This window comes from Gavia stellata, chromosome 13, assembly GCF_030936135.1.
Source record: "Gavia stellata isolate bGavSte3 chromosome 13, bGavSte3.hap2, whole genome shotgun sequence".
NCBI lineage: Eukaryota > Metazoa > Chordata > Aves > Gaviiformes > Gaviidae > Gavia > Gavia stellata.
In genome coordinates this window covers 24,250,661-24,529,851 of record NC_082606.1, presented here as the reverse complement: position 1 = coordinate 24,529,851, position 279,191 = coordinate 24,250,661, and the positions used below count along the sequence as shown (strand labels likewise).

Below are 279,191 nucleotides of genomic sequence, written 5' to 3'. Positions count from 1 at the left end.
TCCCGTGCGGTGGGTCGGCCGTGGGCATGTGCCCGCTCCGCACCGGCCGGGGAGGCACGGGGGAGGCGAGCGCCCGTTGCTGCCCGCTGCGGCTGAACCTGCCGAGACAGCTGGGGGGCTCTGACCACCACCAGCCACCAGCACCTTCTCCCCGGAGCGCCCCAACCCTTTCTGGTTTCAGCTCCAGCGCAGCTGAGGCTGGAGCCGAGGAATCCGGATCGCCACTCCCCAGCTCAGGCATGTGCGAGCTTGTCGCAGCCGTCGAGCCGCTCCGGGCAGGTGTTAGCGAGCGCCCAGAGAATGGTCCTGCACCAGGCACATGAGGGGATGCTTGGGTTAAACCGGAGATCCTTTCCCGGTATGAGACGGTGGCAAACGAACCCCCAGGACTCCTCCGGAGCCGCTGGTGGGGTGATGCCAAGCAGGTGCTCTTGGCTCAACTGCCCTGTGGCCAGGGTGCTCCTGTCCTTTGCTCATGGCTCTGGGCATCCCTGAGGTGGGAGCGATGCTGTCGTGGTGCCCAGGGTGGGGGCACCCCTGCATGGCTGGGTCTGGCCCTGGCGATCGCTAATACTCATCAGCAACGGGAAAATCGGTGAATTTGGTCCAGCAGACGGCAGCGGCCACAGCCCTCAGCGAGCCAGCACTGGGCTGGGCCATGGGGACTCACCACAGGTACTTTTGGGCTGAAATGAGGCCAGTACAACACCCACCGGGTCCTCGCTGGCTCTAACGGCCCCCACCGCCGTCCCCTGGAGCTGCCCTCGCCCCCACCCAGGCACACGGCTGGAGGTGGGGGGCAGAGCCCTTGCGGGTGCTCTGGGGCTGGCACGTCTGCCCGCAGTGAGCCGGGCAGAGCCTCCCCTGCACCCCTGCAGCCGGCCTCACTGTCTGCACGGCTAATGTAAACTGGATTTGAAGGCAGCGATGAGGAAGGTTTGCAGGGAAGGGTGGAGTCAATAAAGCAGCCTTCCAAACCCATGCCTCCTCCCTTCGGGACACCGTCCTCCCCCTCCAGCCCCGGCCTCTCCCTTCCCCCTCGCCCACCGCTTTCCCAGGGGCTTTGTCACCCTTTCCCAGGCCACCTGCAAGCACAGAGTGAGCACAGGGTGACCTTTCGGGTGGAAAAGGCCTTTTTTTGAAAACGAAAACTTTCATGTAGTTCCTCAGTTGGAGAGCAGCGAGCTGTGGGCACTCCAACACAGGCTCGCAGCACGGACCCCCGAGCCTGCGCTCCCCCGCGGCCGCGAGCTCAGGGCAGCTGCGTCTTCAATTCATTCTTTTCGCAGTCCAGGTTTATTTGCTACCCTAACAACAAGAGACGGCGACGGTGCTGGCAAGCTTGGCAAGCTTGACGTGCTGCCCCGCGCCACCCGCTCGGTCCCTCTGCACTTCGTGGGGGTCTCGGCTGAGGCTCTCCCCTGGGGGAGCGGTGGCCCAGCCCTGGGCAGCAGCCGTCCCTGGGGAAGGGTGTGGGGAGCTCCAACTCCGCTGGCTCAGGAACGGCTCTGCTGAAGCGCCCGGGGCCATGGTAAAGCCCTTTTGCATCTGCCGCTTGCTGCGGGCTCCCAGTGTCTAGCGCAGGCACGCTCAGGAACCCGTGCACGTCCCGCTGACTCAGGAGCCTGCCCCGGCGTTCCAGCCTCCCTCCGCATGGAAACCACAGCTGGGGAATGTTTCCACTGACTGGAGTCAATAAAAGCCTGCCAGGGACAGGTAACGTGTGGGCAGCACCCGGCCAGGCAGCGCCGCGCAGGGAGACCCTTGCTGCCAGCCGGGAGCGTGCCGGGAGCGCGCAGCTCCCCGGGGCCTTGGGCAGGCGGCAGCGAAAGGCGCCATGGCCTCCCCAGCTCCGAGTCGTGCAGAGGCGAGGGTTCAGGCTGTCGGATGAGTCCGCGTTCAGCATCTGACTTCGCTGGAAGGTACAAACCGTCCCATTGAAAACATCTGCGAGGAGAGGAGGAGGGAGAGGAGACAGATGTTTCTCCGCATTGTGCTGGGGCCGGTGGCACTGCACGCTGCCAGGGATGCCGGGGACGCTGGGGAGAAGCACCCTCTGCCCACGCACCCCGACCGCTTCGGTCAAGCACCCGTTCAGATGACAATCGTGTCCTGCTGCTGTCTCCGCCCCACGAGATGGTCACTGCTCGGCACACGTGGGGACGGCTGTTGGGGTGCAGAGCAGGACTGGGGGGCCTGTTAGGCTGGACCAGGTTAAACTGGATCAACAAAACCTCCGCAGGCGTCCACGTGCTGGTGTGAGGGTCTGTGCCCGTGAGCTCAAATGTCTGGGGTGACACCCCATCCCCACGGTGTCCCCGGGGTGTTTCCCGGACAAGCGGGGGCTTGTGAGAAGGTGGCCCGATGCCAGCCCTCCCCTGGAACCAGCCGTGGGCTCTGTGCTCCCTGTGTGCCCCCAGGGCTGGGACCCCCTCACTCACCCCTCCTCCTGGCCCTGCCTCGGCGTGTGCCCCCCTCCACAGCCACCATGTTTCCCCAGTGGGGGATAGGGGGTGACAGTGACCATCGTGTCCCCACTGCTTTGGATGGTGGGAGAGAAGGGAGGGTACGGCAAACCCACGGCAACACCACAGGGCCTTAAAAGCATCCTGCTCCCTGTGCCCTGCGAGCACGCCCTGCCCAAGGCAGAGCATGACCCGCAGCTCTTTTCCTCTCGGCCGTGACAGGTCTCAGCTGTTCTGGAAGAGCCTCATGTTTCAGGGTTAGCAGGAGGATCGAGCCCCACGCAAGAGCAGCTCAAGTCTTGCAGCATCGCTGGCTGCACCGGTGGCTTTCACGGGGCTCCCATCTGCCCCGGCGCTGCCGTGCCTTGACCGGGTGCCACCGCCCCAGCACGGTGGGAAAGCACGGCAGGCTCAGCCAGACAAAGCCCGTGGGACTGGCTGCGGCCGGCCGGAGCCAAGCCTTTTATCTTTGTGAGCGGCAGTGGACAACTGCAAAAAGAAAGAGCAGCCCTGGGTCCCGTGTTGGTTTTGGTGATTATGTAGCTGAGTAGCTCCAAGGGATGTGAACATTTGTTTCAGAGTAAACAAGGCTCACTCCCAAAGCGAGTTTCTTTGCAGAAGTTGCTCGTTCATGATGCTGATGTGATGGCAGTGGGGCTGATGCCCCGAATGGAGGGACAGAAATGGGGCCCCCGTGCTGAGCAGCAGCGGGAGGGAGGTGGCACCAAGGGACCTGCTGTCCCCCAGCAGTGCCAAGCTGGATGTGCCCGGGGTGAGCACAGCCTCGGGCAGGACGGCAAGGGGGGGCCTCTGGCAGTGTTTGCTGAGATGTTGCGTGAATTCAGACAGACCGGTGCTGACACACCAGTTCCTGCAGCTGTCTATGGCCAAGCGAAAGGCTGGTCTGCTTGTGGGGCTGGGGTGTCCTGTCCAGGTCCAGGCTTTGCTGGGCTGCGGTGTCCCGTCGGATCCTGCTCTGCTGGGCTGGGGTGTCCCATTGGACCCCACTCTGCTGGGCTGGGGTGTCCCGTCGGACCCCGCTCTGCTGGGCTGGGGTGTCCCATCGGATCCCGGCTCTGCTGGGCTGGGGTGTCCCATCTGTGTTGGATTTGGTGCTGGCCGATGCCTGCTGCCAGTGGGGCAAACCCCCTTTGGCAGTGGGGCAGCAGAGCTCAGGGCACGCTCGCCGGGAGTGGGGCCCGGGCTGCCGTGGGGCTGAGGTGTGCGAGCTGCAGGGGCCTGGGGCAGGGGTCCCAGCAAGGCCCTGGGTGCAAGGTGAGCTCCCTTCGCTGGTGCTCCCATCTGCAGATTTATTTCTGCTGACTGGCCTCCCCCCACATACTTCTGTTATTAAAGTAGCTCCTGGAGGGAGACGAAAAGTGAGCTTTGTCCTGCTGTCCTCTGGAGAGGGGAGAGAAAATCCCCCTGAGGTGGGGAGGAAATTGCAAATACCTCCTAATGCCTCCCCCTCGCTGGAGCAGCTGGACCCTCTGGCTACCTGGGGTCGAGGAGGCCCTGGCACGTCCATCCTGCTCTGGAGATTGCGGCAGCCCCGTGCCCAGCGGGTACCTCGGGGTGATGTGCCAGGACTCGGGGCTGGCAGCAGACTAAATTTCCTGAGGCTCCAGTTTAGGGCTGTCTTCCAACTGGTTTTCACTGGTCCTGACCTGGCATGGACATCCCACTTTTCCCTGGATCAGAGGCACCCACCGGTGCACGGAGGGGTCCCAGTCTCCTGTGCAAGCACCAGGTCCTGGAGGAGCAGAGGGAGGCACGGCCGGGCACCCAGGGTGTCCCTCCGGGGCTCTTGTCCCTGTGCTCCCCCAGCAGCAATGTCACGGCTCTGCCGGGTGCTGCCGGATCCTGCCAGCGGTGCAGGCTGGAGGAGGAAGGGCTCTCCCGGCAGCTGCCACGTCCCAGCATGAGCACGGCCCTGCGGGAGGGGTGCGCGGGGTGCCAGCCTGCGTGCGGCACCTCGGGGGGAGCTCGCTGCGGAGCAGCGGGGCACGGTTGGTGCTGAGCCAGGGCTTTGCACGCTTCAGCCCCTCTCCCACCCTGTCCTGCCGCAGCGTTGCGCAGGGCCCGGGGCTCGGCCACGCACCGCGAGGCTGCGGGGAGGCAGAAGTGATGCTGAGAGCGCGGGAGCACCACGCTGCCGGCGTGGGGCCGGGCAGCTCCCCGTGAGAGAGTCCTCCAGCTCACCCAACGTCTACACCACCCTTCGAGCAGAGCGCGGCCCAGCATCATCCAGGCTTGCTCGGAGCCGCTGAGCCCCGCGAGGCGCTCGGGGCGGGCGGCCGCATGCCCCGGTGCGGGTGCCGGGGTGCGGGGTGCCCGCGACGGCGGTGGGACTGCATTGCCTCCCCGCAGCCGCTGGATGTCACCTGCAATATGGACTGTGCGCGGACGGCGCCGCACGGCTCCTGCCCAGGCTGCGGGAGCGATGCAGGCTGCTGGCACCTCTGCCCGGGCGCCGGCCTGGGACGGAGAAGGGCTCTTGTGTGAGCCGAGGAGCCAAAGCCGGCAAATCCCCCGGTGCTGCACCCACAGCTCCACGTCCAGGGCTGGGACACCCAGAGCCACCGTCCCCTGGCACCCCGGAGGGTGGCACCCGGGGCTCTCGGTGTGACAGCCCTGATGTGTCCGGGCACCGGGGCAGTCCTGGGCACAGGCAGCCGAGGCAAACCTTTCAAACGCGATCGCAGAGCCTGGAGCCAGGATCCAGGAGCCTGTGCCCAGCTTGCTGCCAGCACAGTGTGTGCTGGTTATTCACCTGGAAAATCGCTGCGGTATTCAAACACGCTGGCGTGGGCCCTGCCAGTCCCTTGCCCGCAGCGCGAGGCACACGGCACAGCTCCCAGCCGGGCTGGCCACACGCAGCCTGGCCACGGGGAGGGCGAAGAGCAGAGCTGCTCAGGCTGCTCCGGGCAGAGCTGGAGGAGCTGCAGGCTGGCAGCCGGACACGGCTTTCCTCATGCCACCAAGGCGGGGAGGGTGAGGGTGCTGCACGGGACCTTCCTGCCCGCTGTCCTGGCCCGGGGAGAGTTGAGCTGTGACAAGAGCGGGACCACGGCTCCCAAGGGATGTGGCAGGCTGGTTTTGCTGTGACACATCTCTCTGCTCAGCTCTTTGCCTGGAGCTGCCCCAGCCCCATACCACCCCACGGGTGGCCAGGGGTCAGGAGTCTGGGTGCTCAGCCCAGCTCACCCCAGGCGAGAGATCCGTATTAAATATTAACGCATGACCAAAGCCTAATGAGGACGTTTGTGGCGGATGCAGCACTCGTTAGCATGATTTATCAATTTAAATGACGTGGCATAAACTGAGCCTTTTCTCGCCCGGCTGCCTGCACACTCCCTGTGGACAGGGTGCTTGGCTGCGGGCAGCGAGTGGGGTCCCGTGGGCTCCCGCACTGGGGCTTTGGGTGCTCCCCGGACCCGTCACTGTGGGGTCAGCTGCTTCGGCAGCAGTCAGTTCCCAGAAGCCGAGGCCACTCATCCTGCCGGCCGGGGGCCCAGGGACCACCAGCATCCCCATCCCCATCCCGGTCCCGGTCCCGGTTCCCGGGCAGGGCCCCCTCCGCCGGCTCGGTGGTCTGTAGATGGCGGCCTTGTCCCGCTCCCGGCCCTGCCTGAGCCCCCGGCCCGAGCCCCCGCTTCTGCCTGGCAGTGCCCCGAGTCTGGGGTCTCCCCTGGGGTGTCCCAGCAGGATGCCCGGGCCAGGCAGCGCAGTGCGGTGGCAGCAGGGACTTGCCACCCGCCCAGGCAGGGCAGCCCTGGGATGCTCTACGTGGCTGCTCTGCGTGTCGACACCCCGAGAGCAGCCCGTGGGTGCCGGGTGCATGTCCAGTACCCGCACAGCCTGTCCTGAGCACAGCCCATGCTGGCCGGGGCGCTGGGCAGAGGTGCAGCTTTCCCTCCGCCCTGGGAGCAGCAATCCCTTCCAGCACAGCAGCTTTCCCATGCTCCAAAGTGTCCCTCCTGTTCTCCCGGCACGCACCAGGAGGTATTTTGCTGCTCCCTCACCTCCAACATGCACAAGCAGCACAGCCCACACTGATGTCTTCGCTTGCAGCCCCCCCGGACACCCCCAAAGTAGTTGTGTCTCCAGCTCCGGCCCCAGGGCTCTCCTGCTCTGGGTCTCGGTTCCCCGCCAGCGCGGCATGTGCAGACCCATGCGCCGCTCTGCACCTGTCCAAGGCTGATGCCTCTCCCGCAGTGGGCGCAGGCTGGTCTGCGAAGCCAAACCCTTCTCTGGGAATAAACCTCCTGGGAAGACCCACGCTGTGGTCGTGCTGGCGAGTGCATTTACCCCAGTCAGCACCACCAGCGCCTGCGGGGCACACGGGGTGCACACCTGAAAACCCACCGCCTCCACACAGCCTGAACTCGTCTGGCCGAGCCACCACCCTGCAACCCCGTGGTGGCTCCATCGGGGTCTGAGCCATGCTGCTGCCTGCCCTGCTGCAAGGTGTCCCATCTGCAGCTGAGGTTTTGGGCGGGGAAGGAGCCTGCGCGGGATGCGAGTGGGTACCCGCTCCCCGGAGCATGCCAGCCAACAGCACCGGCCCGCAGGAACGCTGGGGTCCCTCTGCTTTCACCCCACTTGCCAGTGAGCAGAGCCACAGCGAGCCAGGCTGGGCTAGCAGGAGGGCGTGGAGACCACTCTCAAATCTGGAGCCCCTACCCCGGTGTTGTGGCCCTGCCCTGCGCCTGCCGTTGGCCGGACCCGGGCCCTCGTGCTGACGGAGCTCAAACTGCTGAGTGCAGGGACGGGGTGGGCGAGGATGATGTGGGACGGAGCCTGGCAGACCCACATGTCGTGCTGCGAAGTGCCCGGTGCCTCTGCCATGCCCCCGTGCCTCCCCGCAGCGGGCGGGCGTGCAGGGGACGTGCCAGGATGGGTCCGGGTCTTGGCTGCAGCAGCAGGTGGGTGCTGGGGCTTCGAGGGTGGGCGCAAATATTCCAACATTTCTCCTTAGAAAAGAAGAGCCCAAGAAGACAGCTATGAGCTCCTGACCCCACTCAGCCCTGTGTGGGGGTCAGCTCTGCGGGTGCTTATTGCGGGTGTGCAAACACCCACCTTGCTCACCCGCCTGCACAGGGCCACCCCGCAGGGCTTGCGCACCCCCCGCCTGCAGCGCTGCCAGAGCCGCCGACCGCCCGGCCGAGACCCACCGCTGTGCCCCACGAATTGCAGCCCGGTCCAGGGGTCCTGCAGGGCAGCTCTGGGTGCGGGAGCTGAGCCCCCTCCTCTGCCTGTGCTCCCCCCGAATGTGCAGTGAGTTGCAATAACCATTGTGCAGGGGGGAAAAAAAGAAAGAGAAGGAAAAAACCCAGGCAAGCAAGAGATCAGGATTTGCTCAGCTCTCACTCGTCCCCAAAGCCTGGCTCTGCCGCACCATTCCCAGGCTGCGGTTTCCTTTCTGCTGCTGTTGGCACCTCCACACTTGGCTTCCTGAGGCTTGGCTCCCTTCCTGCTGCTCCCGGCTCATCATTCCCTCTCTGCTCCGGTTGACACGTTTACATCTGATTTACCGTTTGGGATTCCCGACACCTCTCCGCCAGCCCCTGGAGCAGAGAGGCTGCGGTCCCAAGGGCTCTGCCCCGGCGGGCTCGGGAAGCCTCCCGGGCGCTCGCGGGGAGGCTGCTCAGGAGCGCAGTTTTCATGAGGGGTTGGTAAGAACCACAAAATTACTACATCTGTAATGACATGACTGCAAGTACAATATACTTCCATTTGGCATTTTTTCCCCCTAGAGAGCAAATTATTCATTATTAAGTTTCATTTTCACATCCACATTGTTCTGCTGTTGTGGGACACATCCTTTTAATAGTTGAAATTAGTAATTGAAAGAGCTGCATGCAAAACTGTTTTCAGTGCAGCTTCTGCACCGAGGTGCTTTCGCAAAACACCCAAACCCAGAGGCTGGGTGGCAGAGCGCATTTTATTGCACTGCTGTTGTGAAAGGGCCTGATCCTCAGGTGCTGGGTCTCCCCTCCCACCTGGCAGCCGTGGGAGAGGAGGGTGCAAGGTTGGTCCTAATTTTGCATTAGTTTTCTAAGAAGCTATTTCCCCAAGAGCTATTGATTCGCGGCAGTGGGGCTGGCTGCAGTCCCACCACAGAGCACTGCTCCTGCACCCGCGGTCCGAGGCGGCTGCGCCCCAGCACCAGCATGGTGCCGTGCTGGCATGGGTCGCCCCAGGTCCGGGCTCGCGGAGCGGGGAGCTGCGGGGGCCACCCACCGTGTGGCTTGTCCTGCGGAGCTGCTGCGCCTGCCGAACTCCAGGGCGCCGGGGCAGAGGCAGCTGCCTGCTGCAGGAGCCTCGTGCCGGCAGCATCTGCCTGATGCTGAGCTGACACTTTTCGGGGAGGCCACTGCTGCAGCCGGTGCTCCAACCACCTGCCCACAGCCCATCTGCCCCCAGAACTCTTCCGCCCTGCACCCCCGCTCCTCCCACCAGTCAGGGCTCTTCCTTCTGGCTGGCTGTTGGATGCCCAGGGCTGGGTGCCGGGGCTGCCGGCTGCGCGTATCCCACTATCTGGCACATGGGAAAGCCATCTCGGCTGCGTGGCATATCCATCCCCACGCCGGGCTGCTGCCTGACCCAGCGAGGAGATGGGCAGGTCCCAGCTCACCGCCTGGGAGAACTTCCCTGGGCGCTGCAGTTGCCTCCCCGGCTGCCTCTGTCGCTCCCTGGGGTACCCGCAAGATTCCTCGTGGGCTGCGGCTTTGCCAGCCCCATCTGCCAGGACCCGTTCCTGCCATCGTGCACCACAATTGCTCCTTCCCGGCAGAGTTCTGCCGTCTGTGAGCTGCAGATAACACAGCAGCTCCGCTGCAAGCAGCATGCACTGCCGGTTGATCCATGCAAACCCCACCACGGCCAAAGGGCTTTGCTCCCGTGGGTCGGTGACGGCAGCTGTGGCGGTGCCTGCGCGGTGTGGCAGCTGCCTGCACGGGGCTGCGGCAGGGCTGGGGGGGCTCTGCTCCCAGCTCCGCTGGCAGGCACAGAGCAGGCGGGCTCCATCCTCTCGTCACCGCAGGGACTGAACTCGGCTGTGACCAGCAATGCTCACGCTGCTCCCGGGCGCCGGGGATGGCTGTGCGGGTCTGGGGGCAGCCGCAGTGGGGTGAGGGTGGGAGGCGAGGGGGTCCCAAAGCCCCTGAGGGTCTGTGGGCGCAGCCGTGTGCGAGGGCAGAAGCAGCGCTGGGGCCTCAGGCGACCAGATCCCGCCGGACCTGCCTGTACCCGAGCGGGTGTCAGCCCGGGGGTCACCCCAGCCAGACGCCAACCAGCCTCGCGGGGCAGAGCTAATGCACCCCCCGACAGCGGATGCGCACACCATCCCTTCTCCTTCCTTTTCATCGGCAACTGAGTTGCTCAGGCCAATTCTGTCTCCCAGCACCAGCTCCCTCATTCCTCACCCCTACAGCAGGCAGCAACCACGTTTTTACCCCGCGTACAAATCCAGCCTCTTCCCATAAAGCCCACACTCTGCTGGCACGCACCTGCGTAGGCATCTGTTTGGGAATTAGCCCCCTAAAAGCAATTCAACATAAATAAGCAGGAACAAAGCTGTGCTCCTGAAAGGTTTCCAACGCGATCAAGGAAAATGCTGATTAAACACAGCTGGGGATTTTCTGCCACGCAGCGCAAGCCTGCGGTTTTGGCTAGCTGGGTCCTGGGCAGCCTCGGGCCGGCGGCGCCGCGGTGAGGGGGCAGCGGCGGCGGCACAGCCGGCAGCGCGGGAAACCCTGCTCCTGCGGCGCGCGGGGAGCCCGCTGAGAGGCTGTTTGCAGGGCAGATTTAAAACCCCGCGCATGATGAGAGGGAGCGCTGCATGAGGCCTGCACCGCAGCCGTATTCCCACCTCGGGAGCACGCGTGTGAGAAAGAGAAAATCAGCGCTGGGCCAGCCCCGGCTGCTGGGGAGCGCGCTGAGCCGTGCGGAGAGATGCAGGTGGAGCCAGAGCCAAGTGCTTCAGCGGAAAGTGCCGGGGATTTGGGAAAACATGTTTTTTCCATCACCTCCTACTCAGCTCTTTTAGGAGGAGAGTGCCGAGCTGCAGCTCGCTGCTTCCTCCCCCTAATGCCAGCGAGCAGCGCGCCCAGCCTGCCCTCTGCGCAGAGGGAGGCAGCCGAGGGGAGATGCGTCGCTCCCTTATTAGCCCGAGAGCGGTGGCTGCAGAGGGGTCGGCTCCTGCAAAGTCCAGAAAAAATGAAATAATTGGCCCTGTGCTCTTGAGCCCGCTGCCTGCTCAGCCCCATGGTTATTTTTTACAGGCAGGCAGCGCCGTCATCGTTTGCAGCCTCCTCCCTGACGGAGAGCATCAGGGCATCCTCTTTGTCTCCTAGTTTTCCAGAAGAATGAAAATTGAATAAAAGATCAAAGTTCAATGAGTGAGAGAGCAGAATATTTCTGGAAAGCCTGCGAGCAGCGATTGCTTACAGCCCGGCGCACATCGCAGGCAATGGTGCTGGCTGGGTGCAGCTTGACAGGCAGTGGGAGGGGAGATGTGGGGATGCCCCACGCGGCGGCGGGAGACCCAGTCCCACCGGTGATGGTGCTTATGGGGACAGACCTGCACCACGTAGGGATCGTCTGTGCCCACAGGTGGTCTTTCAGATAGCAAGATATGATAACAGATCTGGGTATCGCTGTGCGGCGGATGTTTTTCACAGATGTGAGGACCCGGCCCCAAAACTCCTCGCCGTGAGCGTCCACCCCAGCCACGGTGTCCGCAGGAGGGACCCATGGCAGATGGAGGCATGTCCCTAGCTCAGGAGCCGCTCCCGGGCTGTTGAAGCGGCAGCGGCAGGGTCGGGGTTGCAGGTGTCCCCGCAGGCGCTACCGACAAGGTGCTCACCCCACCCCGTGCAGCTGCCGAAGCTGCTCCACAGGGACGGCCCTCGCCGCAGGTTGGCTTAAAATAGGCTGCTCCGAGATGATAGACTGCTCCTAGATGTTCCCTCGCTGAGCCACTTCTCCAGAGACATCAGCCCTGGAACTGCTGCGAGGGCCGGGCACAGCCACCTCCCGGCAGACGACGCGGGGCGGAGGGCGAGGGCGGGGGGGGCACTGCGGCACAGGCGGGGTGCTGCCCCCCCGGCAGGGAACGGCTGTTTTCCAAAGAGCCTGCTGGGCCAAGCGGCTTCTCGGGATGTTAGACAAGGGTTTGCTATTTTAAATGGGGATATAGCGGGCTGTTCATTTTCCTCTCTTCACGAGAGCTCATCCTATTTATAAAAAGCAGAGCAAATGTGCAATAAACGCTGCAGATCTCTCTCTTTGGAGAGGGAGACGAGCAAGCGCTCCCTGCACTTGTCATATTATAAACTGATTTAAAGTGCGGTCTAATATTTTATAGAGTAAAAGAACATCTTCACAATGGACCAAAATTATGAGAACCTGACACAATCAGACGGTCCCTCAGGTGACTTCGCATTTCAGAGATACACGTCTTCCTCGGCTCACGTGTCATTTTGACTCAATTTCCCGGTCAAAAGCATCCTTGCCACCTCTGCCCCGCAGGGTAAACGCGGCCGATCCCTCCAACTGCTCCCCGCTCATGACATCCCGTGACATCCCGTCGGTGCGTGACCTCCCAAGGAGAGCTCTGCCTGCCCTTGAGCTGCCGGAGGATGGGGTAAAGCCGTCTGGCATGGGACGCGTAGAGTGAACAACCGCCGCGTGCCGGGCGATGGGGGGGTTTAAGCAGCTCTTCCAAAAAACCCCTGTGGGCAGAGCAAGGCTGCCCTGCCACTGCCAGCTGCTGATGTGCCGCCGGAGGAGCAGCGCCCGGCTGCGGGCTCCACCGGGACGCCGTTCGCTCCTGCAGCGGGAGGGCTCCGGCCGTGCCGGCGATTGTACCGGCGGCCGCGGGCCACTCGCCCTCGCAGGCAGGACAGACTGCTGCCTGCACCGCATGGGCGATGCAGAGGCACCGGGCACAGGCATGGGGTTCGGCAGGCGATGCCGTGCAAGATGGGGCGACTGTGGGGCCAGCCCCCCCAGGGTGACCCCAATGACAACCCGCTTTCACCCCTCAGCCCCAGAGACACCCGGGGGGCACCCGTCTGCCGAGTGGGCTCAGCCCACGGGCACTTCTCCTCGGCAGCTACAGTGTGGGACGGGCTCCTCCTCTTTCCTCATTCCCGTTTATTTTTGGCTCCCCAGTTGTCATAAATGATTTGAGCTCAACAGTTTTTAAAATTTGAGCTCTAAACAGCTATTTAAAGCCTTGACAGGATGCAAGAGTGTATTAAAAGCTTATTTTTAGACCCTTTCTTAGCGCGAGAGGCTCGCTCGCTGGCGGTTCAGTCCCCCCCGCTTCCCGCTGATTGCCTGAGACGGACCTGAAAATCCCCCCGGGAGCCGTCGGGTGCGGGGGCTGCGAGGGTGCGGTGTCCCAGGCGGGGGGCACGGTGGGACCCCACGGTTTCTCGGCGCCGACGGCTCCAGTCCGGCAGGCCGGGAGGAGCCGAGCGGGCGCAGGGCGCACAGTTACCGGCTCCTTTGGGGTCAGCTGTTGCAAAGCCAAAGGGATTTGTTTCAAGGGGCTTTGGATCTGCCCGTGTTCAACGTTCTCGTGAGTGACATAGAAATTAATAGGCATGTTGCAGATTGTAAAAATTCTGTTAATTAGAGGTTCACGTTGCTAAGTATCCCAACGCTTCAGGATGGAAGAAGCTTTCTGAGCAACATGCTACTTCTCTCCACATACTGTTCAATTAAAACCTCGTAGGGGTGTATTTACCTCCCAGTGTCCAGGAGTGCTGTTGGCCTCACGTATTTTATTCTCCGGGGTGGAGGACTACAGTTCTGATCCGGGATACTTTTTGGCCTGCACTTAATTAGTCATAATTCAGAGGTTTTCATAAGTCGCATACTGCACATGCTTAAGTGATAATGAGGTATTTCCATGCTGAATCACCAACTAATCATTTACAACAACGATTTTGTTATGAAATCTGCAACCCCTGGCTCTGGAGAGCAGCGCTTGGGAGCAGCCTGTTTGCTAATACGCGGAGACAGTGGAATGCAAGCAGAAAATATTATGAACTCGTCATCCGAGCGCTGACATATTGATATGGCACCTGCACCTGCCTGCAGGGTTTTCCAAAAAACGCTCGGGAATGAGCCTGACAGATTGGTTGTTTTCAAATTCAGGCTGCTTGTTTAACGCACCGCAGCCAAGCTCGTGCGCATCCCGTTTAAGCAGCTCACACAAGGAAAACGGGCCGGCCGTGAAAGCGGGAAGGGCACAGTGGGTGCTCGCTGCCTGCCCAGCCCAAACCCCGCGGCCCCGAGCCCCGACCCACGAGGAAAAGGGGTTTCGCAGAGGCTGGGCTCGGGGCCGTGGCAGGGCTGCGCTCCGCAGCACCCTCGCTCGCCGCTGTGAGATTTCCGAGCGTGATGGTACCCGAGCGCATCCCACCTGGGGACGGGGACCAGCCTGCCCCGCTGCCCCACGCCAGAGCGGCTGCGGCGGGTGCTGTGCACGCCGGGCTGCCCGTCCCGGCCGACGGGACGGGGGCGAAACTCTCCCACCAGGTTTTGGTCTGCGCTGGGGTAGCCAGTGCATCAGTGCGGTGACGGGGCGAGGCGCGGGGGCTCGGCCGGGATGGTGGGGTGGGGAGGGGGCTCCCGCCGCCCCTGGGGTCTGCGTGGCCGGGGCGGCTGCCCAGCCCGTGGGCTGGGTAGGTGAGCGATGCTTTCCGGTGCCTTATGGATGCCGCCGTGGGGGAGCAGAGCACTGCCCACGGGAGGTGGGAGCAACATCCCAGAAGCCGGCGTTTATTTCCCGCTAGCGACAGCACAGAAACGATGCCACTTGTCTCTTCATCTCTTTCCTGTCGTTGCTGCTCCTTTCACAGTCTAAGGCAGAGATCTGCTCCCAGGATGGAGAGCCGGGAGACAGAACGATTTTGTAGGCTTCAGCCAAGCTGATGCCTTGGTGAAACGATCTGAGCTCTCCCTGCTGCCACTCTCCTTGGAAAGGTGAGCGAGATGGGATTTTTAAAAAATTCAGTAGGTTATATTCACATGCAGCAGCCCAGTGGTTTCTGTTTGTGGAAACATCTCTACGGGGGATCAGGGAAGTGATGCATTTAGAGGGTTTCTAGCAAGAAATTGCAAAAACGCTTCCCCGGGGGCCAGCGTAAACCGTGCTGTTAGTGGTTGTGTTTATTCATGAGCAAAACTGGCCACGAAATGATTCCTCTTTGCAAACGCTCTGGGAGTGGAGCAATGGGTTATACATCCATTCGTCTCCCTGCTTTGCCTGTACTGGCTGCTCCTCTGCATGGGAAGAGCAGGTCCCTTCCCACGGAGCTGGGGAAGATGAAGAGATTTCCTTGGAGACAGGTTTAGGGACATGAGGGCTTGAACCAGCCAGATATTTTGGTTGTAGCAAGAATCCATGTGTGGCCAGGGAAGTTTGCAAACGGACAGATATGGACGTTATTAATTAAAGACCCATATTCAGAGTCAGCTGTTCTCGATGGGGCAAGGGAATCGTTTTTGTAAATCAACAGTGCTGTCTGGTTTGGGCACAAGAGGAACAATGCCACAGATCCCTGCCATTGTCCTTGGTTTGCAGCTGTGAAGTGTGCTCTGCAGGTGAATAAATGAGCAAGGGATGGCTGTCCTGGTGAGCGGCCATCCGGCTGCTCCTCCTCGGCTCTGCCTGGGTGTGCCAGCACCGAGACGCTGCCTGAATCGGGTCTGCACGGGCTGACGGCACAACCCAAATCCCCAGAGCAGCCTGGGGTGCACTCAGCAAGGGTCAGGGTGCAGCGCAGCGACGGGTGCTCCCATGCACGGGCACGGATGCAGCTTGATGCTGCTGCAAGCCACTGCGGCCGGACTCTGCGCTCCTGGGTCAGCCCTGCCCCCCCCCCAGTCAATCAGCAGCGGGTCTGGACATGCTCTGAGCCACAGCTCCGCGTTTTCAGTGGAGTATTTGTTGCCTGAAGACTGCCTGACATGGAGAAGCTTTTACCCACTCATGCCCCCTTTGGCACACGCACGGGTGTGCTGAGCTCGGCCGGGTGCTCCATCCTGTGGGTGCTGTGCACCGTGCTCGTCCCACCAGCCCCGGGAGCCCAGAGCCCTCCCGGCCCGGGCGCCGTCTCTTGCCCAGCGTACAGCCACTCCAGCCAGGTCCCTGGGCACTGGGAAAGCTGGAGAGGACCAGCTCCCACGGGCAGAAATACCTGTTTAAAAGGCGGTTGTACAGTTGTAATCCCTCAAGCACCCAACAGTTGTTTCCATTGCTGTTCACAGAGTGGCTCAGCCTCCCAAGCCGAGAGGGCAACAGCACCAGTGAATGGGAGGAGATGGCTCCAGCGGTGTGGCGGGGCAGTTTCTCACCCTACATGTATTTTAGCACAGCCTCATTTCACCTGCTGTACCACTTCCTAAAGTTTGGCCCCTGCATGGTCTTTTGGGTTGATTCCTAAAGCAAAGACACATGGTGCTGGTTGGCAGAAGGAGCTGGGCCCTTTTCCCTGTGCCGGCTGTGCCAATCTGCGGGGTGCCGAGAGCGCCGGGGTGACAGGGGGTGGTGAGTCCAACACCAGCAGAGCTGCAAGCGGAGGGGGAGCCCACCGACCTGGCCGTGCCTTGGAGAAATGCCTGGAGCGGAGGGAAAGAGCTACCACGTCCCTGGCTCTGGCATCCACAGCCGGGACGCAGCCAGCTGGCCCAGCCCACACGGGCTGCTGCTCAGCCCCAACGGCCCCCAGCCTCTCCAGGAGCTGAGCGGGGCCGGGCAATAGCTGCTCCAGGGGGAGTTGGGCTGCACCCTGCTCTTTGGGGCTTAAGGTGCCGCGAGGCTTTCGGTGTGCAGCCGAGGCTGTGGATCGTGCATTCCCTGAGGACGTGTTGCCTGTAGCATCTAAGCAGTTGGTGGTTTGGCTTGGGCTCTCCACGTTCTTTTTCCTGCGGAGAGGTGACCGTCGGGGTCACCGCTGCTCCGGCTGTCCAGGACCCTCTGCTTCCCACCGCCCCCAGCCAGCCCTGAACACCGGTGCTCGCCAGATGAATCTGCTGGTGCTATTACTGAAGCTTGCAGCCTGGAGCGCAGGAGGTATTGCTGATGGCCGCTTCTGGGTGGGTTTCTGGGGGTTTGCTCCCTCGCTGCTCAGTGCCCCTTCTGCGCCCACTCTGCGAGCCAGACCCCAAGACCTGCGGGGCTGTTGCCCAAACACAGGCAGTCCTTGGTTTGCAGCTCTGCAGTGAAGCATAGTTTTAGCAAGAAGATGTTTGTAGAAGAGCCCCGTTGCGCACCCCTAAACTGAGGCAGGCTTGGGAAGGGGGTCAGGGCTGCTCTTCCTGCGCGGTTCCCCACAAACCCGGCTCCTGGTTCCCACCTGGCCAAAGCCGCTCTGGTTGTCGAGGCGCCGGATGGGCCACCTTTCACTGTGGTACAGCTGGGGATCTCCAAGATCCCCAGCGCGGACACCGGTGCCTCCCCATGTGGCAGGGCTGGGAGCTGGAGGAACCCACTGGGATGGTGCCCGGCCAGCGGTCCCCATCCCTGGTTGCCACGGCAGCCGGATGCAGCTGCAGGTGAGCCTGGATGAGTGGAGCCCATCACAAATGTGTGATCTGAATGGATCCCTGGCAGTGCTGTACAGAAGACAGGGAGCATGAAAGGGCATCTGTGCTGCCCGAAAAATAGCTGTCGGCAATTAGCAAAATTTTAATGGGATTAAAAAACATGCTGCTGCTTGTGTTACCAGCCCCTGGCATCCCAAAGGCCAGGGCTGGGGCACCTTTTCCTCCCGAACGGGACCGGCAACGGGCCGTGTCTGAGCTGAACCTTCCCTCCGCAGCATGGGCGAGGGGAAGCAGGAGCCGGGTTTAACGCCGCAGCTTGCGGGGCTCAGCTGGCCCTTAGTGAAGGCTTGTGCTGCAGGCGAACGGGGACTCCCCCAAGATGCGACCACTGGTCCCGACCTTCACGGCAGGGCGGGAACTGGGTGTCTGCAGGTCCGGCTGCTCTCTGTCCGCTTTGGTTACGGGTTAATTTGCGCTTTACTGGAAAGTGGAAAAGCTTTTCCAGTGGCCAGTGACTGCCCGAGACACGCCAGGCGCGAGCAGCCCTTGCTCAGGGCTGCGTAAGCACTTGTGTACCACGGCGAAAGGTGGCTTTCTGCGATGGCTCCTGGGGGGGCTCGGTCCAAGCCCCTGCTCTCCGGCTGTGCTCACACTCCAGCCCTTTTCTTAACTATAACTGTTCGGCCCTTACACTGCCAGTGGGAATCAGCCACACCACAAAACAAGACACCCTCCTATTTTTTAAAAGGGAGTGGGGGATTTTCTGGGTGTGACTTGTTAATACATCGCTATGCGATGGGGGAGGTTCAGACTGGTGTCCAGCAGCCGCTTTCCAGCTGTACGGTAAGAGGAGTAACAGGCAGTCTCACTGCAGCCTGAGGATTAAACTCTTGCAGGCAGGAATGGGACACCACCAAAGCCAGATCACAGCTTGAATTTCCCAGGAGAAATGCCTCGAGGTAGCTGGTTACGGGCACTCTGCGGACAGGCAACTTGTCCCAGTGGCTGATGCGGAGCTCTGGGAACCAGCTGTGCTCAGGAAGGATGCGGGAGCGTGTGAGCTGCTCCCGGTCGGAGGGCCGGGCACTCCTGGGGCATGCGCTGGCACTGCTGGTGTGGGACTCAGTGTGGTCCCTCCTGCTCCGCCAGCCTCCGCAGAGGGGGCGAGTACCCACAGTGGTCTTCGGCTGGTAGATGATGCTCACCCATGAGATGCAAACAGGAGCTGCAATACATCAGCCAAAATATTCGCTGGCTGAATATCTGGCTGAGGAGCTCTAGGGGAGGCAAATGGCCCCCCCACAGCCACCGCAGCTCGCCGGGCGGAGCAGAGCCTCCTTGGCACCCGGCCCGGTGGTAACGGTGCTTCCCAGGCCATCGATGTTTGGAGGGCGGGTGGCTGTGGCCGATGTGCCCCGTGCCCAAACCCAGCTCTTCCCCCATGCCCTGAACCCCCTATTCCTGCGCCATCACCTCCAGTGCACACTCGCCTTCTCCTGCTTCGGGAGCACTTTTTGTCTCTTTCTGCTGCTGAGACCCGAGGGATTTTCTGACACCTCCCAGACCTGGGAGCACGCTGTCACAGCTGGGTGTTGGCACCCGCGGGGTGCTGCTGCCAGCGGCACGGCCCCCTCGCCCCCAGCACAGGGACAGCCTGGGGACACCCGCGCAGGGCAGCCCGTCCCTGCCGTGCAGGGGGTGCACACGTTGGTTGGATCCTGCGCAGCGGTGTGGTTCGGTCTCCTTCGTGACCCTGAGGGATGGGGAAGCCCAGCGTGGGGGGCAGAAGCAGCACAGCTTCACCCCCTGGGACGGTAGCAGAAGGGCTGCGCGCCCGCAGAGCACCCTCCTCGTGTGGACCCTGGTTAGGCAGAGAGGGGGTGGGAGGGTGCCTGGGCACTGGACATTGGGGCTTGCGCTTGGAAAGAAAGGAGGGAAAAATTAGACAGTCTCATTCTAAAAAGCAGCCCGGGTGTGTGTTTTGCACGCTGTGCCAGCGAAGGGTGGTGGGAGGCAGTTTCCGGGATCGGTTTGGAGTCAGGCGTAGCCTTGCACAGAGGGTGGATGGAGCGGGAGGGGACAGCGCCCGAGCTCGGGGCAGGTGCGGACCGTGGTAAGCAGCAGCAGGCAGAGGGTACGTGGAGCGTGGCCTGGGCAGGCTGGAGAGGAGAGGGCAGGTGGAAGCTGGGGAGAGCTCAGGAATCCATCACAAGCCAGGTCTCCAAATGCAACTCTGCAAGCAGCGCTCACAGTGAGCAGGGCTGCTCTTTCCATCTGATCTTGCAGCATCTGCTAAGAGCGTCAACACTTGAACAGAAACTCTTGTGCAATGCCTAATGCATCCAAAAGCTTGTACAGAGATGTCTCCTGGGTGGGTAAGCGGCGTAGCCATGTTGAGGAATGCATTGCGACCTGCTCCTAGTCAGCTTGTTTAAAAATGCTGCGTTAGCTTTGGCCTCGCTGGCTTTCTCACTTTCGGATCACCTGGTAATTAAGGCTGGTTCGTATCTGCTGTGTCTGTTCTGATCTGGAGGTACTGCGGGAACCAGCCAAATAACACGCTGTACCTGTAACGCAGGTAATACACAAATATCCAAACTATATTTTCCTCCTTCTCCATCCCATGACGGATGTTTTCCCCAAATAATAGTGCTGAGCACTGGGAGCTTCAAAGAAGGAGACACGGCCCCAACTCTCCATCACTTCCCCACTTGCCCGCGGATGTCTGTCACCGTCCGGTCTCTGCCCGCTGGGACAGAGGGACATCGCACGGCTTCTCCTGTGCCGACTGCCAGGGACTGGGATACCAGCTCAAGCATCTGCGAGGAAAAGTGCCTGACATGTTGCAAATGGAGTGGGGTATCGCAGCTGGCTGCAGGCTGAGGCAGCGGTTCGGTGTCACTTGGAGATGCTGCAAGTGACCGCGACGTCTGCGTCTCCCAGCAAAATATATCGTTGGTTGCTACTACCTGGAGGTAGCCAGCGCTGGGACCCTGAGCGAAGAGCTGGTGGCTTTCGGGGATGGTGCTCCCCCCACCTGGGATGCGTTAACTCTTTCACAGCAGCCTTTGCGGCTGGGCTGCGCTGGCGCTCTGCGAACGCTGCCAGATACGGCTGCTGCGGCAGGGCTTGCGGAAAGCGTACCAGGAATGCGTAATGAGATTAGATTTGACAGCCCATCTTCCTGGGAACATCTATGTAATCTGCAATAAAATGAGATCAGCCAGCTGGAATTGCCACTCAGCTACTGCTAAATGAAAGCGCATTTCTCATGCTGGACGAGTCCTCCCCAGCTCACCCCACAGATGTGTCGGGGGCCGCTGGCTGCCGGCACCCCGTGCTCGAGCGGGCCGTTGTGCCTGCGCTCCCTGCGACTGCGGGCAAAGGCCGACAACGTTCCCTGGTCCGAGACGGCGGTGCAGCGGTGTGACTGCGGTGTGTGGGGCTGCAGCCTGGCTCTGTTCTGGGTCCGTTCACCTGCAAAAGCAGGTGGGTTTGTGCCAGAGAGTGTAGGGTTGAGCCGAGACTGCACAAACGAGCCTCACCATCTCTAGGTCTGTTGCTCCCCCACGGTCGCTCTGCAGAGACGAGCTCGAAGGGTTTCAGGGGAGCCCTGCCTGCCCCCCTCGCTGTAGGGGTTGGTGGGTGGCTGGCAGGGCACCCGGCGGTGGGACAGGTCCGCCTGGGTTATTCGGGTCAGGGCTCCCAACCTCCCGCCCTGGGCACGTCTCCAGCGGCTCCAGCACTGGGTGTTGGGGCTGCTGGGGGGGACGGGCAGGCAGCGGGGCAGGCAGCGGGGCAGGCAATGGGGCAGGCAGTGGGGCCGGCTCTGCCCGTGGGGCTGTGCTGGCCGGGAGCGCTCCCGAGCGGCACTGGGCTTCTCCGTGCGTGATCTTGTCGGATCAGGGACAAACCTGGCTCTGGAGCCTGGGCACTGACCCAGCTGATCTGCTCACGGCTTGGCCGCAGTCACTTGCGTTTTGTGGGTTTTTTGGGAGGTGGGACCATTTTGGCTGAGTAGAAATCCAAAATACTGAGGCTGCGAGAATGTTTTTCCGAGGACAGGCAGTGGGGGATGACCTGGATGTGTTCTCAGTGGTGTTTGCTCCATATCCTGTTTCCCTGAAGAGCACTTTCCTATTTTTGTGTTCTGCGGGGTTTTTAGCCAGGTTTCCTAGGGAAAGGCGGCAACACGTAATGGCAGTCCATCTGTCTGTCTCCCCGCGGGGGGACCGAAGGCGCTGTGGGCGGGCAGGGTGTGTGGGAGGTGGCAGGGGGTACAGCCAGCCCAGCTCCTTCCGTCGTGGAGCGATTCCTCATTTTCTCCGGAGGCGCAGACCCCACTGTCCGGCAGAAACCGGCAGCGGCGCAGCTCACAAAGGGTTACCGGGTTTCTTTAAGGTTATTCCATTTTCTAACTCTCTCTCCCCCACTGTGTTCAGGGCGAAATGCAATGCTTTGGCAAATTTGCATGGTTTTATATTTTGCTGTATCTTTTAAAAACTTTGTCTGACGCCTAAAGGGTACAATTAAATTCCTGTCTGAGCTGCGGCTCCTGCAGCACACAGAGGTACTAGATTTACTGTAGATGCTGTTTTATGTCCTACTTGTTAGTGCTAATTTTGTCAGCAGAAACAATGCCGCCTTGAACGCTCCAAGGCCGTGTATGAATCCGTTAATGAGCCAGGGAAAATACAGCACCGTAGGTACACCTGACACAGGCTGGTCCTGTGCTTCCAGTGTAACTGTGCACTGGAAAGATAATAAAATACCCTGGAAAACAGTGAGTGCCTGGAAAAAAAATATCTCAAGTGCTACTAAACACGAGGCAGCGAGTGTTTTCCAATCTGTGTTTGTGTTGCGAGGGGGTTGTGTGAACCATTCGGCTCTTCCCCACAACCGCGGGTTTTGGAGGCAGAACGAGGACCCCGGGCACGCAGGGGGCTGGCCCAGCCCGGCCGGGACCCCGTCTCCGGGAGCAGGTGCCGAAGGAAGAGCAGGACTGGGGCAGGCTTAGGAGATGCTGTCCCAGCCCCGTCTGTCCCCCTTGGGGTGTAAACCTGGACCGGGGCTGTGTTGGGGGGTCTGGGGGGTCCTGCCCCCTCGGCGGGGGGGAGCTCTTGCCTCAGTCCCCCCCAGGCTGTCGGTGCCTTTCTCAAACGCTTGCTCTCATCACGGGGCGCGTGAGGAGGGAGCTCCGTAGCTCCCCACGCCTGCAAAAAGTGGGGCTTAAAGTCTGCGTGTTGAAATCTGCAGTTGGAGTACAAAGTCTTCTCTTTGCTTCCAGCTGCTCTGGAAAGCGGGTCACTTATTTCGGCAGCGAACTGTGAGTTTGAGGCTGGTTGGGTTTTTTAAGGCGTTTTCCTGAAAAACTGGCCTTTGTGCATGGGGTCTGTGCTACCTGTCCCCGAGTTGGCCAGCGTGCAGAAATACTGGGTATGGGAGGGGGGGTCGGGGCAGACTGTGCGGGAGTGACGGCGACTGAGCAGGGATCGCTGCCATCTCCTGCGGGCAACGTAAACCAGAGACACGGTCCTGGGTGGCTGCAAGTCATTTTTAATCCGAGAGGATTATTTGAGGATCCAGCGCTCCTCAAACTGCAGAGAACCCACCTGTGACACGTACATGACAAGGCGGGTGGGACGGTGAACACGAAGCCCCGCTCTGCTATCGGGCACAATCTGGCGTCTTGGACTCGCGGATTTCCACCGACCCACCTCCGACCTGCTGCTGCCGGTCCCTCTGCCCGTTCCTGCCTGCGACGCGCGGCTGGTGGGCGATGGGTCTGCTCTGCCTGCGGTGCGGCACGTGCTCGGGTGCGATGGGGACGCAACACCCCAGTAAATCGTCTTCATGCTCTTCGTGGGTCAGGCACGAGGGGCAGGGATGCTTCCCCGAGCACCGGCGCTGGAGCCTCAGGGGGCAGAAAGGCTGGGGGAGCATCCGGAGGATGAAAGGATGAAAGCAGCTGCTTCTCACACTGGGCTGGCTGGGATTGCTGGCAGGAATACGATGGGGCCTTTGGGGGCCGTTAACGTGGGAGGGGGACACTTGGGTGGAAGCAGGCAAGCAGCCTGGGGCAGGGGGCTGTGTCGGCGCTGCACCCCACTTCACATGATGCTGAGGCATCGCACGAAGGTGCAGATGTCCGTTCCCGGCTTGGGCTGCGTCGGCTCCGCGCTGGGAACCCGGCGGCTGGCAGGGAGGCAGCAAAACGGGGGGGTTTTCGCGTGACGAAGGCGGTGCTGGCGAAGGCGGCAGGGCTGTACCCGGCACCGCTGTGCACTGCCGGCCCCCAGCTGCAGAGCCGCCCGTGGACCCGAGTCGCTGCTGGGAGGCGTTGGTGGCATTTCTTGGTGCCGGGGACAGGGCTGGGCGGCGCAGCCGCGTGGTCAGCAGCGCTGGGGCTGGGGGTCCCTGTGCCCGGACGGATACTGCTGCGGCTGTCGGGTACTGGGACCCACCGCCGGCTCTCGGGAGAAAGGGATTCACAGAGCAGCTGCGAGGCCAACGTGAGTCGCCATGGCAACTGGGTATGGAAACATCATCAAAATATGTCAAACGAGGGGAATTAGAAAAAAATAAAAATACAGTACAGTGTTGATAAACATTTTAGTTTAATGCTGCTGCTCTTGACAACATTTCGGCTGCATCCTCGTGTCGCTTGTCACATGGAGCTCCCTGTGGGGGCCTGGGGCAGAGCCGGCGAGGAGAGCGAGGCCCCTTGGTGAGCGCGATTACTGTAAGAAGTCTTGGTTTGCCGAGGCGTCACTCCTGCCCCGCGCCCCGGCTGCATCCTCCGTGCTGGTCCGTGGGTGGGGAAGCAGCTCCCGGGGCTCCCTCCCTGCGGGTCCCCGTGCCGCTGCCGCCACCCCGGGGACATGGCCCTGGGGCGAGGGATGCTGCGCTCCCACGTTCCCCATCACGGCTGCAAGGCCGGAGCCGCCTGGCACACCCGGACTGCCTGGCACAGCCGGGGGCTGACGTGGTGCCGCGACCGGGAGCGAGCTGCCGTCTCGCTCAGGGCGTTCTGCGCCGCCCCGGGAGCACCGCGGAGCAAAGCCCCGCTGGGCTGCTCGGCCTCTCGGTTCCCACCGGCTCACCCGGACGGTCACCGGCTCCTGCAGCTTCACCCGCACATGAACACGCATCTCGGATTTATAGCTCCGGTAAACAACCAGCCCCCCAGGAGCACGTACGTGATCTCAGCAGCCGTAACCTTTGTGTGAGATCTTCCCTCTATGGCTAATTAATTTTTAATAATGTGCAGCATGCTTGTTTTCAAAAAAAGTAAATTAATTTGTAAACTATTTGTGCTGTTTTATCTGTCACTTAAGCTTCTGGGATTTGCAATTTTAATGCATTACATCAGTTAATCAAAATTCTCTTCCAGCAACGGTTTTAATTAAACCCACTTTCACATTTTTTTTGCTAATTCAGTGCTGTAGCTGAAGGCTGCTAATTAGATCATGATTTTCTGTGTGTGTGTGTTTCCCATTCACCACTTACATTACAAAGCTGCGAAAAGGAGTGGAGATGGCGGCAGGAGTCATGCCGCAGAGCCGGGGCTGCCCGTCCCGGTACCGCAGCCCCAGCCCAGGGAGCGATGGCACGGTGGCGGGCGGCTTCGCCGGGGTGATCCTGCGACGTGTGGGGCACTGCCCTGCCCTGGGCCGTGCCGAGCTCTCGCCTCCGCGGCTCCGGCTTTCCAGGGAAGGGTCCTGCAGGCACGGGGGTAACGCCACGGCGCTTGGGGGTCTCTAACCCGAGGAGAGATGTTTCCAGGGGCTGCTGGATGTTGGCTAACAAAAACATGGGAGAAAGGGGAGTTAAAAATCCAAACATTATTTTTACGTATTGAAAATGTGTTTTGAAACCATTAACTCTGCAGAGGATGAATATTTAAGGAAAAAGAACAAATCTATTCAGGGCACGAGTGACGTGCAAAGACACGGGTACTTGTCCCGCACCCGGCGCAGCCCTGCCCTGGATGGTCCCCGGCTCCCGCCCCGGTGAGGGGTCTGCGGGTCCCCTCCGCCGCAGTGCCCCGGGCAGGTCAGGTCCCGCTGCCGGCGGTGAGCACCTGCCTGGGGTCTGCAGGGCTTAGTACGTTTTTCTGTCCTTTTCCTCGGCGCACGTCTCTCGCAGGTGTCAACGAGGTTTTGTCTGTGGAATACACGAAAGGCTGAGCAACAGCGTTGGGGCAGAAGGTCTCTCCCGGTGTTCCCAGGTCTGCACCCTTGGCAAGGGACCGGCAACAAGAGCCCCCCCCCCACACACAGATGCTGCGTCCACTGTCGCTGCACCGAGGCGGCTCAGCAGTTTAGTTCAATTTGATTTAATTTTCCTGCTTCTAAATGCTTGGGACACAAGTTACAGCCCCTGGTTCGTTGCACACCCGCGGGCTCCTGTGATCTTGCATATCGGGGGCGCATGTAACCCAGCCTCTGCATTGCCCCCTCCGCCGTCCTGCTTCGCCGCTGCCCTCGACGCGGGGCATGAGTGCTCATGGAGGGGTCTGCTCCTCGTCGGCCTCTGGCAGAGAGCGCGTTATTTTGCTACGTATATTTTGCCTCCACGTAACCTGTGGAGGTTGCAGAGGGGCACAGCAGTGCCCGTATGGCCGCGCGGAGGGGAGGGTCCCGGCCCTGCGGCCGGAGGCTGCTCTCCCTCGAGATGCCGTGGGTGCGGGAAGCGGCCGGCGGCCCCCCACCAGCCCGGGCAGATGGGCCAGGCTCTCGAGGCCACCCGGGGTTTGGGGATTTCTCCAGCTTGGGGCCCTTCTTCCAAGGAGCAGCCCGTGAGCCGGCCATGCTGGGGGTCTGTGCCGGCAGCGCCTATAGCCCCCGTCAGTGCCGAGCCAGGAGGAGGGTCGCAGCCCGGCTGGGGTCAGACCCCACTGCGGGTGACCGGGATGGGCTCCCGGTCCTGCTGGAGCCACCTGGACGGGGCTCGTCCTTCCTCTTCCATCAGCACACCTTCACCTCCCTGCCCTCCTCCCCGGTACCGGCAGCTGACAGTTCTCTCCCACCCACGTGCCAATCTCGGCGAGGCCCTGGGAAATGTTACCGCACTGAATCATGTTGGTCTGACTTCGAGCCAAGTCCTGCGATGGCTGTGCTGCTCCTTGGGAAGAGAGGAGCCGGGGCTGGATCCGTCCCAGGGGCTCGATCTGTCCTGGGGGCTGTGTGGGTCTGAGGCGTGGGGCTGGGACTGTGCCGGGGTCTGCTGCCCTTCCACCTGGGTCTGGCCCACACCTCCGCTCACAGTAGGTCAGAGCAGGAGGCTGCAAATCCCCGGAGAGGAGCAGGGATGCTCCTGGGTGCTGCGCTTGCCCCGGGGAACACGGGTTCCTGTGGGTGTGCAGCCCTCGCCTGTCCCAGCGCCTGTGCTGGGCGGATTGGTTTCTACCTCCCGTGGAAGAAGCATTTCGCTGCGTCACTTCTGCGTTCCCCTGCCCCAGCACTGCGCCTCGTCCCCCGCTGCGGACAAGGGGATACCCCCTCCGATCTGCCAGGCGCTCCCCTCCATGGCTGGTGCGCACACTGCCGTCATGCCTCCCCTCCGCCACCCTCCTGCTGTCCCCTCTCCTCGCGGGGGAGGTTTCCGCGGCACTGATGGCCTTTGCCCAGCTCTGGCTCTGCAACCGGAGCTCCCGCTGCCACGGCCCATCCTGGGAGCTCTGCACCTGGGACTCCGAAAGGAATACCCAGCAGCCTGGATATTAGGATATTTTTCCTGGATATTTGTCCTGGATATTAGGAAAAATTTCTTTGCTGAGAGAGCGGTGAAGCACTGGAAGAGGCTGCCCAGGGAGGTGGTGGAGTCACCATCGCTGGAGGTGTTCAAGGAACGTGTGGCCGTGGCACTGCGGGACATGGTTTAGTGGGCATGGGGGGGTTGGGGTGGTGGTTGGACTTGATGGTCTTACAGGTCTTTTCCAACCGTAGTGATCCTGTGATTCTGTGAAAACGGGGTGTTTTGCTGAGCTTTGCTCACTGCGTCTGGGGGGCAGAGACCCCCGACCCAGCCGCGGGCAGCGGCAGCCCCCAGCTGCGGTCTGTGCCGGCACCGCCGTCCCCTGCCAGCGCCGGGGCAGCCTGTGCCCCGTGCGGGTGGGAAGAGCCTTCGCCCCCCAGATTTCCAGTTGTTTTCTAACTGAGCAACCAGCAGAGATCCAGAAGCAATCCGCTGGTTCGGAGTGACGTTGCCCTGGATGAAGGTATTCCACATAACTATTAAAGCAGCAGTTTTGTCAAATTATGTGCTGTAATTGCAAAAACGTCACGGAGAGCCGACATCATACAATTCTTATTACGGACCCGGCTCCTTCTCTTTCAGCTGAATTTCTAAATCCAGCCCCAAAACAAACAGCTCCGCAGCAATTGACACCTGATCTGTTATTCAGATTCACCAGCGATATCTGCTCTGACAACTTGCTAACAAGCTTCCACGCCAACAGTCACCAGTCAGAGACAAACGGCTCTGACAGGCCTTTGCTAAATTAGCAAATGTAAATGCAATCCAAACCACCGCTCTGGATCTGTGGCAGTCTTTTTGTGGCGGGGAGAAGCTAAATATATTATTGCCTTTGCAAGCAGTGCCGTGTGTTTGCACCGTCTTTGGTGCTCTGCAGTCAGCCGCGTGCCGGGTCCCCGGGGTTGCCGTGTCCCTGCGTGTCCCTGCTGCTCCCTCCCGGGGTGGCTGTGGCACTGCTGGGTGTCCCAGACCGCAGCTCCCCGCGGTCAGAGGGGCCATTGCTGCCCGTCCTGGCGAGCCCGGGTCAGTGGCGGGCCTGGGTCGGTGCCAAGCCCGGGTCAGTGGCGAGCCTGGGTCGGTGCCGAGCCCGGGTCAGTGGCGAGCCTGGGTCGGTGCCGAGCCCGGGTCAGTGCCCCGCTTGGCCCCCCAGACCCGCTACGGAGCAGCCAGGTGGAACCCAGAGCAGATCCACCAGCAGATGAGACCCTGTCCTGCCCGAGGCGTGCGGCGAAGGCTGTGCAGGGCTGCCCTGTCCCTCCGCCACCCCATGTGGGTGTCGAGAGGGGGTCTCGCCCTCTGAGAAGAGCATCCTGGCCCGGCTGCCCTTCCCCGAGGCTGCTGTGGGGCAGGCAGGGTCTGGCTCCCCAGGGGCAGCTCCTCGAGCCCCACGCAGAGCCCGGTGTCTCTCCCTCTGTGTTTAGGACCACAAAGGTACTCGCTGTCCTGCACCGACCAGGGATGCCGGGCAGCCCCATATATGTACCCCAGTGCATCCGTGGAAGTGCAGCAGCAGCAGCCTGGGGGGACGAACGGCTCCTGGAAGCATTCTCTTCCCACGGGAGCTGGGGTCTGCCCCGTCTGGCATGGGCAAATTCAGGATGTTTTGTGGTCCTTTCACCCCGTGCTCGCTGGCGATGCAATTGGCTGGACAGCTGGCCCTTGTCCCAAACCCCGTTTCCCAGTAGGTATTTTCTTTGCTCAACTCTTGGCCCATCAGTTTGATTTTTATTTTCTTTTTTTTTTTTTCTAAAATGCATTTTAATTAGCCGAGGTGCAGAAACGCAGAGGTCATATTTACACCTCCCCCGGTTGTGTTCCAGTCCTGTTGTTCCTGCTGATCGTGTGTACACACAGAGACCGGTCCAATGGGTGGCATTTGGCATCCAGAAGGATTTTAACTTAGAAAGTGGAAAAAACCTAAAATGATGACAAGCTTATTTATTTGTGCAGCCAATGCTGCCAATTGCTGTATTTTCGTGGCATTTTTTGCCATTTACTGAAGTCAGTTGGAACAGGGAGACAAACTCCAACGTTTGTGACATCTCAGACAGCTTGGAAGCACTCCTTCAAATGCAGCAAAACTCAGCAGGCTTGACATTTGAAACTCACTTATTTCACTGCCAGGCAAAACCTTATGCCTTTATACTGTATTTTTCCTGCTGTTCCTCAGTGCAGGAATTCCTACTTTTTCTGGTTTCATACCATTATGAACAGACCAGCTCGGAAGAAAAAAAGAATCTCTGCTGTAATAATAAAATTGGCTTTGAAATAGCAGAAATCTGGTTTGTCCGTGTGGTTCCAGGCTCGGGGGGAGCTCTTGGATACCCACACGCCTGCTTTGTTCCTCGCCCGTATTCAGCAGCAATGGGGGTGTGTGCAGTCATTATATCACTGTTCTGAACACCTAAAACAAATGAAATGGGAAATTTTAAAAGATTATTTCATGTTTGGCTTTTTAGAAATAATTCACGTACTAAATAGTAATCTCTGAAGTGCTGCCATGTGCATGCACGGAAAATCTTTCCCCGGCGTGACGAGAAGCTGTACTTTAAACGCTCACGGACTCGTGCGCTGCTGCTATCCAAAATCTTCCATCTAAGGGAACTGAGCTTACTTTTCCTCCCCTCGCACCTTCAACTGAGCAGCCCGGAGACACTTGCTTGTCCCAGGTCCATTCCCCCTTGTACAGAAGTTGCCCCTCATGGGTTCAGCCCGGAGCCGATGGCGCAGCCGGCGTTCACTGCTGCAGCGGGAGGGATGGAGCCGGAGGGATGGAGCGGGAGGGATGGAGCGGGCACCCTGCGCCCCCGCCTCCGGCATGCCGCCCGGCCGGGGCTCTGCTCTCCAGCCGCTGCCCGGCTTTCTCCTCCCGAGACTGAAGAGATGGACCCTGCCAGAGCAGCCCAAGGGCCTGGCCTGTCCCCCGCTGCCTGCCCCTGGGACGCGTTCCTGTGGTGGGATGTGGTTCAAGAGCAAGAGAGATGCTGGGAGCACCCGGTAACCCAGCCATCGGCTCACCGCGTGCCTCCTCCGTCCCCTCTCCGCTTCATCCTTTCCCTTCCTTTGCTTTCTGCCCACGACATTGCCTTCCCCTGCCCCTTCTCCTGTGCTCTTTGCTATCTGGGTAATAAAATAAAAGGCGAAAGGAGAAGCAACCCATCCCAAAACACTGCCTGTGAACAGACAGACACCAAAACAGGGGGACTCCCACGGACCCCCAGCACTGCTCCCCCATGCTCCGTACGAGGCTGTATGGTGCTGACGGGAATAACGCTGCCCTCGCCTCCCCCAGCCTGGGGATCCTCTCCAATGGCTGGGAGCAGCCGGCAAATCCCAGGACACCTCGTAGGAGGTGCTGCTCTCGCTGGGCATGGTTTCTGAGCTATTTTGGAAGCGGTGCCAGAGTTGTGCCGTCTCCTCGCTCACAGCGTTATCCGGAGCGTGCTGGGAACTTTTATAGCTGTCGCCAGCACCGAGGGGGCCAAAGCGATCCGCTGGCTTCAGGCAGCCGTTTGCAGCGTGGACGGGGGCTGAAGGAGCACGTGGCGGGCCAGATCCTGCACCCTCCTGCCGTCCTGCCCAGAGCTGCCCAGAGGCTCCTGCCTGCTGGGAGCGCCCGGGTTAATAGGTACCAGCGTGCGAGCGCCCGTTCTTGGCCAGGGCTATTGAAAAGGATTGCAAAACTGGCAGGGAAGGCAGCTGCCTGCCCTCCTGCCTGCCTTTAGGAGGGGTTTTTTCAGGTTAACGAGTGCGCGGGTGATGAGCCAAGAGCCTGGTGCCCAAGGAGCGGAACCGGGGCTGAGCTGGCTTTCCGCTGGGAGCCCCAAGTCTTTAGGGAAGGCCCCGATCCCCAGGGGGGAACGCGCTCTGCAGTCACCCAGCAGCGAGGCGGCGGGTCCGGCTCACCGCAGGGAGGGAGCGGGGAGCACCCGGGGCCCAGCACACGGCTGGGAAAAGCCCGGGGTTGGGGGGCAGAGCCGCTCCCAGCAGCTCGGTAGGAAGCCCCATGGTGGGAGCTGGAGGCTAATTAGCCCTCATTAGCAATCAACTGCCAGGTGCATTGAGTGAGCAAGGGCAGGCAGCGCTGGTGTGGGTGTTTCTGGGTCGTTTTCAGAAATAAAAGGGGAAAATGCTGCTCAGGTTGTGCTAGTGGGGTCTTTGTGGGCCTTGTATTGTGTATGTGGGGCTGTGCAGGGACCACCCAGGCCAAGCGCTGGTGAGTCTCGTGGGAATCTCTCTCTGCAGCTCCGGCTTCAGCTGTGTGGGCAAGACCAACAGGAAAAATTGTGAGTGTCTCTCTGAGGCGATTTCTGCTCCCTGTCTCCCGATGCAGCCCCACCAGAGCTGGGCGACCACAGCGCTGCGTGTGCCTGCGGAGGATGCTCGCGCTGGGTTAGGCTGATGCATTAGGGCACGCTAAAATGTGCTACCTGCTAAAGCCAGCGCCAGCCAGGAGCGATGCCCCGGAGGCAGCGTCTGCTGTGGTGAGCAGCCGGGTTCAATCTTCCCTTCTTTTTTTTATGAGCAATTTAGAGGGAAACAAATCATTGCTGCTGAAGTTCCCGGGTTATGTAAATGCTGGTGGGGTGACCTGGCTTGCACAATAGCCGGGCTTGTTTGAACATATGTTTTGATCTGGAGGAGTACAAAGGCAGGCACCTGGAAACAAGCCGCCTCAACAGTGGGAAAGCAGTCCTCAGCAGGGACCCTGGGGCTGCAGGGAATGGCAAACTCGGTATGGCTCTGGATACTGCCGTTGATAAGAGCTAATAGAGCCCTGCGTGTGCAGGAGTGGCAATGTGGAAAAGGCTGGGGGAGGATCTGGCCTTTGGGCTATGTTTGGCAAGCAGGTCTAATTTTGTGTGCCTCTGCCTCAGCAAGGGTGCCTGTGAGCAGGAAGGGGTTTGGGACAGACCCACAGAAATCTCCTGAGGTCAGAACCCCCCTGAGCCAGGGTTCTGCCTGGGCAATCCAGCAAAGGGCCGGCAGCGGTGCGGTGTCCCTGTCCCCGTGTCCTGCCCTGGGGACAGGCGGCAGGGCAGGAGCAGACTCTGCGGCTCAGTGACGAAGGCAGAAAGCATCTCACCCCAGGACTGGAAACCAGCCCCTGGCTTAAGCAGGAAGAGCGGTTTGCCGGAGTGGGTCCGGCACCTCCAGCTGGGGAAGTGTGGCTGCTGCCGCCTCCCGCGTGCCCTGTCCTGGTGGTGCGGTGGGAGATGAACCCAGGGCTGGCTGCGGGTCCCAGGGCAGAGAGGGATGCCTCGGGCTCTGTCACATTTGAGACAGACTTTGCTTGTCTCCCAGAGCTGCATCTTGCTGCTGTTGGTGCTAACTAGGTCATGCAGGACGAGCCGTACCTGTCCCTGCGGCAGGGCTCGGCAAGCCATCGGCACACTGCTGTCATCAAGGGCAGGGGACTGGTGACTCATGTGAGCCAGAGCATCTGCGAGGACAGCGGCAGAGAGGGGCTGGGAGGGTGGGGGGACGGCTGCCTGTGCTGGGCGCGATGCTCTGCGTGAGCCATTCGCCTCTCCCGCACAGCAAAGCTGGCGAAGATGTCTGCTCACCCTGACACGGCACAGCTCCGGGGACCCTTGGCAAAGCCTTTGGTCACAGGGGGCTGGGACGGTGACAAAGAGCCCTGCGCCCATGGCTGGATCTGAGATGCCGCAGCAATGACGGTGGCAGCACTCCTGAGCAGGGGGATTCTGTGCTCTTCGCTAGCTGGTGGTGCGGTATCGTGACTTGTTAAACGGCATCTGGTGTGATCATGGGCAAGAGAATCACCCAGCGTGGGAGCTGCCTCGGGTCCATCCCCTCATCCCTGTACAAAGCAGGACAGCTCCCGGTTAGACCCAGCTCCCGGTTAGACCCAGCTCCCGGCTCAGGTCAGGTTTCATGGGGCCTCCTGTGGTTGAGCTTTGGGCACCTTTGGTGTGGGATGGAGCTCCCCCAGCATCCCTGCCCACCCTGTGGTCTTGTCGGGATTGCTCTTGCAGACGGTGCCCACTGTCCCTTGTCCTCTACTGTGTGCCTCTGCAAAGAGCCTTCGCTGTGCCTGCCTGTGCGGCAGTGAGGACAGCGAGCAGATCCCCTTCAGCCCACTCTTCTTGGGACTGAGCAATGCTTTTGCTAAAAAGAGGAATTCAGCTATTTTAAATGCCAGCTTGCTGTATGATTCAGTGTCTGCCGGGCAGATGCAAGGTAATAAGGATGCTGGTCTTCAGGCCTTATTCTAGGGAAAAAGCCTCTCCCCTCCGTGCTGGGTCTCCTCTAGCAAGGGCAATGCAGTGACCCTGCAAACCCCGTGGGACACGGGGCTGGCGAGGGGCAGGGATGGGCGGCTGCTCCAGAGCGGGGACCCAGCCTGGTCTGCGAGGGACCTGCCGGGTCAGAGCACCGGGGGAGTGGAGAAGGTGGCTTTGGACCCTGCTAGGATAAGAGTTGAGGGACCGGAGGAGACCTCAGCCCCGTGGCAGGATCACCTCTCCAAACTCCCTTGGCCAAAGGCCCATCTGCCTGCAAAGCTCCCCGTGTCCCTGCAGCTCCGAAAGCTTTCTGTACCTTCAGAGCCGGATCTTTCCTGCCATGTTTTCATCCTGTTGCTCTTGCCCTTGCCCAGTGCCTTCTGTGCACGCTCCTCTGGCCAGGGAGGTGAAGGTGCCTGGGAGCCCGCCGTGGGGTGCACCAGCCCTGGTCTCTGACCCCCTCGGTCTGTGTGCTTGGGAAAAACCATCGCTCCAGCTGCTGCGGGAGCTCCTGCCTGGATAATGCCGTTGGGAGCAATAGGATTCAGTAGAAAATTCCCTCTTTCAGATGCAATTGATTTGGGTTCCCCCGCGGTCCCAGTTTCCAGGCACCAGCAGCTGCTGGAAACGCTCTCCTGGCGACAGAAAATCTATGGGAAAGCAGGCAGCCTGCTGAAGTATTGATGGGGATTTTTATCATCGGTTTTCACTTGCTGCAAAAAAGCAATCTTTATTTTTAGTGAGCTGTGGATACAGCAGTAACATAGGAAAAATGCTCTATTTCTCTTCAAGCCTGCACATGTGACAATCTGGGGCTGTGGGGTGCATTAGAGAGGGCTGATTTTGGAGGGCTGTGAGTGACCGGGGTGTGTGCTGGACCCTGTGCATCCTCACCCCACCGACAGCAGACATGTGCCGCAGTGTCCCTGTGGGACTCTGCTGTGCAGGGACAGAACCCCCTGGGATGGCAGAGTGGCACCAGGCTCAGTCAGGCGGTTTCTTAGGGAGTGCTGGGTTATCAAAGTGAGCCCGTTGCGGCCGGTCAGAAGTGGTGTTCCCAGGGCTCAGTACTGGGGCCAGTTCTGTTTAATATCTTTATCAATGATCTGGACGAGGGGATCGAGGGCACCCTCAGTAAGTTTGCAGATGACACCAAGTTGGGGGGGGAGTGTTGATCTGCTGGAGGGCAGGAAGGCTCTGCAGAGGGATCTGGACAGGATGCCCAGAGAAGGGCGACGGACCCAGTGAGGGGTCTGGAGCACAAGTCTGATGAGGAGCGGCTGAGGGAGCTGGGGGTGTTCAGTCTGGAGAAGAGGGGGCTGAGGGGAGACCTCATCGCTCTCTACAACTGCCTGAAAGGGGGTTGTGGGGAGGGGGGTGTTGGTCTCTTCTCCCAAGTGATAAGTGATAGGACAAGAGGAGATGGCCTCAAGTTGCACCAGGGGAGGTTTAGATTGGATATTAGGAAAAATTTCTTCACCAAAAGGGCTGTCAAACATTGGAACAGGCTGCCCGGGGGGGTGGTGGAGTCCCCATCCCTGGAGGTATTTAAAAGATGTGTAGATGAGGCGCTTGGGGACATGGTTTAGTGGTGGACGTGGCAGGGTTGGGTTAATGGTTGGACATGATGATCTTAAAGGTCTTTTCCAACCTAAACGATTCTGTGATTCTATCAGTGTAACTCAGATGTTCCAGTGTCTTTGGCCTGAGACAGTGGAAATTATGTCACTAAAAAGCACTTTTCAAGTGTATGTATTTGAGTTAACTTTTTGGCAATGTTTGGAAGTTGCTGTGGGGCCACCAGGCACCGTTCCCTGGGCATTTCTGGGTGCGGGGGACAGGCGGCTGGGGCTGGTGAGGGGGGACTCGATGCCGTGTGCTTATGGTGGAGAAGTAAGTGGCCACAGGGGTTAAAAGAGCTGGGTGGATGAAATGTATGGATACTTTGATTGGAGGAAAATGTTAAAATTAATTAGACACCTTCTTTGTTAAGAGAGATAAGAGCTGTGCTAGTGCTGACCTGTGCCAGGTTGGCACAGGACCCAGCATGTCCTGCGGTGCTGCCATCCGGCTTGGTTGAAGATGGGTCTTTGGCAAGTAATGGGCATTGCACCAGCTTTGGGCAGTGAGCTCAGAGTATCATCCAGAAAATAAACCCGGCTGTCTGAAACCCAAAACACTGCCTGCCTCTCTGTCCCTGCCTCTCCTGGGGGAGCGGGAGGGGACGTGTGTCAGCATCGGCTCCCTAGCTGGGTGTAGATGCCTCATTAATCATAAAAGACAGAAGCTGGACAAGGCTATTCAGGCTGAGAAAAGTAATGAGCGACGTTACTCTTGAGTGGTTCATTAATCCATTTGTCTTTATGGGTGAGGAGATGCCCTGGTCAGCACTGGCTGGGGCTGGGCAGGTGAGGAGGGCAGCAGAGGTGCAGGCAGTGTCCCGCAGCTGAAGGCACAGAGATGCTGGTGGAGCTGTCACGGGGTGTGCAGAGCGCGGGTGACAAGTCCGCTCCCTGTGACCTGCTCAGCCATGCCCCACAGAGGTCAGGGAAGAACAGCACATGGACCCTGGTCCCTGCACAAAAGGTGCTCTGCTTTTTTTTAAGGATGTAAAAATGCAGGTGATTCATTTTCCGCGAGGCACCGGGGCGATGCATTTCACTGGGATTTCGATCGCTGAAGCAATGCAGTCCCTCTCGCTCACTGTGCTGACGGCCAGCACACGTCATCGCTTCTGACTCCAGCAGGACAGGCCGACCTGCTGGAAAACAGCTTTTTGCTGGGTTTTTGCTGGCTTATCCCTCTGGCAGGCTGTCCCTTGGGTCGCTGCAGTGGGAGCAGGGGAGGGGAGTGGGGCTGGGAGAACCCCCTGCAGCCCCAGCTGCGTTGGAGGGCAGCCCCATGGAGAGCGATGGATGGGTCCCCCGGGGAGCTGCGCCCCGAGTGGCGGTGCCGTGGGGTGTGCTCAGCACCAGTGCAGCCAGCACCAAGCCTGGCCGGGCTGCCTGCACTGCTGTCAGCCCAGCCCAAGGCTCGGCAATAGCTGGTACCAGACTCCATTAATCAAGAATTAGAAGAGGGTAATTGAGGTCGATGGAGTTTCTTTTCTGGCAGGGCTGGTGGTGGCTGTGGCGGGGATGAGAGCCCGAGCTGGTACAGCGACAGCACTGCTGCCGTAGGGTCTGGTGTATGGCAGTCAGCGGTTTGGTACCTGGGATGCTGCAGTCACCAGCACGTACACTAAATGGCTTAAAGTGACTGGGGGGTCAGCCCTGAAATGTGACTGGGACCAAAGCACCCATGGGAACGGGGCGGTGGGGCCTCTGGGGATGAGGCTTTGGGCTTGCGTTATCGAACACGTTTTGCCAATGACCTGAAAGAAGATAGAAGCATTACTACAAGTGTTTGCAGGTGATGTGACACATGGGTTTAAGGAGTGGAAAAGTAGGTTTGAGCAAACCATTTACACTTAGGCTGTGCAAATACCAGCTCCTGCATCTGCCGACAGAGAAGAGAGGAGCAGCTTACCTGGGCTGGGTCCCGGTCCCGGCGGCTGGTGTCTCGGAGAGGAGCTGAGGCTCGCAGGGTACGGCAGCAGAGACGGGAGCCCGAGGCATTGCTGAGTCCTACAGAGCTGAAGAGGCCTTTGTGTGTGCGATGGGAGAACATTCGATGCCATGAAGACTGTATTGCCTACATCCACTGCCGCAAGCACTGTTAGACCAGTGCCTCTTCTGCACGTGGAGAAGGATATTGAAGACTTGGAGACAGTTTAGAGAAGAGGTTTGAGTCCGATTTAAAGGTCTGAAGGCGGAGGCTTGGATCTATTTACTTTCAGAGACGAGGGTAGGTTGAGCTGATCAGAGAAAATGCTGGCAGTGGGCACCTCCCGCCCGGAGCTGGCAAGGGCAGGAGAGGGCTGGTGCCTGGAAACGGGAATTAAAAGAACTGACTCGTGTTTCCTGGTTAATTCTGGATTCATTAGGACAAGTGAACAAGCCCATAATTGATTCTCTGCTGCCAGCGATGCTTGAACCAGCACCAGTGCCGCAGCCCTGCCCGTCCTGAGGCAGGAGAGCCTTTGGGCGGCTCAGATTCACATGATCGCCGTGTTCCCGTCCGGCTCACTAATCCCCCGATCTGCCTCTGTCCTGCAGAGAAAGCACAAGAATGAATCACATCTGATTAATTTGCCTTATCTAGAAGAATCTCCCTGCATTAGCAAATGTTTTGTTTTATTTGTTTCTATAACCAACATGAAAACATCCTACAGAGCCCGGCATCTGCATCCGTGGCGGTGCCAGCCTGCGGCAGCCTGCCTGGAACACGCCGCAGCGAGTGGGGCTGGGGCGAACCCAGCGTTGGCTGAGCCCTGATGGGACACTCTCACGTCTGGCTTAAAATGATCTTAAAACGTATTTATGAGCTTGGTTGCTGCCTTCTCTGGTGTTTTCCTGCTATGTTTTCCCTGTGGGCACTGCTCACTGGAAAGTCTGCCTGGATGGTGCAGAGATGTGCTCTGTCAGCAGCAGATGCTTAATCTGATTAAAGATAAATCTGTTACTTTTCTGTGACTGATGGGAATCTGTTACAGCAAATCCCATTGTAATGTGGAACTGAGCAGCATATGCCAAATTTTGGCGCTTTCTCCCTGGTTTGCTCCGGGGAAGGCTTTGGGTCTCCTTGCTGCGGGTCTTGGGGCAGCTCCGGGGGCTCGCTGTTCTCTGCATGCATTCATGCCCACAGCTGCAAATACGGTCCAGGGAGGACAAGGAGACCTGGGGCCTCTCCTCACTCCGCCCGTGACTCCCCGTAGGACCTTGGGCAAATCACTCTGCCTTCTGCACACCTTCTCTGCGAGGTGAGGATGATGATATACGTGTGCCTAAAACACACCATGGAAAATGCAGGACAAATGAGAAGAGTCTCCCACGTCCACAAGTGAACCAGCTCTGTCCAGCAGCCAAAAAAACCCCAACAAAGCTGCCAAGGGACCGTAACAACATGTAAAACTTCACACCTCCTGAAACAAGGGTCAGTGCCCAGGAGCTGTGGCTTGGGCGTAAGGAAGGTGGTGCAGCCCAGAGCAGGGCAGTGGGGATGCGGGCACCGGGTGCAAAGGCACCACGGCCATGGGTTCTGTCTCCGTGGGGCAGCCCCAAGGCAGGGATGCTGCTGCGGGTGGGCTCGGAGCTCCCGCCTGCACCCAGGGGCTTTGCACAGCCCTTGGTGTGGGTGGGTGGGATTGCTGGTGCAGGGGCTGGGAGCTGGGAAACGGTGCGGCTTTGCCGGGTGCTGTAATGCCAAAGTCCTTCTGCTAATGACAGGCAACTAATGAGGTTGGAAGCCTGATGCAGCACTTTCTTCCCGGGGGGTGTGAACTAGGGCTCAGAGGGGGTCTCTGCCCCCCATCTAGTGGGTCACAAGCTAATTAAACCCTGGAATGATGGAGCAGCGTTCGGGGTTGTTTCCATTCCAGGAAACGGGAGCAGTGAAAGGACTCAGTTCAGGGGGAAAGCACAGCAAAGCCTCCATCCCTGCTGCAACACCTTCGGAGGTGCGACATTGGGGGTCCTGTGTGCAGGAGGAGGTGGGGTCCCCTCCTTCCCTCTGAGCTGGGCCAGGGTGAGGCTTGTCAGGCTAATGTAATCCTGCTTTGGGAATCCAGTGGGTTCCCAAAACCAGACTCAAATTCCTCTTCCCAGCATGGCAGCAAGCCCCTGCACCCCTGCTAGTGGGAGCGGTCAGCAGCTGCTGAGCCGGTGTGGGTGCAGAGCCAGCGAGACCCGCGGCGGGTGCCAGGGCCAGCAGCTGCTGCGAAGTCGCTGGGCTCACAAACCCGTCCCCGCGCTCGCTCCTGGGAGAGGAGGAACAGACACAGCGTGTCGCTGATGCGTTGCAGAGACAGGTACGGCCGGCGGCAGCGCGCTGCCTTGGGCGAGCGCCAGCGCGGGTCAGTGGGGCTCATCTCGCCCGGCCAGGCGAGGGGAGCCAGCCAGTGCGCTGGGGTGCCCAGGGACGTGGGCACCTTTCACCGTGCCATCTGCAGCTGCTGCACCGTGTGCTCGGGGAAGATCTGCAGGGAGGAGAGCCAGTGCCGCAGGCCTGGTGTGAACAGGCAGCACCCTGGGGTCTGCTTCCCCCAGCCCCTGGGGACAAGTGGCACTGGGCTTGGCCCCACCGGCCAAGGGGGATCCCGGCTGGGCAGTGGGGATCCCGGCTGGGCAGTGGGGATGGCTCCGTATGGGGAAGCCTAATGACCCGGTCTCTGCGGCACGAGGGAGCGGGACCTCCTGCAGCCTGCCAGGCTCCCCGCGTGATGGGGGTGATGGGGGTGATGCTGCCTGGCCCTGGGATGCTTCCCTGGCTGCCCTGAACCTCCATCTCTGGAGCTGCAGCTCCCACAGGGATGGGAGCAATCCCTGTCCCCCAGGATCTCCCCCTGCCACTGGCTGCTGTGTGGAGGGGGAGCTGCTGCTCCCCCCAGGGCTGCACAAAGCACCGGGCAGGAATCCGGCCCCGGCTGCTGGGTCTCTCCATCCTGGGGCTGTTTGTGCCCTTGCACCAGCATCCTGCGCTGGGGACGGTGTGTCCTTCCAGCCTATCTGGGCAGCCGGGGGCTTGCTCGTCTCCCTTCCCCGAGCGTGGCTGGGATGCTGCGGAAAAGCCCTGCCCTCTTGCAGCACTAATCACGCAGCGGTGAAATTACCCTGGCCAGCTGCTTGTGCACGGTGCTGGTGGAAATGGGGCACTCTGCTTGACAAACGGCAGATGTGTGTAGACAACCGGCTTCATCGGGCTGTTGTTCCTGTTTGCGGAGCCCTGGCTGCAGCGCGGCGTTGCGAGGGATGTGGGAGGACCACGTCGTGGCTGTGGGCATCCCCACCGTGCCCTTGGTGCGGATAATCCCACCTGCCTGCGTAAGCGGCTCATGCGGAGCTGATCGGTTGGTAATTGTGGAGCGTTTGCCATGCAGCAAGTGGGGAACTAACCGGTTTAGCAAACGACACCCGTGTCATGCCCACAGCTGCCTGTGTCGTCTGGCGTATTTGTAGCATTGTCTGCTATCGGGTCTCGTTTCACGCACTCAGACCAAGTCCTGGGGCTTCTGCATCTCCTTAAACCATTGCCTCTTAGCAGATACAAGAGTACTTTGTTGTCTTCTAAATCTGCTGGTTGAGAGGCAGGGAGAAACAACTTCTCCATGACAATAAGTAATTAATTGCTTCCAGAGATTCGGTTATTAAATTCTTAATTAGAGATAGGCTAAAGTGTGTGATAACATTAGCCAGAAGCTCCCCCCTGGCAGGGCTGTTCCCAGGAGCACCTGCAGCAGCAGCAGCAGCGTGCTGGCCTTGCTTCCTTGGGCTAATCCCAGCGGCCCTGGGGATTACACGCCCGGGCACGGCGTGTCCAGCCCCAGGACGGATTGTCCAAGGTGAGCCAGCCATGCCGCCCAGCACCTTCTGCACCGGTGCACATGCACGCCGAGCTCAGAGCGACCCGGCTCAGCGGCTGCCGTCCCCAAAGCTTCTCCCTGGTACCTGGCTGCCAAAATCTCTTGCGGCATTAATACAGCTTGTCTGTCCCAGGCTCGGAGGGGGCTGAAAAGCCCTGGTTTAATTTTCAGGTGTCTGAACAAGAGCAGTTCCGCTACGCTGCGTGTGCAGGGCTGCCCTCCAAACTGGTTGCACCGGAGGCTTTACGGCTGCCTTGAAACACTGCCTGTCCCAGGTCAGGCTGCAAAAATGGGGTTAGGTGGGAGCCCAGACCTGAGGTCCTGGCTGCTGCCCCTCCACGTGCGCCCGCGGCTTCGGGCTCGGCCGGCTGAGCGCAGGCTCCGAGCCCCGGCTCTCCTCTTCGGGCATGTCCCAAGGAAGGGTGTTCGGGCTCTGCTTTTGCACCTCATCCCTGCGCCCCGTGGGGAGCAGCAGCGCCTCGGAGCAGCCCCAGCCCTCCAGGTCAGGGCTGCCTGGCGTGCAGGCAGATCGCAGGTGGAGCTTTGCTGTTTTCTGTCCTCCCAGCTCGGAGAGCAGAGCTCGGTTTTTGAAAGTGTCCAGGAGGATGTCAAAAATAGAGTTGGCCAGATCTGCTTTTAGTGTTGCTGATGAAAGGTCTGGTGTGCTCTTGAGGGACGGGTGGAAGGATCGGAGCCCTCTTCAGCCTTTTGTGAAAGCAATGAATTGGAAAAAAAAAGCCCTTTTATGTACATATATATAAATATCTTATTTTGGGGATGTGTGTGAGCCTGCTGGGATTGGAAGGATGTTCTTTGTCAGAGATTTGCCAGATCCCCTCCCCGCCTGGGGCAGCTCCACCTTTTCTGAGTGCTGGTCAGACGAGGCCATGGGCTTTCCACACGCACACCCACCCGTGTGCACGTACACGTATGCGCACGCACACCTGCACACACTCGTGCACACACAGCTCTCGGGGCTGCCCCGCTGCAGACGGAGCCTGGCTCTTGGGTTCAGCTCCTTCCCTGTTCCTGCCGGTGTCACATTTAACACCCCGTCAAGTCTTTAATTGTTTGTTTACTCGTTCTTCACTAGTAAGATGCAGTATAATTAGAGAACAGAAAGTAACACACTCCTCCTTTGGAGACCCAGGTTCAGGGAAGGGTTTAAAGCTGGGCTTATTCCCTGCGCTCCCGCCTCAGCCGGCCCTCACCCTGCGGAAGATGCTCGGGACCGGGACCCCCGGCTGGGTGCGGGCCACCCAGCGCCAGGCACAGGCAGCGGAGCTGTGTGAGTCAGGGGACCGGGGAGCACAGCTCCACTTCAAATTTCAGCTTAGGGAAAGTAATTTTGTGTGCCTGTGGCAGCAGCTCTGAGTAGCACAAGCCCTTCCCTTTCACCTCAGTGTGGTGTTGACTCTGAAGCCTAATAAGGGAAAATGTGCAGAGCTATTCTGTCTGCAAATGTCACTGTGCCATGTGCTCAGGGGGCTAAAGGGGCAGCTTTAGCCTCGATCTGCAGGATGCAAGAGCTGCTGTGTGTGCACCCACAGGGAGACAGAGAATCCTGCTGGGAACGGCCTCCCATGCTGCCGAGGCAGCAGCAGCCAGGCAGGCACAAGGGAGGCGCACGGGCACCTTGAAGGGCGTCAAGCTCCGGGTTTTTTGCAGGAGCTTGATATCACTTGAGCATTATCTGCTTGTTTGCTAGAGCTGTCTTTTTCTGCAGCAAATGTCCAAGCGTCTAGAATAGTCCCTCATACTGCTGACAAAATTGAAATACAAAAGCCTGATTTTAGCCCTCCGGCTCATTAAATGTATCCAGAAATTTCTAAAGCTTCTAAAGCTGGCAGTATCCATGGATTTTCTGAATTTCCCACAGAACCAGGAATGGGTATTGCTGCTCGCAACTCTCCTGTCGCTGCCAGGGACCTGAGAGCTGGCACTGGAAGCCGGGGAAGATGCTCCACCGCTCCTCGCACTGCCATGCACGTGCCCTGGTTCTGTCCTGCCCGCAGAGGACGAGGTGGGGCAGTGAAGCTGCATGGCTGGGTTTGCTCCCGAAGCAGCCGGTGATGCTTATGTGTCCCTTCCAACTTGATGTATTCTGTGATTCTATGCGGCTTGTGCTGGTGGCGGCTGGTTCATTACTGTTGGATGGAACGTGGAGTTTGGCTTGTCAGCTCTGCTGCAGCAGCGTCTCCCTGCCCTGAAGTTTAACCGATAAATATGATGTTTCACCCAATATTGCTGTCCATGCTGCAGGGCTGTACGGTCCCGTGGGAGCCTCCTCCGTCCCTGCTCGCCGGGGATGCTCTGGGAAGGGGCCGTGCCCACAGCATCAACATCATCCTTTTGTGTCCCAGCCTTACGGCGGGACGATCGAACAGGCTGTCCCTGATCCCACCCTGACGCACGCAGCCTGCACACGGAGGTGTTACGTCCATGGGAAACCGGGATCCGAGCCCCTGTACCCGGCTGCCTCTGCACCCACGAGGCAGGGCAGAGGGCTGCTCTCAGAAACCTTGGCTCCAGCGTAAATATCCTGCCAGGGACATGGCAAACGAGGCAGTTATTAGGATTATTTTCCATCCTGGCTTAGCACTATGACGGTGTTTCGCTACGGGTGCTGCAAGCAAAGCAGCCCACCGAGGGCCTGGGTGTGACCGCGCACCCAGGGACCCCTCGCGGGGGCCAGGGGCAGCCGGGGGGGACACTGCTCCTCCCCACCCGCGGGGCTGCTGGGCAGACACGGCAAGGAACGGCAAACGTGCCCTCACCTCCCCAAATACTGATGGTACCTACATATGTGAAGGGAAAAATGAACCCTAACCAGGAAATTTGTAGTAAATATTATTTAGAAGTGCTTCAATTTATTCTGTCTGTTCTCCACCCTGGGATGATGCCCGGTTCAGGCTGCAGCTCGGGGCTGCCCGTTTTCCTTCCAGCTCCCACCTGCCTCTCCAGCAGGTCCTTATGGCTCCGATATGCAAAGGAGCCTGCAGACTCCCGCAAACGATGCAACTCTTTAATGTCTAATCCTCTGCCTGCGGGAGGTTTGACAGAGGCTCAGCACTGCCAGCAGCACCCGGATCGGTGGGAGGGAGAGAGGACAACGTCAAGGAGGTCGCTGCAAGACATCCCCTTCCCTGGTCATAACCAGGGGTCGAGGTTTGCCTGCTTTGTGCCCCCCTCTGTGCCACCTCCTGTCCCGGGGGGGCTGAACCGCCAGCACCGCAGCCCCCTCCACTGTGCCGCTGCGCACCGGAGCCGGGAGACCTTTAACATGAGGCGGTGCCAGGCTCTTCATCCGCCCCGGCGTGAGCCTGCGCTGTGCTCGTCCCGGGTGGGCAGCTGCCTGCGAAAGCTGCCACCACCACCCACCCCTGGTTCCCGGGGCCAGAGGGGCCCGTGTCCCTCCTTCCCAGCCCCAAAGCCACAGCCAGGGCTGCTCGCTGCCCAGCCACCCCCAGCTGGCACGTGCCAGGGCGCTCCCCTGGGACATGGGGTGCCTTCCTGGGGATGTGGGGTGCTTTCCCGGGGATGCGGGGTGCTCCCCTGGGGATGCAGGGTGCTTTCGCGGGGATGCAGGGTGCTTCCCTAGGGATGCGGGGTGCTCCCCTAGGGAAGGGGGGTGCTCCCCCAGGGATATGGGGCGCTTTCCAGGGATGCCCAGGGCACCGGTGTGGGGCTGGGGGTGCCATGCACGGGGCTGGGCACCCGTGGCACAGCCCAGCTCCTGCTCTGGCTGTTCAGCAGTGGCTGACATCATTGCTGTGAGCTGCAGTGTGGAAACTGCCAGTTGAATGCAGAGCAATAAAGTCAGGCACAGGGCGAGTGGGGATGTTTGTACCTGAAAATACTTTGTACCTGTAGGGACAGGAAACGTCTTTAAAAGTCTGCAGCTGTGATTTTCAGGGGAGGTTTCAGTGTTGTTGTGTCTATCAAGCGGCAAATATTGTATGTAACAGCAGGGACCCCTGGCCTGTGAAGTACAGGATCACACAAATATATAAAATACGTTTTAGCTGTAATACATTCAGAGAGGCTTGTAAAACACTCCAGTTTGTCTCAGAAATGCCTAAAAATAGCGCTCAGTTACCAGATCACTGCTATATGTGCACTGAGTGAGCCTTCCCACGGCAGCTCGGGAAGCCCAGTGTGGTGCTGCTCTTGACACAAATTACCAGCAGCGGCAGAGCTCCCGTCCCCGTAACAGCTCCCCGGTGCGCTCAGGTGCCCGGCACCAGCATGCGGTGCTGGCAGCGGCCGTGTGTGTGACAGCCCCGGCCCCCATGCAGGACATGGCCCCCGCAGCGGCGGCTGCGCGCTCCCCCGGGAGTTCTCCATGGAGATATTAATGATTCACATTATCTGATTGCACACTGCTGAACGCAGGGCTGGCCACGAGCGATGCGTGTCCTCCTCCAGCCCAAGGGACAGCGGCTCGGGGTGCTGCAGCGGGGTGCTCGGCACCTCTCCCCTCTGCCTGACCCTGCCACAGGTTGGGGACAATCTTTGTCTGTGTCCCGGTACCTGGTGCTCTCGCTGGGCTGGGCAGATGCCGTGCCATTGTTCCAGCGGAGCAAGGTGGCACGGGGATGGCTGAGGCTGGCTGGGATGCACAGACCCGGCAGGGACCCATGGCACCACGGAGCAGCCGGATGCACCATCAGGCTGGTGTCCCCAGGGGACAGCAGGGCAGCGGCTGCCCCCGCCGTAACAGGAGCTACCCATCGCAGCCAGGGCTGCTGGGAGATGCGCTGCCGGCCTTGAAGCACCATGCAGGCAGGGATCATCCCAATGGAGTGGTGGCCGGCCCCAGTGGGCACGGTGGGCAACGTGTCACCCGGCCACGCTTCGCTGGGACCATGCTGGTCTGTTCTTCATTACGTGAAAGAGACTGTAGCTTCCCAGGGCAGCAAAACGATTTGTGGAGAAAGCAAATCCATGAGCTCTTGGGCTGGGAGACGAGGCAGTCAGCCCCACGACCTGGTTATCGATACCCTTGCCAGCCCCCATCAGCGCTGAGGGGCTGCGCACCCCCCAGCACAGCCCGGCGGCAGGGTGACCCCGAGGAAGCCTGGGGCACCCACAGCGGGGCCTGAGCACTGGGGGGAGAGTTCTCCCCAGCCTCTGCTCTCCCGGTCTGTCCCGCCAGCAGCGCGCCTGCGGTGCTGCAATCCCTGCTGCCGAGCCGTCATTCCCGGCGCTCCTGCCTGGGCTGTGTGTGCAGCCTCCCCCAGCAAAAAGCTGGCGTGTCTTTTCCAGGCTGTGCAGTTTTCCTCGCTGGCTGCTTCACCTGCTGCGGGGCCGGTGGGGCTGGTGGGGTTTGGCAGCCTCGGAGCTGCTCCCTGCAAATGGGGGTCCCCGATACATAAAACGCTGCCGTGCCTCACGCTGCTCCGCACCCCTTCCAGGAGGGGAAGGACCCGAGCAAGCCATGACTTGATGAAACTTGGGAAGGCAAGTCTTTTCCCCCCCATATCTCAGGTGAAGGAGCTGGCACCCAAGCACTGCACGATGAGGAGCTCTGCCAGCAGCCCTCTCTGCGGGCTCGAGAGTGAACGAGAGCTGCTGGCATAAATTACCACGTTGTCATCCCCAGCGCTGAGATTCCCAGAGAATAGCTTAGCGGTTCAAAGGGCTGCTGAAATAATTTTGCAGAGCATAATAACAGTCCTTAAGCTTTCCATTTAAAAAATGTCAACAAATACATGGTTTACGCAGCGTGGATGACTTGCTGGCACCCGGGGGTCAGGCACAGCCAGCCCCTTCCTGACACCCAGCGCGGAGAGTTTAGTTCTAAGAAGTGACAAATTAGCCTAATGAACTCACAGCATCTTTGTGCTGGTGAGGAGCCCTGATTTATACATCCCTCTCCCCCCACCGCACTTCATGCAACTGTCTCTCCTCCGTCTGCTCAGCTCCAGCACCGGTGGCCGGGTGCTGACGGGGAAGCGGGGCGCGATGAGAAGGGATGTCCATGCTGGTGGCAGGGCCGGTGGCACTTACCCTGCCCGGCACGGCCGCTGCCTGGCAGGGATGCAGCCCGCTAATGCCAGCGGGTGCTCCTCACCTGCCCAGCCTGCACCAACGATTTTTATTTTAGCCACTAGATGGGAGAACGCTTTGTGGTGGGAGCGCAGCTCCTCCAGCCCGGCATGGCACAGCACCTCTTGGAGCGCCTGGAATCCCCTCCTCTGACAAGTTATTTCAGACCCCTGGCTGGTGAAAGCCCTTTGCCCTCGGAGCCATGTGCACACAAAGCCCGTTTTCCGTGCATGTCACCGAGCGGGTTCCGAGACGACGATGCCACCCCGGGTGCCGGCTGCAGGCGGGTCCTTGGCACAGGGAGCAATCGCTTGTGTGGGCAGGAGGGAAGTCTCTGGTTTGCAGCGTGGTGGGAGAAGCAGGCGTGTAGCCAGGGAAGGGCAGTGCCTGCGCTGCAGCCTGTGCTTGCTGCCTGTCCCCTCCCCGGGACGTGGCTGGAGAAGGGCTCGGGTGGGCGGTGGGGCTGGGGCACAGCTCCGTCCCCCACCAGTGCCACAGGCTCCAGCCCCGCAGCTGAGCAGGCGTTCCTGCTTCTGGCTACCTCCAGCTCCCACCATCGGTCAGCCACGGAGTGCATGGGGCACCTCGACCCTCCTGGAGCCCAGCACCTTCCCAGGGCGACAGCGTGGTGTCCCCAGGGCACAGGAGCCACCCCGGTGCCAGGACACCGTACGCCACGCTTTACTCTGATGCGAGAGGGCTCCAGGCTGGCAGGATTTGGCCAGGGAGAGCTGCAGCTTCACTGCCTCAGCTCAGGGAAGGAAACATGAAGGCAGAACCTGGAAACAGGAGGAAAAGGTAATGGCTGAAGGCTCTGGGATCACAAATCTCCTGAGTCCATTTCGCTCATCTCCCCACTCCCCCGGGGCAACTGGGGCCAGTGGGGCTCAGTCCGGCGGAGGGGTCTCTGCTCCCCAGTGGGCCCTATGCACCAGCAGCACCGTGCCCTGGCCAGCGCTGTTCCCAGGCTGCAGGTTTGTGTCACCTCCCTGGCCCCCCTCCTGTCCCCGTCCCCGTCCTGCCTGGCACGCACAAAGCACTAACATGCACTCCCCCGCCGTCCCTGAGCTCACACTCCGGGAGGGCGACGATTTCCAAATACCTTATGGGCTCCTTCAGCTGAGGAGTCAACGGGCAGCTCTTACCAGCGTTTAAGTTTTGCAAACCCTCTAAGCGCTCACGAGTAGCGAGGGAAATTACCACCGTTCGTCTGGATTGCCCTCCTGGCACGCTGTTCATTAGCGCGGCGCAGCACAGCCCTGGCGTAAAGGGCCCGTTACGGCCGCTGAGCACACATTGCACTGCAAACGCTTTAAACCAAACTGCTTGTGCCTGTGATTCACACATCCAGGAGCAACGGGTTATTCCTCGCTGGAGCGCTGTTCTGGGCACTTACGGCTCTGCAGCTTCGCATGGACAGTATTTGCATTTTTACATAATATTATGAGTTGCCTTGCAAAAGAGGGAGGAGGTTGCTTCAACTCCATCGTGTTTGCGGAGAACCTCTCTCTGCAGGGCTTGTCTTCTGGTTTCACCAGCCCTGGAATTAGTGAAATTCAAAATAGATGAAGTGCCTGGTAGGTTTCCAAAAGCATTTGCTTTCAAAAAGGGGTTTGTAACACAGCTGGAGAAGATGCTTTTCCCACGTAAACCACTCGGCAAATCTGCCTTCATCCTATTGTTTATTCCCAGGCGTGGTGCATGTTACGGGTTGAAGATCAGCACCGGGCAGTGCCAGGAGTGCCCTGTCCCGGAGCCTGGCCAGCGCCCACCGCCTGCAGAAACCAAACGTGGCAATGCCGTGGGTTACACAGCAACCGCGGTGCCAAAGCGGGAGGGAAACCTGTGTGCAAGGAGGAGGGGCGGCTGCACAGAGCTGCGGCACACCGAAGCTTCAGTTTGCTGTTTCCACAAGCATTTCCTACCAGCCCCTTGGCGAGGACGCTGCCCATCTCTGCAGATCAACGCCGCCGGGAAGCCACGGCGGCCTGCCCGGAGAGCCCCGCTCGGCACCAGCCCAGCGACACCCGGAGCCCAGAGGCATCCTGCGCTGCAGGGACCTGGCTACCGCTCTCCACGCTGCGATGGCGGGCGGTGGCAGGAGCCCGCCCGGCAGCCAGTGCCTTGTGGCGACACCGCGGTGCTGGTGCGCTTGGGTTGTGGGGTCTGGGCTCCCGCTCTTCTGCTTCCCAGCCTCAGAGCAGGCTCCTGTGCGGGTTTGCGGGAGCACCGAGAGCAGAAGACTCGCACCGGCCCCGGGCTTCTCGGCACCCGCCTGCTCAGGCAGGGCAGGGCAGCCCCTCAGCACCCCAGCTTTGCTCCGAGCAGCCGGAGCAGGAGCTTCTCAGAGGGAACTGCACCCACCCGCAGCAGCACGGCCGATCTCACCCGGGGGGAGCAGCCCCGGGATGTGCAATGGAGCTGCCCTGGGCAGAAAGCAAAGGCTGGAGGGGCCAGAGCGTGGGTCACGAGAGCAGTGCTGCTCCGGCTCCCGGCGGGAGGGACTGCCGGCTGCAGATTTGCACTGGCTGAATGTCCCCAGGAGCCAGGTTTTATCTCTCCCCTGGAGACTCCTCTGTCAGGCAAGGTTAAATGTGTGATGGTAGTGATGGGAACCTGGGCTGCCAAAATGAAACGCTGGATGGGGCCAATTAGCAGAGGACTGTCTGTGTAATAAAGTGCTGAGTCCAACTCTCCTGATGCTGGTATATCGGAGAGGGCATTGCTTACCGGGCTGCAGCACTGACATTTTGTGTGAAGATAACAGATACCTACTTGTGCTTTGAACATCTCTTCTCTGTCCTGCCATTGCCCTAGCAATGTTTCTGAGAACACGAAGGAGAGAGCCCTGGAGCACTGCTGGGGAATTGGATAACAAACCAAGAGAGAGCAGCTCTAAATGAGGGTGCCTTTCGAATCAGGTTGCTTTATCCTGTCCGCAGATGATCTGGTACACCGTCAACCCTGCCAGGGTGCCTTGGAAGTAAATGTGAAGTTACTATCCCCGCTCCTTCAAAGTTTGCAGCTAAGAATGGAAAAGCCTTGCTTTTGCACTACAGCCTGGTGGGTTTTGTCTCCCTGCCACCAGAGCTGCTCCGAACCCCACTCGTCCCTGCTCGGCCCAACCCTGCCCCGGGATGCAGGCATGGCATGGCATGGCATGGCATGGCATGGCATGGCAAGCAGGATCAGCTGAAACCTCCTCGAGCGGCGCATGGAGCACAGCGACAGCACACACGCCGGGTGTCTGCTGCAGCTAAATCTTACGGACAGATTTAACTTGCTCAACCAATGATGGGACTTTCAAGCTTGCTGGTGTGATTTAGGAGCCCGAGCCCATGGACTTGACTTTGACTACAGCTTGTGATGATTTCTTTTGGAAAGCCCTGTTTGGGCAGAGTCCAAGACGCCTTGCATCCCTCATAGCAGTTGGAAGCAGGCTGTACACATACCACATGCAGAAGAGATGCTCTCAGGGGGCACGAAATGAGTATCCATGCTCAGTACTGAAAGTAAGTGTGTGCCCGGCTGTCAGCAGCCTGGAACAATGCTGTGTCCTGAGAAAACACGTTTTAATGACACAAACGTCAGCACCTGCCCTGTCGATGCCTCAGCCCCAGGTTGATGCCTCTGAACCTGACTGGATAAAAACGCCCATTTTACTGCCAGCTCCAAGAGAAGGAAAGGAGTTTGTCACCAGAAGGACAACCTCCCATTGTCGGTCTCTGTGCTGTCAGGCCGGGAGCTCGTCAAGCAGCGTCTCGGCTGTGCCTTACCAGCTGCCTGCTGGCTCTCCCCGCTGCCGGCAGCTTCCCGTGGGCGCAGCCAAGCCCGGCCTTTACGGGAGAGGCCGAGCGGGAGCTGGGGGAGCCGCCGATAAATACCAGCGCCCACATTACCCGGCAGCATGTGGGGAGCTGGCAAAGCTGCATTTTTATTTTTTTTTGTTGTCGTGCACATGTTTAGCGTCAGCATCCTCAGCTTGCAATTCGGCCAGCGAGATGTGCCCGGCAGCCCGAGGGGCCAGCGCGCGGCTGAAATCCCGGGGGAAAGGAGATGCGAATGCAACAGGCAGCAAGTCTGACCATCACACGAGGCGCGTAACGCCCCGGGGAGCAGCGCTGTGCTCCCAGAGCACTGCTGCAGGAAAACCCTCCGCCCCTGGCGAGGTGCCCTGCGGGGCTATTCCCAAGGGCATTTCACCCCCACCCGCCAGAGACCCAGCCCTGCGAGGAGCGTTTGCACGCAGAGCTGGGGAGATGCCCGTGCTGCTGAGCAAGGGTGTCAGCCGTGGCTAGCGAGCCGTCGGGCACCCGGCCCGTGCACCCCGCCGGAGCTGCAGGTACAGAATGGCAAACTGGTTCTTCCATCCACGCTTGAAGGAGGGAGGAGACTGTAGAGGCACTGAACTGGTGAGGAGGCTGCTGGCGTATAAAAGAGCCTGCCGCCCGCCAAGTCAATGTCAGCCCCGCTAGCACAAGAGGTTGAAGCACGGGCTGAGAGCAGCAAGGGCTGTGTTTTCCAGAGCTGATTATTTTGGCATGGAAACCACAGGACGTGTTTCACGAGGAGTCAGTGCACAGCAACAGGCTTCCTGCCTGCCCAGGTAACAGTGGCAGGACACGGGGACAGGCAAATCCCGGTGCTCCGGTGCTGAAGGAGCAGGCAGTCTGACGGAGACCCGTCCTGCGCCGCACCAGCGAGTGAGGGCTCAGCCTGCGGCTGCGTGTGCAGGTGCCCACCGAGCCCCTAACATGCCACCCTGCAGCGTGGCGGCACCTGTATAGGGGTGCTATCACCCTCTGTCCTGCCATATCGCTTGCTCAGCGGATGCTCTACCCTGCTCCCCCAGACCCCGTCACAGCGTGTTCAGAGCTGCCGGGAGCAACACATCTCCGCTGGTGACTGTCCCACTCCCGGAGCTCCCCTGCTGCCGGTGACCCCACCGCGGTCCCCCCCGTCCTGCCCTGCCCGGTGCTCCCAAGCAGCGTTCCCAGCACCCCAGCTCTCCCTTGCGAGCGGGCCCCGCATCCCTGAGTGTTGCTGCAATCACTGCTCCTGCTGCGCGCAATTCAGCTCAGGCTCAAGCCTCAGCTTTGCGCGGGATGCCCACAGGAACTGCTTCGACGTTTATTAAATACTTAAATGAAGAGAGAAGAAACCACTACAATTAAAATACTCGGAAACCCTGGGAAATCTTAGCTCTGGACAAACTCCCTGTCTCACGGCAGCCGGCAGCGGTGGGTCTGGCTCTTCAGTGCAGCGGCACTCAGGAGAAGCGACAAAGGCTTCACCTCGGCTTTCCCAGAGCAGAAGGCTCATGCTGCAAATGCCTTAGAATTGATTGAAGCAAACCTCACATGCAAAAAACAAACCTCCCTTTGTTTTAGAAATCAAAGTTTCCGTATTTGCTTGAGCCTTGCAAGCTGTCAGCTATTTTTTCCATTACCCTCCATATCATCTAAGGGGAGTCCGAGCTAAACCAACACATATCTGGGGCCAGAGTCCAGCTGCCTCATCTGGAACCAACTCCACCACAGCCAAACGCTGCTTGTCCCCGGTGCCGTAAGTGCTGCTGTTCTCACGGCAGCCCGCTCCCGCCGGCAAGGCAGCGTAGGGCAGTGGAACCCTCGCCCCACGGGCAGTGGGCACACCGTGTCCCTGGGCACAGCCCCACGGCCGACTGGGGGGCTCAGCTGCTCCCGGGGCATGAGACGGCTTTTCCTCTCCTGCTCTGTTGTGCACTCCAGGTCTTCTGGACGGGGAGCAGGCTGCGCGGGTAGAGGAGCCGGCCCCACAGCATCAGCTGCCTGCTGTGCAGTATTGGTCCCTCCTGACGCGGGAGGGCTGGCACGGACACCCAGCTCCGCACGCTGCCCTGCTGCCAGGCGTGCTGCCCATGCATTTTCATAGGGTATGTTTTTCTTTTCCATCCCTTTTGCCCAGTGTAGGAATTATTGGCAGTGCTAGCTGCCAAGTTATTATTTGATCCAAGATTTTGCAGCCTTCTGTGAAGGATCTTTCCTTGTGCAACTGCACCATTTCATACGCAGCAGGTCCTGCCTGGCTGTCCCTGCCACAAAAGCAGGCAGCACTGCCCAGAGCGTGCTCCCCATGACAAGGAGCTGCGAGAAGGCTCCGTCCCGCAGCCATGGCCATCGCTGCCCAGCTCTGCCTGGCTGCTGCCTGCTCGGCTCTGGCTAACCCGTGGAGAGATGGAGGGGACGGAAAGTGTCTCAGCTTCTTCTCCAGGGGTTATTCTGGATCAGCGCTTGGCTGGCAGGATGGGCTGGTCGCGGGCAGCACCTTCTGCTGCATGCTTTGACCCATCTTTCACTCCAAGCAGAGGCTGTGGTGGTGAAACGGGATGTGGGACCTCCCTGATCAGGCTAGCAAAATGGAAAAGGGGAGAGCCCTGGCCGAGGAGGAGAGTTAGCCGTGCCGGTGGGGAAAGTCCTAGAGCTAAATACCTGCTTGCAATTTGGGTAACAGCAAGCGCATTCAGCCGGGGGAACAGCAGCCTGTCTGCCAGCTGGAGGGGCCGGTGGGCACCGGGTGCTGAGGGCAGCATGCGGCCCCGCTCCCCGCTCCTGGCCAGGGCCGCTCTGCCCCTCCCCGGCACCGATCCGGCACCCAGCAGGCGCTTGGGCCGTGTCCCTCGGGGCAGCGACGGGCACACATCCCAGTCCCAGCGAGTACCCAGGCCAAGCGGCTCCATCCTGGAAATGCCAGCACCCTTCCCAATTCCAGCCCGTTCCCTCCTGTTGCCATGGCAGCCTGTGACCTCACTGAATTCCTTGGAGATCTGCCAGCATTTTCAGCGGAAACAAAACTAATTAACACGGTTTTCCTGATGCCCTCCTGTCTGCAGGGGCTTGGTGACGCCCGGGGCTGGGCTTGGGGCTGGTTCCTCCGCAGAGGCAGGCACCCCAGGTCTCACGCGTGCCCATCACCGTGGTGTCTGACCGGCCCAGCGCTCCTGGCTGTGGGGAACCCTCGGGGATGTGTGGAGCACCAGGGCCCTCCTTGCCCTGCACAGGCTCCAGCTGCTGCCAGTGCCCAGTTTTCCCTCACTGGGCACAGCACCCAAGGCCAGGGCGGAGGAGAGGGATGGAAGAGTGAGGAGAGGTCCTCTTCCCTCCCGTGTGTGACTTCGGGGAGCGGCTGCGCAGTTACCAGGGTGCCCTAATGAGAGGCGGAGGGTGGGAAGGGGGAGGACGGTGTCGAGGGGTGCCGATACCTCTGCATGCAGAGGGACCACCCAGCTTGAGGGACTGCAGCGTTAGGGATTGCAGCGTGCGGGGACTGGCTCAGCACCACGCTGCCGGGTGCGGAGGCGCAGGGCGTGTGTGGGACCGGCCAAGGGGAAGGCCAGAGGTGGGGACGTCCCATGGTCAGCGACGCGCCCAGGGCTGCAGAGCGGGGGGGCTTCCCCAGGACAGCGGGGCAGTGGGCACCTGAGATTGGCGTGGGTGGAGTGGGTGCCCCGCCGAGCACACACCCGCGCTGAACGAGCGCAGGTTGGGGGTCCCAGCTGGCCCGGGGGTCCTGCTCGGTCTGGGGCTCACGGCAAGCCAGGGCTTGTGGCAGCCCAGGGTCAATCTCAGACCGGAGGTCCACACTTGGTCTGGGGGTCCTGCTTCACCGGGGGTCCTGGTCTGCACAGCCTCCTTCTCGGCCCGGGGGTCCCATTTGTCCCAAGGTCCTTCCTGGCCCGAGGGTCCCTTTTGGCTGGAGCCCCACTTCACCCAGGGCTCCCAGCTGGTCTGGGGGTCCCTCTTGGCCTGGGGCTCTGGCTGTGCCTGGGGGTCCGTGCCAGCCTGGGGTCCCATCCGTCCCAGGGATCCCTCTTGGCCTGGGGTCCCATCCGTCCCAGGGATCCCTCTTGGCCTGGGGTCCCATCCATCCCAGCGGTCACCCTTGGCCTGGGGCTCTGGCTGTGCCTGGGGGTCCCATGCGCCCAGGGGTGCCCCTCGGCCCGGGGCTCCTGCTGAGCGCAGCGGCCCGTGCCGGCCTGGGGTCCCATCCGTCCCAGCGGTCCCTCTTGGCCTGGGGCTCTGGCTGTGCCTGGGGGTCCGTGCCAGCCTGGGGTCCCATCTGTCCCAGTGGTCCCTCTTGGCCTGGGGTCCCATCCATCCCAGCGGTCCGTCTTGGCCTGGGGTCCCATCCGTCCCAGGGATCCCTCTTGGCCTGGGGTCCCATCCGTCCCAGCGGTCCCTCTTGGCCTGGGGTCCCATCCGTCCCAGCAGTCCCCCTTGGCCTGGGGCTCTGGCTGTGCCCGGGGGTCCGTGCCGGCCTGGGGTCCCATCCGTCCCAGGGGTCCCTCTTGGCCTGGGGTCCCATCCATCCCAGGGGTCCCTCTTGGCCTGGGGTCCCATCCATCCCAGGGGTCCCTCTTGGCCTGGGGTCCCATCCATCCCAGGGGTCCCTCTTGGCCTGGGGTCCCATCCGTCCCAGCGGTCCCTCTTGGCCTGGGGTCCCATCCATCCCAGCGGTCCGTCTTGGCCTGGGGTCCCATCCGTCCCAGGGATCCCTCTTGGCCTGGGGTCCCATCCGTCCCAGCGGTCCCTCTTGGCCTGGGGTCCCATCCGTCCCAGCAGTCCCCCTTGGCCTGGGGCTCTGGCTGTGCCCGGGGGTCCGTGCCGGCCTGGGGTCCCATCCGTCCCAGGGGTCCCTCTTGGCCTGGGGTCCCATCCATCCCAGGGGTCCCTCTTGGCCTGGGGTCCCATCCGTCCCAGGGATCCCTCTTGGCCTGGGGTCCCATCCGTCCCAGGGATCCCTCTTGGCCTGGGGTCCCATCCATCCCAGCGGTCACCCTTGGCCTGGGGCTCTGGCTGTGCCTGGGGGTCCCATGCGCCCAGGGGTGCCCCTCGGCCCGGGGCTCCTGCTGAGCGCAGCGGCCCGTGCCGGCCTGGGGTCCCATCCGTCCCAGCGGTCCCTCTTGGCCTGGGGCTCTGGCTGTGCCTGGGGGTCCGTGCCAGCCTGGGGTCCCATCTGTCCCAGTGGTCCCTCTTGGCCTGGGGTCCCATCCATCCCAGCGGTCCGTCTTGGCCTGGGGTCCCATCCGTCCCAGGGATCCCTCTTGGCCTGGGGTCCCATCCGTCCCAGCGGTCCCTCTTGGCCTGGGGTCCCATCCGTCCCAGCAGTCCCCCTTGGCCTGGGGCTCTGGCTGTGCCCGGGGGTCCGTGCCGGCCTGGGGTCCCATCCGTCCCAGGGGTCCCTCTTGGCCTGGGGTCCCATCCATCCCAGGGGTCCCTCTTGGCCTGGGGTCCCATCCATCCCAGGGGTCCCTCTTGGCCTGGGGTCCCATCCGTCCCAGCGGTCCCTCTTGGCCTGGGGTCCCATCCATCCCAGCGGTCCGTCTTGGCCTGGGGTCCCATCCGTCCCAGGGATCCCTCTTGGCCTGGGGTCCCATCCGTCCCAGCGGTCCCTCTTGGCCTGGGGTCCCATCCGTCCCAGCAGTCCCCCTTGGCCTGGGGCTCTGGCTGTGCCCGGGGGTCCGTGCCGGCCTGGGGTCCCATCCGTCCCAGGGGTCCCTCTTGGCCTGGGGTCCCATCCATCCCAGGGGTCCCTCTTGGCCTGGGGTCCCATCCGTCCCAGGGATCCCTCTTGGCCTGGGGTCCCATCCGTCCCAGGGATCCCTCTTGGCCTGGGGTCCCATCCATCCCAGCGGTCACCCTTGGCCTGGGGCTCTGGCTGTGCCTGGGGGTCCCATGCGCCCAGGGGTGCCCCTCGGCCCGGGGCTCCTGCTGAGCGCAGCGGCCCGTGCCGGCCTGGGGTCCCATCCGTCCCAGCGGTCCCTCTTGGCCTGGGGCTCTGGCTGTGCCTGGGGGTCTGTGCCAGCCTGGGGTCCCATCTGTCCCAGTGGTCCCTCTTGGCCTGGGGTCCCATCCATCCCAGCGGTCCGTCTTGGCCTGGGGTCCCATCCGTCCCAGGGATCCCTCTTGGCCTGGGGTCCCATCCGTCCCAGCGGTCCCTCTTGGCCTGGGGTCCCATCCGTCCCAGCAGTCCCCCTTGGCCTGGGGCTCTGGCTGTGCCCGGGGGTCCGTGCCGGCCTGGGGTCCCATCCGTCCCAGGGGTCCCTCTTGGCCTGGGGTCCCATCCATCCCAGGGGTCCCTCTTGGCCTGGGGTCCCATCCATCCCAGGGGTCCCTCTTGGCCTGGGGTCCCATCCATCCCAGGGGTCCCTCTTGGCCTGGGGTCCCATCCGTCCCAGCGGTCCCTCTTGGCCTGGGGTCCCATCCATCCCAGCGGTCCGTCTTGGCCTGGGGTCCCATCCGTCCCAGGGATCCCTCTTGGCCTGGGGTCCCATCCGTCCCAGCGGTCCCTCTTGGCCTGGGGTCCCATCCGTCCCAGGGATCCCTCTTGGCCTGGGGTCCCATCCGTCCCAGCGGTCCCTCTTGGCCTGGGGCTCTGGCTGTGCCCGGAGGTCTGTGCCAGCCTGGGGTCCCATCCATCCCAGGGGTCCCTCTTGGCCTGGGGTCCCATCCGTCCCAGGGGTCCCTCTTGGCCTGGGGTCCCATCCATCCCAGGGGTCCCTCTTGGCCTGGGGTCCCATCCGTCCCAGGGGTCCCTCTTGGCCTGGGGTCCCATCCGTCCCAGGGATCCCTCTTGGCCTGGGGTCCCATCCGTCCCAGGGATCCCTCTTGGCCTGGGGTCCCATCCGTCCCAGCGGTCCCCCTTGGCCTGGGGCTCTGGCTGTGCCCGGGGGTCCCATGCGCCCGGGGGCGCCCCTCGGCCCGGGGCTCCTGCTGAGCGCAGCGGCCCGTGCCGGCCCGGCGGTCCCGCGTGCCCGGGGGTCCCGCACGGCGCGGAGCGGCGGCCGTGCCGGCGGCGGGCGGGGCGGGGCGGCGCGGCGGCCCCGGCACCCCTTGGCCCGGGGGGCGGCCCCGGGGAGCGCGGCGCGGCCGCCCCCGCAGCCGGCGGCAGGGCAGGGCAGGGCCGGCCCCGCGCGGAGCGCACGGCACGGCACGGCGCGGCACGGCACGGCGCGGCGCGGCTCGGGCCGGCGCTGACGGGCTGCCGGTGCCGCCGCCGGCTCCGGCATCACATGACCCGCCCGTCTGCGGGCGACGCGGCTCCGGGACGCGGCGCTCCCCCGGCAGAGCCGCCGCCGCCGGCGCCGCGGGAGGCGAGCGCTCCGCGGGCAGGGCGGCGGGGCTCGGCCGCGGCATGAGCCGCCGCGGCGGCCGCCGGCTCTCCGGGGGCAGCGGGCGCCGCTGATGCGGGCGCGGGGGCTGCGGCTGCTCGCCAGGGACCCGCCCGCCGGCCGCCCGGCGGGGACCATGTGAGGAGCTGGCGGTGCCCGCCAAGATGCAGAAGGGGATGCGGCTCAATGACGGGCACGTCACCTACCTGGGGCTGCTGGCGAAGAAGGACGGCGCCAGGAAGGGCTACCTGAGCAAGCGGAGCTCCGACAACACAAAATGGCACACCAAGTGGTTCGCGCTGCTGCAGAACATGCTCTTCTACTTCGAGACCGACTCCAGCTCCCGGCCCTCGGGGCTCTACCTGCTCGAGGGCTGCGTCTGCGACCGGGCGCCCTCCCCCAAGCCCTCCCTCTCGGCCAAGGACTCCCTGGAGAAGCAGGTGGGCGCGGCGGGGGCGCGGGGCCGGCGCCCCCCGGGCCCGGCGCTGGCGGAGGGGGCGATGCCCCGGGGGGCGCTGCCCCCGCGGGGGTCCCGGCCCCGGCCCCGGCCCCGGCCCCGCACGCCGCCGCCTTCCCCGGGGCTCCCGCCGCGGAGCGGACCCGCCCGGCGCCCGGGACCTGCCCCACGCCTGGCCGGGGCGCGGAACGAGCCTGGCCGGGGCCGGCGGAGCGGGGGATGCGCCCCGGGGCTGCGGTGCCGCTCCCCGGGCCGCGCTGCCAGCGCACCCCGGGGCCGCGGGTGAGTTCGTTACGGGGGTGCCGGGCTCTGCCCGGAGCCCCCCCCCCCCCCCCCGTCGCGGCTAATTAGCCGCCGGTAATTGGCGGCGGGGCTGCGGCGCGGGGCGCCCCCCGGCGGCCGCGGGCCGCGCTTTGCGCAGCAGAGCCCCACGCGTGTCCGCGGCGCGGCCCGGCCGAGGCTTCGGGGCAGTGGCCCCGGCGGGGCGTGCAGGGGCCCGGGGCTCCCGTGGGGTTGCTCCGTCCGCGCTGTGGCTCGGCCGTTCGTTCCCCATTTCCCAGCCTGTCGCAGCCCCCCCCCCGCGCACCCCCCGGGGTCTGCCGGGGTGCTGGGGGTCAAGCCCGCACCCAGCCCCGTGGGGCGGGCAGCCGGGGCGATGGGTGTGCGGTGCTGAGCGCGGGGAGGGGGGGGCGCAGGGCCTTCTTTTCACCAGGGTTTCACCCTGTTCCCGCGCCCCGCGCGTGCGGTTCCTGCGCCCATCGCAGACCCGGCTGGAGGGGCCACGCACCCCCTCCCCGGGCGGGGGGGAGATGCGGAGCCGGGGGCCCCCCACGCCGCACGCAGGGCTGGTACTTGGCTGCAGCGCTCCTCGCCAGATGCTAATGCCTGCGGGTGGAACAGCACTGGAACGGCAAAGCTGTTGCAGGGCCCTGGGAGAATCCGGGGTGCCTGGGGACCCCGCCGCAGGGACGGCAGCCCCCGACGGGCCCGGGGTGGGTTTCTCTCCCCTGGCTGCGCCTTCCCCAGGTGGGCAGGGTGGCACCGAGCAGCGTGGCGTGCAATGCTGGCAACCTCTGGCTTGTTGGTCGGGTGTCATTTGCTGGAGCTCGGGGTACGTCCGAGCGGGTAGGCAGGGAAGGGGCGAGCGTGGGCAGGAGCCCATTGCAGGTGAACGCGCCCCTCGACCGCTGCGCATGGCGTGCAGCCGCACACCCGGCTGGGCGCCCGTGTCGTGGGGGGCGCCGGGAAGCCCCTCGCAGGGAGGAGCAGGGGTGGTTTTCCAGCGCTGGCAGCCCAGGCTGGGTGCTTGCGGGAGGCAGCACGCGTTTTGGGTCCAGCTCTGCAGGTCTTGCATAATTTCTGCCTAAGCAGGCTCCCAGGGGAGCGGTGGTGAGCGCTGCCGGCAGACTGCAGGACAGGCCCCATGGGCACCCGCCTGAGGCGAGGGGCCGGCTGGAAGGAAATAACCCCCTTAATTGCCTCTGGCTAATCATGGCAGGGTCAGCACTCCAAAAAGCCCTGCCACAAGCGCAGCACCACTGCTCCGTGGCATGTCTCCTCGCTCCCGGCAGGGATCACAGGAATATTTCCCTGTTCACATCAAAACACCGTTTTTCTGCAACAGCAGTGCCTCCTCGCAGTCCTGGCCCTTGCGTTGGAGCAGCCTCCGGCGTACCGCACGGCTACAGCGGCAAGGAAGGGTCTGCACCTGCAAGGGGCTCACGCTGCTGTCCTGGTTTGTCAGCTGTGTCCCCGTAGGTAGCAGCGTAATAAATGTTGTTGCTCATTCCTGCTTTGGCTTAAATCAAACTTGCTAGCCAGGTTTAAATCAAGCTTGCTCGCCAGGTCCTGACTCCTCGTGTTTGTGCGGGAGGGATTTTCCACCAGGTAAACATGAAGGGGAGGATGTCACAGCCCCTTTCCATTTCAAAATGCGCCTGGAAGATTTATCCTCAGTGTAAATGAGGGGCTGCTGTCACGGCGCAGTGAGATCCTGCCACACCAAATATTTACCAGGCTGCTGATCTGCACCCATGTACCAAGGTTTAGCGTCTGCCTCATAATTCTGTATAATTCATTAGGACAAATTGAAATGAAAGTGCTCAAGCACTTGAATGCCCACTGCTTTGCAAACTAATTAACGGCATACCAGATGAGATAAGCAGCAGAATATTTATGGTGCAGATCTGCAGCATGGTCTGTGCAGGAGGGTGAAAGCGAGCAAATGGCACGCAAAGCCGGCAGGTCTCTGAGAGGAAGGTGCCCGAGTTCTGCAAACCAGATACGACGTTTTCTTCAAGCTCACCTGGTGCCGAGCTGTGTTCAGCATCCCTGGCTCTTCCTTTGAAAGGAAGGTGCTGAGGAAATTTCTAGCATTGCCCGTGATCACCATTAATTGTTTTCGGAGGGTATTTATCTATCCGGGTAGTTTCACCTGGAGCTATGAGGACGGTATTCCCTGCAGCAGAGGAGTTTCAGGTTTAGATTCCTTCTTCACTGGAGTAAAGCCTGAAAGGTTTCAAATTTGCCACAAAGGAGAAATTTTAAAAGGTGGGTCTTCCAAAACCCCCTCTTCTTTCAAGTCCACGTATTTTGCTTGGGCAGGGCATTTTTTGCTGGGAATGCAGTGTATTTTTAGCGTGTACGTGTGAGAATAAAGAAGCAAAGTTATTTGAAAAACTGAAACACCGAAGAGGGGATTTGGACGCCTCCGGAAAGTTACTTTTCTGTTTTTGTTACATTTTTCTGCAAATGAAATTGTCTTCAGTTTGCTTTGGAAGGTGTTTTATTGTTGGCTGGGCTTCAGGCTGTGGCCCGGAGGAAGGGGCTGCCGGCTCCGCCTGCGCTGCCCCGCTCGGTCCGGGAGGTTGGCCTTTGGGCTGCTCGGGGCGGTGGTGTCGGCGGCACGATGGGCGCGCGCCCGGCGGTGCTGGGGCGAGGTGGGGGGTGCAAACCCTCCCTTTTATTCGGCCGTGGTGCCCGGGCCATGCCGCGGTCCCCCCATGTCCCTGGTCCCCCGAGGGTGAGGATGCTGGGATGTGCTTTCATGCAGTCACGTCTCCTGCCTCTCGGTGGAAGAGAGACCCCCCGGTCCCTGCTGCGTTGCAGGGGAGGGCGGGCAGGGCGCGGGGTGCCCCGGGTGGGACTGCACGTGGTGGGGCACAGCCAAAGTGAGATCCCGGCCAGGGAGCTGAGCAGGCGCAGAGGTCCGGAGCTGATCCGTCCCCGACCTCGCGGCCGTGTGCTCAGGAGCGGGAAGGCCCCGGCGTGGGGTGAGGGCTCTCCATCGCACCTGAGTCGGGCAGCAGGAATCCCGGCTGGGTTTGCTCTGTGGATCCAGCCTTGAGGCGGATTTGCAGACCCGTACCCTGATGCCATGAGTTACTCTTAACCAGAAGCCCTCGGTGCCTCAGACGAGAGCCAACGTGATGCTGAGTCAAGTGGTAGCACTGCGCGAAGCCCTTGACTTGAAACTCAGAAGCTCTCTGGAGCTATGAGTCTTTTTTTCCCACAAAGCCTGGGCTCTCTTGTGAACACACAGCCTATGGCTGGAGATTTTCTTCCCCACCGCTGAGGCGTTTGCCAGGCATGGGTGTAACATTTATCGTCCGTGCTATCAGGCGGCAGGGGAGACTCAAGGAAGCGTTTTGTACCGTGATGCAAAGCTGAGGACGAGCGGTCGGTGGGTGGGCGCGCGTGGCTGCGGTCTCCCAGTGGGATGGGAGAAGGCTTGTGGAAACGGTTCCTACCGGCACGTCGGGAAAGGTGTTTGTCTTCCATCTCCCCGGAGTGTGTCCAGCCCCAGTCCTGCTCGTTTCCCTGCACAGCTAAGGAGGGCACGAGAAAGCCACGTCTCTTCTCAGCACCAGCAGTGCAAAGAGTAGTGGGTGCCGAGCACAAAGCGCGCCCGTCCCTGAGACACTGGAAGAGCTGGAGGGAAGCGGAGCTGGGGGATGCTTGGGTGCCTCGGGGACGCCTGCCCTCCCGGGGCGGGGGGACCTGCAGCAGCCCCAGCCAGCCCGGCAGCTGCGGCTCTCGGGGGCCGAGCCCCAGGCCCTGCCGACGGAGCCGTCCCGGGCGGCAGGAGAGCTTGGGCAGCTCTCCGGGGGTGCAGCAGCGCAGGCCATGGGATCCAGCTGTGCCTGTCCCTGCACGGGGGGTTCACCTGGACAGAGCTCCCGGTACCCTCAGAAGGGGCTGCTGTGGCTGAGCCGGGGCAAACGCAGTCTTGCTCTGCGGGTGGGACTGGGCAGGCGCCCGCTGCGAGTCCCTCCGCAGATGAGCGTGGCGATGGCCCTTCCAGAGCTGCCGGGTGTTTGCCCAGACCTTCTTCTCCAGCGTTAGAAGCCGGTGCCTTTGCCGGGCGCTGCTGTTCCAGCCCCCGTGGCAATGACGGGCGGCCTGTGACCCCCGGGACCCCCTGGCTCCTTCCGCCAGCGGCCAGGGGAGCCACAGACGATGGGTTCCCCTCCGGGGCGCCTCTGCTAAGTGCCCAGCGGCCGGGCTTATCCGGGCCACGGGCCGTGCTCTGGCTGAGTGGAGGCGGCAGCAGAGGACCCACAAGCAGCTTTGAGCGTGGTCCCGAAATGAGGCGGGCAGGAAAGGGCTCAGAGCAGCCTGCAGCTCCGGCCCCGGCGGCAGGAGGGGACAGAGCAGCTTCGCGCTGGGGTGAGTAGGGCATCCATGGACACCCTGAGCAGGGCTGCCCCGCAGCCTGGGCACCCTCTGCTCCGCTCTGGGGGTGCGGGACGATGGGGCGAGGATGCTCCCACGCAGGGTGTGGGGCGGCTGTCCGCCCGCCGGAGCCCAGCACGAAGGCAGCGCAGCAAAATCGGCAGATGCCAGTTGGTACGACGGGGCTGCCGGGAGACAGCGAGCGATCCCTGTGCCGCACGGAAATCCTGCGTTAGCCGTGCATCCAGCCGCAGCTGCGTCTGTGCAAAACATGCTTTGCATAGGAGGGTAACGCGCTTCCCGTCTTCTAGAAAAGTCTGGTTCTTCTTCAGGTATCTGTCTGAGCGTGCTGCTGCCTGATTGCCGTCTTTCTGATTATTCACATGATGCTTACTCAAAGGACAGGATAATGTAGTGTGATCTGTGTGATGATCGCGATCAAGCGATTACAGCTGAGTCTGAGCGCAGGACACCTTGCCTCTGCAGGAACTTGCTTTGTCATAGGATGAAAAACTATTCCCCGAATTCATCATATAAATCCAAATAGGGCAATTTTGTGACAACATGGCCTTCTTACAGATGTTGTGTGAACAAAGGAGCTAAAGTAATGGAAAGGATTGTTCCCCCAGCAGCACGCATGACGTGAGCTGATGGCGATGCTGGGCAGGTTGCAGCCGGGAGCTGCAGCCGAGGTTACGCTTGTCACCGTCACCAAGGGCCGGCTGCAGCCCGGGCCGCTCCGCGCTGGGCAAACCGGTGTTTGCAGGACTCCTGAACCAAGCAAGGTGCGTACAGTAAACATACTTGTCCATCAGTGGTGGTCAGGGTTTTTTAATGTCTACAAACGCTTTCCCAAAAGGCTGAGATCCTCCGTAATCGGTAGCTGCCTTTTGCACATCCTCACGAGTGCAAAGTGCGTGTCCCTGCACGGCCCCTGAGGTCGTGGATGGCGTCCAGCTGCGTTGGGGTATGGCGTGCTCAGTGGTAAATACCCGCCTGTCCCAAGCGCCAGCGCAGGCGTCAAACACCTTCCCGAGGTTTTCCAGGGCCGGAGTTAAGCTTAGCATCTATGTCGCAGGTACCTGAGCTCCAGCTCCCAAAGTCCGGAGCCGGGTGCTTGAGCAGCAGCCCGCTCTGGGGCTGTGGGAATCCTGTCAGAGAAGCTGTCGGTTGTTGGACTGTTGAGAAAAAGTGAGTTTGGGCATCCAAACTCCGAGTTGAAGTAGTGAAATAGGTACTGGAATATGTTGGTCGCCAAAGACCGGGAGTCAGTAGAGGTTGGTTTCTGATAAAGCAAAAAGGCTGAGAGCATATTCACCTGTAAAACAAAAAATCTGAAAAAGAAAATGGCATTTAAAAGTTTAAAACGACATTTTTAATATGATTTAAAAAAAAAAAATGCATGGACTGCTTCTGATTAAGAGATCTCTTGGCTTAAGCTGTTTGGCTCTTCCCATCGGCTTAATTCACCTTGAATTGCTGAGTTGGGTCTTTGCCATGACAGCTGGCCTGTTGGATTGTCCTGTTGGATTTTTATGAACTTTAGTTTAAAACTTTTTTCCTAGACTCAGGTACTTTTAGCCAGGCTTTCTGCAGTGAGCTGAACACGGCCGTAACTCAGCCTTCATGCCAGCAGCCCAGAAAGCTAAATGTGTTTACTTGCAATCTGCTTTTTTGAACACAAATCCCAATTTGTGAACCTAAACCTGAACTACTTATAAATTCGGAGATTGTAGTACTAATTTTTGCGTTTTAAATGTGATGCCAGTCCGTCCCCTTCTTTCACACATTTGCACCCAATGGATTTGGGAGATCTGTTCAAGAAGCAGGAGAGAGGAAAGAAACCTTCTCCCAGCCCAGCCCCACCAGCTCAGCACCCTCAGATGCGCTTTCTCAGCTGCACATACGCGATTTGCAGATTTCTTGAGAATATGAAGGCACAGAGTCGCTATAGCGATGGCGATATTTGTATGTAAAGTCTGGGCGAATGTCCGATATACCGGGGGTTAGGACTTTGGTATAACGCTGGTTTCTTTATCAGTTACTGTACAGAGTGATGCCAAGGCTGTATTTCCAAGCCGTGAGCGGGGGGCTGCTCACGGTGCCGGTACCGCGCAGGCATCACCGGTACCACGCACGCTCCGCAGGTACCGGTGATGCCTGCGTGGTACCGGTGATGCCTGCATGCTCATCTGCCAGCATCGCCGGATAATGCGCCAGAGAGGGGAAAAATTAATCTTTTTTTTTTTTACAAATGTTTCAGCCCAAGACTTAGGGTGGGATTCACGGGGGGTGAAGCCTCCCGCTGCAGAGGGTCCCCTGCCTGCTGCTTGCCTGGCTCCTGCGCGAAGCCCACCCGACTCGGCTGATGCTCAGCTCTAGTGCCCATGCGTGAGCATCCTTATGGTCCGTCCTGCGGCAGAGGGCACAAATTTCTGCTTCTGGGATTTTCCTTCTTATTGTCAGCAAGCAAATGAGCTGCCCCACCACCCTTCTTCTCCGTCCCAGTCCCAGGTCCTGTCTTCCCAGAGCACACGGTATGTAGGTCAGGGAAGTTAAAAGCTGCCATTGCTGGCTGTGGATTTTTAGACTCATCCATCCAGAGCATGAAAACTCTCCTCCCTTGCCCTTTATGTCAGCTGCAATAACCATCAGCTTCATGAACAGGCAGCCGCCTCGCTATCTGCATGGGCGGATGGAGGGCACACGCGTCCCCGGCGCGGCAGGGAGTGTCCCCATTGCAGAGGGATGGCGGGGGGCATCTGCCGCGGGGCGGAGAGGCCCCTGTGACGGCACAGCAAAACCGCTTTGTGTGGGAAAGGGTGACGGTCACCGCTCTTGCGCAGGCGGTGTTGCTGGGGATGTTTCCGTCTTGGTCCCCCTGCTCTCACGTCGGCCCCTTCAGCAGAGCCGGGTGCCGCCTGTGACCAGCGTGGGTCTGCATGAGAAGCGCCCAGCCGCGTCGGTCACGGCATCCAGAGCAGTCTGGCAAGTGGTTTTCGGGCTGAAAAACGCCTTGCTCCAAATTTTAAAAAATTCTGGAATGCGTTGATTTACTATTTTGGAAATAATGCGTCATTTTAAAGCTTATTCGAATTTATTTATTGTTGACTTAATAGAAGGCAAGAAGCAAAGTAAAACCCTTCAAGAGCTTAGCTGGACCAGCAGCAGTGTGTTTGCTTATGGCAGGCCCAGCTCTGCTTTGCCTTTCTCTGCCTTCACTCCGACAAACCGGAACGTTTGCTGGCTTGTCCCCGGTGCCGCGGTGTCGGTGCCTGGCGAGGCTCTCGCAGCAGCAGCCCTTTGCTCCCTCTGGACCCCGAGCTGACGCCTGGGCACTGGTCGGGTCTGTGTGGGCAGAGCGGGACGGTGCTGGCCAGCCGGGCGCTGGGGCACTGAAGCCCCGGCATGTGCGGCTCCACCGCGGGATAGGGCACGGGAGGGTTGGGCAGCTCTCACCGGGGAGCAGCGGGGGCACGGGGGGGATGCTGGTGCAGCCGCTGGTGTGGCGTGCCATGAGCCCAGCGGGGAGCCTGGCTCCCTGCGGACGTGGAGCCCTGCGGGAGCTCGCCCCTGCAGAAACACCACGTGGCAGCTTGTCGTGGCTGTGGGACACGGAGATCTGTGTCCCAGCAAGACCCCAGCGTGGGAACCCCCAAAGCACAACAGCAAATGCGCTCTCTGTAATCATCTCGTTGGCTTTTCTCGAGGATGTGGAGGATGGAGGAGCCCGAGTGTCCCAGCCACGGTGGGTGGGAACGGGTGTCAGATGGACATGGGCACGGGAGCGGGCAAAGCGCATCTTGGGGTGTGCAGGGACCCACATCTTGGGGTCACCGGGGACCTGTGTCCTGTGGTGCACAGGGACCCATGTCCCGGCGTGGCAGGGACCCACGTCTGGGGGTGTACACGCAGGAGGTTTTGCTTCTCCAGCACTGGGCATGGCAGGAGGGCAGAGCCATTGCTGTGCCAACCGTGCCAGCCCAGGGACATCAGACACGTGGGAGGACATTTCTGGGGGGACAGTCCCTGCACATTAATCAGTCCGGTAGTCTCCTTCATTAATTCCAAGTCATTTGTTGGGGTTCTGGAAGCAGAAGTAGCTCCCGAGCAGCATGTTGCTGTTGTGCTCTCCTCCCAGTAAAAATAGCCAAGCTGGTGCTGGGCACTTTTTGCAGAAAAAGCGACAGAGGGAGCGGAGTTTGGGGAGGGGGCTCAGGGGTCCTGCACTGCGGTGGGTGCCGGGCCAGGTCCCTCCCAGCTGAGCCACCCTGGAGCAGAGCCCCCGGCACACGCCGGCCGGGGCTCCCCAGGAGCAGCCGCTGGAAATGGTTTTGTGAGCTGCAGGTGCTGTGGGGTGCCTGGGGGAGCAGCCCCTGCCCGTGCAGGCGTTGCCTGGCCCTCTCCTGCCTGCGCCTCTCGAGCTGCGGATGCCCGACGCCTCTCACGACAGCACTCGGCATCCAGGTACCGGACTTTGCCAAACTACCCGCTGGAGCTGAAGTTCTCCATGCTGCGGGCTGCCTCCGGCTGGCTTACTGTCAAATGTTGGTTAAATGTTGCTGAAGCGAAAGACGTTGTTTGCCTCTGCTGAAAAACACTTGCAGCCATCTCCCTGTGAGCCTTGGTGGCTTGGGGTCTGCGGGACGGACTTGGCTCCCACCAGCTGCCGGGAGTGTGCCGTGTCTTCCCCCAGTGAAAAGCTCCGGGGGCCGGAGCAGCTTCTGAGCTCTGCGGGGCGAGTGGGTGCCAAGCGCTTGGTTTGCCGTCAGCCCGAGTTAGGGTGGGAGAGAGGAGAGGCCCCGGGGGGCTCTGCCCATCAGGGGCTTCGGTAACTGCCCGCCGTGGCATCCAGCACCCGCCCTTCCCTGCAGTGGGCAGGGCCCGGGAAAAGCCGGGACACGGTCACAGGGCTGCGGTGGGTTTTTTAACATTTCGCTTTCCGACCTGAAATGCTCCCGTGTCATTCTTTCAGGCAGAACTGCCGGGTCCCCCATGGCTTTCCTGAAATAAAACCCCTGCAGCACTGCGGACTGGTGGGGCTGCGCATCCCGCAGCGGGCGCTCAGAAGGCACCGTGGAAATGGGGGAGGCTGGAAAACACCCTGTAATGAGGGACTTAAGGAATTGCATCTGCTTAGTTTGCCAGGAATCAGAGCGAGAGGTGGTTTGAGTAAGGGGTGTCAGTGCCTCCGTGGCGGTGAGTTAATGAGGTCTTCAAAGGAGCAGAGACGGGTGTGAGAAGCAGCGAATTGGAGCTGTGGGTAGTTCGTGCTCTGCGCTGGGCAGGGCTGGCCCAGCAGCACCCACTGCCCCGGGGGAGCTGGGCGTGGGGCGATGCTGCAGGCGGGGGCTGATCCTGCGGCCCCCTGCTCTCCGCCGGGGGCAGGTCCGGCTCTGTCCCGCTGCCCGGCCGGGGCCGTGCTGCCACCGAGCCTCGGCCCCCAACACAGCGAGTGCCGCTGGAAACGCTCCCGGGCTGTCGAGTTTGATGTGTCACTGTGATAACAGAGAAGGATCATAATTTAGGCGGAGATAAAAGGTGGTGGGAGGTTTATTATTCAAAATAACTTCCTCCTTGCAAGTGCACTGCACTTCCTGGCTATTGTATGGGAATAAATCAGAGTGGCACGAGAGCTGCGGCACGTGTGCTCGCAGGAACCGGCTTTTAATTGCACATGGAGTAGCGGTTGGGACCGAACCGTCCTGGCCACAGCCCCACAGTGGCTGCTGGAGCTGCCCCCGGCCGCGGTGGGAAGCTTTTGGCCCTGCATCGTCTGGCTCCGCTGCTGACAGCGTTAAAACTGCCATTTGCAAAACCTCCAGGAGTTTCTGGGTTTAAATTAGATGAACCAGAAGCCGTCTGATGAAACACTTTTGATGCTGGTGTGTCATGAGGTGCCTCGATGGACCTGGCGGGCGAAGCAGGGGGAGAGGCAGGGTGGGCGCCTGACGCAGGTCCCTGCCCCGGTCCCTGCCGTGGCCTCTGCCACCCCTTATTTTAAAATCCGACAAGTCCCGACGCTGTGCGAGGCGCTGCTTTTCCAGAGGGCCCTGGGTAAGATCAAGGCACTCTAACCCGGCATGATGCCTGGTCCTGCCTGTGGGCGCAGGGCTCTCAGTGGGTGCGCTCGCCCGTGGGAGCACACGTGGGTGCTGCATCGTCCCCCACTTCCCCCAAAGGACCCACAGTGCTCGGGAAGGGCAGCCCCGGGCTCGCCGTCCTGTCCCCTCCCGCTGGCAGGGACCGGTTTGGGGGAGCCACAGAGGCATCTCCCTGTGTTTCTGGTCCCGTGGGGACTCTGCCGAGCTCCGGCTGTTGGCATCGGTGGAGCGTGGGGCGGTGAATGCGCACGCCACGGCGTTGGGGCAGTTTGTCCCCGCGGCACCAGGAGCTCGCGGAGGCACCGGGGATGAGAAAGGGCTTTCCCACCCCTCATGTCCCTGCGGCCAGGACACCGGGGCTGGGGAGCGAGTGCCAGGCAGTGCCCTGGCACGGCTGGTGATATTCCCGAGTCGGTGTTTCAGGGGGAGGATTTCCAGACTTGCCAATCTGACGAGCTCTTTTTAATGCTGTTTGCAAGGGAAGGGATGTAAGAGAGGTGGGCATAAAGCAGAGAGGCGTAACTACCTGCACCGTTTCAGAGACCAAAGATTTCTGGTGAATTTTCTATCAAGATGTCTTGTTGCCAATAAAAGCCTTTGGGGGTGGGAGGGAGAAGAAAAGGGGATGAGAAGCGAAGGGCTGTGGAGCTGCTGCAGTTCCAGACGTGTCCCGCAGACAGAGGCGAGCTGCCAGCCCAGCTGCCTGGAGCTCTCGCCAGCCTGGCTGCGGTGGCTTGGGGAAGGGCTGGGAGACAGACGATGGCACGTTTTACCGTGGAGAAGGCTCCGTAAGGAGAAATCAGCAATAAAAAGATACTGCACCTAAAGGACCCTGTACAGAAGTATAGGAGACGCATCTTCACCGGGTCACAGCACCAACCAGTTGCCCCCCAAAGACGAAGGAGCTTTTGCTGAAGGAGGGCTCTGGCGTGGCCCCAGGGCAGCGCGGGGTCCCCGGGCTCCCCCTTCTCCTCCTCCACAGGGCCCGGAGGGGCTGAGGAAGCTCCGAGGGTGTTTCTCAGGCTGTTGCCCAGTGAGACACGAGCCCTAGGTGGACACGGTGCTGGGTCGGGGAGCTGGGTGTCCACCCGTCCGTGCTGCCTGCACCGGCATCACCCGGGAACAGCGACCGGCTGCTCCTCGGCTGCCCTGCATCCCGGTTTCACTGAAAGCCTCCTGCATCCATCTGGAGGTCCTTAACACCCCTGGGCCTGGTTAGGGATGGGAAGGGGAGGAGAGTGAAGATGCCCGGGCAGGGGGAGGACGGGGGAGAGCTGGGAGGGGTAGGGTCGGAGATGTAGCCCTGTTTTGGGGAGGCGTGGTGAGCAGTACCCCCGGTGTTCGGCACAGGGGTGGTGATGGTGCTGGACCGGCTGGCTGTACTGGCTGAGCGCCAGCCTTGCCCTGCTGTGGCACCCCATTGCCCGTCCCTGCCTGCAGCCCGGCGTCGGGGCAGGTTCTCACGCGAGCTCCTGCCTGCGTTGCAGTGCCGGTCTGTGTTTTCATGGCGCGCCAGGGTCTGTGTTCGCAGCTGGCTGCTGCCCGCCGTCCCGGGGAGCAGGGGTGCACGCCAGGGAGCAAGCGGGTGCTGCAGGTTGGGTTTCAGGGTCTTTTTTTGCCAAGATACCTGTTAATTCAGATCCCTTGTTAAACCTAACAGAGGAGCAGATAATGTCAGGATTAGCTTTTTCTAGTGGGTTTCATTTTAGCCCAGTTATTCCGGGCGGTATCCGGCATTGCAGCGTGGTACCTGTTTCCTAGGAGACCGCAGGAAAGCACAGGAGCAGCACAAACCCCAGCCGACGCGGGCTGCCACCGCGCACAATTAGCACAAATACTGTAAATGTCAAGGGAGGCTAAATATAGTCCTGCGCCGAGTCCTGTTACACCGGTGCCCATTAGAGCCTCCCGGCTCTATTCGGCACGAGCACGTGGGACCGGGGCTCTGCCCAATGTCAAGCCCCAGGCAGCAGCGGGGCTTTGTTTTGGTGCCCGAGGGGGCTCGCTGCCTGCGCAGGCAGGGGTGCAGGCAGCCTGGTGCCGGCTGCGGCTAACCGCCCTTGCTCATCCACCCCTTTCCCGGGTGAGGGCTGTCCCCAAGGCGATTGCCACAGGCTCTCCGACCTCGGTGGCCTTAGGCTTATCCTGAAGCCCGGCGTTTGCCCAGCGGGATTTCCCCTCGGAGCGTTTCCCAGCCCCATCCTCGCCCATGGCATGGCTGCACGGCCTCACCGGCTCGGAGCAGCTTTTCCGTAAGCACCGAGGGCAGCACGTCTCAGCCGTGGTCCTGGTGTTTCAAAATGTTTTTTTAAAATGAAGTGACCTGTGGTGGACCATAAAGCGCTTTTCTAATGGCCCTGTGCCGTAACCTCCCCCTCTCTTTGCTCCCGCAGCATTACTTTACCGTTAATTTCAACCATGAGAACCAGAAGACCCTGGAGCTGAGGACCGAGGATGCCAAGGACTGCGACGAGTGGGTGGCAGCCATAGCTCACGCCAGGTATTGCCCTCCGCCAGCGCAGACCGGGGACGGGGGGTGTCGGAGGCGAAGCCGTGCCCAAGGGCGGCTGCGGGCAGGTCTGCGGGCGGGCAGCCGTCGAGCCAGGCACTGCCGGCAGGCAGAGCAGAGCACCTTTGGTCCCCAGCCCTGTGTCAGGAGCCCTTGTGCAGAGCAGGAGGCCACATTCAGCCGTGCCCGCCCCATCCCTGCGCCTGCCTGTCCCCGTCCCCATCCCTCTCCCACGCAGTGCGGCCGCCCCGGCAGGCTGGCACTGCCTGTCCCAGCCTGGTGCCAGCAGGATGCCCGGTTTGCCATCGGGTTCAAAGACCGTCGGGAAGGGTTTCCTCTGGAATAGCAAAGGTGGTGAGAAGGTTTTTTCCAGGCTCATGTTTCTGTGCCGTGGGAATGCTAGCGCAGCCCGCTTGCTTGCCGTGGGAGAGCGGTCAGGAGCCGGCACGGTGCAGCCACACGTCCGGCGAAGGAGGGTGCCGGGCTGGCAGCGAGAAGGGGGTGCAGATGAGTGTTACACGCAGGAGATTAGAGTAATATCACCTGCTGCAGCACCTTAACGAGAGCACGTGATTGTAAGAGCTTGTGCCACAAGTGTTCTCCTTGTTAAACTTTTGGGACGTGGTAGGTGAGAGAGGTTTGGCCATGGGTGTTTGTTTTCTTTTTTGTCTCCTGACGTTTCCTTAAAATTTGCGTTGTCTTTTCTGTTTGCACCCTCACGGGGAACCCGAGTCCTCTCCAAGTTGGTCAGTTCTGAGTAGCAGCATCCCAAACTGCAAGCACCATCTCCCAGTTCGTTCGCCCTGCGGGTGCCCCGAGCCAGAGGGGCGAGGGCAGCGCGTGGGCAGCCGGGCAGGAGAACCCCCCCAGCAAACCACAGCATGCAAACACCTCGTTTTGCCTGCGTGTCCCGGGGTGCATGGCGGCGGGTCCGCGGGAGCAGGGGTGCTCACGGCCGTGTCTGCCTGCAGCTACAGGAACCTGGCGACGGAGCACGAGGCGCTGATGCAGAAGTACCTCCATCTCCTGCAGATTGTGGAAACGGAGAAGACTGTTGCCAAGCAACTCCGCCAGCAGATCGAGGACGGGGAGATCGAGATCGAGCGCTTAAAGGCCGAGGTGAAGAGCCTGGTGTCGCCCCGCGGATGCGTTGCCGCTCCCTGGGGTGACCGGCGGACTGCGGGCGGGTGGGCGGGCGGCGTCGCCGTGCTGGCAGGGACCAGGGGACGTCGCAGCTGCCGTATTTACGCTTGTTTTGATGACATCAGGCTGGCCCCTTCTCTTGCAGAGAGGGGCGAGGGCATTGCCTTTGTCGGAGGTTTTTCTTGCAGGAGCCATGCGGCTGTGGCTGCGCCGCCCCGGCGCGGTGCGTCTGTGGGGCTCAGTGCGGTCCCCGGCCCCGGGATGCTGCCGTGGCAGGGGGGGTTTGCTCCAGCAATGGGTGCTGGGGAACGGGCTGGCGAGCCAGTCCCTGGGGTCCAGGAGTAGGTATTGGGGTGGGGATGGCGACTCCTTATCTTACCATTTCGCCTTCCTTATTTTCACCCTAGATACCTTGATTAGAGCCCCTCTGCGGGCTGCGTGCCTGGTGGTAACGTCTGCCAGGCGGTGCAGAGCTAGAGGAGTAACCGAAAAAGGGAAGAGGTGTCTGTGGCCTCGGGAGGGAACCTGCACCCGGTGCAAGTTGCATAAGCCGAGTACCTCAGGGAATTAACATGCATGGTACTATAAACGAAAAGGACGCTTCACTAAGAAGGGAGCGTCTCTTCCGAGAGCACAGCCCATAAGACCTGTTGCCCCTCGCTTGTCCCAGAAGCTGTCGCAGCAGTTTGCTGTTCGGTAGTTCGTGGCGTTGGGTTGTAGGAAGGGTGACATGACGCAGGTTACAGCAGACAAAGCAACGAAATGCAAAAATGACTCAGCAGACAGTGCCGAGGGAAGAGCGCATCTCTAAGGCAGCCGGGAGGCGGGTGCGCAGAGCCGTGGGTATGCCCTGTGCTGCCTGGCCGCCCGCGTTGCGGGGCTGCAGCTGGCCCTGGGCACCCTCTCGCCACCGGGGTTTTGGGTGCTGGGGCAGGTGGTGCAGCGGGGCTGGCAGGCGTGGGGCACCCCAGAGCCAGGGCTGCCGCCAGCCCCCTCCTCGTGCCTGGCAGGGAGGGTCGGGCAGCAGCTTCGTGGTGGAGGCAGCCGGGAGCAGGTCCTGCTGCCTGCGGGGCTGAGACATCGACCCTGAGTCAGCCAAAATACCAAAATTGCCATGAAGGAGGCAGCTGGAGAAGCGGTGAGGGCAGGAGTGGGTTGGCACATCCTTATGGTGGTGTTTTCCTTGTATTTTAACCTTTCAAGTTAAAAAGTGCAGGTCAATAGCAATCCCCAACCGCGAGTTGGGGTACGCTGAGGCTGCTTTTAGTCTTGGGGCGACTGGGGAGCCGCAAGCCTCTCCCAGGAGCAGTTTCGGCACCACTGAATTCGTGCTCTCCAGCAGAGCAGGACCAGCCCCAAACCACCCCAGCCGCAGCCTGCGGCACCCGCTCGGTGGGGGTTTCTCCTGGGCTGGGAGCTCCCCGGGTCCGGTCCAGCCTCCAAGTCGGGGCGAGCTCTGCTCCCCTGGGAGCGCGGCCGGCATAAGGGACAGGGGAGGCCAGCGGCAGGGTGATAAGCTGGGAGATGCGTTGTGAACCCTGAAATTAGCTGAGGGGTTGGGATCAGAGACGCCTGGCAGAGCTGCAGTCCCTCCCCTCCCCTCCCCTGTGCCCAGGTACGTTTAATTTTGCCTTGCGTTGGTTTGGGGTTTTTTTAACTCTTCCACATGCTTTGAAGCAGAGATCAAATAATCAGCCTCTACTTTAGTGTGCAAATTTTGCTCACTCAATTTAAAAAAAAAACAAACCAAAATAAAACCATGGCACCGGCAAACCCTCTCCATGGGTCCCAGTTGAGATGTGCCTGGAGCCGCACAGGGAATGGCTTCGGTGCTCTCAAACACTTACATGCAGAGGGGTGCAGGGGATGTTTGGTGACTTGAGGCTCCGTAGGAAGGCACAGGGAGAGGAAAAAACCTCTAAAATATCTTCTAGTATCTAATCCCATGGAATAAAATGGGGTGAAACCGATAGAGCCACGTTGGATCTGAATTGGTGCCTGCGAGCCCGCGGCCACTTTCTCCGGTGTGTTGGTGCCGAGGCCGGCGGAGCTGGGGGGGCTGTGCTGGGAGAGCAGGGGTGCTGGGGGCCGGTGCCCTGGCAGTGCCGGTGCCTGCGGCCGAGCCGCGGCTGGGTCGCACTGGCAGCACGCCGGCAAGGCGTCAGCAAACCCCGCTTCTGCCAAAACGCCCCTTCACCGAATGTGGATGACTGGTTGGGCTTGTCCCCAATCCCGCGCCGGGCACCAGCCCGCGCTCTCCTGCCCCGAGCCTGGCAGCGAAACGGGGCAGTTTCCAGGCAAATGCTTTAATTTGGATCGTTGGGAAGTTGGGGTCTCTTTGGGAGACCTGGCTGCCGAGAGGCGACTGTTGAGCTTTGTTCAGACGCAGTGACTGGATTGACCCACAGCGTTTTTATCTTCTTATGGCGTGAAAACATGTAGTGTGGAAGAGGCGTTTCACCTAAAATGGTCAGGATTTTGTGGAAGTCAGTTCCTTTTCCCAGGCTGTGACCGTGCAACAGAAGCAGCTTCTGCCCCGTCCGCTTCCCCCGGCAGCCGTCCCTTCTCGTCTTTGCTTTGCTTTCCCTCCTACCAGTCCAGACACCAAAAAGCCAACACGTGCTTGGCGGCTGTTGCAGTTCCTGCTGCCGTCAGTCCCCAGAGTCACTGGGAAGCGGAGTCTCCAACTGCTAAGGTTCTCAACTCCTTTCTCTCCAAAACTTTTTGGAAAGTACTCTTTGCAAGTTGTTTTCTTCTTTCTGTTATTTTCTGTAAAATCAAAATTCAGATCACTTTTTTCCCAGTTTTCACTTTCTGCATGGTAGAGTTTCTGTTTCCCTACCCTTTCCCGTAGCTTTATAAACGGTTGCAGCGGTGGGGGCAGGGACACGGCAATGAGCAGAGGAGTGAGAAAAAGTACGGGCGAGAAACAGTAAAAATTCAAATGCTTGAAGCTAACGAGATTGGATCCAATTTGTGTTGGAAAGCTGTGACTGGGTGAGAGCTTGTCCCCGTCTTCAAGTCTCAGGGTGCAAATGACTTCAGATTTTCCTGCCATTTTCTCTCCAACTCGTTTTTTAACAACTCGCCCATGAAGGCTTTCTTAGGAAACTGGGATGCGGTTTGCATTTGGTACCCGGGAGGATTTGTAGGTCCCTGTCTCTGCGGCGTGTTCGGTGGGTGCTGGGGATGCCGGGGAGTTGTCGGCGCTCTGTTTCTTTATCTGCTTCATCTACCGATCTCCCATTAGGACAGAATCAGCACAATATGTCCGTATATCTGTAATTAAATAGGGAGGCGCGTGCCGTTCCCCGGCACCGCGCAGGCACAGAGTTTGTCCTCGGCTCCCGGCACATGCCGGCGTGGCCGCTCACACCGCCCCTGTGCCCGCAGATCGCCTCGCTGCTCAAGGACCACGAGCGCATCCAGGCCGGCCAGACCAGCGCGCCCAGCGACGACGACAGCGACATCAAGAAAATCAAGAAGGTGGGTGGTGGTGGGTGAGCGGTGCGGGGGCCGGAGCCGGCGCTCGGCAGGGGCCGGAGCTCCGTGTGGGGCTGGCGGAGCGGCTGGCCTGGGGGGGCTGTCTGAGGAGGAGCCTCTGCTAACGGGGTTTGTTTTAGGAGGAAAATGTGTTTTGGAAAACTGGAAACCCTTCTGTTGGTTGTGTTTGCTCCGCGCCGCGTTCCCCGGGTGAGCAAGGCACCCTGCCCATGCCGGCTCACGCACAAATAGCACCTCTTACATCTCACTCCTCCCGCGGCTCTGGTTCCGTCTTATTTTTGTGAGGAAAAAGCCACCAGCCAGCAGCATTCCTGCAGGGAGCAATAGACCCCGCGAGGAAATCTGCTCCGGATAAAGTGCTCTCGGGGAGAAGAAGCCACACTCAGCAGCAGGCGCTGCCTGCCGTGCACCCCGCTCCCGCAGGCGATTCCCTGAGGCTGGCAAGTGCGGAGGTGCCTCGGCCTCCCCGCGGTGCCACGGAGGGGAGCGGCGCTGCTGCAGCTCGGGGAGCGGGTCCTGCCCTCGCCCGACCCCCGGGGAAGCCTCTGCCGGCCCCGGGCGCCCGCTGCCCTGTGCAGGGGACGTGGGGTCGAACCCTGCGGGCTTGGGGCGGTGGGCATCAGCCGCACGCAGGGACGGAGCTCTGGGCATGGACTGGGATGTTCTGCGGATGCTCATTGACGTGAGGAAGGGTTGGACGCTTTTCTAGGTGTCTTAATACATCTCCGCGTGTTTGGGTGCACAGCCGGGTGCTGGCTCCAGGGCGGCTTCGGCGCCCCAGTTCACCGGACGACTGGGGGGTGCTGGGTAGGGCTGAGCACCCGGCAGGCTGGGAGTCTCCGTACCTGCGCAGTCAAGCTGGCAGGGAAGCGCCTGGTGTCGTGGCTGTGCCGGGGGACATCAGGAGTTAACATGGGATCCTTGCTTCTCATAGGAGTCTTCCATGCGTCTCTGTAAAAGGGAAAGGAGGACATTGTCTGCAATAAGCAAGTGCATTTAAATGAGTTGTTGTTCGTTTCCCAGCCGGGAGGATTCAGAGCAGCACCAGTAACAGGCACCACCGTGCACACCTCAGCACAGAGCCAGGGAAACCTCGCTGCCGAGCCACAGCCCCTGCACCGTGCCGAGCGCGGGGCGCCTGCCCGGCTCGTCAGCCCCGGCCCTAACGCGGCCGCTGCTCCCTCGGCAGGTGCAGAGCTTCCTGCGGGGCTGGCTGTGCCGGAGGAAGTGGAAGACCATCATCCAGGACTACATCAGGTCCCCCCATGCCGACAGCATGCGCAAGAGGAACCAGGTCGTCTTCAGCATGCTGGAGGCGGAGGCCGAGTACGTCCAGCAGCTCCACATCCTCGTCAACAACTTCCTGCGGCCGCTGCGGATGGCGGCCAGCTCCAAGAAGCCTCCCATCACGCACGACGACGTCAGCAGCATATTCCTCAACAGGTGAGTGCTCCCCCAGGCTCCAAGAGCTCTGCGGCACCCCGGCGGAGCCAGCAGCCTCAGCGCAGGCGGTGGTGTCCACAGCCCACTGCCCTCCCCCGGGAATGGGTGTTGGGGCGCTCGGTGCCGGGGGGCTCCCCGGGAGCCTGCAGCCTGGCCCCCAAAGCCACCGATGGAAACTCGCTCTCCCCGTGGGACACCTGCACAAGCAGCCTGCTGAGTGCTTGGCAGTGGCACGAGGAGGTGCCACGGGGGCTGATGCTCCAGGGCCTCAGTAGCGGGTCGGGGCTGCCAGGAGCCCATCTGTGTGAGGTCCTGGCTCTGGCGGTGGGGAGGACGGTGTCCTTTGGCAGTAATAGCAGCCCGTAGGTCGCAATGAACAAGCGGAGCGGGGAGGATGCAGCTCTCACGGGAGATGGTATGGAGGGACAGGCGTAGCCTCTCCTGCAGCTGTGACACGGGGTCATAGCCGCTGCAAAGTGTGTCGAGAGTGGCCATGCCCGGCGCTGGCAGGGATGGGAGGTGGCACTCACCAACTCCAGCCAAGCCACGGCGATGCCAAATGTGTCAGCAGTATATGCCGGGTTTAACGGCAGCTGCAACGCCTCCATCCCGCGGGTGGTACTGACATCAGTGGCACGTCTTACCAGCCAGCCCTGCCAGCCCTGGAGGTGCCGGCCACCCGTCCCTTGCGGAGGGGAGCATCTCCGGGAGCAGTGCTCGTGGCTCCTGGCATTCGCTCCTGCCCCTCCCGCAGCCCTTGCTGCTGCTGCTGTGAGCTCCCCGGCTGCCTTGGGTGCCAGCCTGCTCTGGAAGCTGAGGTGGACCCGAACTGCAGAACCCAAATTCCAGTTTTCCCCCACGTCTGGGCTTGTGTGAAGCCAGCGCCTTGGCGCTCCCAAGCACCCCTCCTCTGCCTTGTCTTGTCTGAAGGGGGTCCCTCGCCGTGGGGTCTCTTGGAGAATGAACAGTGGAGAACCCGGGGCCAGCTCAGAGCTCCAGCCAGGAGCACCCTGTCCTGCCGAGGCTGGGGAGAGCAGGGTGCCCTGGGTGGGCAGCAGCATCAGGGCAGGGCAGCAGACGGGTGCTCGAAGGGCTGCGCCCCCGCTGAGCATCGCCCGCCCGCGGGAGTGGGGCTGCCCCGGCTCGGCACAGCTCTGCCCGGCATCGCGCCCTCCTCGGCAAAGGCTTTGGCCCGCTCCAGCTCTGCCTGGCCCGGCGGGCAGCAGGAGTGGTCAGGCAGGGCTGGGGAACACGGGCATGTCCAGGCAGGGCGGAGGCAGAGCTGCCTGGCCAGGGGAATGTGGAGGTGGTTTGTCCGCTGCTGGAAGTCAGACAAATCCCGTGCCGTGCTGTCGGCGAGGGACAGGTACCAGCAGGAGACATCAGTTTCCCAAGGGCAGCGGGATCGATAGCGAAGGGGAATCCTAATTAGCGCCCAGCCTGCAGCCAACAGGGACAGGGGGTGCCCAGCGTCGGGCAGCGGGTGCTGGGTGCAGGGGAGCCGATGCCGCTTTCGCCCCCCTGCCAGTGCTGCTCTGCGGGGCTGGGCTGGGGGGCAGCGGCTCATTCCCCTGCGGGAAGGGGGTCTGGGCTCCCCTGCATTTCGGGGCTGCCTTCTGAGGGGAGCTCCAGGCTGCCCGGTTCCTCCCTCTCCTCCTCTGTCCTTGCCCACCATTCCCTGCGCGCCTCTGGGGACCCTCTCTGCACCCCACCCTGTGCAGCCACCTCCCCAGCCAGTGCGAGGGCTGCCCTGCTCCCCCTCTGGGCTGGTGATTTCGTCTAATTACTCACTATTTGCCGCTTGTTCATCTGTCTTTTCACCCCTTGGTTTATCTTTCAGCGAAACAATCATGTTTTTGCACCAAATCTTTTACCAAGGCCTGAAGGCAAGGATATCCAGCTGGCCGACGCTCGTGCTGGGTGAGCGCGTGTTGCCTCCTTGCCGCGTTTCCTTCCCGCTCGCTGGTAGAGCCGAGCCCGTCCTCCTCCTCCCAGTGCAACTTAACAGGCGTTTTGCTAACCGGCAGCAGCAGTGGAACACATCGCGCAGCTCATCACTTGTTCATGTCGGTCACGGAGGCGCGGACCTGAGCAAAAAACCGGAGAAACCCAATTCCTGTGTTCCTAGTTCTGCTGGGCGGTGGGAGCGGTGGGCTGGACCGGGCACAGGGGAGCTGATGCTGAAGAGCATTGCTGTGTCCGATTAGACCCTCAGCTGGCTCTACAGGGCGTCTTTAAAACCCAAACTGGGCAGAGCTGGGGCGTGCACAAGCAGCACGAGGCCCTGGGGGGTGCCCGGGGTGGGACCTGGGGGCGAGGAGGGTCGTGAGCCGGGGGGGCTGTGCTGGGACCTCGGGGCACAGGCTGGACCAGCGCACCCATCTCCCCGCCGCCTCTCTGCTCGCAGCCGACTTGTTCGACATCCTGCTGCCCATGCTGAACATCTACCAGGAGTTCGTGAGGAACCACCAGTACAGCCTGCAGATCCTGGCGCACTGCAAGCAGAACCGGGACTTCGACAAGCTGCTGAAGCACTACGAGGCCAAGCCTGACTGCGAGGAGAGGACCCTGGAGACCTTCCTGACCTACCCCATGTTCCAGGTGACTGCTGGCACCGGGATCGGCCCCAGGGATGCCACCACAGCGCTGGCGGAGAGGGATGGGCTGAGCCGTGCAAACCCCAGCCCCACAGCAGGCATCGGTGGGGAGGCAAAGCCTGGGTGAAGATGGCCTGGGGCTGGACCCCGCATGGTCCCGTGCTGCTCCTGGGACCTGCTCAGGCCACTGCTGGGCTCGTCGGTGCTGCGGGAGGACTTTGGCTCCCCGGTTGCCCCGTGCTGCTGAGACACGGCTGGGGCACAGCAGGGCCCTGGGCAAAACCCCACGCCGTTCCCCCTCTTCGTCAAGTTTTAGCACAGAGGGCTTTGAAGCTTTCATAACCTCCCAGACCAGGGGGTCTGAGGCACAGTGTCCCCGGCCACGGCAGCTCCAGGAGCAGCGCAGGGTGGCCACCCGCAGCCCTCTGTGCCCCCTCCGGCCCGCCCGCCCACCGCACCGCACCATGCCTGATCCCCTGCTCTGGTCTGTTGTGCCGCAGATCCCCAGGTACATCCTGACGCTGCACGAGCTGCTGGCTCACACCCCGCACGAGCACGTGGAGAGGAACAGCCTGGATTACGCCAAGTCCAAGCTGGAAGAGCTCTCCAGGTCAGACCCACCGCTGCCCATCCCTGCCTGTCCCAGCGGCCGGGGCTGCGGGACGGGGGGCAGCTCTCGCACCCCGGGGGTTCGGGCTGGCGGAGGGCTCTTGGCCGGGCTGCCGGCACGGTGCGCTGCCCTTCTGCTGGGCAGGGAGAGGGGCTGGGGCAGGCAGACCCTGACCCACGGGGTTTGGAGAGGGTGCAGTGTGGTGGGACCTGGCCTGGGTGTTTGTGCAGCACCCGAAGGGTGAAGCTGGTGGAGACGGTGACGGAGGGGCTGTGCTGTCCCGCTGGGGTGGGACGCAGAGAAGCTCAGTCCTTGGTTCGCTCAGAGTCCGTTGGCCATCCCTGACAAGGATGAAACCCCTCGTGAGCCGCTGGCACAGGGAGATCTGCCTGCTCGTGCCGGGGGTGCTGTGGGTGGCGTCGTGGGGAGCTCGACGAGGTGCCGCCGGCTGCCCACGCACCCTGCCTGCTGCTCGGGCGCAGGCAGCAGGCAAAGCCCCGCGCCAAAGGTGCCCCGCGCTGTTTTAGCCAGGACCTGCCCTCCCATTGCCCTCGTCCTCTGTGTTTCAAAGGCTGAGACGTTCCCGTGCTGTCTCCTGCCCTCCCGTGCAAATCCGTCCCTGGGGCTGGTGGGATGGGAGCTTGGCTGCTTCTGGCCGGGGGCTGCGTTTTCCAGGGCTCCTTAATGATGGAATGATGAAATACGAGTTTTGGAGATTCGCTGTGATTCCCCGTTTCTGATCCTCTCCCTCAGCAGGCCACGGACCGAAGCGTTCTGCGTGTCCCGTGCCAGCGTAGTGCGACAGCGCCAAACTCACTGGCGCTCCTTGGTCCCGAGGCCACCCGTAAAAAGAGTTTCCATCCCTTTTCCCACCCCTCAAGGAGCAGGGATGTTGGAGGGGGCTGGTGATGGGGGTGATCTGTCTGCCCTGAATCTGAATTTTCTGATTTCTGAGCAAGAAGCACTCACGTTTCAATAGTTAGACACCTGGAGGTACATTCCAGGCTGATGTGTAGGTTACCTCCTGAGCTCCCGGGATGGTATAGGTACAGATGACTGCTGTAATTCCCTTGATATTCCTTCGGTTTTGGTCTTACCTACTGCAGCCCCTCCCACGTGTCCAAAGGGATCCGCTGGGAAAACTGCAGATCTCATCCAAGCTCCAAGTTTCTCTCCTCCCTCCTTCAGGATAATGCACGATGAAGTGAGTGAGACCGAAAATATTCGAAAAAATCTGGCGATAGAGAGGATGATTATTGAAGGGTGTGAAATTCTGCTGGACACCAGCCAGACTTTCGTAAGACAAGGTACCCTGTTTGTGTCGACGTCCCTCCCCTCCACGGTTAACGCAAAGCCCTGCAGCCCCTGTCCCCCGGCACCGCGTCCCTCCGCAGCGCGGTCTGGTGAGCTGTGACATTTAGAAATATAACCCGTTTCTGAATTTTCTCTGCTCCAAAGCGCCTCGCTTCCAGACAGTTGGCAGCGCTGCATTTTATTGCATCGCGGAGCAGAATGTGCATTTTAGCTGTTACTGATTTCCCACCACCAGAGAAGTAGCGGGACGCATCCTGACCTCCCGGGCACGTTCGGTCCCGGAGGAGCACCCATGTGCTGTGGGTGTAAGGGTGGGCTGGGGGCCGTGGCCAGTGCCTGCCCGGGCGCTGGGGCCCCGGTAACCCGCACAGGCGGTGGCTCACGGGGCCAGTCCTGGTCCCAGCCCCGGCGCCTGGGGACACGCTCGCCACCTCCCCGCTCCGGGCACGCAGCGATGCCCCGCTCCAGGGGACCGTGCCCGGCAATGCTGCCCCCGATGCCGATGCCAGGGACGGGGCTCTCCCCTCCGCAGGGTCCCTCATCCAAGTGCCGATGTCGGAGAAAGGGAAGATCACGCGGGGGCGGCTGGGCTCCCTCTCGCTGAAGAAGGAGGGCGAGCGGCAGTGCTTCCTCTTCTCCAAGCACTTGATCATCTGCACCAGGGGCTCCGGAGGCAAGCTGCATCTAACCAAGGTGCGGAGGGCGGGGGGCTCGGCGGCCCCCAGCGAAGGGTCTGGCGGCTGCTGGGCGTGGAGCTGGCGCTGCTCCCTGGGGTGCCGGGGCACGGGCTCCTGCACGCGGCCTCCCGAGCTGGCCGGGCTCTCTCGGTGACACCGGGGGTCCAGGGACCGCCTTGCCCTCCCCCGGCCGCAGCCTCCTGGGGGTGCCGGGCTGGGAGCAGGCGGGCGGTCGGATTCATTTCGCCTGGTCCAGACACCGTGTCAGCGGTGTGCGGAGCTCTGAGTCACGGGCAAAGACGAGAAATTGCAAGTTCTCGATAAAAGAAGTTATCCTGATTTGCAGCAAAAAACTTGACAATCTATTCAGTGAGAAAGTTAAATTATAGCCTAGGTTTGTACGTAACGCTCACAGTCTCCTCCAGCCCGCTCCTGAGACTCATGCTTTTGTTGGTGGAAGTTTTGCAGCTAATTGAGCAAGAATCTTACAGAAATTGCTCATTACTGGCATTAAATTATCAGTTTGAAAAATTACAGTCCATGGCAAAGAGTTGATAATTACAACAACAGCCTTTTGGAAAATTTAATTTAAAGCTCATATTAAATAATTTATAAACGAATTAGTTGATGGGTTATACAAGGAAAACCGCGATATCCCAGCAGTCAGTAACTGCTTTTTCCCCAGAGAAAGCAGACGCTGCGCTGGCCGCGGGCTGCGTGTGCACCCACGGCAGCGTCGCCCCGTCCCCGTCCCCGTCCCCGGGGCGGTGGGCTGCGGGGGGGGGCGGGGGCCTGAGCCAGGGGCCGGGGCCACCCCCAGCCCCCGCGGGGGGATCCTGCCGCTGAGCCCCGACTCCCGCCCCTGCAGAACGGCGTGATCTCCCTCATCGACTGCACGCTGGTAGAGGAGCAGGAGAGCACCGACGAGGACGGTAGGTGCCGGTGCGGGGCAGGCTCCCCTCGGGGCATGCCCAGGGCCCTGCTCGGCCCCCACCTTGGGCGTGGGGTGGGGGGGTTGGCTCGTGCATCTCCCAGCGGGTGCTGAGCAGACAGGGGCATCTCAAAAAACAACGTCATAGATACTCCAGGACCCTCTTTGCCGAGGTTGCCAGCACCACCAGCACGGCAGACCATCTCCTGCTGCGCACCGCAGGCAGTTTCGGGTTTTGCGGCGTGGTCACCCCATTGCGGGGGGGCAAAGCCCACCCCCAGGGGAGCTGGGGAGGTGTCAGGGTGCGGGTGCCGCTGGAGGCTGCACGTAACGCCGGAGCCTTGGCACGAGGTTGCTGCCAGCCCCGGGCGATGCCTTCCCCGGCTGGAGGCAGCTGCTCTCTTCCGTGGCTGGGGACCGATGGCAGCGTGGTCAGCACTGCCGGCGTCCGTCTGCGTGGCGTAAAACCAACTGCAGCAGAGTTGGAGCAAATTCAGATGCTGAATAGATTCAAGGAAGTCATGATCTACTGGCTGCATTTAATTAAGTAAATCATTTACTGGGAACCAAACAGATGCGCATTTATGCAAATCTGACCTTCCTGAGGCAGGCAGCAAGCGTCACAGCTCCGTGCTGGCAAGCGGAAAAAGGCAAAGATGCTGGATGTCTTCAGCTGTGCCTGCTTAACTGCGGACTTGTGAAAAAGCACAGGCTCCTTTCTCTTGTCCTCGTTACGAGTTTCCTAACACGTGCTGGGGAGCCGGGTTCTCCCCTGGCACGTGGCGCCGGGCCCCAGCAGCGAGGCTGTGCCGCGCTCGTGGCGTGCAGACTTTACTTTGCAAACACAGAGCCTTTGCCCAGCAAACCTGTCGCGTCCTCGCCGCAGACAACCCGCAAAAATCAACAAGCTCCTTAAAACCTTAATAAAACCTATGCTGGGGGAGACGGGGTGGGGAAATCTTTTCGCAATCACTGTGTGTGGTTTCTCTATTCCAAAGCAAAAGCGTCGGGGCAAGACATCGACCATCTTGACTTCAAAATCGTGGTGGAGCCAAAAGATTCCTCGTCTTTTACGGTTATCCTCGTGGCCTCGTCCAGGCAGGAGAAGGCTGCGTGGACCAGCGACATCAGCCAGGTAGGATGGACCTGGCAGGGAGGAGGTGTCGGGGCGCAGAGTCCCTGGGGATGAGCAGCCCCCCCGGGATTCCTGCTCGGCTGTCCCTGTGCAGGCTGTGGCAGTGGCTTCGGGCACCTGGAATTAACACTTGGTGTTTGCTGTGCGGCTGCAGTTCTGCTGCCTGCCCTTGGGCCGTGGCTGCGGCAGCAGCGCCCGGCTGGGTTTGCACCCTGGGTGCTTTCCTGGTGCCATCGGGGTGCTTGGGACCTGCCGCGGGCTGAGGTCTCGCTGCACTGGGCTTGTGACCAGCACGGGTGGACCAGCAAGCCTTGGGCACCCAGGGGCAGCAGTTCCATGCAGAGAGTGACTTGGAGCTGGGGTGCGCTGAGCCCGGCCATCACCGAAAGCTTTCTGGTGTCTGGTAGCTCGAGGAGGAGGAGGTGGAGTAGGAAGGTGACCAAGCTGCAGTAGGTGGGAGCAGGGTCTGTCCCGGCCGTGCTCTGCCTGCACATGTGGATACGTGGTTTGGATTTCTCTGACTCGGACACGTGGTGACGATTTACACCTGCTCTTCATTCACTTGGTACAAATTACTATGATATTTTTCCCCAGGTGGGAGGAAGAGAAAAAGTTATTGGTTAAATAGGGATTGCCTTCTCTCCGTCTCTGTTGTACCATGTCCTTGCCTGCATCCCCTGCCGAGCATCGGTCCCCGAGGAGAGCTGCGGGCAGGGGCTGGGGCCCGGCCCCATGCAGGGAGGTGGCAGCTCCTGGTCCCGCTCCCCACAGGGGCTGGGGCCAGTCCTGCCTGCACGGGGGTCTCCAGCCCCCGCTCCTGCCCAGCAAAGCCCTCGTTGGTGAGCCGGCAGCAAAGGCACCGGTGTCGCTCCGCTGCTCGCCGGGTCTCCCTCTGAGAGCATGCAGCAGCGCAGGCTGGGAGCGGGGGTTAATTACGGCGGTACAGGATGAGAGGGAGTTTCTGGCAACTCTTGCAATGCCTTTGTGTCTGCCAGCACACCCTGAGCCTGGGCCAGGTCCGTAGCGGGAGAGCTGGGGAGCAGCTCTGATGGATGTTTCCCCCAGAACAGGGGGGCAAGAGCGTGATCGTGAAGCTCCTATTTTCAGGCAGAAGCTCTTGCCCTTCCCGGCTGTGCACTCCCAGCCATGGTGTCCCGTCATGCATGGCAGACGCAGCTAGCAAGGATGTGTCTTGTCTGGATAAGACCAAGCTCGGGGTCTCTCATGGAGCGTCCAAGCCTGGCGGGCAGCAGGGCCGTCCTCGCCGCCGCTGCCTTCTCCCACCTCTCACCCGTGTCTCTTCCAGTGCGTGGACAACATCCGCTGCAACGGCCTCATGATGAATGCCTTCGAGGAGAACTCCAAGGTCACCGTCCCCCAGATGATCAAGTGAGTGCTGCTGCGGCCGGGCGCTGCAGAGAGCACCGGGCTCTGCCCGGCCCCGTGGCAGAGCTCCCGCGGCAGCCGAACGCTGCCGAAAGCCCCGGGAGCCCGGCGGCTTTCCCATGTGCCCAGGCACTTGGGTGTGCTGTTCCCAGTGTGGTGATTAGCAGTGCTAATTAGCTGGGAGAGGAGATTTGTGCGGGACTGTGCTCGGGGAGGTGGGAAAGTTGAAGGGGAGAGCTCAGAGAAAAAATAATGGTAGTAAAGGGGTGGTGGGTGAAACCCCCAGAGGGGAGGGGTGCCGAGGGCTGCAGGCTCTGTGCGTGCTGGGGGGCAAGGGCTGCCCCGGCCCGAGGAGGGGAATGTGCAGCGTGAGGGGCGCTGGGCACAGCCGGTGGGATGGGGCAGCGCGGGGGTGTCCCCACCACATCGACCGCCCGCACTGCTGCGGGCCTGCGGTCACGCCCGGGGAAGGGTCTTGGTTCACGGGTGTGCCTCAGGGACAGCTGTGCCACGTTCTTTGCACAAACCTCTGCCTGTTGAGCACTGTGCAATGTTTCCACCCGTTCTGGGGTGCGGATTTCCGAGCTTTCCCCGGGAGCATTCCTGCATTTTACATAGGGACACCCCCTACGAATGAGGCTCCTTCGCTGCCAAGGACCTGTACCGCTTTCCGTGGTCCCCGCACACCTCGGGGGGGGGAAGCTGCTTGCGCGAAGCAGCTCTTGGTTTCGTTCCAGGCTGGAACCACAGATATCTTGTTTTTCTGCAGGTCTGATGCCAGCTTGTATTGTGATGATGTTGACATTAGGTTCAGTAAAACGATGAATTCCTGCAAGGTCCTGCAGATCCGCTATGCAAGTGTGGAACGGCTCCTGGAGAGGCTGACGGACCTGCGGTTCCTGAGCATTGACTTTCTGAACACGTTCCTGCATTCGTACCGCGTCTTCACCACCGCCCTGGTCGTCCTCGACAAGCTCATCACGATCTACAAGAAGCCGATCAGTGCCATCCCTGCACGGTGAGGCTGCGCACGGCATCGCTGCAGTGCCCGCGCCGGTGACCTGTCCTGCCCCTAAAGGACCGGCAGAGTTTACGGGGGGGCTGTGGCATCGCTCCTCCGTCCCCTCTTCTGTCCCGAGTCAGTCCTCTGCTCCCCAGGCCTGCCTGGCCCCGGTGCCACTCCAGGGCTGTTTCACCTGGTCCCTGTGGGTTGTGGTACCCGCAAATCGGGGAAGCAGATAAACCCGAGCTCTGCGGGTGTCCCTGCTCCTGGGAGCGGGGCGGCAGGGGCTCGTCCTGGCCCTGCTGTGCCCGGGGGGATGCTCCGGAGACCCAGCGCTGCTGGAGCTGCCGGTGGGGATCTCCACAACCTCTCAGGCAGAGTAGGTGCGAGTTCAGTCTTTCCCTGTCTCTCCGCCAAGGTCCCTGGAGCTCCTGTTTGCAAACAGCCAGAACAACAAGCTGCTGTACGGCGAGCCCCCCAAGTCCCCCAGAGCCAACCGCAAGTTCTCCTCGCCTCCCCCCCTCTCCATCACCAAGTCCTCGTCCCCCAGCCGGCGGAGGAAGCTCTCCCTCAACATCCCCATCATCACAGGAGGGAAGGCGCTGGACCTGGCTGCTCTGAGCTGCTCCTCCAACGGCTATGCAAGCATGTACTCCTCCATGGCCCCCTTCAGTAAGACCACCCTGGACATAAACAAACTGTACGTGTCCAGTAACTATCCCAATAAAATCCCTGACGAAGGAGAAGCAGCCTCAGAAAAGCAAGAGGAGTCGCTGCCGAGCAAGCAAAGTAAGTCGCTGTGGGTTTGCAGGCGGGTGGGCGTCCGGCCCAGGCAGCCGGCGGGGAGGGGGCTGCTTTTGGTGGCCGCTCTGCGGGGGGTACAGGGACACGTGCGCGGGATCGGGCACACTGTGCCCGGGGGCTTTGCAGCAGCCCAGCCCCAGGCTGGGGCAGGCAGCCTGGCTGTGTGCCGGCGAGGGGTGGGCGCAGGGAGCCCCTGCTCCACGAGCAGGCACGTAGCAGCCCCCCATGCGCTGGGGAGACCGGTGGCAGTCATGGTGGCAGCGGCAGCGGCGGTGGTGGTGCTCCTGGTCATGCAGTGACTTGTGTGGTGTGGCCTCCCGGCGGCTCAGCAACAGGGTATTGGGGGAGGAGAGCCGGAGCCAGGTGAGTGCAACACTGCACAGGCCACAGGTCATCGCCCCGTTGAGCATCCCTCTGCCCCCCTGCGCCGATGTGCCCTAGCATGACTTTGAGCACAGCACAGCAGCGGAGGATGAGGCTCCCCCCGCCATAGCCCCGCGGGAGCCGTTCGGCAGTGAGACCCCAGGGACCCTCTGCCTTTAGCACTCGCTGCGGCGTTTGTGGCTGCAGGCTGAGCTGCGCTCCCCACCCGCGCAGCGCAGGGCCCAGCCCAGTGCTCGCGCTGCCCCGTCTGCACCGGCATCACTCTCAGCACCCCGAGCTGGGACCCACCGGCCGCAGGGCGCCTGCCTCGGGGCCGGACCCCTGTGCCAGCCAGGCTGTGTGCCCGACTCCGGCACTGCCAGCAGTTTCCCTGTCTAACGAAAACGGGAACAGGCTGCAACCTCCCTGTTTGCACCTCGACATTATCCTCTCCCTCACTGCGGGTTGTGCGAGCACTTTTTGCGCACCGGTGCCCAAGCAGGGGCTCCGAGAGGGGCGAAGCCGGTCTGTGGGGTACCGTAGGCGAGGGCAGAGGACAGCCCAGCCGGAGGCAGCGGGACAGACTGCCCCAGCTCCTCCCGCAGCCCTTCGCTGGGTGATTTCCCAGCGCCTGCGCCCTGGGAGGGAGATGGCGCATCCCGCCCCATCACTGCGCGTGGGGCGCGTGGGCTGGAGCTCGCCCGCAGGCTGGCTCACTGTCACCAGCCCCGGGCAGAGCCTCCAAGCTGGCAATATACGCACCGTGCACAGGACGGAAGCTCTTGCCTCCTGTAGGTTGTGTGCTACCTGAAAGCTGAGTAAGTTGTAATAAGAAAACCAAAAAAACACCCAGAAAATCCCCCGCTGAAAAAAAAAAAAAACCACCCCAAAAAACCCTGAAGTAAATGCGGGACTCTACCTTTCCCGTACTTGGTTGCTGCGTGCCCAGCTGGAAAATGATTCAGACTTTAGGAAAATCTGGAAGAGCTAAAATGCGGCTGCACCGTGCACATGTCCAGCGGTGATGGTAACTGGGTTCCCTGTTCCTCCCAGGCTCAGAGGTGTCTGTCAGGGAAGAGTCGGACACGGATCCCAACCAGAGCGATGAAGCAGAAGCTGAAGCTTCCCCAACAAAATCTCCGACTACTCCTAAGTCCATCAAGTGCAAAAATTCATCAGGTAACAAGTGAGCCAAGACCTGTCCCGCTCGGGGGTCACTCAGGGCTGCGCGCTGCCCTTGAACCTGGCCATGCAGAGCTCCTAAAGATGCAGGCGTAAAACTGAAGCAGATGTGAGAAGGAGCAGGACTTCTACCCTTTGTTTTCCTGCAAGGGGACGGGGAAATGCCAAACTCTCTGGCCCGTATCTCTGACCCGGTCTGCGTGTCTTACTGGCTTTTCTCACCCCTTTCCTCCCCTCCCGGGGCTGATCTGGCACATCAGGAGTGAGTTACGTTGCTCGAGACCTGAGCCTGGACTGGCGTCAAGCATCGATTTACCTGCTCGAGTCTCCCCCGTAGCTGTCTCAACGCTGTCTGTAGCAGCCTGTTGGCTTAATTCCTGCTAAAGCCGTGCTGGATAATTTCTTACGGCATGGTGGCATCCAAAGCCGCCCATCTCCTTTGCCCCAGCCCCGGCGGGGTGGACGCCGGCTCTCCGTGGGGAGTGGCCCCGCATTGGCCGTCTGCACCCGCCACCTCCATGAGCCCTGTTCCCAGTGCGCCCCGACCCGGGGGGACTGCCCGTGTGCTGGGGGGCTGGCGAGGGGGGCCAGGGCTGGGGCTGTGGCGGCGGCCAGAGTGGTGTTGGCTTTCTTATCCCCCCAGATTTCTCGTTGTTTTCTTACAACAACGGCGTAGTCATGACGTCCTGCCGGGAGCTCGACAGCACCCGCAGCGCCCTGTCCGCTGCCTCTGCATTCGCCATTGCCACGGCGGGAGCCAATGAGGGGACCCCCACCAAGGAGAAGTACCGCAGGATGTCCCTCGCCAGCGCAGGTACCCTGCCCCGGGCTACCGAGAGAGCGGGGACGTGTTTTCAGGGTGCCCATTTCCACCGTACTCGGCTGGGTTGCCCTCCAGGAGCACCCTGGCTGGAAGGCAGCCCCCGCCGGGGTGCCCAGAGCACCCACAGCCCCGCACCCGCCCGCTCCGGGCTGTGGTCCCCGGGTCCCTGGGCACGGGGGCTGCCCGAGGAACGTGCAGGTTGCAGGCAGCTGAACCCTTCGCACCTGCGGCTGAGCACCCTGCTGCCTTGTAACACGGAGCCTCCCCGGCGCTTGTGCTTAAGAGGCGGCTTAGGGATGCTTGGGAAGATGGGGCTGCTCCTTCTAGCAGTCCTGAAAGCATCCGTAACTGATTCCCGAGGGAGTCGTAGCTGTGCTAAGGGGTCACTGGCAGTTTCAGGCTTTCCGACGGACCAGCGGAACGGAGACAAGGAGTTTGTGATCCGGAGAGCGGCCACCAACCGGGTCCTCAATGTGCTGCGGCACTGGGTCTCCAAACACTCGCAGGTGGGCGGCGGGGGGCCGGGTGGGGGGTCAGCACCACGGGGGCCCTCCCTCCCTGCCGGCGTGAATTCGGCTGCGTGCCGGGTGGCTCAGCCAGGCTCCAGCTGGAAAGACAATTTGGCACTTCTTTTTTAATTAAGCAAATGAGTGGACATGGGGAGGAGATGAAAACTGGGGAGGAGGGGAGCTGGGAGCCCCTGGCGCGGGGCGGGGGGCCAGGCCGTGGACTGCAGTGTTTGCGTATTCTGTGTGCAAAGGAGGGGAGCCGGGATCCGCGGTCATCCCCCCGGCTGGGCTCCGTGGAAGTGGAGGAGCTGGGTTTGATTCCTGTTAGGGGGTTTCAGGCTGGGGTCAGGGTTAGGACACTGGGTGGCTCTCCGTGCTGTCCCTGTCCCTCTCTGCCACTGGCTGCTGGGGACACTGGGAGCGGTGCTGTACTGGTCGGCACTGGGAAGTCCCTGTGTCTCTCCCAGCCAGGTGATGCCCATGCAATGGTACAAAATGAGCCTGGTGCCTCCCTGGCCGGTTCCCATTTGCTGGACGTCCTGGGCTGGGATTTCGTCGGGGAGAGGCAGCCTCTGCCCTTGGCTGAGCAGCCGCCGGCGCTGGCACCCCGGGACCATCGGTCTTGGCCGGGTTTAAACGGGCAGGGAGCGGAGCTGCTGGGAATCGCTGTTACTCACGTTATAGTGCATTAAGACTGTGCCGGCTTTGGCAGGACTTTGAAACCAACGAGGAGCTGAAGTTCAGAGTGATCGGCTTTCTGGAGGAGGTCATTCACGACCCTGAGCTCCTGACGCAGGAGAGGAAAGCAGCCGCCAACATCATAAGGTGAAGGGCGGTGGGAGGGAGGTTGCTTTTCCTGGACGCTGTGCCAGGCTCTCGGCGGCTGCTTCCCGCTCTCACCTGGGGTAAGAGCGGGCACGAGGTCTCCAGGAGGGGCTGTGCCTGTGGCCAGGGCTCAGGAGGATCTGAGGAGGAGGATGGGCGGTGCTGGGTGCATCTGTCTCCCTGGCACATCGGGAGCTGATCAGGGGCCATGGGCGAGGTGTGACCCTCACCCTTGTCCCTGCCCGCGGGGCCAGCGGTGGCTCGGTGAAGGGGGTTTCTTCTCTTTAAAACGGGAAATGGGACTTAGAAGCGTTCTTACGCACGCCGAGTGTTTAATCTGTGAAAAACCACGAAGTTGTGCTGCAGCCCCGAGGGGGACGTGCAGGTCTGATGCTTTCCCAGCTAAAGTAACGCTCACTTTTCATGCCATAGGACCTTGACGCAGGAGGATCCAGGAGACAATCAGATAACCCTGGAGGAGGTCGTACAGATGGTAAATACCCTTTCCCTTCGTCACTCCGCCTGGTAGCTCAGTGTGGTGGTAGGGGAACAGCTAAAGACCCCCACACTCTGGCATACCCGGCTCAGTGGGGAGCGGTTCTCCAAGCACGCTGTCCGGGAGCACGGCTACAAAGCAGAGGAAGGTTTTCCGGGGACGGGGCCAGCTGTGAGCACAGCTGGATCTTTTACAGGCAGAGGCAACACTAATCCAGCCCACCAGCTCTTCAGTCCTCCTGCACTGTCAGCAGGAGGGCTGGAGTGGGCATGGAGATGTGCCTGCTGCTGCTGCCTGCACCGGCCCGAGGGACGCAGGAAAACCCCAGGAGTTTCCACCGTGTCCTCTGTGTCCCCAAACCTGCACCAGTGCTGCCGTGCACTGGTTCCAAGTGACGGGCGCTGGCCTAGCTGGCGTGGGCACTGCTCCCCGGGGAGCAGAGCCCTGGGAACGTGCAATGGATTTAAAACCATCAGGGTAGCTGCAGTGCATTTGCTGCCTCCCTGCATTTAAAAAAAAACAAAGCCTGCTCCCAGAAAAACCCAAGAGCCACTTTAAATTGCCCTGGTGCACCTGGAACAACAGCGGCTCTGTCCCCTGCGTCTGCCGGATGGCTTCTGGAGTGGCTGAGGCCCCTTGGGGGTTTTTAAGCTGTTGTTGGTAACGGCAGTTGCTGGAAACTTCCTCTGAAGAGAAGAAGACAAAAGAAACCAGAGGGTTTCGGTCTGCCCCTCAACCTGAGCAGCTGAGCAGCAGCGAGCTGCGGTCAGAGGCATGGTGGGGACACGAGGGAGCCCTGGGTTTTGGGGCGCAAGTGGGGTGACGGGGTGGTGGGTTTCCTGGCCGCCTCCTCGTGAGCTGGGGGTGTGCGTCGGGCTGTGCGCCGAGCCCTTGGCCGCGGTGTCCTCCAGGGTGCTCGGAGCCCACCAGTGCCACCGGTGCCACTTGCCCCCTCAGCGTTTGCTGTCAGCAGCGCCCCGTGCTCTCGCGGGGTGTGCCCCCGCAGCCTGCACCCACCCACAGTGTGCACCCACCCGCTGCAGCCTGCACCCTCCCAGCGTGCACCCACCCCCCCCCGCCTCTCCTTGGGCCCTTGAGCCGCCGCAGAGTGTTTGCTCCCTGGCAGCCGCTTTCGCAACCCCCTTCCCAGGGCCAGGAGGGGATTTTGCAACAGGCTGCCAACTCGTGCTGGCCGGGACGGTCCCGGCCGGCTCCCTGTTTGCTTGCAGGAGGTGCTGGGGAAGGCAGCGAGGAGGGTCCGGGCTGCCTGGGGGAGTAACTGGCTGGACTGGAGGCAGCGCAGAGCACCCGCACCCACCCTGCGCCTGCCACCCCATGCACCCTGTGCTTTGCACCTCGGTCCTTGCAGCTCCGACCCCAGAGCCGCCCGCGGTTCCCGATCGTGCTGCTCCATCCCGGCACGACACCAGCCTGGCCCCTCTTTCCTTTGCACCCCTCTGGGCTGGGAGCTGCTATATCCCCTCTCCTGGGACCTGGACAGGAGAGACGCTGCTGCTCGTTCCCAGGAGGAGGGATGCTGTGGCAGGTTTTTAGACGGTTCCCTGCTGGGAGAACCCTGAGTTCGGGCTGTGTTTGTGCTGAAGCGCAGCGAAGTCCGTGCACACTCCGTGCAGGTCAGGGGCTGGAGGCTCTCGCTGTCAGCCCGGGTGGCTCCACACACGGGGCACCCCAGGTCCCCCCGTGCCTGCAAGGGCTGCTCGGCCAGAGCCAGGCAGTGGGGACGGGGCGGCCCCGTTCTCCTGCTATTCTGGACATCCCTTGGAAGAGCCATCCCAAGCAGCAGCAGGGTCCGGGAGCTGCCGACCCCACAGCTGCTGGTGGAGCGGTGCCGGCGAGGCTGGCCGAGCTGCCGGGCAGGGGTAGCCGGGCACAAGGTGACAGCTTGGCAGCACTGCTCCGGCTGGGATCCCCTGGGGCTTTATTAATTAAACAGATGTAGAGCAAAAAGGCGGTGTTGCAGAAGTCAGCGTGCAGGGATCCGTTCCATAGCTGACACCTAATTACTTAAAGAGAGAAGATTAGTTAATTTTGTGTCTGTACATGTGCTCGGATGATAACGTAATTAAAACCATCGGGTTCGCAGGGCTGTGTGAACTGGCACTTCTCAGCGCTGGCGAGATGTGGGCTGCGGTGCCTCTGGACTCTCGGACCAGTGCGGCACCAGGCACACCGGCTCCGATGGGGAAAAGCCTTTGGCTTGGGACACCCCAGCCCCGCTTGGGACTGGGGACACAGCCCAGCTCCCCGCTGCTGCCTGAGCTCTCTCGGGTTGCTTGCGGGAGCAGAGCTGTTGTACTCAGTGGATTTCTTAGTTTTGGAGACGACTTCAGCTTTGATTTTATGTGCGTGTAATGTAAAAAAATCTTACTATGCTCTTAACCAACGAGCCCTCGTCGTTGCCTTTGTCGCTCAGGCTGAGGGAGTCAAAGCAGAACCTTTTGAAAACCACTCGGCCCTGGAAATCGCAGAACAGCTGACGCTGCTGGATCACCTGGTCTTCAAGAAGATCCCGTATGAGTGAGTGATCCCCACGAGTGAAAAAGGGCTGTTCCGGTCGCCCCGGACTCCGTGGCCACCCGCTCCCCCATGGTAGCCTGGTCCAGGCTAAACCCTTTCCAGCTGCTGCCTGCTTTGCAGGTAGCCCAGCCCACATCTGAGGCCGGACCCTGTGGTTTATCTCCTGGCATCCCCGGGGTGCCCGGCTCAGGGAGAGCCTCCCGCATCCATCGCACTTTCAAGCACATCTGTGCGTGCGTTTCCCGCAGCATGGGGGGGTGAAGGCACCGGCAGCTCCGTCCCGTGCGGGTGCAGGGGAGCTTGTAGGGCTTGGGCGTCCCGGAAAAATGGGAAACAGATGTTGACCTGAATATTGTCATTTGCAGAGAGTTCTTTGGGCAAGGTTGGATGAAGCTTGAGAAGAACGAAAGGACTCCTTACATCATGAAGAACACAAAACACTTTAATGACGTAAGTGCAGCCCCAGCGCGGGACAGGGAGATGGGCAGAGGCGAGGCAGCGCAGCCAACCTGCCCCCAGCGTTAGCCGGGACTGGGGTGCACGGGCTTTATCTGCCCGCAGCCGTGCTCCGTGGACGTTACGTGCCTTGGGGACCCGTTGCAGGTGGAGCATCTCCTGGTGCAGTTGCTCCTGCTGGGGCTGCTGCTGCGAAGGGAGCTCTTTTTTAAGAATGCTGCGAGGCTGGATGGTGCATAGCTGTTGTCCAAAGTCCTCCTGACGCGCGGGCTGGGACCGGTGTCTCCCCAAAGGTCAGTAACTTGATAGCGTCGGAGATCCTCCGGAACGAGGAGATCAACGCGCGGGTGAGCGCCATCGAGAAGTGGGTGGCGGTGGCGGACATCTGCAGGTGCCTGCACAACTACAACGCGGTGCTGGAGATCACCTCCTCCCTCAACCGCAGTGCCATCTTCCGCCTGAAGAAAACCTGGCTCAAGGTCTCCAAGCAGGTAGGGGTGTGGGGCTGACCCTCTTCTGGGGAGGCAGGGGAGGGCTTGATGGGCTGAGTGAGATGGTGTTGGGGCGACGTAAGACACGTGCATTGAAAAAACAGTTAGAAAATGGAGCAAGGTTTTTGTAGGTCTTTCCCAGGAGGGAGGTGGTGCGCAAGCAGCTCAGACCCTGCGTTGCTGTCGAGTTTATTCACCCCGCAGGTCAGATGTGCAGTTAAAGAAACCTCTTCTAAAGAGTCATTGTAGCTGTATACACACACACAGACGCTTCTTTAAACTGGTTTTCTGGGCTTCTCAGACCAATTATGGATGAGCAAAATGAATTCTTGTGTTGAGTTACTTGGTACAGCAATAGCTTGTACCTGCCCAGTGCAGAGCCTGATGGAGGCCAGGGGCTGCCAAGCCAGAACCGCTGTGTGGGCACCTCTGAATGTGGTACACCGTCTTTTTTCCTGCAAAGTGATAAATCTGTAAATTAAAACAGGCACTGGCGAAGGTGGGAGGCAGGGAAAGGAAACAAGTGCACAGCCTGTCTTTATTTCGTGTTGGAGGAACTTTGCTTGCAAGTGCTTGCTCGGCTCCTCTGGACCTCGCCAGGAGCCGGGTGTAACGGCCAGGGCAGAATTTGTACCTGCAAGGGTGTTGAGCTGCCGGACGGGGGTGATGTGTCCGGCGGCTGCTGCGGGCAGGGTGGGATGGGAGTGACCCTGCGGCTCCGCGGGCTTCGGCACCCCCGGCTGTGGGGATGGGGGTTTCTTCCAGGGCCTTCTCCAGGTGACACTTTGGGTTTCTTGCAGACGAAGGCTCTGATCGATAAGCTACAAAAGCTGGTGTCGTCGGAGGGCAGGTTCAAGAACCTGAGGGAGGCACTGAAAAAGTGAGTGAACGACGATTCTCCTGTGGCTGCTACTGCGAGGGGGCTGCGGTGGCAGGGGACCTGGATCCCACCCCGGTTCCTGCGCTGTGGGCTGGGGCTTTGCTCACAAGATCATTTCAGAGCCTGCATTAACGTTCAGTAAGGCACAGCGCAGTGGCTTGCAAAGCGATCCCGAGTAATGAGCTGCTCCTTTGAGCAGCGGTGTGGAGAGAAGTGAATAAAAAGGATTGCAAAGGAAGAAATCATTGCCAGACACTGGGAAACTTTTTTCCCCCACCTCCCCTTACAGGTTGATGGTTTAAACCCCCAAGTGTACGATATTTAGCTATGGTTTCCCAGCACCCAGGGCATGTCACTCCAGCTAGCATGGACCTTACTGGCAGCACCCTGGGGTGGCTCCCGAGTGAGAGCATTGCACAGCAGAGAGCCGGCGGTGCTGCAGTAGCAGCCAGCTCCGCACCCTCCCAGAGACGGCATCGGGCTTCTCCGCCAGCGCTCAGGTTCCCCAAATAGTCATTACTTGGTGTTCGCTTGGTCCCGCAAGCCGAGGAGCCTGGTGCCGTGGGTGCATGGGGAGCGGGGCGCTGAGCTGCCCTGGAGCGGGTGCATCCCCACAGGCTTGTGTGTCACCGTGCATGGCAGGCACCCACGGCCTCTGTCCCATCGGCAGCGCACGGCAGTCCTCCTCGGGGGACTGGGCTGGGGCACGGGGTGAAGGGCAGGGGGCAAGTCCAGCGCCTGCACTGCCCTCGGCTCTTGGCGGCGGTTTCGCTGGCTGCGGGGGCCGAGGCCGGCACGGGAAGCGTTGAAAAGTCTTTCCAACCCTCTGCCGAAGCTGCCCCCAGGTCACCTCCCGCAGCCCGCGGCTTCGTGCGAGGCACAGCCACAGCTCGTGCTTGTCCTGCCCTGCCCATGGGGACGGCAGCTGCAGGATGAGGCCCAGGAGACCAGCAGCTTTCCCGGGGGGAGGCTTCCTTCTAGGGTTTCTGTGTACTAGAATCTTTCAAATTCTGCTAACTGTGGAGTCCCACCCTCCTCCCCCCTCCGAAGCCCCCGAGTAAGGCAGTTTTCTTTCTTATTTCTTTCTGGTTTGCTCCCGAAGTTGTGACCCTCCGTGCGTTCCCTACCTGGGAATGTACCTGACCGACCTGGCGTTCATCGAGGAGGGGACCCCGAATTACACCGAGGACGGCCTGGTGAACTTCTCCAAAATGAGGATGGTGAGTCTCCCAGCCCCGCGGCGGCGGGCGTGCAGGGGCCGGGTTGGAGCGATGCGGCTCGGTGCCGCGGTGCTGGCCAGGTCTGTGGCCACCCCACGCAGTCCCCGCAGCCGGCCGTCATCCACACAGCACCAGGCAGCCACACACGTCCCCCTGCACACGTGCACGCAGCCAGGATTGTCCCTGGTGCGGGATGTGTCTGGAAGAAACAAAAAAGCCCTTTGCATCGGGCTGTGGTTGAAAGGTGCGGACGGAGTGCGCTCCACCGGCTGCCCGTCACCCCGCCAGGTGCTGGGACACAGTGCCGGTGGTGACGGCTGTGCTGTAAACAGCTTCTGTGTTTTATCTCCGGACAGATTTCACACATCATAAGAGAGATCCGCCAGTTCCAGCAAACCTCCTACAAGATTGAGCACCAGCCTAAGGTACGGCCTTGTCCCGAGAGCCACGCGCTCCCTCTCCCTCTCGTCTCCCTCTTGAATCACAGCGTCTAAGCTTTCAATCTCTGGAAGCTCCTTTGGGATTGATATATGATGCTTCTGTAAGAAATTTAAGACAGAAAACGCTAGCAGAACCAGTGCAGGTGTGGGGGCTTGTGTCAGGCAAGGCAAAACAGAAGGGGACAGGCACAGGAGACATGTAGCGACCTCCCTGCTCCTCTCGGCACGCGTGTGCCCTGCCACACAAGCTGTGAAGAGCTCATCGCCTACACAGTATCGCTGGCAGAGCAAGAGGATGTGGCTTCCCACCGTCTGAGCCTTGGCCAGACCAAGTCAGCGCTGCCCCTGCCTGTCCCTAGCTTTGCTGCCATTTCTGCCCAGCAAACAGGACTGCCCTTTCACTCTGCTTCGTTCTGCGAGCCGCCGCGATCGTGGGCACGGGGCGCAGCATCCTGGCACGGTCTTGCCGAGTTGGGGCTGGAGCGTGGCCATGGTCGGGCAGTGCGGCAAGGGAGCAGCCTGGAAGGGCTCCCGGGGAGCGGGTGGGCACTGAGGATGGAGCTGCCCTCCGCCGTGAGCCACATTCAGGCAAACGTTGGCTGAGGCAGAGACCTCTGCGCAGCGAGGGCACGGGCGTGGGTCTTGCTGCGGAGGGCCCCGTCCTGCGGTAGAGCAGCTCCAGGACTTGAACTCAGCTGGAGCTCGTGTTTTACCTGGAGGTGGAACGAGAAGCTGTACCTTTCCCCATCCAGGGGCCCTTCCATGGGAATGGGTAACAAGTGTCGGGGGCTCCTGGGCCCGCTGCCCTCGTGCCCTGTGGTCCCTTGCCCTGTCCGCTGCAGCAGGAGCGTGGCTGGTGCCTCTGCTCTGGGAGCAGTGCCTGTGCCTTGCTGGAGGCTGTCAGCAGCGGTGTGGGGGACGGAGGGTGGCTGCAGGGGCCGCAGCAGGCTTCCCCGTGCCTCCCCCAGGATGCTGCAGCGGAGGCATCGCTGTAGACAGCAGCTACGCCCGGATGCCACAGCCGTCGGGCAGGGCTGGCAGCGTGGCGGAGAGCCAGAGTGCTCCTGCGGCTGCTCTGTGTGTTTATAAAATGCATGCACCGCTCCTTGCCTGCACAGCTGGGACACGGCGCAGAGGCTGCCCCTCCCTCAGTGCCCCCCTTTCCCTGCAGCAGGCTTTGCACGGAGCAGGGCCAGACCCTGCGTCCCCCAGGGCCCCCGGCGGGTCGCTCCCAGCAGCCTGCGCACCGGCAGAGCCCACCCTGGGGATGCTGAGAAATAGCTGGGGCAGCACCCCCCTCCCCAGGCTGGGGGTGCAGGCTGGCAGCAGAGCATGTCCCACCCCCCGCCCCGCAGCCTGGTGCTGGGTGGCCTCCACCTCGTGGTGGCCCCCACACATGTGATGAAATGAAAGGTCTCAGCCGCCGTTGCACTTCCTCTGCCGCAGCACCGCAGAGCCACCCAGGAACTGGGCTGGTTGCTGTGGGGGTTGCCGCTGTTTCTGGCACTGCTGTTCTCCAGAAACAGCAAACCCTCCCGAAACAGTGCTGCTGCCCGGCAGGCATCTGCCGAACCTGCCCGGTGCCCTTGGCGATTAGGCTGGGCCAAACCACCCTCCGATGACACCAGTTTCTGTGTGCAGTGGCAGGAGCAGCCCGAGTTCCTCTGGACCGCGACCCCTGGCCGGGCTGGTGGAGGTCGGGGGGCCACGGGCTCTCAGCGCTGGGCAGCCCCAGCCCTGCCCTCCGCGCTGCCGGTACCTGCCCAGGGCTGGGCTCACGCCGCAGCCTTTTCCCAGCCGGGCACCCCAGGTAACCCCTGCCTCCTCCCAGCCTCTCCTGCTCAGGAAGAAGATCGGCATCTGCGAAAGCAGCCCACTGCCCTGGGAAACCCGGCTGCAAACAGCCAACGCCAAGTGCAGCGGGGAAGGGTAGTGCAGGTGATGCCGTGCGCGGCTGCACATGGCCCTGTCTCCCTGCGGAGGTGGGATACAGCCGCCCCGAAATTCCCGGAGGGTCTTGTGGGTGATGAGGTGAAGCCCCATCTGTGCTGCCAGCGCTTCCCGGGCAGAGGCTCCGCTGCCAGCTGCTCCTTGTGCCGGCTGGCTCCAAACCCCAGGCATGGCACCTTGCCCCGGCATGGACCGTGCCCCTCTTCAGCATCAGCTGCACATTCCACACAGCTAACGGGCCAAAAAGTAATTTGGGAAAAATCTTCCAGGAATTGCGAGCAGATTTTCTGCTAGCACCAGAGCAGATGTCCAGCCCTGTCAGCAGCATTCCTGCAGCAAGAACGTTGTTCCCCACCTAAGCGGTGCCTTAGTTATCAGGATTTTGTGTTCTCAACAGGAGAGAACTTTGTGGCTGATAAAATAGTACCAGCGAGGAAAACTAAGCAAGAAAAACAGAAGAGCAGCTGAGGACTAGGCAAGACTTTGCAGTCCTGGGAGGAGATAAGGACGTGCAATGCCTGTGTCAGTTGTTAGGAACTGCAGGCACTTCTCTGCGACTTCTGGTTTACTGCTCTGGCCTTTATCATTTCCTAATTTTGGCGTTCATTGTCGGCTGCACCGGAGGCGAGTCCTCCCTGTTAACGGTTTGGCTCTCGTTTTTCCAGGTGACGCAGTACCTGCTGGACCAGTCGTTTGTGATGGACGAAGAAACCCTTTACGAAGCTTCTCTGCGAATAGAGCCCAAACTGCCTTCTTGAGCCCGGAGCAGTGGCCGGCGGCTGCTCGTGTACACACGCTATACCATACTGTATATATCTCTTTGTTTCTGTTGGACGCCCTGGAGTGACTTCCACGTATGTGCTTCTTCAAGCAAACCGCCCCCCTCGTTCTTAGGCCGCAGTAGACCTCGCGTAGGATTTCCCGCATCGTTTAAGGTTTCACGCATCGACAGTTTGCTGGAGTCCCGGTTTCTTTTCGATGATGTTATTTTTGTCATTTGTTCCTCTCGAGGGGGGCTGGCGGTCGGGCAGGGGAACCCCTGCCTTCCCACGGGGCTCTCGGGCAGCGCGGCGCAGCTCTTGCTCAGACGGTATCGGCAGCAACATCCCCGGGCGAGCTCTGTAGGGCGGGGGGAGAGAACGCATTAAAGTTGCTCCCTCCGTGCGAAGCTGCCCGCTCTCTGTGTGCCACCCCCCGGCGCTGGCCTGGCGCGGGGGGGCCTCCGAGCCGCTGCCCCCGGTCCCTCCTAAGCCGGGAAGATGGAAACGTCCCTTTGATCTCCTCGCTGCATACGGCTCATGACAAGCTTCTGTTGATATGCTATAGATCCGTATACCTTGTGACCACTATGAGTAACATGATGTAGAATTAGAAAAAGATGACCGAGTGTTTTTATTACATATACTGTAATCCTGTCTAACCACCTTCTAGCAGGAATATAGTAATGTAGTGCTTATTCTGTGAATATTACCATGTATTTTTTACATTGTACAGTATATAAACACAGTTTAACTTTACAGTGGCAGGCATGCTCCACTCTAACAACCAGAACACTTTTGCTGTAAGCAATACCTCGTGGTATGAGAATTCTCTTTCAAGCCCTAAAACTATTTCAACTTACAGCTTGTTTGGAAAAATATTTCCATTTTTTTGTAAAAATATATGTTTCCTGATTACCTCTTGCTAATAAATCTATTCTATCTCAGGGTGAACCGGGACTTGTCATGTTTTTATCGGCGGGTCAACGCCGGCCCCGCAGACAGCCCACCCCTCCCCGCGGGGCGGGGCCGCCCCGCCCTTGCCCCTCCCCTCCCCTCCCTTGCCCCGCCCCCGCCCCGCCCTTGCCCCGCCCCCGCCCCGCCCCTCCGGCGGAGGGCCGGCTCGCTCGGCTCGGCCCGGCCCGGCTCGGCTCGGCTCGGCTCGGCCATGGACTGGGCCGTGCTGCTGGCTATGGCCGCGCTCCTGGCGCCCGCCGCCGCCTGGGCGCCCTCCGCCGAAGGTAAAGGGGCACCGGGAGGGGAGGGGGCGGCTCGGCTCGGCGCCCCGGTGGCTCTCCGGGCCGGGCCCCGCGGCGGCGGAGCCGCTCCGTGCCGGGGGAGCCGCTGACGCCCCCTCCCCGCTCTCCCCCGCAGAGGAGCTGCAGTTCAAGGCCTGGATGCTGCAGGTGAGGCTCCGGGGCGCCGCCGCCGCGGGCCGCGGTGGGGAGGGCCGGGCCGGGGCGCGGGGACCCCTCGGGAGCGGCGGGGGCTCGGGGCGTGGCTGACGCGCTCTGCCCCCCCAGCACAACCGGCGGTACGGCCCGGGCGAGTACCCGCGCAGGCTGCGCGTCTTCCTCGGCAACAAGAGGCGGATCGACGAGCACAACGCCGGCAACCACAGCTTCCAGAGTAGGAGCCGCGGCCCCAGCCCCCGGCCCGCTCTCGCTCCGGCCTTGAACTCCGGCCTTAGCGAGCGACACCTTCCCGTTTCCTCCTTCCAGTGAGTCTGAACCAGTTTTCAGATCTGACCTTCGCCGAATTTAAAAAACTGTACCTGTGGAGCGAGCCCCAGGTAAGTCACGGGAGGGTGCCGCAGGCGGGAGGAGGGGGTCTGGCAGGACGGCGGACCCCGAGCCACGGGGGCTCTGTGCCGTGCTGCACCCACACGTGGGTCGGCACCCCATCGCTGTGCTGCCTGAAATCCACTTTGCCAAGTGCAGTGCCCTGTCCCGCCGGAGCCTGGGTAAGAGCGAGGTGAACCCCCCCACTCCCTGACCCCCCCGGCTTCCAGCCGCCTCTCCGTCTTGACCCTGGCTCCAGCCGAATTGTCACTTCTGCTTTCAGCTTTGCAGGTTGATCTGTGTTTTTACGGGTAGACCTAAGGCCCGATCCCAGCTCTCTGGGGAGTTAGGAGCTCCCTGGGCAGCTCCAGCACTGCTGCTGGGGGTGCGGGCTGGCCGTGCTCTTCCAGGGCTGGCCCAGGTCTCCCCAGCTGTAGTGGCTGCGGTGCAGCGGACCAGGACCGCACAAGCAGCGTGGCAGTCACTGCTCCCTCCACCCCAGGGAGGGCGGCCACCGTGGGCCACCGTCCCCGTCACAGCGGCTTGCCACAGCCCTCCCGCCTCGCTTGCAGAACTGCTCAGCCACGAAGGGGAACTTCCTGCGCAGCTCCGGGCTGTATCCCGACTCCATTGACTGGAGGAAGAAGGGAAATTACGTGACGCCCGTTAAAAACCAGGTGAGGAGTGTGTGTCATTGGTAACAGTGGAGCCAGGCTGGGAGAAGGGCTAACTGCTGCGGGCAGGGCATGGTGCCGGGAGGAGGAGTGCTGGGGTGTGCGTGCCCACAGGGAAGCAGGCTCCCCCGGGAGCCCCTCCATGGCTGGGGCGAGGGTGGCCGGGAGGGCTGGGGTAGGGGGAGGCCGTGGGCCCCTGGGCAGGGGCCTAGCAGAAGGCGAAGCCTGGCTGCCGGCGGGGAGTGGAAGCACCATGCTCCTGGCATTCTGCCTGGCCCTGGCGTTTCGGGGAGGCCAGTGACCCCGCGGCACCTTATGGACCATTTCCCCTCTGGCTCCTAACACAGGGTCCCTGCGGGAGCTGCTGGACCTTTTCCACCACGGGGTGCTTGGAGTCTGCTATTGCGATTGCAACAGGAAAGCTCCTGTCTCTGGTAAGAGATTTTTCCTTTCCTGTGCAGTGACAGCAAGTCCTGCCTCTGGTTATCCGCCGGGGCTGCCAGCGGGGCCAGCCTGCTCCTGTCCAGGACGGCTGCCAGCTGCTTGTTCCGAGTCCGGCTGTGCATCGCTGCATGCGGCTGTGGCAGGCACCTCCCGCCCTGCAGACCCCCTCGCAGCTTCACAAGCTGAGCAGAGCTGCTGGGGGAGGCGCAGGGCAGCACAGCCTGGAGCTCCCTGTGCCCAAGGCTGTGTCTGTCGCCATCCCCTCTCTGGGTGTCCTGCTGCCCCGGGCTTGGGCAGAGCCCTTCTCGGAGCAGGACGAAACCGGAGGGGCTGGAGGCTGATGGGTCCCTGCTGCTGGGAGCAGGCGTGGTTAGCTAGAGCCGTGTCTGGTGCTACTAGCTGCAGGAGCTCCTTGCTGCAAGCAGCACATCGTGAGACTATTTTTAAACTCCCAGAGGACTTATATTCTCGAAGAACCAGAAAGACAGTAGCCACTTATGTGACTTACCAGAATAGCTGAGGGTTGGGTGTAAGTGTTAAAAACAAACTTGACCTTTGAAAGAGATCTCAGCCAGTGCTTGTGCGGGTGGGACGGTGTCCCAGCAGGCGTGAGGAGGAATGCCTCTTGCCGCCGGAGCATCCTGGGCTGCTGGCTCCATGTCTTCCTCATTCCACTCCTTGGGACATGGAGCCGTTCAGCCGGGTGATTCCTGCTTGCAGCAGGTGAACAGCCAGCTGCACGGATAAAACCAGCGCTTCTCGGTTGCCTGCCGCTCGTGTTGCGTTTTGTCTCACTTATTCCAAATGCAGGTGTGGAATATATACTGACTCAAAAAACTTTTCTGTAGGCGGAACAACAGTTAGTTGATTGTGCTCAGGCTTTTAACAACCATGGCTGCAGCGGGTAAGTAATCTAAAGTAATAAAGAATAGAAATAAGAGTATCTTATGTTCTGTGATTGACAGCCTTCCTCAAGATCTAGTGTTGGGATCCTTCCAGATCTTGGAATGGTTTGTGCTTCCCCCTGGCTGAGACGTGTCAGGGAAAACAGTTTTGGATTTGGTTTGCTTTCTTATTTTAATTTCACCCTCCCTAGAGGTTAGAATGTTTCACTAAATCTCCAGTATTTCCTAACCTCTGTTGTTCCTCTTACTAGTTTTTCTTTTGATATTTGTTCTGTTACAATGTCTTTTGATACTGCAGTCACGGATGCTATGTAGCTAGGCTTTAACATGCTCAGGGGGGGCAAGGGGGGTTTCATCTGTTGCTCTGCTCATGGGTCACGTGCATCGCATGGTCCTTTAAGGAACCCACAGAAACCTCTGCTTCCCCTTTGGTAAATTCCTACTGGCATTGCTAGAGAAGGCAGAAAATAAAGCTTTCTGAAACCTTATGTTTTCTGGAAGATAAGCGGTCCCTGAGGAATGTTCAGAGAGCTGAGCAAAACCACTCTCGGTGCTTTTTATTTTTCTTGTGACTCCTCCTTAGCCCTCTCCTTATGAGCACGCCCTGATCACGCTCCTCTTTTCTTCCTTCTGTGAGATGTGCTCCCCGGAGATGGCCGGGGAAGGAAGCAGCTGCTTGCTGAAGATGTGGGCCCCTTGTCCTCCCCTGTGCTGTGTAGCTGGGGACCCCGGCCAGGCTGGGCAGAGGTCACGGAAAAACACCTTTCAGTGCGCGAGGCTGCAGAGCTGAGCTGGCGCGGTTGGTGCTGTGTGGGCGAGGTGGCCTCGCGCCGTCGGGGCTGCTGTGTTGGCGTTTTCCCCTGGGGACTAGGCACCCCTGAGAATGAGGTCTTCCTGTGCCTGTGTAGGACCATGCCAAACAGCGTGATGGGCTAGGCCAAGGGTCCTGGAGAGGGAGATGTTGCAGGAACAGACTGGAGTTTATGCCTTTAGAGGGTCTGGGATAGACACTGTCCTTCCATTTCCCCCCGCTTTGTGGGAACGGTCTGTAGGACTGCGGGGAAAGGTTGATGGCTTTGCTCTGCAGAAGCTGCAAGCTGCAGTGTTACCGTCCTAATTAATCTGCATTCTGGCTGTGTTGTCTTGCAGGGGCCTGCCAAGCCAAGCCTTCGAATACATATTGTATAACAAAGGGCTTATGGGGGAGGACGCCTACCCGTATCGGGCCGAGGTATTTCCAGCGCAGCTCAGATGCAGTTCTACAGCGGCAGAGCAGGGTCCAGAGTAGGCTCTAACACCGGTTCCTTTCTGTCTGCACAGAATGGCACCTGCAAGTTCCAGCCAGAGAAGGCTATTGCGTTTGTCAAGGATGTTATCAATATCACGCAGGTAAGGCCCCGAGGGCTACGTTTCCAAACTTCCAGGGCTGTGCCAAGCCTGACCTGGAAGGTACTCAGATGCCCTGAGGCGTGCCGGGCTCTGCAGTGCGAGCTGCAGCCTGCTTGCTCTTGGGAGAGGAGTGAGCCGCTGGTGCGCACACTCCTCTCCTGCGCACCGCTGATGCCCTTTTCTGAAGGTGGCACCGATGAAGTGCTGTAGTCGAAATACAGGCACTAGGTCTCTGCCTGCTTTCCACAGTGGGTGCACCTCCAGACTGTAAGAAAGTCTTGGTTCTTGTCTTTCAATGCAAGCAGTGCTTGTTTCCTTGGGGGCAAGCAGAAAGCCAGGGTTAGCCATCCCCACTGTGCTCTGACTGTTGGTCTGGGGATCCTGACTGGTTCCAGTGTAATCAGGAGAGAAATGACCCTGGGATCTTCCTCTTGCAGTATGACGAAGATGGCATGGTAGAAGCTGTGGGGAAGCACAACCCAGTGAGCTTTGCGTTTGAGGTGACGGGTAACTTCATGCACTACAGAAAAGGAGTCTATTCCAAGTGAGTATTTCTGAACCTGGGAGGTGAAGGTGAAGGGCTGGCATCACTCGCATCCTCATTTCTCCTGCTTTGTGGCACTGGACTGCATTCTTGCATTTTCTTTTAAACGAAAAATAGAAAACATAAGTAAACTGAGACTTGATACGCTGATTTCCCAGGGGGATGAGAGCGCAAGCATAGGGAAGAGGGAACAGTGTGCTTGCAGCCAATTTACTGCTAGGAACCAGTCCAACCTGAAGACCAGACTGTATTCGGAACGAAGCTCAGCAAGTCAGTGAGCTTGGGAGATCCTCCTGCAACCCTGCCGCAGAGCTGGGGGTAGCCTGCCCCAGGGCTGATCTGTCTGTCTGTGTGTCTGAGCTGTAGATGGTGGCAGGGTCAGCCCAGGTCTTGCAGCTGAACGCATCTGGTTTAATTAGGCTAAGCCCTAACTGAAGTAAGTTTTCCATGGGACTCGGGCAGCTCTTCCAGTGCTAGACCTCAGAGGGGTGGTGGTGAGCGGTATAGCTGCCTTCACGCTGCCCTACACCTGAGCTGGTACGTTTGCGGGTTGCGTTATTAAGGCAGGGGTCCCTGCATCGCTGTTCTCCGTGGAGGGGGCAGGTCCCCGAGCACCTTGAGCCCAGCCCATTAGGCGCTTACCTGCTTCTGCAGCTGGACGTGTAAGAAAAGCAGCAGAGAGGAAAAATTAGTTTGAGACATGAAGTGACCTAGCAGGAGAAGGTCTCGAGTGTTGTGTCGGCTCTACAGCCAAGGCAAAAAGCTACTTAAAAGGGTGATTATTAGATACTGTGGCAAGATGGATTTCTGTTAGGCAAGAAATGGGGCAAGTGCATGTTTGGAGAGAACTAGAAAAATACTTTGGAGTAATGAATCCTCAGTCACATAGAACTGCAGGGAAAATTAAACTAAGAGTCTAAGCATGAGTGATCTGCCCCAGGGAGCTGCAAGGGAAAGAGTAGGCAGCACCGTGAATCTGAGCAGCTTTGCTGTTGCAATAAAGACAGTAATCTCAAAGTTTAAAGCAAGCAACAGGCAGATGTAAGGTGTGAAAGCAGGTGAGACAGTCAAGATACTTTGTAATAGGATTCCAGTTTGAGGAACACGCCAAGTTTTCCTGTACATTTATAGTCTAAGGTAGTCTTGAAGTCAGAACATATGGAATAATTGATGCTCCAGTGGTTTCAGCCTGTGCTCCCCAGACCAACTATTAACAGATTCAAGAAAAGTAAATCTGTTGTGGGGATTACTGATCTTTTAGTTATCTGCAATTTGAAAATGTTTAAAAATAGGTGCTCTAGAGACGGGAGGTTGTACCTTGTGTTGTCTTGTTTTATATCACAGGCAGCAACTTGGCATCAAGTGCAATGTAAAAGCTGGAAATTCAGAGGAAATAGAAAGAAATGTGTATTTAGACTGAGGAACTCGCTGTTCCCTGTGCAAAATGTGGAACAGTGCCCCTGAACTTTGGGGCAGAACAAACCATTACTGGGATGCACTAAGAGCTTCTGGATTTCATTGGAAAAATTCCTTTGCTCATTTTTTTCATTGTAGCTCATTCTTGTGTGACAATGTTGATATTAATTCTGAACAAAAGGCCGGACCAGGTGCTCAGACCAAAGGTCCATGTAGCCTATCGCCCTGACTTCAGATATAGCTAGTAATAATCAGTATCTCCTTTTCTTGGCTTCCCTCCCTGCTCTCCACAACTGGAAGTTCAGAGTATCCATCAGTTCTTTTTGCAATCGGAGCACAATCATGAATGCTGGCTAATCCACAACTAATTATAGGCTGGTTTTTCATGTAACAAATCTGCGTTATTTTTCCTTTTCTTTGCAGCCCACGATGCGAGCACACTCCTGACAAGGTGAACCATGCTGTCCTCGCTGTGGGGTATGGAGAAGAAAACGGAACTCCTTACTGGATTGTGAAGAACTCCTGGGGCCCGCTGTGGGGCATGGATGGGTAAGGAGGTCCCAATGCTACCGGACCCACCATGGTCTCCCTGTACCTGGTAAAAGGACAGTCATGTGCGTGGGGTTTCACCCACCCTCATCGGCCCCCAGGTCGCCCTTATGGTCTCAAGCTGAAATTTCGCAGCTGTTTCATACTCTGGGAAGATGCAGGGGAAATCTTCCCAGCTGCGGCAGCGAAGGAGACATGGCTCTACAAACCAGTCCTGGGGTGACTGGTTAGAGCAGACCCTTAGATCAGCAGACCTGCCGTTGTCACCAGGGGCTAAGCCAGCACGTGCAGAGCTGCCGTGCCGCTGGTTCGCCTGGAGCCAGGAGAGCACCGTGCCTCTTCCATGGTTACATGGCCAGAGAAGAATGGGTTGTGCTGGGAGTGAGTGTTCACTCCAGCTCTGCAGGTACATCTAGCTGTAAGTGAAATTTTTTAGAGTTAGGTGCTAAATCTGCTAGCTTGTGATACAAGGGGGACGGGAATAGCATTGCCTGGCTAACTACTGGCGGTAACAGCTCCGTCACAGGTGTTTGCTCCTTGCGCGGGCATGAGAAAGGAGCTCGCACGTAATGAGAGCAGTTGCCTTACGCTGGTATCCGTCCTGCTGACTCTGCCGGAGAAGGGAATGCTCACTCACACACATTTCTTTCTCTGTTCAGGTACTTCCTTATTGAACGTGGCAAGAATATGTGTGGTCTCGCTGCTTGTGCGTCTTACCCAGTTCCTCAGGTGTAAGAGGAGAGTGCAGGCTGGGGAAAGCAGGCACAGGAAGAGGAGTGACTGATTGTATACGAATTTCTGAATGCTAAAATCAGGAATGTGAGAACAAGATGAAATACCAGTCTGCTGAAAGTCATTACCTGCAGGCAGATTCCTCGGCTTGCACCCAGCTTCTTGCAGTGGGAAGACCCCCGCCTCCTCTCCCCAGCCAAAGGCAAGCGTGCTCCCGCGCCGAGCGCCAGAATCCCGCCTTCTCCTCCCGGCTGCGGTGCGCTCGCGGCGTGCCTCGCTCTCCCTGTGCCACCCGGGGCCCTGCGGCGCTGCTGGGGGGGGTCGGCAACGGGGGGGCCGCTTGGACCGGGGAAATGCCAGGCAGTTACCCGGTTTTAAGCCACTGGCCCACCAAAGCTCACCCGTTCCTTCGGGTGGCTGTTTCCCAATCAACAGTGTAACTTCTAGGGATGTTTTAATTTTCTTTGAAGGCGATTTTTCCTTTCTCTAGAGAAAGATGAGTGCTGTGATTTGTATGTGTTACCTATTTTCATTACACGTTTTTAGTTTTTTTTTTTTTGTATAAAAAAATAGGGTATTTTAATGCAAATAGAGAAGAAATGGATGATTTTCTTTTACGAATCAGTGAAGAACGCAAGAAGATTATTGCTAAATAGTTTATCAACGTGCGCTGGTGAGCGGGGTGCGTGTCCGGAGGGGGCACTGCTGTGGGGTGTTATTTCACGCTAAAACCTGCCGCTGACTGAATAAAGCTGACTCGTCACCGGTGCGGTGGTGTGCTCTCCGCGGCCCTGTGCGTTCCCGGCACGGTCAGCGCTGGGAGATGGGGCGGCGCCTTTGTTTGCCGATCGTGGGGCAGGATGCGACCCCGGGGGGGGGGTCTGACGGGGGCACCGTCCTCCCCGCGACCGACGCGGGGGCGCAAAGCGTTAAAAGCTTCCCGGGGTCACGCGACTTGCTTTTACAGCCAGCTTCAACGCGCCCGGGGCAGGGCCGCGGTACCCGAGCCCGCCCTGCGGCTGGCGGTGCCGCCATTTTGTGGAGGGGCGGGGCGGAAGCCCGCCTTTGCCATGGAAACGGAAGCGCCGTGCCGCTACTTCCGCCCCCGGCGCGTCCATCCAATGGGGGGGGCGGGTGGTGTTTTGGCGCCGAATGCGAAGGGGGCGCGGGCCGGGGCGCGCGGCAGTGGCGGGGAGCGGGCGGGGAGCAGGCGGTGAGCGCAGCCCCGCGGCGCCGAGGGCGTCCCCTGCCGGCGGGGCGGCCCCGACCCGTCATGGCGGCCGTGCCGCAGAACAACCTGCGGGAGCAGCTGCAGCTGCACTCGGCCCGCGGCGCCCTCAGCAAGCCGCCCCCGCCGCGGCACCGGCCGGCGTGAGTACCGCGGGGCCTCGGCGGGCGGGGCGGCAGAGCTTTAGGCCTGCAGCGAGCTCCTGGGGCGCGGCAGGCCTCCGGGGCGCTCACGAGGGGCTCGTCTCTTTCCAGGGGCTTCACCTTCAAGAAGACCTCGCCGGCCGGCGCGCTGCCCAGGGAGCCTCGGGGCCTCCCCGCCGCCTCCGCGTTGAGGGACAAAGATGTTAACACCTCCCTGGCTGCGCTCGCCTCGGCCCTCCCTGCCTCCAAGGAGAAGAGAACGCAAATCCAGGACTTCTTCGGCCCCCACGGACGGGCCCTGCAGCCGGCCCGCGCGAGCCCGGCGCTTCCCGCGTCCCGGGAGGCGTCAAAAGGCCCCGCGGCCTCTGGGAAGGGGAGTGTGACCGAGGGGCTGCGCGGTGCTGCCGGGCCCGGTCCTGCGGCTGGCCCCGTCATTACCGTAGGAGATGAGTGGGATGACATTGACGACTTTGATTTGTCGGGAATGGAAAAGAAGTATTGCAGACCGCCGCTCCTCTCCCCCAAAGGGCAGCGGGCCGCCTGCAAGGCTTCCCAGAGGTCAGACCCCCGCCTGGACCAGCCGCCCGGCTCTCCCGGGACCGCGGGGGATGCCATGGGGCCTCGCAGCCGCAGCGCTTCGGAGCGCGGGGAGGCCTCTGCAGAGGCTGAACAACAACCCTCCTCGCAGCAATCTGTGATCTGTCTCGAGGATTCAGCTCCCTGCAGCGGTGACAAGGCTCTGGGTGAGGGCCTTTGGGAGAATTTATCTGCTGACGTGATTTTGGATGATGACGGGGAAGAGGCTCACCCAGGTAACGATTTATTTTAGGGTACCGATGAGCTAGAAGAAAATACGTTCGTGTTTGCACACAGAGGGCTTGATTTTTTAGAAATCAGAGGGAGCTGTGTGCTCGTATCTGCCCAGCAGTCATGGGTACGTGGATTTCGTTTTGGTAACCGCAGCTTGTGGAAGTGCAGGGTTGTAAATAGTGGAGTGCTTTCTCGATGGCAGAAGTAGCAGCTGGTCGCATGGTAGTATTGGAGTTGCAAGACTTCCCATATGGCATTCCAGAAAGGAAGAGCAACAATCTATCGGGATGTTACAGAAAGAAAAGCATACAAAAATACTACAGAAATTCATACAAAAGAAACGTAGAATAATCGTATGCTTAAATGTAATGATGAGAAATACTAAATCAGAAAAACAGATCTCTCTTGATTTTAAAAAACAAACAAACAACAAAAAAAACACCCCAAAACCTCTAACCCTCAATTATGACCAAGAAGTTCATGACCATCAGTCGGAGTGCTTCCTTGGCAGCTCTGGATTCCTCTTAGCTCCTCTGTTTTATGTGCCTTACCTGTTATGTTTTGAAACTTTCGATTTTTATTTGTGAAATTAATATGTTTATGCAACTGAATGACATTGAACAGTGTTCTGTGATGCTGCCCTTGCACTAAGTGGCGAAAGGATTTGCGAATTGTATTTTTCTTCTTAAGAATATTTTTTTACCTTTTCCCCTCTTTCTGTGAACTTAATTTTAATATATTAATGATATTGGACTTTCTTAGTAGAATTTGTTTTACAAGGCACTATACATATAAATTTACCTTCTAATTCCAGTATAGGGACTATGCTAGTTGATGAGTCTACACTCTTTTTAAGCTAGTATTTAACATAACAATAGTTTTCTGTAAAATCTCTTGTAGGAAAATACACCTCTTAAGTTTTTCTCTTCTGATAGGGAAAGGTAACTATAGGCAAGCTATATAACTTTTCCACTTAAAAGAGGGTTTGTGGGTTTTTTGTCTGTTTGCTTTTAATGGGGGAGAAAAAGGGAGCGTAATAAATAGGGGTTTTTTTGTCCTTTAAAAGTCGGAAACTGTATTAAACGGGTGTTTTGAAACGCGGCTATTAATTTTTTCCTTCTGTTCAGTTGCATTTTTGTTTGTACCAGAATAAGTTTACAGTGTTACCCAACAATATTAATACACTTCTCGTTCAGCTGCTAATGGTAAAAGTGGTGAGAGCCAGAAGCCAAGCAACGATGAGAAGAACAGCCTCCCAGAATTGGATGAGGCCAACATTGAGCCGTTCGCAGGCACTGAGCTTGAAGAGGACGATTACTTAGATATTGTTCCACCCTCCCCTGAAGAAGAGCTGCCTTCCTTCTCGCCTTCTGTAAAAAGCATTAGGTAAAACAAAGTTCACTGAGAAAACTGTGTCTTCAGGATGATTTTTAAAAGTACCCAAAAAGACATGAAATTAGTGCCTGTTAACAAGTTACAGATTGAGTTGATTGTGTCTGTTGCTTGGCAGGTTAGCAGTTGACAGCTGCTATTAGTGTCTTATGAAACGCTTTTATGGCCAGTTTAAGGTGGCTTTTTCTTCAGAAAAAGCAGAATTATTTTTCCTTTCGTAGTGGGAGGGAAAAAAATTATCGAAGCAAGTCTCTACACGTTGGAAAATAGGATGAGTGACAAACTGCTCAGCTACTTGGATTTTAAGTGGGTTTTCAGAAATTTGGTTATCTTTTACACACATCTTAAATGCTGTTATTCTAAAAGATACATTTCTTTTATGGAAATGCATTGATTTACAGATATCCATATTTTAATGACTTTTTCTTTTAACATTAGTAATATTTTCCAAGAATCTCCAACTGGTGGAAGATCCATAGTTAGCAGCGTTGAGTCCAAGCCTGGGAAGGTTGCCACAACGCCGCCTGTTGCTGAAAGCAATCCTAGCACGGACGATGCAGGTACACGAAACGTTTTGAAATCTTATGCCTTAGATTTTGGGGATGGTTTGCAACTTCTTGTTCTCCTGCGTATCCCGTGTAATCTACGAGCATTAACTAACAGTGACTGATGGGGACAAGGAAGCAAGGGACTGAGTCTCATACAGGGTTCTCAGATGTTGTGTAGACTCAGGGGTGCTGTCTGAGCCTGATTCTGGGTTTCTCAGTACCAGTCTGGGATATGGCACAGACCTCCTTTTCAGAACTTAAAATCCCAGGTCGACCAAATTGTTCCCGAAGTCGACTATGGCACAAAGACACATCACTGTAAGCTGGAGCTGTGTCAGTGCTTCCATTTGATTCCCACAGATGCTGGCTTTGGGAACTACTGAGCTAAAACGTTTGATTTTCACTGGCGGAATGAGAAGTTACTAAGTATAGGTGTGGCACAACCTGGTTTTAAGGCTGCAGATCTTTTCTCTCAAGATATGTAAAAAGGTAGCTTATGGTACTGTTCTACAGTGTCATTTAAAATTTTGTGTTTATAAATGCCCAGAGCAGTGTTTTTATGTTTTAATGAGGCTGTTCTGGAAATCAGTTTAGTCGAGCTCCATCTTGTCATACTTTAGTGTACCTATAGCAAACTTCGGTCAGTTTGGACTGTTAGCTTGGTGCAAGAGGCGGCCTTCTGACCACTGGGTAATCAGAGTTAGGCAAGCCTAGCAGAGGCCAGAATGTAGTCTGAGGGATCACACAGCCCCGGTAGCAGCGGTTTGAAGTCCAGTGTAGTTCATTGGCAAAATCCGGATGGTTTGCAGTGTTGCTAAATTTGGAAGGGAATGTCATGAGGTGACAAAAGCTGACTTTCATGCGTGGGAGGTTTTCTGTGGTACTTTCTAGACTAGAATTGCAATGTAGTATTTCGATAAAATATGCTTTAGTGTGTTTGGGGAGGGGTAATTTGAGATGAGCAAAACCCGTAAACTTGAGTGTTTTTTGGAAATACGTTTGAAAGAACTGTGACGAGGTTTGGAAAATATATAGAGGTGGATAATTAAAAGGCAAGGGCAAAGATACGTAGACTAGCTGAGTTCGTGCACAGAGAAACAGTTCCTTTATGCGAATGGACTTTTGAAAAAATGTATTGAAAGTAAATTATTTAGACTTATCTATTGCAATTTGCTGTCTTTTGGTAGAGTGATATCATCTTGTTACACATCCTAATAAAAATCAGTGTTACTGTATGCTAAAATGTACTCCATCCAACAGATAAGGGCTTGCATTTGGAACAGCAACTCTACAGCGTCATGGATGATATCTGTAAGCTGGTAGATGCTATTCCGCTTCATGAGCTGAAGTCTCTGTCATGTGCAAAAGAACTTCTCCAGCAGAGAGATCTCAGGTACGTTTTAATAAGCAGCCTTCTGGGTTTCCGTGCTCGCTGTGAAGCGGTGTCGTGCCTGCAGGTGTCTCCATCACACCGACAAGATGATACGGAAGGATTTTTAAAAGCTTAAAGTGAAGTAAAAAGCATTTTCAAAGCTTAAAATGACTGAATGAAGGGGAAAAAAAAAATCCAAAAAACTGCTGAAAGTATTAACAATCCCAGTGTTCTGCCGGAAGAAAGAATCCAGTTCCACATTCAGTCTGAGGCGTAGGTAGTTGTCTATCTTTTCTCTGGAAGGTGACTAGCACCAGATGCTGCCAAAGAAGCAGGGTGATATGATATAACCTGCTAGGTGTCACCCTGATTTCTTATAACCGGAGACAATAATTGAATATTCTCTGTATGAGACTTGCTATCACTGACTACAGTGATTATGACTTCTCCTAATATCCACGTACTTGTCATCTTTCAGTCTGATTATTGCTACTGCAGTCTGCTTCTTTAACTTCTGCATAATTTGATGACACAATAAATAGACAAAGTATTGAGATTTGGGATTTTGTGTTTGTTTTTTACTGGACTGAGACTATGTGCTTTTTCTGAACTTTCTCAGTAAAACTAATTTATTCTATTTCCTCTTATTGATGTAGTCGGACATAGTCTTTAGAAAGTACATAAAAACTTAATTTGGTTCAAGCATATTTTTACTTTTTTAACTTCAGGTTTGTGTCTCTAAGGATTACTTCTTTTATGCTCTACCTTGCCTGGAGCAGTTCCGTGCTATTAGGAATTCTTTTATTTTATGTCTGCAGAGAAGATGTAGTAATTTTGTAATTACTTTGTTCAACTGAGTTCTGGTATTATTCTCTCTTCCCTAGATTTGTTTGAAATATTTTTAAAATATAGTGACCCAGAATACAATGTAACCACCATACATTAATGTTTTTAATAGGAGAGAGACAAAACCGTTTAATGTATGTTGTAGAACTTGATAAAACATTGCTTGTGACTAAATTTTTTTTTTTTCCTTCTGGTTTCCCTTGCCATCTCTCCCAGGAGAAAATTGCTAGCTAATTCTGTCACTTTGAACAAAGGTAGCGTAAACAACGCTTTGCCTAGAAACTGGAAGGCATGTGTGGAGCGGGACCCTCTCGCATGTCCTGGTACTGCTCTGTGTTCTGGCCCGAACTGGAGCTTCAGTTCTGACAGAAACTCGCCAAAATCCACAAACCTCCCATCTGTGCTTTCTGGCACTGTTAATTCAAGCAATTTTTCTACCAAAAAAAATCAAACTTTGGGTACCTCTTATGCTTCAAAGCAAAGTATTGGGGAGATCACCTGCCTAGAAACTGCAGCACTGTCTTCTTCCAAGGTGAATGGCAAAGATGGAGCTTCCCCCAGCCTCCATTCCGAGATGTCCTTTGACAACAGCTGGTGTGAAAAACCAGGGCTGAGAAACAGTGGAAACCATCATCTGCTGGAGAGGCCTCTTACGAGCACAACTCTAAAAGGTCAGAGCAAAGCTCCTACTGGCATTCCTGCAGAAGATGGTTTAGGTATAAATGATACAGACTTTGACCTTGATCACTTTGATATTGATGATTTTGATGAGGGCTGGGAGAATTCGGTGAATGTTTCAGCACCTGAGACGCCGTCTACGCCGTTGTATCAGCCTGTCAGGGAAGGGCCACCTGCCAAATCGCTGTTGTCAAAGATAATGTCCAGAGCCAAAGGGTCTGCTGTTGTCTCAAATCCTGCTGCTCTGAAATCAAGCTTCTTGATGGCGCCAAAGAACCGTTCAGGTAAATTATGCTCATTAGGATTACTGTCTTTTCCTTTTTAAATTTTTATTTACTTATTTTTAAACCTAAGGCCAAGTAATTTACTGTAGATTACATCAATGCCTTTTGTTTCTGTGGAAATTTCCTCTCTTTGCAAAGTCATATGTATTTTTTTGCTCCAAGTGATGCCAAACTTCTTGAATTGGCCATGCAGGTTGCAGGCTGCTGGGAAGATGAAGCTGCTAACATTGGAAACTAGAGTTGGAAACTAGTTTCTGTGTTTTAATTAAATAATGATTCTGCAGTTGTTAATTCGAAGCTGTACAGTAGTTTTAGCTGTTTGTGCAAAATATTCAGAAATGGACACTTGCTGAAGCAAACCTAATCCTTCTGGGGCACAGGGGTGGGTCAGTGTTATTTGTGGTTACTGTAGGAATGGGTTGGTAAAAGGGGAGGTGAAAGTGTTAACCTGTTCCATCAGCTTCTCTGTCGCTGGTTCAGCTAGCACCTACTGTTGGGCACCCACGAACGGGGAGCCTGTTCATAGCTGTTTGTGACAGAGACGACGTCTGTCAGTGTAAGACTAGGTGTTTTGTACAGTCATAGGTAAGAAGCTTGTTTCCAGAGATCTGCATATAATCAAAATTCGCACTTTAGCCGGTCTTAAATTCTAGATTAATGCAATTTTTTTCAGTAAGTCGTGATTTGAATTTAAAAGGTTTAAATGGTTGAAGTGGTGGCTAAGCCATTTGTTACACTGAAGCAGTTTTATGTGGCAAGAGGGATAGCACAACTTGATATCGTAACTTACTGTACATACATTTTCCTTGTTTACTAGATCCGCCAGTTAATAACCCTGCTCTAGAACGTTTCAGGGGTATGAAATTCTCCCATTCTGAAGAAATGATGAATATATTTCACAAGAAGTTTGGTTTGCACTGTTTTCGGACAAATCAGCTGGAGGCCATCAATGCTGCTCTTCTGGGTGAAGATTGTTTCATCTTAATGCCCACGGGTATGTATCTCCAAACGCCACGCAACTGCAGGCTTTGGAGGTCTGGCACTCACTTGAGAAACACAGACCTGAAGCTCCTTCTGCAAGGCCCATGACAAATTTTCTCCTTTTCTGTGCCTTTGTAGAGGTGGCGATAAATTGTGCTGCTTGAACTCTGTGGCTGCAGGATTCCTGGAATTTTGTATGCACTGTGGTGTTCTGAATGAGGCGATTGAATTTCTGTCTTCCGTAATATTTCACATGATAACTCTTCCTTATCCTACAGGTATCATATCAAAGGCAGTCATTGGTAAAAGTTAATTGTTCCTGAAAGTGCTGCGAATAGAAAGCGAGAAATAGGTCTCCCTTCTTCCGCTCTTTCTCCACACTGTCTCCCTTCCCTCTTGGTATCTAACATTTGTGGTGTTCTGTTTAATCCTTACAGGTGGTGGTAAAAGCTTGTGCTACCAGTTACCAGCGTGTGTCTCTGCTGGAGTCACTATTGTTATCTCTCCACTGAGGTCGCTGATAATAGATCAAGTTCAGAAACTGAAGACTTTAGATGTAAGTTCAAACAGCTCACTTTCTTCAGCTTAACTGCAGATAAGTGAATTAGAAATCTGAAATTTTACAGTAAATCTTATGTCTCTCAAATACAAACTGCAAAAATCAATTAGATGGAAACTGTAAAAGGCACACAAAGTTGTCTAGGAAGAACTAAATTAGATGAACTAGAATATCTTGGCAGTCTAACTGCTAAATTTATTGATTCTTGTGTGTATTTGTTATTGGAGCTTAGTTTTCAAGTACAGATGCTGATTCTTAGATTCTGAGAGTTGTATTTAGACACCTCAATAGGAGCAGTCTGGCTTTGTAGCAGAAGTAAGAACTAATAGTTCCTGAGCGTGGAGAGTTCTGGTGATGCTAAGCATTTCTGGAAAAGTAATACACGGAGAAAAGAAATGCAAGTGCAGAAGATGCGTGTTCCTAAGGCTGATTGCTTATGAACTGCTTTTGCCTCTCTGAAGCGTCTTTTTCATCCTTCGTGTGTTGTTGAGACTGAGAGATCAGGGAAACAAAGGCAGATAACACATTTTAGGGCAAAAATACAGACATGTTTTGGGGTATGAGACCAAAGTGATTATGATGCAGGGTTTTGAAGCTCAGACAAATCCTTCTCTCATCAAGTATGGTTTTTGATAGTCTGACTAGACATGGCCCTCGAATGGTTGTCTGCCATTTAGCAACTGTTGCACAACGCTACACTTCGGCCACACTCTTTGCTCTTTCTTCCGTTGCGGGGTGCCATGGCTGTAAAAGCCAGTTAAACTGGCTCTGTGACTCCTGGGGATATGTAGCTGCAGAAGGAATTTTCTCTGCAGAGCTGCAGCTGCCTCTTGCGAGAGGAAGAGGAGACAAGCAGGCAGAATTGGCTCTGTTGGTATGACCTATTCTTACACCGCTCTTGTCCTTAGGCTCTAATTCCTTTGTTACTATTCAGCATGAATAGTAAGTTATACTTTCAAATTTAATATTAAATTGCGGCTCCAAGTTGTATTCCATCTCTTCTGATGCAATGCTATTCTATGTCTGTGGGTGCTGTTATTGAGGGTGTTACCATGTTTTTGTGCTTCTTTGAAACTTTGCTTCTTAAGATCTCTGTTTTCTGAATTCGATCTCAAACTTACAGTGTATTGAGCAATAAACAAACATCACATCTGTTTTCTTTACTGGAAAGAGAGTGCAAAGAAAGCAGACAAATCCCCTAAGTCAGCTCTTGGTCTGTTGGTAGAATTGGGAGCAGAAGACTGGAAATTTGTCTTACAGTCTTCTGGTTTTATCATTAGAAAAATTCTGCGATGTGTACAGTTCGGTGGGGATTCAAATGTTATCTATAATTACACAAAGAAGCATTGAAAATGTTATATTCGCTGAGGACAGTAAATGCATATACTTTTTTATCTGGTTTATAACTAGATGTAGGATTATATTTGGAGATGCTTCTGTTTTGCGCATATTAAAACTTAATTTTATTTTTTTTTAATATAGATTGCAGCAACATATCTGACTGGTGATAGAACAGATGCTGATGCTTCAAAAATATACATGCAATTGTCAAAAAAAGATCCTGTGATAAAGCTTCTGTATGTCACCCCTGAGAAGGTTTGTCTTTAATTTGAATTCTAAAATCATGGAGGCAACAAGAGGTGGATTACTATGAAGTATTGAATGGGAAACACTGAATTTAGAGTAGGCTTCTGGGGGAAAAAACTGTTAAATATTTTTTAGATAATTCAGTAAGATTCTGTACAGATGTAACTAATTTCAATCAGTAATTAACCAAGAATGAGAACTGAGTATGTGTGTACAATTTAATTTCTTAAAACAAAACCCCCATGCCCATCCATTTTGGTATATCTTACTACATGTTAGTGGCTAATTGCTGTCAAGTAGCTATTAAAATCTAGACTGTTATGAGTAGGATAATACAGGGAAAAAATATGTAACTGTCAAGGTAATAGGTGACTGTCAAAAGATTGTCTTGTACTTAATTATAGGCTGCCTTTAAAAATGATACTATTCTACAAAAGCTTTGTAAGAGGGGACTGTTTAGTGTGCTGATTATGTTTCTTTCTTCAGCATTGTCTTTCCCTGTCTTTCATGGCATAAGTAATTTAAATTTACCCAGATTCTAGGACCTCCAGATAGATGATCCTAGAACCTTGTGGTAATCCCACACCAGCTGCTCCATTGCCAGTTAAAATGAAGCTGGTTGCCATCTTCTTTACGCCTTCAAGCTTTACCTGCACAGTCAAGATTAACCTTGCTGTACAGAAGAATTGTTTCTGTATTCTTAGTCAGGTAGCGTGCCGCTTTGCTCTGTTAATTTGCTTTCTAATGCCACTGGTGGATGTGTACCTAGGTTTGTGCAAGCAGCCGACTGATGTCAGCCCTGGAAAATCTCTACGACAGGAAACTCCTAGCGCGTTTTGTCATTGATGAGGCCCACTGTGTCAGCCAGGTAAAAACCTTGATTTGTTTTTCAAAATGGCAAGAGACTTAGTTGGAGCCTCTTACTCAGTTACACTTCAATTTTGTTTTTAAACTAGTGGGGTCACGATTTCCGACAAGACTACAAACGACTGAATATGCTCCGCAAGAAGTTTCGCTCTGTTCCTATGATGGCCCTTACTGCCACTGCTAACCCCAGAGTACAGAAGGATATTCAGAATCAGCTTGAGATGCTAAAACCACAAGTGTAAGTTGCTCAGCATTTTCCTGAAATAACTTGTTTGTGTTGCAGAAATTTTGAGTGGAAAACTTAGTAAAGTAAGAAAAGCATTACAGGTCCATCTGAAATACTGATGTGGTTGTACCTGATTAAATGAGAATGTATGCATGGAATTTAATGTGAATTTTATATGCAAAGTATTAAAGTAAAAAGAAAAGAAAACTTACCAAACTTTTCTTTGCATGATTAAGGAAGCTGTTTAATAGAAAATAACATCATGAAATTTTCTATGTTACTGACAAAATGTGCAAGTTGTATTTTAGAGTGCTTTTCATGAGAATGCTGAAAAACTGCAAAAGCTGGAAGTGTTTTTTAATTAGCATTGGCAGTAATATAGATAACGAGGTACCATTGGGCCTGGATTGTATTGTAGTGTTTTCATTGTGTATGACGGAAAAATAAAGCATTCTGTTTTGTTGAATTTCTTATTTTAGAAATGTATTGTAGGGTAGAAGGACACTATATTTTGCAAATTTGATCAGTCGAATGTGGATGCAAGTATTTGAAAGGAAAATGAAGGCAAGACAAATCACTGTGTACGTGTTTGGTTTATGGGCATTTCTTTCTTCTGCATAGTGCCATGTAGCTTTGTCTTTTCCACAGACACAGGAAAAACGCAGGAATTTTAGACCTGAAGTATGGGTGACGTGAATCTCTGTGGGCATAGTGGAACAATAATTCCTTTGCAGATAATGCAGAATGAGTAGTAGTTAGTTGAATTTGGGACATTCCAGTCAACAGCTAGTTAGCTGAAAGGATTACTTACTGCACCCATAAGGCTGACGAGCACCCATGAACTGTCATGTTTCAGGTTTACAATGAGCTTCAACAGGCATAACTTGAAATATGATGTATTGCCCAAGAAGCCAAAGAAGGTGGCAATGGATTGCTTGGAATGGATTAAAAAATATCATCCTCGTGAGTACTGAGCAGCATAGTATGCTTGCATGCATTTTTATGAACTACTTTTTAAGGCAGGAAAAGCTTTTGTAATGCTGTAAAAAAAAAAAAAAAACCCGAACTTGTGCCTTTCTGTAAGCGACTAGTATATTTACAAGAAAAACAAGTTGGAGGCAAAATGATATTATTGATAATGGGAATCAGATTTATGGGCATCCTAAAGTTAAGAGTTCAAGTTAAGATGGAAAAGTAAATTATGGTAATGCTTTTGAGTAATCTTTCTGGAGGTTGCCAGACCTTTTAGCATCGTGTCTTCAGAGTATAAAGGTCATTTAATATCCGTACTGTTTTAATTGTTTAATTCTGCTGGTCTGCTTATCTGTGGTTCTCCTTGAAGATATCTTCAGAGACTCCTATCTTTCTTAGGCTCTCTTCTGGAGTCCTGCAGCTCCTGCTGCTGGAAGCTGACTACACCAAGCTCCCTTCACAGCTTCTCTAGTGCTGTAACCTAGTGGATCATTGACTAAACTGCTCTAGCTCTCCATTTATGTAGTTCTTTATTCATGTACTTTAAATCCTAAGATTGCACAGTACTGAGCAGGAAAACTTTTTTCTTGATTCCACCTTACCAAAAAAACCCCAGGAAGTTGGGTGAGAAGAAACTAACAAAAACCATCTGACATTAATAAAATTACTTTTCTTTATTATTAAGCAGTTATTGCATTACACTTACCAACCTCTTTATTGGAATAAATGTATTTGCTTGACAGGTATGTCTGTTAAGCAAGTGAAAGGGAATAAAGCTGTATTGTAGCACAAATCTTTTTTTTTTTACGTATTTGCAGATGACTCTGGAATAATTTATTGCCTTTCACGTCATGAATGTGACACAACAGCGGCTATTCTGCAGAAGGAGGGTCTTGCTGCACTTGCCTATCATGCTGGCCTCCCTGACTCCAACAGAGATCTTGTACAAAAGAAGTGGATTAATCAAGAAGGATGCCAGGTAAAAGAAAAGCAACTGGGGGGGAAAAGTGAATAGAATTTAGAGCACTTTTATCCCTCTGGGCCTGGTAAATGAAAGGGAAGTTGTGTAAGGTTATTGCCAAATTGGATGCAGTGTTAAATAACTGATCCGAACAGATCTGCCAAAACACATTAGCCATCTTTTTATTGGGAGTTTTACAAATCAAAGACTGCAGCGCTGCACCGAGGTATGATATTCCAGGAGGAAGAAACCGAGCAGTACAAGGCTTCTGAAACAGCTCTAAGCACGCTGCCGAATTGTATATTGAGACTTAAATTTGGAGTTTTCCCTTTGTCTGGAATAGCTCTTCTGAAAGGAGAGGTGGTTTTGCTATTTTGTACTTGTCTTGCAGCGTTACAATTGAAATTCTAGGTTCTGCACGGTTTCATGGTCCTGATTGCCTGTGTATTTTTGGTGCAGCGTGCTGCACGAATAACTTTCATAACTCTATGTAACAAATTATTATTTCCTTCCTAGGTTATATGTGCAACTATTGCCTTTGGAATGGGAATTGATAAACCTGACGTACGCTATGTTATCCATGCTTCTCTTCCTAAATCTATAGAAGGTTACTATCAAGAATCTGGCAGAGCTGGACGCGATGGTGAAATGTCTCACTGTCTGCTCTTCTACAGCTACAGTGATGTAACCAGACTTAGAAGGCTAATACTAAGTGAGTTCTCATGTTTGTAACATAATGCAGACAACATTGAAGAAGTCACTTAGTCACTGGTGTCTGTTTCATTTAGACTGTGTTATTTTCTCGTTTAGAAGTGCCATATATAGCATGGTATTGCAAAGACGGGAGAACTGTGCATCTTTACCTGAATGGTGTTCTGTAATGAGGGGGTTTTGTCACTTGTACTTAATTTTAGTAAAAAGAATTTTGCTTCATACATATCCATCTCTTGATTCCTGTCGTTCTAGTCTTATTTGCCTTCTCCATTCTTTAAAACTTTAGAGGTAAAATCTGTCCTAGCTTAGTTCTGTACTAACCTACTCATCTTTTTTTAAGCAAAAAAGAATATTGTGTTTTGTCTATGTGATTATATATTAAGATGCAGAGGTGCAGATTTAACAAATACAATTGAATTTATTGCATTTCAGTGGAGAAAGATGGAAACAGTCACACAAGACAGACCCACTTTAACAACCTGTACAGTATGGTTCACTACTGTGAGAATGTAGTTGATTGCCGGAGAATTCAGCTTTTGGCCTACTTCGGGGAAACTAATTTCAATCCCACCTTCTGTAAAGATCACCCGGAAGTAATTTGTGATAACTGCAGTAGAAAGAAGGTAAAAATTGTAGCTCTTATTTATAGCGTTGTTAAACTGATTTTAGCTGCATTAAAAAATGGTTGCGTGACATTTGGGAAGGTAAACAGAGAAAATGAGTAAGATGTTTTGTATTTTTGTGATGCTAGATGCTTCGAATTATTTCCAGGGTTTAACGTAGAGTAGAATTACACAGACTATCCGTGGACTTACGATGCTCCTATTTCTGTCAGAGGAGGACTAGTGAGGTGTAAGGATGTTCCTCAGTGTCGGTTTTCTTGGCTACAGTGCTTATAGGAGGCAGGAGGTAATATAAGGTCCACTGGAATATGGCTATGGGGAAATCCCTTCAACTGCCTATTCTGATGTTTTCGAGGCAGCTTTGTGCTGCCAGAGTAGCACGAGTGCCACATTAGCAGGGGTACACTGTTGGAGGCGGCCCAAAGACCAGGGTTTGTGCGTCAAGGATTGAAGCAAACTTGTTAGTGGCATGAACAGGAGTAGAAGAGAAGATAGCTATTGAAGCAGACAGGGGAGGGTTACTGATCTCTGTAAACCAGATCAGTTTTATATCTGATGATACTGCTTCTAGGTCCTGTGTTTGAAGCATTACCTTACACAGCTGTGACTGTAACAAAATTTGACTAGAATAATGCATATTCAGTCCAGTCTTCCCATTTTAATGCATATTGGAAGTGTAAGTTCCAGTGCATGGCAGCAGAATAATTACGGGAATGCTTTCCAAACGATTTACCTTGCTTGCCAGTATTCACGCAGCAATCTTGCAGCTCACTCTATAGAATTAACACAATAGAGATTATATACAATTGGTTGGTGTGTATTATTGCATTTTCCAGAGTATTATCAAATACAGAATTCCTGTGACTATTGCATCACTGTAGGTGTACTAACTAGAAAACCACTATTTCTCTGTTTGGAATGAAATGAATTCATGACTGGAAAAAGCTCACTAATGAAAAACAAGGCTGTCGGTAACAACTTGTGTTTAGGACAGAACCACGTAATGTTGTTTCCTAATCAAGTGTATTTTAATAGGATTACAAATCAAGAAATGTAACAGATGAAGTGAAGAGCATTATAAGATTTGTACGAGAGCATTGTGGACAAATAGGACGAATAAATGCAAAGAGAAATACAGGTTCTGGAAGATACACGTTGAATATGATGGTAGACATTTTCTTAGGTAAGTACTGTTCTTCCAGAAGCAACACCTAAATGGACTTGGTTGGGTTGGTGGTTGGACTTGATCTTGCAGGTCTCTTCCAACCTTAATGATTCTGTGATTCTGTGACTTGGTGGATAAATCCCTCACTAAGTATCTGGAGGTCTGCGCCATACCAGCAGTGGTTTAAAAGAAGATAGATTTTTGCAAAATCATTCTTCCCAGGAATCTCTTGCTGGTAAATGATCCAAAATAAAACAGATTAAAGCTTTAATCCGTTTCAGGTTGCTGTAGTGATAGTATTAGTTTTCTGGTGGTGCTTGGAGTTTCTGGTGTTTTTATGTGCACAAGCAATGGAATACCCTTGGGATCCTCCACAGGTCTGTAAATACATACGTATGCAGGCTTTCTAATCGCAGGCTAATCCTGTGATTTCTGTTGCACAGGTACAAAGAGTGCGAAGATTCAGTCTGGAATATTTGGGAAGGGAGCTGCCTACTCAAGGCATAATGTGGAAAGACTGTTTAGAAAACTGGTCTTAGACAAGATTCTGGATGAAGACTTGTACATCACAGCTAATGACCAAGCGGTAGCATATGTAATTCTAGGAGAGAAAGCTCAGGCTGTGCTAGACGGATCACTACAGGTGTGTAACAATTAATTAATTCATTTTGTTTCTCTAATGTATTGTTATAAGGAACGTGCTACAGTTCTTATATAGCATTGTTGGCCTACCAGCTGAAGTACAGGAACTAATCTTTAGCAGATGCAGGGAACAGAATCCAACAAGCATGATTTCTAGTCCAGTAATCTAATAATAATGTTGTGAGGCAAAAGGTGAGTTTGAGAGGATTGGAGAGGATTAAATCTTTCTCTTCTCCCTCCATCCATCTGATTCCAGCTTGACAAGAAAGGAAAGTTATGACCAACACAGAAAAAGCTAGCTAAGAAGAAGGGAAGGAACAGCGCTACTTTCTCCTGCATTTTCTGCTCTGTTTTTTTCCAGTCATCGGTGAGCTCTGATGGAAGATGCACTTCAAGAAGGTCATGGAACCCGACCCAGAATTGCATGAGGCAGCGTCTCCTCTGCATTAGTGCTGTGTTCAGAGAAGAGCCCTCAGCATTAGACCTAGTGACCTCTGTTTAAAGCTAGCTGTAAATTGGGTTCTCAGGATTTTTTCCCTGTGTTGTGTATACTCTGCTAGCTCTTTGTAGAAGAAACTCAGGGGCGGTTGAGTAGCCTGTTTAAAAGAAAAAAAAAAAAAATCATTAAAAAAGTGTATACTGGGTAAATAGCTTTTTTTTTTGGTCCATCAAACAGTACTTTTGGTTTCCTTCTCTGTGTTTCCTTTTCCTGTGTTATCAATCAATCAGTCTTCTAATGATGGCTCTGCAGTAACTCCCCTGACAGAATTATCGATTGGCTTATTTTAACAGGTGGAGTTTCATGAAACAGAAAGTGCCAGTGCCATCAGAAAGCAAAGGGCTTCCGTGGCAAAAATGTCACAGCGGGAAGAGATGGTTAAAAAGTGCTTTGGGGAACTTACAGACATGTGCAAAACGCTTGGGAAAGTCTTTGATGTGCATTACTTCAATATTTTCAGTACTTCAACTCTAAAGAAAATAGCAGGTAACGTCATTTTCCATTACTTGGAACCCCTGTCAGCAGGAGACTGAATGTGCCATTGTAGCCTTTTCTGACAGAAAATCTACAGTTTCTAACATTTAGCGAGAAGCGGTTTAAGTATACGTAACTGAGCGAGTCCTATGGAAGTAGCTGACATAGCATAGATTCCTTGGAGCTGCAGTTCATGCTGCAGCAGTCCTGCTGGATAAGTACAAGAGCCACCCTAGTAATCGTACCGCAAAACAAACTTTGAAGTGTTTTTGGAGAAGACTTCAGGACTAGTTTTTGTGCTAACCAGCTAGAAGCAAATCTGCTAGAAAAAGGCTTACTTCCTTAAGGATTTAATGCATAGGGTGGCACTAAAAGGAATTAATTTCCTCCAGAATACTCTGCCATGGTTGCTCTCCAAAAAAGTTAGTTTGTTTGACATGTCTAATTGGTACTTTGTTACATTACAGAAACCTTGTCATCTGATGTGGAGGTTTTACTGCAGATTGATGGAGTCACAGAAGACAAACTGGAAAAATATGGTGCAGAAATAATTAAAGTGATGGATAAGTACTCTGAATGGACCATACCAGGTTTGGTATACTTTGTACCTAAATGTGTACTGTCCTATTTAGTACCCTTCTCTCCTCCTCTATCAGAATTTTCACTCAAAAGTTACCTTGTTTTAAACAGAAATAACTAATTCTTGCAGTTCAGTAAGTACAAAAAGGGAGCAACTGCACACTTTCAGAACATACAAAGGTCTTTGCTATCGTCTCACGAGTTAAATTCAGCATATCTCTGAAAGGCTAAAAAAGGAAAACGAGAACTAAGCAGACTGCTCTGCTCCTAACCTGTTAGTTATTGGGATTTATGTAATACACTTAGTTATAATGAGAATTCTGACCTTAAGGTTAAAGGTCTTGCGCCTCCTGCATATTTTCAGACCTGCATCTACTACATACAGGGTAATGTTGTAGCCTGGCAGATAATCAATAACTACTACCTTTTATTTTTCATAGTAATTGAGGTCAGCAAGTTCAGGTCTTCACTGACTAGCCCTTGCTCAAATGTGAAGTGCTTCCAAAGCTAGGTGTAAAAAAAGCTGTCATGTCAGAGTAGTAGTATTTTACAATGCCTTTGCACAGCTCTAACCTTATATACAAAGTTCAGCTCAGTGGAGAATTGAGCCCTGAGTCTAGTAAATCTGGTAATGTCACGTGGGCATAGCACGTAGCCTACGTTGTAATTGGACTACGTAATACAGCATGGCTATCAGATTAGACATTGGGGCCTGCAATTTTAAAGCGATTCATGCTTACTTTTAATGAGGTTGTGCTTAGGTACACTGGAATGTGAATAAATGCATGGCTACAAACCTGAGTTTTAAGTATTTTATTCTACTGCCTGTGCAAAGAATCATGTCCCTCTTGATCATGACTGATTGAGAAGGAGCTCTCTGCTCTCTGAGCCTTTCCGTGTCTCCTGATGCTGTTTTTAAACACAAGTGCCATATTTGACTGTGGTATTTATGGTATATTCCATAATTCTTCCCAGCTGACATGGGGAAGAGAGCGTAAAGGCAGAAAGCCCAGTGTTACCAAAATAGTTTAGACAAGAAGCCAAGCTAGAGCAAATAGGACTGGCCAGCATTCTTTTATGTCATGGGATAAAGCAAGGACAGGAGGCAGTTTTGGTTTACACCAACCTATGAAACGCCTTTAGCTGAGCCTGGAGCATCACCAGGATGAAGGCAGTACAAAGGAGGTTTTGAACAGCAAGGACAGAAGTTTTGGTAGAGTCAGTGTGTTCTGGCTGACAGTTCTGACTGGCCCAGGCAGCGTTTTGATTTAGTTAGTTTTTAACTCACTGTCTATCTGTAGAAGATGCTGCCTGCCAAAGTGTGGACACAGCTACGGGAAGCACCGGCACACCTGAGAGTGATGAAGAAGCAGAAGACGTAGTTACAACCTCAAGCTATTTTGGCAGCAATGCAAACCAAAGAAAGAAAAGGAAAGGGCCGCCAAACTTCAGAGAATCAAAGAGGAAAAAGACAAGTAACGGTGGCAGCCAACGGTTTCATCCCAAAGGGTACGTTGCTTGTGGTCATTTGTAACTTCCTTTTGTCCAGAATAGCATGATGATGATCCCAGAACTGCACTGTTATCCTACTGCGTTTTCTTGAGTAAGTACAGGCTTTTAAGAATGACATTAAAATTATCCAGGTGCCTGGTAACAACTGCTCTCCTTTTGGTTTTCTAGCATTTTCTGTTTAAAAACCTCCTGGTGAGGAAGGGTATTTAACAGTTCTCTTTTGTTTCTTACTCTTGACTGCCACAAGCTAAGTAGCGACACTCAATTTCAGTGTGCTGCCATAACCATTATTAGCAGGCTGACTGGATTCTGTGCTTGGGAACATAAAGATGGCTTGGAACTTTGATGATCTGATGGAATATTTGAACTTCAGTTCCCAGTCTCTTGTTAATTCAGGACTTCTCCCTCTGATTCTACCATACGAGGCAAGGCCTACATCAAGACCATAGTGTGTGGATCCAGGAGCCTGCTTGGTCTTGAGCTTCTAGGGCAGATCCACCACCAAACTATCACAGGTTGATGAAAGAGCCAGACTGGGTTCATCCTTTGAGTCAATGACCTTATTTTAGTAGTTCATGTAGTTATTAGCCTGGTAACTCAAGCAGTAGCAGTTGGTGCTGAAGGTCCATGCTTCAAAACATGATGACTAATCAGTGCTGAAAGGGAATGAGCGAAAAAGGAGAAATTCTGCCCTCCCCAAACCCTCTTTAAAAACAAGGGGGAATGACATTAGAAAAGTTGAGCAACAAGCTCTTATTTGGATTTTATAGTCGTGCCTTTTCAGTGTTTGTGTGATCATAGCTTGCCTTGTTCAAAAAGGAAGGAAATGAAAGTTGCCAGTACTGTGGTACAGTCAGGTTACTTAATCCCTCAGCCTAGAAATTTTACCTCGCTTGGTATATGAGATAGAGAACGTGAGGTACAAAAGAGCGGTTATGCCAACAACCCACATCTTGCATTTCTGAAATGATTCTTTGAATGGGGTTTTGTTCAGTCTGTAAGTGTCATAGAAATCGCATTATCTTTCAGCAGGGAGGAGTTCAGGCCGTTTGGAAGAGTAGCTCTAACCGGTGCTAATGTGCTCTCCAAAACATTCTGTAAAATCCCCACCTGAAGAGTCATGCCTGAATTTTAAAGACTGTTAGGTTTTATTGGTGTACTAGCTACTTAACATTTTACTGCTTTAATGTTGCATTCATCATCAAAGAGAAAATATGGTCTACCTTATTAAACCTCTTTGCTTTCTGCCATTGTCTGTTCTTTCCAAGGATGTCTCCTTCTCTGCCCTGTTTTTCCTCATTCTGGTCTTTGGTTGTTTTTGTAGCAAATAGCGGTTCCCAGCTCAGGAGGTTTTACTCCCACCCTTTTCACCTTTCCCATCTACTAAAATATTAGTCATTGAATGCTGTTGACCCTGAAGTGTCACTTAACGTTGATACTCTAATTGGATTAATAGGAGTCAGGTTGGTTCAGCATTCTCTGTCCCTGTTTCAGGCTGCTGCTTGCCCTTCGGCAAATGCCAGAGCAACAGCTACGCATGATTTACATTTCAAAGGTATTTTTGCAGCCCTGTGTATTAAAAAAAAACCCAAAAAAAACCAACAACAAAAAAAAACCCACAAAAAAAAAAAAAACAAAACCACAGCTCTCTTAAAATGAAAGCATGGTCTCCTAGAGAAGCTAATGGTGGTGTATATACAAGTACACCATGGGTGTAGGGACTGTGGGAGTAGAGCAGATGTTTGACACGTACCTTCTCTCTGAACTTTGCAGTGGTTACAGCAAGTACAGAAGGACCAAAAGGCCGTCTAGCTCGAAGGCTCCAGCTTCATCTGGCTGCAGTTCAGCATCGTACAGTGTTAGTGCCACGCACGGAGCTGCTGGAAAGCTGGGGATTATGGCACCACCGAAACCCAAAACCAGACAATTCCTTCAGCCTTCGTATTCAATATTGTAACTAGGAAAATGTAAATACTGTAAATAGCAAGCCCTGAAGATGTAATCATTGTTTATTAAATCTTTGTTTCATTTGCTAAACCTTCTGAGACTTGTACATTTGTCAAGTATGGAAACCTCACATTAAATAAATGTTTTTAAACTCGTAAGTGTATTTGGACCTTTCTTTCTACTCTAAAGCAAGAGAGTTCTGCCTGGTTCTACAGACCCTGCTCTTCCCGTGGAAATAATCACTGCACGCCTGCTTCACAGCTACCTCGGGGCTACCCCTGAGACCAGAAAACAAAGCGGTTACTGGCACCGCGCATCCCGCAGCTGTGGCTGCCGCTCTTCTCCTCCCTTGCTAGTTGTGTAAGTGCTTCAGAGCTCCCCAGCCGAGCTGCTCTTCCCAAAATGTAAGCCTGGGGATGGTCACCTGAGGTAGAAAATACGATTAACGCTTGTTAGTTTCAAATTTTATTCCCCAGAGGCGGGCTGGAGCGCCTCCCGAGAGTGCCAAGCCCTGCCAGGGTGTGCTTTTTTTCAGTTGTTGGGGTTTTTTTTAAAAAAACCCTCATCTCGTCACAGCCACGGTGAGGGGCATTTGAGCTGCCTCGGCCCGCCCTTCCTGCCTGCCAGGAGGCGACCCCGGAGGGGGCAGAGCCCCCCCTTTGTCCGCGCACGCCCGGGGCCGAGGACTTCACCAGCTATTTGCGGGCAGGGACCCCCTCAGGGCCGGCCTCGCCTACTGCGCGACCCGCCTGCGGGCCTGCCCAGCGGTTCAGTTCACCGCACGGTAACAAACGTTCCCCACTTCCCCCCCCCGAGCGCGCCGCGCTGCAGCGCGTGTTGCATCACCCGCGGTCCGTCCGCCGCCGCTCGGGCCCCAGCGCGGCAGCCCCGCGGCAGCCACGGGCACCGGCGCGGGTTCTGAGGGGCACAGGGCAGCCCGGGGGCCGCGGGCAGCGCTGCCCCCCCCCGCGCCTGCCGCTGCCCGGGCGGGAAGGCGGGAGCCCGCTCGGGCCGCCCCTCGCCGGAGCGGGAAGCGGCCGCTCCGCCCCCGCGCCCGGCCCGCCACTCCGCCCGCCATGGCGCTCTCGCAGGCCGGTTCGCTGGAGCCCGAGGAGCCGTCGCCGCGCAGCCGGCAGCGGATGCAGGTCCGGGGCGGGCGGGGAGTGGGGTCGCCGTGAGGGCTGCCTGCCCGGGGGGGGGGGGGGGGGAGCGGGGCGGGGGGGGCAGGGCGGGATGGCGGGCGGAAGGGGCTGTGGGGAGGGGGCGGACGAGGCGGGGCGAGTCCCTGAGGAGAGGGCGCGGGGGAGCGCGGCCCGGGGCGGCCTGAGGCGATGGGAGGACGGGGGAGCCGGGTCTGTGAGGAGGGGGGGGCCGCGGCTGGTGCGGAGCGGGGCGGGAGGGCGGGCGCCAGGCGGGGGCACGGCGGGAGCGGCCCGGGCCGCGGACCCGCGCCAGGCTCCCGGTCTGCCTCCGCAGGAGTCCACCCCGACGGGGACGGCCGAGCTCCAGCTCAGCCCGGAGCCGGCCGAGCGGCGAGGCGGCGCGGCGCGGCAGCTGCGGGTGCTGCTGACGCCGCTCGCCGTGGCGGGCCGGCGGCTGCCCCAGAAGCGGCTGCTGGGCGCCTACGGCGGCGGCGGGGCGGAGGGCAGGGCGCCGGCCGGCAAGAGGCTCTGCCTGGAGCCCCCCCCGGCCCTCCCCAGCCCGCGGAAGCCCGCCCCCGCCTCGCCGCCCGCCGCCGCGGCCCCCCCGGCTGAAAACGGCCTGGGCGGCGTTTGGGACGCGGACAGCGACGGGAGCGACGCGGGAGACGCGGCGCTGGTGAGTGCCGGGGGGGCCGCGGGGCTGCTTTCCCGAAGCAGCGGCGGCCTCGGCCGAGGCTGACTTGCTCCTCGGCTGCAGCAGGGGAGGGATGACGGTTTTGCAGGTCTCAAGACGCGCCTTTGTTATGGTCGTTAAAAGTTTGAAAGCATTTTTCCTCTCTATGTCATTTTTTTTCTTTTGAGCCTCTCTGGCAGGTGGTATAAAACTTCGTTTTACCCTTTCAGAACGTCGAAGGGATGAAAAAAATGTGCTTGCTGTCCGTCAGAGTATATAAAACCCAGTAGCAAAAGCACCCGTGTGTGACGTTTTTACACTCATAAGATACGATAGTTTTATACAGTCATAAGATATAAATGAGCATTGACCAAACTATCATATTTAAATCATCATTTCAACTTCTCAAGTCCACCTTCTCTATAAGAGATAAAAATGATCTAAGACTGTGTTCCATTTTTGTGCAATGTTTGCTGTATTGCCGAAGTTTTAAGCTGTTTATTGAGTCACTTCAGTATTGTCTTCGTTCTGGCAGGATTTTGATGAGCTGCCCTTTTTGTAGAATTGATGCTAGGAATAAGTTTTTTGTAATGCAAACTTAGTACCTGTATGGACAGGTTTTGGTATTGCTGTGGGATCGCCCCGGTTTGTATGGGTTTTTGTTTGTTTACAAATATATCAAACTGCTTTTAAATAATTTAGACAATCAATTTAGAGACTCACTTCCCAGAAGCCTGGGACATCTCTTGCAGGCCACGTAACTGTACGATGAAGAGTAATTGGCTTTTCTTTTTGTAGGATGGACACCCACAGTTATCAGCTTATGAAAGGAAAAGACTAAAGAACATTACAGAAAATGCTAAATTCTTTGCTTCCTTAAAGCTGCATGAGGTTTGTATAGATTCTAAGTAGCATCAAAATGCGCTCTCCAAGCATAATGATAATTGTACCATCATCCCTCTTGTTGTGAAACCCTTCCCTAACAGTGGCAGATGTGTGAGGAAAGCCATGAAAACTTCCTGAGACCTCAAGACTGCCCTGACTGGATAAAAAAAATGGGCTTCTGTGCTTATAGTTAGCTTTTTCCAAAGAGGGGAAGTCATTGGTTAAACTTAACAAAAAGTGAAGAAAGCAAAACTCTGCTTCTACGGTATCCCGTACCAGCAGCACCCAGCCGCGCCAGTGCATGCGGTCCCCGAGCTGCGCACCCAGCAGCACCGGGTGAGGTGACCCTTGGCTGAAATGCTCTGGTGAAGGTGCTTGCGTGTGTGTTCTGGGCAGCGTGAGTGCTGTACATGTGGCGTCCTGCGCGCCTGTGTAACGTGTGCTCCCAGCCCGTCCTGCGCACTGGCATTCCCCGTGGAGGGCATTCAGCTCTGGCTTTCCGGATGTGGCGCACGCAGGTTAGCTGGTTATCCAACGGAGAGGCTGCAGGGCACCAGGTGGCAGGTCTGGGGCTGCCGGGGGGGGGGGTTTGGCTCCCCGCCCTGTGCTTGAGAGGCTCTTGGGAAGAGCCAGCGGGGCGTGTGCTGCTGGAGTCCTTCCCCGTGTCCTGTCTAGTCAGGGTGGACACAAGCGCGTTACAATTCTTCTCACGTTGAAGAAGTTGCCTAGGCAGTTAAGGTAGTGGGATTTCAAATGCTACCACGTGAGTAGATCCGAATCTTTACCCTTCTTTCCATGCTCTTTCATTCTCTTAAGTTGTTTTGTTTTTTTTTTTAAATTCATAATATATCCTTTTTCTGGCAGCAGTGAGTGAATTGCCTCCTTGAATGGCTGCGTGCTTGCTCGCTCATTATACCAGCTTGCAAGGCATGGTTGGGCCTGTCTGGTAGGCAGAAAGACTCCTTACCACCAAGACTGAAACCCGAGTAAAAATAACTCCTTTTCTTCCAGTTAGCCTCAGAGAGGTCAGTAAAGGCTAGGCAGTCTGACTGTAATCACAGCACTGACCGCAGAGTAGCGAAGACTAGCAAAAGGAGCTATAGCCATCCCAGTTACCATTAGCACTGGCCAGTATGGGCTGCCAAACCCGAAAAGCAGGTAAATCTTTTCATGCCAGGGTTGATGCTGCTTTGGCTAGAGTAGCAGTGGAGCAGTGGTCTTAGCAGGACAAGCCTAAGCTTTTCTGGAGTCCAAAGGAACTAAATGCCTGTCTTCAAAATGTAATGGCAAAGACCCTGTGCACAGAGGCCTCTGTGGTTACAGGTTCTACTTTAAGTGTCTTTCTGTGTCTGGTGCGTAGCATTTGGAGTATTTTCTTTGTTCCGTAAAGAGAAGGGCTACGGGACATCCAGACTGTGCTCTGCTTCACGGAAATCGGGGAATTCTGCTGGTACATGGAGGCAAAGCGGACACAATGCAGCTTGATGCTTAAAAATCCCCTTTTGTTATTGTTATAGATAATTACAATATAGTTTATTGCAGCCTTTAGATAATTGTGTTTTATACAGGTTAATCTTTTATGCTTGTTATATATCTTTTTAATCTTTTTTTTTTTTCCTCTTTAAGTCAGCTGCAAGACTTCACCAAATTGCAACTAAAAGACAAGCTCATGTCACCAAAAGGTAAAGTAAATGTACATGAGGTTTGTATCACTGTTCCTTCATTGTGTATTAGCTGTTTTAGCACTTCCAGCTGCACATACCTGATACTGCGAAGAGGGAGAGCTAGTGAGGCATCTCCCTGTAAAGCTAAATCTGAATAACTGATTATCTTAAGGTGTATGAATTCATTAACAGGTAGGGCCTCTAAGTACTGCCTCTCCTCTGCCATCCTTTGGAAAGAAAATGATGGTATTAATATCTTTTTCATCAAATTACAGAATTTGTTCTTTTTGTGATATTTGTATTAAGGTATTTAAAGCACCGTTTCTTTTTTCTGATGATATTTTTGCATGATGGATAAAGAAAGAAATGTTAAATGGTGAAAACAAATGATGGGAAAAGGTGCAGGAAAGAAAGAGAGGGGGAGAACTAGATGCAAGGGATAGGGTAACCAGTTAGTATAGAAGAAAAGACATTTGGCAGTGCCAAAACAGTGCCAGGCAAAGCAGAAAAATGAGCTTAAATCCAAATAAAGAGTAAGAGATATGATGAAAGAAAGTGGAAAAAGATGACTGGATTGGTGAGTGGAAGGATGAATTATAAATAAGGAGGGCTCAGAAGAGAAGCGACAGTGGCAGGATGTATTACAAGCGAAACAAAAATGCAGTACATCTATATGCATGGCGAAGTGCTCTTTTTGTGGTTTGCTGCTATCACTGACGGAAAAAGTAATCACAACGCTCCTAAAGTGAATCAGAACTAGTTAGGCTGTAAGTCTGGGCCAAGGTGTTAGAGCTATACATCTGAACCTGCTCTGTACTCTTGTACGTAAATGCGGAGGACTTGTGTTATTTAACTGTGTCTGTAATTTTGAAATGTTTTAACTGTTCTAGACCTAAGCCTAAAAAGGCAGAAGATGAAATAGTACGGCGAAGATCTATGCGCTTACAAAGAGTAGAGCCGTCAGGAATTCCAATGCTGGAGATGCCTGCCCAGCCAGGAGCAGAGGAATACGTAAGATGGGGAAGGGTTAGAGGAGATGTGTGTGTGTGTGTGTGTGTATGCACAGAAGCTTTATAAAAACGGTGCTGGTGAAGTTGACTGATAATACTTGTCATAGCTGAGCTTATTGTAAAAAAACTTTAGACATTTGGGAAGGTGCGTTATACAGTGGCAATAATAAAAGATAAATTCTTTCACCCTCAAGCATCTTGAATAGCAGGCTTCCCATGTCCTCTCTGAAAGTTAGCCAATATTCTGTGACTCAAGTTGATGAAATAGTGCAGTTTTGGATGATCGGAAGGGTCCTGAGGTAAAATGTTACGCATTTTTCAACAGCCGATAGATTTGAGCAGTTCTAAATTCAGTTTTATTATTCTGTTCTAATGTTATTTCACTGTACCTTTTGATCTGGTTTATTTTCCTTTGAAATATTTACTACCTCTGTGAAGTAGTTATGTAGCAACAAGTAAAAATTCTACTGCTGTGAGAGATGGGAATTTAAATCTCCCATGGTGTTGTAGAATAAAGCTAAATCTCTGTCATACAGTTCTTGAAGATCAGTCTTGCTGGAGTATCAGAAAGGAGAGAAAAAAAACATGGGGTAGCTATTTGTCTTCACTGTTGTGTTTAGTAAAGTTCTGTTTATCTTTTTAATCAGATTTGAGACAAGCTTTTGTTGTTGTTATGTTTATTTCTTGTATTATCATAGGTGTGTTCTCAGAATATCTGGTGTGTGGAAAGTAACAATTCACCCTGTTTGTAGTTTTAGTTGATTTGAGTTACGAAAATTGCTGATGTCATTCCAGCCTCAAGTTCCAGACGGACCTTTGCCAATGGTTCCAGATCAGATGGAGAACAGTAAATTGGCAGAGGACTTACTGGCTACATGGATGAGGATAAGTGAGGTATTATTCGTTACAATTAGTTATTTTTGGATAACGTAATTGAGCTTGAGTTCTAAGTAATCTAATTCTGATAAATATTTCCTTTCTGTCTGTAGATGAAAGCTAATGATACCAAAAAGCACACGCATGACCTGAAAAGGTAATCTGAAGACAGCAGCTAAAATCTGGGTGTTGTCTTGTTCTCTTTCTTTCTCCTCTTGAATAGCTAACGTTTTAATGATGTTGTCTAGATACCAAGACAGCCTGAACAGCATGGTCCTCAGTGAGGATAACATTAAAAAGGTTGTGAAATACCGAGTGTGTTCTATGGCTATCCATCCTTCTGAAAGCATCATCTTTGTGGCAGCTGGAGACAAGTCTGGGCAGATCGGCCTCTGGAATGTGGTGAGTTGTTAGTGCGCTCTTCACCTCCCAGAGCTGTTTGTTGCAGGATGGGCGCAGATGGGGCACAGCCTGGAGCATCGTTTTGTCAGCCTCGCGATGGTATTTTGTACTTTCCCCATTACAGATAACACCAGGGTGTCTGTTAAATTGAGGCTCACCAGAATTGCCTGAAAGGTCTGTCTGGTCCTTGGCCAGCCCAGGTCTAATGGGAAGAAAGGTTGCATTGGTAATTTGGTGGGGGGGGGAGAGGAAGAAAATGGGTCACTAGCTGAAAATATTGTCAGTGAGGGTTAAAACTCACCATTGAGAGATTCAGGATCTAATTACAGGACCCTTGCAGCAATACCACAGCTAGGTTTTGGAGAGTGAGGGGAAATGGATGCTCAGGTACCCGTTTTTTGTGTTTGTACAAATTTTGGGTAGCTGCAGTGAGTCACTGTTTACCCAGACAGCAGAGATAAAATTGCTGTGCCAGTATATATGCTGGCACATATTTACATATATTGTCTCTGAAAAATAGCTTAGCATTTGGCACTTTGAAAACTTTTGAGGACTTTGCAGATAGTCTCACCGTCGTTTTTGAATTGCCTTAATTACTGCCACAGCAGGAATCCTTATTCACGCCATTGACTTACACCTTTGTAACCTTCCTCTGCTTTGATCCTATGGCATCCAAACCAGCTGCTTGAAGTTCACACACATGCAGATTTTCTTCCCATTTTTTGCAATGCCATTAACCTCTTGACTTTCTCTTGACTCACTTCTGCTTTGACAGCTTCAGGAAGCCGATCAACTCAATTCAGCTCTGAGACTCTTACTCAATTATAAAGAAGTTTGAACTGCTCCATGCACTTCAGAAAACGCTGACTGTGCGGCTGCGGTTACTACCTGTTGAAGAGTGTGATGGGGTGATGGGGAGGCTGAGGTCTCTCAGTGCTGCAGGCTCTCTTTGTGGCCTTGCAAAGACATTTCAGCTGAAAGCCTGGAATTGTTAAAGCTACTCTTTTCCCTTTTGCTCTCCCTTTTTTTATTTTCCTGAAGTGAGTTGGACTTGACCAAGTCTGGGAGCAGAGTAATCTTTGTGGAATGAAGCGGCACTTGTTCCAAAATGATCTATTCAGTTTCTTTTAAAATACCAGAGCTTGAATCATGCCAGAATTAGAGGAGAAGATATAGGGGATTATGCTTTACGTTTGGTCCTCAGCAAGGTTTCAGCTGTAGTAACTGCGAAACCAGCTCTGTCAGTGAAAAAGAGCCAGATACCCATGTCCAGATACGGTATTGACGACTGCAGTGACAGAAGTGCGCTTAAATTCCAGCAGGACGTTGCAGCTTTTCCTAATTAGGAAACAGAATTCTGAGAGTAAATCCCTAGTGCTCTTTTGAGCTAAATTACTTGTATAGTGGTGAAAATGGTAGCGGGAGGGAGGCCGTAGCCTAGCAGTGCTGTATTGAGTGGTCCACGTGAGGACAGTTTTCTCGCCCATGCAGAGCTGAAACTCCCTCTGTTCCAGTAAGATGTTAGCCTGGGCACGCTGTGTGCCGAAGCAGTCTTGCTGCCTGTTACCTGTGCTGATGTCTCCACACATCAAGCACCCTACTGCCTCCTCCATACAGTTATCCAGAGCAGACTGAGAACATTGAAAAATAGAGACTTTACTCTGAAAGTTGCTGTAATTAATAGAAATACCTACAGCGGTTAGCATCTGTGTCCATTGAATCGCATTTGTTTTTCAGAACTGTAAGTCGGAAGAAGGAGCGCATGTCTTTATTCCACACAACTATCCGGTCAGCTGCATGCATTTTTCTCCGTTTAATCCTGCTCACTTGCTGTCTCTAAGCAGTGACAGTCTGCGATGTGGGGATGTTACTAGAGCTGTCTTTGATGAGGTGAGTGCTCCCGCGGTTGTGCTGCAGGCTCCTTGGAAATATCTTGGTATGTGCTGCTGTGAAGTTTTAGTCTCATTGTACCCAAGTTGTTATTTGTTGGTTGTTTTGTTAACAAGAAAGTTCAAGATTCCATTTCCACACAGAAACATAAAGTAACACTAAAAATATGGAGATGCTTCCTAGTCAATAAAACATGGTAACAGCTCGGGTACTCCCCATTTCCTTCCTGCAGAGGCAGTTGCAATTATTGAATTTAGTTTCATATCTCTGTACTTAAGCAATATGTGCCTCTTCTCAAAAGCGATGACAAACAAGAGCGATTTAAAGAACTAAGTCTTAGAAAAAAAAAACCCCACTCAAATAAACATTGTAAAACAAGATAAAGCATGAGCTGGCTTTGCTTTTCTCAGGCTTCAAGTGAGCAAAATGCTGTGACTGTCTCCACGGTGAGCCCGACAGCTTAACTGAGGAGCTTTGTGATGTTTTTGCTTTGCTTATTTTTGACAGATACGTCTGCATTGATCAGCTCTCCAACACTGGAAAATATAAGAAGCTACAACAGTTTAAAGCTTTTTTTCCCAACCCTTACAGGCACCATACTTTTGGTGGGGTTGCAGGCAGGCCAGCTGCTTGGGAAGCATCTGCAGTTGGTTGGTCAAGAGGCCAGGAAGGTCCACGGGGCTCTTTCTTTGAGGCAAATGCTTGCAAGAATGTGTTTTTAGAGGTCGGGGGAAAAGAAATGCCATTTTCCTGCTCTGTTTACCTTATGCCAACTCACACAGCCTTGTGATGCCTCTAGGAGTATTACTGCCATTGGGAAGAGTACAGCTGCTAATGGGGAGAGTCTGCACACCTGGGGAGGGCTGAAACATGGACGTTTTCCTGCAGCGTTATTATACTTGTGGCAAATTGTGCTTTGAGAGGAAACTGCCATGGGATAAGATGGCTTGCCATCCTGACTCTGATCTCCCAAATTGTAGGAAGCCAAATTCACATTTGTGCACCCGATTAAAGGTTTCTGTATCATTGGAGAAAGGAACGGTATCATTAATCCTCACTCAGGGTGCATTTGAGGATAACAGCCATTTGATTACTGGAACATGGAGGTGATAGTCTCGTGTAAGAATTGTAGCAGAGAATTCAGAGTATGTTGTGGCCGCTTTGTTTTGGATGGTTAATGATCTCCTCTGTGGAAAGCATACCAGTTTTACAGAAGGGTTACCTGCATGGATAGCTAAGGCTGGAGCTATCAAATCAGGTAGTCTTCATTAGTATTTTTAGTACATTAAAAAGGGAAAGCATGGAATCTACAGCCCATAGACTGTTTTGGGTATTACGAATAACTCTGTGTATTTCGTTGAATAGTTTCGGTTACATTTGACCTTTTCTATGCTCAGATATGCAGAAGTGAAGAAAGCTTATCTTCCTTTGACTTCTTGGAAGATAATGCCTCCACTGCAATAGTAGGACACTGGGATGGCGATGTCGCTGTGGTGGACAGACGGACCCCAGGAACATCTTCAGAGCTTTCTGCAGACATTGGCTTCAAAAGAACGAGGACAGTCCATGTTCACCCAGTGAAAAAACAGTATTTCGTTGCTGCTGGCTCAGTGTACGTAGCTCAAAAGAAACTGCAGTTACTCTGTGTTTTCAGTGTTCTGCCTGCATTGGTGTCTGAAGTCCGCTATAAATGGCACACTTGGAGGGCGGGAGCAGCTGTTGATGAGGCAGACAGTTTGTCAGCCTCAGTCTATAGTCAAAGCTTTCTTGATCTTCTTAGAAAACGAGTTTTTAGTTCTTAGCAGGATTTAAAATGTGATATGCTTTTCACTTTCCTTCACCTTTTGGTAATGGGTACATAATGGTCTTATGAGTCACTGTGTTTTTTGACAGATCACAGTGTAGAGGGATTTTACTGAGCTGTTGGTTTGGGCTGGTTGTGGTGCCCTCAAAATCCTGTGGAGCCACTGGCCGTTTGAGAGAATATGCACTGCTGAAGTAAAGTTCTAAACGCAGCTCATGTAAAACCTGTGGCGTCTCTTGGGCGTTTTTTGGTAGATGAAACACAAGAGTACTAGTTATTTAACTGTCACCTTGTAATGTGTTCTGTGTGATGTGTGTTGCAGGGATGTTTGTATTTACGATGTTCGGTACCTGAAGTCTAGTGGGAACAAGCCTGTGAGCTCTCTTAAAGGACACACAAAAAGTGTTGCTTCTGCGTATTTCTCACCTGTAACTGGGAACAGAGTAGTGACGGTGTGTGGTGACGATAAGCTGAGGTAAGACCACGTGGGAAGGAATAATCTTTATGGAAAATGCCAACTGGTTGGTTGTGGGTTTTTTTGTTCTTTTTTATTACTACTTTCTATCTGCATTATCCATCACTGAGAGCTTTCTGTCGTTACCACTTTTTTAAATGAGATTTACTTGCATTGGCATTTGTAGTGTTGCATGATTTTTTTGGGGTTTCCTGAAGAATATTTAATAGTCAACAGTAAAATACACAGGTGCTGTTAGTCTTTAAAAAAAAAAAAAAACATGCGCCCAAAACCTGGCTCATGAATACAAATACAAAATGCTTAGAAACTGAATTTACTTCTTAACTGCTGGTACTTAAAATTATGATAATACTGCCTCTTTTGTAACTAGTCTACCATTTGATAATTTAAACTGCTCTGAGTTGTGTTGTATTAGAGATCTAGTTTCTATTTTGTGGTTTTGTGACCATAATTTAGGTAATCTGTTCATGTAAATACCTGATTGCACCTGCATATTCGCCGGGTACATGTTTAGAAGTCCTAAATTTTAACAAAGAATAGGAGGTACAAAATGGGGGGGGGGGGGGGCAGTTAAGGCCAGGTTGAAAATCAGGCCTCTGCTCTACAGATTGGTTGTGTTTTTAAAAGATGGGGTGACTACAGGCATTCTGGAAAGAATCTGAATATGGTGCAGTTGTTACGGCATTATATGTTTTGTCTGGAAATTTGCTTTTCTTTCTTCCCCTTCCACATACACAGGAAAGAGTTCTTTGTGTGAGTTCTGTATTGCTGCAACGCTTTCTTCCCTGTGATGTATTTACTGTAGATAATTGAAGATTCTTCTCCGTAGCAGGCTTGGTTATGAAAATTGTAAATCCTTGGCGCTAACAGAGCAAGTGTCAGAGTACAAAATGGATATGAGCAAACCAGAGTATTTGTGCTCAACGGAATGGAGCAAACATACAGGATCATTTATTCACTGCCTCCTCTGAAGAAAAAAAGAAAGCAGCTTTTAACTCAGCAGCTCGTTGAACTTTTTGCCCTAGGGGGGTTGGGATCCTAAAAGTTTATTGGGGGTGAAGGAGAGCCCAGAAGGGGAGAGCTGTTGATGGTTTCTCTGTCAGTCGAGCTCACGCCTGCCTGAGGCAGTCCTGGCGCTGGAAGCTGTTAGTGATGGGATTTCGCTCTCGTGTGGGTTGCCCTTCTCTTGCGTTCTTCCCTGGGCAGCCTGTTTGTGCAGTGACTAATGGACCCGACACTGGGCTAGAGGAGCCTGTCGTTTGTCCTAGCAAGCCATTCTTGTTCTCGTCCTGTAACAGCTTTCAGAGAGGATGATCTTCAGTTCTAGCTAAAAGCAAATCTGATTAAAAAAGCAAATTTAGTAATTGGAATGTTGGTGCTTACATTTGAGCTGGATGTCTATGTGCTGTTCGTTATGATAGTCCAGAATCTTGTGTGGTCTGGCCTGTGCTTTATGAGGAAAGGGCTGCCTTTTGTAACACACAAACGTTTTGTTAACATACTCTTCTGTGTTACAGGGTCTATGACACCACCTGTTTGTCATCGCCAGTCGTGGTTCTCAGTGCCGTCAGGTAAGCAGAACGCACTGGGGCTGAGGTCAGCACGCTTGCTGGCTCAAATGCAGTCGGGGCGTAAGTGATGGGTGCTCAGAGGCCACGCAGTGCAGCATTTCCAAACCGGCCTCAGGGTCGTCGGCCGCTGCGGAAGCAAGAGCAGCCCTAGGACCCTCCTAGCCTGAGAATTTGGTGCCTACAGTGGCTTTTGTTCGTGGAGCACGACTGGGCGTAGCCTGCCTTGAGTCGGTAAAGTCTGCTGGGAAGCTTTAATGTCTTCCTGAGCACCTGGAACAGGCCATTTTGTGACTTCTGAAATGTGTTTTGTTTCAGAATGCCTTTTCTCCTTGCATTTTTTAAATATCAAAGGTTACTCCTTAATGGGAAAGCATGTGTTTTTGGGTAGAGTCTCAAGATGCGTAAAACACCTTTGTGCTGCAGAAGGGCAAATTGTGGCCAGGGTTGGTTTGCTAAGAAGCTGGAACTAGATCAGTGACTGGCTTGAAAATTCTTAATTTGCAGTTTATCGAAAGGCTTGATGCATTTTTTTGTCTTATTTTCCCTAAAATATGTAACCATGAAGCAAAACTACTTTGACTAATAATCACGTATGTCAAAGTACCCTCTGCTTTATCATCTTGCTCCATCACATTTCTTTGTCCCATCAAACCCATGACAGGATAGTGATCCACAGCACAATCTGTCCAGTGTGTGAAAGTGCTGATGGTTTAGAAGGTGAGGAAAATGGGTTTAAGCAAATATGACATAAATGACTATACTTAAAAATGCTGGATTCAGTAAGAGGAATGTTTCTCTCTTCTCTTTTTCTCCCTGTTTTGTTCTCCGAAGACATAACAATAACACGGGACGCTGGTTAACTAGGTTCAGAGCAATATGGGACCCTAAACAGGAAGACTGCTTCGTGGTGGGCAGTATGGCACGTCCAAGACAAATAGAAGTTTTCCAAGATACTGGAAAATTGTTGCACTCTTTTTATAACCTTGACTGCCTTGGTTCTGTGTGTTCCGTTAATGTTGTTCATCCCAGTAAGAACATCTTAGTGGGTGGCAACTCCAGTGGCCGCCTTCATGTGTTCAAAGAATAAAAAAAGTGGCTCAGATATTTTTTTTTTCTTTTTGCATTAAATTTGTTTAGTCCATATTAAGCTGTTCCTAAGCTAACTGTGTTTTCTCAGGACAAAAGTGTATTTTAAAAGCTTTAAAATAAATCTTCTAAACTACATTTGGCATTCTCTTCTTTAAAAAAAAAAACAAAACCAACTAATACTGCGATGACAGTCAGTTTGTACCAAAATAGATCTTTTTCCCCAATACCGAAGTCATTTTTCAAAAAAAGAAATAATGTTGGGTCAGTAGGATACTTGCCACGTGTGTGAGGCACTTCTTAATGATTTTTCGTTCGAGAATCTGGAGCACTCTACCAGCTTGTGTGGTGTTCCTGTAATCTCTTAAAGCTAGTGAGTGTTCAGCATCCATGTCTTCAGCAAAATTTGTCCCTTAAGTAAGGTGTCTAATGCCTCATTAAGTCCTTCCCGGAGGCAGAAGGAAGGTCTCCGCCTGGGCTGATGCCACTGGGCAGAGTTTCTGGGGAAGCTCCATGGTTACGAGTTGAACCTGGAGTTGTGGGGTGTGGGCAGAGCAGTCTGCAGGCGCTGGAGAGGCTGAGAGAGGCTGCTGCGGGGGGCTGCGGTCCTGGGCCACGCTCTGAGCCCTCCTCCCCTCTGAGGAGGGCTGCATTGGACCCGACTGAAATAGCTCAGCGGCGCTCGCGTTAAAAGTTGTCACTGATGCCTGTCATGCATGGGTGACACCAAACACGCTCTTAAAGATAAGATATGGGCGAGAGGCTGTTGCTTTTACAGGCCTGCGTTTACTCCAGTGCTGACCGGTGGGTCCTGCAGGAACCTGCCACTGCACCGTCACTGCGAGCTCCTTTTGCCCACGATGCAGCTGTTCAGCGGTGGTAAACCTGAGCGCACCCACATCGTTTCGGTAGTGCCAGCTTAGTGCTCCTGGCTAATGCCCTGACAGCAGAACGAGAGTCCTGCTACAACAGGAATCCCCTTACATCCTGAAGTTACTCTGGGAGCGAGCTGGGAGTTCCTCTCTGGCCTCTGCCGCCGCTGTTAGTTTCGGCGCGCACGCTCCTTGCCATTCACTGCGCTCGCACGGGCAATGAAATCCTCCTTCACGGGTGGTGCGCAGGCCCCACTAACGGCTCAGCGGAACAGGGCGCAGGAGGAAGCGGGCGTGCTTGCGCCTCTTGCTCGCCAGGTGCGTCGCCATGCTGGGCCGCGTCTGCTTCCCCAGCAGCAGCGACGCGTGTTCGTAAAGCAGCACGCAGCAGACAGGTTTTTAGGCCGGCGGCAGGCGAGGGCACGCTCTGCCCGTGCCCGGCGGAGGCCTGAACCGCTGCAGCCGAGCTTGCTCCCCCGCCGGGCTCGTGGCTTGAGGTTTCTGGTAACTTCCGCCCGTGGGTGGCTCAAAGACCCGATTCCTCACAGTTTTGAGCCGAGTTTTTACTCAAGGAGAAAATTGGTACCGACACCATAGATACCGAACAAATCCCGTACCAACTCTGGTTTTCATGATATTTAAATATTTATTTAAATTCAAAAATACTTTTCATGGCACCAATGATTTTATGCTAACTAAGATATTGAATATGTAGAAAAAGGTACATTTTGAAGGAAAAATGTAACTTACAGTATTTGGCACATGAAAGGTTAATTTCTAGATTTCTTTTTTTAATGAAAACTAAGAAATTCACATTTTCAGGTATTTTACCGTCTACTGCTTAAAGATGCAGTATGCTATTACGAGATTTTTTTCTGATATAAGAAGAACCTATGGAAACAACATTTTAATATAAAGACAGGTAAAACTAACAGGTAGTGAAACACGAGACGCAATATGGAACGTACAGGAAAAACATACAATGAAAAATCACCAGTTCTTGTGGTTTTGCAGTAAAACGCTGGGTGAAAACTGCAGAGGTAAACTAGGTCTGGCATTTATCGCTATTCTAGAGTAAGCCGATGTAGAAGGTTTCCAAGGTCAGTACTTAGAGGCTGCACTGTTTGGAAGGACGATGTCTCGGGTACGGGGCGCGCGGGGCCGGGCGCCTCGCTGGCGGACGGGGCTGTGCTGTTACGACATCACGCGGTACATCAGCAGTGAGGAGGAGGGAACACTGCGTCTTCAACCCGGGGTGAAAAATGTCAGGTTCAGGACTATCACACGCTGCATAGAAACACCATGAACTACGGACTGAGGTAGGAACACTACACTAAGAGTTAATTTTGCTATGTTGCATAAAACAGGGTATCATGTAAAAATCGATCCTCCGTCTCCTGGCAGCGCTTGTAGCGTCTCCTGCCTGCTCAAGAGCTTGGGGCCGTGTGCGAAACCCTCCTCGGCCCTTGTGCTGTTAGCGGGCGGCCACGGCCGCGGGCTTAGGTCTTTATTCCCCCCCTCCGACAGACAGTAGTTAAATGGGACCCCTCTCTTTATTGCAGTGACAAACGATCCAAGTCTGGCTGACTTGCGGTGTTGGATCGACCGACCTCATCGTCACGCTCCTTCGCCAGGCACTGGCTGAGCGGGTCCGGACCGGCCAGGAGCCGGCCTCGGCGGGGAGCGGCGCGCGCGGGCGCTGTGGTGGATGGTGGGATGCTCAGAGACAAGAACACGGACATCAGGCTTTTTAAAACTGCAGTTAATGGCCCCAGCTTACGTCAAATCTCTCCCTGAGATGAAATAAAACTTGCTCACCTGTTTTCACCTTTTTTGTTAAGTACGTCCAACTTCTCGACCAAAACTTAACAGAACTGGCTTTTATTGCTCCCTGTGTAAATAGACTGCTGCTTCCCAGGTAACTGAAGGTCCCGTGGTTATGTCACAAGTACGATGAGTTGGTTTTACTGATTTTTGCTTAAGAACAGATAGGTCTAATGGTTGTGCATTGGCTTGTTCAGCGTCACCTCCGCTCCTGTCGTCCTGTCCTTTTCGTCTTCAGAAAAGTCGCAAAATCATAGCTCCTTTCTCTGTTCCAGAACTAGCAACGGGTTAATCCGGTGTTAGGCTTCCAGGCTACAAAAGCGTTTACCCTTAAACCATTTGCTCAACGTGAACCGCTTGGTGCAGCGCACTGCGGCCACCCAATCCGTAGAGTAAAAAAAGACTTGATTAGATCCGATAACAAAATAGCATTTTGTTGTTAAAATAGATGTTGAAACAGTCTCTTTTTTTTTTTGTTGTGGGTTTTTTTTTTTTTTTTTTTTTACAAAACAGGTACAACTTTCGGAGGCTAAAGGTCTTCCTAATAAATCCAACACTGTCACTACTGGCTATGCCCCCAGGCTTGGCCGAGGGTGCCTGGCGTGCTCTCGCCTGCCCGTGCTCTCCCTGCCCTCGGGAGCACCGACGCTTCAAGGCTTAGAAAAAGCGACGGAAGGCTGAGTCCGCAGCGCAGGGCGAGGACTGCCGTTCGCCGGGTGATGCTGCGCCGCGGGGAGCCGGCTGGCACACCCGCCTGGGAGTGGGGTCGACCGGGGCATCCCCCGACAGCGTCATGCCGCATGTCGTCGCGTAGGAGACTCCGGCTAGCAGGGAGGGATTTCTGCAAAGCGGTACTTGGAAGGTGGTGGTGGTAGTGGTGTGCACAGTGGCGGATTTAATAATGTAACAGTACACGAGTGTTTAAATCAATACTCAGTAGCACCATTGCTAAAGCTCCTGCATAATACAGCATCGCGAGCCTCCCGGCCGATGCTCGTACAATGATGGGTGGCAACAGTAAAATAAATTCCTCTCGTTACTCGGTGCTTCCGAAGTTGTACGCGCGTCTGCGAGAATCGAAACGGTAAAGTGTTGTGCGGGCTCCAGGGGTGGGAGCGGCGCAGCTGAGCACGGGGAGGAGGCGGCCCCGGGGGCTGCCCCCAGCCTCCTGGGCCGCGCCGGGCTCTGGGTCGGGAAGGGAGGATTAGTGTGTGTGCCGAAGGCGCCCCGGCGGGTCCTGCGCGCGGGGGACGGCGGCAGGTCTCTCCCCAGGCCCCCGGCTAGTTACGTGGCGACTCCTGCCTTCAGGTGTCAATGAGCAGGCTTACCACGGCGCGGACTTTGCAGGCAAACCATCGCCTGAGGGGACAAAAGTATTGGTAATGGAACTGCTCGAACTCGGGGGTCTGGCGGATATCACGGAAAAAGGCAGTGTCAAGGTCGGACTCGGTAAGGACGATCAGGAGGAGGAGCAAAACAAAGAGGAGTCCAACTGTCACAAGGAGCAAACGGAGGACACTTAAAACAAACTTATTCACCTGTTCCGCCTGCGCCGCCCCCAGGCCGCCGGCGCCCGGGCACAGGGCCCGCAGCTCGCCGCCCGCCTCCTCCGCCTCGGCCGCCGCCGGCGTGCCGGCCTCCGACTCCTTCTCCTCCTCGATGCTGCACGGGGCCCCGTTCGCCTGCCGCGAGAGCAGCATCAGCTCCAGGCTGTGCTCGGCCACCGGCGTGGGCAGCACGCTGTCTGCCGGGCTGTAGTTCTCGTCGGCGATGACGGCCACCCGCTCGCTGCTCTCGGCGCGGCCGCTCCGGCCGGGGGCCGCGAAGGCGTCGCCGTGGGAGGCCGAGCGCACGGGCGTCGAGTGGGCGCTGTCGCGCAGAGACTCCAGGCCTGGGGGGACAGCGGGGGAGAAAAAAGGGGGATGCTCAGCGGTGCAGAGGTGGGGGTCCCTCCCACCGCTGGAACCCCCCCACCTCGCCCGCCGTCCCCCACGGGGACAGGGCATGGCTGCTGCTGGCTGCTCGTTGTTGTTTTTGGATCCTCGGGGCTGGCAGCCGCAGCCCGGCCAGAGCCCGCAGCAGCCCCTTGGCCGCAGCTCGTGACTGCAGCAGCGACGCTCAAACACGCGCGTGACTTGTCACTGTCGCCAACAGCCGCCGGCTGTCAGTCTGGACCGCGGGCAGGGGCCTGGGCCTGTCGTCAACCGATCGCAAACACCGCTGAGTGCTGTAACTGCTCCGAGGTGACAGCCCCCCTGGCAGCCGCCCGCAGTGTGCTCGAGGCCCCTCCGCCGCCGGCACCACCAGCCCCTACCCGTGAGCAGGCACCGCCGTGGGCAGGGATGAGCTGGGAAGCGTGGCCGTAGCAGCGGGGGGAGGCCGAAATGCACCCTGGGGGTCCGCTCTGGGGCAGCCGGTGGGTCCCTGCCAGCCCTGAGCCCCTGCCTGGGGGAGAGCTCTCCCCACGGCACCGCTGGAGCCGTCCGAGCCTGCTGCAGCCCACGGGGCGATCCTTACGTAGTTATCCTTACGGATTTGCCTCCCGGCCAGCACAGCCCTCCCGTGCCGAACCCCTGCACCCCGAAGAGGCGCAGTGGGGTCCCAACCGAGCCGGAGCCCCGCGTGGGCAGCACGGCCGACCCCGCTGTGGGAGCCCTGGGACAGGCATCTGCCCGCCTTCAGGTGACAACTTAAAAGTCGTCCTCAGGATGACACGAGTGGACAGGGAGGCTGTGCCTGCCTGGCCGGGAGGAGATGTCCCGGAGCCGCAGCCCCATCACCCGCTGGAGGGTTCCGTGCAGAGCAGGATGCTCGGGGACTGCAAATCAGACCAGAGTCACTAACAGGTCTGATTTCTATTGACTCACTACAAAAAACCCAATGTTTTAGACCCAAACAGGAACAAGAGCCGCATGAAGAGCTGTGCACCAGCCCGCCCGGCCGCGCACTCAGTCGAGCTAGAGTTACAGCGGGCTGGGCTGCCCGTTGCGCCAAGGCTGAGCATGGCAGGCAGGACGAGGGGAACTCCCTCTCCCCACCAACTGCCCCCCCCATAACCCCAAATTCCAAGAAACCCCACAAGCATGGCACTTGCTCCTTGCATTTTTTCACAGCTGCCATCGCCGTGTCCCTTGCGTCAGGGAGGGTGTCTGAAGGTGGTGGTGGCCGGGACCCACGGGTCCCCAGTGCCACCCCGCAGCCGGCTGCGAGGGGGACAGGGCTGGACATTTCCCCAGCGTGGGGGGCACAGTGCACCAAAGCACTGTGGCACGGTGTCACCGGGTGCCCTGGCCCTGCGCACTGCCGAAGGGTGAAGGGAAGAACCCGGAGCCCGTCTCGCCTGCATTCCCTGGGGCTTTGCAACCTCCTGCTTGTAAATACTCCCGGATGCCTCCGGATCGGATCGGCTTAACGCGAGTGCCGCTGCGGGCACTGAGCGCGAGGGGCAGCTCAGGTGGTAAGCGCAGCGGGGGAATAAACATGTTCTCACCCCGACAGCTATGTCTGCTGGTGTGTCACAAAGCTCATGTGAACATCCCCTCGCTGCACCCACGGCGTCCTGGCCAGGGTGGGCACCCTCCGGGGCAGGCAGCAGCTCGGCTCCCCGGGGAGGGCAGCCGTTGGGGGCGTCCCCCTGTTCATCACCGCAATGCGAGCGGGGCTGGTTCCCCCCCAGACCCAAACCATCTTGCCGCCTGCTTGCTCCACGAGACTGATGTAAAAAGCTGGAGAATCTGGGGAAAGCTGCATCCAGCCCCGAAACCGGAACTGCTTCGTGGTAATAACAACCCAGGGTCCAGCCAGCACGGGAGACCCCCAGCCCGCTCCCCACAGCACGCGTCCTGCATCCCACATTCCCGCATCCCCCAGGGCTGCAGGCATGGCGAGCCCCCGGGGACCCCCAGGGACACGCCTGCCAAAGAGGAGCCCAGACCCTGCACAGCCCCGTGGCGCAGCATTACCTGGCACGGGTGCGTCCCCGGGGCCGTGCGGAGCATCGTGGCCGAGGCCAGGGAGAGCCGGGAGGAGCGGCAAAGCCCCCAGAGCTCGGGCCAGCAGCCGCGGCCCCAGCGCCAGCACCCGGACCCTCACCTCCCGGCAGCAGTGGTTGATGAGCCGCAGGTGGACGCTGACTTTGGTTTTAATCTTTATCAGGCACTTCACCATGGCGGTACGGGCAGCGGCTGGCCTGGCCTGCGGCGCCTGCGGGGACTGCGGCAGCACGCAGGGACGGCTGCTTGCCTGCTGGCACGGCTGACGCAAGTGGGGCTGGTGCTGCTGGCCCCGGGGTCGAGGCTATATTGGGCTCCCGCATTTCCACAGGGCCGAGCTGAAGTGAGAGCGAAGAAGAGCAGCTGCCGGCAGGGCACGAGCTGCCGGGACAAGGGTGGTGCTGGGAGCCTGTGCCAGCTCAGGGTAATTTATTGTGGGAGGCCGTTTAATGCTCTCGCTGCTTCGCAACGGCACGCATGGGAGGCGGGGGAGAGGGTGCTCACATTTACCAGGGTGGCAGAGGTGACCCTGTCTGCAGGGCTGCCGTGACTGCTGCAGCGGCCAGTCATGCTCCCGCCCCAAAAATCAGCACAGACGTCAGCCCTGGGTTCCCTCGATGGAAAGAAATCCCTTTCCTGCTCCGAGGGACCTGTCCCTTTGGGCATGCAGCATTTCTGCACCCTGTCCCTGCCCGCAGCCCAGGCAGCAGGATCGGTGTGGCTACACCGGGGCAGTGCCTGGCCCCCCAGCCCATCCCGGAGCAGGGCACGACCGCAGGGTGCACCCACCCTGTCGCCCCACGCTCCCTGCCATCCCCGTTCCCTCGTCCACCTCCCAGTTTTCCAAACTTCTGTGCATCCTCCCATGGCCCCAACACACACCAGCAGCGCTCACCACACACATTGCTCTCCGTCGCCCCAGTGTCACTGGGAGTCAGGCACTGCTGTCACCAGGGGGTACAACAGCCACCGCCAGCGGCACGGCCACAGCCCCCAGCATTGTCCCCAGCCCCACGGGGCAGCTCCAGGGCTGGTCCCAGCATTTTGCCCTCTGCCACCCCTCCTTCCTGGGTGCATCCCACCCCTGCACAGCCCCGGCCCCGGGATGGGGGGGTACCAGCCTCCCCGCCGCAGGCTGGCACAGCGCTCCAGCCTGGCAGGCTGGCGGAAAACCAGCGTTTCCAAAGGCAAGCCCTCGGCGATGGCCATCGGCCAGCCAGAAGCAGCTCCCAAGTGGGTGACACGTTCTTTTGCAGACTGCCTTGTTCCTGTGCGCGGTCAGACCCCGGCCCTGCAGCACTCAGTAACACTCTGCTTTGCCAGGACCCCGCCGGCTGCCCCTCCAGACAGGTTTGCTTTGCTTTCAAACCAGGACGGTGTTTGGAAGAGCAGAGCAAGGCACGGGGACGGGGCTGCCGGGGTAACTTCAAAGCAGAGCTCACTCACCGCTCGCCTGGGTCAGAGCTATCAGGACAACCTGAAGCCTTCTGCTGCATTTCCGATTTAATCTGAATGAACAGTGCTGAGAAATTCACCTCTGCTTTGCTCCTGCACTGGAAACTTCTGTCCCACAGCTGGCCCTCCACTTTGCCTGGGCTCAGCTATTGATGCCAAACTGGCCCTGCGCCGCAAGAGCAACGTCTGGTGCTGCCAAGCCTTGCCATGAGACCCCGGGGACACGCCCGTCCCTGCCCGGCGGCCCCGCATCAGCATCAGGGGCTACAAAAATCTGATTTTCAGCTGGATGTGCACATCGGCTTTTTGTGTGTGCGTGTGTACACGTGTGTGTATGTGCACACGTGTGCGTGCCCCAGCGCCGGGGCTGCCCCGGCTCCCGAGCCCCGGCAGCGGCAGGGAGAGCCGCCCTGTGCCCTACCTTCCATGATGGAGATGTGCACGGCTCTCCTCCGGGTGCGGGGCACGCTGCTCAGGCGGGGGCCGTGGGTGATGGAGGGGCAGCTCCGGCTCGGCACCAGCCCTGCCCTGGGGACGAGAACGGGGACAATGTCAGAGCCCAGATGGTGTCAGAGCCCCGGGTGCATGGCAGCCCTCCCGCTTCCGTCCTGCGGCTCCCTCCGCCGCCCCGGGGAGCTGGGTACCGAACCCCTGGGAGGCACCGGCCCCGCGGGCTGCACCGCACCGCTGGGCTCTTACCGGTGAATCTCGGGCGGCTCCCGCTTGATCTTGGCGCTGGACTCCATCACCTCCTTCGCAACGCGGCCACTGCAGGTGGTTCAAGAACAGCAGCCGTGAGGATGTGAGCACCGCACCGGCGAGCGACGAGCTCCCCCCACGACACACCGCACCCCGGCACGGCCTGGCCCCCTCCCCACACACATGGGCCAGGGAGGGGGCTCTGCCCATGGCTCCAGGGGAAAGCAGAAGTATTTTCTGGAAATAAAGGTGATGGGAAGAGCAGGGAAAGGTTGGGCTGACACCTCTGCCACCACATTTTGCTGCTTCTCCTGGCAGTAGATGCTGGACACTGTGGGGTCACCTCCCCTCTTGGGGCGGGGGGGGGGGGGGGGGCACGCCATGAGCATCCGGGCGCTCCTGTGCCAGGGAGGAGGGTGCTGGCATCGCGCACCTTGGGATGCACTGGGGTCTCTCGCCCTGCAGAGATACGAGGTCCCGGGTCCAGGCTCTCGCTCCAGGCCAGGGAGGAGCAACCCCCCAGGAATTTAGGATTGCGGTGATTCATTTCACTCCTTGTTGTTCTCAAAAACCAAACCGCGAAGCCCCCCCCATCCCCTCCCCTCCTCCACTCCTGTCCCTTAAAAAATGCCGTTCTGGGGCTGGAGAGAGGGCTGTCAGCTGCGAAACAGAGAAGAAGTGATGGCCTCGGCGAGGCGGCAGCGCTGCAACGGGAGGACCTCCGGCGACGGGAGGACCCTTCACAAGACCTCAGACCGCTGCAGCCCTGACCTGCTCCCCACAGCACATCCAAAGGAGCATCCAAAAATATACCCAGTAGCTGCTACTTACTGTCATTATTTACCTGTATCGGAACCGGCTTCCCTTGAAGAACAAGTTGCTGCTGGACACTGTCCGGACCTGGCTTGACTTCTCCAACCTGCAACAGCACCAAGAACCGTGTGAGCGCCCCGCGTCACTGGCCAGGCGCTGAGCACCAGGGCAGGGTACGGCCCCCAGCACCGCTTCACGGCAAAGCCTTTGCCCGCTTTTGTTTCCAATGCACCACGCCAGTGATGAGGACTGATTGCTCTGCTGATGCTCTTACAGCATCATCCCCGCCAGACAGACCCCAGCATCAGAGGGAGGGAGCCGCACGCCGCCGGCAAACAGCAGCGAGGCCAAATTACGAGAGCAAAGCCCCGGAGGTGCGAAACACAGGACCAGGAATGAAACAAGCTGCCGGCAGCGGTGGGGTGGCAGCAGCTGGTGGGTCATGAGCACCTGGACTGTCACAGCATCACCCTGCAGCCCTCACTGCGAGCACAGGACGTCCCTGCCGGCAGTGGGAACGTTGCCCAGCCCGTGCCCGGGTTCCTGGATGGACCCGCTGCCAACGGCCTCCCCCGCGGCTGGAGGGGGGGCTCGGGCTGCAGCTCGCGCCGGGTCCCCTGGGCACCAGTGAAACCCACGCTACGGGAGCTGCACAGGGCTGAAGCTCTCCAGCAGGCTAAAACCCTCGCCACAACCTCTGCATCGCAGGGTGCAGGAATCAGCCCGTCGCTGGCACTTGCCAGGGTCAGTCTGGCCAGCGGTGGGTAAAACCGCCGGGAGGGACAGTCCTGTCTCCTCCTCGTCCCAGGGGAGCGGGTCCCTCGCCCCGGGAGGAGCCCAGCAGCACCTTGGCTGAGCCCACAGTCCACTCCACCGGGCGCATAATCCAGCGGTAATTTACTGACACGATTAATCATAAAAAGATTTGTAAAGCAATATTGCAATTTCATTTCATGTTAATATAATGAGAAATGAAACCTGCTGATTGCAGCTGCTGATTGCAGTATTCCCAAAGAGAATACATCACACGCTTTATCTCGCATCTTGCTGATTAAAATAAAACTCATTACAAAGCACAAAGCAGGCTATTTTTAAGTACCACAGGAGCAGAATGGTAAAACCAAACCATTCCACCTGGCACCTCCCTGGCTCTGGGGCAGAGTCCAGCCCGCGACCTCTCCCCTTCTGTCTGACAGCCCAATGAACCAAACCAGGGGCAGAAAAGCTGCCTCCATTGCCACGCACCGCGGAGCCCGGAGCTCCTGGGGGAGGACACCACCTTCCCCGCCCTCCCCAGGCAGGAGCTCCCACGGCGCGGGTGAGACCCCCAGCCCCGAGGTCCCCAAAGCCAGGCAGCTGCAGGGACGGTCCCTCGAGCCACCGTCCCCAACTCCCAGGCTCGCGGCTGCAGCCCAGACTGCACGTCACCTCCCTGGTCCCTTGAATACTTCCCATGAATAATTAACTTGTTCCCAAAGAGCTTAGAAGCAGATTATTCCTGAAAGTTTTTGAGCTTTCCCCATTAAAAGGCAGGCTTTTCTAAAGCACCCCGGGGCGCTGGCTCGACTTCAGTGGGGATTTTAGCGCCTGATTCAGCACAAACAGACCCTGCGAAGCCATTTTGAAAATCCACCCTTGAATATTAGGTCAGAAAATATTCCCCAAGTTTTGCTGCCGTCCGTCCCTGCTGCCTCCCACACCGGCTGCTCACAGCCCCTGAGCACCCGCACGCGCAGGCCGGTTCCGAACAAGCTGCCGTTAACGGGGAAAATGCCAAAACATGTCTGCTGTTGAGGACAGGACGTGCGCCGGTTGCTCAGCATTAAAGGCTTAATCTCCAAACAATTAATCTCCTGATTAAAGGTTCGCTGCAGAGGGATGAGTGCAGCGGGGGGGTAGTGGGAGGGACCCCGCGGGGCAGAGCCCCCAGCCCAGGGGCACTGGTGCTTTTGATGGCTGGTGACTCTGCCGCGACGGGGTGCCACGCTGCCAGTGACAGCCAGCGCCCGAGCCCCGGTACCTGGATGGAGCCCTCGGGTGGCTGCTGTGCGGGGCAGCGCCGACCCACGGGGAGATGCAGAACACGCCGCCGCGCACGCCGGGGCGTCCCGGCACTTACTTGTAGAAAGCCTGGTTTTCTATCCCACACTTCCAGAGGTGTTTGCAGGCTTCTGGTGTTGGGGCAAAATAGGTAAGAACAATTTTCTTCTCCTAAAGGAGAAAGACAAGGAGTTGGTAGGGGAACACGCGAGTGGTGCCCACCAGGAGCTGGACGGAGGCTGGAGCAGCCGGAGCTGGAGAGCAGCACCGACACGGGGCAGATCCTCCTCCAGAGCCACTCAAAGCGCCGGGAGACGTTGGAGCATCAGCCGACACCCTGGCGTGGCACCTCGCACGAGGGACAGGCAGCCGTGCATGCCAGTGACCGGCCACCCACCTCCTCTGGCTTACCTGCCTTTTTGAAAGTCCAGAAATGCTTTTTCTTTTAAAATCATGCTGATGGCTTGTGCAGGAGCCAATTTCAGCCGGAGGTTTTCAGGCCGATTTCATTAACCAGGGCTGACCGAGCGGGATGGCGGTAACCAATGACCACAACAATCCCAAACGCAGCACGTGGCTGCGGCAGGCAGGCATGGCGAGAAGCTGCGGGAGGTCCAGGGCTGCTGCCCAGGACAGAGCCCTCACCACAGCACAGCCCAGGGCTAACCCGGCGTCTGCAGGCTCTAACGCCCAGACCAAGGCCCCAGCGGGAGCAGGGGGGTGACCCCAGCGCTGCTGTTGAGCTGCAGCCCTCGCCACCGCGCCCGCGTCCCTGCACCGCAGGCACAGGGTGATGCTGCTGCAGGCTGCAGCCTGCCACGTGCACGGAGAACCTGCTAAAGCAACGCCCGCAGCTGCGCTTGGGAAGTCCCACGGGAAGGGAAAGCACTCACCTCTTTCTGACTTACGTATAAATAGAAAGTCTTCCCTTCGAATTTCATTTTGGTCACCTCGTTCCTGAAAGGACATGGGCAGGCGAGTGAGAGGCTGCGCGGAGCCCACGGCAGCCCGGCGGGCTCACGGGCACAGCCCCGGCCAAAGCGCTTGCTGGGAGCTGCAGGTTGGGAGCGGGTGCTGTGGGGACGGCAGCGGGGCAGCTTCAAGACCCTGTTTTCCGTCCCTGGGAGGTGCGACGGGGCGGTGAGAGGAGCCCCGGCTCAGAAACCAGCAGCTGGAAAGGGGGATGCCCTGGGGTGAAGCCGATGGTCAGTGCGGCATCCCAGTGTCACTGGGACCTTGTGACACGGGCACCAGCCGGGCGGCAGTGCCGGCCGTCAGGGACGGACCGGCCAAAATCTGAGATGCAGCGAAGACAGAAGAACAACGCAGCTGGGTTCAGAGGGGCTGGGGGGGCTTTCGGGGGACTCGGCCAACACGTGGACAACGCAGGTTCATGTCAACAAAGGTAGAAAATAAAAAGTCTGGGGGCAACGAAGCGAACAGAGAGAGAGTGCAGCTCACACGGGAGCCCTGCGGCGTACTGACCAGGAAGGGGCTTAGGGGCCAGGGTAGGAAAGCCCTTGGAGCCAGCAGCCCAGCGTACAGCTGCAGCAACGGAGGCAAACAGGCTCCTGGGCTCCTCCAAGGGCAGGACAGAGCAAGAAGTGACACCCTGAGTGCACATCGCAGGCTCCACTCAGTGCCGCTCTCCCTGCCCCGGCAGCACCGCGACCGCACGGCACCGTGAAGAGGACCTGTTTTCTCCCCTGCTTCTGAGATACGGGTGTGCAAACGCATGAGTGTGCTAGTGCAAGTGTGTGTGGGGCATGGGACAGGTTTTCCAGCTGCCGCAGCATCGCTCCCCTCCGTGTCCTCTGCTCGGACCCTGTCCCCGCTCAGACATGGGCACTGGGTGCACTTACCACTGTCCCGTACGGGCAGATCGCCCACACCCCGGTGTGGCGTGAGTGCCCGGGGAAGGCACCCGGCACTGGGCTAACCCACGTGCCCCATCAGCGGGAGCTGACCCGAGCATCCCCCGAACGCCCCGGGATGGTGTGGGGCACTCGCTGTCCCCTGCCCCGCAGCACTGCTCAGGGCCGAGCGAGCAGAAGCGAGCTGGACGGCACGGCTCCAAGCAAGCGGGCGATGCCAGGGTGGGAACTCACCACTTGATGAAGTGAACTCTCTTGTTTCCCTGCAGAACAACAAAACCGAAGGGAGTGAAGGCCAAAAACGCCGCATTCCCCGACACGTCCTGGAAGAAAAGAGCAATTTCTCAGCAAAACGTTGCTGAGCTGGCAAAGCTTATACGCCACCGGCGACCCTCTGCCCTAAAGGCGGTGGCGATGCAGAATCCCCCACACCGACCCTGCCAGCGGGATGCTCCTGGCAGGTTCACCTGGACCATGGCACCCCACACACACAGCAAAACCCGCAGCCGAAGAACGGGGCAGCCGGTCCAGCGGCACTAATGAGGAGAAACCACAATACAGCTCCCAGCCCCAGCGGTCCCATCCGCTTAGTAGTGAGGAACAAACAGCGAAGGCAGTGCCCCACCAACCCTTTCACTAGTAATTAAACCAGCAAATGGAAAAAACCCGTTACCCTTGACTCCCTCAGAGCCCTGCACAGCCAGTGCAGCTGGGCGGCATCGAGACAGTTTAAAACCAATAATTAGTGTCATGTATGGAACAAGGCAGCAGTTTAACTTAATCATAATGTCTAGACTCCAGGGAAGCAATCATTAACTGCACTCTTGTGTGTGGAAAAACAAGTATATGCTGAATGTTAAAGAATATTATGAACCAGTTGTGGCCACTCAGTAATTGTTAGATTCGCCCTGACTTTTGTTTGGCCAGCAGACGTTCAGACGGCTTTTGAAGGATGCTGAGCTAAGAGAAGGTGCATGCCAGGCTTGGGATTTCTGGTGCACTGGGCAGGAAAAGCAGGAAAGGAATTTTACAGGGGCAGTTACAGAAGAGCGATTTATGTTCGGTGTCTGTGATGTTCTCAGGGGAAAGCGTGGCACGGGGCAACCCAGCAGCGAGCAGAGCTGCCCCGCGGATGCCCTGCGCCCAGGATCTCCCCAGCTCAGGGGTACAACTCTCCCCCTGGGCTCCCAGTTGTGCCCTTCCCCGGCTTAATCAAGAGGTGAGACATCTTCTCTGCTGTTTGCTTTCCACCCCGGGACGCTGGATCTCAGTTACTCCGCTGGCACAGTGCAGGGACAGGAGGGAGCCAGTGTTGTGATGAGATCTTCCGAATTTGAGCAGAGAACAAATTGGTTTTAAATCCAGATTAGAGCAAAAATACCTCTTAATCTGTCAAGGGTGAATGGCCAAAAGCAGGGAGCCCTGAACCTCAACCCAATGCCCTGCACAAGGCAAGATGTAAACCCCCAAGTCATCGTGTCTGAGAGGCAGCAGCCCTGTCTTGCAGAAGAAGGCAGATTTCTGTGCATCTTTGCAGAAACCAGCCCTGGGTAACGCACCAGCCTGGCAGCAGCTCCTGCAGCTCAGGCCCTGGGCTGCCCAAAGAGCTTTGGCTCTTTCCCGAATGCGGGAAAATCTTCGGGAAAGGGAGAAACAGCATCTTGGCAAAGGGACATACCCTCCTGGCGGGTGCGGACCCCACTCGCCCCTGCACACCGCTGACACACCGACCCACTGGGTCCTGCCCTGCCCATGGCTGATGCTGCAGCCACGGGCAGCGAGCGGGGCAGGTTGGAGATTAACGGGGTGTCGGGCTGGAAGCTGTGTGGGTTTGGGGTTGCTGCTTTGGGATGGGAGGAGTGGGGCCGAGCTCCCCCCGGTCGGGGCGGAGGGGTGTCCCTGGGAAAGGTGGGGGATGCTGGGGGTGAGGATGGGGAGCTGGGGGTGCAGAGGCTCGACAGGGGTTGGGGATGCTGAACGGGGCACAGCACCCTACAGGGAAATAAGAGCAAAGCACAGCCCCCCCAGCACCGGCGCTGAGCCAGATGAGCGGAGCATTGCTCCCAGGGCAGCACGGCCCAATCCAGCCGGCAGCGCAGGAGAGCTGAACCGGCGCGGTGATTCAGCTCCTCCAGCCTGGCAACCTCTTCGGCAGTCACAGACTGCCGGGAAAGGGGACCCCCCCCCCGCCCCGGCCAGGTATATTTACTGCAATTGTGTATTTATGTGGCGTGATTCAGTTAAAAGCCCCGGGGGACCACAGAGCAGGCGCTGCCCTGAGAGTGAAATTCTCCGTCTGCTTTGCATCCCGCATCCATCTGCATGCGATGGGATTATAAGGGACCGGAGAGAGCCAAATGCAATGACATCTACAGCCAATAAAAAGCATTTCAAAGAGAAAACTGGATTACTGGCCAGGGAAGAGCAGAGCAATAGACTGTCTCTGGTAGATTAATGCTTGTTGGTTTCTCAGACACATTACTGACCTTGTTACTGCCTCCAAATTACATGCTTCAGCAGAAGGTGATCGGCCACTGTCTTTTATAGCTGTCTGCACGTGAAAACGCTTTCTTACCGCTTCCCTAAGTACCCTCTGGAAGGATTTCGGAGCCCTCAGCCTCCCCGCTCCCCTCTGTGCACACGCGCCCGCTCGGGGCTGGATTTTAAGGCTGGAGAGGGCTGCTGGCTCCGGCACATCCCACGCACCGCGGCTCTGCCAGCACCAAAGCCCGCTGGCAGGGCACACACGGCTGCACTCGGGACCAGCCACTGGTACCTCTGCAGCTTGTTCCCAGCTGGAGCGAGAAATCCAGCGCAAGGAATGGCGTTAAGAACATTGTTTTACCTTGCAAGGGTGGGGGTCAACCCCGTAGGTCTCCAGAGTCTGGGCTTTCCTGAGGAAATTCAGCTCTGAAGTAGCTGGTGTCTGCCCACTACAGGAGGGAAAAAAGGAAAAAGAAGGATATTCCATGGAAGACACGAACGTGAAAGTCAGCCCTCGGCTATGGGGTTTCTGTTAACAAGAGGCATCAGTTGCAGCATATTCCCATTACACTCGTCAGCACAATCCATCCGCAGCAGGAGACCAGCGCTGAAACTCAGCCTTTCTTCACCCAGCCTTTCTTCTCCTGCCAGCCCCATCGAGCAGGGGAGACACTGAACCGGCAGCGCTAGAAACGACCAAATTAAGGAGTATCTGCAAAATTTAGGGCTGAATTTCCGATACGCAGCACAGGCATTTCTTCAGGCGGGGAGGAAAGGGGGGTTTGCCGGGCAGAAGGCAGCAGCCCGCCTCACGTAAGCGCACGGCTCTGCCGGCTTTCCGGGAGGTTAAACCCCCGCCGTGACCCCAGGGACCGGCATGCGGCTGTCCGGTCGGGACGCAGCCCCGGAGGCACCGCCACTGCCACGGGAGGACGGGGCTTTGCTGGCGGTCTCTTGCGCCTCGTGCCCCCAGAGCGGGGCGAAGGCAGCGCGGGGAGGTGGCAGGAGGGGATCTATGGGGGACAGGGGGTTGGTCACTGTCCCCGTCCCGCCGGGGAAGCCCAGGGACCCCCCAGGTTGTGCCGGCTGAGCCAACAGCCAGGAGCAGGACAAACCCCTCGGCCCTCCTTGAGGCAGGAGGGGTCGGGGCTGATTTTGCACCAGGACCGGAGTGCCGCATTGCTGGCGTATTTCTTTATTCGTCTGCACTTTCTGCGGCTTGTCCTCGGCCGCTTGATCACGTTTTCCTTTCAGCAAGCAGAGGTTTGGTGGGACTCGGCAGCATCTCTTGCAGGGCGATTAGTTGTGATGCCTCCAGGCCACCAAACGACCTGCTTTCCCAAAGCCCGCTCTGCTCTGCATTTTTGCTGTTACCAACGCTGCCAAGAGCACCGCTGGCTCTCAGCTGGATCTGACGGACAAGAGCGGTGAGTGCTCATCCCACGGCACAACTGAAAATCCCGAACAGGGATAAAAATCAGCCTAGCATCAGTAATCCCTACAGCAGCTGACGCTCCTGCTCAGCGAAGCCCCTGGCCGTACCTCAGCTCCGACTTGTGGATCTCCGCAATTTTCCTCTCCAGCTTCTCCGAGTGTTTGGGGAAGAACTGGAACTTGGAGCTGTAGCCTTCCGGGTGCTTCCCTGGGTCGTAGTCCCCGATCTCGGCTGCGGGGAGACGGAACTGGTCAGGAACAGCAGCGCAACCCAAACCGCAGTGTGCATCCCCATCCCGGTGGCACCCGCCTCGGCAGCGGAACTGGCGGTGACCAGGCGCAGGGTCAGGGCTCAGAGCATCCCGGGAACGCCGCTCTGACCCGGCCATGCTTCCCATCAGGTGGGATCATTTGTAAGGCATTAACTGCGTCCAATTAGTTTCACCATGTGCTTGGGAATCACCTGGCAGCAGATGGTCACTGTCCCAAATGTATTAATTCCTCACGCTATTTGCCAAGAGCCTCCCGGGAGCCCGGGGTCCGTGCGAGGGCAGCCCTGGCGCAGTCGGCCCTGAGCACCCTGGGGGCACCCCCGGCCCCCACCCCGGTCCCAGCTGGGAACAAGGCAGCACCAATTCTGCTCACCCACTGGATGCAACTGCACCTCAAAAAAATGTAATTGCTTGGAAAGCTGTAAAGTGACACTGAGAAAAGCTCCTTCACCTCTTTACCCACCCCGCGGGAGTGCTGCGGGTACAGGCTGACCCAGCAGCACTGCCCTGCAGCCGGGCGGGGGGGTCCCTGCGATGGGATTGACCCCACGCCTGCAAAACCTGCTTCAAGCCTGGGCAAGCTGCGAGCGCAGTGACAGGAGGCCTGTCCTCAAGACAATCCCAGTGGCCCCGACCCCGAGCACTGAGACCAGGGTGCAGGAACGCCCGAGAGAACCCCATTTCTGAGCTCAGCCCTGCTCTCTCCTCGGCGCACGCTGACGCAGCTCCGCTCCCTCTCCCAGCACCCCGCGGGAGCCGGCAGCGATCGCCGCTGGCATCGCACTGTAGCATGGCTCTGTAGCTGGTGTCTCCTGCTGGGATTTACAGTAATCCGGCTGCCTCCAGCCACTGGGGATGAAAGGACCTTGCTCTCATTTAATTCCCTCCAGCCTCAGGTCCTAAGTGAAATGTAGACGTTGCATTAATTTTTTATGTTTCCTGCTTAAAACACTAACGGGGGGAAACACGCCGGCACTGCAAAATAACTCAAAAATGCTTCAGAGCTGAAATTTGTCTTTTTTGATTGCTGGGGCGCATCTCCCCAGCTCATCCTGGGGACGCGACCACAGGCACTGGGGGACTGCAGAGAGGGGCCCCGGCATCGCCTCGAGCCGAGCACCCTGGGGTGGGGAAGCCCGCTCGCATGCCCAGCATCACGGTGCTAACGGCACATCAGTGTGCTTCTCCACGCCAGCACCACCCAGCTCGTCCCAGAGCCTGACGACCCTCGCTGAGCGCTCCGGGTGCTGCACCACGCCGAGCAGACGCCGGCCACCTCCGTGCTCTCAGTGCCACGAAGTGGAGGCAAGAGCCGGCAGAGCCACGCCGGCAGGGACGCAGGCAGGAGGGCAGATGAGGCAGAAGGTTTTCAGAGGTTTTCCCACCTCCTGCTCTGAACTCCACCAGCACCTCTGCAACTCGCTGACAAAGGCACTTTCTTTGCCGAGGCGCTCGGCAGCAAGTAATGAGCTTACCCGAGGCGGTCTTCATCCATCCCAGCAATCAGCAAAACTGCCTTTAACTCTGGAACCCTCTTTGCAACTGCAAACCACCGGCGCTTGCCGGAGTTACCGCGGGCCGTGCACAGCCCCGGAAAGAGAAGTGCTTTGTCACAGCGCTGCTTCTGCGTCTGGACAAGCACAGAGCGAGGAGACACGGGCTGGATGAGCTGAGGGGATGCTCACGGGGACACCGCTGCCCCGAATGCAGGTGGGACAGCTCAGGGAGCAGACGGCAGCGCGGTGCTCCTGCTGCGGGTGAGACCCCAACATCAATCCTCACCCTCCTCCAGCCCAGCACTGCGCGGCACAAGCACAGTCTTGAAGCATGAGCCTCGCACTGGCGGGATGACATTTGTATTCTAGGTGCAGTGATCTGTTGTAAGTGAAATAATGTAATCAGTACTTAGCATGAAAAGCAAATTTATCTTGTCAAAAAGCATTACCTTGAAGGATATAGGCGGCCAACAAAGCAGCATCCGACGTCTTGCAGAGGAGTCGGCCATGGTAGAGATCCCTTTTGATCTGCAGGAAGACTAAATACCTGAGGACAGAAGAGGCAGTCCATTTATTAAGCAAAGTTTAAACTACCTAAACAGGCAATTTAGATGTGGAGTATCTGCCACGAGACACTTGCACTAACATTTCTCTCCGAGCCGCCCATTTCCAAGACATTACGCTTGCTAGGAGCGAACAAGTGCTAATTACCGGGCAGCTCCCCCCGGTCAGGACCGGTGCTGGGGCTCAGATCTGCACATCACAGTCCCGCTCCAGCCCGCAGGGACGCGGCGCCTGCTCCGGGGCCGCCTGCTCCGGGGCTGGCACCCGACCCCGAGTTCTGATGGAGGTCTCCACCAACCTGGCTCCCCAGCGGCATGGCCACAGAGCTGCCGGCAGAGACAACGAGCTCCCTCGGGCACGGAGATACTTGGACGCGCACTCCCAACCAGGGAAAACACGGGAAGAAAGAAACTCATAGCCAAGGAGGTGCCGGTCCCCTCTGCCCGCCAGCCCCCAGGGTCCCCTGCGATGTCTCACCCTGTTATGGGCAGCGGTGCCCAAACGCAACTGCAGCCACCCCAGTCCATCACAAGGTCACCGGGGCTGAGGTGCCCAGGGATGATGCTCTGAAGGGGGTCTCGTGGTCCTGACCCCACCAGTGACTGCTGCGCTTCCCCGTCCTGCATCGTTGCCCGGCTGCTCAGCCTCCCTGAAATGTGATTTTCTCCTTCCCCAACTTTCTGCATCCTTCCAGGTCTCTGCGTACGCACCCACTTACCTCCTCCGTGCTCGCCAACGATCAACACTATGTCATCTAGAGCGAACTACCTCTTGCGCTCGCCTGTCTCTATCTCCACACACCAAAGACCAGTGAAAAGATAAAGTATGTTGGAGAATTACATACCTGAATAAATTTAAACCTAAGTAACAGTTTGGGCTGAGTCATGTGGCAATGTATTTGGGAAAACCTTTTGATGGTAAAACGTAAGTCATAGAGTGAAATGGAAATTGGAGTGCTCAGAAATGTGTTTAAATAATCAGACTTGCACTCCGCAACATCTCAGTCATGTTTCATTTCTCAAATCCCTATTTATGATGAGACAAACCAATAATTTTCACAGATAAAAAATATTAAAGAGAAATCCAGGTATTAAAGTGTACTTGGTCCAGAGGAAAGTGAACTTTAAGCCCAGGTTTCAGCTGCAGTTGCAGGCACATCTGGAATGGCAGCGAGCAGGGGCAGCCCAGCTGCACGGGGGGCTCGTCCTGGTGCCATGGGGGACCCGGGGGGACCATCAGACCCGGGCCCCAGCCCCTGGGCAGCCAGCCTGAGCCCGGCTGGGCTGCAGCGCTCCACTCTCACATCAGCTGCAGGGCACAAACGGAGCGGAGGTGGCTGCAGCCCTAAAGCCGGGCTCATGCTCTATTCACGGGAAGGAGAACATGTCTTCTGCTCCCTGTCCCCACCACCACCTCTGCAGCACCGGCAGCCTCAGGGGTTGGTGGCCAAGGCTTCCAGAGCTCAGGGTGACAAATCCTGCTGCTGCCTGAGCACGCCGGCCAGGGGCCAGCCGGGAGGGAGACCCCGGGCTCGGCCGGCGAGCACCGCCAGCACAAGACCTTTGCTGCCCCAGCCCTTGCGCAGCACCCAGCACAGAGCCTGTTAAAAATGCATCATCAAATGGGTCTGACCCTGCCAAGCCCCCCCGACCCCCGGTCCGTAGATCTGAGCTGGTTTTACCAACCACGGAAAAACACTCAGCAGGTGCCAAACAGGTTTTCCAAAGCCTTGCTTATGCCTTGGAAATATCCCCTGGAACGAGGAGTTTCCCGGGGCAGCGCTGGGGCTGAGGCTGCCTTGGAAGAGGACATTAAAGATGGGAAGTATTTCTGAACTGGAACCGCTGCGCTCCCGGGCTGGCTCCATCCCGGGCTGGCTCCATCCCCAACGCTCTTCGGGTCCAGCTCCCACCCTCCAAGGGTAAATGCCTGACCCACATTTCAATTCTCCCTACTGTGCTTGACAACTGCAGATGTTTGCTAATCTCCGATTAAAGAAAAGAAATACAATTAGCATATTGTATGCACAGCTTAATGCCCACATAATAGCTGTCGTTATTCAGAGGCGATGCTTTTGGCCATTTCACATTCAAATTCAGGCCTGAGGGCTGCACAGGGTTGCAGTCCTGGGAGTAAACTAAGATCTGCAAACTAAATAACTGCCTCTTAAGCAAAGCAAGGAGATGTATCCGTGTGAAACTATTCCTGGACACTTCTCTGGGTCCCCTAAAAAGTGCCTGTATGAAAAACCAGATCAGTCATACCCAAGAAAGCTGATTACAGCGCATGTCCTGGCAGCAGCAGAAATACCGGCATTCTGGACACCATGAAGACATTAAACAGGCACAGCCAATGCGCACAGGGCTCTTTAAAAATGCTTTCCCCCTAATCTGCATCTCCGGTCTAAGGTCAGACAGGAAGAACCGAAACTTTCTCAGGCTTCCAAACAACACCTTAAGGGTTTTTTTTTAGTTTTGGTTTTTGGGTCCTTCTGTGCAACACAAGCAAAGCTTTCATTAGTTTTGTGTGTTATCAAGGGGAGAACAAACTCCGGAAGAGTTTTTAAAACACCTCACCAGCCTCTACTTCTAACTGATCCGCCCAACAAAAATACAGGGAGTTTATTAATGCAAAACTGAAGCAAAAAGCTGAGCCCAGGTATATTGCAAACACGCTGCAGAAGAGGCTGCAAAAGCCCAGACATCCTCTTGCATTTGCTGCCTGCAGAAATAGACTGAAAAGCCCAAGAATTAAATCCTGGAATATATTTAGCTCTATCAGTAAGCCTACTTAATTCTCGACGCGCTTAGCAAGGACCCCAGCTATTCATCAGGAATATGGAACGGCAGCCGGAGCAGATGGAGGAACGGCAGCCCAGCGCAGGGCCTGGATGCGCGGTGGGACTCGGGGCTGGACGGCTTCGGGCTGCTGCGAGGAGCCACTCCGAGCGAATGACAAGGGCTATTCGCCACCTTTGGGGGTATTTGGGGCCAAGGCATTGGGGGTCCTGCAATTTGCGGCGGCTGACCGTCCGCAGTGCGACACGGCGTTTGCAGCCTGCTTTGAAGATACCGAGAGGCGTCTGTGCCACTTTTGTCCCTGTTTTTTACAGGTAATCGAGGGGTTTCTTCTCCAGGACTGACGATCTCCTGCCTCCAACTAAGGGACACCGCAGGTAAAAGCCGAGGTAGGAGCAGGGAGCGCTGCAGACAAATAAGAATGTTTTTTCCCCACACCCAGACCTTCTGTTCGCAGACGCAGCTCGCTGGCTTTGTCTGGAGCCCCCACCTGCGTTTTGGCGGATGGCACCCTACACGTTTTGCACTCTTTCACACCCCAAACCCAGGTGCAGGGCACAGTCAGGAAAAGCGTTTCTGCAGTCATTTCGTCATGTGTCGCTCCTCCAGATCATCTCCCTGGCCTGGACATCACGTAAGGACACACGCAAATGACTAAAAGCAGAAGAAAAGCAAAACATTTCCCTCCTAGAGCTTGTGAGAATGAGCCGGCTCCTGCCACAGTGGCCCAGTGAGAGGAGAGGGAGAGGGAGAGGGAGAGGGAGAGGGAGAGGGAGAGGGAGAGGGAGAGGGAGAGGGAGAGGGAGAGGGAGAGGGAGAGGGAGAGGGAGAGGAGAAGTCCCAACATGAGCTCTCCCTTGTCTCCATGTGACATTGGAGGAGGACAGCTGGTGAGCAGGAGCTGCTACCCAAAAGGTGACAGTCCCCTGATCACCCAAAGCACCCTGATGGCAAAGCTCAACCCCTCTCCTGGGTGCAGGGCTGGCAAGGGAGCTCGCCGCCCCGACAGTAACACCACTGCATGTGCCAGGGACAAGCGCAGGACAGACCCCAGGGGACACCACTGAGTTACAGAGGTTCATCCGTGCCACCTCCCTCTTCCAACTACATCCTTGGCAAACGGCCCCTGCCAGCGCCAGGACAGGAGCCTCGGTGAGCCCCGGGCCTGAGCCATCCGCCCGTCCTCGCTTTCTGCGTTATAGGTTCACTTAAAGCCTCTCGACCTGATCTGAGGAAAATCTGGAGAACATCTAAGTGTGGTTGAGGAACTCACTCCCAGCTTTGCTTTAAAAGGTGGCAGCAGTCTCACAGGGAGCCGCAACGGACCCTGGCATGTGCCCCAGTGGTGGTCCCTGCTGCCACAGCCCCTCGCAGAGACGCCCACCCGGGTCTGGGGTCTCGCTGCCACGGGCACACAGAGAGCCCAGGCTCAGCCCTAACGTACCCGGGCACAGCACACCGAGGGGAAAGCACGTTGTGGTGTCTGACACGTCAGCAGGGTGATTAAAGGCAGTTCCCTCTTTGCCTTCTCTAGCAGAACTGGGGGACAAGGCACTTGCTGTGCCTGACGCCCCGTCAGCCCTCGGGGCTCTCCCAGCTCTGTGCCGAGCCCAGGCTGAGCCTACGGGCCAGGTCTGCTCCCGGTCCCACGGCATGCTGACATGCTGCCTTTCACGCTCTGGCCTTATCTTAGGATGTAAAATTCCCCGCAGCACCTTCAAACAGTTCTAGCAAATTTCATTCGGCATTTAATGGAGCCTGTGCGCCCAAGACCTGCCGTGTTTGGGAACTCAAAAGCAAGGCTGGTGCTTCCCACCCAGCCCTCGGGTGAGGCTGGAGCACTTCTAGCTCCCCTGCACCACAGCACAGCGGGCAAATCACAGAATCACAGGATCACTAAGGTTGGAAAAGACCTGTAAGACCATCAAGTCCAACCATCACCCCAACCCCCCCATGCCCACTAAACCATGTCCCGCAGTGCCACGGCCACACATTCCTTGAACACCTCCAGCGATGGTGACTCCACCACCTCCCTGGGCAGCCTCTGCCAGTGCTCCACCGCTCTCTCAGGAAAGACATTTTTCCTAATATCCAGTCTAAACCTCCCCTGGTGCAACTTGAGGCCATCTCCTCTTGTCCTGTCACTTGTCACTTGGGAGAAGAGACCAACACCCCCCTCCCCACAACCCCCTTTCAGGCAGTTGTAGAGAGCGATGAGGTCTCCCCTCAGCCCCCTCTTCTCCAGACTGAACACCCCCAGCTCCCTCAGCCGCTCCTCATCAGACTTGTGCTCCAGAATGACGCAGCCTGCACCCCGCGCTGGGTGTAGCAGCAGCGGAGGCACTGCAGTGACGAGCTGCCGGCGGAGCAAGGGGTCCCGCCCCGGGGGTGGGTGACTACCCTGCTCCTGGGCTGGTGGGGGACGGTGGGGTGCCCATGCCATGGCAGTGCTCCCGGCCCTTGGCATGCTCCCTGCACCCGGTCCACACCGTTTTTATTACCTTCTCCACAGCAAACCCCTCGCAAAGACAACTAAGAATTATTTGCAGCAATAATGGCAAAAGGTTCCAGGGGAAAAAGGCAGAAAGCTTTAGCAGAAGCGCCAGCCCGGCTGCCTCAGGCAGAGACCCGACCCTCCACGCCAGGGCAGGCGGGGGGTCTGGGCTCTCGTGCCCCGGAGGTCCACAGTCATGGCTTGTTTTCCAAAGCTGCTGCGATTTCTCAGCGAGTGCTCTTCACATCCTTCCTTCTGGCAGGAAGAGCAGCATGAAGAGCCCCTAAAGATAGAAACTCGAGAGAAGCGCTGTCAAGTTTCTGCATCGCAGTTTATCACCCGTTTCTCCCAGAGCACTCATGCCCCTTACGTAAAAGGGATGTGGCTAATTACTTCCAGGGGACGTCAAGGGATCTGGAGACACTCAAACCCTTCCCGACAGACCAAGCGCACGTAATGACACCCTGAGCTAAGGATGTGCTCAGGCAGTGGCACTAACAGCTGATTCAGAAGTGGCAAGAGTATTAGCAGAAGCCGAAAATGGACTCTTGCAGGTGAACTGCTGCTCCTGCTTGAACCCACCTCTCTGCACTGGCCGGGACTGGGGGGGTCCAGCTGGAAGGAGAGATTTAGGAGAGCCGCAGGGAAGGGCACGCGGCTGGTGCAGCCCAGGAACTGTTCTGCATTGGCAGGATCGTACCGAAGCTGCGCCGGACGGTCCGGTGAGTAGTGCTGCAATGGGAGCACCTTGCCCTGGGAACGCGGTTTTTGTAACCGACCACAGCCGAAAACCAAGTCAGCGGGTCCAAGCCCCCAGCTAGTGCTCCCCGCCAGGCACGGCCGCTCCACGCGCTCACAAGCACAGTTGTGACAGCCCAGAAACGTTCAGGTTTGGAAATCTAAATGCCTGTCGCCCCCCCATTGACTATAAAACGAAGCCCGGCAGGGCGTGTTCCTGCCTTGGCCAAGCCCTCGCTGCCCGGCGCGGGGCTGGCCGGTCCCTGTGTGCCGGGGTCTTACCTGGTGATCTCCTCCTTCAACGCAGCGGGGTCCGTGGGATAGAACTTCACGCGGAAGCACATGGTGAAGGGAGGCTGGGCTGCAGGGAGAACAGCGATACCGCGGTCACCAAGTGACAGGGTTTGTCCCCTTCGTCCTCCCGAATAACCCCGCTCGAGGAGGTGGTCGGATATTGCTGGGGGTCTCACCTGCCTTCCCCGTTACCCCCAAACGCACCCAGCTGCCCTCGGTAAGGAGGGAGGGGATGGGCACAGGGACGCTCCCTGCTGTGGTGGCCATGGGGGGAGCAGATGTTCCCGGTAAAGCCATGGGGAAGTGCCCGTGGCACCATCTGCCAGCCGCACACCCCTCTCCCTGCTCGCCAGGCAGGCCCCGGCCAGTCTCGCTTTGCTCATCCCCATCATTTCTGTCCTGGACTCCGGCAGGACCGGTGCCCCGTGCCCGCGGGCACAGCCGGCTGCCACTGCAGTGGGACCGGTGGAGGATGATCCCACTTTCGACCCAGCAGAACAGCTTTGTGGATAATCAAAAAGGCCCTTTTTCTGGGAGATGTGCCGGGAATTGACCCCAGAGGGGAAGGACGGGAGAAAATGGAAATACATCTAAAACGAAGGGAGCACGCACCGCCTGCCCGGGACATCTGCTTGTAGCGATACTCACCCCTCATCTGCTTCACAACCGACTTGGTAAATTCCAGCCAATGCTGAAATGAAAAAGAAGGTAATTAAAGCAATGCAGTAACAAATACTTTCAATTAATAACATTGACTCTTCGGGGCAAAACTAAACAAACCAAAAAAACCCCTCTGCTTGAAAAAAAAGGCTATGCTGTGGCAGCTCCATAAGCTGCACGGCAGAGGTGGGGGGGGCTGCAGCCCCTGCCCGTGCGCCCGCAGCCGAGGGAGGGCCCAAGCGGGACCCGAGCCCCAGCGTCCCCCATCCTCATCTCTTTCTCTGCCTGGCCCCAGGGCAAGCCAGGTCCCCCACGTCCCCTCTTGGCAGCCCCATCGGGTCGAGGCGGTGGCACAGCCGAGCTCCGGTGACGCCGGGGTGAGCGGCTGCGCTTGCTCAGTGCCCAGCAAGGACCCTCTGCCAGCGCCAGAGCAGGGGCTCGCCGGGAGGCATCTTCCTTTGCTCAACAGGACATGCTGTCCCCAAGGTCAAGCACAGTTTTCTATCAGTGACAGCAACTTGGCCAAGTTACACGGCAAAGGCGTCCTTCTTCAGCCTGCGCAACCTCCCGCTCTCGGTGCTCTGCTCACCGGCCGGCTGAGTAAGCCATCACAGCAAGAGGTGAACATTTTTGTGCCGAGGCACCTGGTCCCCGGCTGTTAAAATCACCCTTCGCTGGTGCCACGGGGTTGCACGTGTGCACTGGACACTGTTGAAGAAGTGCGTGGACTCCTCACTTTCAAATCTGATTTTTAAAGCCTAAATCCAGGTCCTGCATGCACCCTGGCCCCCGCAGGCTGCCTGCCCTGGGGAATGTGGGGGTCCGCTGGGGCTCTGCCCGGCGTCCCGCTGACCCCCACCGCGGCCGCGGGGACGTGCAGCTCCCGGGGGTTGCCGCCGTCCGTGCCGCCGCAGTGCCGGCAGGCGGGAGCGCACAGCAGCGCGGTTCTGCCGGGGAGGGCGATCGCTCTGCAGCGCTGGCTGCAACGACCGGCTGAAATCACCCAGCCCAACCCCAAAAGGAACCAGCATCTATAAATACAGCACGACACCGGGAAGGTTAAGTTTAAGCCTGCGTTTCTGAAATTATACTCCTGTGCCACCAAAAAGAAACCATCAAGCTCTGCCTGCAGCGAAGTCTCTGCAATAGCTGCTGCTTTGATTTGACAGTTTGAGCAGGCACATTTAGGAAACAAAGTGTTGTCAGTCGAGAAACGGCTTCAGATGCCTGTGTTGGGAAGACGGAACGCCAAAACACCAAAGCAAAGTGACTACAATTAAGGCAAACACTAGTTAGCACAAAGGATTACAGATCTACAAAGATACATCACTGAAATCTGGGATTGCCACAGAAAAACTAAATGTTAATGCCCACCGCTGAGACAAAACCAGTGAGCAGTGGCTCCACGCAGCTGCACAAACTGGGCTGGGTTTCACTCGGGCATTTCTGGGGCACGTTTGGCACCTGACGCAGACGTGCTGCTGGCAGCACTGCAAAATCCAGCGGCAGGGCTCGAGGGGCCACGGCGTGCCCCGTTACCTGGGGGTCTGGTCCCTCGCGTGGGTAACTCCCGTGCCGGTGCAGACACAGCCCTTTGGGCAGGAGGCTTTGGGAAGCCTGGGGGCGAGGGGCAGCCCCCAGGGATCCGACGTCCGCCAGCAGCGAGCGGTCCTGGGGCTCCGACAGTGGCGTAGGGGACAGGGAACATCAAGGAGGGTTCCTGCGGGAAACGCCTGCCCCGGTCCCCGGAGCCCACCGCAGGACCAAGGGAACCTCCAGGTCACAACAGCCCCCACCACGCTGGGAAGAAGCACCGTTGTCTTTTGGACTGGGCTGAAACGGTTTGAGTGCCGGCATCAGCATCCTCTGACCCAGACCCAACAGAGTGCCGGGCAAGGAGGCAGGATTTCTTCTCTCTTTTTCTTCACTTTTCAGCATCTCTGCTCTCCGTGGCCCCGTGCTCTCAGCAGATGCATCTCACTTGCAGCAGCCCCAGGGCAGTGCACAGGCTCCTCATGGCCACGCTTAAAAATTAAGAGATTTTCAATGACTGCCACGTGCCCTCCCGGCAGGAGCCGTCGCTGTGCCTGGAGCGTGCTGCGGGCTGCAGCAGCCGCCTCTCCCACATCACACGAGCGCTGCGGCTCCCAGCCCAGCCCCAGGCGGGAGCAGAGTCCGGCCCCGCTTGCTGTGCCCCCCCCCGGGCCCTCCCCAGCCCAAGCTGCCCGTCAGGCATGTGGCAGAGCACACTTTCAATAAGGAATATTGACTTGTGCATCAGAAATAATGGACTGAAGAGACAGCTTAGTTCATCACAGGCTTAAATGCAGCACTTTCAGCCGAGGAAGTGCTAAACCCGGGCAGCTCTTTGACCCCCCGCCCCGAGCAGTCCCATCCTGGGATGCTGCTTAAAGCTGAGCGATGGCTCTTGCCTCAACCCTCATGGCCTGACCTGAATTGGATTATCCCCAGGAGAAGCAAAGCACCGGTAAAAGGACTGTCCTCAGCATTGCCGAGCGTGCCAGCTCTGCCTCCGCGCCGCTCTCCCCCTCTCCAGGGGGGTCCCACGCTGCTGCCTGAGGGCTTTGGGCTTTGCACGCAGAGCGCAGAAGCACCGGGCAGGATCCAGCCCTGGACACTGACACCACCACACACGACAGCAGAGAAACGTCCTCTCCTTGCACCAGCTCGGACAAGACACAGACCCTGCGTTCTCCATCTGCCCGCTCCTTTGCTGCAAGAGAAGGTGCTCCGAGAAGAAACCCCAATACACTCCTCCACGGGGTGACTGTGCCAAGGGGTTTTCCAGAGCGCCGTGCAGAGCTCTCGGTGAGCGCAGACTTCAGCTGCGCTCTCTCTCTCCACCAACCATGCCCACAGAGACGATGCATAATAATGCATTATGCACAGGGTTTTATGTCTACATGTGTTTAAAGAGGCCATTCACCAAAAAGCAGGGAAACAAAGAGCCGACACCAGTGGAGCGGCAGTTAACGATCCGCCAGCGTCATGCAAGAAAAATGCTGCTCTCCAGCACTGAACAGCCACCACTCCACAGCCACGGCAAATCCAGCCATCAGGTCGTGCATCAGCGTGGTGACGACGGCCAGGAGGCAGATCTGGGAGAAGGCTGGAGAGGTCGGGAGGGAGAGAGCCCGGAAAATAGAAGTCGGGGAGCACAGGTGATCGGGGGGGGTGATGGTACGGAGACCCCGCAAGAGGCAGCAGCATCTCGCACTCCCTGGTGGCTCCAACTTAGCAAGGTGGGAAGGATGAGGAAGAGGAGGCTACTGCTCCGGGCGAGACAAGCCATGTGAGTGTCAGTGGGTGCCCCTGGAAGGGGGAAGTGGGGTGCGAGGGGCTCAGAGGGGCCCTGTCCCACTGCAGGCAGCAGCGAGGGAGCAGCTCCCCGGCTGCTGGCAGCGACACGGAGCCCAGCTCCTCGCTCAGCAGCGGCTGCTCCCTACAACAGACCCCACAGAAAGTGCCTTGGGGAGCAAAACTGTTTGTTACGGTGGCTTATACTGATCAGCAGGAAGCGCATCGCAAGATTGTTATTACTAGCTACACCTGCGAGCGCGTTCACAGTGCTTCTCATTCACAAACCTCACGTGTTCTAACGGCAAACAGCGATTTAACATGTGTTTGTGCGGAGCTTGTGGTCTGCACGTGTTTTAGAAGGAGCGTGGACAGTTAACCCTGAAGAAGGGACTCACTCACACAACTACTGCATGGAAATCCCGCTTGCCGGGACCATGGGACACGGGACCCACCCGTGGGGCTCTGCGAGAGGCTGTGCCACCCCCCGCCCGGACCTGCTGCAGCTGCCCCGGGACTCGGCGGGACTCTGCACGGATCCGTGCTGGGAGCTGCGCTGCCAGGTCAGACCAGGTCCTGCCGTGGGGGCTCTCAGCTCCATGCACTCCGACGTCTTGTTTCGCTCTTCGTTGCCCGAGGCAACATGCCCAAGTGTTTGGATGGCCTAATCTGGGTGTTAAAACACAACTCTGCTCTAGAAATAGTCCTGCAAACCCAGTGTCAGGAGATCTCCCTCTTCGCCTGTGCGATAGCATCAAATCCTCTCACTTGGCAAACGCAAGATGCTTTCACCACTCGCGTGGGGATCTGAGAGCTGTGCAAGTTCCCCCGGCTCGCACATCCCGATCGACGCCGAGGAGATGTCAGCGGGGCCGGGACACTGAGGCTGCTGCTGCCGGGCCCCGGTGAATGCTGCCCCCCCCTCCCCGGGGCTGCAGCACGAGACTCAGCCCTGGCTCTGGCAGAAGAGGTGGGAAGGGGCAGGGGGTCTCCCCAGGGTGCTCAGGGGGCCGTGAGTAGATGCCCTTCCCACGGACAAAGCAATGACCCCATCAGGGCACCCATAACCCTCCTTTTCCAGCAGCGGGGTGGGGGAGAACTGCTGGGGAAGAGCCCCTCATCACCACCTAAACCGAATTTCATTGCACCCCTTTGCCTTGCGCTCCGGTTTGCAGCCGCAGCAGTGAGGACAAGTCTGATACCACTGAGCTGCAAGAAACCCCAAGAGCCAGACCAGGCAGGAAGGGCTCTCACCCTTTGCTTGTCGGGGTCCACAAACCGAATGCCGAAGTAGTCCTTCTCCAGCAGGTTCAGGTGGTGGCAGAGAAGGTCGAACAGGTACTGGCCCTTGGCATCTCTCTGCAAGACAAAGAAACTCATTTACAAAGGGGCAGGACAATGGCAGTGGGGCAGAGGCACCGGGTGGGTGAAGGGTCCCAAACTTGGAAGGTGACGCCAACAACGGTGCAAATGCCACCAACTTCCCTGGTGCTTCAGCCGTGATATTTTCAGCTCAGCAACTGCCTCCCATCCCAACTGGAGGTGCAGCCCAACAGCAGCCGGGAGCAGGACCCCCAGAGCGCACCAGTCCCATCCCCATCCTCAGACCTGCGGCTCGTGACCGGGCGGGATGCTGAGGCTGCCCAGGGCTCGGCAGGAGACCGCAGCATCGCCCAAACCCCACATTCGCTTGGACAACAGATCTGCGCCCAGGCGGCTCCAGGCAGCGCTGCGGAGGCGAAGCTGCCTGGATGGAGCGTGGCGAGAGTGCGGCGAGGGCCAGAGTGAGAGCAGCGCAGGACAGCAACCGCCCCAAACGTGGCCTGAAGGCCACGAAACACCCAGGGTATTTTCAAAGCATAAAGAGAACTGTGACCAAGGTCAGAGTCTGCCTGGGAATCACTCTGCACCTCGAGTCGCAGCGAGGCGTTAGACGGGGAAGCTGTGAGTTTTGGGGTCTGTTTGCCGGGCCCGTGTTTTCAGGCACTCAGGTCAGCAAGGTCACAGCTTTGCTGCTGTTGTGATCCCTTCCGGACTCCCTCCCCGTAGGCATGGCACAGGTCACCGTCAGCTCATGGCTTTTGCTCTCTCCCGGCTCTCTCAAACAGTCCATCCCTGGTCTGGCACTACGGCACGAGTCCAGCGCTGACCTGCCTAGTTTTAGCATATTTCTTCTGTGCCCTTTTCCGCTATTGAGCTTTTAGGAAAAAACCTTCCCCCTCCCTTGTCCCCAGGGCTCTGCATGGCTGCGGGCTGCGGCAGAGGGACTCCACGGATTTATACTTTCTCCAGGACCAGCCTGTGCTGCCAGACCCCCACTCTGGAGAGAGCGGGAGCGCCTGGGCAATGAGAATTACAGCTTTATAAGGGCCTGTCTGCCAGTACAACTTACAGACAGTGCTAGACTGGACAATAATGGGGAATTTTAAAGTATTATAGCTATAAAATCTGATAAATCTCAAAAGTATTAAAAATTTAATTTCCAGCGCTGCCAAGACTGACGCACACACTGAATTTGAGCGCTGTGAGCTGCTCCACAGCAGCGCTGGCCCAGGCCACCGTGGTCCTTCCTGCATTTGGTGTGGAAAGGCAGCACCTGAGAGAGCCGAGGGCACCAGGACCCCAGTGACACCCACTCACAGCCCCCAGAACCGCAGTAAGTCTGTTCACAGCTCCCTGGGACCCTCATCCAGCCATGGGGCTCACTGTCGGAGATGGGCTGTGCATCCCCTCTGTCAAGAAGATGATCACCGCTTTATGCAGAAATGGTTTTCCTACCCGCCAAAGGTTTGGAATCAATGAGCCCAGAAGAATAAGGAGGTACACTGAAGCTCTTCTGGCTCAACACTTTCTTAGCTCTCCAGAATCGTGCCCCCAAGGGCTGTAGAGCCCCCCACCAAGAGCTGATTTCTCAGCAATGGGACTTACCCAGACCAAGTGTACAGCTGTGCAACGCTGTATATTGAACCCCTTGAATGACAGCAATTTAACTGCTCCAAAATTTTCCATGCAATTTATAATTGACTGCTGTAACATTTTGCTCATGGACAAGAACCGACATACACCCAAGTAATTCATGAACCTCTGCTCAGCAGAGCTGCCCGCAGGATCCGTCCCAGGGGCAGTGGCTCTGTGCCAAGCAGAGCCATACCTCCGCGGTGGTCTCACCCCGAGGCTCAGTGCTTGCTGAGAGGGGGGTCCTCTCAGTCTGTGCCAGGTTTGGGATCAAAACCAGTATTTTATTTATTTCTGAAAAGCTTAAACCACATGCTGCTGCCCTGGGAAACACCCTTGCCCAGGGCCAGGGAGGGAGAAGAGGTAAAGTCGTTCTGACCCTGCTGTCGCTGCCCCTTTTTGGCAGAGCAAACAGTACCCAGGTGCCCGGGCTGACGGGGATGCGCTGGCAGGATCCGTCCCCTCAGCCCGCCAGCCCTCCCTGCTGCCTGCCCTTGGCCGTGCTCTGGGCTTTGCCGAAGTTCCCGGGAATGGCTGTGCTGCAGGCGATGGGGGACCTGCTTTACCTTGCAGGCGAGGGGGGACCTGCTTTACAGCGCAGCATCTCTGCAGATCAAAGGCGGCTCCTGACAGCCGAAGCTGCTTCCTTCAGATAACACAGGTTTCTGTTTCCTGACAAATACATTTAAAGCGTGCATTATCTGATCAAATAATCACTCAGTACACATAGGCTGTGCAATCAGGGAACCCCGCAAGTCTGGCATTAACCCGTTCCTGGGGCTTGGTATGGTATGATAAATGTCTCTGCATTTTAAATAAATAGTCCTTCGTTTACAGAGTCATGAAGTTCAGGCTGCAGTCCTGCAGCTGCTAAAATGACTTGCCCTCAGCACTGGTGCCAGAGCCTGGCAGGCACCAGGGCAGCAACAAGGTGATCCGAGGCGGTGACCCCGGGCAGCGCTGCCGCCGGAGCAGGGGCCATCCCGGCTCCCGGGGTGCAAACTCTGCCTTCGCAGGCGGACCAAACTCTGCCTTCGCAGGCGGACGCGCAGGGAGAGCCCATCCTGCTCGCCCGGCTGCTGCAGCGCTGGCGCTCGGCCAGCGGCAATGGGCTGATGGAGTGTCTTGGGCAGCTGCACACAGAAGTCAGGAGCAGAATCAGCTGTGCAGCACAGAGGAAAGGGCCGGAGGGAATGCGGGGCGTGCAGCACCCACTCCCGCTGCAGCCCCAATGGAAGGAAGAAGGAGGACAGACAGCCCTTGCACCAGGCGGAGCGGCAGAGGGAAGACCCCGGTGCTGCCCAGCGAAGCCCGGCCGAGGGGCAGGGGATGCTCACCGGGCTGTGCTGCTCCCAGAAGATGATGGTCTCGAAGCGATCACCGATGTGAAGCCTCCTTTGGAAATCCTGCTGGTGACTGTGCCCCAACCCTCCGCCCCGGGGCCGGTGCCGTCACAGTCGTACCCCAGCCCTCCCCTCACTCCGGCACCTGCATCTCCCGGAGCCCGGCTCTGCGCTCATGGCATCAGCACGGCTGTTTTGCTAAAATACTCAGAGACCATGGGAAGGATCTGTTGGCTGCCTCCAAGCTTGATCCCTGCAGCCTCAGGCATCCCACCCCCCAGAGCTGTCTCAAGCCACCCCCGGGGCATGGGCTGACCTGCACAGCCCGACAGCCCTGGGAGCAAGTCCCTGCTCTCTCCTGCTTCACCCCTCGCTCGCAGAATGGGGTGGGACTCACTTGGGCATCGGCCAAGCTTAAGTCAAGTCTTAAAAAGCCTCCTGTGGCAAATGTGTTTAACGGGATCTGTTTGGGATGCATCCAAGGGCGGCTTTTTATACAGTGACTGATGCACTGTAAAACACATGGTGTCAAAAGACACTGAGCCGTAGCCTGAGTCCTTGGGGGCATTCAGATGTCTCTCCCCATGCCGAGGGGCACAGGCATGTTCACTTCTCTCAGCAGCATCACATCTCTGCAGATTAAACAGACACCCCCCACTCCATTAGCCTTGTACCCATGCCCCTGCGGGCTGCGTGCACACGCAGGAGAAAACTGACTCCAGAAGAGCTTTGTTTGAGCCGACGAGATGGCTTTGGGATGAAGTTTCAGCAGCCAGGTGCTCCCCACAAGAGCACGTGGCACGGCCGCAGTGGGCTCGGCTCAGCTCTGCTCCAGCCACAGCTCCAGCCGCAGCCGCCGGGATGCAAAGCTCCTCGGTTCTGTGGTTTGTAAAACCCCTCTGGGCCAATGAACAGGTCTGCGGCTTTGCTCTCACTACGCTGAGGGTAACAGTGAGGTTTTGCTTTCCTGCAAGCTAATCCCCTGGGAGGGATCGCAGAGAATCCAGGGAGGAGCACCAAAGAAGCCGCTGTGTATGACACCACCTCCCATGGCCGCATCAGCAGGTGCCATCGAAAGCCCGTGCTCAAAGGCAGCCCCGGCCACAGTGGCTGGCTCCTTGCTTTGTCCTGAGGGTACCGGTGATGCCCGTGGGGCTGCAGCCCAGCCCCAGCCCCAGCCCCAGCCCCAGCCCCACTGCTCATGCTGCCCGCGCAGCAGCTGCGGGTCAGCATCCCGCTCCAGGACTGCAGCTCCTCGGGGGGACGCCGGGCACCCACCACTCCAAGGGAATGCAGCCGAGGACTTCAGGTGCTGTTCACGGGGCCACAAGGTCGTTTGGCACCTGAGAGGACAAGTGTCCTCATGCCGGCCAGGCTGCTCGCTGCTGGCATGGCACAGCAAGCTGCCCTCGCGCTCACCTGGAGGAGCCCGACCTTGCAGCCTGGCAGTAAAATGCTCGCCGAACCTCGCCTGGCTCACGCCAAAGTAAAACAGTGCTGGGCTTTTGGACCCTGCCGGTAAAATACAGCGGAGCAGCCAAAAGCCTGCTTGCAGAGCCTGCAGCTGGGGACGGCTGCCGGCTGGGCACCGCGGTGAATGCCAGCCTGGCTCAGCTCAGCTGACTCACGCTCTTCCCCAATTTATTACCGAGATTTTCAGCAGCTCTCCTTGCTGTGGAAATGGAGACTCGAGACAGCTCTTCTGGGCAGGAAGAAGGTAAAGTAGCAGGAGAGCATTGAGAGTGGTGCCAGGAGAGTTTGCACTGAGGCAGCTGAAGTGTTTTGCAGCCGCAGCACGGCTGGGGAGATGGGCTGGAGCTGAGCAGGCAGCAGTCCTGCCAAAACCCATCCCAGTCCTTGGGAGATGCTGAGACCATAAACAAACAGAACTCCCCGCAGGCAGCAAGTCCTGCCAGCCAACACGAACAACGCTCTGACAGCGCAGAGCTAAAATTTCAGGAATCGTCTCTGCCTGCGCTCCTCTCCAGCATCCCTCCCTCCTCCTCCCCAGGCCAAACAGCAAAGCCCCCCGCGTACCCTTGCTATGATGTCCAAATGCATCCAACATTGGAAAAAAATGAAGGATTCCCGTTTCCATACTCAGATACCGAAACTTGCATTTCAGCTGCCGCCAGCCACAGCCCGCCCTGCATGCCGGACCCTCACAGGGCTGGGTTCATGGCGCTGGTCGCCCCCCCCAGCCACGCAGGTCAGCTGCGTTTGTTGCAGCCCTGCAGCCGGGGCCATTGGCCAGGGACCCGCTGGGCAAGCCGCAGGCTGGGCACCAGCCCCACGAGGCTTCGATGCATTGCGGCTGCGCAGGACGGGCACCCACGCAGCAGCTCCCGTGCAGCCCCGCGGGTACAGCCAGCCCCGGTGCTGCTCGGGAAGCATCCTCAGATGGTGTCCAGCAGAGACCACCCCGCAGAGGAACGAGACGCCAGTCCACAGTGGGGAGAGGAGGAGGTACGGTGGGGACCCCAGGGCCCATCCGCACCAGCCGTATCCCTTTTTGCACGGCTCGAGGACCAGAAACCCGGAGTTTGAGCGCAACCGCTCGGCTCCAGCCTGAGCCAAAGGCGACTCCTCGGGCTGGCAAAGCCCGCGTGCCCCGGGAGCCCAGCCCTGGCGGGGCGAACACCCGCCTCGCCCCGCAGCCCTCCCTACCTCCCTTGTGCAGAGACGTTCATTTCCCGCCGCTGGGAATCGGCAGGTCCCCGTCAGCTGCTGCTCCCGCTGGGAACGCAGATGTGGACGGTCCTGGGCTGGGTCCCCGCGGCGGCGATGCCCACCCATCCCCACCCCAAAGCAGGTCCCTCCAGGCCTGCGCCCCTCGCCCACCGTCCCGCTGCAGCTGCGCCCGGGGACATGGCGCACAACGCCTCCGGCTCGGCTGAGCGGGGAGCTGCCGGCCGGCTCGCCAGCACGCGGCGGTCACCGGCACCACCGGCCGCTGCTCAGGAAATGAGGCCGCTCATTTATGAGCCTGAACACGGATTTAGGTGCCGAACTTGGAAAAGCGCGGCCTAGATTGTGCTTTATTAATAGGCTAATTGAGTCTCTGCGCGTATCATCCATCACTGTCAAACACAACCACCACCCGGCACAGGCTGTGTGCCCGGCTCAGGTACAAGGGCACAGAATGGAGAGGAATAACGAAACCTGCCAGAATCCAAATCACTTTTCCTGAGTTAGAGCAAGGTATTGTTCTTTCATTAAATAATATTCATTTTTTCAATGTGGACTGAAGCAGCAACACGGAGCTTGAGAAGAGAAAGCATCCTCTGAGCAGCAGAACAAACACCCAAGCCTTGCTCGCCTATCGGGTGCAAAATACCCTTCCCAGATCAGCTGATATGTGCATTAGGAAGACTGGACCTCTTCCTGCATTATATAGAAAACAGTAATAAATACTGATTTTATTTTCTTCCCCTAGGGAAGATTACTTCGCAGGCTGAACTAAAGGACATTTGACACAGCCACAGAGGTTAAAACGACCGACCATTAACAGGAACTGTAGTTGCATAAATAAAGACATACCCATAAATTATTCCAAATTAGACCTGAAGGGCTGTTACAGCCGAAGCAGCTGCCGCAACCCGCGCAATCCGCCGCCAGCGGCGCGGGGCACATCTGGCCGCTCCGGCTGGGACCCTGCCCTGCCGCAGGCAGCCCCTGCCAGGCACTGCTCATCGCCCGGCACCAACGTGGGCTCTGCCTGCTCCTGCTCATCGAACTTTCACGCTCAGGAAAGTCTGTTACAGACGACAGTCATGGAAAATGCCAGAGGAAGCCGCAAAGGCGTGAACCTTTCTGGCTGGACAAGAGCAGAGGGGATGATTTTGCCACCCGCAGCATCACGCCCCTCCTCACCTCCCCGAGCCAGTGTTGCAGGGGTTTGCTCCAGGCTCTTCGCCCTTTCCCTAGCCATGCCCCAAATTAGCACGAACGTCCGCATAATACGTTCCTCTGTGATTTTAACACAAAGCAATCGCAAGGACGGACAAATCAGACAGCCCCCCAGTCCAATGGAATATAGTGAAAGTGTAAAAACGCAAACGGCATTACAGGGGAAAACGCATTCTCTTTGATCTCCCTAACTTGAATGAATTAAACATATTTTAAATTAATCATTATGAGGATGTCTTTCAGGAAATTATCTGAACTGTCTTTACAAATCACAACTTAAAAGAGCTGTCTATTGCATAATACCAGCTGACATAGTCTATGTTTTGATCTTTATATGTTCTTGTAGTAAGACTTATATTTGTCCTAAGGTTTGCAAGTTTTTGAGGTCAGCTTTTCAGGGTACAGCAGTCGAACAGAGAGACTGTTGCCAGCTGCACTGTTAGCAAACCCCGCTTGCACACACCGCACACCGGGAACGCGGCGTGCCAAGCTGACCCGCCCCACGCGGAGTGACTCGCTGCCGAATACTAACAGCTGCTAATGACTTTTCTCTGTCTTAAACTTCTGCTACGTATAAAAACTTGAGGAACTACAGATAAGCAGAGCGTCGTGTCCCAGACACATCAGGACACTGCAGGGCGGTGCGTTACCGTTGTTAATTTCAATTACGCGACTGAGCGGGACGATAAGGAGCGTTCCCGGTGGAGGCTGGTCTGCAGACAGCGCAGCGGCAGCGGCTGTGCCAGGAGCCCACGCGGCCCTGCTGACGCTGTGCTGCTGGCTGCTGCTTCCAGCGCAGAGCTGCGGAGGGTAACACGGATTGCCAGTCACTCGTGACGTACCACTCTGAAGGGTTCTGATTCATAATAGTCCCTAATTTTGCCTAGTCTCGTGTTAAAGGAGATGAAGATGTGCCACTGCTCGCAGAAGGCTGCATTATGGCACAGGCAGGCAGAAAACCTGCAAACCTCCATTTTTCTGTGATGGTCCCTGCCGCCGCACTGCCCGCCACCCCGAAGCACGAGCGAAATCCGAATGGTTTCAGCGCTGCAGGGCAGCGTGGCAGCATGGGGCAACGCTGGGGGGGGCCCTGACCCCCTTCAGCTCAGCCCCCGCGTCCTCCCTCGCACCCGATCTCGTCCAAGGGTGCTGGGGTGTCGCTGGGACCAGATCTCATGGCACTCCCCGTTTCTACGTGATCTCTGGAGCCCGAAGCACATCCCACTACCCCAACTCACAGCCCTGCGGGACCTCTGCAGAGCGGCTGAGCTTGTTAGGGCAGCGGGTGGGTTTTGGGGACAGACTCTGGGACAAGACCGATTTGGGGCTGGAAGGGCTCAGGGGCATGCGTTGCCTTGAGATACAGCTACCCATGGCAGCAGCCGCAGCAGCGGCGCTCATCCCAGCTCGCTGCCCAGCGCTCCCGCAGCCCCCGCGCCCTTGGGTGGCACAAGCAGAGCCCCCCTGGGGACACGCCACGGCCATCCAGCCCCACGCACGCACTGCCGTTCATGAGTCCATCTGTAGCCGTGCTGCAGGCTCTGCTCCACGCTGCCAGCCCTGCCTGCCGCCGGCCAGCGCATGGCGGCTGCCTGGGTGCGCTCCCCTCCTGCCGCCCCGGCCAAACCGGGGGTCTCTGCCGCGGAGGAGAGGAGCTGCCTGAGGCACAAACCTGCGGAGCGGGACATTGCCACGGGAGATGGGAGCGGTGTTGGCTCCGGGAATCATCGCTACCCACCCCGCTCCTCTACAAAGTGCTTCCGAGCCGTCCAGCCCCACAGCATCTTTACGAAGGTACCTGAGGAGCAGTGACACGACAGCAACAGCGTCACACAGAGGTTTACTGCTCGCTGCCTGGGGAGGAGACGGGTTCGTCAGTGGCCTCGGGAATGAGCTCTTCTGGGGTGTTTTATGTCCCTTTTTACGGGGGACAGAAAGACAGTGCTGTACCAATGGCCGGGAGATCCCTGCTGGGAATTTCCAGCGGCAAACGCACCTGTCCCATGGCTCGGCAACACAAACCTCCCTGTGCCAAGGTCTGCAGGGTCTGCTTCTCAACAGAGCCCAACAAAGTCCAGTTGGGACCCCTCCAGCCCTAGACCCGCAGCATGGCAGCAAGGATGCTGCCAGCCCAGCATCGTGGTTCCCCCTCCTGGCGCGGGGCAGAGGAGCCCCGAGCGCTCGCCACGCCGAGCAGGAGTGTCTGTAAAGTTTCCTAAGATGAAAAGTGCAGAATGCTGAAACCTGCGACCCGTTACTGCAAAAGAGTTTTGCACGACATGCTGCAAAACAGAAACAAGGTTTCTACAGGCAGATAAGTGCCACCAGCACTATCAAACAGAAGAATCCCAGATGATTTTTAGACTTTAAGAAGATTAAAGTAACCTTGCGTTCTTAGCTTTTCTAAGCTCCTCAGCCAAAATTAGGGTCATCCACAGCTAAAAAAGAAAAAGAGAGAAATAATAATAGCTGTTCGTCTAAAAATGAACGGTGTGCCTCACTTTAGGCAGGAGCGCTCCCCGTCCCGCCGAGCACGGCAGCTCTCCAGCAGCACATCCATACGCCCCAGCCACGGCTCCAGAGCCATGAACTCACTGTGGCAAGAGACGGCTTTGCATTGCAGGATGAGACCCAGGTCTGTCCTAAAGCCTCACTTGTAGAGACTAGTAGCACAGCTGTTTGTTAAAACATTTACCATGTGCCATGATGGTTGTGTTTCACTCCAGCTTCTTAATCAGGTATCAGGCGGCCCCAAGCCCAAAGCCATATAAAAGTGTAAGTTTTCTCCACCAGCCCAAGCACCACTGCCACCCAACCATGCCACCTCCAGGGCCAACGCCAGACCAGCAAGGCCAGTTTGCACGATGAGGCTGAGCACGAGCAGCCCCTTGACCAGCGCGGAGCCAGCCTGGCCCCCTCCCGCAGCCTGCCGACACCAGCCGGGTCCGTGCACCGGGACGGCACAACAACAGGTCTGCTGGAAAAACCCCATCAGCAAACCTTAAATGTGCTTCTTGCAAGGGGAAGGCGAGGGCTGGGGACCACATACTCCCTCCACCATCCCCTCACCCAGCGGTCTCACGGCGTGGCACATCTCCGAAATCCCCCAGAAGGCAGGTTCTTCCCATCGCCTTCAGTGTGCTCGCACTGCAAAACTCCGCTCTGAGATAAGAAACAGCTTCTGACCCCACACCAATCCAGACCGGCTCACGCTTCGCAGGGCTCCTCGCGAAGGTCCTGCCCCAGCCAGGAGCCCAGAGCCGGCGGAGGGGCCAGTCCGGGGAGGGATGATGGTGGTGGAGGAGCCCAGCAAAGCACGAGGGGCTGCAGAGAGCGGCTGCTCCTCCAGCCACCGCGTTCACTTCACAGCCAAGGCTCTGCAGGGCAGAGGAGCAGGAGCTGCGATCACGGGGAAATGCTGGAAGTGTACTCACTCCAGATTGAAAGAAAAAGCAGAGGATTGTTTGTATTATTCAAGCGAGCACGATGCACACCTTGCGTGGCAGCGAAGCTCCCAGGAAGCAATTCCCATGGGCTGCCGGGGGGCTGGGAGCGAAACGGAGGGGCTGGGGCCCTTCTACCTCCTGCCAGGGGAAAATGGAAAATATGTCAGCAGAAGCTGCAAGGCATCCCGCGTCTCCCCGTGCGCAGGGGGAGAGGAGCAGGTCGGATGCCCAGAGGCACAGATGAGTTCAAAGCTGCTCAGCCCGGGCTGGGAAAAGCTGGGGAGCGGCAGTGACGGCTCTGCTGCACCTCGGCCCAGTCACCCACCCCCGAGAGTCATCTGAAACGGCTCCAAACTGCGTCATAACAGATTCCCTCTTCTCGCCCATGTAATAATTTTGCGTTTCCTTCCACACAAACTGGCAGGCACCTCTCCTCCACTGCGCCCGGCACCGCGGCTCCGGCAATGCCAGGCGGCTGCACCGAGCCAGGGCTCCAGAGGCTTGGGGCAGAAAGGGGCTTCAGAACCCCGAGCAGCTTGTCCGACCGGGCTCACAGCCCCAGTGCCTGGGAGGGCTGGATCTGCTCCATGGATGTGGCCAAAAAGGACTGGAGAGGAGCAGGAACAGGGCTGAAGAGGGGCTTTGCAACCCGCTGGGCTGAGCTCCCACGTCAGCCAGCTCCGGTTCGGCCATCTGCAGAGTGCCACCCGTGTCCCGGCTCTCCTGCCAGGGCTCGGCTGGCACCCCAGCGAGCGGCAGCACCCCGAGCCTGCGGGATGAGGGAGCCCGACCGGCCCCAGGGCTGCAGGAAAACGCTGCTCACCCGGAGCAGCACCGGCCGCCGCCAGCCCCAGCCCGACGCTGCCGGACCCCCAGCCCCACTGCAACGTTTGCAGTTCTGGAGCTGAAACGATGAATTACCCCACAGCCGCTCTGCGGATTAGGCACAGGATTTATGGAAGAAATAGCAGCAGTTGAAAGCAGCTCCTTTCTGCGCTATTTGGTTTGGAAATCTCATTGTGGGGCTGGCCATTTCTCCCTGCTTCCTCAGCTCAGGAAAAGATTATTTTTTAAAGGAAACTGTCAAAAAAAGTCTATTTTACAAAGTGAAGTTTAAGCTTAAGTCTCTTTGGCAGCAACATCTGAGCTGGGAGAGATCAAAGACTCACCAGCTCCACTGCCAACATGAAGAGATTTTCGCTAGCAATTCGATTGCAATATTGCGGTTTAAATGCTTCATTTTCAGAATTCGGCATTGTACTGTACAAGCCTGGGATTTATTGTCCCTCGGACAAAGTTAATGTTCACTTTGCAGGCAGGGCAAAGTCCTCCTAACTGACAGCTCTCTTGGCCCCCAAAGTAAGCCGGCATCTCATCTGAACCACGGCCCCAGGAGGGAATGGGCAAAAATATGCCTGAGAATATTCATTTCCAGACAGGGAACAAGCTCAGAAACCTGTGACTCTGCCTGGAGCAGAGCGCTCAAGCCCACAAGCCTCTAACGGGGCGCGTTACCTGCAATGACCCCTCTCTCCCTACGGCCCCCCAAGGAGGGGCTGCGGAGGGGCAGAAGCAGCCTCAGCACCAGCCCGGAGGGTCCCCCCCAGTATCGGCTGGGTGACCCCGAGGGGGACGGCACGCTCCCTGACGGGGCAGGAGGGCAGGGCACCGTGCAGCTCTCGCGCCGTTCGCTGTGCCCGTGCAGGTGCCGACACCTTCCTCCTGCAACTGCCCTGTCCCCACCATCCCTCTCCCTGTCCCCGCTCCACGGAAAGCACTTGCCCCACATAAGCAGGGCCGTGGCGAGCAGGGGAGCGGGGTCACCCACTCTGCCCACGGCACTGCCGACTCACACACGCGGAGAAGCCGGCTGGCAGCGAGAGCTCAGCGAAAGGCTGCCATGCTCAAGCGTGCCGTGGCGGGAGCTTAAACCCCGTTTCCAGAAATGACTGAGCAACATTATGGAGCCTCAGTGTCATACAAAGCCCCCGGGGAAGATGCTCTCGGAGCCATCGGTGAAGCTAGAACTTCGGGAGAATGTCTTCCGGGGAATGGTCCCTTGGTTTCTGAGAAGACCCAAGGGGGACGAGCCCTGAGCACGAGCAGCGCGATGCAGCCCGGGCGGATGGAGGAGAGGGGCGAGCACGGGCGTGTGTCCAGCCAAACCTCTGAGCCCTGGGCTGGTGCCCAGCTGCCGCCGTGATGCCAGTGCTGCTGCAGAGAGCGGGAAGGGACAGAGGGGCAAGGGCGAGAGGGGAATGATTTTTCTCGGATGACTTCCAAAGGCAGCCCCAGCGCAGGGGGAAAAGGAGGATAAAAGGCCGCGGAGAACCAGGTGGCTGGGGAGGACTCGGAACAGGGACACACGGAGCCCGAGGAGCACTGGTCCCCAACGGCAAGGTGCTGGGGATGTGCTGCTGCCCAGACCCGAGCGAGCCCACCCTGCCCGGGGCCACCAGCCGTTTTCACATGTGCCAAAGGAACAGGTCTCCACGGAACGCACACAAAAAGCCCTTTCAGCAAAGGCGGTACCAGAAGCAGAGTCACCTGATGAGCAAATGGCAACTGCGAGCAAGCGGCGAAGTGGGAAATGCAGAATAACACCCCGATAGCCCCAATTCCCACCCGTTCCACCGCACGCTCCAGCCCACCGGAGACTTGCTGCCGGAGCCCACGGTTACCTTGCCCACCGGAGGAGACTTGGAGTAAGGGAAAAGGGGTTTTACATAACACTCGGCTGTAATCCTGTTATATTTATAGCATATGCATTTCAGTATTAATTCCCTGTTATCTGTAATCCTTCTTCCTAGCTGACACAGTAATTTCTGTCTTCAAGACTTATCTGGGGACTTTGCTCCAGAACTTTATAAAGCTTTTGAGAAGGGAAGTTAGTAATGAAGTGGCTCTCAGAGCCTTAAACTCCAGATTATTGATTCCTTGTTTTAATCCACAGGCAGGTTTTTAAAAACCTTTGACATGCTGGCATATGCGAAAGGTCCTTCAGGGCTCTCCATCACTGAATTTCAGCTGCTGATATTTCTGCTTACGTCCCCATTTAGGAAAGAATCCACTTTGGGACAGCAGTTTAGCACATTTTTAAATCCTAAATCATAATCAGGGACTTACTCCCCCTAGAACATGCCAGCCTCCCATAAACCGCTGTGGCTGTAACCCCGTCCATTCCTCACCGCTGCACCTGGTGAGGTTTTACCTCCTCGTTGGACGAGGAAGATTTCCTGACAGCTCTGCACTCCCAAAGGTTTGGAAAACTTACTCCATACTTTCCCCTAACCTTGCAAAGCCCAGTACTGACGCCTGCACCGCAGCTCTCCAGGCGCAATCCCCACAGCCCCGGCATTTTCTCAGCAAGGAGCAGGATCTTGCCGGAAACAGAGCGGAGAACAGCAAAGCCACGCTGTCCTCCCCCGTCCCGCGTCCCCGGCCAGGGCGGCTCGTCCTCCCACCCTCCGCACCGCGGAGGCAGTGGCAGACCCTGGCAGGACCGACGCTGCACGGCTGGCCCCCGTCCCCCCCGGCGCTGATCCCGGGGGGCTGGGAGAGAGCCTGGATAGACCCTCGCTGGGTGAAAAGCACCTCGCTGCCAGCCCCATCTCTCCCAGGACGGCAGCTCCCTCGTGCCTGCCCGCTCTGGCTCCTTGAAAAGGCAGGGACCAGGGATGGAGGCCCCGGAGCTGCTCCCAGCGCTGCTGGGCAGCGGTCCTGCCCCGGAGCAGAGGGCTGTCAGAGCCAGCACACGCAAGACCCCGAGCAGGGGGGACAGGGCTGCTAGCGACCACCGGCTACTGCTTTTTACATAAAACAAAATAAACCCAAGCAGTTCCATCAGATACGTCGCCTGTTCAGGCTTCAGTCCTGCTGCCTCGGTGCCGGCAACAGGGCCATCTGTTTGCTATTCTCGCATCAAAATATTCTTCAGTGAGTCACAGTTAAGACAAGCATGACATGAGCTTCTGCCACGACGGTTGGTTTCACACCATTCAAATATTTATCGTGGATTAAATACAGGGGATTTTTAAAAATTAAGTAAAGAAAAAAATACCTAATCTTTTAAAATAATCCTAACAAGCGCTGCAGTCACTCGCGGTTTCCAGGTGGGCTGCAACAAAGCAGGGTGAGCAGCGCGGTGCCGGCGCAGCTGCACGGCGCCCGCGGGTGTGCGAGGAAAGGACCAGCCGGCGGAGGAGCACAGGACCCCCCCCCAGCGGAACCCCCCCATTGCCTCTCCAATGATCCCGCAACAAGAGCCCGTACTTCTGGCTGGGTCTATTTCACAGCCGGCTTTAAAGACGAATGTCAAGAGGCAGCGGTGAATTTTTCCAAAGAAATCCAAGCTGTGCTTCAGATCTCAAGCAGTCTCATTTCTGCAAAGGAAACCCAGAGCAGGGAAAGGATCTCTTTGCCAACGCCCCGAGTTGGTAATATATGCAAGGGGAGTCAATACTGAGTAATGGCAACCTATGTCCCTGCGACATCTCCGAGGCTCGGCGCTGGAGTTCATTTTTAAATGAAAACTCCATTGTTACTTTCACTTATTTTTAGCACAGTCTGGACAAGCTCCATTAAAAGGATGGAGGATTCAGCTGGCTCACCCCAAAGCCTCCCTCGGGGTGCCGCTCCCCGGACTCAGGGCTGCGGGAGCTGAGCGCTCTGCTCTGTGTGCGCTCGCCCAAAGCTGCTGTGCCCTATGTCTGCACGGGGTGGGTGAGCGCCTTTCGTGACACGATGGATCCCACCCGGCTCTGCTGGGTTTAGAAGGCAGCACAGGCAGCAAACTGCAGCCGTGCCTGATGAAAGCACCGACTCCGCCACAGCATCCCTGGGGCTGCCGTGCAGGACTCGAGTGGGTCCATGTGCGAAGCCATTACCGGGATCTGCTGGGAAGCGCAACACTGGCATGGCCCATCTGGGCTCATCGGGAAGTGCTGGATCGGAACTGAACCTCAGCCCCTCAGGTCCCGGCGAGTCCAAGTGGGAGCAATTCCAGACTTTGCTTGCCCAGTCACTCATTTGAAAAGCAGGGAACGGCTCTCCGGGAAGTCTTTGGTTTTACTCGTGCATCTTCCTAAACCAGCTTTAGGTGCATCCCTTCCCCCACCTCGGGGAGGAGGGAGAAGGACACTATTTGGGCCCCTCACTACAAGAAGGACATTGAGGTGCTGGAGCATGTCCAGAGAAGGGCGACGGAGCTGGTGAGGGGTCTGGAACACAAGTCTGATGAGGAGCGGCTGAGGGAGCTGGGGGTGTTCAGTCTGGAGAAGAGGAGGCTGAGGGGAGACCTCATCGCTCTCTGCAACTGCCTGAAAGGGGGTTGTGGGGAGGGGGGTGTTGGTCTCTTCTCCCAAGTGACAAGCGACAGGACAAGAGGAAACAGCCTCAAGTTGCGCCAGGGGAGGTTTAGACTGGATATTAGGAAAAATGTCTTTCCTGAGAGAGTGGTGAAGCACTGGCAGAGGCTGCCCAGGGAGGTGGTGGAGTCACCATCGCTGGAGGTGTTCAAGGAATGTGTGGCCGTGGCACTGCGGGACATGGTTTAGTGGGCATGGGGGGGTTGGGGTGATGGTTGGACGTGATGGTCTTACAGGTCTTTTCCAACCGTAGTGATCCTGTGTATTTAATATAGAAAATTAAAGAATGAAGACAGGTTACTCACAGCTGGAGCATGAAGGAGGCTCTATCCTGGGCCAGCGGCGAGGTTCAGCCCTCATCCAGGACGACACAGCCACCATCGGGCAGGGAGACCCAGGGAGGAGACCAGCGCTGTCCTCCCCAGGTCGCAGAGGAGCTGGGGGTGGGAGGAAGCCTTGGCCAGAGCAATGCCCACAGGAACAATCCTTTCTGTCCCCTTCCAGCAGAGCAGGAGGCCGGAGCAGGGTAAAAGCTGGACACTAACATGCCAGGTGGTCTGCCTGGCTTGCTGGAGGGACTGTTTTGCACCAAAATAATGCAAAAATGGCAGTGGAGGAGTTCAGACCATAACAGAAAATGCTCAGCCCATGGGATGTTCTCACAAAGCTGTTTTGGCTTTCTGCTGGTGCATGGGCTCACCGGAGATTTAATCCAGGGATCCTGGAGCCACAGTCTTTTCTCATGCAAAGCCACCACCAAAATCAGGCGCTGTTGGGGCTCTCCCCTCCCATGGCCATCGCAGAGCCTGGTGACACTGCAGCCACGCTCATCTACTAGGGCCTCACAGCGTCACGGTGTGCAATGTGGCGATGGATGGGGATAAGAAAAAAGATCTGCTCAGCAAAGCCCGAGGTTCCAACATTTTACTTTGTGAAGAATCTACTACCCTGACTAATTTATGGCAAGAAATAGCTTTTTCCAAGTTTCCCTGAACACCCACGGGGTTACCGAGAGCCCCAGCATCACTTTGAGTTAGTGATTTCTCTCATCACCACAAACACAATTTCCTCCATCCATCCCAACATCAGTCAGCGCGAGGCAGGACGTCCCCATCTGCTAATCATGACCTGGAGTGACGAGGTCCTCGCTGGCGTCAGCACAGGTCCTGCCACAGAGCCTGCCAGAGGAGGCACAAAGCATCCTTCAGCCCCGAGCACAGCTCTCGAGCAATCCATACATTAAGTCCCAGTGACTGATGACACGTCACCTTACATTTTGCTACTTAGTGCTACGGTATTAACTTTCATGAATTAAATTTAGAATGTATAAGTCTATAATTTAGAGGCACTGAAAACCTCTCTCCATAAAACCAAATTGGTTTTTCCAATAACTCAAAGTCACTTCTTTCATTCACGCGAGCTTGGAGTGGCTCCGTGTGTGCTCTTGTTTAAACTGGCACTCTTCTGCCATTAGCACGCAGAAGATTCTTGCTGCAGTTAATTCTGGTATATATTGCTTAGAGGCTGATAAACATGTTCATAGTAATCATCTGGTGATGAATATTGCCTTGTCAGAAACTAAGCCCTACTTGCTGCATACAAGAAAGAGACACTTCTAATGCAAGTCATGCTGTTTGTAGCACATAGGAACAAAAAATGCTTTAGCAACAGCTTCGCTTGCAATGGCTGCACGACCCAGCGGACGGCAGAGCTGCCTGGTTTTTGCTTCTGCAAACGGGATGGCTGCACTTCCAAACTCAAACGAGGAGCGACCCAAGTCTCAGCGACTGCCTGCAGGCTTCCTCTGATCCGCAGAGCAGTGCTAGATGCCACAAGCTTGCTGTCGAGTCATGCCGTCCCTGAACTTTTGCATTTGCACCTGGAAGTTATGCTGGCTGTAGAGGAGCTCTGGTACCAGTGCAAACTGGTAACCGCTCCCGGGACCCCGGCCCCGTATTCCCACGGGATCCCAGAACCGTCAGCTCTGGCTCAGCATCCTCCGACTTCAGCAAAGCTGGGTCAGACCTTGTGAAACCGAGAAGCCACTTGCAGAAGAAAGGACAGCAATCGCATCGGCTGTGCTAAGCAGCACCCTCTCGTTTACGCCGCTGTAACCCTCAGAGAGGCGCAGAGGTGCTGCGAAACCCCCTCGGGACGCCGGGCACGAGGCAGCCCCGAGCCGAGGGCAGGGTCAGAGGGACGGGGATTTGCAAGGTACCGCGGGGAACCTCCCTTTCGAAGCAGCGTCCTCTTCCAGACCCTGCGGGAACGAGCTCTGCGCTTTGTGGTCAATGCTAGTGCACACACAGATGACGAATAATAAAATAAACCAAATAAAAATAAAAATCCGTGTGCGCTACTCACAACCAGAAAACCAGGCACCTTCGGTTTTCTTGGCAACGTTCCTGCTGAGAAGCTTGCTTCTCTTCCAGCAACTGAACACAGCAAAAGGCTCATGGGAGAGAAGAAAGAAAAGTATAAATGGTTCATAAAAAATTTACTTTCCATGAAGGCGAAGTGAGGCGCTGGAAGAAACACAGGGGTGAGCATTGCTATAATGCCTGGTGAAGCCACAGTCCAGCTGAGCTCTGCCTTCGCCTTCCACCCCACCATCCCGGCAGCGGTGGGACGCGGCAGCAGCTCCCCAAGCCCACAGTCCCCAAACTGGCCGCCCCAAAGGTCTCTGCAGCTGCGCCGGACCGACCGCTCGAGTGTCGCGTCCCAGGGATGGGGCTGCAGGCGAGCCCGAGCACCCCAGCGTGCCCAGATGGACGGAACGGGCTGCTTGTTTGTACTCCACAAGTGTCAAGCGTCCCCAAAACCCTTGTGTCGTGTTGTATAAGCCGCTGGAATAATTTGGTGTGAGGAGTTTGACTAACGCCCTGGCCAGCAGCATCCGTAAGACCTCTGAGTAAGCAGAGAAAAGCATGAGGCAGACGTGAGCCCTCCCGTACCCCACTTCCCACCAAGACCAACGCCAAGGTTTCCAGCTTCCCCCAAAATTATTTCCCAGAAAAGATGTTCATCTGCGCAGTCTCCTGGATGAAGAGGACGGGGTACAGCTCATGCTCCTAGAGACTTAAAACCAGAACCAAACCAAAACAACAAAAAATAAGGGCAAATCCCAAACTCGAGTTATTAGTTCAAAACCCCAATTCAGAATCAAAACTAAGAGCAGGTTCAAAAGCAATTAATATTTAAATCTCCCTGAATTGCACCTCAAGAATAAAGATCGTCAGGCAAGGAAGCGACAGGCACAAGCCTTGTGATTAAGGCAAAACAGATCTTATTTCTGCTACAGAAATGACCATATGTGGAATCCTTTTGGGAGACTGTAATCAGTCAGATTAACATGATAATGAACTCTGATTTACCCAGCAATGGAAAGATCTTTGTCCTCAGAGACATCGCATTGCTTGCTGAATATTAACAAAGATGACTTTTTTTTATAACCACGGATATCACTTGACTGCAAGACTGTTAATCTCCCAGAAGGTGATTTCCTAGGGAGAGGAAGGAGGGCCGTTTTAAGGTGTAAACGATCCACATTAATAGAGGGGCAGGCAGCGGAAACTTTCCAATAAATCTGATACTGCCTTCAGCAGAAAATGAGATATAGACACAAGCACTGCGTGATGTAAATCTCCACGATGACAACGTTATTCTACCAATAACAGCATGGAATAAACCTTAGATAACACGCTGGGCACCGCACAAAGAGTACCGGCAATCTCTTTTAGAGAGTCTACCCTTGGTGAGAGCAGCCTCTTATGGGGCTGGAAAAGCATAAATTGGGGGGAAACGCTGCTGTGAGCCCTCTTCCCAACAAGGGGCCCCAGGGATGTGCCAGCATCCGCCTGCTCTGCGCACAGCGGGGATGCTGCGGGCACCGGGGGAGCAGCACCAGGAGCCGCTCCTGCCTGCTCCCCCTCCCCTTCCCTGAGCGAAGGACGCTTTGCTCAGCGATCCCGGTTCGGGGGGATTCGGATGGGCAGAAGGAAACACGCTCAGCCTGCACTTTGCTGCCAGCATCCTCATCGCCACCAGCAAGGATGGCTTGGCCAAGGGCAGCCGGGGAAGCTCATGCAGGTGCTGCCGGACAGCGCTGGGACATAAAAAAGACAAAGCAGAGAGACCTTTGGAAGGGGAATCCACCCCCAGCATCACCTCCGAGGGACACAGGGCCGCATCCCCGCAGGGACGCAGCAGCGCAGCCGGCCCCACGGCACGCAGACCGGCTGGCCCCTCCATGGCTCCTGGCAAGGTGGGCAGCACCGTCCAGCTGCGTACACAAAGCAAGCCCTCTCCAAGGGAAGGGGCACCAGCACCGGCCCCTTTTCCCCTGAAGCCATGGCTGAGAAGCAGGCAGGGGCTCCGGCGCAGGCAGGCAGCAGTGCAGGCAGCACAGCATCGTCTCTACCAGGCAGGGAGTCTTGCCAGCCGTCGGCCCTGGGCTGGGGACCGTGCAAGCGGAGATGGCAGGCATGTTTGATCACAGCTCAGCTCCTCAACTAAACGCTTTACAAGCTTGTTGAGCAGCTGGGTGTCGACTTCAGAGCGCAGCAAAGAGCCTTGTTTTATTCATCAGAAGTCTGAGATAAAAACACGTTCGGATGAGAACCTGTAACGGCAGCGGAGCCCTGCAACTGTTTATTTTATGGTGCCCATTCCTCCGAAGACCCACTCTGGTTTGCACAGGACCACTGCCCACTGCCTCCCCTTGCAAAGCCCAGCCGGTGGCCCTGGCAGCCCTTTGCTGTGCCGCCCCGGGCGACGTGGCTGGGCAAATGCTGCAGCTCCCACAGGGAGCAACAGCACAGCGGCAGCGGACGGCAGGTCAGCTCTTATCTCCCCGGGTGCTCAAAACACCGCCTGACACCAGTCCTGCGCCCACTGGGAATCAAAAGCGCTGACTCGGTGCAGAAAATGCCGTGCAGGACTCCTGCCGCCGGCAGCTTGCGGCATCAGAGACTGAGGGCTGACGCTGCTGCTTGCCGTGGTCCAAGTGCCGATGAGCAGCCATCCCCGCCATACCACAGGCGTGCCGGTGCTGCTCGCTCCACCGCGGGGTCTGGGGGCTGGAGCCCCGGGCTCAGCACTCAGCCTGCCCAAGGACGGGGCTTCGGGCTGCACCAAGGACTTGAAAAAAGCAACCAACCAAACAAAAAAAAGCCCCACTCTGCTTCCCAGGTCACCCAGAGCTGACTTGTCTCCCCCCACCCCCAAGCAGATTTTTCTCTCTTCATTAGGATTTTAGGATGAAAGAGAAGCTGACCTGGAACTGCAGAACGGCTCTGAGATCAGTCTCCTGTGCATCACACACAGACCCTGCAAATGCACCAATTCTTTTCTTTTATCATTTAAAGTTTCAGTAGCTGAGGTCCACATCAAGTAATTACAGTAGGCCATGGTTTTCAGGAAGGAAAAGGAAGAAAAACTGCTTTAGCTGATGTGGTTTTATTTCTAAAGGCTGGCTGGCGTAGTATCGGGAACAAGCAGGAGAAGCGATGTGTTTGTCATCTCAGCAAGGCCTTTATTTTGCCTGTGGGTTTAATGTCTCAAAATACATATTCATTTAAATGCAAATTCCTGGTTTCACCTGGGACCCAGCAAAAGCTTTTGCCGAAATGAATGTTGACCTTTCACACTGACTTCTCCACCTCTCCCCGCTTTCTTCTGTAAATCAAAGCCTTTAAAAATGACCTGGACTTTCCGACCTTGCCGGGAAGAAAGCAGTGCTCCTCCTTGGTGAACCACAGCCAGTCACTGCCGACCCCTCTCCACCTGCCCCGGCCCAGAGCAAGGCACCATCCCGGCGACGAGCGCCAGGAGAAGGGGGCTCCGAGATAACAGGCTTCTGCAGGCAAAAGGGCTCCCTGGAAACAGCACCTCGACTGCGCGGGAGAGGCTGGTCAGAGCTGGCTCACAAGCGAGCCGCCAGCCGCGGTGCTGCCCTGCACGGGCAGCCACGGAGGGTGGCAGGGGGCCGGCACAGCCCCTGAGAGCCCCTGGGGCTCCTCCGTAGCAGGAGGGTGGTCCAAGCGAGTGGCAGCCGGGGCTTCCGGGCGACCCGCGGCACCCCGGTGCCCTCCCTGGGGGTGCACGGGGTCGCCCAGACAGCCCGGCTGCATCGCTTGGACCACCCTCCAGCTACGGAGGAGCCCCAGGGGTCTGCAGGGGCTGTGCGGCCCCTGCCACCCTCCGTGGCTGCCCGTGCCGGGGAGGGCTGGCGGCTCCGCTCTGGGGACGAGCTGCAGGCATGGGAGTCTGCAAGACGCCGTCCTGCTGAAGGTGCTTGTTCCCCATGACCCTCCCCGGGAGGGGGGAACACCCCCGGCCGGCACAGCCAGCACCCTGCTAGAGCAACGCGTACGGCACGCGGCGGCGGAGGACCAAGCCCAGAGAAGGGCTCGGCACAAAGCTCTCGCGGCACCAGTGGGACATTTCCAGCTGCAAGGGAATGGGGCTTTGCTCCGCTGTTGCTATTTTTAAAGAAAAGCCCCCAAAAGGCCTCCGTCCTTCCAGTCACATGCCAGTGCCACACACGACCTTTTCAGATTAACCCGAAAGGGCAAAAAACATTCTCTTGGTAACGTGATTTGGGGAATGGTTATGTGGGTTGACATCTTCCCCTGAAAACACCCACAGGACACAGCGCGTTGGTATTTTGCAGAAAACACGTCAGGGAACTTGAGGCCCTTTCGAGGTCAGAGCGGGCACCCGGCAGGCGATGCCGCACCCCCACGCCAGCCCCCTTCAGTGCCCCCCTCCTGCGGGGTGTCCCCCCACTCCCCTCCGCAGCACCGCCGTGCAGCCGGGATTGCGTGGCGGAGCCGGGATTGCGTGGTGGAGCTGGAGGGCACGCGGGCGTCAAGAGGCTGTTGCTGCAGGGAGCAAAACGCAGCCCAGCTGAAACCCCAGCTGGGGGAAGAAATAATCAGTTCCTCCGCAGACTGCGAACATGGAGAAGGAGTTTGTTTGATATTTAAAGCTATGGATTTAGGCAGGATCTGCAGTTAACATCTGCAGGAAGGATGTGCCATCCTTCACGGAAAACTCTTGGGGAAGCGGAAAGAAAACTGTCGTTCCATCCACTTCCCAAGTTCTCCGGCAGGATCCAATTATCCACAGCAAGCCATAAGCAGAATTACTTTTTTTTTTTTAAACAGAAACAAGTGACCTTATTTCTCTATTCTGTCCTGAGCGTTGGGGTATGTTACCCCTCTCAGCCCCATCACACCCTCTGGCAGGGGACAGCCGCAGAGAGCCGGGGGCTGTTCCCCCGCTGCCAGGCAGAAGGATTGCTCACGTTCCTGTAGAAAGACGTTATTTGAAGCCCGATGGCTGTGTAAGCTGTACCGCAGCAGCCGAGGTCAGGGGGTGAGAATTGCACGACCTAATGGCTTGTCCCCAAAAGCCACCAAGCCGTGCAGGTGTGCAGCAGCCCTGTGGGGCTGAGTCCGACCCCCGTCCACCCAGGGCTTCCGAACGCCCTTCACCCATGCAGCGAAACACCCGTGCCACTGCACGGGGAAAGGTACGGAAAGTCTGGCAAGAAAACACAAGTCTCTTTGCAAACCCCCCAACCCATCGCTGGTAGGCAAATGGGGGGAGCAGGGACCTGAGGTCGTGCACGAGAAAAGCACACAAAACCAGTCTGGATTTCTAATGGCAAAAGCATTTCCCATATTATATTCTCTAAAATAAGCGATCTAATCCGTGCTAACGACATTGCAGGCAGTGCGCTGCTTTCATCACCGTCTATACCAATCTAACTCCCCGTGTACAGCGGCAGCACGCACACAGCACCCCCCGAACGCTGAACACCACTGGAGAAGGAACCGAGGCCCAGCCTTGCTGCCTGCTAAACCCAAATGCTGTTAGAAAGATGCCTTCCCGTCAACTTGTTTACTTTCCATATCAAAAAAAGACAGAATAAAGGAATCTTACCTCCACTCAACAAAGAAATGTTTGACAAAGCATCATGCCTAGAGATGAGAAGCAGCAAGATGGGGTGGGCTGAGGCTTTACAGAAGCGGTACTGCTGCATTTGCACAACAGAGAAGAAACAGGAGCATCCCCGAGGGAGGGGGAACCCACCAGGCCCCCCCATAACCGTGTGCCAAACCCCCCATCGCTGCAGCCACGGGCTGCGCAGCAAGGGAGGAACCAAAGGCACTGCCACACAGCTAATGGGTAATCCGCCAGCACGACAAGAAGCCCACAACCTGAAAAGGATAACGCCACAAGCGCCAGGCGCTCTGGAGCCCCGTGAAGCCCATTTCCAACCCTCCTTGCTGAGCCCCTCCATGCCCAGCGCGGGCAGTGGGCCAGCAGCTCCCGGGGCAGCCTGGGCTCCGTAAGGGTTCAGCTTCCCAACGTCTGGGGAAGCATCAGTTTTCCATAAAGGCAGGAAACGAGCAATGAGGTCTCCAGACCCCACGGGCTGCTCATGTGCGGAGGCGCCCAGTCGAGCCGCTCCGCAGGGCTGGGTCCCCCCATGGAGCCCCCCCGGCTCTTGGCCCCGCAGAGAGGTCGACTCCAGCATCTCCCACCACACCCCAAAACCCAAGCCCTCAAACCCAGCAGGCGGCTGGAGAACTGCAGCGTGAAATGGCTTTGCAAAGGTCGCAAACAGGCACAGCCTCAGAAAGGGCAGGTCCCAGGCTCCTGCCCGCCGCGGGCAGCAGGCAGGGCAGGGACTGCGGGCAGGGACCTGGGACCTGCCAGCTGCGGCGCTGACATTTCCGCATAACCTTTAGTTACTAAAATTGCAAAAGCTTTTATGATTCAATTCCCTCATTTTATATTGTACCAATGAGCAATACACAAAATCCTGTCTCAGAAGCCACACAGGAGCCCCATCCCACCACGTGTGCACCCCAAAGGCTGAGCCTCCCATGGGTGCAGCACCCTTCCCAGGGGATTCTGGCAGCACAGGGCTCCCATGCATGTTCCCTGCCCACGGAGAAGGAGACTCCAGCAACGCCTGTTCCCTGCACAGCGCGGTCGGCTGCCTATCAATTTATACGCAAACTAAAGATGGCATAACTTTGCAACACCCAGTCTGCAGGCTTGGTCCATGCCACAGGTGCCGGCGCTTTCGGGTACCAGTACTCATATGAACACACCCGAATCGACCCGCTGCTGGGCAGAGCTCACCCTCCAAAAAACCGCCCTTCCTGCAGGCAGGGGGGCCGTAGGGAGAGCCGGGGAAGCACACTGCCAGCGGGCATGGGCAGAGGGGTGAACAGAAGTGTTTTAACAGTCACTGAGATTTTAATTTTAAATTGAAATCCAAAGCCGGTCCCACTCCCCCAATGATTGGTGAATGCTGGGGCGATCCCTGGGAGCGCTCCGGGGAGGGGAGCCGAGCCCTGGAGAAACCAGAGACCTTGGCCATAGCACAGAGCGGGATGTACTTGGGAAGCACCCGTGCTGCCAGGCAGGTCCTCTGGAAATGGGACGGGTGGGGAAGTTTTGGACACCACAGTGCAGGCACAGCTGGAGGCGCAGGCACAGCTGGAGGCGCAGGCAGCACGCACAGACACGTACAGGCAGCAGGATCGGCGCCCGGGGAGCGGCCGGTTCCTACCTCTCCCTTCGCAGGAGGGAAACCAAGAGGCACGTGGGCACAAAGCAGGGCTGCCCAAAGGAGGATGCCCTGAGCAGCCGCCTCATTACACTAAGTGGGGTGAGGTCACGCTTCTTAATTACTGCAATGCTTTATTGCCTGGCTAAAAACATGACAGCAGATGACAGAGATGTCATCTGAACCTTCACTGCATGTATCGGGGCAATTCTCCCGACAGGAACCGCAGGGCTGCGCTGGGGAGCCCGTCTGCTGCCTGACAGGGCCCATCCGAGCTGATTCTGGGGGAAATAAGTGGGAAATCAGGTCCCGCCGGCACGAGGGGGGCCAGCGCGAACCTGGCAGAGCATCAGCGCTGCCTGCACCGAGGACTCAGCCACCACTCTCACAACCCTGCAGATCCAACTTTGCTATTTTAAATAATGACATGGATTTTTAAAACCACCAATTAAACGTAGCACGAAGACGAGCACAGCCAGGGGTCCCGCGGCTGGGTGCAAGCTGCGCCACAGGGATGCAGCTCGGGCTGGTGCATTCCTGCTCCCTGGGCACGACCCACCATCCTGCCGATGATTTACTGGCCCGGACTATTTGAAGATGGGCTCAACACACAGTCCCACAGGCAGGCTGTGGTCACGCAGGGATTTTTCCCCCAGTACTGATACACAGCCGCCCTGGAGCAGGCGAGGGCGGGAGGCACAACGTGGGGCTCAGAGCAGGGCACGTGCTGCAGAGCTGCTCCGGAGCCGGCGGGGTATTCTTGCTCACTGAAAGAGCGTGGGAATTGCAGATGGGCAGAGCGCAATCATTCCCTCTGAGCTTGGCCGGTTCATTAAACAGACTCCAACAAGTTCAAACAAATTACTTTATCACTTTTAAAAATCAACTCCTGGCAATACTAAAAATCTCAGACATTAAAAGAAACGGTCTGAATTCTCTCGCCAGAAGCCACGTTTTCCATGTTCACATTGGTGTCCTGGACAGCCAGGGCATAGACACTAGTTTTAAATGCTGCTTAGGGAGAATTTCATGTTTAGAGCCAAAAATAATCCATAGAAACATGGCCCACAGCCGCCCCGTGGGCTCAGAAGCAGCCGAGTTTGTACACAACCTGAATTTTAGGACAGATCCCCCCTGACAGCAGTGGTTTACAGGAGGGGCTGACCCTGCTGCACACCCCTCGAGCACCTCCGTCACGTGGGGACCTCAGCACCCCACTGCACACGTGGCCCTGGCTTCCTGGGTGCAGGGCTCTCACCACGGGTCCTCTGTACCACGGACCCCCACGCTCGGGCACGGGGCCTTTGCCCTCTGCGACAGAAGCAGCTTTGGGAACCCGAACCCCACCCACGGCCCGGCGCATTCACAATGCATTCAGGCAAAATACCGATTAAACGATGTCAAGCAGGAGGATTACTCATGTTGATGTAGAAAGTCATTGTTTTAAGCCCAGATGGCTGCGTAAGCTTTACTGCAGCCCAGATCAGCAGATGAGAATTGCACGACTTAATGGAAGGAGACTTCCGATCAAGTGCTTGATTGAAGCTAAGGCGAGCTGAATATCCAAACATGAAACACTAGATTACTCTGCCAGCAACAGCTCAACACTAAATACAGATTTTTTTTGTTCTGTGCCGGGCAGAGCCACTCTCCCTCTGTACGCCACAGGGCATGCATTTTACAGAAGCCAGTTCAGATGTCCGTGAAATGAGCATCTCCTCCAGAAAGCCTTTGGCATGAGATGGGGAGTCCGGCAAGGGCAGGCGAGCCTCAACGGTGGGTGAGCACGTGGAGAACCGGGATGCGCACGAGACGTGAGGAAGCTGTGCAACGGAGTGGAAGCAGGCGGGTGCTTGCCAGCAGGTTTTAGCTTGTCAAGTGAAACCAGAAATAGGTCACAAGCCTAAGCTACAAGTACTGTCCATCCTCTCAACATCATGATGGGGTCCCAGCTTCTGCAGGAACATTTCCCATCCCTCAAGCCAAAGCCTAAGTTTAAAGTCCTTGGTATAACCTTGTGTGGCAATACCTGAGCCCACTCCAATAATCTGGAGAGGGGCAAAAAGAAAAAAAAGACAAGCAAAGCTGGGTAAAGCTAGCATTGAGGAACAGCTGAACATTCAGTCCTTTAAGTAAAATGAAATAAAGGAGATGAAGATGTAAGTCAGTGCATTGGCTCCTGAGTTTATTTTAAAACACAAGCCTGCAGAAGAAATAAAAATAATTACAGAAATGAAGTCATTGTGCCTGCACTATCACATCCAATTATCTCCAGGCTGACAAAATATTAGGCCCTGAGGAAAAGTCTCCCTTTACGCAGCTGAGCCAGGAATGCTGCCAGGACAGCCCCAGCATCGCCGGGGTCGGTACGGCTCCCTGCACCCCGCCACCACAGAGGTTTTATTCGACACACTCTTTTCCTCTGCTGCAAGCTGGTGATGAAGCGCATCCCTGCCGGCAGAGGCTCTGCTTGACGGCGGATGCCGGACCACTCTGCTCCCCCACACCACACCGAAGGGCACCGACCTTCTCCCAGGGTGCATCTCCTGCCCCGCACGCTGCAGAAATGTGCTTTTTCCAGCCACCCTGCTACTGGCTGATACCTTATCTCAGCTGTCACCAAGTTCAAAGAGCCGCTGGTGTTACCTTTGTAGGCTGCACCAGAACTCATTTAGCCCCAGGTCTCCCGCGACAGCACGGGTGCAGCACCTCTGCCCCGCCAGCTCCCCCAGCCAGGCACGTTTGCCCCTTCATCTGCTCTGCCAGTAATAAGGGAAAGCAAGACAGCGTACCACCACCTCAGCAAGGCTGTGCCTCGGTTATTAAAGAGGAAAAATCCTTCCATCCCAGGCTCCAACCACCTTAACATGTTCCGTAAGACAGAACAACTCATGGCAAAGTTCGGTGTTGTCGCTGAGTTTCTCCAGCGCAAGGGGAGATGTGACGGAGAAACCACTAAATGGTGACTCAGCTCTGACAAAGTAGCTCCACAGCGACTATTTAAGAGAAGAAAGAAAAAGTGAGAACACAGGAGCCCCAGCAAAGAGAAAACACAAAAGAAAACCCTCTCCCTTAGGCACAGGCAAGCATCTCGGAAGCTTCCCAGCATGGCTGTATTCTAGATGCCTCCACAAATGAGACATCCAACCTGTCCCCAAAGGGTGTTTTTCCAAATTAAACCCCCTCCTGGCTGGGATCTGCAGAGCAGAGGGCAACAGATGTGCCAACAGTCGATAATGAATTTTCACAGACCCAGAGCAGTCAATCGGGGGCAGCAGGCAGCTGAAACCTCTGCCAGCTTTCAAAGCACCAGCCCCAACCGCTCCTCCCGAGAGGAACCAGGGCCTCTGCCCCGAACACTGCTCCCCACCAGCCCCGCAGCCCCTTCGGCCACGTGGCAGGGACACCCCAGGCCCCCAACCACATGCTCATCTCCTTCTGAAAGTTGCCCAGTGGAAAAGGACCTGGGGGTGTTGGTCGACAGCGGCTGGATATGAGCCGGCAGTGTGCCCAGGTGGCCAAGAAGGCCAACGGCATCCTGGCCTGTATCAGAAATGGTGTGGCCAGCGGGAGTAGGGAGGGGATCGTGCCCCTGTACTCGGCGCTGGTGAGGCCGCACCTCGAATGCTGTGTTCAGTTTTGGGCCCCTCACTCCAAGAAGGACATTGAGGTGCTGGAGCGTGTCCAGAGAAGGGTGACGGAGCTGGTGAGGGGTCTGGAGCACAAGTCTGATGAGGAGCGGCTGAGGGAGCTGGGGGTGTTCAGTCTGGAGAAGAGGAGGCTGAGGGGAGACCTCATCGCTCTCTACAACTGCCTGAAAGGGGGTTGTGGTGAGGTGGGTGTTGGTCTCTTCTCCCAAGTGACAAGTGACAGGACAAGAGGGAATGGCCTCAAGTTGCGCCAGGGGAGGTTTAGACTGGATATTAGGAAAAATGTCTTTCCTGAGAGAGCAGTGGAGCACTGGCAGAGGCTGCCCAGGGAGGTGGTGGAGTCACCATCCCTGAGGGAGGTGTGCAGGCCACATTTGTGGCATGGTGTGTCGAGGAATGTGGTGGCATTGGCTGGGGACATGGTTGTGGGCTGGGGGGTTGGGGTGATGGTTGGTTGATGGTCTTACAGGTCTTTTCAACCGTAGTGATTCTGTGATTCTCCATTTGTATATGATGACAGACTTCACAGCCTGATTCGATCTCCATTCTAGATCCATGTCTCAAGCCTAAACAGCCCCAGTAACTCCATTCTGAGCATCCCAGCCGGCCCTCCCTCATTTCCCAGATCTCAGTACTGGCAGAAACTTGTCTCAAACACACATCCCCATCCTGCAGCCCAGCTGTGTGCAGAGAGGAGGACGTGGGCTCCGAGATGCTCCATCACTCCAAGGTCTGCACCACTGCCAAGTCCCACGCTTGCCTCTGAACATGGGGTGGGATCCCCTTGGAAAGGGCTGAAGTTTATTTCAGCCCTCCAATAACTAACGCTTCAGGTCTAAAAAGCCTCTGCAATGGGCAGACAGGAGAGACAGCTGCCCCACAAATTGCATCCTAGATTTCTAATCAGTGCAGGCTGAAGACATTGCAGTGATCAGATACCGCAATGCGTGGAGAACAGCAGTGAGCTCGCTGTCCCTCGGGGGCTGGAGGCAAGATCCACAAATTCCCAGGACCTGCACGAGGGCCAGGCTCCCGCAGCGAGGAGGCTGCGGCGAGTGTCCGCTGCCCAATGGCAAACCCCAGCAAAGCCCTGCACAGCAGCGCCCGTCGGGGCACGCTCGCCCCGGCTGCACAAGGGAACACCCCTGCCCAACTAGCCAGCTGCCTGAGCAGTTAGCCCACACCAGGTTCTGCACGGGGTAGGCAGCCAACGCTGCACCACCTCTGCAGGGCTGGCGGGCTGTCCAGCGGCAGCGTCCCTGACACACTCCGGCTTAGGGGGAGCCCCGGGGTACAGCTGTCTCGGCCGCCAGCCGGGGTGTGCCATCACTGGGCTCAGTCCATGGTTAAGGAGGAGTAATTTTTCCAAAGGGGAAGGGTGAGAGGATTCATAAGTGCAAGGTTTGCTTTCACAGATGAAGCCTAAGTGGTCTTGTACTAAAGTTTCAGCTGAGCAGAGTCACCCGTCTCGTTCTTGTATATGCATGCAGCTGCATATAGAGAGAAATAAAAAAGATCTTTAAAGAAATAATAGCTGGTGGAAGCAGACATATGCTATCTTCCAGCAGCCTTCAATCTTGCAAATTCTTAGTACACTATTATTGTTTGGAAACCCAGCTTTTGAAACTGCTTTATTAGCACAAAAATGCCCCCCCCCCCCGTGAAAGCCTGCCAAACCAACAAGATTACACCAGAGTTCACTTCGCTCTGCCTTCGCAGCAGTTCCTTATGGATAGACCGGGATCCTCATGACCCCAGCGGTGAGCCCAAGGCCTGGGGTCTTAAGGCAGGCTTTGCAGTATTTGAGGGTTCCCCATACGTTTCACCCTTATACCATTGTATAAAAACATGTACTTGAAGTATTACTGGAATACAAATTAATCTTATTTTCTCTACAACAAACAACAGCGTGAATAACGAACACCAAAATATATTCAAGCAGCCATGCAATTATGAGCAAACCTGCAATTACGTACTGCTGCTTGTGCGCAAAGCATGAAGTTAAACCCGTTCATTTGAACGGAGGTCTCTTAATGAAAGGGGCTGTGGAGAGGTCTCTAATGCAGTACAACATACCTGGATTCAGAGATCAATGGCCATTTCAGACACAAAAAGGAAAAGGAAAATGTGATGAAACCATTTTTCACAGCAGATATTATTGGATCTACCTTAGGTAGAGCTGATCTTATTTAAGCCTAGTCCTTGTAACTGCTGAACAATATCAGTTTCCATTCCCTTTGCAGGGCACTGCTCCTCACCTGCAACCATTTGCAAAGGACAGCTCCAGGCAGCAAAAAGCTCCATCAGTGACGAACAGAACAACTGAAGCTGGCAGACAGGGAGAAACAGCAACAGGGAGAGAAAACAACCGCAAGAGATAACGTGGTGGCCAATGTGGCGAACCCCCACCCGCCAGCCCGGAGCACATCGCCCCTGCCCGGAGCACTGCCCCGTGCGCCGTCTTCCCATCTGCACAAATGGTACCCAACAAGAAGGATTTCAGGAGATACAGAATGAAAAAATGACCCAGCAACACACTCCGCTAGATTTACGTCTGGTCTTCCCTTTCTGTCCTCCCAATATGGGTGTGGACATGGAAGACAGAACTACATGGAATAAAACTCCAGAGGTGAGAACAATATGGAGAAATTCACTAAAAAATCTGATTCTGACTGAACCGCTCGGACACCTCCCGCGTTCCTTAGCTGGGACGAAGCGGCAGTGAGCAGGGCTGGGGACATGGCCCCAGCCGAGCAACGTGGCTCTGGGGTGCCTTTGCCAGAGCAGGGTTTGGAGGATGAGAGCAAAGCGCAGCTCAGGCTGCAAAGCCTCCCCAGCTCGAGCCGGCTCCAGCTCCGGCTGCAGCAAAGGCAAACTCATCCAGGCTGCTGCTCTCCGTCCCCGGCAATGCATCCCTGAGAAACGGCTCCCAGACTCAGCCCCTCCAGCTCCAACGCCTGACCAGAAAAACACATCTTCAGCAGAGCCTCACTGTTAATTTTAAAACATCCCCAGATGCTGGGTGCAAAGCCCCACGTCCCTGCTCCGGTGTGGGAGCAGGCAGCAGTAACACCTCCCCTCCTCCTCCTGCTGCATCTTGTATTACTGAGTGCATCTCAAATTATTCATGTTAAAAAGGCCCCTCAACCCACATCAGCAATATTTACTTCCCTTAATTAAAGATGGCAGTAATAAACGTGAAATATGGACAAAAAATATTTTAATAAATACTGCCTCAGGGAGCTTGGAGTCGAGTGGGAAACACTTAATATCAGATGTTGCACTGTTATGAAATTAAAACAATATATTGCCACATAAAAGTGATATTAAAAATAATTATCATAAATTAGGCTCGGGTAGGCTGAAACTCCAAGGCAGGAGGGAAAGCACCTTCCCTCGGTTTTCCCAGGAACAGGCATGTGCCTGCCTCCCGCCCCGGATCTGCTCCAGCAACGGGACGGTCCGACGGGAGAACCAGACATCTGCGTCTCCTTCCAGGAGCCGTGGCCATAACCCCCCCCCCCCCATTCCCATTCTCAGTCACGGATTTCAAGGTGACCAAACCTGAAATAATTAGTCAATGCCTAATTAGCTTTCCCCTGCGGAGCCCGCGGGGCAAGGACCCAGCTCATGGTTTGCATTCAATGGCAGAATTCAAATATTTGCACCCAGGAAGAGAAAACTCTTGGCAGACTCCGGGTTTAAGCATTTAAATTGCTGTTTCTTCGGGATAGGGGCTGGCGGTCACTTCAGGGTTGTGCGGTTTCCCTTACAATCAGAAATTCATCTCGTTTTCTACCTCTGCACGAGAAAGCTCCAAAAGTCTCAAGGAGAAGAGCATTCTGCCAATAAATAGAAAGGACGGATGTCAGCACGGGCAGACGCCGTCCCTCCAGCCCGACCCCGATCATGGGAGAAATAAAGGAACGGCTGATACAAAGCGCTGATACTGGAGAGCAGACGTCAAACACGGCTTGTGAAAAATGAACCCCGTCAAATCTATCTGATTTTTTGATGAGCTTAAAAATAGGTTAATAAAGGCAGTGGTGTTGATTTAATATATTTAGACTTCCGTAAGACACTTAACCCGATATTGCATGACATTTTGATTAAAAATTAGAATGATACAACATCAACATGACACACACTAAATGGATTAAAAGCTGTCTGCAACACAATTAGGATGCTGAACCAGCTGAGTGCATGTTTAACAGGGATCCTCAAGAAAATGGGTCCAATTCCCCAGATTTTAACCAAAAACCTACAAGAAAACACAGCATTGCTGTGAAGTTGGAATAAAACACGGAGCAGCCAGGCCAATGGTACAGAGCAATCGGAATTGCTCGGTAAAGAAAACAAATTAAAAATCAACATTTTCTCTCTGCCAAGTGAAGCGCGCGCACCTGGGAATGGGAAGCACATACATACTTCTCCATCATTGAGGTAACAAAACATCCCTGTCTCATGGCGGAGAAGGAACTGAAGACCATGGGGCGGTGGGAGGATGGACAGAGGGACTAGGGGAGCCGCGGGTGCCAGCGGGACCCAGGCACCAAGGCAGGGGTGTCACCACCAGCCCCAGCGCTTCCAGAGAAGTGTCACAAGAACATTAAAAAAATCAGAACAACATAAAAACATCCCCTCTGGGCCAGAGCGGAGCTTCAGCCCAGTCTGCCCCGACACCGACTTGATGAAAGAATACAAGAGCGAGCAAATAAAGTAAACCTCCCCCTAATGCCCGCACCCCACGCTTTGGGGATACCCGCTCTAGTCGCACGCAGCCTCAGCCCCCACGCTCTCCGCCGCACAACCGCGAGGGACCGTGCCCCTGCTCCAGGACCCGGTCATCACAGGCTGAGCCCGCTGCAGGGAGGGGAGGAAAAGCATTAAGAGTCCGCTTTTACGGACTGAATTTCTCAAGTGCATCCCTATCAACGTTAGGATTTACACATTTTTATACCCACATCTGAGTTTGATGCACTCCAAGGAGTTGCCAACAGCTTTGGACTTCCAGGATATTTACATCTACGATAACATTCAACAACAAAACCGAAATGTATGACAGTTTATTTCGACAAGAAGGGATTTACTACGGCTTCTGGACAACAGTTTGGGCAGATTATTACAAATTATTCCTCTGGTTGGAGTTAGAGCAAAGACTCAACATCAGTATGGGAAAAAGCACAGCTCTGCAGATGCCCCACCAGCCGTGGCCCCACGCAGGCAGTGAGCCCACCCGGCCCGGGGACAAGGAGACCCTTCCCCAGCTCCAGGGAACCCAGCGCCCGCGGGAGGCACCTGCCCGCGCCCGCTCAGCCCCTCCTGCCGCCTCTCCAGGGCTGAAGTCATCCATCTTCCTCGCCAAGGGGAGATCAGAGGTGGATGGGAGCAGAGGGGAAACCCGAATGGGCGGCTGGAGGGCGAGCCCTGCTCCGAGCCCGCAGGGAAGCAACGCCGCAGGCTACTGGGTGCGAGAGCTATTTATAATCTTACAGAAACCCAGACACTTGTGACTCAGGATCAGACACTGTCCTGCAGACAGAAAACCACTTGCAACAAGATTTTGGAGTAGCTACTAGTAACTCATCCAATTCATCTTCATTACAAAAGCAGAAGGGCATCAGCAGCGACAACAACTGCAGCCAGCGATGCTGGAGGACCGCAGGGGCCGGGAGCCGTCGGCACTGGGAGCCGTCTGGGTACAACATCAGCCCAGGTCCTGATCGGGTCCTCATCACCTTCTTCCCACCCAGGGCCACTGCTTGTTTTTTAACTGGAGTAAAGAAAAATGCTCCTCTGAGGTGCAAGATAGAAATGTAACGTGATTCACAGCAGCTGCCTTTTTCTGGCTGTGTATTTTTTCCCTGTAAGGTCCAGTAGATGTACCAGCTTGGGGTTTTGGTTTTGTGCCTTTTCCCCAGACTGCGGGTTATAATTTATATCCAGGGCCACTCCTCCCACTGCTTGCTCCAGGTTTCTCAGGAGAAAGCATTGATTTTGTGCCATCTTTCAGAAATACGTAACTTGGCACCTGCAACCCCAGGGGCTTCTTAAGACTCACCCATAATATTGAGGCAAAGGACCTGAACAGCGTGTCCAGAGAAGGGCGATGGAGCTGGTGAGGGGTCTGGAGCACAAGTCTGATGAGGAGCGGCTGAGGGAGCTGGGGGTGTTCAGTCTGGAGAAGAGGAGGCTGAGGGGAGACCTCATCGCTCTCTACAACTGCCTGAAAGGGGGTTGTGGGGAGGGGGGTGTTGGTCTCTTCTCCCAAGTGACAAGTGACGGGACAAAAGGGAATGGCCTCAAGTTGCACCAGGGGAGGTTCAGACTGGATATTAGGAAAAATGTCTTTCCTGAGAGAGCAGTGAAGCACTGGCAGAGGCTGCCCAGGGAGGTGATGGAGTCACCATCACTGGAGGGGTTCAAGGAACGTGTGGCCGTGGCACTGTGGGACATGGTTTAGTGGGCATGGGGGGGTTGGGGTGATGGTTGGACTTGATGGTCTTACAGGTCTTTTCCAACCGTAGTGATTCTGTGAACTCCCAGACAAGTGAGATGAGGACTGAACAAACACCCTGCCTCTGCAGTAACCAATGCTGTTTCTTTCTCCTGCCATTTAAGCCCCTGAAAGCTCAGCTCTTTTCCAAAACCTTTGACTCAGCACAAGCCCCAGCCTCACCCTGGACAGGGAGCCGAGGGCACCTCCCACAGCAGGTCCCAGCACACAGCCTTCATCCCACCCCAGAGGTAAGTGCTGCAGAGGTCAAAAAAACCCCCCAATCTCCTGGCAAGCCAAAGGGTCTCCCACCCCACCGAGCACAGCACGACCAGAGCACTTAATGCATGTGTTTGTACTCACCATACAAGCATCCTGGAGCAGCACACTGCCATCTGCTACCAACAGCCCCAAGGGAGTCCTTGCCCTATGGCTGCTCCCCATAAATAAAGCCTGGTCCCACCCTGGTGGGGCGGAGCACAGGCAGCCCAGCTGGGTGCACTTGGGACCCGTTAACACCAGGGAGGAGTCCTCCCACCCACCCAGCCCTCACCGGGAGCTGGGTGTCTGCTGCGGGGCAGGGAGGCACCTCCCATGGGGTCGGGCTGCTGGGACAGACCACCCAGCTCAGCCTGGTCATGGATGCCCCCTTCTCAGGGTGCTCAGCGCCGTGCCCAAGGTCCTACAGGCTCAAATCTTTCTCCTCGATTTCGGGCACAGCATCAGTTTTCCACAACACACGTAAGAGGAAGAACCATCTCACCACATACAAACCCCCAAGATATTTTCCCACATTCCCAGGTAACACTGGATTATTTACCACCCTCCAAGGGACCTCCCAGCAGACGGCAGCTCTCATCTCCAGGTTTCCTTCCCTTACTTTTGCATTTCACCTCCAGTTGTGAGTTGCTGCGAGAGCCGCCTTCCAGGTTTCACCGATGAGCAGTCTGAAACGGTAAACGTTCAGCAAAGGTCCACCTTTTGTTTCCAGGGGAGTCCTGGGACAGTCACTGAGCTGCAATGCCAATTCACAATTCATCTCGATATGTTGGGACGAGGAAAAGCTTGTGCATACAAGTGGCAATCTTTTGGGGGGTAAAACAGAATTTTTCAGCACCGTTAATGCTAGGAGAGCAAAGAAGCTGATTTCTCAGTTGTGCAGCTCCATCTCCTGTGTCGTCATGGTGGCATCGAAGTCCCCGTCCTTGTCCACTGCGACCACCACCTTGGACTTCGTGTGATGTCTCCTCAGGTGTGAACTTCACTGTCAACCTTTGTCCCGAAGAGGAATGTGATATTTCTGTTGTCTGACACTCCGCTGAATAAAACCTCACACCTTAGTAACGTCAAAGGAAATGAAGATAATGGGAAGCGGTGTTTCCCGTTCAGAAACCCAATGCAGGTTATGGCCACGCAGCCGAGACGGAGGCAGTGCATGCCACTCCAAAATCTTCAAATCTTACGATCAAACTGGCAAAAGCACTTCACCATGCTTATCGCCCAGCTTAAAGCAGGCATGAAATGAGTCTCGGAGCCCACAGGCTCCAGCCGGCTGTCAATGGGGACAAAGGCGTGGGGGACAGCCAGGCTGTGAGTCCCGAGGTGGGGACGGCCACTGCCGACCGGCGTCCTGGGGCTGCGAGGGGCCCGCGACCGCCCCAGAGCTGGGGAGCGGGCTGTGAAGGGCTGTCTGCTGCCAGCCTCTGTGTGCCAGATCTGCTGCACTCCAGCAGCTGAGGCGACAGTATCTGCTGATTATTTACACACAGAACAACATATGGCCACTAGCAGTAACTGCGTATTAAGCAGAACGTTAAAACAGTTCTACTCCATCCTTAGCAAGCCTTCACCATCCATCAGCAGCACAGATTATTATTAATCACCTTTCCTGCCCCACCACAGAAGTCAATCAAATGGGAATGCTGCAAAATATTGTTCTATGATGAACCTATTCTATAGTTACTGGTGATACCCATCAGTATTTTAATATTACTGATAATATTTCTGCATACTACAGAAGCTGTGTCCGGTTGTATCTCATGCACGTGTAGACAAAAAAATAGGCCTTGATGGGTCTTAGCTGTTGTAGCCCGGGTGAATGCAAGAGAGTGGTGAGGGTTTGTCCGGGCAGAGGATCCAGCCTGAGCACCAGGTCACGCTGCGAAAGCATGTTTGCAGGAACAGCCACGTACATATTCTGCTCCTCATCCTCACTTGTATGGGCATATGAAGTAATGCTAAGGCAGGACGTGCCCCCCTTCTGCAGATGAAAATGAAGCGCAAAATGGGGTTTTCATATGGAAATATTATCATTTGCAGGAGCTAATGGTTGGGCCGGTAAAGCCGCAGATGCTCAGCTGGAGGCTGAGCCCCGGCCGCGGGAGGGGACGCGCAGGAGGTACCTGCAGCACTAACCCCTCACAGATTCGCACGTGGGTTTTTAGTAGTGAGAAAAGCTCCATCTCCCTGAAGGGATCTTCTCCGACATCATGGGTGACATCATCTGTCCCTCTGCAGGTCCAGGGAAAGGAAGACAAATGCCTCTTTTCTGCTTCATCCTGCCGCTGGTGAGGAAGAGGAGCGGCAGGCAGCCGGCGGCGCAGACCTGCAGCCTGCCTCCCTGAGCATCCCCCAGCACCGGGCACGTGCGGGTTAAACCAACGCGCTGCTGCTGCGGCCCTCGGCACCCAACTCCCCAAAGACAGGAAGAGTCACAGCTCCAGCCGTAGGAAAAGCATCCACTGACTGCAGTGAGCTGGATTAATTCCACCTTGGCTTTCTGGAAAAAACCACAGACGCCTCGAATTCCACTCAGACTCACCTCTTTTGAAGGCACCAGATAACTCTGACCTTCTCATTTTATCTTTTGAATAAAATAAGCCAACCCCCCCCCCAAAAAAAAAATGAGGTGCGTGCATTAACAACAGCGTACGATAAAACTAGGCCCGTGGCTTTTAGATAATTTGAATTAGACAGAGAGAGACAAAATCTCCATCATTTCCCTCGGTAAATTCTTTCCACTTAAGTACACTTTCTGTTAAAGTAACGCACAATCCTGCCAACGATACACTAATGTCAGCCCCCAGTGACTAGATCTTGGGGTATTTTGGGGACTAACTGGGATTAAAAACACCTTTAATATCTGGTTTCTTCCCCAAATCCTTCCACTTCCCTCCACCTAGACTGAACTTCTAAAATCACAGTTTCTATTCTTCAATCTTTTATTATTTTTTGCTATTTTGTGTAATAATCACCTCTGGCCCTGGCTCCAACAGGCGTCACAGCATCACACCGGGTGCCTTAAAATGCGAGCGCAACTTTTAGGTAGACAAAAGCCACGTTTTTCCCCTCTGGAGGAAATGTTTTAGCATTTGAGTCCCACACCCTCGTTACCTGCTGTCGTTATTGCCCCCTTTAAAATCTGCATAGAGGTGTCCTTCCTGCGCCATGCAGTACGACTTGCAGCTATCAAACAGGAATCCCAGGGCAGCTTTGCCTAACACTCATCACGGCAATACTTTTTGACTAATTACTGCTATAAAAAGAAAAAAGCTGTCAAAGAGAATTATTCAAATTTTGCAAGAGTGAAACAGAGACGTTTGTGATAGGAAACGGTGCCCCTTCAGACTCCAGTTGTGCCTGCAATAATTCAATCAACCCTCGCAGCACCAACTCATGACAATTTTTACCACACCCATCTTACATTGCTCAAAATGCACGGAAAATTCGGGGTAAGGCAGCTCAGGGCAGCAGGAGGGGCTAGGACAGCAGGAAACCCGGCCGGAGGGATTTGACTCCAAGGCTTCTGCTCTTGCTAATATAATCCAAATATTACCCATTACATCAGCAGAAAAACCCAAGGGGCTCAAGCCATGGCTCCGTGGGACAGTAAATCCCATTCCCCTTGCTGGGATGTGCCCCGGCCGTGGGACTAAGCTCGGCACCGGCGCGACCCAGCTCTTGACTCAGGTCTGCCCAGAGCAAAGCTGATGGTGACGGACGTGGGGGCACATCGCTTCTGCCTCCCTTCGCCCCTCTGACTTTAACAAAGAGATTCCGATTTGCCAGCTAACGAGCAGCTTTTAAAGTTTTAAACTCAGCATTTCATGTCTGTATAGAGCAAAAGAAGCCTGCCTCCTCCTCAGACGCCCTGCAGCGAAGCCATTTGTGAAGGGTGAGATTTAAACCGGGATCAAAAAAGTGCATTTTCTGCCATAACCTCAAAACCAGATGATGTAGCAAACTTCCTCGGCTGCCGCCCTTAGTACCTCCAGGAGCAGCCCCCATGCAGGCACTAAAGCAGGAGGGAAAATGAAGACCTCAGCTAAGCCCCAGCACGGAGGATGACCCTGTCAGGGCATTCGTGGGGTATTTAAAAACTCCAAATTCCAAACCAGAGGGTCTCCTGAAAATGACGTGGGGAGGACACAGGAAACTTGCATCCTTCGAGGTGAAACACCTGCACTTTTTCCTGTTAAAAATTGCAGTTTTCTTGCAGCCACCTTGTAATTTGAAAAGAATGTGCAAATTCAGATTTCAGAGTGATTCCAAGCAGTAATTATACAAGTGACTAACAGGTTTATCGGCATCACGGGCAGTCTCCCCAGGACATTTGTGCTGTCTGCAGATCCTCTGGTGTGACCCTGTCCAGGGAAGCTCTTGGGTGTCTGAGCCAGGTCAGACCCGAGCATCCTCAAACCTCAAGCCGAGCTGGCCGCCACCCACCCTCGGGGGCCTCGTTCTCCGTAGCCCCAAGAACAGGCTCCTGCGGGCACTAAAGGTTAAGGGCAGGGAGATTCGGTCTATAACAGACCACAGCGAAGTGCTGGGGACCTACACGTCTGGGAGGTGGTGTGGAAGGGGGCTTGCTCTCCCGCTGCCCCCGGCCAGGTGACGGCTGGATCCCCGTGGAAACGCTGGATCCCCGTGGAAACGCTCCGATCCTTGGACAGCCTCCTCTGCCTCAGCAAGAGCCAAGGCAAATGCTCAGCTGGCCGGGGGGGTTGCTCTGGAGGCTTCCCAAGCGCACACCAGCCAGTGACGGGACACTGCTGCGTCTCCTCCGGCTCCTCCAGCCTGCTGACCACGGGAAAATGGGGATTTTCCATTAGCTCTGGCAGCAGCCGAGTAGGAAGAAGGGCTAAACCTGCTTGAAAACTGAAATCATAGGGAATTTGCTGTTTGGACTTTGTCAGGAGTCCCAGGCAATGCATCAAATCAAGCAACGCGCAGGTCCGTTTGTCATAGCTTCTCCTCCCCGCAGCGGTGGAAGCCGCTGATTTTCCTGCTGCTCCCATGACTAAATAAACCCAGAGATCAACCCAGACCCTCGGCCGCTGTTAGAGCATGGGGACAGGAGCGAAAGGAGATGACTGGGGCTATTGCCCTGCGTGCTGACCATGGGGACAGTGGGGCGGCTCATGAAGATGGAGCTTGGGTCAACGGGCAGATGTCCACCGAGACCATCAAGAGACAGGCGGAGGTGAGCAGGAGGTAATGGAGGAACAAGTTAACGAGATGGACAGGAAGGAGACCAAGGAGCCGGAGCGATGGGGAAAACCGGGACTCTGCTGGGGGGCTCCTCCGCCATCACGGGGTGAATCCAAACGGAGCAGTGGCGGCTCCATGGGCTGCTCCCCTTTCTCCATCCTGGGGAGCTGCAGGGCACGGGCTGGAGGCTGCCCCACCATCGGTCTCCAAGCAGCGCGGTGTTTAAAGGAGGCAGTTTGCTTTCCGAGGGTTTATTTTTCTTGCTGTGCAAACACGGTGACTCAGAGGCTCCCCTGGGGGGGACGCTGGCTGCCATCCTCGGCCCGACCTTCAATGCACAGAGCAGCTCTAAACAAGAGCATCTTCAAACATCTACATCTACCTGCCACTGTCATGCTATGATTTCTTTCGCTTTGGCTTTGGGGGGCGGTGCATAAGATGAGAATAAAGAGGAATTAAGGCATTTGGGAAGGGGCCAATATCACTAGGAGCATCTCAGCCAAACTAAGCCGTGTTTCCGTGTCCTGCCTCGTGCCCTGAACCCACAACTGCTGCTCCTTTGCCTTCACGGGGGGAAGACAGGGAGGGAGGGCAGAGCAACGTTTCTGAACACTACCTTTAGGTATCTCCCTAAAACGTCATGCATTACCAGTCAAGTCATCTGGAAACAGCCGCAGCAGCTTCATTCCCCACGTATCGTCCCCGTAAGTCAGAAGAGCCTATCCTTCAGCAGCAGACTTACTTAAAATATTTCCCTGTAACTCTAAATATTGCCATCTGCTCTTTCTGCCAGTCCTGCTCCCCGTGCACAATTAGTCCTTGTCTCGCCAACCTTTCCGCCAAGCATGAACCATAAATCGTCCCGTCGCTTTCCTCCGTGCCCCGGCAGTGCTGAGCCTCGCTGCACCATCCACCACCCTCCCCGCACCCGGCCGCCAGCCCCACATCCCCCACAAGCCCCTTCTCACTGTGCTGCCGCCTCCTCCTCCTCCTCCTCACTTACACCAGGGCAGCCTCGTCCCTGCCTCATCAATTCGCAATACACCTTGGCGCAAAACGTCCCCACGCTGCAACGCTTACAGAGTGACCCTCGTAACAGCCTGGCCTCTGGATGAGCCTTCAGGATCATTTCAGTGCCTTGCGCTGAAGTGCTGATGTCCTTTGTCACATAAGGTGACCTTGCAAAGGATTTGTAAAGACTGTCTATATAGTCTTTTTTTAGATATATATATGTGTATATATATGCAAACACACCCCCAGGCAGGCACAGACAGCACAGTCCCAGCCGGGGTGCGCAGCAGGAGGGGCGGGGAGGCCAGGGTGCCAAGGGGAAACTCTCGGACGAGTTTTTAGAGGAAGACAAGGATTTGGAAGAGGCACCTCTGCTAAGAGAGACCACGGCCATCCTGCAACCTGTGGCTAGACCACAGCTCTGCTTCCCCGCAGTGACGGGGCACACGTGCTGTCCGGAGGATGCTGCAAATAGCATTGCGTTCCCTCTCCCTCCGTCTCTGGCGCTGCAGAGCACGAGGCCATGTCTCCCCAGGCACGCACAGGGCTCTGCTCAGCCTTCCCGAAGGGCCAGCCCTGAAGGTCTTGTTTGCAAATGCAAGTGATGGGGGGAGAAGAAAAGAGTCAAAAGGGCATTTGCAGCTTACCCACCTTGACAGTCTTCTAGTGCATAACTATCGTTGGTACCATCACCCCAGTGCATGATACAAACAAGCGACAATCATTTTGTTCCCCAAACCGCTGGATGTCCTGCCCATCGCAACCAAGCCGTGGCTGCAACCTCCCTGCTAATGACTGGCAAAAATCAGATCTTGCAGTGTTAGAACCTCTTTTGTCTACCTCGTGCTCCTGGGGGAGACGGGCTCGGGATGAATAAAATTATTAACTGCACACGACAATATGGAAATTCACTGCTGTGGGCACCATGGCCGCAGATGCCCCAGATTCCGCTGTTGCCAGCTGCAGCCGTACAAAGATCTCAGTGGACAGCCACGAGTATTTTTGTATGAGTGTGACATCATGCGCAAAAGTGTCACATTGTTTTATGTCACACAGGCGTCCACGAACGAGCCCGCGCGCCTGCCAAGGGGAAGCAGCAATCTGCTTCTGCAGCCCGACCAGAAGGTAATACCATAAACAAGCCCACGCAGCTGCAGATAGCCCCCGGGGCCCACGGGCTGAGGGGACGTGGTGGGCAGTTGTTTGTCCAAAAATCTCAGCGACCCTCTCTTTTCCAGCAGATGCCCTGGGCTCTGGGGACCGGCTGCAAAACCCTCCGGGTGGGGCAGACACCGGCCGGTGCTCTGCCCTGAGAGCTTTGCATCGGGTCTGCACCCGCTCTGCTCCCTCCATCCTCCTCCTCGCCTGGCCTGGGACCAGCCCAGACCTGCCAAGGCAGCACCTTATTAAAATCAAAACCTCAAAACCAGAATCAGAGGGAGCAACATGGGCAGAGTAACCCAGAAAGCCCCTCAAGAATATAGGAACTAACCTTCCATTAATTGTCTTGGGGGGAAAAAATACAACTAGCTCCTTTCTGGCTGAGCTCTATTCCTAACCACGCAATTTCTTGTATGTCACGGGCCTTTTCTCCTTGTTCCACTGAGTTCGTTTTCCAATTTGTTTGCTCTAAAGCCTCTCTTTGTGTTTCCATTTAAATTTTCACCTTCACTGCTTTCCTGAACAAAAAACCGTCAAACGAGAAAATTGCCGAGAAATCCTGCACAGGCAGGCGGGGATGCGACCACCGTGCCCACGGCTGGATGAAGCAGCTACGGGCAAAGAGCTGCTCTCAGCTCTGCAATCGGCTTCCCGACTGGAGGAGTATCCCAGCGCCCAGGGCATCTCCCTCCCTGCGGCCAGGTCTGGATGCAACGAAGGGCAGCACCTCTGCCCCAGAGCTCGCTCCCCGGCGAAGGCAGGACCGGGATCTCCGCAGCAGGACGGGCTGACCGCGGGCTCATTCCGGGTGCGGGGCACGCCCAGAGCCCCTGCCCGCCGGCACCCAAAGGGCTGCGCAGGCAGGCGCAGCTTCAAACACCAGAAATGACTGGTTTTCCTATGTGCTTGTTCAAAGCTTGATGGTCTAAAGTGTGTGCCGGGCACACTCCGTGGCACACACACGCTATTCGGAAAAAAACCATGGTTCGTGCAAACAGCCCTGGAGAGCTTGCCAAGAAGCTGTGGTCTGTTCCACGTGATTTTCCCGGCGCTGAGGCTGTGCTCTGTACAGTCCCGAGGGATGGTGACCTCTGGGGCCACCGAGACGTATGGTCTTAACTGACTTATAACTGACACCAGAGCACAGCTCCCCGCGAGCAGGCAAAGCTCAGCCCCGCGCCGTGCAGTGCGCTCACCACCAGCGCTTCCGCAGGGCAGTGGGTCGTCAGCTCCCGGTTCATCGGCGTGAGCTGCCCGAGCATCCCCTGCCTGCCTTGCTAGGAGCCGTCCCCGCTCCAGTCCCCTCCGCTGTTAAAGCACCCACAGTAATAACGATGCTTCTAACCTTTGCTGTGTTCACTTTTCATCTATTCCGTTTAGCCCGTCTATATTTTTTCCTTCATGGTATGGAAGTAAATTATAGGTGTACTTTGCTGAAGGAAGCAGTTATAGGAGCTTCTGTCTGTTCTCCAGTACAGAAAAAATATTGCCACAAGATTTTGTTTTATGCTGAGCTCTTCTATTCAGCCAAATGAAGCAGGTTGCTTTCAAGGCTCGAGGCAGGCTCGAGGCCGGCCCCCCCAGGCTGCAGGGGATGTTGGCAGCAAACAACAGGATTCAGACAGGCAGGAATTCGTATAAACGGGCATTAATGCAAAATGGCAGCAGATCCACAGGAAGATGCTGTCAAAATTGGTAATTGGAAAAACACACCCAGAAGAAACCCTATCAAACCCCTGCGCGTAGGATGTAGAGAAATACATCTTTCTGACTACAATCTTCCTTTTGAGAGAGATCTTTTCTTACCAAAATACAGCAGATTTTTATTATATACCCATTATCAGGGCAACACTGTCAGCCTCTGACCCACACGACCCTCCGAGGAGGGTATGCACATTCCCTCTGGCAGGGCACAGCTTTACCCAGGGCACAGCCCGGCTGCCGCAGGACGGGCAGCAGCCACCCCGCACGGCAGAGCCAACGCTGCGCCCCACGGCAGGGAAAGGCGCTGCCCGGTGCAGAGGAGCACCTCACCCATCATGTGAAGAAGAAGAAAAAAGGTGGAGACAAGGGCAAAATATGAAGGGCAAAAGACCACGGAGCTCGTCCCCATCAGTCACCGTGGGTTTGGCACCGGCAGCACCAGGCAGACGCAGGGAGCCGGGGAGCGAAACGCGGCAGAGGGGCTGGGAAGGGAGGGTCGGAGGCAGGGCAGTGCCAGGGGCAGAGGAGGGTCACGCTGCTGTGCCCCTGCCTCCCTTCAGCAGCACCATACGCCCTATTTGCTCCCGCGCAGAGGCTCCCTGCTGCGTGCCTCATCCCCTGGCAGGGGCAAGACCGGTGCTCTGCTGCATTTGGACGGGATCTGCTGGCGGTCATTCTGAGGCCACCTCTGTGCCGGCATCGGCTTTGGGTACCAGGCTCCCACAGGGGTCCTGCCAAGCGGCTTTGCAAAATCAGGACCTGCACAGGCAACAGGATAAACACGCGCCATTTGTCAAACCTAACTTCACTTCTCCCCAGTCCCCAGCACGCGCCTGCCTGCGGGGAAGTCATCGTCGTTAAAGGCTGCTTGCGAAAGCTCAGCGTTGTTTTTTGCAAGTTTGCTCTCGAGGAGAAGGACGAGAAGGGCCCGCACGTGCCACATGCGATGCCACCAGCACGGTCCCAGCAGCTGGGACCAGCGGTGCCCCAGTCCCTCCCCTGTGTCTGGCAGGGACCGGCAGCGGCTGCTGGGGACGGACGCAGCAGCAGAGGGGACCTGCTGCGCTTCCATGCCTACAGAAGCAGTTTCTATAAAAGAAAAGAGAATTACATAAAGGATGCAACAAGTCGGCGACCCCGGTGCTGCCTGGCTGCGTTGCAGAGCTGGGGGGGGAGCGGGAGCTGGGGCGGCAGCGGGGGCAGCCCCGGCACAGGCACCGACCAGCAGCGTGGTAGCTGGGGTGCGAACAGGGGGCTCGAAGTCAGCGCTGGGGAGCAGTTTTTGCCTCTGCAGAACCTTCCTGGGCGGGATGCCGGGAGGCTCGGTGCAGCCTCGGTAGCTGCATTGCAAAGGGGGAGGTGAAAATACCGGGGAGGTTGCAAAAAGAGACAGAAATTGTTTGGAAGCCAGAGAAGCTGCCTTGCAGTGGGAGTGCTGAAGAGCTCAGCCTCTCTAATATATCAAAAAGAAGAGTGAGAGGTGACACGATTATCATCGGTAAGTGCCTTCACAGAGAGAAAATACCAGCTACTAAAGGGCTCTTCAATCAAGTGAAGAAAAGCAGCACAAGAACCAGCCTCTGGGAGCTGGAAGAGATAAATTTGGATTAGAAACAAGATGCAGTTTTTAAAAATAAGGGCGATTAAGTAGAGGAATAAACTGCCCCGGGAGGAGGCGGATCCCACAGCACATGGTGCTCTGAAATCAAGGCTAGCGCTGCTCCGAATGCAGGCTCCAGAAAACGTCCCCGGCTGCCCGCTGCCTCCGCGCTGCTGCTTGCACCCGCAGCCCCAGGCGAGGCGGCACGGGCGCCCAGCTGCCGGCGGGCGAGGTGGTGGGGTGCATGCTACGGGGATGCTCCACCGACCTGGCGTACGTACACGTGCTGGATACCTCCCCGAGGGACATTTGCGTCAAGTATCTATATGAACTTCCAGTGTGACCACCGCCGGCACGGGCACACGTGGCTTCTGTGTAAAGGAAACACAAGATGGGTGTGGAGGAAGCAATCGGCGGGACGGGGGCTGAGCGCGGAGCCGAGGGTGCGCGAGCCTCGCACAGGAGCCGAGGGAGGAGGCTGGTGGGATGGGGGCACCCACCTGGACCCCGTGACCGGTGCCAGAGACACCCTCGCCGCTGCCGCAGGGGCTGGTGAAGAGGTGCCCTTCTGGTACCCAACCCACTCTCCACCACTGACTTCCACACACAGAGATTTTTAAACAAAGGCAAACAATCCAACTCGCTGTAAATTTTCCCTTTGGAGACAGCTCTCCTTGCCCGGTGGGGCGGTGGCACGCAACGCCCGCGTGAGCTTTGCCTTGAGGAAGGGTATTCCGCTCCCATTAACCACAGTATTTGGGAAAGGAGGCAGGAATAAATGGGAATACTTTGTAAAACGGATGCGAATCCCGTGTTTCATGCGAAAGCATTCCTGATGGTTTAAAATGCAAATACCCCAGCCCGAGAAGATACAGATCTGAGAAAGCCTTAATGCGAGCAGGCTCGGAGGCAGCAGCTGGGAGCATCGCTGGAGGATGCCGTAGCCATGGCAACGGGAGGGAACACGCTACCACACAAATCAAGGACACGATTTTATTGTCCAAGCGCCGAGTTTTTTAGACCAGTTTCTAGGGACCGCGTGTTAATAACGGTTGCATCCTATTTATCATGGCCTTTTATTGTCTCTGTAATGAGCTCTCCAGGAAAACCTGGAGAGCGTTTCCTCAGAGGCTGAACGCCAGGAACGCAACTCCAAGTTAAGTGGTTTGCTTCGCTGGCAATTCCCTCCCATGCCCACACACTTTGAAATACAGAGCAGACTGATTAACTATTAATAACAGGACAGTTACAAACAACGTATTATGCCCCATTTTGTGCCACTTTGTTCCGAACGCACCCGGAGCTTTCCCTGTCGCGGGAGCTGCCAGCGGTGCGGAAGGGCGAGCAGTGGCAAGGCTCCTCACCCGGCTGCAGGTCAGGGGTGCGGTGATTCCCCCACGTTCAACCATGCCCTGTCGTGCGCTCTTGCTTGGCCATGGCACAGCAAGAGGTTTGCACACACTGCGGCCGTCGCACTTCCCAGCAAACCTTCGGCTGGTTCCCAGAGCCGCCTCCGGCGCTTGCCGACCGAACTGTGCTGGAGCAGCGCGGGGGCGGCCCTGCCTGATGCATGGGAGCTGCACTCTCCAGCAGTTTGGGCAAGGATCGGCTCAGGTGGATAATGATGATGATGATGATGAACGATGGGCTTTGGCTGTGCACACAAAACTACCCAGCGCACCTCAAGGATAATGCCATAACCACATGAGTAAAGCCTGGAATTACTTTCCTACTTACAAACGCGGCAATAACTATTGCTGTGCTGTTAATTATTTCCTGTATAGAAGGAGATCTTGGCTGGGTCCAGTAAGGTTTGCCTCCAACGAATGCAATCCCCTATCCCTTCTGTATCACAGCAGAAAGCCACCCTCACTGAAACCTGCCTTGAAACCAGGGACCTCCAACGTGACCATCTCCCGAGAGCCCAGACACAATCCCAGCTGAGCTGGAGGTGCTTTCGCCCCATTTCACCCTCCCTCCCACCCAAGCCCCTGGGCCAAGCTGGAGATGCCTCCACTCCAGGTTGTTAGTTTAAATCCCGGCGGACACTGCAGTACGAGGGAGGGAGTAAGAGGGATCAGCTCCGCAAACCTGCTGGCAGCAGGCGCTGCCAAGCCCGGCTTTGCAGCGGCTTTGCCTCTGTGCAGCCTGGCTGCTCCCAAAGACCTGGGATTTACCACCTCTGCCCAGGGCAGAGCCGCCCTGTCCAACCCCGTCCCCACAGCCCAGGACCCTCTGCATGGAAATCCCCATCATCCCACGACAGAGACCTGGGCTGCAGCCATGGGCACGTGCCAACGGCTTCTCCTGCAGCCTCAGACAACTCGAGCATCCCACCAGTGCCCCATGCTGGCCCGTGCCTGGTGCTCCCCAGCCAGCAGCCAGCTCGGAGCGGAGCTCGGCAGAGCCCCGGCACCGTGTGCCACCGCTGAGAGCAACCGCCGGCTGCTCTCGGGGCCGAGCAGAGCTGCAGGCTTACCAAGGCGCAGCTCAGAGGGTAGGCTCAGCTGAAACTTGCTCCCCTTGCCCTGCTCTGGCTGGAGGTGGCTGGTGTGGAGTCTGAAACCATTGCCCTTGGGAAGGCTCCAGAGAAACAGCACCTAAAAATGTCTTTAAGGCGTATTTCATTGTATGTACGTACTCATATTCTGAGCAGCTCTTCATCCCGGCAATCACCACGTTTCTGTACGACTCTTGCCAGCTACAGGAACTGGACAGCAGGTTTGGTTTTGCATTCAGCGTTTGCCGTGAACTGTTATCCCTCCGCGGCATTGCCGGCTTTCCGCTCCATGACTAGCCCAAGCCGACCGTGGTAAACAACGCAGCCGTTCAAATGTATGGAAAAGTTTTCTTTTCTTTTTTAACTAACAAACAGAGTCACTAAACCCCCCTTTCTGCTTAATGCAGTTTTGCATCAAAACACCTACAAGGCAATTCGTTTATACCAGGCAAACTTCTAAGGCTTGAATTTCCCCTGATGGCACTGCTGGAAGGCTACAATACCCCAGCAGTCAACAAGTTGAAAGCAGTATTTCATCTGGCAATTTATTCAAATAAATCTTTCAAAAACATGAAATACACTAGAAAGATGAGACTGTCAAATCGACTGCACTAGCTGAGCTCCTGAGCAGAATGACCAAGCATGAAAAGCAGCAGCAGCAGCCCGGAGGGCATCAAACACCACGGCCCGGCTACCCGTGCTTTGCCGGTAAGCTCGGCGGGGGCAGGAGGATTAACCAGCCGATGTCTGCAGAGCACGCAGCGAGACAAAAGGAATAGGTTTAAAGATGAAAAAGGGTTTTCATTAATTACTATCATTATCGTCATCATAGCACTGACGTTGTTCCTGCTATTACCATCCCAAGCCATAGTCAGAAAAATGGGAAGCTGAATCCTTCGCCACGTCGGGAAGATGTTCCGTCAACTCTCCCACGAGGGCCCTTTGGGGTGGCCGGCGCCTGCCCAGCGATGCTGCACCTCCACTTCCCGGCTGCTTCACACGTACCCGCCACCCTCCTGCAACACGTTCATACACTTTGCACCCTGTATTGACCTCAAATGATACTCTTGCTGTATCGTTTACGTGGGTGAGATCGGACAGACCTGTGGGGTCTGGAGCAGTGTGGGTTGGGGACCTCCCGCAGGGTTTTTGGGGACAGGATGGAGCCCCACTCCCAGCTCCCGGCGCAGGAGGTGCTGCCACAGCACGCCTCATGGGGCAAACCCATGGGTTTTCTTTCTCTTTTAGCGCAGGAAAGGGGCCCGAGCTGGGCACGCCGCCTCCTGCAGTGCAGGTTTGGGGTGTGCAGCACTGGGGTGCAAGGCGATGCAAGGGACGAGGACTCGCTCTGCCCCGGCTCACGCCACGAGGACGGGCACCACTTGGGTGCCCAAAAGACAAACTGACCGACTCGTGGGGAAAGCCACCAGCTGCCACCAGCTGCTCCTTGGCACGGGGTTCTTTTTTAAGGAGGCTACGAAACCCCCAGGTCTGAGCTCAGCCAAGACCGCGCAGCCCCCGGGCTGGGAGGCGATGAGAGCAACCAAGAGGAACTCCAGCGCAAATAAAGGTTTTCTTGCCATTGTTTGGGGGGGAAAGAGGAGCTGGAGCAAGTGGACGCACATGCTTTGGGTGAAGAAAAGCCCCTTTGTGCTGTGCACATCGTGGGCATTGTTCACTGGCCGCGCGCCCTCGCACCAGGGCTGCCCTGCTCCGCTGCCAAGGTTAGCGGGAGCCCGCGTCATCGGTGACGTAAGAGCTGCCTCCATCTGTGCCAGTTACTTCTCTTTTCTAATGTTTTACAATTAGGCTCGGCTCCCTCCCTAATTCCTCTTTCCTCTTCACTGTGTTACATTGAGGAAGAGAAGAAATGATGGAGACTTACAACACCCATCAAACCATTAGCACTTATGTTGGATCCATCGTGTACTCCAAAAATCTCAGCCTCATCCAATCTGGCAGAGGGAAAGTTTTGCTAAAACTAGCAAAGGCTGACCCAGACTGGGCTCCTGCTTCATCAGAAATCCTGAAATTTGGAGGAAAAGAGAGCAGGTAGTTGTACGTTTCTGATCGCGATGCCTCTCTACCTCAGCACAAGTAACTACCAAAAGACAAACGCTCGGAGCCCTCCCCGGTCGCCCCAATGGAAACACGGTGCCGGCGCGGAGGGTGTGGAGTCGCGGCCGGCTCGCAGCGCTGCCAGTCGGACCAGGAGCTCCGCGGCCCACGGCGCCGGGAAGCAAATGGGCTGCTCAGAGAAAACCAGAAAGCGAAGGTTAATCCCGCAGCTGATGCGCTGACGGCTGTTGTGAAGATTAAAGACCGGGCAGAATCTGTGGTCTTTGCTCTTCTTTCATGGATCCCGCACAACTAAAAGCTGTTTAGAAAATCTTAGACTTCCTGTGCCTTAACCCTGGGTCTCACCGCGCGCATCTGATGGCACCGGCCCATTTCTGCAGTATCTGCTTCAGCCCCACTCTCCAGTCTGAAAAGGACCTTTAGGACCCACCTCCCAGTGCCCCCCAGCAGGGAGATGGTGTCTCTCCTCCATCCCTCTCGCGGGGGGGATCAGCCCCTGCCTGCCCACCGTCCATCCCTGCCACGCCGCCCCCGGTCCCACGGCACGGCACGGCACGGCACGGCTTCACTGCGCTGAGCAAGTCGCTCTGGTGATGCCCATTAGCTCTAATGGGAAGCTACACTGCCATTACTTCCCGTCAGGGCTGAACAGGCGCCGCGTGGATAACGCGGTTACCTCTGCAGAGACACAGCAAATTCCCCCTCAGCTAAACAGACCATCAGGGTCACGAGCCGCAACTTCATTCTCTTTGACGCAGGGACCAAATTAGTCCATGCCGTGGACTGGCAAAGAAGTTCATTAAAGCAGGATGATGTGAGACGAGCGCTGGGCATCGTCCTTCGTCTCACAGCCCCCACGCTGCCCCAAAGCACAGAGACGTCCCGAGCCAAAGCAGGGAGAGACCTGGGGCAGCCCAGCAAAATCCTCACCCCCGTCACTCCAGCACGGTAGCACCCCGCAGGGTTCAACATCTCAAAAACTGTAAAAGTCTCCGGGCTTGGAAGAATTCTCAGGTCAGCTGGAGAGAGGGATGCAGGTGGGGGCAGATGCATAGGGAGCGCTCCTCCCGCTCCAGCATCCGGCTCCAGCATCCCGCACTGCCGGACCAGTTACTTCCCGCTGTCCAGGCAGCAGATACGAGGACTCCTTGTTCATTTATTTCACCCATTATCCACACTCACTTCAAGTTAATTCAGCATGCCCACTGGGTCATGAAAGGATGTCCGCGTTTATCTCCCCTTAGAAATTCAGGATAAACTACAACTTTTTGTCAGGCTGCAGGGGGAGGGAGCTGCTTTTCATCCTCCCCGGCTCCAGCCCAACCTGCTCTCTGGAGCAGTTTGCAAGGCTGAACTCTTGATCCTCCCCAAACCTCTTGGATTCTGAACAGAAACTTGATTGTTTCTGGGTCCACTTTGATGTTATGTTTTCATCATGAAGCTATTTGCAGCATGAGAATTAGGATTGTGTAACGATTTATACTAGAGACAACGGCTTTGCAGGAGCTGCTAGCTGAGAGCGCTGGCACTGAACGGAACTTGCAACGGAGGATCCCAGCCATGGGAATTATATTTTTTTAAGTGTTAGTATTACTAAAAAAGATTTTGATTTCTAATTCCAGAAAAATAAAGTAGCGAAGAGATTGCCGGTCTGATTTGGGCTTGCAACAGCACGACATGGCCTCGAGGTTCGCACTGCTGCTTGGCCGGCTCATTCGGCAGTCTGCTCTCATCCAGCATCCTGTGGGCGACGGGAAACGATCCAGAATGCAAACCCAGGGAACGTTTCATTTCTTCCCTTCACAAACTTACTACCTTCCTCCCCAGAAACGGAATACGCAGAAACAGCCCCGTGCAGTAGATAAGGTTCCTGACTGTCTGGAGACGCATCAGGCACTTACCGTGTCTTCGGCACTGACATCTGTATCGCCATAGTGCTGGAAACCCCCAGCCCGATGCTGCCGAGGACACAGGGCAGGAGAGGAGGAAAGCCCGGGTGAGATCCGCCTCGGGACAGCACAGCCGCTCCGCTCCAGCTCCTCTGCAATTGCTAAGAAAGTATTTTCACAACAAGTAGGTGGTGAGAATGATGCATCCGCCGGTCCCGGCTGCTGCCTGCCTCCCGCTCCTCGGGTGTCACCGTGTGCTCAGCTGCTCGGAGCAGCCGACCCAGACTCTGCAGCAGCTGCTGCCTGAAAACCAACCGCATACATCGGCGAAGCCATGCCCGCGCTCTGGCCGACCTGCACGAGCCCTGCACAGCCCAGCCGCGGCCCCAGGGGATCTCTGTGACAGCGGGGTCAAGGCACCGCTCCCCACACCCACCTCCTCCTCCAAGCAAAGACAGAGGGGAGCCAAACCCCCAAAGCCACCAACGCCACCGGACCAGCGACCCGAGATGGAGCCAAGGGTTCTGCTTGACCCCTGCAAAGGCGGCAGCCCCCACGGCCCCGGTACCGGAGAGGGGCTCGGGGGTGACACGGCTGAGACAGGGCAGAGCGGCGTGTGCGTGAGCACGTCTGCGTGCACCAGCGCTCCTGCGCTCCTCCCAGGGCACGCCAGGGCCAACCAAACCTACCTCGGAAACCCACGCTGAGGCTCTTACTGGATCAAACTAATAATTAAGAATAAAAATAGGACCGGAGTTTCTGGGTTGCATAATGAGGAACCATGAGCTGAGAGAACAAGCCTGGGGGACCAAGCCCGGGGGATGCTCAGGTTCGTTCAAGCTGCTCTTACAGCTCCAGCGTGGTTAGCGCTTTGTTTTGCTGCAGGGGCTGTGACCGCAGCTGGGCTGGCAGTTGAACCCAAAAAGAGGACAAAAAAGCTACCACAGCCCAGAAAGCTGCAGATGGCCTGGAGCAGAGAGATGCTGGAGCGATGAGCTTATCTCCGCTCAAGTTCAGCTGCAGAGAGCGCACAGCTGATTAGCCCCGCTCCGAGCCAGGAGCTCATCCTGCCGCGGGGGCCAGGGCACGGGCAGGAGCCCCCCGGGAAGGCGGCACAAACCCGCATTTAAGGGACAGCAGAAAGGGATGTTTATGAAGAAGTCAGGAAAGAGAATAAAAAGGGGCTTTGCAAACAAGGCCAGCACCGTGAAATAATATGGGGAAGGGAAACCGGGGGGTCCAGATTTGCTTCTAAAATGGGAAAGGTGGAAGAAAAGGGCTGGGTGTGCAGCCAGTGCCACCGGCTCTGCCTGCGCTGGAGAGGGGTCTAGCTCAGCTTTTATCTGGGGAGGAATTAGCCCGAATTGTGGCTTCCAGCCAGCAGCATCAGCAATCCTCACTCCTGCAGCAGGAAGGACGATCCCGACGCAGCCGCCCCTAAGGGGCTCCAAGGCGGAGGGGGCTCAGCAGAGGAGCGGGACTTGACCCCGGGAAACAGCCTCGCATCCGTGTTCCTGCAAAGGAGCAGCCTGGCTCCCGCGGGTGAGCTCTGCCCGGGACTCAGGGCTGGGAGGGCGCCGGGAGCCCATGCACCCACCGGCACACGTGCCCCCCCGGCAGCCACCTGCCTGCAGGCAGCCCGCTGCCCTCTTTTTGCTGGAGCAGAATAAACCCTGCGTTCGTGTAACATCTCACCAGCAGTGCAATGTCTCCGTGGCACGCACGCTCACAGCATGCAACGTGCAATTAAATATTTAAGCATCTCATTAAACATTCAAATTGAGGGTCACCCAATGGCATCACCGGCATCCGTCAGGGCAAGAAGACAACGAACGTCAGCAACAAAACTTCAGCTGTAAAACCCGCATGCAAAATTGTCCTCGGTTGTAGCGCCAGGTGATCAGAGGTTACCCAATGCTCATCCGGGCTGGAGGAGGGAGCACCGCAGCCGGAGCCCTTCGGCTTCTGCCCGGAGCCCAGGACATCCAGACTCGGGACCACTCTGTGCCGGTGGTGCTGCCCTCGCGCGAGCTGCCCGGTGCCGATTCCCTGCAAGGGGCGGATGCAGTCTGTGGGTGCTGGGGCTCAAGGTGACAAACAGCACCAGTTTCCCCCCGCGTGTTTGTCCATCGTCCTCCACGTCCCCTTACTCCTTTGCGATGGGCAGCCCTTGCCCGTGGTCCGGGGCTCGCCGCGGTCCTGGAGGCGGCAGCAGCGCTGGCAGGTCGGGCAGACGAGCGCAGGTGTGGCGGCGTTTCCTCGAAAGCCGCTCGCCAGACGCCCGCGGAGAGGGACCGAGGCCAAGGGCAGGGCTGGGGCCGGTGCCGGCACCCTGCGCAGCCCGGGACCGTGTCCCTAGCCACTCTGCCAGCCAGCTCCAGACCACTCTCCCTGCCAGCCTGCCCTTCCCTGCCCTCGCTGAGGTCTCCTTCAGCCCACAATCCCCCCGCTTCGTCCCGCGCCCTGCAATCTCCCACCCCGGGCAGCAGCTCACCAGCCCGCACGAGGTCCTGAGCATCGGAGAGGTTAACTTTCCCGGGACTTCGGCCATACCTTTCCCCGTGTGTGTATTATGTCACTATGTTTTATCCATCTGATGGCAACAAGAAGGAGGACCTCTGTGCAAATACCAAGTGCTGTTTGTACACCAGAGTCCTCCTCAAATACAGTTAAATCTCTGATGCTCTCTGGGACTTTTCCGTGTACATTTTAAAACATCCCCTGGTTGCTCCTGTGCTGGGAAGCGAACCATTTACAGCCCCATCACGACCACGACCAGAAGAATCCCCCTGCCCCATTTTAACCCCGCTAACAAGGTCCAGCATCCTGCCGGGTGCCCGGGTCGGAGCTGCGCCGGTGGCAGCAGCTTTCGCCATGACAGGTTTCCCATCAGGTGCTCCATGAACTGCAGTTTAGCACAACAAGAAATATTATCCTGACATTCCTAAATCAATGCATTTGCAACCGTATTTCAGTAAATACCCCGAAGCTGTGCTGATCCCCGCGCTCTGGCAGAGCTGCCGCGGTCTGGCACCGCTGAATCAGCGCTAACGTTTTGTGCTTGGTTTATTCCCTGTCCATTCGCACGGTGACAGGAAAAATAAGATAGGGGCTCTCAATGTAATTTCAGTTTTTAATTCCCTTCACTGCTTATCAGCAGGGATGCAAACGCCTGAAGAAGAGCCGACTCCCATACAAACCACGGCGCTTGTCACAGGTACTTCGGAAGAGTGACAAATCCCCTCCCCGGCAGCCACCCGGCTGCCTCCGCTGCCACGCACACGGCTGCCCGGACGCCCGTGCCACGAGGGCAGCCAGCGGACACGCACCAGCATTTGCAACTGCAGTCCCAGCATGAAACTGGAAGCACAAATCGGGAAGTTTATTGGGTTGATCAGACCCAAGGAGCCACCAAATCCCAAACCGAAGCCTACGTCCAGCTGCAATGCCGAGGGGGAGCTTTCCGGGCGCCCGGCTCTCCTTAGCCAGGGGACACAGGAGCAAGAGCTGCAACACGCCCGGCTGGAAATGTTCTTAGGCCAGTCTGTTTAAACGGAATTTTTCATGTTTACTTTTTACCCCACCTTTCTGTGTAGTCACTGCACTGCATCATCTCTGTTTGATTAATGCCTAATTCATCTTAAGAAGTCCACGCGCTCTGAAGACACGTTAACTGAAAAAGCCTGTCTGTGCGGGTGAGGGTTACTGATCTGCCATTCATTTGCAACAACAAATGCCTCATTTTTAATTGGGACATGCAAAATGCTTAATTGAAATGTTATCTTTTCTGCACATACCTAAACCGTCCCAGCAGCGCTGCAGGTACGTCTCCCCCCCAGACAGACGTCTTTGCCCTGTGTGAACAGGGTGTCGAGAGGCTGTCTCTGCAATAAACTAGAGAATTCCTTTCAAGAACTTAAATCAACAACTCAGCGCTTTTCAAGTGGTGTTTATCCACTCCAAAGGAAACAAAATATTTATCTCTCAATCTTTAAAGCCAGCTTGGTACTGAAAGTAGACACAGTAACTCATGATCCGGAGGCACTCCAAAGCCAAGCAGGGACTCTCTCCTCTCCTGTGCTCAGATGGTTGGCATGATATCGGAGAAACTAGTCCAGCTCCACAACGGCACAAAGAATCTCTTGTGAGTTCTGGCTCTAATTAAAATTATTTCAGGCTTAATGATTTGAGGTGCTGCTAAGGCTCCAAACCTGACTGCAGTGCATAACTCCTATTTTTATGCTGCCCCTCAGAAGTGAAAAGGAAAGGGAGCATTCCCTGCAGCAACGGGCCTCCTGGACCCCGGTGAAAGCTTCAAACGCGCCTGCGGCAGCGAGAGACCCCGCGCCAGGGGACCCTCGTGTCCGTCCCAGGGGCGTGGGAAGACGCCCGGCCAGTCCCACGCCTTTCAGCGGGGTGCAGCTTACTGGCTCACCGTCTATAGCACATAGTACTAAAACAGGGAAAACTGGGTGCTTTCCTGAATAAAATGTAAGAGAAGCAAATTCTTAGTCTTGGCACCTGGTTATGGGCACTCACTTCTTGGTACGTGGCAGCGAGTGGGTGAGAAAAGCTGCCCCGGAGAGCAGAAGGCAGCACAGACGCAGAGTCCTGCCGCGTGCGAGCCTTCCCGCACCCCTAACGTATCGCCAGACCCTGGAGCATTTCTCCAGTAGAAGAGGAGAGTATTTAATGCACGAGCATGCAAGGAGCCCCTCTGACCGCAGCAAAACCCTCCCTCCCCTGGCATGGCAGCCGTGACTTCGGCCGGGTGCAGGCAGAGCCCGGCAGCGGGCAGGGAGAGCAGCGGCACTGCTCCGGGGGGCAAGGGGAGACCCTGCCCTGGAGCACGCGACTGCTGGGTGCATCCCAGGCCAATCGCTCGTCAGGAGCCTCCCCAGAGCAGCCCAGCGTCTCCTCACCAGCAGCCGGTCCTGCCAGTGAGCCTGCGGAGACGGGAAGCGGGATGGAGAACCACCACCAACCTGCCGGACCACGAGCTGCTCTGACATTTCACTGCGCTCGGATGCCTCGGGAGATGGAGAGGATTTTTTGTTCGAGCTCAATTGGATCTGAACACGCGGCTCTCGGGCACCGTCCCAAGGGCTCCACAAACTGCAGCAATCTCCTCCTCTCGCCTGGTCTTCCTTCTCACTCTTGTTTCTCCTTCCGCTCTTTGCTGTTCTAGTATTTATCCAGGCCGACAGCCTTATACCCTCCAGGAGCTCTTGCAATTGCTTTGCCCAGAGCTCTTAAACCTTAAAGATACCACCGAGCCCGCAGGAGCGAGTGTTGCCGAGACCTGCAGCCACCCCCTCCCAGCATCAGCTCCGCCGGCACCTCGAAGAGTAGTTACAGACCAAACGTCAGAGGTGGGGATAACTCAGTTGGGTTTGCTGCTGCTGTTTGCATCAGTCAAGGCTTCGTTCCCACAAAGCTGCCGCTAAAGGTTTGCCGGCAGAGCCGGGACTGTGCGTCCTCGCCGGTGCCCCCGGCTCCGCTGGCTCAGCCCCAGCAAAGGGGGCCAAGGGACGCCGAGCGGGAAGCCCTGATGGCCGGGGCAGATGTCCACCGCCTGAACTGAGCTGGGTTTGTCTTCACTGTGAATTCTGCAGGTGAAAAAATACCACATGAAATTCCAAAGCAAATGTTGTTTTATTTCACCTTTGTTTATCTGCTGGAAGCAGAACGGAGTGAAACTACCTTCTCCTGCACAGATTCACAGGAATAGCTCTCCGGGTGGGCATCGAGCCGGGAAGGATCACTGCTCCCATTTCCACCCCGCCTTCGCCCGGGGCTTGGCAGTGCTGGGGACCCTGCACGGGGGGTCAGGACAGACCCGGCCACGGGGATGTGGAGCTGAGCGAGGCAGCGCCCTGTCCCACCGCGACGGCAGTGATGCTGGGAGGGGACCTGCCCCCCCAGCCCTGCTGAAGCCCACCAGTCCTGGGCACGTCCCTGGCACCCCTCTGCCCAACATCCACCTTCCCCACACCTCTAACCTGCGCCTCCCTCGTTGCACCTCTAGCCTGCAGCGTCTTACCCCGCACACGCAGCGCGCGGCCCACCTCCTCCTCCTCGGCAGCAATTCCTGCTGCGAGAGCGCGATGGCAGAACCCCCCCTTCGCTCCGCTCCTGCTCATCCCCTTTTCCCTGACGCCTGCACGGAGCAACACCTCTGCGACCCATCTCAGGGGCTGTTTTCCACCCGTCCTCACCCCGGCTCTCTATCGGGGGTTTGTGTTCTGTCTTAATAAAGTGGATTTTGTTGTGACCTTCATTCTCACCCCATGCTAAAGAAGCAGACCCGCCGGCGCTGGTGGGTTGAGATCCCCAGGCAGCGCAGCAACACGCGGGTGGTTCAGGGAGGGGGAGCACGGGCAGCGCTTCCTCCATCGCCGGTTGGACAGCAAGTGACGGCTCAGCTGGCTCGCCCGGCGCTCCCCACTCAGCGAAGACTGGCTGCAGCCCCACGGGGACCTCCTGAGATGGGTCAGCACTATGACAGGTCATCTCCTGGACTTAACGGCCTTGGAGATGTCCTTCAAAAATCCTACCCAAATGAGCTGCTCTTAAAGCAGAGAGTGATCAGATTGGAACAGAAACCCAGGCTGGACAAAGGGATGTGTTTTCGTTTTCTGGCTGCAACAAAGCGAAACGAGGGACGGGACGCTCTCCCAACAGCTCAACCTTGTAATTTTCAGAAAGCGGCAGAGCCGTGCTGGTTCGGAAGTGCAGCCGTGCATCCTGAGAGCGTGTAAAGCCAAGGTATCATGTCTGCAGATAACACTCATCCAGCTCAGTGTGTGCACAAGACTCTGCGACTCGAGTTTAATGTAAAAAAGGTTCTGCCTGTCTGTTCCACTTACTCACATCAGACCAGGTTTCACATATGATTAGAGAGTGTCTCTGCTAAAGGAAAGCAATGTTTTGTGAATCCTGCGGGAAGAAAAATGAAAATGCACCTAAGGAACACTCGCACGGGTTAGAGAAATCAATGCAAGTTGCACTGATTTGATGAAGAATAAACATTCTGATCACATTCTCCATCTCTGATGTATTATTCGTGCTACAAGCACCACTGAAGGGTCTCAGACCAGTGTGCATTTACGTGCACACACATATGGGACAGAGAAATAAAGGTAAGAAGTTCCTCATCCCTGACTTCAGAGAGGGGCCAGCCAATGCACCCGCACCCCGCGGGCCGTCCCAGTCCTGCGGCAGCGCTTGGAAAAACAGCCTTTGGTCCCACCAGCTCCCGGCTCCTCCCTGGCGTCCATCCTTTCGTGAGCCCACCACTGTCACGGAAGAGCTCATCCCACGCACACTGCCCGGTCCGCCTGGAGATGGCACCTTCCCTCCCTCAGCCCCTGACCTGAACCCGAGCCCCACGCGAGGGGCGGCCACCCCCAGCTCCCAGTCCCACAGCTACGGTGCACACCACACAGACGCTGGATTTGGTGGGGTGGTTTTTTTTTTTGGAAACTCCAATATTAGATAATTCCTGGGAGTTGTGGTTCTTCAAAATGAGATGCTACTGCTGACAACAGCAGTAAAAAAACGCAACCAAATGCTGCTATGTGTGGTCCTACAGAGAACAAGATGCATTGCAGCATGGATGCACTTCCCACCCACTGAAACTCTACAGAAGAATTTGGGCTTAAATAGCTGGAAAAGGGGGAGTCGAGAGGGCCCTTTCACTGCCGCCAGCGGAGGCAAAGGCAGCGTGCCCAAATTCGCCCACTGCAGACGCGGGGACCTCGCTCGGGGAAATAGTTGGTGGAGTGATTCCACCAACTCAAACCAAGTTACACTGCAGTAACGAGAGAGGAATTAAAGTCACGAGGACAGAGGGGTCCCTAATTCGGTAGCAGGAGAAGAGACGTTGTGCAGGGAGCACCGGCACCCGGACTCTGCTGCCTGAGACGCGCCGTGCTTTCTGACAACACAACCGCATCGATACCAGTGCGTCTCCGCACAAAAAAACACAAAACACATGTTGGCAGTAGATGAAGAGACAGAAGTGATTTTTGTATTATCTATGCATTGGAGAAAGTGCAGCCCCTACAAATGATGTACGTGCACCTTACCCTTTACTGGGTAGACCCAGCTTGGCTCCTCCACGTGCCTTCTCCTGTGAGAGTCACAAATGCTGCTCTACTACAAAGTATTCCGTAAATCCTGGTCTTGCAGGCAGCCGCTGCCTTCACATACACAGCACTGCCGCATCCCACCCACCCAGCTCACCCAACCCGCCTCTCCTACCTCCTCAGCAGCTCCGCGTGCAGGAGCCTCGCTCGTGCATCCCACATGGAGCTCCCACCTTCCAGTAAGATCCCCAGCAGAGCTCGGCAGGTGAGGACGGCTGGCAGCCGCCCCGCATCCGTCCATCCGTCCGTCCTTCCTGCACAGACCCCGGGTTACAAGAAAGGCACCGCACATCTGTGCCTGGGGCCGCTGCTGCCACCGCACCCTGCGGGCACGGCCTCACCGTTGCCATTTTCATCAATATTTCTCTCTAAATCACATGCAGCAGCTACCTCAGGACATGGGAGTCTGCTTTAAAGCTGCTCTGCTGCGGCATTAAAATAACAGTGGAAAGAGAACAGCAAATGACCTGCCCGGACTCCCAGGCAGTGCTGCGTCCGCAACATCCCCAACGCTGTTTGAAACTGGAGAACACGTTTAGGAAGAATGTGTCAAGTCTCCGTATGCAAGGGGGGCTCAAGCTGCTTTATGTCATAGAACGTATCTACATCTGGGCAGTTTCTGCCCCTGCAGTGATGATCCCTCGTGCCGATGCTGCTCCGTCGCGGGAGGCAGATGGGCACCGTTCCCATCCCACTCCCAGCCGCCGTCCCCTGCCCATGCGCGGGAGCCGGGCAGCGCCCTGCCTGCAGCCCTTCCTCCGGCAACACGCCGGGCGGCTTCAGAGGAGGTTTAAGGGGAAGAAGCCGGGCGGCTTCAGAGGAGTTTCCTCCTTCAGAGGAGAGTAGTAAGGAGAAAGGAGAGTGAGACCGTCCCGGCTACAGCCACAGCTGGTGCCACAGCTCAGTATCTGTGTGCGTGCAAAGCACGGCTGCTGCTGAGGGACATCACCTACAGCCCTCCGCGTACGTGGGAAATGCCGTCCTCTCCATCGCCTGTCGGCTGCTCATGTAAACAGCCCAGAATCACTGCCCAGTGCACGGTCTGTGTCTTCAGCATGCCTGTACTCAGTCCTCTGTGGGTCTTACTACAAATCCCGTCTGCCCAGATTCTCCTCATGGAGCAGGGCGACCACTCCAGTTACGCCTCGAGGATACGGATCCGTTCTCAGCTGTTGCTTTTCATGGAGAAGCAGGAAGGGTAAGGCAGAAACCAAGCAGACAATCTCGCGACTTCAGCAAAGGCGGCTTAGCACATATGACTCACACCGGGCTGGTTACGTATTGCACGTTACTGACCTTTAAAAACCCTCAAGGACTTCTCAAATTGTGTCAGTCACTTGCCTGGTTAGACAACGCAATCACATTTCACTTAGCTACACAGGGGGGTTCTGGGTGGAGATTTCTCTTTTCCAGCTGCAAGAGCTGATGTTTGCACAGTGAAAACTAAACCACGGTACAGGAGGAACTGCTCCTCTGGGCTCTGCACAGAGCCGACTGGGCTTCACTCAGCATCTCCCCGGGGGCCAGGAGACCACGTGAGGTCCAGGGCACCGGCACCGAGCTGAGATCCCACCGAGGAACCGCTCTGACCCAGTGAGCTCCCAGGTCCGATCTCCCCCTTCCAAGGGGAACAGGGATGTTTGTACCAGGGACGTCTCCTGGGCTCGGTCTGAACGTGCCAGGGATTGATCCTGCAATCTCTGGGGCCAAAGCAACTTGCTCCAGGACCCTGTCCCCACGGCACAAACCAGTGCGCCGTACCCCCCGCATCGGGCACTGGAGACCCGGGGGGACCGGGTCCCTGGCAGGACGCGCGACCCACGCTGGCCCCGAGCGGGGCCATCCATCAGTGACTGAGCGCCCTGCGCAGGCACGCTGCAAATGGCTCAGAATAAAAAGCCTTCCCCAAAATATAATGTGCTGCGCAATGGCTTTCCAGGGCCGTCAGCTCGTACATTATTCGCTCAATTAGGTCCTTACTCTGCAGAAATAGATGGGTAAATAGATAGAGGAGTACAGTCCTGTCATTCTGAGCTGCTAAAAAATTAAGGTGGCTGCACAGTCAGTGCTGATCTCGTGTCACGGGAGGGGAGAGGGAGGGGAGGGGAGGGGGAGAGAGAAAGGCAAGCTCTGCCTGGCAGTTATGAGAACTGTGATCTCCCCTTGCAATCAAGGCAGTGCCTTTTGCTGCAAGCAAGTCTCCCTATCAGGCCTGATACAGAAACACATTTTCAAACCGCTCGCTATCTCCAAGATCCGCTGCTCCCTATCTATCGCTCAAAGTTCCTGGAGTTTAGCAAAGGAAGTAGAGGCTCTGGACTGTCAGAGATTTCATTCAAAGTCCCTGTGAAGATGCACATATCTCAGCCACCTTCAGAAACACCCCCAGATGTTAGCAGGGTGCCAAGGCAGACTCTTTCAGCATGCCCAGGGGCACCTTTGCTTAGCCAGTCACGGACAAAAACACGTCCTTCACAGCATCCCTCGGCACACACAGAGATCGTAAATGCAAACAAAAGGCAGTGGAGGACGTGGGGAACCCACCAAGGAAAGCAGCAGTCGCCTGTCCCTCCCAGTGCTCCCAGCGTAGCACAGGACGAAGGGCAGGCTGGGAGCAGCCAGCCGTGCCGGCAGGGATGCAGGCATTGCCCGTGCAACCTGGGGGCATTTGAGGGGGGAAGCACAGAGAGGGGGGGCAGCCTGGGAACAGCGGGGCTTCAGAGGGAAGCTGATCATGGGACGTGATTAGTGGTGAGACACTGGAATAAGCTGCCCAGGGAGGTGGTGGAGTCACCCTCACTGGAGGTGTTCAAGGATCGTGTGGACGAAGCATTGTGGGACATGGTTTAGTGGGCATGGGGGGGTTTGTTGGTTGATGGTTGGACTTGATGGTCTACAGGTCTTTTCCAACCTTAGTGATTCTGTGATGTGGAGGAAGAGCAAGCGTCTTTGTAACGAACGCAAACACCTTCTCCTAACCCAGTCCAAATCAAAAACCCACCAGTCAGTAATTGCCAAAGGGCGTCTTTCTGCCAGCATGGTATCCAGCCAGCACCAAGAGCCCTTAAATTGGCCCTCGAAGCTTGGATGACAACATGCACCTCCGTTCTCAGCTGCTTTGCAACGTTCAGCTTGGTTCTGCAACATCACATAAGGCACATTTGAATCACCACCAGTACGGAACTGCGATCGTCTGACCACCTCTGGTAGCTCTGCTGCTCCACTTTGCAAACCTCACCCCACCAGAAGCGTTTTGCACCCAAACAGCCTCATCACATGGCAGCGCCTGCCCCAGCAGCACAGAGACCGTGCCTGGCACGGGAACGCGACGCATCCGAGAGGAGCTGCTTCCCTGCACGGACGGAGCGGAGCATCACCTCCAGGCCCTCGCAGAGGCGGCTGGCGCAGACCCAGAGGCGGTGGCACGGCTGGGGGGCACGGGGGAGCTCGAGGGGCTTCATTCCTGGGGAGCACCTGCGGCAGGGCAGGGTCCGGGCGCCAGCCCGGCTTCGGGGCACAGCACCCACAGTCCCAGCAGCGCAGTCCCAGCATACCAAATCCTCGGAGCAAAACGCCTAGGGCTTGGTGTCAAGCGAGCCAGCAGAAAGCCACTTTAGGTAAGGTGGGAGGAAAAAAAGCAGTCACCTTTGTAGAGCAGCCCCTGGTTGTAATTTCCCAATCTGGGCAGCAGGTCCTGCCCTCCCCAGGACCTGCTGGGGCTCTCGGCCAGCGCCGACAGCCTGAGCGAGCTCCTGCTCCCACTGAGGGACGGCCGGGTGACGGAGGGCTCCGCTCTGCCCCACTGACGGCAGAGACGCTCCCGACGGGGAGGCAGGAGGCAATTTCCTGGCAGCTCCCCCGACCCCGGCCCCGCAGCGGGACACGGAGCCCTGGGGTGTCACCAGCACCCCCGGCCCAGCGCCTTGGCACAACACAGAAATGGGCAGGTTGGGCTTTCTGGGCTCTGGTCTAAGACAAAACAGTAATAAAGGAAGAAAACCGCTCAGGATGAAGGGCTTCCCACCGCATCCGCCAACAGACGTGTTCATTAGTATTAATTACGGCGAACATCCTGCACCAGCCAAGGTAATGAAACACGGTGTTAACCAATTAAAAGATAAAGATTTCATGGCTTGGTCTGTACCTCCGCACTCCGAAACACCTATACGCCACTGCCACATCCTTCCAACAGAGAGGACCACAATTATCGTTAACTTAATGCTTTGCTTATGTTGATACCACGCTATAGTTGTTATCTGCAAGCAACAGATCGCTCTGGTTTTATTAAAGCGACGATATTTATATTGCAAAGGAGTTGCTCTAATTGCACGAAGGCACCGCGGCCGCTTCTCTCACAACCACAGCAGCTCGTGCTCCGTACGGTGCCTCCCCTTGAGGAGCTGCAGCAGCTTCAGGACAGCACCTCGTCCCGCCGCTGCGGGTTTGGGCCCCTGCCCCGCCAGCCCCACGCCTGCCGGGCGGCAGCAGACCCCCGAGCCGGGGGGCAGCCTGGGGGCATCCGCAGATTGAGCGGGGCAAAGGCATCCAGCCACATCCCAGCCTCCTGCCAGGAGGATCTCATTAAACACCGCCCGTCACCGCTGTTCTGCTCGTCAGCGCCGGCTGTCAGTCCGTCCTACAGCGCCCATCACACTGCCAACTGCATCGGGAGCCGCGGGAAGTGCTGGGATCCTTCCCCCCTCCGCAGGGATCGCACAAGCAGCCGGCTTTTGTCCTCGGAGCCGCACAGCCGGCAAAGGCACGTCAAGCAAACCGCACTCGATTCTCTCTGACAGCTTCTTCCTGAAGAACAAGGGTCGTGACGTGGCTATTAAGCCTGATTTCTAATAAGGGCCTTTATTTTAAAAAAGGTTGTGCAAAATAATATGCTGACAGTCCAGGACTTCAAAATCCCATCGCTCACGTTAGCCCAGGGCGGAAACATGAGCAGAGCACGAGGTGCCATGTGAAGCAGCGCGTTCCCAAATCGCCCTCCTGTTCAGATTCTCTGATGTCTGATAGAAAGGTTTAACCTGCAGCCACTGCCCTCACTGATGCCGCGGGAGGGGGGTGGGTTTATACGAGCACTGCACTGGCTATAGCCACGCTTGGAAAAAAGAGAAATGTGAGGAAATCCTGCCTCCATAAAACATGAGTTACGGCTTTATGAGCTTTTCCCCTTGTAGCAACGCACTCACATACCTGGGGCGGCTGTAGAAACCCGAAGCTGAAGAGGTTATATCCCAGCGTCACCGTGCGGGAACAAAACTGCAGATATATAAATCTGGCTGTAATTGTGGAATACATTGGAGACTGCGATAAAGAAAAGCCACAGGATTACACAGGATTGGGAAACGCATTGTACTGTAAGATCAGCACCTCTGCCTTACAAAAGGAAAACTGATTCAGACAAAAATGTTCCAATTGGTTTACATTCTTAATACGTTATCAAATTAGTTACAAAGATATGACAGCGGTAGATGTAATTTACCTATTTCATGCAAGCCCTAGATACTCTACAACATGATAAATTGATTTACAAAGCCAGGAGGCAAAGCAGTACTACAAGAGATTATTTATTGACCCAGGGATAGCAAACCATCAGCAGGGGAAAGGTGGGTCCGTCCCCTCCCTACCCACCCCGGCAGCCCCCCAGGCATCGAGAGCTGACGGGGGAGAGGGGCTTCGGAGGATGCACGGGGGGAGTGGTGGCTTTTAGGGTAACCTCTTGTAGGGCAAAGCTTGACAGGGTGGGTGGCAGGTCGTACTTTCTCAATCTACATCACCATCCCTGTTAAGATAACCCCTAGCTATGGAAAAGCACTTTTAAACACTGGTTTGAAGAAATGAAATACATTAAAACGTTCTTTTATAGATGGGAAGCTGATTCCTGCCACCTCCCCAGATGACATTCACCTTTCATGTACTCTCGATACCAAGCACGGCAACGATGCTACTGCTTATTCCAGGATTTCCCTTACAAGCGGCACAGGCTAGGCTGACGTGTGACGGCGGCCGTCGTTCCCCCAGCACCCATGGAGAAATCAGGGAAGGGCCAAGGTGCCACGGCCTTCCTAGCTCCCCCCAGACGCTTCACCCCTGCGGTGGGACGTCTGCCCTTTCATGTGAGCACAGAATCCGTCAGGCTTCTTGAAAACCCTCTCTTTGTCAGCCAAGCACACCCTGTCTTCAGCTCTTTCCCACCAAAAGGTAATTACCTTAAGAGCTCATTACGACTACAGGATGTGCAATTACTGCCTGGAAATAATGCACTATTTTTAGCACATCAGAGTAAAAAGTGGCAGATTGACAAGAATTATCCATCAAGCAGTAAGGCAACTGGCTTGTTAAAACCGCCTTTTTTTTTTTTTTTGCTAGAAAACAAGTTCCCGTCCCTTCAGAGCAGGTGGGGCACCACCAGCAGACCTGGCGCAGGGTGGCTGTCCTCTCGCGCCTCCTGCCCCAGCTCCCCGGCTGGCGGGCACGCCTGGGCTGGGGACCTACTGCTCTGCCTCCGGCTCTTCTGCCAAGTCTTCACGCGTGGGTAGGTTACAGCAACCCCTTCGTGGCCCCGGGGTCACCCCGGCCAGGTGTCACATCTCCCTTCCAGGCTGGCGTGGAGCCACGTGTCCCCTGTCTGCAGTGACAGCACCCCGGAGCCACCTATCCCGTCGGAGCAGCCCTGTCTCCTGCAGGGATCCACGCAGAGATTGTGGGTGTCCTCAAGACCCAGGGAGGGAAACGGCCCAGTCTTGCCTTCCAAAAATGCAAAGACAAATGGCCACATGTCCAAGGAGGCGAGGACAGAGGGTGACCCCAGGAACACAGTCTGGTCCCCAAGGAAAGGAAGATGCTCGACTGGACACTCAAAATGACAAATAACCCAAAGATGTTGCTCAGGTCTCCGGAATTGCTCCCGTGTCTGAAGAGACCCTTTTGAATATCCTGCTGCTATTGCCCATTACGGATGTTGTCCTGATGACAAACACCGGGGTGTCATCCTGCACCAGCCTGGGGACGTCCACACGAGCTGAACGCACTGGCAGCCGTGCTGTCCGCCGCACCGCACAGACGAGGCTGCCCGGGGCTCGCTGCTGCCCAGGAAGGGGCCATGGGGGTGGTCTTCCTAAAGAAGAAAAAGCCCTTCTGCCCCATTCCCACAGAGACCGTCACGAGCACAAAAACCTCTCGTTGTGCTCCTCAGCCCCGGCACACAACAGCTCGCGGTCACCATGGACAACTGCAGGCAGGCAGAAGTATTTCTGGGTCAAGAAAAAGCCCAGGAGGTGAAATGCTTGGAGATTTTAGCCTCCAAGGGAGAAAAGGTAAAAGAAAGGGCCAACACGCATGCAAATAACAGTGTCCCTGGTTGGAAACAGCCAACCTCCCCAGTCCTTGCCAAGAATTCCCCGTTCTGCTCCCCAGACCGTGGGAACAGGTAATGGTCTCACACCACCTTCCCTCCTGCAGCTCCGAGCAGCGGTTTATTTGTTCACACCCCCACAGCACACGCACGTCCCTGCAGGGCACCGGGGCTTTCGCCGCACTGACACAGCTCAGAACGGTGGCACTCCTGCTCCCCAGCCTCGGTTTTCAGCAGGCAGATGGTCCCACGTAACATGCTCCACGGAGGTAAACCTATGCTACGGACACAATAAAATGGCCTCCCAGTACATCATGCCAGGACATGAGATATATTCCAGCAGCCACCAGCCACCCCCGGGCACCGCTGCCTCCGCCACCACCTCTGCCACCACCCACCCACGTCCTCCTGCCCTTCACAGGTCCTCTGCCCCACCTCAGAGCCTTGCAGGAGCTTCCTAAAAACACCGAGCACCCGGTGGGGACTGAGCTGCAGCTCTGCCACGTGCACGGATCACCCGGTCCCTCCCGTCGCTGCTCCCACCGGCTGAAGTGGCTTCAGGAGAGGTTTCATCCCATGCAGCCGTCCAGCTCTGCCCTTCTCCTCCACTCCCGATCAGCTCAGCAGACAAATCCCAAGGCCAAAGCTCTTCGGCAGGCAGCAGCTTCTGTGCGTTACATGATGCTCAGGGTGGCAGAGCGATGTCCCCACGTTGGCAAAACCGAGGAGCCATGAGATGGCATGAGAAATGGGGTTTTGCTTTTTCCAGTCCATCTCCCAGATTTTCGGTGGTTTTGCATAGCTATCCCACAGTGCCACGGGAATAATCACCGCACGCATGGAGCCGAGCAGCAAGACATCATCTCAAGGAGCATTTGCTTATGGCAGTCAGGCATGATGGACAGGGCAGAAGTGAGGAGAGAGATGGAGGAGATACAGTGCAGAGGGAAAGGGAAGATGCTGGAGTACATCTGATGTAATCTGACATAAGAGGGTTTTCTCTGGGCTATCCTTTAAAAAAAGTTGTTTCACCATAAGAGAAAAAAACCCAGAAAGTTTGTAAATGACGAAATGCACCCCTGTGCCAGGGCAAAGAGGGAGGAGGCATTAACATTTCCAGTTCTGACGATTTTTTATATCTCCTGCATAATAATCTTAGCCCAATTTCCAAGGAACCAGCACCCCGTGGGGCCTCACAGACCACGTGCAGGCGCTGGTGCCGTCCCCCTCCACGCACCGGCGCTGCCCAGGGGAACCCGCAGCCCAGCGCCTGCAGGATGCCCACCCCATCCCATCAAACCGGCACCGCGTGTCCCGGCCCTCGGCAGCATTTCCCCACCATGAGAGGAGGAGGCGGCTGCTCTCTCAGCCGTGCAGGACATGGCCAAAAACCAGCGAGGGAGAGCAGGCGGGAGGGAGAGAGGGGGGGAGGATGGAGGGAGGAGTGCTGCCTTGCAGCTGAGCGGACAAATCGCCCAGCCGAAGAGATGATCCAGCCCATTTAGTTGGGTTTTGATAGCTTGAAAGGAACCCAAAATCCTCCCAGCTGTGCTGAGAGCTGCACAGCTTCCCCAAACCCGACTGCTGCGACCTGACAGCCCGCGAGGCCCCGCTGCGCCGGTGCTCGCAGCCGCGGTGACAGGTCCTCCAGCACCCCTGGGCAGGGGAAGGCGCTTCGGGAACGCAGCGAACGACGGGCTGACTTTGAGTCACTTGAGAAACATCCGAGACGTCGTCTTCTCCTCAGGCTGCTTCGCTTCCCCGCGGGTGACGGAGAGCCGGGGGCAGCGTGGGGGGCGGCTGGGCGTGCAAGGAGGGGACGAGCCCCGCAGCCAAAACCCTCCTTGCCCAGCCAGCGCCGGCATGCATCCTGCATCCCAATCCCACCCGCTGCACGAGCAGTCAGGCACCTTTGCAAGCGTCGTGCGAAGCCCCTCCTCGCACTATAAAGAGCTCTCTAGGAACAGACTTTACGACTCCTTTCTAAATCTCAGCTATAAAAATATACATGCAATGCATGGCTACCTGCAGCTACCTCCTACCAGCCGTACAGTGATGCTCTCTGGAGTCCCTCCATAAGCGATGACAGATACAAGAGCAGCGTAGGATGATGTCAAATATGCTTAAAATGTGTATGGATTACAATGCCATAAATATTTTAAGGGCTTGAGTGAATCTGTTGCTAACCTCGCACCAAGCTCCACTGGCCCCCTCAGCCCTTCCCTGGCAGTAGATGCAATCCAGGCAAAAGCGTCATATTTTCACCCTGGTGCTATCACTGTGTCTAACTGACGCTCTAAATAAAGGCCAGAATAATTGTAGCACTTACAGAAGAATCAAGCGCATTCAAAATAGTCTCTTTTGGCTTCTGTGGTTTATCAGATGCTTTTATTTTCCCAAACACACCTAAAAGACAGCATGCCATAAGTGCTCACCCTCTTTGTGCTTGCTCTGTATAAGTGTTATTTCATGCCAGCTTGCTCACTTGGAAGAACACAACAGCAAAATGGCACCACATTTCCTTTGCCCGGCCACAGAGAAAACACCGGGAAAGGGAACTGCACCCTTTCCTTGCGGTATGTCACGTCACAGCCCATCCTGCTAAGGTCTAGGTGAACCTGCTCTGGCGAGGGGGTTGGACTAGATGATCTTCAGAGGTCCCTTCCAACCCCTATCATTCTGTGATTCTGTCTGTGTGCGTGAGAGACTGGCCAAAGAGAACCGGACCTTCTACAACCATCACAGGACACTAGAAGAAGTAAAGACTGCAGCCACAGGTATGAAAACCAGCCAACTACCCCAGCCCCAAGAATGCCACCAGCCAGCAGAGCCAGCGCTTGGAAAACTGCGAACAGAAATCAAACAGCCTTTTAAATCATCAGCCCTTGTGTAACGCGTGCGCAACTGCCTCCCCACAACATACGGCAGCGTCACGAGTACTACGTACCCAGAAAAAGGCATCGCGGTGCCTGCCTCCAAGCGAAGCGTAACCGTGCTTGGGCTGGCAGCGAGGTACCTGCGAAGGCACGCGGGGAACGGGCAGGGAGGTGGAAAGGAAGACGCAATCGTTACATGTGCCACCGCAAAACAAGGGAATGTCGCAAAGACCCCTGCTCCCCGTCAGCCCTTGGATGCACCAGTGCCATCATGAACTTCCCTTCCCCTTCCCTAATTTAACAGACTCAAGATGCATCAAATATGCATTTTATTTATTATTATCGTAGCACAAAAAAAATATATCCAAGTGTGGATGCTGCTATAAAAGCATGAAGAAAAGGAAGCACCAGCACTGGCAGCTGCGTGCACTGCCTGCAGAACCCCACCACGTGGTATGGAGTAGGAGCCCATTTCAGCAAGGCTAGCATGAAAAAATTTATAAAAACAACTAACAGTAACTGACAGGCGGCCGTAATCCAACACAGGCTCCACAGCCCCTCCAGAAACATCACGCGCTGCAGTACGCAGACAGTACCTGATGCGCGCTCCTGCCCGCCGCCTCCCTACCTGCCGCCAGCAAGTTCGACCCTAGCGAGACCGCGGAGCAAAGCGTGCGGCGCATCCGGGAAGCTCTCCCGCCCCAAGGCAGTTATCAGTTTAGAGCTGCGCGTTTAGTTATTCCAAAAGTAAGTGCAAAGGGGCTTATTTATTTACTTACTTACTTCCATGTTTACTTTTGCCCGCTACATCTGTTATTGTAACACAAGCTGGATCCTTCCCCACTTGCTGCAAGGATGCTGCTCATCAGCCGCCTTTCTGAAGGGGGCCTTGGCTGAGACGCTGCGCGGGGACGCCCACCCTCTGCGCCACAGCAGCAGCAGTCCCGCTGCTCTCCGAGACACGTCCTGCGAGGGACTAACGACAAATGCACCCAGAGTGTCCCCCAGGGTGATTTTTGCCTCTCGCGCTGAACTCCCGTCCATCCGTGAGTCTCTGCCCTTTGGAGACCGGACCCGCATGCCCTGGCTCAGCACCCGGGACAGGCAGTGCAGCCTTCAGCACCCCAGAGGTCTGCAGTCGCAAAGCAGAATTGCGTCTGCTGACGGCCTTTTAGAAACCCAACCACGGCAGGGCAGCGAAGTTTCAAGTAACAACTAATTTAAGGAGAGGTTTATCTGCAGTGCTGGTTAACCCGACTGCATTAATTAAAGAAATGCGATTTTAGCACAACTTATTTGCCTAAATGGTGCTTTAAACCCAGCTGACCTTCTCAAAATGCTTGCAAGGCAAGGTTCATCAGAGTCTAACTTCAGTGCTTCCCTACATCAGCCAGCGCCACAACTACCAGCCTGCAGCAGCGGAGCTCTTAACCCCCCCGGGAGCCCCCTTCCGCAGGCAGGGACACTTCCCACGTGCAGGCGGCAGCTCCACGCTTCGGCTTCCATGGACTAAGTGTCCCACTCAGATGAAACCGCAGGTTTTACAGATGAAATAAGTAAGGAACAAAGAGGAGGGACAAGAGCCCATCCATCAGCGGTCCTAATCCTCTGCGCTAGATGTGGGCACCGCAGGCACCCATCCAGGGTGAGGTCCATGGCGGAGCTCAGCCCTCTCCTCCCTTCACCGCCGGTGCTGAGGACCCGACCGATGCCAAGGGCCACGTTGGCACGTCCCCACAGCCCAGCAGCTGGGACAAGGCTGGATCTGGACTAACGGGTTACAGCACCTCATTATCACTTCCAGGGGCTGGACATGAAGTTCCAGCATGACGTCCCCAGAGCAGCGGTGGGGCAGTGGGGACGAGGGCACCTCCCAGGTGATGGCGGTGTCCCCTGCTCACCATCAGCCCCGTTACTCCGTTCCCATGGCAATCCCCGGCCCCGCCAGCTGCACCACGACGTTGACTTTTCCTCTCTCTCTGTAGAGATCCGTGGAACAAAGCAAAATAAAACAATTAGGCAGTGTCTGCAGGGGTCAACGTGCAGTCACTCCTTTCAGGCTGATTTACGGTTTCCCAAGTCCCATGCAGAAGCCAACGTGGAAGCCATTCTGGGCTGCTTTTTACTCATATCCCCATCTCACGGACGCTGCACAGAGTGTAAAACTGCAGCCCAGCTCAACTCACCTCCCAGTCCTCCCATTTATCCCACAGGCACTACGACCACTGAGCCACTGCCAACATCTCCGCCAAGCCCCGGGGCCGGCCCCGAGGCCGTGCCTGCTGAAGATGCCACTTCCCCGCAGGGGTGAGGAATAAGCAGGCAAACAAATAGAGGGAACAGCAAACCTTGGGTTAACAGGGCTGGTTAAAAGAACAGCCCAGCATCCCAGTTAAGGTCCAGCTCTGGTGCTGGCTCAGCGCAGGGAACACCGGCACCCTTGCGCTTGGGGAAGCTTTTCGGACGCTGCACCTGAGCGCTGGGAAGAGCAACCCGTTTTGAGACCTGGGGTACAACACTCACATACGCCCTGGGAAATCCGAATTCTGACTCAGAATTTAAGTCAAGGAGAGCTCGATGAGCTGTAACAGAAAAAAAATCATGGAAGGAAGACGGTGGCCTGGCCAAGGGCAGCCGGCTGCCTCCCCAGCCCAGGCAGGTGAGGCACCCAAAATCACTCCTGGTCTCCGGGAACCATTTAACCTGCCAGTGACAACCACACAAAGGACACCGAAGAGGGCTGCAGAAGACCAGGGCCACCAGCCGCCACCCAGCAGCCTCCCAGCTCTCCAGCACGCCCTCCCCACAGGGCTCTCCCGGCCCCCCGCCGAACCCCCGCCGGGGGCTCAGCCCCGCTGCCAGCTCCCAGCACCGGCTCTCCCAGCCGCCTGTGCCTGGGATGGGTACCGGGTCTGCTGTGACGCAGGAGCCCCCGGCCGCTGCGGGCAGCTGGCCCCAGGCACCCGTCCCTGCTCCAGGCACGGTGCCGTCCCCCCGCCACGGGCTACAAGGGCTCGTTAGGAAACAGTAACACAGCAGATTAGTCTCCGAGAATACATCATCTCCCTGTTCGCTGCCCGGGGGCGAACAGAGAGCCAGAGGGATTTGGAGATTGCTGTCTTGAGTGCGCAAGGTTTAATTGCTTACGTTCTCCGTTACTAATGCACTCCATGGCAAAACCCGCGTCTGCTCCCTCTTTGCCCAGCGATGCAGGAACCGTAATTGAGTTGCAGCTTGGCTGTGATAAGCCTTCCCGCGGTGAGGCTCCCCGGGGACAAGCCCTGCCCCGGGCTGGAGCTGTCCCTCCGCTCCTCCCTGCGCTGTCACCGATGCCAGCGGTGCTTTGGCACTGCTGTGCCCTTCACAGTTGTCCCTTACGGGGGACCCGCTCGCCGCTGCCAGGTATTGTATGACTTTGTACCCAAGAATGGATCACCTCCTCCTCAAAAATGCTGCAGTTACGTTTCAGGCTCAGAACCGTATTTCTGGAGGTTTGCAGGTCTCGGGCTGGTTACGGAGGGGGAGCTGTGAGCCCACCACCGGCGCTCGCTGCTCACCCCCGGGCTGCTGCCCCTCCCGGGGTCCCGCACCCTGCGAAGGGCCGTGGGGCAGAGGGGGGGCCCGACAGGAGCCGAGGGCTTCAGCCTCCTCACCTGCTGCGAGACACGAAGGGTCGGGACGTGGCCTGCGCTGGGACAAGCGGAAAGCTCCGCTGCAGGCGGCTCTGCTTTCCCTTCGCTTGCAACCCTGCATCGCAAAGCAGCATCAACCCTGTACTGAAATCATCCTCGCTGCCCAGGGCGCTGGCCCTGGCAAGGCCGGGAGCCCCAGCACCGTGCCAGGCAAACGCCACGTCCCTCGTCCCGTACTCCCTGCACCCAGTCTCTCGCCACCGTGTCCTCAGAGAAACCTGGGTGGAAGAAGGACGAGCTGTTAGCCCAGTTTTGCAGCTGAGGGAGGCTGCGAGCAGGGAGGAGCCGCGGAGGACCCGCAGCGGCACCCTCCGAACCCGGGGCGCAGGGGCTGCGCTGCCGCTCCCCCAGCGCGTTTCCCCCCGGCAGCCCCAGGACGTGACACGGCTCATCAGCGTCAGCTCACGGCTACAGAGATTAACCGTGCCTCAAAAACGCGCCTCTTTGGAAAAGCCCGGCAGAGCTGACTGAGAATTACACGCTGCCCGCAGAAGTTTACAGCCAAATCAGCCTCAAATGCCTCAGACATTGCTCCCCATTACACTCAATGACATCCTCGTAACAAAATGCCAGGCGTTAATTAAAAAGCCCTATAGAAATAGGAACGCTCTCCGCTCGGTGGTACTGGGGGTTACTGAGGAAAGCCTCAACCTCATTTCCTTCCTCCAAGCTCTGTTAGCTGTGTTTTTATTTAATTCTGGGGGACTTTGCCAAGGGGCCAACGTGTTGGCGCTGACAGTGGGAAGCATCCCACAAGGGCAGAGAGAAATCACTGTCATCATTATTTAAGGCACGCTACGTTGGGATTAATTTTGTATTAGCACCTTCTTTACATCTAGAACAAACCCCAGATGTTAAGCTGGGGGACACGGTACCCGACCAATACCAAAGCGCTGCCAGGAGACATGCAAGCTCCCGCTCACGCCCGGGGAGGGAAGGCAACGCAGACCGCAGGCTGCTGGCCACCGCTGATCCCCTCGAACGGCGGCTGCCCCGAGGACCCTCTGCTTTATTCCGCAACCCCAGGTGAAGAAATCCGTCGTCGGAAAGCAGAAGTCACAAGCGGTTAAAGCCCCATCGGGGGGCTGAAGGAGTTGCTTCCAAGACGCCGTGACAGGCTGGGGAATCATTCCCTGGAGGTTTGGGGGTTTTGTACCAACGTGCAAACGAGAATGATGCAAAACTGTAAACATGTAGGTAATAAATGCAAGTGGAAGAAAGGAAGGACGGTAGCAACACGGACCTGGACCAGAAGACAGAAAAGTCCGTTCTGGATAAGGAGAAGAACTTTAATATTGAGGAACAGCCCAAGAACACCGAGACGTAGGCAGGAGCGTGGTCCACAAGAGCTACCTTCAGCGGGAGGTCCCCCAGCACCACTGCAAGGGCAGGAGCTGAGGCTTGGTTGACAGCAGTCCCCACGGCGCGGGGGGCATGGGGGTCCCTATACGGCTGGAGGAGGATGGCCCGGCACGGCGGGGGACGCTCCCGACATCTATCACCCCCCCATTGCCCTGATCCTGTCCCGCCGACGTCCCCAACCCCAGCCCTCCCCTCTGCTGCTGCGTTTTCCGCTGCCCTCACATCTTCTCTTCTCCACTTCCAGCGGCCCCAGGGGCTCCTGGATTGCAGACCCCAAAGACATTCTGTTCTTACTACACATTTCCTTTGGAAAGCCGTTGTTGTTTGCAAGCCAGAAGTATTAGTCAGCATGCTATACAGTGCAATGCTAATGAGAATTAAATCGATTCATGAAAAGTACCTGCTCAGCATGTTTATTCTCTATTTTTCAAACATAACTATATTGGATTCCAGCTTTTTTCTCCAGTCCCAATATACTGTCCATTCTATGAGTCCAGTAGATAGATAACATATAGTTACAATCGCTATAAACTACCTAATCTATATATTCCTAAAGTCTCTCTCCAGCTCCAGAATGGCTTAATCAATTTCTGTAATTTTTTTATTAAAGAAAAATTTCCTACTGGCAGCTAGATGGATATTTCCTTTGGGATCCCAGCTTATGTGCCAAGCTAAAAGCCAATACGATCTGAAACAGCCCTGCTATAAACCCCTGAAAAATAGAAAAACTTCATCGATATGACAGATATGCCACTATAATTAAAGTCTTTGGTAACAGACATTATGCAGCCAAAATATTCTATTTCCAGCTGCAGCATTCATCAAATTTTGACATCCAACATTAACTAGCTGAAGTCCTTCTGGCCTTACAAAGCACAACGCCACAAAGCTTTTGTTAATTATCATTTATAAAAATGCCTCGTCTATCTGGTGAGACACCGGTACCTGGCGAGCGCTGACCCGCCTTATTTCACTCCTTCCCGCAGCATCCCCAACCAGCCTAAGGTTTTTCCCCATCCTCAGGAGTCCAGTGCGTATGTTCTTTACTGCCAGATACGGAAGACTAAAATACCTGCCAACCTTGACTGTCCAATGAGATGCTCAACGCAAAAAACTGGCTCTCCCAGGGAAAGAAAATGGGTCTCAGCATAACGCCGAGCTCCGGCGAGGCTGCGACTCGGCCGGGAGCAGAGGGAGGCTCCCAGCTCAGAATTCTAAAGAAAATACGTTAAAATTATTACATTTAAATTATTAGGGTGCAGCCGGCCCACGGCTCTGAGCCCTGCAATGCTCACGCCTCTTCAGGAGGGATTTCCTGACCTTTGCATTTTCACAATGTGAAGTACATCCCACAAACCCGGACAGGTTTTTCAGTCTGCTCCCTCGTCCGCAGAAGAGCAGTTTCCATTTACATCAACCTTCCTGGTCAGGACCAAAGACCGAACAATTTGGGAGGACAGACCCCCCCGGTTTCCATACGGAGAACTGGGGTCATCCGCTAACAGAAGGACAAAGTTGCCCCTCGGAGCAGCTAAAAGATCCCATGGGTTAAAATACGGCTCTGCTCTGCAAACTGATTATGTAAAAACAGCACCGTCCTGCTCGGTAGCACAGCTCCCGATGCACATCTGGAGCGACAGCTGCTGACTTCGCTGAGCAAAATAAGATTTTACTCTATTTTACCGCTGCTGTCCCCCACAGGTAACGAGCCAGAGGAAGCACGATGGCATCTTGTGTTTTCTGTGTGCGTAGAACAAACTGCATTCCTCGGGAAATTTCAGCTGCCGAGTCACTTTTGCAAGTGGAGACAACGGTTACCGGTGAAGGTAATCTACACAGAGGGTAATTGCCAAAGTGTCATTAAGGGCAAAGCACGGTCTGCATCTTTAAAAGGACGATGCCGGAGGAACAAGGCGCCCAGCTGCTCCCCAGGACCACGCCAGTTTGGTCCACTGGCAGTTACGAAAACCCTGGGTTTACTTAGAAAAAAAGGGCTGTTCTCCACCGGTAGCCTGAAGCACAGTTCCCTCTGCACTGGCCCTTTTCAGAAAAAAATCAGACTCTCAGGACCAGGCATTTGTTGCAGATATTCAGTTCAGTCTCGGCCATAATTACACAACAGACACGACAACCTCCGCGCCATGTGCAGGAAAACTGCCCGGACGGCCCCAAATCCCACAGGTCACTTTAGAAACAACCATCTCTTGGTACATCTCAGCCGGTAAATTCCTGGAAAAATCAGATCATCGCAAAATCCGTGCCACGGAGCAGCAGGACAGAAAGGTTGCATGCGACTGTCACGTATCTGCCCACCAACCGGGTACCCGGGGGAACGAGGTTGCAGCGACTTCAGACCTCACCACTCTTCCTCTCATTTCCAAACGCTACTGAATGCAAAAGGCAGCAGTTACTCTTCTGTCTAGAAATGAAATCACCATAACGGATATTTAATAGCTGCCTTCAACTGCAAGAAGTCCTTGTGTCAATGTCTCACGATATACAAAATAAAAGACAGGCTTGTTTGAACAGGAGGCGGGTGGTGGCAGCGGGGGGAGACACGTAGAATTTGAGTGTGAAGCTTAACAATATGCTCTCATTTAAGATGGTCAGGTAGGCACGTGCCCACCAGCCCGGGGATGGTTTATGGGCAGTGATTTCATGCACACACAAACCCCCGACCGACATCGCCCCGTGGGGATGACGGAGGAGAAGAACCATCTCCCGACCAGCCAGAGCGACCACTGCCCCGACCCCGCTGCCGGCATGGATGGGCGCAGAACTGTGGAAGGAAGCGCGCTTCCAAAGGCTTCCTTTTCTGGAGATGAAGGAGCTGTTCTTTGTGATTTGTGCAGAAGAGCCGGTGCCGTCTCCTGTCCCGCTCCTGCCTCTGCCCCGTCCACCGTGCTTCTGCCCCCGCCACCCTCCAGCACCCCTGAACACCAACCACACAGCGAAATACACCTCTGGGGTGACGTCTTTAATGAGATTTCAATTTTTTTTTTTTTTTTAGAAGCAAAATATTTTAAACATAGATAAAACTGCCTAATACCCACATATTTATTTTCTAAGAGTGCCAGAGTCTTCTCACTTCTTCAGACCTTCCTGAAAACTCACCCCATTTCTTCCACATCTCCTCCCTTGTCCCGGTGCTCAGAGCAAAGCAACCTTCGCTTCAGCCCGGCCTCCGCCAGCACCTTGCTCCGTAGCCCTGGGTAGGTCTGTAGTTGGTTATCCAGTTCTGTCAGGACCGTAATAAAACCAGACCGCACCAGCTAACAGCGCCTCGTGCAAGATTAGGGTTGGTTAAGATGTTGCCGTGCTTAGGTGAAAGCACCAAAGCACGTTCAAGGTATTAATTCCTTTCCGTTGCGACCGAAGGCAGTGGGTTTGCCTTTCTCCTGGGCTCTGGCAGCGCTGGCAGAGCTCTGCTGACATGGTGAGGGAGCACAAGCAAAAACGTCTGCTGGGATGATGAAGGTGCCACGTATATTTGAGTAGATTTTAGAAAGTCACCAAGAGCCACAGCAGCTGTAACTCCCTTGGGAATACAAGGGGGGAATCCACAAGAGAGGCCGGTGAAGAAACAAATGAGGATATATTTTCCTGAGTTCTGAAGCTTCTAAGAGGCTGATAGGAACAACCACCCAAAATAAGTAACTACAAGTTCTGCCACAGGAGGGGATTTAGCCCCATCCTTTCAAACCGTCCCCCCAGCCCTGGCAGGACAAACTCAGGCCCACACACAGGCACACGTTAGCTGTAGCGTCGCTGCACCCGTCAGAACCTGCTCCCCATCTCCTTCTTGCCATGCGAGAGCCACAGTCTCTGCAGACACTCGCTGTGGATTCATCAGCCTTGCAGGCAATTCCAGATCATCAATATGAAATTGCTCTTATACTACTTGATAATTTACTCTGGAAAAATTTCAAAGAAAAGAATTTGACCTGAAACCTTCTTATTTGCAGAAGCAACTCCAAAGCTTTCTGTAACGAAACACTAATTGGGTTTTTTGACCACAAACAAGTGGCTGATGACAGTAGCACCACTCAGTTCTCTCTGCAACAGCACCAAGGTCTGACCCCTGCGCTAACGAGGCATTGTCTATTCTTGACAAAATTGATGGCAAATAAAATACAGCACCGCTTCTCAGGTGGCAAATCCCAGCTTGTTCCCCAGCCTTCTCCAGTAACGCGCTGTCATTTCTAACAAGTGACAGAAGCGCCACGCTTCCTCTGCCGCCTGGAAACCAGGACCGCGGTGATTTCGGAGGGTTTGCTCTACAACGCCACCCCCTACTCGGGGACACGGCCGCCCTGCGCGAGGCGGAGGGACCGCTCCCGTTTCAGTGGGAGCACACGCGTGCTCTGCAATGTGTGTTGGGTTGGGATTCCCATCAGTCCCGCACAAACTGTGCTCACCGTGGGGTACGTGACATCCCTACAGGTCTCCCAGAAAGCTGAAGTGTTGCGGGTACCGTAGGGTTTGGCTTTTCCCACCGGAAAACTCCCACCTCACACAGCGCGAGACAAAGATAAGCACACACCAACCTCGAACACGTAGGACCGAGTGCCTATCGCCTACCGAGTAGCTACCCCGCAAGCCAGCAAGGACTCCACTCTCCACTGACACCCAAGTTCACCCACCGCCGCGCAGGCAGAGGCCATCCCCAGTGCCCCCCCCCGTGCTTAGGAAACCATCTTCACGCATGACCCTACGCACCCCGGAGAGGACACCCACCCCTACGCGAGCTGTGGAGGAGCTTCCACAGACCGATGGCATCTCCATCGGGACCTTGCCCGCTACCACTGACGGCATCTCAGCGAGGGTTTTGCTCGCTGCACAGTCTTTTCCTGTCCTCATACGCAGCTTCCAGGAGAAGCCAACCCGCAAGGTTTCAGCCAGGAAACAGCTCTGCCAGGTGTACCAACAGAGCAGGATCACCGCCGGTGCCTCCAGTCTCGTATGGGGCAAACCGAAGCCCCGTGCAAGTCTCGGCTTTGCTGGAACGCAGCCCCAGCCGACGTTCCCGTGTACGTGATCCCTTTGAGCTCCTGAAGAGCGAGTCAAAAATGAGAAACAAGTGGGCTGCTCAAGGCACTTTCAGTATTCCCCAGGCACCTTAAAAAAAGCTTCCTACTGTGCATTACCTAATTTTTACATGACAGAAGCAGAAAATGTCTTCTTTCATGATGCTATTGTACATGCCTTCTGACAATGGTATTACCGTGTAGGCGTGTGTGCGCATGTGTGTGCATCTCTCTCTCTCTCCCTCTGTTTGTCTTCAACATCTTATATTGGAAACTGATAAGCAAAGTAGTTCTTTCAGGAAACTGGCTCCGAAGAGGGGGCCAGCCGGCAGTATCGCAGCAGGGAACATTGTAAAACAGGTCTGAAAAGTTAACAGAAAATAGATATTTCAGCTGGTGAAGACAATAGCACCACTAGAAATATTTTCAGTGGGTCTGCGTAACAACTTGTGTTTCTGCCTCCCATTAAAATGAGAGTAAATATGTCACTAGTTTTTCGGTGGACATTTAGGGGATGTTTTCTTCAGCTGCCTTTTCTATTCTTTGTATTCAAAATCATGTACTTGGAAATAAATTTAAAAGGAAGAATAATGAATCCCAAGAAACTCTCAGCTTTGACTGTTACTTCGTCTTCAAACTTAGTGTGCATTTCAGGCAGTTTTCTTCCGAGCCCACAAACCGTGTGTATGTAAATGTCGGAGCAGGGAAGGAAGGATGCTGCCCTGACAGCGTGCAGCTCTACCGAGATGCAGCTGAGCAAGAATGATAGGCTTCTGTTGCAAATACATTTTCAGTGCTATAAATAAAACCATCGCTTTGAACAGAGTCAACAGCAAACCAGCCACAGAAACCTGCCGGTATTGCCTTCACCACCCCTGGGACCCGCAGGCAGGGAGGGGTGCCAGCCCGCACCCGCTGCAGCCCAGAGACTTTGCTGACGGACCTCTCCTCGCTACCGCAACGCACCGGCAGTGCTGCGGTGGCTTTGCCGGAGCCTCGCCAGCGCCGGACCGCGAGACCAGGCGATGCTCGGGGAACCTGACCCGCCGCACAGACCCACAGCCTCGGACCCAAAGCCCGTCTTACTCCACGTTTCCGACAACAGGTTTGGCATCAGTCGCCCTTACTGCACCCCGGGTTCAGGCTGCGGAGAGAAGGGAAGGCTCTGGGAGCAGACATCAACTTCTCGGCATGAAGCCTCGTGGTTTCCGGCGCTCTCGGCAGCAGGGAGCAACCGCCGGTGCAGAACACGTCACCTGCGCTCAGGACTTCAGACAAGAGACCCCACTGCGTGAGCCGCGGTCTGCTAACCTACTTCCCGGCAAAAGCAATTGGAAACTCTCAGAAGATAAAAAGATAATGAGCAAATAACCTTCACAGTAGCCAGCGCTGCAAAAACCCAAGGTTCCCCTTTGTGTTGACTGCCTGTTATTAATGATCCTGTCAGGTCTCCTAATGAACTTTGTGCTTCATGTGGAAAATGTGGGGTTTGTCCAAGAGCACAGCCAAGAGCTCGTTGTCATTTATTCCCAGTCTTACGCAAGAAAGTTCTTACATTCTGACTCTCAGAAACCGCATTTTTATATTTACTTTCTCACATCTCCACGTTCTCGTAGTACTACTGAGGTTTGAAACAAAACGCCACTGTCTTTTCAGGAAAATGCTTGATGCGTTGAGCAATGGCAAATCATTAATTATTTCAAGCCTTTTATACCACCACTGACACCACAGCGAAGAATTTAAAACATTCCCTCAGACAAGCAGCTCGGTCACAGCAAAATCCCAGCGCAAGAGCATTGCTTCGTTTTTCAGAGCTTGCTTTATTCTAACAAGGGCTGCAAGGCTGCCTCGCCGGCAAACTGCTCCGCGGTCGTGCTTGGAGACACGGAGCACAAGGTGGTAAATATAAATTAAATATACTGCTGGACCAGACCCTTGCCATGGGGATGGACAAAACGCCTTCGGAACGGCTGCCCCTCTCTGCCAGCCAAGCTGCTCCCCGGGAACGCATCTCGGGGACACGACGCCCACGGGAGCGGGTCCCCAGCACGCACGGCCAGCTCCCAGCGCAACGCCGAGGGACGGAGCATTAACGGGCATTGCTGCCTTCTCACATCCGATGGTTCCCACACTGCAAACTGCCGCCTTTGCTGCTTTAAAACGTGCCTCCGTGGCACATAGTATTACTAAAATCCCAGCTTTTCCGAGTCGGCTGCTGGGACCCCCCCGAGTCCTGGCACATGGCTGAGACCCGCAGCTCTGCTCACCGGCAGACACACACTGTCCCCTGGAACCCGGCGGAGACGGGTGCGGGGACGATGTCCTCCCCAGAACAGCCAACTACCGGAATATACAAAAAACACCCCAACAACAAACCCGCTGCTGGAGGTGCCGGCCCAGCTGCCCCCACCCACTGCACACACTCCCTCTGCCCGCAGCAGCTCTGCCCCCCAACATCGGCCCTGAGCCCGCCCAGGCCGGGGGACCCGGGGACGAGCTCTCCGGGCTCTTCCGCCTGCTCGGATGGGCTGTTCGGGAGTGGAAATTAGGGCAAAAGAGAGGAAGGATTCATCCAAGCTCAGACAATGAGCCGTTCGTTCACCACGGGAATATTGCCAAAGTAAACTTTGGATAATCAAATGAAAAAGGCTTTATTTGGAAACAGAATAGTCAGGTATTATCCAGCAGCACCGAACCCCTACTCGCCCGCCTTTATCAAGCGCAGCCAAAGGTTAATTTTGTGGAGGGGTTTAACCAGAGCCATTACCTGAAACATAAATAAGGCCTCTGAAAATCAGCTCTGCCTCCGAGCGCTCCTTTCTCTTCCCCAGCAATGGGGAAGCGGGATGCCGTGTCAGACGGGCCACGCTTCAGGGCGGGTGTGAAGCCCGTCCCCATCCCCACAGGCTGCCGGGGAGAGCGGCACGAACGCACGGGTCCAGCAGCAAAGATACACGTTACAAACTTCCAGCAAGCGGCTTCGCTCCCCAGATGTGCGCCGTGATGAAGAGCGCTGCGTATGAAAATGATGATATACGCTTTGGACAGTTTCTCCGTATTTAAGTAAAAATAGAAATACATAAATTAGAAACACGCGGCGTAGAAACAGCCTGGGCGAGGAAACACTACAGCTCTCGGCAAGACGTGAAATATCTGCGCTCGTCAGGGAATGACCTTCAAAACTCATTCACTCCTCACAGCCCGTACGGTGACGGTTTTTCTCACTTGCGAGACATTATACATTCCTACTATGCACGCTTTAATTTTGCACGGACTATAAATACTTTGCTCGCAAGGCTGCATGAAAGCCACAGAAAACAAATACTGAAGTGGGGTAACCTTGATTGTGAGGGTAATATGAGCTAATTCTTTATACCTTAGGTCACGCATACTAAATACCGGGATTCACTGTTTACTATGCTGAACATAAGCCACTGAAATACGTGATCAAGTGGTATTTTCTCCTAAAAAAAAAAAAAAAAGAGGTGCAAAATGACGACACCTTGTTAAATTATCTTAGGGACCGAAAATCCAGATTTTTCTAAACTGCGCTGCCTGCACCTTCTCTCCCGAACTACAGGTTTCCACGAAGGGGTAGCAGAGGCAGTCCCTGCGGGGGGAACCGCGGGGCGGCGGGCCGGGCTCTTGGCGGGGGCACGCTCGGCGGCCCGGGGCCCGAGGGCTCCTCAGCCCTTACTCGCAGGAAACGCCGAATTTACCTGTTTTAGCGAATTTAAGCAAAACTGCCGGGGCCTCCCGCGGGCCGCAGCGCTCCCCGGTGACCGCTCCCCGGCGCCGCGGTGCGGAGCGTGTCCCCCCCCCGCCGAGGAGCTGCCCCCCGCTCGGGGCTGCTGCCGCCTCCGCGTCGCCGTTACCCCACACTCTGCCCCGAATTCTCCGCTGCCCCGGGGCCGGGCTGAGGCCCGCCGGTGCCGGCGGCAATAGCCGCGGCTGCTGCAGCCCGCGGGCTGCCGGCGAGCTCCGCCGCCGAGCCGCTGCCCACGGGAGGACGGGCGAGCAGCAGCCGCCGCCGGCGGGGGGACGCCCCGCAGCCCTCGGGCCGCGCGGTCCCGTCTCCCGGGCAGCGGCAGCGGGCGGGGAGCGCCCCTGTCAGCGTTCGGAGACGCCACCTCCCGCGGCAGCACCCGGGCGGGGGGGCCCGGGCGCCGGTGCCGCTCCTGCCCCGCGCGCGGTAGATGCGCGCCCCGTCCCGCCGCTCCGGCCCCCGAGGAGGGCACCCCCCTGGCCGGGGCAGGGCCGGGCGCGGGCCGGGGGGGCGGCCCGGGGGCAGGGGAGAGCCCAGCCCTGCCCCGCGGCACCCTCCGCGCCTCGCTTCGCAGCCAAGCGCTCTCCGCGGGGCGCGGAGCCCCCGCAGCCGGCCCAGGGGGGCGAGCAGCGCCCGGCCCCGCGGGGCACGGCCGAGGCTCTCCCCGGCCCCGGGGGGGCCGTGCCGGGCTGGCCCTGCCCCGCTCCGGGTGCCGGCGGGCGGCCCTCCGCGCCGCGTCCGCACACCTCCGCGGCGGGCGGGGGGGGGGGGGGGGTCGGGGGGTCCTCGCCGCCGGCAGCCGCGGCCCGTCTCCCGCAGCCCACGCTCCGGTCGCCCCCCAAAGCCGGGGGGCGGCGGGAGCGGGGGGGGGGGGGGGGGTGGTCCGCCTTTGTTCGCGGCGGCGGGGCAGGACCGGGCCGCCCCCGCCGCTCCGCGCCCTTTGTCTGCCGGCCCGGCCGCCCGCCGCCCCGCGGGACGCTGACCTGGATGGTGCAGGTGTACTCGCTGTCGTCCAGCAGCCGCACGGTGCAGTTGTACTCGCGGTCCAGGTTCCTGCTGCTGCCACTCATCCACCTGCTCAGCATCTTCCCGAGCCGGGCGGCGGGGCGCGGAGCGGGCGCGGAGCGGCGGGCGCTGCCGGCGGAGCCTCCGCTCACATCCCCGCTGCCGGCGCGGCGCGGCGCGGTGCGGTGCGGCGGGCGCGCCCCCCGCCCGGCTCGGCCCGGCCCTGCCCCCGCTGCGGGCCGAGCGGAGCGGCGCGGAGCGGAGCGCAGTGCCCGTGCCCGGGCCGCGGCGCACGGCGGGCGGGGTGGAGGCAGGCCCGGGGGGGCGCCCGGCGCCGGCTGCGGGGGCCAATCTCGGCGCCGCGGCGGTGACGGGCTCCGCCGCAAACCAATGCGGCAGGGCCGGCGCGGCTCCGCCGCCTCCGCTGGGCAGCCCCGCGCGGGAGGGGGCTCCGCGGGCGCGGAGGGGCGGGGGGGGCCGCGGGAGGGGGGGCGGCGGGGGTCCCCGGGGCACCCTGCGAGCTGCGGGGCTCCGCGGCGGGTGTCCCCGCCTCCCGCCCGCAACTTCTGCCCGCTCCCCGCGGGCTGACGCCCACCGAGGGGCTCCCCCGCTCCCGGGGGGGACAGCGGGGCGGGGGGGGGGGCAGCCCCCGGTGCGAGCGCAGCCGGCGCGGAGAGCGGCTGTTGCGGTGCGGGGAGCCGCGCCGGGCAGGCTCGGGCGCGGGTGGCCGGCTGTGCCCTCGCCCGGGGCCACCCGAGGGGGGGGGGGGGGGGGGCTGCCGTCCCCCCCCCCGCGGCCCTGGGGCCGGCAGGGGAGTAAGCCCGACGCGGCAGGCCTGCAAGTCACAGCCGAAGCAGCGGCCTGCGCCCGGCTCCCTCGCCGGAGACGGGTTGGGGTTAGTCGGTTGGGGCCCCCGCAGCGGGGCCCGCTACGAGGGCCCTCCGAGCAGAGCAGGGTGCCAGCCCAGATGCCGAGGTAGTCCCCAGGGCACGAGCTTCTCTCTCAGCGTCCATTCGCTGTGGAAGGAAACTTTTAAGTCCCTGGTTAGTAGACAAAATGGACTCCAAGGGTGATCAGCGTTGCTGGGATGCAGGTGCTGCTGCGGCTGGTGCTGCTCGGCAGGAGTCGAATACCTGCTGGCGGTGTCAGCAGCGACCGGGGATGGGAGCCCGGCCGGCAGTGCTGCAGAGCTCTGCCTCCGGCCCTGGCCGTTCCCTGCCTGGCTGTCACACTCCCTCCACAACCATCCCCGCAGAGAGCGAGGCCCCCACCGAGGGCTTCAGCATTGCTCCCGCCACCACCCTGGCTCCGCACATGCTGACAAATGCCCGAACCGAACAGGCCCCAGCGAGGGTCCGTGGTAAGCTGCCTCCGGTCTGTCCCACGGCACCACGGGCCCTGTCCCCGCTGTGCCTTCCTGGCTCAGGTCGTCTTTGCCTGGAGGCTCCCGTTCATCCCGTCCTGCTGTGTTCACAGGCTGCAGCGCAGCTCCCGTCCTCCCTTCGTGACCCCAGCCTTAGACTCCACCTGTGCAGCTGTCTCCCTGGTCCCCGTGTTTTCTCTGCTCCAGCTTTGCTCATTCCCTGCCTTCCCAGGCAGAAAGCCGGTTTACAAAACCACATTCCTCGCCTTTCCCTAGGCAGCGCCGGCTCCCTGCCCACCAACCCCTCCAGACCTCTCCCGGCTGCAGGGCAGCATCCCTTCCTGCACCGTGCCACCCAGCAAACCTCCTCCCAGCTCCGCTCGAAAGGAGGACTGCTCCGAGGCGCCGGTGCCTTTCTGGGCTCTCGTATCCGTGACACACCGTCCTCACTGTGGGGAGCCCACACTCTGGCGTGTGGGGCTGGGATCCTGGTGCTTTTCTTTGGGGCCATACAGTTCAGGGGTCGTCCCCATGACGGCTAACGAGAGAGGAGTCTTTCCCAGCCCTGCCTCCCCATCCCCGGCCAGGCTGGCGGCACCGGCTCTGCCCGTCAGGCTGGACATGCCCCCGCGGCGGCTGTGCTCTTGGAGGGACCGCAGGGGAGGACCAGGCTCGGTTATCTCAGTGTCCAATAGGCAATTAATCTAAATGTCCAATTAACGTAAATGACAGAGTGGGACCGCGATGTTGCAGGCAGTGGTGCTGCAGCAGTGACGCACGGACAGCGGGCCACATCTTGGAGAGGACATTATTCTGCTGGAGAAAATGATGGCGAACCCAGAGACTTGGCCTGTGCGGGATGTCTATCGCGAGACTGAATTCTGCTGCTCCCCAGGAGGGTGGGTTGTGCCCGGCACGTTGTTAGGAGGCGTGATGCAGAGCCCAGAACAACAACGGCGCTTTTCACAAAGAATGGGACTCGCTCCTGAACCATCTGGGCACTTTTACAAAGATGCTTGTATTCACTAAAGTAGCTGCTACTTTGTCATGTATCCCACTCTGCATAAATTGTTCATCTGCCTCAGAGCTCCCCTTCTGAACCAGCTGAACTGTTAATGAAGAATGGGATCCTCAGCATTAGCAGGTGCTGCTTTCATCAAGAACAGAAGCTTCTGAGCCAGCTGAGCGGCTTAATGAAGAGAGCATTCATGCCACAGCAGCCACGGCTTTGTCAGGGAGCCTCTCACCCGTGCCACGGCTCGGCTGTGAACTTCGTTCCTCGACCAAGTGAACAGTTTTGCTGAGGTTCCAGTTTTCGGCAGAGAAAGTGCATTTTTTTGTAAAGACCCTGCCGAGGCGATGCAGGAGCCCCTTGCCTGAGTTCATCCCCCTCCGCTGCCTCAGGCTCGTCCTCAGAGCGGAGAACGGTGCTGGAGCCAGACGTCTGAGGGCAGCTCTACGCTCCTCTCAGACTACCTGGAAATGTTGCCACTGAGCGTATCAAAGGCTGGGAGACACCTTTATAAAAATACTCTCTGTTCCCCAGCTTTGAGCGACAAGAATGCAGTTTTGATGAGTAATCTTTTTTTTTTTCCTTTTACTAATTAACACAGTAAATCCTACAAATTCTCCATCTTTGGATTCTCTGTTACTTGTGGTTTTGAACTAAAAAATCCAAAATGCAGCTGTCCAAATCTGTATTTAAAGTGAACTCTTAGATGTATTTGTTTTCCGGTAGGTTATATTTCACTAAGAGATTATGTCTTAAAACGCCGGGAGGACAGAGCGTGGGTGTCTCTGCTGCTCGGAGGAGCGGAACGCTCCCCGCAAGGGCAGTGTGACCCCCGGCCTGAGGATGGCACTTGCGTTGGAACTGTTGCAGAGGATCCAGCACGCAGCAGGAAAAGGGTTTGCAGAGCCCTGCGTGAGAAACCGTGCCGAGGCGCAGCCGGGACGCTCTTCGCCTCTGCTGCAGGGCAGAACCTGAGCTCCGGCGGTTTCCTGCTGAGGACCAAGGCTGCGCCAGCAGCCCCTTCCCATCGCGCCCGGCTCCTCCGCCCTGCTCTGGCTCCCAGGTCGGCTAGGCTGTCCCAGGCTCTGGCTCGAACGTGCCTGTTTAACCAGCACAGTCAAGCCTCAGCATCTCTGATAAATCTCGCAGTATAAACAGCCAATTACGTGTCTTACTTTGCATTTATTCGGTGCAATAATACACGGAGCATTGACAAAGTTAATGCCGATCCAGCCTGGTATGTTCAGGTGATGTTTGGAAAGTCCTTAGCTGCCTGAATAGTTAACATTAAGATTGCAATGGTGTGGTGACTGCCTTAAATTCAGAAGTAATGCATTGCTCTTTACCTGTCTCAGGTATTTCAAAGGAAAATGTCATGCACTATCTATTTACCATCCATAGTCCATATATTTACCAGCCATTATAATTTCTCATCCACAACTAGCTGTAGCTTTGAGAGCGGATGCAGTTGTACGCGAGGCGTGGAGAACAAAACCTGGGGGTTTCCAAAGGCAGGGCTGGCAGCAGAGACCTGCCTGCGGGAGCGTGCCCGAGCGCCTGGCTCCGGGGGTTCGGCTGGAGCCTCTGTTTAACCAGCAGCCGCACTCCGACTTGGCACAGCGTTAAAGGCTAACTGCTCATCTTTACATTATGCTAATGTTTGTAAGTAGTAACTACTTATTGTGCTCACGATGACCAAAATACGGACCTCTGCTTTAACTGGCACTTCTTGTTTAACTGCAGCCTGTTCTGTTTAGATACCTCCTGCGTTTTCTTCACCCGGAGCTGGGAAACGAGGCTGTCAGCTTTGCTTTGCTTTTCAGCAGGTACCTGAATCTGAAATTATAGAAAAACAACAGTTCTTATCATCTGAGCTCCAACACGAGCCCAGCCCCATCCAGACGAGATGTCAAAATGTGGCCCAGCTCACAGGTGTTGCCCATAATTTAAATGGTCAACAGTACTGTCAGCGTCCTCATTATACTTCCAAATCAGCTGAATTCACAGTCCCTCGTCTGCGCTCCCAGGCTGTCTGCAGCGTGGAGCGGGCATCGATTCACCAGTTCGTGCTTGCTCTCCCTTTTCTATACACTGAGAAGCGATAGAAACCGAAGACTAAATTCTCTGCTATCCCTGAATTACTTTTTGTTGATGAAAAGCTTTGGAAAAGAAGACGTAACCTCTTCTAGAGAGAGGCTCACCTAGCTGTTGCAACCAGCCCGTTGTGTGTCTGAGTTCCCTTACGTTTACCTGGTCTGAATCTGGAATAAATGCTTGTATATTCTTCAGAGAGTATTCTTCTACAATAATGAATAATTATAAACACTATGGTAACCGACGAGGGACCCATCGCTGGCTTTAGGCCGGTATTTTAGGATTTCATGCTGGTTACAGACGGGAGATTTTTCCGGGGGATGCAGACAAGGGCGTGTTCCGCCACCAGTTAATCTTTGTGGAGTGTGGAAGCCCTTTAGCTAGTGTTTGTACATCTTTCATCCTCAGCTGAACACCAATGGCCAGGGGACACGTTTGGACCAGCAACTGAGTTACCTCCTCCAGCAAAATTAGGTCAGTAAGTTCTAGTTACTTAGGCTTAGATGATGTCCCTCAGACACATCTCATGCAGCGGTGGTGGTGGGACTGGCTGGGGAAGAGACACGCCGTACCAACAAGAAACCCCCCGAGTCTTACTTCTCCCATGATTTCTCCCAGCACAGGGGGAAGGAGGATGATGTGCCCATACATATTTGTATCTGTCTTTGGTCCCATTATTATTTCTAGGTATCCTGATACTATTTCTAGCAGCACCATCTGATGGGAAGGGGCTGCTGTGCTCAGAAGTGGCTCCACGTGCCACGAGGGATGATCATCTCCCACCACGCTCCTGGAGGGTGTTTTATGCTGAGCTGAAGAGAAAAGGAGGCAAAGAAAGGTGAGGACAGGAGGAGACTCAAAACGAGAGAGAAAGAGAAGAAAAGGGGGTGAGGGAGGAGAAAAGGGCCGTGAGGATGGAAGTCGACTGTAAGAGGGCCAGGAGTGAAAGAAGGTGCTGGAATGGCCCCAGCAACCACCCCACATGTACCCACAGGGGAATGGGCTGTAGCATCCAGCTTCCCGACTCACAGGCATTTAAAATTTTAACCATAATTTGCAATTATAACCAGAGGATAAAATTTCAGCCTGTTAGGAGGAGGTGGGAACCTGCAGGGCGATGCACATTAATTACTACTAACATACAGGGACAGAGTTCTAGTTCTAGCACACAATTTCTGGCTCAAGGCAGGTATTTCAGGGAGTAATTATAGAGCCTGTGCTGCTAGACAGGTCACAGTATTTGGCCACGTAGACCTTATCACTCCTCCTTGAGCTGCAGGGAGGCGGAGCAGCTCTCGGGGTGGGGAAGGTGCTGGGAAGAGCCTGGCAAGGAGCAGCGGCAAAGCTCCGACCTCCTCTCTGCAGCCCCACGTACGGTGGGTTCAGTGCAGGTCGTCACTGCAGGTCACCTGTGGCAATGATGACGGAGAAAGGGGGGGGGGGGGGGGCTGTGCTCAGGGACCACCGTCCCGGGTACAGGCTGGGGAAAACCTCGCTCAACCTCAGTTCTGAGCAGTGTGATTTGTTACCCAAGAGCCTCTGCTCGGCAGGACCGGCAATGAGCCTCCACGAACAATCCGGTTTACAGCAATGTAATTTCCATGCTAGCAACGCTAACAAGTCTCCATCTGATGTCACACCCTATAACACACTGCTTCTTCGGCACAATCTGTCACGCAGAGAAGGAGCATCTCTCCAGAGGGTGTTTGCTGCCGCACTCCCCAGCAAACAAGGCAGAATTTCTACCAAGGGCGTTCCCCCCGGGATGGAGTCGTCTCGCAGCAGATGCAGTCTGTACCGCTGGATCGCTCCTGAGCATCTTGTTCGTTCTCCTCCGTCGGCATTGCTGTGGGCCTGAACCTCACCGTGGGACCCCCACCAAGCTCTCCGGGCAGTTCTGGACACCCTGCAGTGCCTTGAGCCACGGGCAGTGTCAGACGTGTCTCCCCACTTTCACTTCTGGTTGCATCCAACGGGGCTTGGGTCTTCTTGGGAAATGGTTTCCTCCATGAGGCAGAGCCTGTATCTTCTACCAGTTTCCCTGTGGGATCAAACTCAGCAGCCTTTTTTTGGTCCTAAAGATCCTTTTTAGGCTCTTCATGCCTGGATTTCTTCACCATCCTTAGGGAGCTCTTTATGGCCGAGCCCCTCGTGGCGGGGAGCTCACCGCCCGCTCTCGGCGTCGCGCCCACGGCACCACCGCATCTCCCTTCGTAGAGGAAGTCGCTTGCAAAGGGGAGAGACAGCACGAAGTGTGACTGTTCAAGTCAGCAATTCACAGCAAACAATTGCTTTGACTTCTTCCCCTGCTTGCAGAGCTAATCATAAGTATGTCAGAAGAAGCTTTGCTTCGTGCGCTCGCGGCAGAGACTCCAGATTGGAGGCACTGTGCTTGTGCTTGGCTAGATGGGGCAGGCAGGATTTTATTCTCTTTCTGAGTCATTGGTTTGGCAGACATTTACATCACCAATCCTTAAAAGTGCAAATACAACTTTCAGTCTCCTTGGGTACTCACGGAGGTAACACTGAAAAATGCTCTCGGCAGTTTTTTGCTAGCAAGATATGCTCTGGTTTATATTTAGGGAATACAAATAGGGAATAGTTCTGAATCCAGCCCAGGAATCCATTTAAAATATTCCTATAATTCTATTTACAGACAGTTTCTGTAAATGTTGTAACAGGCAGAGAGAAGGGTATCTCTGTCTCTGTGTCTGGGGACTCTGTACTGTGAACTGGGGGTCCGTACAAACGAACGTGTGTCCCCACCAACACACCCAGTGAAATTTTGCCATGACCTGCCACTGTGCATCACGGCCAGCGCTTGTGATTCCTTTTATGATTCCCATGATATTTAGTGGTATTTTTCTGAAAGTCCCGCTTCTTGCTCTCCCGCTTCTTTCTCTCCATGACTAAGAAGTAATCACAGTCTCTGTCAGAAAAAAAAAAAAAATCTATCCCTCCTGATTGCAAAAGAAGGCTTGAAAATGTGAGGCATATGGACCAGAGTGTGCTCAGCGGGGGTCAGAAATAAGACAGCAGGAGAAGCAGCCCTGGGGTTTTTTGCTCTCCATCTCAGGCTTTGCACCCCTGGCTCCTGATTTTCAGGCATGAGGTCTTGGATTTGCTAATGCTGTCCCTGATGTGCACGCAAGAATTGAAGTGTAAGTAAACACCTACTTTTCAAGGACGCTTGGTGGACTTGGGCACATAATTCAACAAGATTTGGGCACCGTAACGCTGTTCCACTCTGCTGAAGCCCCATCCGTTAAGTGTCCATGGGAACTTAAAGGGAACCGTGTGCCCATGGGAACTCTGTGTGGGGCTCCCGTCCTGCCGCCTCCCCGGGACCGGGCTCTCCGGGTGTTAGCAGGCACTGAGAGGCAGCAGAAAAGCCCTCACAACGCTGGAGCCAGCGTTCAAACCAGCCAAAACGAGTGGGAGGGTACCAAGAACGGGAGGACCCAGGCACTGCAGGAATCTGGGTGGCATTTCATTGCAGGGGAAGATGGTAATAACTCAGAGCAGCTGCCAAGGGCAGGCACGTGGGGACCATCCAGTGCTGGTTTTAGGAGCTGTAGGTCTGGGTCTGGAGCCAAGATGAGCAGGAGAAGCTGAGCGCGTGTTCTGGGTCCCGCTGCGTGTGGTGTGACGGGTGGGATGTCAGCAAGCGAGGATGGCACCCTGAGATGCAGGCAGGGTATGACTCTTCTCACCTTAACCAGACAGGCCACCCTAGAGCAAGACACTTGATGAGCCCTTGCGAAAAAAAACCCCACAACTGCCTGAACTCTGTGTTTTTCCAAACCACAGAAGAGCAGCCGCTGCTGCCGCCACCACGGGCCCCATCTGCCTGCGGGCTGCCAGCCACGTTTTGAGCTGACCCAGGCTCCAAGCTGTGCACGGAGTGCAGCCAAGCTGGCGTATTTCCCAAAGAAAAAACCACAGCTCATCCTCCGGTGTTAATTCAAGCTTGCTCCCCAGCCTCTGCGAGGGGGTGGCAAGCTACAAACCTTTGGGAACCCTCCTAAAATATCTCTTTCCTTGAGGAAGGCAAGGAGGTGTGCTGCCCCGAGGTAGAGTGAGTCTGCTCAGCAGCAGCCTGACCCTATTAATAGCAAACAGCCGAGCGCTCTGCTCCAGCCGTTACTCGTAATAGCACAAGGTTTGACAAGCATTGGATTTAATTTGGATTTTATCTAAACTACTTGTGGCATTTCTGCTTTGAACGCTGCCTGATTCTTCCAGTGGCAGGCGGAGGGGCTGTCGCTTCAGCTCTCGTACAGCCTTCCCGTGTGGGTGAAACACCCCCCAGCTTCTCGGCTCACGGAGCTACCCCGCGGGCAGGGCAGGAGAGCCGCAGAGCCTGCGGTAGACGGAGCAAGGGACAGTGGGGAGGACCGGGCTGTCCGGCCGATGTTGCCGTCCCGCCTTGGCTGCAGGAGGATTACTGTGGCTCTTGCGTGAAACGGGGCTGGAGACACTTCCTTTCCATTTGGAAAACATCTTCATAGCCTTGGTGGGAAGAGGACGTCTGCTCCTGCAGCCCCCGCATGCTGCTGGAGGCGAGGGCTCCGCAGATAAATGCGGAATGACAACTGCCTGCGCTGGCGCGCTCCCAGCCTGCGGGTCTCATCCTGCCGTCCTCGGTCAGGCTGAGACGCGCCGCGATGCCGCTGCGCGATGCCGACGGGCTGTCTGCAGAGGACGGTGCTATCCTGCCGAGGTGCGGGAGAATCAAATGCTCAATTAGTATTTTTCCAAAGGAAGGAGGAATGGGTGAAGCTCCGTAATTGAAACACACACCGCGCAGATCCGAGAGACGTTAAACAATGTGTGCCAAGGGAAGAGAGGGGAGGGAGCTCGTCAGCCTCAGCCGTCTTGCTAAAAGGACCAGTGCTCAGGCACCGTGTAAAGAAAGTGCATTTGCGTGATGAGTGTTTCAGGCAACGGGCATTGCTTTTCCTAACTTGCTCTTACTATTCTCTTAAATATGTTTAAAATTACTTTCTTCAAAATATTTCTAGTAGAACCCTGTTGTCTGAAGAAAATGGACTCCCGGGGTGCTTGTACATCTAAAAACCCAACAGCCTGGGTTGATATTTACTGCTTATTATCTCCATTTTGTATACAGATTTTTTGGCAATGGTAGCTGCAAGAGAACTGCAAAGATAATTTGTGCGTTTGCAGACACATCATTAGGCTGTCTGCAGGGAGTGGATAATCCCTTGCATCTCTGAGGCTTGTGCATTTACTGCACATTTCGGGTGGAAAGGGATAAAGAGATTTGTGAGAGCTGCTCAGGGCCCACCTGCAAAGGCAGCGGATGCACTTGCTGCTGGCCCTATAAATTATCTTCAAAAATTCTGTCATTTTGATGACACAAACGTCTTAGACCATTTCAGAGCGCCTGGTAAGCCAGGATAACGGACCTCGGGCTGGGCAAGCCAGCTGAGCAGGCGGAGGCTATGGGTGAAGCAGCCAGCCGGCGCTGCCAGCATTCCGATTTTCTTCGTTCTGCCCTTCTGCAAGCACGCGGTGCGCGGAGCTGGCTTTCGCTGGAGCCTAACGAGGTGAACCCAGTGCGTTACTCCGCAGCCTCCAGTCCACCCGAGTTACTTAATACTGTTTCTATTGATAAGACCCTGGAAAATCAATGCAGCGATGGCGTCCACTTGCTATTTCAGTAAATGGCCTTTTTTCCCCAAAACGGATCCTTTTGGCAGGTTAATGAATTATAAGGAAAAAGATGCATTTCAAAGGATTTTACTCACAGAGGACGGGGGAGGATGAAAGCTTGCGCAGTCTCGTGGTGCTGCAGCTGAGCTGCTCTCTGGGCGCTACAGCAGCGGCGCTGGGTAACAAATTAAACCTTCCTTTCCACTTTAGGAAACCCTGGGGGTTTGGCTTCTGCTTTGTTTGGATTTTTTTTTTCTTTGTGTAAAGTTACCCTTTTATTTAGAGTCAATATGAAATTCCTTTGTCCCTGTGGATTTCTGAGTGGTGTCTGGGAGTCAGAGATTGTGCCGAGCTGCAGAAAAGAAATGCAAGAGTAGGTATTGTGCATAGGAAACGTAAGTAGTTTCCCCTAAGAAAAAACACCCTAGTGGACGCATATTTAGGAAAGCAATTGGCATCTATATTAACTGCTTTCCAAAGTGCGAGAAGCCTGTTTATCTGGGCTTCTGGGCTTATTGGGGCTTATCACAGCATTGCCCCGTTTTAGGTTCACATTAGAGAGCTTTCCTCCTCCCCTTCCATCTGCCTCCTTACTGCCTCGTCCTACCCCAGCCAGGAGGGGCCGCATCCTGGCTCCTGCAGTTTGGTGCTGGGGGATGTGGGTCCTTCAGGCCTGAGACAGACCCCAGAGGCTGCAGCTCTTTTCTGGTCTTTATTGGGAGGAATGAAGAGGAATTGAGCTGCATGTGGGGAGCGCGGGGCTGCCCAGGGACCAGCAGTCACCGCCTGATTGCATTTAGCGTGAGCAGAAGAGGACGGCCCAGCCCAGACTGTACATATGGATGTACTGACAGATCTACCTCATGCTCTGAAGAAGATAGTTTATGTATAATTGCAATAAGAGTATAATCTGTACTAAGCCAAACCTTTATAAAAATGAAAGTGCATTACATTTGCACAGTTGTATTTAATACAGTATTAAATACACCTACTAAACGCATTTATTAAATGAGCACATTCATTAACTGTAGTAAAATTTTTATACACTTGATGCTTGTAATGAGTTGAATTAGGAACAAAGAGATTGAGAAGAAAACAGAGAGAGAAAAATATGACTGAAAGCTAACACTCTGAGAGTAGCTCACTAGGCAGTCGATAACTGCCACCCTGCAATCAAGAGCAAAGTATTTTTGAGTAGAAATGTATTCTTGTTCTGAGTCTGCAGTTAGAAATTAAAAACCAATACCTGGCAAATGAGAAATGGGGAAGCAGACCTGAGCTGATCAATTAGAAGTCACAAAACGCACAAAATTGACGAAGAGAAAAAAGCCACCGCATGCGAAGCATCAGAAACAACCAGAAGACCTGTGTGTTTATGGGGAGCAATCGGATAACAACGTGCCGGACCACGGCTCCCCCGAAACAGCAGGAGAGTTGATTTTTGTGCACACAAAGCAGATGGGGCAGTGAGCGTTGTCTTCGGCACCTGGCAAGGAGCAGAGGGCAGTGCCTGAACCACAGAAGAACGATGAACACATTTCCAGTCTATTAGCAACCAGGGAAGGTGTAAAATAGCCACAGTCAGGAACATCTGGATGTGAGGAGAGTCGGCTGACCTGATGCTGTTCATTCTGAATACACTTTTGAATACTGGGGAAAATCCGAAAGAAAGCAAAATGCTGATGCTGTACAGATATTCAAGCAGACTGGCAGGTTTCTAGGCAGGAAAGCTAATGGAAAAATTGAGACAGAATTAAGGCACAAAAATATAATTATTGCCAATACAGTTTATAGACAGTAGATTCTGACAAATAAATATGTTTTCATTCCTTGATAAGATTACAATTAAGTTGTGCAGATGTGCTATAATAAGGGGTTTGTAAAGATGAGCATCATCCAGCGGTCCAGGCTGAGGAGGCGCTGGCCAGCTGGCAGGTCTGTGCCGCAGCCGCGGCGCAGCACCATCGCTGCACGCCGCTGCTTCCAGAGGGGTTCGCCAGGGACTGGTAGTAATTTTTTTTAATCAGCAAATTGTTAGCAAATGCAAGATCGCTGCTGATAAAACATACGGATGATTAACAGCCTGGCAGGACAGCCACTAACAAGGAAGAGCAGCTGAGGCACAGAGTGCTCTGCAACGCTCCGCTCATTCAAATGGGGAGTGTTTTAATATGGCTGAGAATAAAATCGGACATGTGAGCACAAGACCTGCTAGCCGTGCCCAGGCAGCGGGGCGGGAGAGCTGCTGGAAAGCCCTGGGAGAGCACGGGGGGGCAAAGCAACGCACCGGGAGTGTCCAGGGTGCTCCCTGGCAAGCAAAGCCAACAGCAAGAAGAGAAGGGCAGTGAATTTGCCCATGGAAATTTCAATTACCCGGTGTTTAGACCAACACTGGAAATCTGCATTCAGGTCTGGTGTTTGAGTTCTTAACAGAAATGTGCAGAGAGCACGGAAGAGAATGAGTAAAATCACTGAAAGGCTGGCAAAAATACCCTCCGAGCTCCATCTGTTTAGCTCATAGAGAATACAGAGAGTCGACTTTATTAAATAAATACCTTTACGGTAAGGAAAACACCTGATGGTTACAGGTTCTTTTATCTAACACGGAAAGGCAGAGATGGTGCCGACGGCTGGGAGTCAAACCAGAGAAGCTGAGACGAGAGATGAGGCACACGGTGCTCACAGCGGGGCCAGGCCACCCTCGGGAGCAGGGCTCGATGACTCTCCACACCCTTAAAACTTGTTTCTGCAAAATCTGTCTTACTGGAACACAGGTTCCTGTACATGGGACCACCGTAGCCCTGAGATGGGTCTCCTCCGTTTATTCTCACAGGTCCTGAACCTGCGACTGGTTTGGACCCTGAAAAACAGAGATTTGATGAATGCTGTTCTGCAAAAAGCAGATGGGGAAGATGAAGGAGAGAGGAGTTAAAAAATGACATAAAGGCTTTGAAAGCAAATAGCAATTAACCTCCCTCTTTTGAATACCTGGCTTCCCAGAGCTCAGGCACGTCGCACCAGGGAGGGGGAGCGCCGCGTGCCGCCAGCTGCGGCACAGCCCTGCCGGGGATGCGGTGCTGGCTGAGCACCGCAGCTGGCACAGCTCGGCTTTTGCACTGGCTCTGCTGTGACCGTGGGCACTGCACCGTGCGTAGCGGGAGCAGGGAGGGATCTCGCCTCCATAGCCATGGTGCTCTGTGGTGGCACTGAGAACAGGGCAGAGCGGTCCACGTCCCGGCTCTGTGAAGCCGAGGTGATGGAGGGGGGAGGCTTTTTGCCCGCGTCTGCTCGGTGCCAGCCCGGCTGCTGCCATGGCCACGGGCGGCTGGTGGGGATGGGAGCACAACCCAGCGTAACCTGGATGGAGCTCCCACCAGCCTGAACGTGACAGTGCTGTGGGGGACGGTGTGGCAGGAGGACAGCGGGCACCTGAGTGCTGGCTGGGCTATGCCCAGGTTTGGGCTGTCAGAAAGGAGAGGGCAGCACAGGTACGAAGCAAGCGGCTGGGTCAGGAGAGGGCAGGACCCCGTCGCAGGCAGGGCTGGTTTCTCCTGCCTGAAAGTGCTCCCCTCCACACCCCTCCCTGCTGTAGCATCTCTTTAGGGGGGCGAACCACCCTTCCCAGGGATTTAATGTCCATATGCATCTCCCAGCGGAACATGAAGACTGCATTATGCAGTGCTGCATTTTATTAGTCAGCTGAAATGACTGTATTACACCCTTGCATAATAAATCCATTACTGTGCCACTAAAGAAACCCTACACAACACAAAACATCGGATGCATTTCAGCAGGGGACACCGTGGCAGAGCAGAAATCACCAGTGTCTGCAGCCACAGGTACTGGGAGGGTCCGAGAGCCAAGACCTGGGGCCATAGCGTCAGGAGGAGCCAGGGGTGCGGGACGGTGACAGCGGGGGCTCAGCACAGCCAGCCTGGCATGGGGCGGGCATGGCCACGAGGACTGGGGCATGCAGCCTCATAGAGCTCTTCCCTTCGGCACCAGGGGCAATGGCCGAGGCGGTCTCCTGTTCTCAGCTCCGGCACGTGGGCAGCTCTGACAAGCTGCAATTGTATTTTTGTACCTGCCAAGCAGTTAGCAAAAATACGCCCCACTGGAGAGTAACGATGCGGGGCCCGGCACAGCCGGTGGCACCTTCCTGGTGCACCGCACCTCTGAACGGGGAGCGAGGCGGCACAGCTTGACCGTTAGAATGGTCTTGTGCAAAACAAAGGGAGCTGAAAGACCAAGTGAGACAAACAGCAAAAGGTAAAGCTTTCCCAGCACGTGCTGTGAGCGAGGGCAGCTTGCAGGGAAGGGGCTCTGGAGGCGGGCAGGCGGCAGGCTGGGGCATGAAGTCAGCTGGAAACAGCGGGATGTGAGTGCTATCTCAGTGCATCAGTGGTGGGACCCCGATCTCAGCGCCACTTTTCAGGCTGGTGCCTCAGCACGGCGCGTGTCCTCGGCTCCCGCCGTCCCCGACCTGCGTGCTGGGCACTGGCAGACCTGCGGCCAGATTCCCTCTGCCCAGCAGAAACAGGGGTACCCACTGCACGGCCCTGGCCCGAGACATTCGCAATATCTGGAAGAGCTGTCAGCATTCCTCAGGAGTGGGAATACTCATAAATATGGAGTGAAAAATAGTTCAGTGAATAGGAGCAGCAGCTCCAAAGAGTGGCGCAGTGCCTCGCAGAGCCCATTGCCATGGTACCTGTCAGCAGTTCGCAGCATTGTTTCACACGTCCTACTGCTCTGAAAGGATCTTTTTTAAGAAGCAGCATTTTAAAACTGAGCAATGAAGATAACTATCTTACCGCCCCACCTTGGCACCCATAAACCCAGTGACCTCAGTGTGTGGTGAATTACATTAACTCAACATATTCCAGAATATAAACCCCTAGAAGTATGGACCGGCTGAACCTCACAAAGTCTGTTACTGACATTTTACCACATTACAGATGACTTCAGTAGCAAATGGATCCTCCTAACTTGGTTCCAGGCAAGCTGGGGGGATTTGTAGCAACAGCAAAATCACATTTTTACTCTAAAAACATGAGTTTCATCATCAGAAAGACACTTCACTGCGGTGCTTACGTATCCACCACGCTTCCCTCCGTACTGGGAAGATCCTGTACTCTCCCATGAGGTCACTGGGAACTTCAACGAGAGCTTCCAATCAGGCCCATAACTGTTTTCAGTTAGCTTCTGACCCCTTCTCCCAGTTACGCCTTTTGCTGAGGCTGCCCCTGCAAGCCCAGAGCCGCAGGGCTCGGCCCCGCTCGGGCAGTCGGAGGAGCAGGACGCCCGGGCAAGGACCAGCAACGGTCAGCACACGCTTCCAGACAGACCACAGCCCCTCCAGTCCCAGCATCTTTAAATGCAAGGGAGTGCCAATGGAAAAGACGGGGTTCCCATGGGAACGGAAACTGCTGACATTTCTAAACTAAAAAAGGAAAGGGAGTAAAGTATGTGCTCAGCAGGACTACGTGGATAGGGACGTGTGGGTATATTGCCTTTTTCCCTCCTCTGTGCTTGAAGGTAAGATACTTTCAAAATAACTCCTGTCAGGACACTGGCACGGTTCACAGCCACGATGCAAGCAAAGTTTCTGTTTATCTGGTTTGGGTGTTTTAATTCAGGCCAATTGACCGCAAGATTAATTTTTATGCAGGGATGTATTGTGCAGCCTTTACCTGTAACCACATTACAGGAGACGACGTGTCCATGTGAAATCATGCTGAGGCATTTATCTCTCTCGTGCAAAATGATTGAGATAAATAAGGCAAATTAAACTGCCATATTGTTGTAGCTAAATTATTTGTAATGGCAATATAAAATGTACTTGCTGCACGGTAATTAAGGGTCCTAGAGTTTCAGATGGGGAGATCTTTAGCTCAGAGAGATGTTTCTCTTTGTGTCAGATCGAAGTGGCATTAGAAGAGGACGGTGACTCAATAGAGATGCTGACGTTGGACACCCATTTCTCTGGCAAGTGGGCACAGCGCTGCCCGAGATGCAGGTGGTCCCTCATGGACTGGAAGAGGTGCTGCAATCCTGGCTCTTCTGTACAGCACAAACAGCTTCACCATTTAAAAACCAGTAACGTTTTTTGCAAAGTGAAGAAGAGAAGTCGGTGAAGAAGTTGGTTGTTAGCTTCTGCTCACTCTAACCCATCACCACGGAAAGGAGTTTGGGAGGGCAGAGAGGGCTGCATCTAGCCAAGGAAAAGAAGGGGTTGAAAGCGCCTGGAAAGCAGCCTGAAGAAGGGAAGAGAGACAAAAAGGAATTACCAAATGTTTCTGACAGAGTGAATAAAAATAGCAAATGATTAATGTCATCATTTAGGAATGTCAGAAAGTGCCAGTTCTTGTGATCAGGGACCGATTTCGGAGGGAAGGTTGTGCTGCTGCCAGCTGGAGGGTTACCTGCAGGACCCAAAGGCTCCCACAACGAACAGCCGCTTTCCCCATTTGAAAATCTGAACATTGAAAAAAGCCGCATCTAATTCCCCAGTGACCGGAGGGGGTTCTCCCAGTAAAAGGCAAAGAAAAATTTACTAAACTGACTAATTTTTTTCTTTAGGACTCACAGCACAGTTAAAGCAGACACTGCCTCCTCTCTGGAGACAGAAAGCCAAGAGCATCCTCAAGCTCATATGGATAAAAGAATGGATAATGTCACGGGTTTGCTGGAAAATAAACCCCCAAACCCTACAAGCAAGCTGTAGTACTGCCCTCAGAGCACAAGGGCTGCTGGCGCATCGAGACAGACGCAGCCCAGTACAGGTCCCTGTGCACAGCCCAGCAAGCTCGGGGCCACCTCCCGGAGGGCGGTCCCCAGACCAGATTCAGTCCTGTGCACACCCCTGGACTCTCCGTCCCCTCCTGACCCCGAGGCCCAAGTGCTGTGAGTCAGGGGGAGCAGCCCCTCCATCCCCACCCCTGCAGCCCCTCCAGGATGGGATCCAGCTGCAGGGGCCTGGGGAGGATCACCTTAGCCAGAGACCCTGGAGGCATCTGTCCTCACAAATATATCGGGTAAAATCTCC

General features: G+C 56.3%; 5 protein-coding genes across 8 annotated transcripts; 4 read left to right on the top strand and 1 right to left on the bottom strand.

The window, feature by feature from the left end:
• Positions 1 to 57,866: 57,866 nt before the first annotated feature.
• On the top strand, positions 57,867 to 100,924 carry RASGRF1 (Ras protein specific guanine nucleotide releasing factor 1). Its single transcript, XM_059823801.1, has 27 exons — positions 57,867 to 58,142; positions 71,331 to 71,437; positions 72,418 to 72,565; positions 75,983 to 76,075; positions 77,283 to 77,536; positions 79,377 to 79,456; positions 79,944 to 80,137; positions 80,634 to 80,743; positions 81,932 to 82,050; positions 82,590 to 82,750; positions 83,603 to 83,666; positions 84,664 to 84,800; positions 86,107 to 86,189; positions 86,956 to 87,204; positions 87,608 to 87,978; positions 89,410 to 89,535; positions 90,182 to 90,352; positions 90,761 to 90,867; positions 91,583 to 91,695; positions 92,128 to 92,188; positions 94,626 to 94,729; positions 95,095 to 95,179; positions 95,479 to 95,676; positions 96,477 to 96,556; positions 97,659 to 97,776; positions 98,133 to 98,201; positions 100,832 to 100,924. The coding sequence occupies exons 1-27, from the start codon at positions 57,867 to 57,869 to the stop codon at positions 100,922 to 100,924; spliced, it is 3,771 nt and encodes a 1,256-aa protein (XP_059679784.1).
• Positions 100,925 to 102,092: 1,168 nt separating this feature from the next.
• Positions 102,093 to 109,589, top strand: CTSH (cathepsin H). Its single transcript, XM_059823802.1, has 12 exons — positions 102,093 to 102,165; positions 102,299 to 102,330; positions 102,448 to 102,553; positions 102,646 to 102,716; positions 103,278 to 103,382; positions 103,727 to 103,813; positions 104,672 to 104,727; positions 105,878 to 105,959; positions 106,049 to 106,117; positions 106,555 to 106,661; positions 108,501 to 108,626; positions 109,286 to 109,589. The coding sequence occupies exons 1-12, from the start codon at positions 102,093 to 102,095 to the stop codon at positions 109,359 to 109,361; spliced, it is 990 nt and encodes a 329-aa protein (XP_059679785.1). The 3' UTR covers positions 109,362 to 109,589.
• A 1,007-nt stretch (positions 109,590 to 110,596) lies between these two features.
• On the top strand, positions 110,597 to 130,982 carry BLM (BLM RecQ like helicase). The gene is made up of 21 exons (XM_059823985.1): positions 110,597 to 110,729; positions 110,841 to 111,541; positions 112,736 to 112,925; positions 113,370 to 113,491; positions 114,740 to 114,872; positions 115,914 to 116,659; positions 117,477 to 117,653; positions 118,078 to 118,196; positions 119,682 to 119,795; positions 120,556 to 120,654; positions 120,743 to 120,891; positions 121,736 to 121,842; positions 122,670 to 122,830; positions 123,329 to 123,524; positions 123,959 to 124,149; positions 125,185 to 125,332; positions 125,758 to 125,957; positions 126,749 to 126,941; positions 127,397 to 127,519; positions 128,810 to 129,017; positions 130,794 to 130,982. Exons 1-21 carry the CDS (start codon positions 110,632 to 110,634, stop codon positions 130,975 to 130,977), a joined length of 4,359 nt encoding a protein of 1,452 aa, XP_059679968.1. The 5' UTR covers positions 110,597 to 110,631; the 3' UTR covers positions 130,978 to 130,982.
• Positions 130,983 to 132,043: 1,061 nt separating this feature from the next.
• Positions 132,044 to 144,583, top strand: WDR76 (WD repeat domain 76). The gene is made up of 13 exons (XM_059824144.1): positions 132,044 to 132,112; positions 132,444 to 132,785; positions 133,581 to 133,673; positions 135,294 to 135,349; positions 136,222 to 136,342; positions 137,137 to 137,235; positions 137,331 to 137,374; positions 137,466 to 137,619; positions 139,357 to 139,509; positions 140,907 to 141,121; positions 141,636 to 141,788; positions 143,306 to 143,359; positions 144,191 to 144,583. The coding sequence occupies exons 1-13, from the start codon at positions 132,044 to 132,046 to the stop codon at positions 144,444 to 144,446; spliced, it is 1,809 nt and encodes a 602-aa protein (XP_059680127.1). The 3' UTR covers positions 144,447 to 144,583.
• A 3,724-nt stretch (positions 144,584 to 148,307) lies between these two features.
• Positions 148,308 to 262,078, bottom strand: FRMD5 (FERM domain containing 5). Of its 4 annotated transcripts, XM_059823705.1 has the most exons (15): positions 261,977 to 262,078; positions 175,821 to 175,925; positions 171,237 to 171,279; positions 170,577 to 170,655; positions 164,150 to 164,247; positions 162,041 to 162,164; positions 160,860 to 160,947; positions 158,249 to 158,337; positions 157,034 to 157,097; positions 156,220 to 156,311; positions 154,132 to 154,206; positions 153,288 to 153,356; positions 153,010 to 153,116; positions 148,680 to 149,032; positions 148,308 to 148,500 (listed from the first exon to the last, which is right to left on the bottom strand). In XM_059823705.1, exons 1-15 carry the CDS (start codon positions 262,076 to 262,078, stop codon positions 148,453 to 148,455), a joined length of 1,536 nt encoding a protein of 511 aa, XP_059679688.1. In that variant the 3' UTR covers positions 148,308 to 148,452. The 4 variants fall into 4 exon arrangements, with proteins under 4 accessions (XP_059679688.1, XP_059679686.1, XP_059679687.1 ...); XM_059823703.1 differs by having other exon boundaries at positions 148,308 to 149,032; XM_059823704.1 differs by lacking the exon at positions 175,821 to 175,925 and having other exon boundaries at positions 148,308 to 149,032.
• Between the last annotated feature and the right edge of the window lie 17,113 nt (positions 262,079 to 279,191).

What these genes read in the sequence shown, in the direction of transcription:
- FRMD5 (XM_059823703.1), bottom strand. Translation starts at nt 262,078, where the DNA reads ATGCTGAGCAGGTGGATGAGTGGCAGCAGCAGGAACCTGGACCGCGAG. An exon ending in AGTACACCTGCACCATCCAG is followed by an intron (nt 175,926 to 261,976) that starts GTCAGCGTCCCG and finishes TTTGTCTTGCAG; the next exon opens with AGAGATGCCAAGGGCCAGTA. An exon ending in TTGACCCCCACCCTTGCAAG is followed by an intron (nt 158,338 to 160,859) that starts GTAAAACAATGT and finishes CTTTTCTTCCAG; the next exon opens with GACGTGTCGGGGAATGCGGC.
- CTSH (XM_059823802.1), top strand. Translation starts at nt 102,093, where the DNA reads ATGGACTGGGCCGTGCTGCTGGCTATGGCCGCGCTCCTGGCGCCCGCC. An exon ending in AGAAAAGGAGTCTATTCCAA is followed by an intron (nt 106,662 to 108,500) that starts GTGAGTATTTCT and finishes TTTTCTTTGCAG; the next exon opens with CCCACGATGCGAGCACACTC. An exon ending in CCGCTGTGGGGCATGGATGG is followed by an intron (nt 108,627 to 109,285) that starts GTAAGGAGGTCC and finishes TTCTCTGTTCAG; the next exon opens with GTACTTCCTTATTGAACGTG.
- RASGRF1 (XM_059823801.1), top strand. Translation starts at nt 57,867, where the DNA reads ATGCAGAAGGGGATGCGGCTCAATGACGGGCACGTCACCTACCTGGGG. An exon ending in CAAGTGCAAAAATTCATCAG is followed by an intron (nt 89,536 to 90,181) that starts GTAACAAGTGAG and finishes TTATCCCCCCAG; the next exon opens with ATTTCTCGTTGTTTTCTTAC. An exon ending in AGATTGAGCACCAGCCTAAG is followed by an intron (nt 98,202 to 100,831) that starts GTACGGCCTTGT and finishes TCGTTTTTCCAG; the next exon opens with GTGACGCAGTACCTGCTGGA.
- BLM (XM_059823985.1), top strand. Translation starts at nt 110,632, where the DNA reads ATGGCGGCCGTGCCGCAGAACAACCTGCGGGAGCAGCTGCAGCTGCAC. An exon ending in CGGGGAAGAGGCTCACCCAG is followed by an intron (nt 111,542 to 112,735) that starts GTAACGATTTAT and finishes CTTCTCGTTCAG; the next exon opens with CTGCTAATGGTAAAAGTGGT. An exon ending in GAGATGCTAAAACCACAAGT is followed by an intron (nt 120,892 to 121,735) that starts GTAAGTTGCTCA and finishes GTCATGTTTCAG; the next exon opens with GTTTACAATGAGCTTCAACA.
- WDR76 (XM_059824144.1), top strand. Translation starts at nt 132,044, where the DNA reads ATGGCGCTCTCGCAGGCCGGTTCGCTGGAGCCCGAGGAGCCGTCGCCG. An exon ending in ACGCGGGAGACGCGGCGCTG is followed by an intron (nt 132,786 to 133,580) that starts GTGAGTGCCGGG and finishes TTCTTTTTGTAG; the next exon opens with GATGGACACCCACAGTTATC. An exon ending in GTGGTTCTCAGTGCCGTCAG is followed by an intron (nt 143,360 to 144,190) that starts GTAAGCAGAACG and finishes TGTTCTCCGAAG; the next exon opens with ACATAACAATAACACGGGAC.